The sequence below is a fragment of the Hyla sarda genome, chromosome 4 (assembly GCF_029499605.1).
Source record: "Hyla sarda isolate aHylSar1 chromosome 4, aHylSar1.hap1, whole genome shotgun sequence".
Classification (NCBI taxonomy): domain Eukaryota; kingdom Metazoa; phylum Chordata; class Amphibia; order Anura; family Hylidae; genus Hyla; species Hyla sarda.
In genome coordinates this window covers 381,291,331-381,579,688 of record NC_079192.1, presented here as the reverse complement: position 1 = coordinate 381,579,688, position 288,358 = coordinate 381,291,331, and the positions used below count along the sequence as shown (strand labels likewise).

Sequence of the window (288,358 nt, the reverse complement as noted above, 5' to 3'; positions counted from 1 at the left end):
CACCGCAAGGCAAGAGTTAATTGAGGTCAACGTGAAGTTCTGGATATTGACTGTAGACAAATGGCGCCACCCAGAGTTAAAGTTAGTGTATTGCGCACGTGTCATAAACGGCTTGGAAGTGTGTATGGTCATCAAACCTCATTAAGGTCTTTAGTGAGGCTTTAAAGCAATTGGATTACTGGTGATTTATATGACATTATTTTCCTAAGTCAATAAAGGAGCCATTAAAACAGTAGCACAAGGCAGTATAGTCATTTAACTTATGTTTATGACACAAAGGAGTATAAATCCCCTATCCTCTTGCTATCATTTTCTAGCGTGGTGCACTTGGGCTTACAAGATTATGGAAAAACAATTATAATACTATATATGCGATATATAAGCAATGATGAGCAGGGAACGCCCCCCTTCAATGCCATTTGAAAGTTTACTGAAAGGCTATTTTCACACTTAAAGCGTACCACAGAATAATGCTTCTATATGTTACTCACTAGGTCATGCAGATGCTTTACATGTCTTTTTATGTGTCTTGTATTTGGCTCACAAATCCCTTTGTTCTGCTGATCACTTATTCTGACATCCACTGCTCAGGAAAGGGTGTGTCAGAGGATAGCACTTAGACCACCCTCACTCACAATGTGTTTACTTCCTCCTTGAGTGTGCTGTGCTGGGCTCGTCATCCAATCACTGAAGGCTGTTCTGTAACCCCCTCCTCTCTGTTTTTATGCTGCAGTCTCAGTCTAACTATTTCTATATTGTATCTTCTACCTCTAAAATGGCTGCTGAAGCTCTGTGCATAGGCTTTTAAAGTTGATTTACCATGTCCCATATACTGCCTCTTGATTGGCTGGGAGAGCTGTTTAAAAGGCATTATGGGATCCCCTAAGGTCATGTGATCCTTCTTTCTTCTCCCTTATGCTATATGGCTGGTTATTCTGCAGAACTGAATCGCCTGAAGTTCAAGTTCTATCCTAAAATGAACCTTTAGCAAAGGTTCTAGGGGTGGTTCGTAGATAGTTATGTATGTGGTATTTAACACAAGCTTTCCCATAGAAATGGTGTAAATAAACGTAGCAATGACCCATGGGGGTTAGGTACAACCAGAGCTGGTGCCAGGATTTTTGCCACCCTAGGCTAAAGCTACTTTTGCCACTCCCTTGACTCCGCCCATTGGCTCAACCTTGGAAATGCTCCACCTTACTAATGGGATGACACACTGTAATAATCCACCTCCTCATGTAATTAGCTTACTGCTGGGGTAATACACTGTAACAAATCGCCTCCTCATGCTGGCTGAGCAAGTGGTTTGGATGCTGGCTTTCTAACTTTTTTGCGGCAGGCAGAGCAGTGCCGCCCATCAAGAGGGCACTCTAGGCATCTGCCTATTGGCAGAGCCAGTCATGGGTACAACATTGGAAGACATAGTATGTGGGTGACCGGGTTACAAATTTTGCATTATGGTTTTAAGTTACACTTCTGATTCTTAATCATCTGTTAAAGGACAACTTGGTGCTTTTTTGCTCTTGTCACATCCATGGAGTTAAAGGGATATACTGGGGAGACAACATTATAGTTCCATACCCCATTAGTCTGCGACACGATGCAACATTTTTTCCCGACGGACCCGATGTGGATTCTCCCAAACCTGAAAAAGGGGCGTAACACGACATTTCTGAGCTTTCCCACATATTTATAAAGGTTTCCAACCCGAATTTGTTGAATTGTTGTGGATTTTTTCCCGACAGCTCAGAGGAGTTGGAAACCAAAACCAACAAAACGCACGTGCGACAAACAAGATGCAACATAATAATAAATACCAGGGGGAAAAAGCAGTCGGGTAAGAAAGCAACATAGACTTACAACCCGATTTTCTAAGTAAATGAGGGCCATTGTTTGTGTTCGACATGGTCTCAGCTGGCCTCCTTTGTGTGAGGAAGTTACCTTTGCTGCAGGATGCCCACAAGTCGGCGAAAATGGTCCGGAAACAAGGAGGGTCAAGCGTTTATAGATGATGCAACCTGGGTGAACGTTAAGTGTTCTATTCTTTTTTTATGCATTTTTGATATGATGGACTATAATTGTCTACCTTGAGAAAAAGAGAAAAAACTAGTAAAAGTTGCATAAGGAAAAGAAAGTCCCTGTGTTGTGTGAAATTTTTTATCATTTCGCTATATGAAGGTTATGGAGTGGGAGCCTCCTACATTATTAACACTTTAATCCCGGGTGCTGACTGGTGTTCATTTTTGTATTTTTCACCCATAGCTTACACATTGTATATATCTTGATTCTCTGTACCCCTCTGCTTGGAATTGCATCATAGCTGGGAATTGCACTATATAAAGACTTTTAAGGCAATGCAAGCAATTGTATACATGAGAACTCCTGACTGCTTAAAGCCTAAAGAAAGGGGCATTTAAAGAAATAACCAGATTTGGATTGCTAGAAAAAGCATGTTTTAGCATCAGCAAAAAAAAAAAAAAAAACATTCTAAATACTTTGGGGGAGATTTATCAAAACCTGCGCAGGGGAAACGTTGCCCATAGCAACCAATCAGATAGCTTCTTAAATTTTTCAGAGGCCTTTTCAAAAATCTCCCCCTTTGTGTCTTTGTCTTAAAGTAGATATGTTATTCTTTTTGCCAATTAAATAGAACCATGAGTTACTGTATACCCCTGTTTCTGGATTTTTTTTTTGTATACTACCATTAAGGGAATCCCAATCTACATCAGCTAGTAGATATTATATAAAGGCAGGGTCCAGGGGTACTACCACCACCTACCAACATCATCCGCACTGTGCCAGTCCACGTAGTGTAGGAGGTCTGATGGAAGAATCCCAGCCATTTTGACCACAAGGAACCTCACTGTGAACCAGGCTGTGACCAGATTGTGACAACTGAGGACAATAACCCTTATCATTTATCCAGGGCCGCCCCCAGACAATGTGCTGCCTGTGCCCTAGAGTAAAATGCACCCCCCCCCCCAAAAAAAAAAAAGTACCATAGAATTGCACTGCATATTCAAAAGCTCCAATAGCAATGCAACTCACATTAATCTGCAGCATAAGGTAGGCAGCAAATCCCCACATTAGATAGGCAGCATAGTTTCCCCACATTAGATAGGCAGCATAGTTCCCCCACACTAGATAGGCAGCATAGTTTCCCCACATTAGATATGCAGCATAGTTCCCCCACATTAGGTAGGCAGCATAGTTTCCCCACATAAGATAGGCAGCATAGTTTCCCCACATTAGATAGGCAGCATAGTTCCCCCACATTAGATAGGCAGCATAGTTCCCCCATATTAGATATGCAGCATAGTTTCCCCACATTACATAGGCAGCATAGTTTCCTCACATTATATAGGCAGCATAGTTCCCCCACATTAGATAAGCAGCATAGTTCCCCCACATTAGGTAGGCAGCATAGTTTCCCCACATTAGATATGCAGCATAGTTTCCCCACATTAGATAGGCAACAAAGTTCCCCCACGTTAGGCAGGTAGCATAGTTTCCCCACATTAGATAGGCAACATAGTTTCACCACATTTGATAGGCTGCATTGTTTTCCCACATTAGGTAGGTAGGTAGGCATTGCAGACCCACCGACACACACACAGACACACTCACCTGGCCTGCACAGTGCTTCTTCTCTCAGGTGGTGGCCTGACAAGTGGCATCACTGATGTCTCCTACGTGGGAGATCCAGGCTGGCCGACAGGCAGGCTCACTGTCTTAAAGTGGCTGCTGCACTATTATGCAGCTCGCGCTGCGCTAGCACTGTGGACGCTTTAGAACAGCGAACAGTGGTGGTGCAGCGGCAGGACCAGCCAGACCATGGACCTAGGTGGCCTCCCAAAAATAAGGGAACAGCAAAGTGCTGCCCCTGAAAAGTGCCACCTGGGACCAATGGTCCCACCGGGTCCCATGGTAGGGCTGGCCCTGCATTTATCCTATGTCCCACTGGGCTTCTGCCACCATACACATCCCCCTGGGCTGCTGCACCCTTGTGTTGTAGTCTGGCGGACCCATTAACTACAGCATAAAAAAAAGCATAGCATAAGAAACAGGTTCATGGTGTTTTGGCCGAAACGAATGGGGCACAATCTATAGATTTCATACTTTTTGTCATAAGTACAATATATGCCCATAATATAGCCCTGAATCAGCCATTGATAAACATGGGCTTACCCAATGCAGTGATCCACTTATTGTGATCTCATTCACAGTACATTATGCCCATATTTGTTAAATAATGCATCTTAAAAAAGTTATTTGGGGGAATTTAATAAAAACTTGATATGTGTGAATGTAATGATAATATACATTAATGCTTTCAATATTTGAGCAAAGGGACAAGTTTATTGAGGGAAACTGTACAACTGAAAGTAGTACCCTGTTTGGTGCCTAAAGCCTGGATACAAGATGGGATAAGGTTGGACATGGAGGTATACAGGTTCCGTATGGCATCCTGCAGCACATTTACCTACAGATGTTGCAGTTGGGCCTAGAGGTCCTGCACCCTTATTCATGAAGCTGGTCCCATAAATGCTTTATTGATGATAATTCTGGCAAACGGGTAAGCCAAAGGAGTTTTGCAATCTGGTGAAGACATCCCATGGGAAAATTTACTGTGTGTGGATGAACATTATCCTGCTAAAAAATTCCAGTTGGAAGCCATGAGAGGCAACACATGTGGCCACAGGATTTCCTGTACATATCACTGAGCTCCATACTCGAAACCGGCCATCATGGTATCTCAAACAGAACCTGGATTCAGGCCGGCGTTAGAAGGCCCCCATTTAAAAGGGGGCCCCTAAAAAGCTTTAGGTCTATTCTAACACTATTCTAACACTGCAACAAATAGCGGTAAAATCGCAGTGTTTTTTCCATGATTTGCTCAAAATCGCGTCAAAATCGCAACAAATTTACAGTAAAGTAGTGTGAGTATAGGCCTAAAGCTGTCCAGGCTGCAGAGAGCCTATAGACAGCACACACAGGCTTACTATGTATCTGCTAGGACCTGTGATGAATTCTATAGGCTAGGAACTTCCTGATGATGTCAAACCTGATCTTGGCAGATACATTGTAAGTCTGTGTGTGCTATGTTAGGGTTCTGGGCAATGTGTAAAGAAAGGAGAAGGTAATAGGAGAAAGTATAGAAGAAGAGGAAAGGGGGGGGGGGGAAGTTAAAATTTTCATATTGCTGCCTAACCAGTGTGGATCCAGTAACAGATATTGTGGGGGTGATTTATGATTTTAACCCCTTGAAGGACACAGCTAATTTAGATTTTTGCCATAACTATTTATTTTTCCATCCACAGACCAATTTGATGTTGTTGTTGTTGTTTTTTTGCACACTAATTGTACTTTGTTTTAGCCTCTCATTTTAGCATAAAATGTATGGCGCAACCGTTATTATTATTTTGTGAGGAAATGTTAAAAAAAAATGCAATTTTGCACATTTTGGAGGATTTTCATATTAACACAATGCACTTAATATTAAAGGGGTTCTCCGCTGCCCTGCCTCTGGAGCCCCAGTCGCCAGCGTCCGGAAGTTTATTATTCCGAACGCTGTGTGCGGGCTTCTGTGTTTGAGGCCGCCCCCTCGTGACATCACACCCGCCCCCCCCGTGACATCACGCCCGCCCCCTCAACGAAAGTCTATGGGAAGTGGGTGTGGCACTTTTATAGTATATATGGGCACTATAGGCAGCACTAAGAAGATCACTTTTATAGCATATGTGGGGGCTCTTATTGACATGCAGCACTGAGAAGATCACTGTTATAGTATATGTGGGCACTATTACTCATAGGCAGCGGTGAGAAGATCACTGCTATAGTATATATGGGCACTATTACTCATAGGCAGCACTGAGAAGATCATTTCTATAGTATATGTGGGTGCTATTGCTGACAGGTAGCACTGAGAAGATAACTGCTGTTGTATGTGTGGGTGCTATTACTGATATGGGTGCAGCACTGTGAAGATCATTGTTAGGGTGTGTTCACACTGCGGAATCTCCGCTTGGTGAATTCAGCAAGCGGAGATTCCGTCTGGCGGCCGCCGCCGAAGACACTTCGGCGCCAGGGCCGCGAGGCCCTAAGCCATCACCATTGACCACTATGCAGTGCTCGCGGAATCCGTGCAAAGAATGAACATGTTCTTTCTTTGCGCTGAACAGTTTCAGCAGCGGAGACCCATTCACACTAATGTTTAGTTCACATCGCGGAATTCCGCGGGGGTTCCGTAGTGTGAACGTACCCTTATAGTTAAAATTGTGTACTTACTGTAATTTTTCTTTCTTCGAGAAAGAAGGCAGCACCGAAGGAATAGACCTGGCCTCTTTTATTCATCCTAGGACCGCCAACCTAGAATAAACTCCAAAAACAATTAACCAATACGGACACTGCATACCTAATAAGTAGACATCACTCATACATCCAAACTGTGTAAATGACTAGACTCTTTTCTTAGATGCTTAAATTACTTTTTTGGGAGGGTTATATGTGCTGCCTTCTGTTTTGAAGAAAGAAAAATTACAGTAAGTATACAATTTTAACTTTCTTCTTCGACTTCCGGCAGTACAGAAGGAATTCTCGTACGTTATAGAACAAAGGTAGGGTTAATGATGAAGAGCGGCAGTCAGTACCCCAGTGCTAAAGGCTGGATTCTCTGATCGAAGATTAAGCCTGTAGTGATTAGTAAAGGTGGAGGATGTTGACCACGAAGCAGTGGGGCATATATCCACCATGGGAACCTGTGCCCTTTCAGCCCACGAAGTTGCAGTGGATCTGGTGACATGTGCTCTAACAGAAAAAGGCAATTATTATCCTTCCAGCTTGTAGCTCTCGTAGCTCTCCAAGATGACAGACTTGATCCACCAAGCTAGGGTGTCTTTAGCAGCCTTTTTTCCTTTTCTGTTTCCTGAATACTGGAGGAAGAGATTCTCAGCAATACCAAAGGGCTTTACTCTCTCAAGGTAACTCAGGAGGGCTGCTCTCACATCCAAAGAGCGAAGATTAGTTCCTGCTTGTTCAGATGGCAAGAATGTAGGTAAAAATATTTCTTTGTTAATGTTTTATGCTGAAGCCACTTTTGGAACAAAGGACGGAACTGTCCTGAGAAGAACTCCTTCCGGAGTAAACTTTGTATACGAAGGGTTTGCTGACTGCAATTCGACTAATCTTTAAGCTGATGTTATAGCAACTAAAAAAATTGCTTTATAGGAAAGCTACTTTAGCTCCATGTTCTATAATGGGTCAAACGGTGCTTGAGTAAGTTGTGACAAGACTAAGGTTTAATCCCAGGAGGGAACAGAAGGTTACACAGTAGGTCTGAGATTTTTTGGGCCCTAAAGAATCTTGCAATGAGGGGCTGTCCCATAAATTTTCCATCTGTGTATGCATTGATAGCAGTTACGTGTTCTCGCAAAGTATTCGGTTTCAGCCCCTTAAGAAAACCTTCTTGTAAAAACTGCAAAACGAAGGATCGAGAAATCTCTAGATCACCTTTTTCTTTCATCCATGAGACAAACTTCTTCCACAACTTTGCATATAATAAATTTGTAGAAGGTCTCCTGGCTGCCAGCAATGTCTCTATGACTTCATCCGACAAGCCTTTTCCTCTGAATTTTTGCCTCTCAAAATCCAGAGAGTCAGATGTTGGTGGAATAATCATTCCTGGAGAAGGAGGTCTTCTTTCAGCGGCAGCTTCCAGTATTCTCCCATCAAGAGATAAAACAAGAGGAAACCAAGCCCTCTGGGGCCAAAACAGAGCGATTAGCAGAACTGAAGGACTGTCCAGGATTATTTTGTTGAGTACTCTGCTGATTAAGGGAACCGGAGGGAAGAGATGGATGAACCGATCTTTCCAGCTCATAGTGAAGGCATCTATCTGATCCAGGTGATCTATGCAATACCTTGAACAGAACCACTGTAGTTTCCTGTTTTCTCTCCTGGCCATCATGTCCCAATCTGGTAGGCCCCGTGGGATCCAGAGCTTGTCTGTTTAACAAGTCTGCGTGCCGATTTAGCGACCCTCTTATGTGGACTGCCGATAGAGTAATCTGATGCGGTTCCACCCAAGACATAAGCAAGCATGTTACATTAATTTTGTAACAGTGTGGATCCTGTCCCACCTTCTTTCTGGAGATAGTAGACAGAGACTGTGTTGTCTGATTGGATCAGCCTGTACCCACTGTGTCTTGAAGTGGGCACCCCATCTCCACTGGGAGGCATTTCTGGTACTCATTAGAGGCGTCTGTAGTCTAAAACTTTTCCCCATCATCAGGTTGTTCCTCTTCGTCCACCAACGTAGAGTCAAACGGGTGCGACTTGAAAAACACAGACTGGATTCTAGAGAACTAGGTACTTGGTCCCATGTAGACAGAATCTGCCTCTGAAGGTCTCTGATATGTGCTTTGGCGTAAGGGACGGCCTCTATTGCTGCAATTAGAGATGAGCGAACTATTGAAAAATTTGATTCGGCCAAAAATGTTTTGGGGTCGAATTTAAAAATGGCTATTTCAGGCCTACGGACAGCCTCAATAGAGATATAGAACACTTTGCTTTGTTCGATCACGCATATGGAGTGTGCTGGGGTAGTGAAATAATACTGTTATTCAGTATGACATTCAGATTACTGGCATCGCTATTAGAATGACTGCCCCAGAGCGGCACAATGACAGAGCTTAGAGGTGGCATCAGTATGAGGAGACCATATAGTGGCTGAATGACACAGCATAGAGGTGTTGGCAGCATGGGGAGACCATATAGTGGCTGAATGACAGAGCGTGGAGGTGATGGCAACATGAGGAGACCATATAGTGGCTAAATGACACAGTGTGGAGGTGTTGGCAGACTGAGGAGACTATGTAGTGGCTGAATGACACAGCGTGGAGGTGTTGGCTGCACGAGGAGACCATATAGTGGCTGAATGACACAGCTTGGATGTGGCTGAAGCATGAGGAGACCATATAGTGGCTGAATGATACAGTGTGTAGGTGTTGGCAGCATGAGGAGAACATAAAGTGGCTGAATGACACAGCATGGAGGTGTTGGCAGCATGATGAGACCATATAGTGGCTGAATGACACTTTCCATCACACAAGTGCGTTTCAGGGCCTGCAAGGACACAGTGTTACACCAGTGCTACTCATATATGGTGTAACAGTAGTGAACATTTAAAAAAAAAAACTTTTTTGACTGTGAAATAATATCAGTCACTTTCCATCACACAAGTGCGTTTCAGGGCCTGCAAGGGCACAGTGTTACACCAGTGCTACTCATATATGGTGTAACAATAGTGTACATTTAAAAAAATAACACTTTTTTGACTGTGAAATAATATCAGTCACTTTCCATCACACAAGTGCGTTTCAGGGCCTGCAAGGGCACAGTGTTACACCAGTGCTACTCATATATGGTGTAACAATAGTGTACATTTAAAAAAATAACACTTTTTTGACTGTGAAATAATATCAGTCACTTTCCATCACACAAGTGCGTTTCAGGGCCTGCAAGGGCTCAGTGTTACACCAGTGCTACTCATACATTGTGTAACAGTAGTGTACATTTTAAACAAAATCACTTTTTTGACTGTGAAATAATAACAGTCCGTTTCCTTCACACAAGTGCGTTTCGGGGCCTGCAACGGCACAGTGTTACACCAGTGTTACTCATATCTGGTGCAACAGTAGTGTACATTTAACAAAAAAAAAAAACTTTTTTGACTGTGAAATAATATCAGTCAGTTTACTTCACACTTGGGAGTTTTTGGGCCTGCCAGGGCTCAGTGTCACACTAGTGCAATTCATATCTGGTGTAACAGTAGTGCACATTTAAAAAAAATATATAATTTTGACTGTAATAAATTGAATAGCAGTTAGTTGTCTGCAAGCATGTGTGTCAGGCCTACAGCGTCTACTCTGCCAACTTCTGCCAGTGCACAGTTCCACTCATATCTGTTGTCACAGTAGCTTGTAGGCATAGTACCACTAATTGAAAAAAAAGTGACAGGCAGAGGCAGGCCACCCCGCAGGGGCCGTCGTGGTCGCGGTGTTGTGATTCCCTTTGGCCCTAGAATAATGGCCAGTGTTCAGAGGCTAAGTACCCTGAACTCGCAAAGTTCTGAGGACATAGTTGACTGGCTAACACAGGACACCCAATCTTCTACAGCTTCCACTCGGAACCTTGACGCACCATCCTCCTCATCTAGCTTAGCTTCGGGCACCTCTCAAGTTACCACTCACCTGCCTGCCGCCACCACCAACACTAGCACCACAGCATCTTTACTTGATCCATCAGAGGAGTTATTTACACATCAATTTGAAGAAATGAGTGATGCGCAACCATTATTTCCAGAGGATGTAGATAACAGGGATATGAAGCTGTTAATGATGACGATGCATCCGTGGATGTCACGTGGGTGCCCGCTAGAAGAGAAGAAGAACAGGGGGAAAGTTCAGATGGGGAGACAGAGAGGAGGAGGAGACGAGTTGGAAGCAGGGGGAGGTCGTCGCAAGGAGCTAGTGGTACAGTCAGACAGCATGCATCGGCACCCGGGGTCAGCCAGACAGCACGCCAATCAACGCATGCTGTTGCCACCACCAGAATGCCGTCATTGCAGAGCTCAGCAGTGTAGCATTTTTTTTGTGTGTCTGCCTCTGACAACAGCGATGCCATTTGCAACCTTTGCCAAAAGAAACTGAGTCGTGGGAAGTCCAATATCCACCTAGGTACAACTGCTTTGCGAAGGCACATGATCTCACATCACAAACGCCTATGGAATCAACACATGAGTACAAACAGCACACATACTCAAATCCGCCATCCTCCTCCTGGTCCAGCATCTTCAGCCACGTAAACCACTGCATTCCTCCTTGCCCCTCTCAACTATCTGCCTCTCCGTCTCTCGCTGTCACGATTCGGCTTACAGGTAGTGGATCCTCTGTGTCAGCGAGGGATTGGCGTGGACCGTGCTGGTGGACCGGTTCTAAGAGGCTACTGGTTTTCACCAGAGCCCGCCGCAAAGCGGGATGGTCTTGCTGCGGCTGTAGCAACCAGGTCGTATCCACTAGCAACGGCTCAACCTCGCTGACTGCTGAGAAGGCGTGGGACAGAAGGACTAGGCAGAGGCAAGGTCAGACGTAGCAGAAGGTCGGGGGCAGGCGGCAAGGTTCGTAGTCAAGATGGATAGCAAGGGTTCAGGTAACACAGGCTTTGGACACACTAAACGCTTTCACTGGCACAAGGCAACAAGATCCGGCAAGGGAGTGCAGGGGAAGTGAACAGATATAGTCTGGGAGCAGATGGAAGCCAATTAAGCTAATTGGACCAGGCACCAATCATTGGTGCACTGGCCCTTTAAGTCTCAGAGAGCTGGCGCGCGCGCGCCCTAGAGAGCGGAGCCGGGCGCGCCAGCACATGACAGCAGAGGACCGGGACGGGTAAGTGACCTGGGATGCGACTCGCGAGCGGGCGCGTCCCACTGTGCGAATCGCATCCCCGACGGCCATGTCAGAGCAGCGCTCCCGGTCAGCGGGACTGACCGGGGCACTGCAGGGAGAGAGACGCCGTGAGCGCTCCGGGGAGGAGCGGGGACCCGGAGCGCTAGGTGTAACAGTACCCCCCCCCTTAGGTCTCCACCTTTTTTTGTCCGACAAGTGCTCTACCTGGGACGAGGACACCGGGAGTGAATGGAGGGCTTCCTCAAAGGCAGGGAGTACAGCAGGAGTGGGAATGGGGAGGGAGGGCAGAGGGTGAAGCTTGGCACGGGGCAGGGTGACACAAGGACGGGGGCCATGAGGAGGCACTGAGGCTTGCCTGACGGGACTGGGAGGGGGGGAGAGGCACTTCCTATGGCAGGCAGAGTCCCAGTTCTTGATCTCCCCGGTGGTCCAGTCAAGGGTGGGAGAATGAAGCCGGAGCCATGGCAGACCGAGGAGGACCTCAGAGGTACAGTTGGGAAGGACGAAGAACTCGATCACTTCGTGATGGGGTCCAATATACATCAGGAGGGGTTCTGTGCGGTAACGTACGATGCAATCCAATCTGACTCCGTTGACCGCGGAAATGTAGAGCGGCTTGACGAGACGGGTCACCGGGATGCGGAATTTATTCACCAAAGAATCCAGAATAAAATTCCCAGAGGCACCAGAGTCCAAGCAGGCCACGGCTGAGAGGGAGGAGGTGGCTGAAGGAGAAATCCGCACGGGCACCGTGAGACGTGGAGAAGCAGACTTAGAACCAAGAGACGCCACACCCACATGAGCTGGGTGCGTGCGTGCGTTTCCCAGACGTGGAGGACGAATAGGGCAATCCACCAAGAAATGCTCGGTACTGGCACAGTACAGACAAAGATTTTCTTCCCTACGGCGATTCCTCTCTTCCTGGGTCAGGCGAGACCGATCCACTTGCATGGCCTCCTCGGCGGGAGGCCCAGGCGTAGATTGCAACGGATACTGTGGGAGAGGTGCCCAGAGATCTAAGTCTTTTTCCTGGCGGAGCTCTTGGTGTCGCTCAGAAAAACGCATGTCAATGCGGGTAGCCAAATGGATGAGTTCTTGCAGGTTGGCAGGAATCTCTCGTGCGGCCAGCACATCCTTGATGCGACTGGATAGGCCTTTTTTAAAGGTCGCGCAGAGAGCCTCGTTATTCCATGATAATTCGGAAGCAAGAGTACGAAACTGGATGGCGTACTTGCCCACTGAAGAATTACCCTGGACCAGGTTCAACAGGGCAGTCTCGGCAGAAGAAGCTCGGGCTGGCTCCTCGAAGACACTCCGGACTTCAGCGAAGAAGGACTGGACTGTGGCTGTGGCAGGATCATTGCGGTCCCAGAGCGGTGTGGCCCAAGACAAGGCCTTTCCTGAAAGAAGGCTCACTACGAACGCCACCTTAGACCGTTCTGTAGGAAACAAGTCCGACAACATCTCCATATGCAGGGAACACTGAGACAAAAATCCACGGCAGAGTTTAGAGTCCCCATCAAATTTGTCCGGCAGGGACAAGCGGAGGCTAGGAGCGGCCACTCGCTGCGGAGGAGGTGCAGGAGCTGGCGGAGGAGATGGTTGCTGCTGTAGCAAAGGCAGAAGTTGCTGTAACGTGGCGGTCAACTGCGACAGCTGCTGTCCTTGTTGGGCAATTTGCTGCGATTGCTGAGCGACCACCGTGGTAAGGTCAGCGAGACTTGGCAGCGGCACCTCAGCGGGATCCATGGCCGGATCTACTGTCACGATTCGGCTTACAGGTAGTGGATCCTCTGTGTCAGCGAGGGATTGGCGTGGACCGTGCTGGTGGACCGGTTCTAAGAGGCTACTGGTTTTCACCAGAGCCCGCCGCAAAGCGGGATGGTCTTGCTGCGGCTGTAGCAACCAGGTCGTATCCACTAGCAACGGCTCAACCTCGCTGACTGCTGAGAAGGCGTGGGACAGAAGGACTAGGCAGAGGCAAGGTCAGACGTAGCAGAAGGTCGGGGGCAGGCGGCAAGGTTCGTAGTCAAGATGGATAGCAAGGGTTCAGGTAACACAGGCTTTGGACACACTAAACGCTTTCACTGGCACAAGGCAACAAGATCCGGCAAGGGAGTGCAGGGGAAGTGAACAGATATAGTCTGGGAGCAGATGGAAGCCAATTAAGCTAATTGGACCAGGCACCAATCATTGGTGCACTGGCCCTTTAAGTCTCAGAGAGCTGGCGCGCGCGCGCCCTAGAGAGCGGAGCCGCGCGCACCAGCACATGAAAGCAGAGGACCGGGACGGGTAAGTGACCTGGGATGCGACTCGCGAGCGGGCGCGTCCCGCTGTGCGAATCGCATCCCCGACGGCCATGTCAGAGCAGCGCTCCCGGTCAGCGGGACTGACCGGGGTGCTGCAGGGAGAGAGACGCCGTGAGCGCTCCGGGGAGGAGCGGGGACCCGGAGCGCTAGGCGTAACACTCGCCTTGAGTAGTTCCTGCTCATCTGCCATAGTCAGGTGTCTGTCAAAGACATGAGTCTTAAGAAGACAATGTCACAAAGTCACCCCTTTGCCCGGCGTCTGACAGCTGGCTTGTCTGAACTCTTAGCCCGGCAGCTTTTACCATACAAGCTGGTGGAGTCTGAGGTATTCAAAAAATTTGTAGCTATTGGGACATCGCAGTGGAAGGTACCCGGCTGAAATTTCTTTGCACAAAACGCAATCCCCAACCTGTATTCGATTGTGAAAAAGGAAGTAATGGCATGTCTTGGGGCAAGGGTCCATCTGACCACTGATACCTGGTCTGCAAAGCATGGTCAGGGCAGGTATATCACCTACACTGTGCATTGGGCAAACCTGGTGACGGCTGCCAAGCATGGAATGCATGGCTCTGCAGAGGAGTTGGTGACACCGCCACGACTTGCAGGCAGGCCTGCTGCCACCTCCTCTACTCCTCCTACTCCACCCTCTTCCATAACCTCCTCGGCTGAGTCCTCTTCTGTTGCTGCGTCTCGCTCCACATCAACGGCACCCTCCAGCTCCCCAGGTGCTATTCCACATCCCTGATTCAGCAGTGTCACGCCGTCTTGGAGTTGACTTGCCTGAAAGCAGAGAGTCACACTGCACCAGCACTCCTGTCCACTCTGAACGCACAGGTGGATCAGTGGCTGACTCCGCACCAACTGGAGATCGGCAAAGTGGTTTATGACAACAGAACAAATTTGTTGGCGGCATTGAATTTGGGCAAGTTGACACATGTGCCGTGCATGGCACATGTGTGTAATCTGATCGTGCAACACTTTATGCACAAATACCCAGGCTTACAGGACGTCCTGAAGCAGGCCAGGAAGGTGTGTGGCCATTTCAGGCGTTCCTCAACGGCCATGGCGCACTTTTCAGATATCCAGTGGCAAAACAACTTGCCAGTGAGGCGCTTGATTTGCAACAGCCCGACACGTTGGAATTCAACACTCCTAATGTTCGACCGCCTGCTCCAACAAGAAAAAGCCATTAACGAATATTTGTATGACCAGGGTGCTAGGACAGCCTCTGCGGAGCTGGGAATTTTTTTGCCACGCTACTGAACGCTCATGCGCAATGCCTGTAGGCTCATGCGTCCTTTTGAGGAGGTGACAGACAGTCAGTTACACCGAAGGCACCATCAATGACATCATACCATTTGTTTTCTTCCTGGAGCGTGCCCTGCGAAGAGTGCTGGATCAGGCCATAGATGAGCGTGAAGAGGAAGAGTTGTGGTCACCATCACCACCAGAAACAGCCTTAGCAGCATCGCTTGCTGGACCTGCGGCAACGATGGAAGAGGATTGTGAGGAAGAGAAGTCAGAGGAGGAATGTGGCTTTGAGGAGGAGGAAGAATAACCACAACAGGCATCCCAGGGTGCTTGTTGTCACCTATCTGGTACCCGTGGTGTTGTACGTGGCTGGGGGGAAGAACATACCTTCAGTGAGATTACTGAGGACGAGGAACGGGACATAAGTAGCACGGCATCCAACCTTGTGCAAATGGGGTCTTTCATGCTGTCGTGCCTGTTGAGGGATCCTTTTATAAAAAGGCTGAAGGAGAACGAACTGTACTGGGTGTCCACACTACTAGACCCCCGGTATAAGCAGAAAGTGCCTGACATGTTACAGAATTACCGCAAGGTGGAAAGGATGCAGCAGGTCCAAAATAAATTAAAAAGTATGCTTTACACAGCATTTAAGGGTGATGTCACAGCACAACGGGAATTTAACGGGAGCCCACAACCACGCCAGCAAGGACAGGACGCTTTACAGATGTGTTGTTGATGGAGGACATGCAGAGCTTTTTAAGTCCTATGCATTGCCACAGCCCTTCAGAGTCCACCCTGAGAGAACGACTCGACCGACAGGTAGCAGACTACCTCCCCTTAACTGCAGGAGCGATGAACTTCTTGATGAACCCCTTGACTACTGGGTGTGCAGGCTTGACCTGTGGCCTGAGCTATCCCAATTTGCGATAGAACTTCTGGCCTGCCCCGCTTCAAGTGTCCTGTCAGAAAGGACCTTCAGTGCAGCAGGAGGTATTGTCACTGAGAAGAGAAGTCGCCTAGGTCAAAAAAGTCTAGATTACCTCACCTTTATTAAGATGAATGGACTCACAGTGGGCGATGCATTCAAATAAAAAAGGCCTGATGAGATGAGCTGCCTTGGGCTAAAAATGGTCCACACGCTGCTGTATTTTACCTCTGAATGCCGGATGACTTGCGTGACTTATCCGCCAACAACTAGGGTTCAAGTTGCAATGTTTTAGGGCACTTTCTGCCTGGGAAACAAACATCAATTTTTCTGGCTGCTGCTACAGCAGCGGCTGCAACAATACCTAATTTTTCAGGCATGTGTACATGCCTAATTTTTCTGGCCTCTGGTGCTGCACTGTGGCTTCTAAAACCAAACAAACAAAAAAAAAAAGACACATAACAGGGATTAAACTGATACGAGTGGTGTGTTAAGTAGTGCCATTCCTATCTGGTGGCACATTAGACTGCACGCGCAGTGCCCCAGACTGTCCGGAACACTCTACCTCCCACATAGAAAAACCCTCCCCCACTTTCCCCCCAAATAACGACAAACAACTTGTATTCTTTTTACTGGGCTGGGTGGTGGTCACAGCTCAATTTATTAAATAAACATAATAAATAACTTCTAAACCGCTGCATTGCAGCAACATTTATCAAACCGACTTCAGCCGAAGCGGTTTGCCAGCCGCCCGACTCCCGGCGGGCAACTGTGCCTATGGCAATCACACTACCACTCTCCACTCATTAGGCCACCATGGAGCCCGTGTACACCTACACTGTGCTCCGACCCCCACCAAGTAGGAACAAGGCCTGCTCCAAACCGCCCTGTAGGCCCAACAAAAAGATGTCCAGGCCTATGTCGTTAAGGTGTACTCCATCCGGAATCATGACCCGTCTGTTATCTCCCTCCAACTCCCTATGACAGACCACCACACCACCCTTTTGTCGTACAAACCGAGTCATGTGAGAGTTCACCAAACGCCAAGAACGCTCAATGGCATCGGCATTACGAGCACCCTGCCAGGACACTCTAGGCACTGTCTCTGACCATACTAGAACTAAATCAGAAGAGAAACCAGAAAGCCGTTTAACATCGGCCTTCATCAACGTGATCAAATCAGGAACCCGGGAATAACAGAGATCATTCCCACCCGCATGTACCACTAGAATGACACCAGAACGGACAGATCTAGTGATGCCAACTACCTCCATCAGAACTTGCGTCCACCGCATACCAGAGATACCCCTCCAGTGGGGCTCGACATTATCACAACCCAAAGATCTCCAAAGATCTCCCACCTGGCCGGCAATCGGCCCTCTGCGCAGCCCGGTGGAAGTAGGAGTGGCCAATAAAATACACCATAGTCCTCTGCACATCTAGAAAAGAAAACAGGTTATAATAGCAACTCGGGACGTACATACCCAGCATAGCAACCAGACAGCCAACGGCCAATACGCTGTATAGCCTCCACCGAGAGACCCACCCTGGAAGCCTCTGTCACAGCGCCAATCTGAAAGGAGTTGATCCGCAGACACAAGCGTCCACAAATCCACATACTGATTTGCCCTAATCTTCTCCTTCACCGCAATATCCACATGCACTCCAAGAGGGCTAACACCACAGAAAAACAAATCATTTTAAACCCCCTACCCGGACCGGAGATACCTTCCGCTTCACTGCCGGAACAGGACATTCCACAGGCCTACTACCTTCTAAACTCGCCAATACAGATTTTAACGTAGCTAAAAAATCAACCAACCCCCCACCTTGATCCCACACCCCCGTAAAGTTAAACTCACCAGTCTGCGCAGGAACAGCAGGAGGAGGCACCGCAGGAACTGGAATAGCAACCTCAACAGCAACCGGAGCAGCAACCGCATGGGGCCGACTGCCCCCGTGGGAGGCACGCCTGGATGACCTGGAGCGATGTCTCTGCTAACAGAATAACAGAAACTGTCACCTGCGGTGTCTCCTGAAGGAGCTAACGGATCAGCTCCACCTGGAGCAGCCAGAGCCCCACGAGGACGACCGTGACCGCATGCCATGTGTACGGCGGCTCTCTGGCCTATGAGATACTCGGTCACGCGGTGGCTGACTGACCGGCCGCACTTCGTCGCCAAACAGTAAAGGAGAGGCAGCAGCATCTACAGTGAGGAAATCCCAGGCCTGAGCATCCCCACAATGATCCACCGCGTCCTCATAAGGAGGATCCACAGTGGCCTCAGCCTGGATGGGAGCCTAGTAGCCATACTGAAGGGCACCGGGGGGGGGGGGGTGTCTGGAATCTCCTCTGCCGAGGAGGAGGCATGAGAAGGCGCAGGAGCACAAGCGCCCATAGCTAAAGGAGGGGGAGAGAAGAAAGGCACCTGTACAGATGAAGTAGGGGCAGAAGCAGCAGGAGTACTAACAGTGGGCCGCAGCGCAGCACGCAAAATGACTAGTATGGTCCCCACAGCTCCCGGAGTCACATGACCCGGAAGGGGAGGAGCTACTGCCCTGGCCGCAGACGCAACATGCCTAGACTGTGCAACAGAGGAGGGGGCACAGCCGCACGGCCCCTCCTACAGAGGACCTGGGGTACTCGGGCTCAACCTCGATGGGAGGCGCGAGGTCCGGGTGGTCCGGCGCCCCCCGAGCTGGAACAGGATCAGGGGACACGGGAACAGCAACCGCAGCATGGGGGGGGCAGCAGCGAGGCCTCCTAACACAGCCAACTGCGGATCAGCCAGCACCCGTTCCCGGACAACATCCCCCACAGCCTCGTCAGCCATCTCCGGGAAAAATACCTTCACAGGAGCGCTGGTGAGTCCAAAAGGAATCACCAGGGGGAGGGAAGGTCCTCTATGTATAATGGGCGTAATCCCTATACCCCTCCTACGAAACCTGGAAAAGCAGAGGAAGAAGGAGGGACTGTGTTGGGCTCTGGCTTAACCCCTGCCATTCCGCCCAGTCAGGGTTACCTACCCCTAAATGGGCAGGTAACCTCCAAATTTGAAGTAGGAGGTCCAAACAAGCATCTTTTTACATCTCCCGGGTCATAAATCGATGCCATATACACGTCCCCTGATAGGGGACATAAAAGGGATTAAACTGATAGGAATAGTACTATTTAACACACCTTATAATAATGCAGAGAGGCAATGCAGAGAGAGGAGTCTGAAGAAGAGGAGTCAGAGGAGGAAGGTGGCTATGAGGAGGTGGAAGACCAAACACAGCAGGCGTCCCAGGGGGCTTGTTGTCACCTTTCAGGGACCCTTGGTGTTGTACGTGGCTGGGTGGAGGAAGACACCTTCAATGACATCAGTGAGGACAAGGAACGGGACATGGCTAGCTTGTGCAAATGGGGGGTTTGTGATTGTGCAAATGGACTGTTTGCAGTTTTTTGCGGTGCGTTAAACGGGGAGTTTGGTCTGTCACTGCGAAGCGGCATAACCCTTACACTACATGATCGATACAACATCATACCTGATGTTTTAAAGCATGTTATTCCAAACAATTTAGAAATCTTAGGTGATTTATGCCCTTTATGGATTAAAACCAGACTCATCAACTATGTAATTTTCCATGGGAGTTTTGCCATGGATCCCCCTCTGGCATGCCACAGTCCAGGTGTTAGTCACCTTGAAACTACTTTTCCATCACTATTGTGGCCAGAAAGAGTCCCTGTTGGTATCAAAATTCGCCTGCCTATTGAAGTCTATGGCGGTTCGCCTGTTCGCACGTTCGCGAACATTTGCGGAAATTCGCGTTCGCGCACGAAAAATTTTATGTTCGCAGCATCACTAGCACTGAGACTTGTCTGGGCAGTGGAGGCTGAGGACATGGTGGAGGATGAGGAGGCCGAGTCGCACACTGTCACAGGACCAATGGCCTGAGAGCGTGGAGGAGAAAGCGGCGTGACCTGTCCAAGTTAGTGTTGTGGCTGTGCAGGAACAACATTCAACCAGTGAGCCGTAAAGGACCATTGTCCCTGACCATAGTAACAGTTCCAGACGTCGGCGCTGCCGTGCACTTTGGTACACACCGACAGGCTCAAGGACTAGCCCACCTTCTCTTCCACAAAATTGTGTAGGGCTGGTACTGCCTTCTTTGCAAATAAATGATGGCTTGGCACTCTCCACCTCGGCTCGGCACAAGCCATCAGTTCTCTGAAAGGTGCCGAGTCCACCACTTGAAAAGGGAGGGACTTCAGCACCAGCAACTTGGACAGGAGCACATTCAGCTTCTGCACCATTGTATGAGTGGGCACACACTGTTGTCTCTTGGACATGGCTTAGCCGATGGATTGTTGGCAGAATGGCTGACTAAAAATAGGAGGAGCAGGAGCATCTGGGGCGACAGAAGGATGGTATGACAGACAGCTCCCTTCGGCTGAGGTGGTGGAGCCTTGGCTGGCTGAAAGAGGGAGCGGCGTGCCACTGGGTGATTCCAACATTGGGACCTTGGCCACTCTGCCGACATATCTTGCAAGTGGCTATGTGAACCTGCTTGATAAAAAAAACTGTCAGACTGCCGAGTAGCTGATTTTCCCACAAACAGTCCGCACTAATTGACTGCTACTGCAGCCGTCTCCAGGAACCCCTGTTCCAATACCTCCCGGGAAGGTAGGTTACTGCAAAGCAGGTGGTCTCCCATTGGCACGTTTGGCTCCAGAATTTCTACTTCTGCCACCATGCTGACTGCCAACCATGCTACCACCTAGCTAGCTCAGCTGCTGCCTCACGGGCAACCTGCAACTCTCTTCTCCTGATGATGATGAAGCCCCTCCTGCACCCGGCTCCCAATTGCGGTCGGCTTCATCATCATCAACAAGTGTCTGCAAGTCACTGTTGTTCTCCTCAGTTTCCTCAACAGTGTTTGCTTCAGGACCCTGAACTCTGGCAACACCGCCTCCCATGTCACTCTCCTCATCACTACTTGCCCACCTAGCGGGGGAAGCGGCAGTTGTCTCCTCCACTTCTTGGCTGGGCAGTAGGGGAGGGAAGAGCATAGGACAGAGGCAATGGGAGGACAGGGACTGCTCCCTGGCCATGCCAACTAAGGGTTGTGTCTGAGGAACCCACTGACTGTTGACTGGGGATATCAGATGTCACTTGTGATGAAGTGGATGACTGTGTTAATCAATCGATGATGGCAGATGGGTTGCTGGTCGAGGCACGACCACTAGCTGATACCGGGAGCTCAGGTCTCTCGTTATGAATCCTGCTGCCACTCGCCCCTAGTCTGCTGCGACCTCTGCCTGATGATTTTAGGCCTCTGCCACTCCTCTTACTTAGTGCATATATGAAGGGAGTACAATACGCTTCACTAGGCCTAAAACAGTATTTGTCTAGAACAGCAGCAGGTGTGTACTTTTGACTGTCCTTTTATAGTATCTAGGCCCTTGACAGATTAACAGGTACAAAATAATACAATACTTAGATGTACGTATGTGGTATGCACTTATGAGGGCAGAAAAATGCGCTACAGTACACTTAAAAAAGTATCTGAGTACAACACCAGCTGGTGAGTACTTTTTCTTGGACTTTCACAGTATCTAGGACCTTGACAGATTAACAGGAACAAAATAATACACTACTTAGATGTATGTATGTGGTATGCACTTATGGGGGCAGAAGAATGCGCTACAGTACACTTTAAAAAGTATCTGAGTATAACACCAGCCGGTGAATACTTCTCCCTGGACGTTCACAGTATCTAGGCCCTTGACATATTAACAGGTACTAAATATTACTATACTTAGATGTATGTATGTGGTATGCACTTATGAGGGCAGAAAAATGCACTACAGTAAACGCTTAAAAAAAACCTATTGGAGTAAAACACCAGCTGGTGATTACTTTTGGCTGTCCTTTCACAGAATGTAGGCCTTTGACAGATTAACAGGTACAAAATAGTACACCATTTAGATGTAGGTATGTGGTATGCCCTTATGAGGGCAGTAAAAATGCACTACAGTTTACTAAAAAAAATTATCTGAGTAAAAACACCAGCCGGTGTGTACTTTTGCCTTGACTTTAACAATATCTAGGCCCTTGACAGATTAACAGGTACAAAATAGTACACTACCAAGATGAAAGTATGTGGTATGCGCTTATGAGGGCAGAAAAATGCACTACAGTACACTTAGAAAAGTATCTGAGTACAACACCAGCCGGTGAGTACTTTTGCCTGGACTTTCACTGTATCTAGGCCCTTGACAGATTAACAGGTACAAAATAGCACACTACTTAGAAGTTAGGTATGTGGTATGCACTTATGATGGCAAAAAAATGTGCTACAGTACACTTAAAGAATTTATTTTCGCACAAAACCAACAGTACACAACAGTGCTGCAGGACACAGCCGCTGTGTACTAAACACAAAATTGCACTCTTTTACAGACTATTAGGAATGGACTGCTGCGTATGTATTATACAGTCTACCGACTAGTATAACCAGCAGACCATTTGTGGTGGAACAAACAGGGCAGAAGAATGCGTTACGGTAAATGCTTAAAAAAACGTACTGGAGTAAAATACCAGCCGGTGATTACTTTTGGCTGTCTTTTCACAGTATGTAGGCCCTTGACAGATTAACAGGTACAAAATAGTACACCATTTAGATGTAGGTATGTGGTATGCCCTTATGAGGGCAGAAAAAATGCACTACAGTTTACAAAAAAAATCATCTGAGTAAAAACACCCGCCGGTGTGTACTTTTGCCTTGACTTTAACAATAGCTAGGCCCTTGACAGATTAACAGGTACAAAAAAGTACACTACTTAGATGAAGGTATGTGGTATGCGCTTATGAGGGCAGGATAAAAATGTGATACGGTACGCTGAAAAAAACTTACAAACAGGTAACAGGTACAAAATAGTACACCACTTAGATGTAGGTATGTGGTATGCACTTATGAGGGCAGAAAAATGCGCTACTGTACGCTTCAAAAATTATTTCAGTAAAACACCAGCCGGTGATTACTTTTGGCTGTTCTTTCACAGTACGTAGGCCCTTGACAGATTAACAGGTACAAAATAGTACACTACTTAGATGTAGGCATTTGGTATGCACTTATAAGGGCAGAAAAATGAAAAAAAAAATGCCCACAACACCAGCAGTACACAACAATGCTGGAGCACACAGTCACTGTGTGCTAAAGCCAAATTTGCAAAAAGACTATCTCTCAAATACTATTAGAAATGGACTAGTATAACCAGCAGACCAGTTGTTGTGGAACAAAGACACAGATTTTCCCCAAAAAAATATTTCTCCCTCCTGTGAAAACGTTTCTGCAGCTGAGGCAACACACAGCTCTGTGCCCCTCTCTGTAATACAATGCTGTTCACAGTGACTGAGGGGTTAATCACTGCAGTAAGAATTGATTTCTGTGCAAAAACGCTGTGCTCTGTTTCCTACAGAGCTTTTCTTTGTAACACACACAGCGATGTCCGTCCTATCTCTCTGCAGTGTAATGAATGATATGACGAGCCGCAAAATGGCTGCCGAATATATAGGGCTGTGACATGACAGGGGTGACTGGCTGCTGATAGGCTGCATCCTGCATGTGATTCAGGGTCATCCTGCCTACCTGCCTTCCCGTCTTGCCTTCCCACCTTCCCAGCATTCCTTGCCCCATGTACTGACATATGGATCGGCCATTTCAAATGCCCTGGAGCCTGGACCGCAGGAAATGGAGTTTAACCCCATAAGGACCAAGTTGTACCAGTACGTCCTGAGTCCTTTCCCTTTCTATAACGTGGTGCCACGACGTGGCCCCGCATCATAGCGGGTCGGGCCCGGCCTCTAACAACGGCCGGGACCCGTGGCTAATAGCGCAGGGCAGTGATCGCGGTGCCGTGCGCTATTATCCCTTTAGACGCGGCATTCATAGTTGAACGCTGCATCTAAAGTGAAAGTGAAACCATGCCGGTTAGCTCAGGAAGCTGTTCAGGATCCGAAGGGTCACTACCTGCCTCCTCGCTGTCTGATCGCCGAATGACTGCTCAGTGCCTGAGATCCAGGCATGAGCAGTCAAGCGGCAGAATCATCGATCACTGGTTTCCTATGAGAAACCAATGATCAATGTAAAAGATCAGTGTGTGCAGTGTTATAGGTCCCTATGGGAGCTACAAGAATGCAAAAAAAAAGGGAAAAAAGAAAGCGAATAAAGATCATTTAACACCTCCCCTATTAAAACTTTGAATCACCGCCCTTTTCCCATAAAAAAAAACAAAAGTGTAAATAAAAATAAACATATGTGGTATTGCCGTGTGCGGAAATGTCCAAATTATAAAAATATATCGTTAATTAAACCGCACGGTCAATGGCGTACGCGCAAAAAAATTCCAAAGTCCGAAATAGTGTATTTTTGGTCACTTTTTATATCATGAAAAAATGAAAAAAAAGTGATCAATAAGTCCGATCAATACAAAAATTTTACCGATAAAAACTTCAGATTATGGCGCAAAGAATGAGCCCTCATACTGACCCATACATGGTAAAATAAAAAGTTATAGGGGTCAGAAGATGACAATTTTAAATGTATACATTTTCCTGCATGTAGTTATGATTTTTTTCAGAAGTACGACAAAATTAAACTGATATAATTAGGGTATCATTTTAATCGTATGGACCTACAGAATGTGTCATTTTTACCTAAATATTTATTGCGTAGAAACAGAAGCCCCCAAAAGTTACAAAATGGTGTTGTTTTTTTCAATTTTGTCTCACAATAATTTTTTTTTCCGTTTCGCCGTAGATTTTTGGGTAAAATGATTGATGTCACTGCAGAGTAGAATTGGTGGCGCATAAAATAAGCCATAATATGAATTTTTAGGTGCGTCGATTAACATACCCAGAAAACTTTTTCTTGTGGTAGGAATCAGGTCCGATTTCGGGGGATTGAGCATAAACTCCACTGTATCCAGAAGCCTTAAGGTTATCTGCAGATGTTGAAGGAGGAGTTCTTGATTGGCTGCAATCAGCAACCAATTATCCAGATATGATACGACTTGGATGCCTTATAGCCTTAAGGATGCGACTACTGTAACCACAACTTTTCTTAAGATTCTTGGCGCAAATGTAAGACTGAAGGGCATGGCTCGAAATTGATAATGCAGAGTCTCTTGACCTTGGAGTACAGCGACTCTCAGAAATGTTCTGGATTTTATGTTTATAGGAACGTGAAGATAAGCGTCAATCAGATCTAATGAAACCATCTTGTCACCCTGTTGAATAAGATGAGTGGCGGATCTTATGTTTCCCATACAGAATTTTTCTTTTGTTAAATAATGAATTAGGTACCGCAGATCTATGATCAATCTCCACCTTCCATTTGACTTTGGAACTGGGAATACATGTGAATAGATCCCTTCTCCCCGCTGACTCAGAGGGACTGGTTCTAACACTCTCTTGTCCAGAAATTCTTGTAGAAGGGACCACACAACAACACTTGTTTTGTTCAGGACACATTTTTCTGCTGGAATCGATATAAAATTCAGACTGTAGCCTTCTGAAATCATCTTTCGGACACATTTGTCTCCTGTCAGGTCTAACCAAGCCAGGAAATTTTTTTAGCAACCTTGTTCCCACCGGTTCTGACTCGTGATAGTCAGAATTCAGACTTTGGCTGCTTTGATTCTGTTTTTTTTTTCTCTTGTTGTCCTGATACGGCTTGTTATATCTCTTTTCTTGAAATGGTTTTCTTTTAAAACTGGACTTGCGAAATCTGAAGGGGTGAAACTGCTTCTTCATACGGGTGAAGGGAAACGCTAGAATCTTCTCCCCTTTATCTGCCTCCAGAATCTTTTCCAGCTGGGACCCAACTAAAGAGTCGGGCACAAAAGGCAGTGAACAAAAATTACCCTTGGAAGCCGCATCTCCTGGCCAAGGCTTGAGGTAGATCACTCTTCTTGCTGAATTAAGGACTGCAATATTTTTTCACAAATTCTTGTCACGTCCAGTGGGAAATCACAAGCAAAATCTGCTGCTGTCTTTAAGGTCTCCACTTCCTCCAACAACTCACTTCTGGATACCCCATCTTGAATGTCTCTTCCTAATTGACTTAGCCAGACCCGAATCGCACGTGTCACAGAAACAAAAGCAAGAGAGGCTTTATTCAAAGCTGCTGTATGAGAATATACATGTTTTAGCAATACATCAGTCTTTCTGTCCATAGGTTCTTTCAGAATTGAAGAGTCATCTGAGGGTAACAGAATTTTCTTAGATAATTTGGCAATGGGAAGATCTACTTTAGCCAGATTCTCCCAACTTTCTGACTTGACAGAAACAACTTTCTGACTCTAGTTTATATACTGCTCTGAATCTAGATCCCAATTCAAGTCTGTTGTCTGGCTTCTTAAATTCTTTTTCCATTATGGTCTTAAGTACCGGATGCCCTGACAAATGCTCTGAAAGTCTTTTCGGAAAATAAAAAAGACTTTCCTTTCTTCTCTCGGTTTTTGCCTGGAAGATTCCATGATATCTTTCACAGCTCTGATTAATTTTCCTGCATTTTCTTTCTTAACCCCTTAAATACGCCGGATGTAAATGTACGTCCTGGTGACCTGGTACTTAACGTACCAGGACGTATAATTATGTCCCATACATAACCGCGAGCATCTGAGCGATGCTCGGGTCATGCGTGGCAGGTCCTGGCTGCTAATAGCAGCCAGGGACTCGTCGGTAATGGCGGACATGCACGTTCGTGCGGATGTCCGCCATTAACCTCTCAGATGCCGTGATCAATACAGATCACGGCGTCTGCAGCATCACGGTCACTAAAATGGATGATAGGCTTGCCCACAGCTCTGCCGCGGTGATCCGATCATCCAGAACGGCAGATGGAGGTCTCCTCACCTGCCTCCACTGCTTTCCACGGATCTTCTGCTCTGTTCTGTGATCCTCCATTGTATGCATTTTTATGCTGGGGATCGCCCCGAGCACGTCCAGCCATTTGAGACCACGTTTTTTGTTGTTCTTTAAATTTTATACTTGGAGGTGTGTAAACTCCATATGTAATGCGCCTTGAACATTTTCCAGGCAGCATTAAGGTAGCACCTGTGAGGCCATGCACCTATATTAGCCAACTTAGGTTGGGCTTGCAGTTTGCCTCCCTCCTCCCATTGTACGTGTGCTTAGCCATGCTTGAGGGTACCTGGGAGGACTCTGTGAGTCGGCCTAATGCTGCCGTAATTGCCCACTGGCCCCTGTTTGCTTATCACGCACAGGTAGGTTTAGCTCTGAACTATATGCCGCATCATACCCCCAACTTTGATTGCTATTGATCCTCAGTTTGTCCCCCCTCCTTCCTCCCCCTTTTATCAGCCCCTGTGCCATATTTACCCCCCTCCTTTCCCGTGTTTTCCCCTGCTCATCATTCCCCCCTGCTCATCATTCCCTCCCCTGCTCATCATTCCCCCCCTGCTCATTATTCCCCACCCCTGCTCATCATTCCTTCCCCTGCTCATCATTCCCCCCCTGCTCATCATTCCCTCCCCTGCTCATCATCCCCCCCTGCTCATCATCCCCCCCTGCTCATCATCCCCCCCTGCTCATCATTCCCCCTGCTCATCATTCCCCCCTGCTCATCATTCCCCCCCTGCTCATCATTCCCCCCGCTCATCATTACCCCCCCTGCTCATCATTACCCCCCCTGCTCATCATTAACCCCCCCCCCCCCGCTCATCATTACCCCCTGCCAATCATTCCCCCATGCTCATCATTACCCCCCTGCTCATCATTACCCCCCTGCTCATCATTACCCCCCTGCCAATGATTCCCCCATGCTTATCATTACCCCCTCTGCCTCATCATCCTCCTCCCACTCATAATCTTCCCCTGCTCATTGCTCCCCCCTCCTCCTGATTTTTCTATTTTTCATATTTCCTTACCTGGCCACGCTCAGCAGGCTCAGGTAATACGTCGAGTCTTGTGGGCTGTGACGAGTGACGTCTCCTGCGGCTCCTCTGCACAGCGTCAGGGATGTCACTCCTCATTTCCTGCAGCGCTGGGGTGTAATGAAGAAAACTGTGCCCTGTAGCGGGTGCGGCTGCAGGAAATGATTAGTGACCTACCTGACGGCGTGCAGAGGAGCCGCAGGAGACATCACTCGTCACAGCCTACAAGACCCGACGCATTACCTGAGCCTGCCGAGCACGACCAGGTAAGGAAATATGACAAAAAGAAAAAGCAGGACGATTCCGGGCCCACAGGAGCCGCCGCTGGTCACTGTTTTAAAGTGGTCGCGGCCAGGCTACGTACTGATCTTTAACAAGCAGCCCGCAGGGATGTCCCGAATGTGACGAGGCCCCCTGTGGGCACAAGGCCTGGAGCATTTTTATGCTGGGGATCGCCCCTAGCAGCGGACTACAAGGGCAGGATCTGCTCCCCCAGTATAAATGCACAACTGCATTTGGGGATGAGCACGTCCAGCCATTTGAGACCATGTTTTTTGTTGTTGTTTAAATTTTATACTTGGAGGTGTGTAAACTCTATATGTAATGCGCCTTGAACATTTTCCAGGCAGCATTAAGGTAGCACCTGTGAGGCCATGCACCTATATTAGCCAACCTAGGTGGGGCTTGAAGTTTGGCTCCCTCCTCCCATTGTACGTGTGCTTAGCCACACTTGAGGGTACCTGGGAGGACTCTGTGAGTCGGCCTAATGCTGCCGTAATTGCCCACTGGCCCCTGTTTTGCTTATCATGCACAGGTAGGTTTAGCGTTAGGTCCCGTGCCATTTGAGAAACCTTGCCATTGGTCTGCGGGCTCTGGTATGTCCTTCATATAAGGATTTACTAACGAATGTCTCAATTTTAACATCAGTGTTGAGGGATAGCCAATGTCACTGTATACATCTACCACAGTAGTGCACCTAAATTTCTGTATTGTATGCGATCGAGCAGACCAGAGCAGAAGATGACCGATAATACTGATCAGTGCTATGTCCTATGCATAGCAATGAACAGTATTAGCAATCGAATGATTGCTATAAATAGTCCCCTATTGTGACTATTAAAGTGTAAAAATTAAAGTTTAAAAAAAAGTTTAAAAAATGTGAAAAAAACCCTCCCCAATAAAAACCTAAATTGCCCCGTTTTCCCCATTTCACCCCCAAAAATTGTAAAAAAAATATTTTATATACATATTTGGTATCACGGCGTGCGTAAATATATGAACTATTAAAATAAAATGTTAATGATACCGTACAGTGAACGGGGTGAACGTTAAAAAAAAAAGTCCAAAATAGCTGCTTTTTTTTATAACATTTTATTTAAAAAAAAATTTTTATTAAAAGTTTTATATAAGCAAATATGGTATCAATAAAAAGTAAAGATCACAGCGCAAAAAATGAGCCCTCATATCGCCGCTTATACGGAAAAAGAAAAAGATGATAGGTCTTCCAAATGTACTATGATTTTAAATGTACTAATTTGGTTAAACAGTTTGCAATTTTTTTTAAGTGCAACAGTAATAGAAAAGTATGTTATCATGGGTATCATTTTAATCATATCGACGCAAAGAATAAAGAACACATGTCATTTTTACCGTAAATTGTATGGCGTGGAAAGGAAACCTTCCAAAATTTGCTAAATTGCGGTTTTCTTTTTAATTTCCCAACAAAAATAGTATTTTTTTTGGTTGCGCCATACATTTTATGGTAAAGTGAGTGATGATATTACAATGGACAACTGGTCGTGCAAAAAACTTGCCCTCATACTAGTCTGAGGAAAAAACAAAAACGTAAAAATGGGCTGAGTCCTTAAGGGGTTAAAAAGAAAAAAAAATCTTCTGTGGTAATTTCCTCAGACTCAGAGGAATTAGTTGCTGATATGAGGCACAAAGTCTATGCTTAAACTTGGATTTTCTTTTCTTTGATGCAGAAGGGCTTGACATCTACAACAAGAAGAAAATGAAGAAAATATGGCCAAGAAATAGACTGAGGAAACAGTATTAGCACTCAGGAATAAACCCCCTAGTTTATTATCAGTCAGAAAAAAATCTGCAGTAACAGCCATATACAGCAAACAACGGGGCATAACTAAGTAAGTGGCGCAATCCATACCTTGGGAGCAGACCAATCCGGCTGCCTGCACAGAAAGGCAAGTGAACGACGGAACTTCTCAGTTTAAATGCGCTTACCTGCTGAAGAACCGTGGCACGTCACATCCGGCTTGTTCCATGATCGCCGCGTCACATCAGGTTCCGGCTGGCACATGCGCAATGTGCGCTGCCCTTAGGAAAGATGGCGCCCGCCACCAGAGGTTCCATAGGCTACACACATTGCCCGAACTGAAGATGGCTAATGAACCCGGAAGACCAAAGACGCTAACGTCTGTACCGCAATGGCGCCCGAAACCTGAAGAAAAGACACCATGAACTAAGGGAAAAGTAAGTCAACTTCTATTTACCCATGCCAGTAACCAATAGGACTGCATAGGTCCCATAAAAGGGGGAACCATCACACCAAGGACGACCACCTCCTCCTCACCATGGAATACACCATAGCTACAGGAGGGAACTAACTCTGCTATGGCCCAGCTGGACCCCCTGCTATATTGCCCGGGTTACCCACATGAACCAACAGGGACTGCAGGACACCAGGTAGACCAAGGTTACCCCCATTGGTCCTCATGAAATGAATCTGGGGACATTGGTGTAATACTAATAACCAAACTCCTGATAATGTAAAATAAAAAGAGAAAAAAACATATCAGTGGTGGGCAAAGGTGTGTTTAGCACTTCTGAAGGAAGAAAAGAGGACAGAAAAACACAGTTTGGATGTATGAGTGATGTCTACTTATTAGGTATGCTGTGTCCATATTGGTTAATTGTTTTTGAATTTTTTTTCTAGGTGGGCGGTCCTAAGATGACTTAAAGAGGCCAGGCCTATTCCTTCTGTGCTGACGGAAGTCGAAGAAGAAAGTATGTGCGGGCACTATAACTGACAGGCAGCACTGAGAAGATCACTGTTATAGTATATGTGAGTGCTATTACTGAGAGGCAGCACTGAGAAGATCACTGTTATAGTATATGTGGGCGCTATTACTGACAGGCAGCACTGAGAATATCACTTTTATAGTATATGTGGGTGCTATTACTGACAGCACTGAGAAGATCACTGTTATAGTATATGTGAGCGCTATTACAGACAGGCTGCACTGAGAAGATCACTGTTATAGTATATGTGGGAGCTATTACTGAAAGGTAGCACTGAGAAGATCACTGTTATAGTATATGTGGGCGTTATAACTGACAGGCAGCACTGAGAAGATCACTGTAATAGTATCTGTGGGCGCTATTACTGAGAGGCAGCACTGAGAAGATCACTGTTATAGTATATGTGGGCGCTATTACTGACAGGCAGCACTGAGAATATCACTTTTATAGTATATGTGGGTGCTATTACTGACAGCACTGAGAAGATCACTGTTATAGTATATGTGAGCGCTATTACTGACAGGCTGCACTGAGAAGATCACTGTTATAGTATATGTGAGCGCTATTACTGACAGGCTGCACTGAGAAGATCACTGTTATAGTATATGTGGGAGCTATTACTGAAAGGCTGCACTGAGAAGATCACTGTTATAGTATATGTGGGCGTTATTACTGACAGACAGCACCGAGAAGATCAGTGTTATAGTATATGTGGTGCTATTACTGAAAGGTAGCACTGAGAAGATCACTGTTATAGTATATGTAGTATATGTGGGCACTATTACTGACAGGCAGCACTGAGAAGATCACTGTTATAGTATGGGTGGGAGCTATTACTGACAGACAGCACTGAGAAGATCACTGTTATAGTGTATGAGGGTGCTATTACTGACGGGCAGCACTGAGAAGATCACTGTTATAGTATATGTGGGTGTTATTACTGATAGACAGCACTGAGAAGATCACTGTTATAGCATCCCCAAATTCATTCTGGATGGATTTATGATGTTTGTCATGTTGTAGTCACAGCCATTTGGGGTTTACAGCGCAATCTCATCCAGTGTAAAACATTTTATTTTTTTTACACAAACAGACTGGTGTAGCCCCCAAATTTTCCTTTTCATAAGGGGTAAAAGGAGAAAAAGCCCACCAAAATTTGTAGTGCAATTTCTCCCGAGTACGGAAATACCCCATATGTGGCCCTAAACTGTTTCCTTGAAATACGACAGGGCTCTGAAGTGAGAGAGCGCCATGCTCATTTGTGGACTAAATTAGGGATTGGATAGGGGTGGACATAGGGGGTATTCTATGCCAGCGATTCCCAAACAGGGTGCCTCCAGCTCTTGCTAAACTCACAGCATGCCTGGACAGTCAATGGCTGTCCGGAAATGCTGAGAGTTGTTGTTTTGCAACAGCTGGAGGCTCCGTTTTGGAAACACTGCCGTAGAATACAATTTTTTTTTTATTAGAGGGACAGTGTAAGGGGGTTTATATGTAGTGTTTTACCCTTTATTATGCTGTCTGGGCATGCTGGGAGTTGTAGTTTTGCAACATCTGGAGGGTCACAGTTTGGAGATCACTGTATAGTGGTCTCAAACTGTAGCCCTCCAGATGTTGCTAAGCAACTCACCGGCTTCCGTAGGATACAGGGAGCCTGCCGCACGTCATCGCCGCCCGCCGATCTCCACCGTCGATCGTCGCCTCCGCCGGTCGGCTTCTCCGTTCTACGGCGCCTATTGTGGGTGGGCAGAACGGGGAAAATGAAAGTTAACCCCCAAGCCCCCGATCTGCTACTGGTGGTCGCTTCTATACGACCAATAGCAGGGATAGGAGGGATGGCACCCCTGCCACCTCACTCCTATCCCTTCAGGGGGATTGTGGGTGTCTTTGACAACCCCGATCCCCCTGATTTTCCGGGTCACCATAGGCCCGTATGACCCGGAATTGAGCAAATCGCAGGTGTGAATTCACCTGCGATTTTCCACGATCGTCGACATGGGGGGGTCTGATGACCCCCCTGGGCATTTGCACTGGGTGCCTGCTGAATTATTTCAGCAGGCATCCCGGTCTGATCCCTGCCCGGCGCGCCGTGGGGACCGGAATTCCCCATGATGTACGTGTACATCATGGGTCCTTAAGTACCAGGGTGTCATGACGTACGCGTACGTCAAGGGTCCTTGAGCCCTTTTTTGCAATTTGGACCATTGTCACTTTATGCATTAATAACTCAGGGATGCTTTCACTTTTCATCATTAAATGAGTTGCATCATTTCTTGGTGAGAAATTCCAAAATTTCATGAAAAATTTGAAAATGTAGCCTTTTTTCTAACTTTAAAGCTCTCTGCTTGTAAGGAAAATGGACATACCAAATAAATGATATATTGTACAACACAAAGAGAAACACAGCTGCACATCCACCATTTGTATTCAGTGTCTGTGGGGGCGCGGCCCAGGGACTGGTTTGAGTGGCATTGGGGCCGCTCTGCCAGTGGGTTATTCCCCCTGTGGGCACTGGTGTTGCGGTAGTGGCGGTCGCCGCCCAGTGCTACGCCATTTTATGCTAGGGACGTTAGGGACCCACTCTAAATAGGTGGCCTTAACGTGGCGAGTGGGCTTGTACTTTTTGATCAAAATGTATACTAACAACCTGTTAGTTTTTGAATTTATGCTGAGAAGCAAGTAGATCAAAATACATATTGCGGATGTGCTACTGTACCTTTCTCTACTTGAATTCACATTAAATTATATATTGATTCACATATACAATATGTTAACTTTATGTTGGCATCATAAAGTTCACATGTTTTTACTTTTTGAAGACATCAGAGGGCTTCAAAGTTTAGGAGCAATTTTCTAATGTTTCACAAAAATTTCAAAATCAGAATTTTTTTTGTTTTGAAGTGAATTTGAAGCTCTTTATGTTACAAATGCCCCATAAGGAACCCCATTATGAAAACTTCACCCCTCAAAGTATTCAAAATGACATTCAGAAAGTTTGTTAACCCTTTAGGCGTAGGAATAGCAGCAAAGAAAATTCTAAATCTCAATTTTTTATGACAACATGTTCTTAAAGACCCATTTTTTTCATTTTTACAAGTGGTAAAGGGAGAAAAAGCACACCAAAATTTGTAACATCATTTCTTTCGAATAAGGAAATACCTCATATGTGGATGTAAAGTGCTCTGCGAGCACACTAGAGGACACAGAAGAGAAGGAGTGACCATGGGATTTTGGAGAGCGAATTTTGCTGAAATGGTTTTTAGGGGGGCATGTCGCATGTTCTGGAGCCAGAACAGCAAAAAAAAAACCACATGGCATACTATTTTGGAACCTACACCCCTCAAGGAACGTAACAAGGGGTACAATAAGCCTACCCCACAGGTGATTGACAAATTTTTGCTAAAATTGGACATGAAAATTAAATTTTTTGTTTTTTTCACTAAAGTGCTGATGTTACCCTAAATTTTTCATTTTCACAAGGGGTAATAGGAGAAAAAGCCTCATAAAATTTGTAACACCATTTCTTCTGAGTATGAAAATACCCCATATGTGGATGTAACATGCTCTGTGGGCGAACTACAATGCTCAAAAGAGAAGAAGCGCCATTGAGCTGTTGGAGAGAGAATTTGTTTGGAAAGGGATCGGGGGCCATGCGCGTTTACAAAGCCTCCCTGGTGTCAGAACAGTGGAACCCCCCCACATGTGACCCCATTCTGGAAACTACATCCCCTCGTGGAATTTAATAAGGAGTAACATCAGCACTTTAGTAAAAAAAAAAAAAAAGTATTTTTTTTCATTTTCATATCCAACTTTAACGAAAATTTGTCAAACACATCAGGGGTGTTAAGGCTCACTATACCCCTTGTTACGTTCTGTGAGGGGTGTAGTTTTCAAAATGGGGTCACATGTGGGTATTTATTTTTTTGTGTTTATGTCAGAAACGCTGTAAAATCAGCCACCCCTGTTCAAATCACCAATTTAGGCCTTAAATGTAAATGGTGCCCTCTCACTCCTGGGCCCTGTAGTGCGCCCGCAGAGTATTTTACGTCAACATATGGGGTATTTACATACTCAGGAGAAATTGTATTACAAATTTGGGGGTCTTTTTTTCCTTTTACCTTTTGTGAAAATGAAAAGTATGGGGCAACACCAGCATGTTAGAGTAAAATGTTTTATTTTTTTTACACTAACAGGCTGGTGTAGACCCCAACTTTTCCTTATCATACAGTGTAAAAGGTGAAAAAAAAACACAACATTTGTAACGCAATTCCTCCCGAAATTGGCAATACCCCATATGTGGCCCTAAACTGTTTCTTTGAAATACGACAGGGCTTCGAAGTGAGAGAGCGCAATGCGAATTTGAGGCCTAAATTTGGAATTTGCATGGGGTGGACCCGGATGCAAGCGTTACAATTGCCTCCGCTAGCAAAAATATTCTATGCCTTTAATTCCCAGAGTGCCTCCAGCTGTTGCTAAACTCCCTGCATGCCTGGACAGTCAGTGGCTGTCGGACAATGCTGGTAGTTGTTGTTTTGCAACAGCTGGAGGCTCCATTTTGGAAACAGTGCTGTACGGGACGTTTTTCATTTTTATTGGGGATGGGGGGGCAGTGTAAGAGTGTATATATGTAGTGTTTTACCCTTTATTTTGTGTTAGTGTAGTGTTTTTAGCATACATTCACACAGGCGGAGGCTTACGGTGAGTTTCCCGCTAGGAGTTTGAGCTGTAATGGAAATTTTGCAGTAGCTCAAATTTGAATCAGAAAACTCACTGTAAACCCCTGCCAGTGTGATTGTGCCCTGTATATTCACATGGGGAGGGGGGGGGAGGTTTGCAAACTTCCAGCTGTTGCAAAACTAACATTCCCAGTATGCACTAACAGACCATGCATGCTGGGAGTTGTAGTTTTGCAACAGCTGGAGGCACACTGATTGGAAAACCTTGAGTTAGGTTCTGTTACCTAACTCAGTATTTTCCAACCAGTGTGCCTCCAGCTGTTGCAAAACTACAACTTCCAGCATGTACTGATCATCTAAGTGCATGCTGGGAGTTGTAGTTTTGCAACAGCTGGAGGGACACAACTACAACTCCCAGCATGCCAAGACAGCCGTTTCCTGACCTATACAGCTCTGCAGTCGGGGAAAAGGAGAAGTGAAGGGCTGCAGGCTGGACAGTGAAGCTGGTGGATACACAAGATGTGGACCCCTTAAAACTGCCTAATCTTGCATAAAAAGTAAGTGTGTAAATGTCCTGTGCCTAATTGTGCTTGCATGTCTGTTAGTATTGTAATAATTGTTTACAGGTAATGTTTACAGGTAATGTGTGTGTATGTATATGTCTATCCACTGTGTGAGTCACCATATGGGTATATGCTCTCTTCAGGAGACTGGGAAAGCTGGGTGACTGAAGGGAATATCCCTGAAGGGAATATCTGTCTGGGGAAGCAGCCATATTGGAGAGGAGACATGGAGTAAAGTACCAGAAGTGTCACACTAATATTCTGAAGTGTCACACTAGTATTTTGGCATTCAGGAGTCTTAGTGTAAGACCTACAGGACTTCCCCAGCTTTATAAGTCTCCTGAATGGTAGACTATTAGTGTGACATCTGGTACTTTAATACGGCTGCCTTACCAGACAGATATTCCTTTCAGGAGACTGAGAAAACTGGGTGCCAGGCAGTACACATAAAGCCAAAGAAGTACTGTGAGCCCTGCACTCTGTACTGTTTGTCACCCAGCTTTCTAAGACACCAGAAGCCCTAACCCCAGAATTGATGCTGTCTGTCCTCCCTCCACTTCTCACTTAGTATGGCCGCTGTACCGTCTCCCTGCCTCCGCTTTCATCGCCCCTCACACTAACTCTATGACACCACAGCTCACCATGCTTCTCTGTGCCCCTTCATTCCTCAAACCTTGGCAGGTATTGAAATAGGTATCAGGAACATTTGCACGAGTACAAGACCTCATGTAAATGTCCAGTAACAGCACTGATACCGATATCGGAACATCACTACTATCTACTGTGAGGAGCACTATATTTGGATCAAACTACTGTGGGGACTATTAGGGGGTCACCACTGTGTGGAGGCACTATTAATGGGGAAACTACTGCGTCAGAGCACTTTTATGGGGGTAACTACTGTGTGTGTCCACTACTGGGGGGCAATCTACTGGAAGGGGTACTATTAGGAGAGTAACTACTGTGTGGGGGGCACACTATTTAAGAGGCATTATCACAGTGGGGAGCACTATGGATAGAAAGTCTGTATAGGTACAGGATGCAAGAAAAGTGCAAGGCCTAAAATGTTTGTCTGACAGATTCTGCGGAAACAAGTCTCCTGGAAGAAGTCACCATCTAGGCCTGGAGGAAAAATGAAGTAACTACTCTGGGTCTTATTCAATATCAGTATATTTGGTCGCTGTGTGGTGGTAATGTATAATAATGATGTGGCGGTATTATTTGTCCTTTATGTAGAGGTATTAATCTTAATGTGGTATTAGTATACTAGTTGTGTTTGGTATAATGTGGGGTTGGTGGATAGTGTTGCTCGCGAATATTCGCAATGCAAATTTTATCCACGAATATCGCATATTCGCGAATTTGTGAATATTAGCGAATATAGCACTATATATTCGTAATTACGAATATTCTTTCCCCCCCCCCCCCCCCACAGTACACAACACAGTGATAACCCCTCTCTGCTTCCAGCTTCTGTGGTGTAAAAAAGGCTCTAATACTACTGTGTGAGACTGGCATGCTAATTTTCGCATATGCAAATTTTCGCTTATGCTAATTTTTGTATATGCGAATTTTCGCATATGTTACTTTTCGCATACGCGAATTTTCGCATATGCGAAAATAAAACGAGAATATTACGAATATGCGAATCTAGCGAATATATGACGAATATTCGTCCATATATTCGTGAATATTGGCGAATTCGAATATGGCCTATGCCGCTCAACACTATTGGTGGAGGGGGGTCCAGGTTTTGCGAGAAGGTCAATCTATATTAGCTCATCTGCCACTGCATAAAATATAATCTATATTTAAATGTGCCTATGGGTGTATTTACCTGTACAGTATTTTATGCATATTTGATGCTATGTTCAATAATTTACTTTACATTCAAATCTGCAGCATAAAATCTGCAGCTTCAAATCCAATGCATCAAATATGGGTAAAATACTGTGCATGTGAATATAGCCTAGAAATATATGTTGAATTTCTTAGGGAAAAGTTTAGCACTTTGTTCTGGTATATTACAATTCACAGCTTGATTGTAGCTCCACAGTGAAAGACTTGCAATGGCTGGACTTATCCCTGAGGACCAAGAAAACTCTTATGTTCCTTTGTTCTGATGATCAGGAGGGTCTCAGCAGCTGGACCTCCACTTTTTGAATAAAAGATGATTTACAGAACCCCTTTTTATCCATTTACATTCCAAAATTTGGCCATATTAGGGGAGATTTATCAAAACCTGTGCAAAGGAAAAGTTGCCCAGTTGCCCATAGCAACCAATCAGATTGCTTGTTTCATTTTGCAGAGGCCCTGATAAAAATGAAAGAAGCAAGCTGATTGGTTGCTATGGGCAACTGGGCAACTTTTCCTCTGCACATGTTTTGATAAATCTCTCCCATTGTGACTTGTCATGCTGCATGAAATTAAGAGGTTTTTTTTGCTTTTGGTAAGGTAGAGGGGGAGATGCTATGGTTCTATGGGGCCCCGAAATTCCTGATGGCGGCCCTGTGACAGAGCTTCCCATATCCACTGAACCCTGGTGCTGGGTCACGCACGGGAGACAGTGCTGTGGAGGGTAAAGTCCAAGAATTCCACACTCTCCTTATTAAAATAGCAAAGAGAAGTGTAATAAAGCAGCACTCACCCCAGATGACTTGTGCAAACAGGAACGGTTCTTTATTCCAAGTAGCGGTATAACAGGGAGCAGAAGATCATACAGCGGGGAGGACAAAGACCATAGCCACGGTCAGACGCGGGGGCACACCAGTGAACAGCAACTAGTTTCGGGTCACAATGACGCTTCTTCCGGCTGCCTTCTTCTAACCCAAGATGGCCACATCAAAATAACAGATTTTGGCCTTGCTGCGAGAGATGTATTCCAGAAGATCAGAGGTACACCGGGGTACGCAGCCCCAGAACTTGTAAAGAACAAGGCACATGGGAGAGGGGTGGACTACTATTCCATTGGCGTCATCCTCTATAAGATGCTAACTGGACGGCTTACAGTTTACATGATAAATGATCATGATGCATTTTACCCATGGTTCCTGACTCCTGACTCAGTAGACATCATAAGAGGACTGCTTTGTAAAGACCAGTTTCAGAGGTTAGGAGTTACATGCAACATCAGGACACATCAGTTTTTTGCAGACATTAACTGGAATGATGTGGAAGCCAGAAGGATGAGACCACCAGCAAACATGACGGCAGCTCCTGCTATGATTTACCCAAATGCTGAAGAAACTGGGCACCTTGTGGAACAACCATTGGAAATCACAGCTAAAACTCACAAGATCTTTAATGATTTTAGCTTTGTGTGTTCAGCATGGTCGGATTATTATCATCCTGTCATCATTCAGACTGAGGACAATCGCATGGGTGAAAGGATATTCAGGCCATTCTGGAAGAAAAAACCCTAATACCGTAACCACATCCATGCCTTATATGATTGGTCAAAGTCTCCTTCTTCCACAATAACTGACCTAACACCAAGAAGTATCTCCTTTTACCTGCAGTCCTGTCCAGGACACCATATTTTTTTACCATCTTTGCTGTCAATAAAGGCTGTGGCTGCCACCATTTGTATATGTGTTTTTCTTTATAATGATGGTTAGGAAGCTGGGGACATTACAACACTATATTATATACATGTGTCTATATGCAGTGAATCCCAACCTCTTTTATCTCGGGGCACCCATCGGAAATGTTTTTTTTTCGCAGGGCACCCCTACCGAGGTTGACGAGTAAAAAATAAAATAAAAAAAAGACCGCATTGCAGGGGTGAAGAGGAGTGTACATGGGTGACAGAGGGGTGAAGAGGAGTGTACATGGGTGACAGAGGGGTGAAGAGGAGTGTACATGGGTGACAGAGGGGTGAAGAGGAGTGTACATGGGTGACAGAGGGGTGTACATGGGTGACAGAGGATTGTAGAGATGTGTACATGGGTGACAGAGGGGTGAAGAGGAGTGTACATGGGTGACAGATGGGTGTACATGGGTGACAGAGGGGTGTAGAGGAGTGTACATGGGTGACAGAGGGGTGTAGAGGAGTGTACATGGGTGACAGAGGGGTGGTGAGGAATGTACATGGGTGATAGATGGGTGTAGATTAGTGTACATGGGTGACAGAGGAGTGTACATGGGTGACAGAGGGGTGCAGAGGAGTGTACTTGGGAGACAGAAGGGTGTGGAGGAGTGTTCATGGGTGACAGAGGGTGAAGAGGAGTGTACATGGGTGATTGATGGGTGTAGAGGAGTGTACATGGGTGATAGATGGTGTACATGGGTGACAAAGGGGTGTAGTGGGGGTGATGGAGGGGTGTAGGGGGGTGCACATGGGTGACGGATGGGTGTAGAGGAGTGCATATGGGTGACAGAGGGGTTTTCATGGGTGACAGAGGGGTGTAGAGAAGTGTACATGGGTGACAGATGAGTGTAGAGGAGTGTACATGGGTGACAGAGGGGTTTAGACGAGTGTACATGGGTGACAGAGGGGTGTAGAGGAGTGTACATGGGTGACGAGGGGTGTAGAGGAGTATACATGGGTGACAGAGGGGTGTACATGGGTGACAGAGGGGTGAAGAAGAGTGAACATGGGTGACAGGGGGCATAGGGGTGGTAACAGAGTGGTGGACAGGGGTGACAAAGGGACATAGGGGTGAATAGGGGGTGGACATGGGTGACAAGGATGTGGTCAGAGGGGTGGACAATGGGGGGTGAATATGGGTGACAGGAATGGACAGGGGTGACAGAGGGTTGGATAGGGGGGGTGGACATGGATGACAGGAGGGTGAACATGGGTGACTGGTTACACTGCGGGGGTAGACTGGGGAGTGGACGGGGGGTGAACATGGGTGACAGGGATGGACAGGGGGGTGGACAAGGCGGACATGGATGACAGGAGGGTGGACATGGGTGAAGGGGGATGGATATGGGTGACAGGGATTGTCAAGGGTAGTGGACAAGGCGGACATGGATGACCGGAGGGTGGATATGAGTGACAGGGATGGACAGGGGGCAGACATGGATGACAGCAGGGTGTACATGGGTGACAGGGGAGTGGACATGGGTGACAGGGGGGTGGACATGGATGACAGGAGGGTGGACAAGGATGACGGGGGTATGGACATGGGTGACAGGGATTGACAGGGGGGGTGGACAAGATGGACATGGATGACAGAAGGGTGGACATGGGTGACAGGAGGGTGGACAAGGTAGACATGGATGACAGGAGGGTGGACATGGGTGATGGTGGGGTGGACATGGGTGACAGGGATGGACAGGGGGTGGACAAGGCGGACATGGATGACAGGAGGGTGGACATGGGTTACAGGGATGGACAGGGGGTGGACAAGGCGGACATGGATGACAGGAGGGTGGACATGGGTGATGGGGGTGGACATGGATAACAGGAGGGTGGACATGGATGATAGGGATGGACAGGGAGGTGGAAAAGGTGGCCATAAATGACAGGAGGGTGGACATGGGTGACAGGAGGTTGGACATGGGTGACAGGGATGGACAAAGAGCGGACAAGGCGGACATGGATGACAGGAGGGTGGACATTGTTGACGGGGGGGTGGACATGGATGACAGGAGGGGTGGACACAGGTGACAGTAGGGTGGACATGGGTGGCAGGGATGGACAGGGAGGTGGACAAGGCAGACATGGATGACAGGAGGGTGGACATGAGTGACAGGGATGGACAAGGGGCCATGGATGACAGGAGGGTGGACATGGGTGACGGGGGGGGGCATGGATGACAGGAGGGTGGACATGGATGATAGGAGGGTGGACAAGGGTGACAGGGATGGAGAGGGGGGTAGATAGGACGGACATGGATGACAGGAGGCTGGACATGGGTGACTGGGGGGTGGACATGCATGACAGGAGGGTGGAAATGGGTGACAGGGATGGACAGGGGGCGGACAAGCCGGACATGGATGACAGGAGGGTGGACATGGGAGTGGACATGGATGATAGGAGGGTGGACATGGGTGACAGGGATGGACAGGGGGTGGACAAGGCGGACATGGATGACAGGAGGGTGGACATGGGTAACGGGGGTGGACATGGATGACAGGAGGGTGGACATGGATGACAGGAGGGTGGACATGGGTGACAGGGATAGACAGGGGGTGGAGAAGGCGGACATGGATGACAGGAGGGTGGACATGGGTGACAGAGATAGACAGGGGGTGGACAAGGGGGACATGGATGACAGGAGGGTGGACATGGGTGACGGGGGGGGTGGACATGGGTGACAGGAGGGTGGACATGGGTGACAGCGATGGACAAGGAGGTGGACAAGGCGGACATGGATGACAGGAGGGTGGACATGAGTGACAGGAGGGTGGACATGAGTGACAGGGATGGATAGGGGGCCATAGATGACAGGTGGGTGGGAATGGGTGACAGGGGGGGTGGACAGGAGGGTGGGCATGGGTGACAGGAGGGTAGAAATGGGTAAAAGGAGGGTGGACAGGGAGGTGGACAAGGCGGACATAGATGACAGAAGGGTGGACATGGGTGACGGGGGGTGGACATGGATGACAGGGATGGACAGGGAGTAGTGTTGCTCGCGAATATTCGCAATACGAATTGTATTCGCGAATATCGCATATTCGCGAATTCGCGAATATTCGCGAATATAGCACTATATATTCGTAATTACGAATATTGTTTTTTTTTTTTTTTTCTGTACACATCACAATGATCACCCCTCTCTGCTTCCAGCTTGTGTGGTGTAGAGAAGGCTCTAATGCTACTGTGTGAGACTGGCGTGCGCATTTTTGCATATGCGAAAATTTGCATATGCGAAAATTTGCATAAGCTAATTTTCGGATATGCAAATTTCCACACATGCTAATTTGTATATGCTAATTTTCGTATATACGAATTTTCGCATATGCGAAAATAAAACGCGAATATTACGAATATGCAAATTTAGCGAATATATGACGAATATTCGTCAATATATTTGCGAATATTCGCAAATTCAAATATGGCCTATGCCGCTCAACACTAACAGGGAGGTGGACAAGGCGGACATGAACTCTGCTTGTAGGGAAAAGGGACATGTCAAATAAATTACATATTGATTCACATGTACAATATGTCCACTTTATATTTGCATGATAAAGTTGACATGTTTCAACTTTTTGAAGACATCAGAGGGCTTCAAAGTATAGCAGCAATTTTCTAATTTTTCCCAAAAATTTCAAAATCTGAATTTTTCAGGCCCGGGCATGGGCATATAGAAAACTGTACCACTACAGTTGTCCTTTAAGTTTAAAAGTGAATTTGAGGGGCTTTATGTTGGAAATCCCCTATAATGGACCCCATTATGAAAACTGCACCCCTAAAAGTATTCAAAATGACATTCAAAAAGTTTGTTAACCCTTTAGGTCACGGGTGTCAAACACAAGGCCCGCAGGCCGAATCCGGCCCGCCAGACCTCGCCATGTGGCCCGCGTAGCCGCCGCCGGCCGCCAGCCTTCACCTTTTATTCTTGCTTTTTTTTACGCTTCTTTTTTTTGACACAAGAAAGCCGCCTCTTCAGCGCATGCGTGGCAACCTACAAGCCAGAGAACGTCTGCCCTCTAGCGATCCTCCTTCGGTCCTCCTGGTCCTCCGCCTCTATGGTTCTACGCACGGGATGTCAGTGACGTCCCGTGCGTCCAACCATAGAGACGCGGGAGGACCAGGAGGATGGCAGGATCATCGCAGGACGCGCGCCGGCCGGGGCCTGGTAAGTGACCGGTGGCGCATTATCTTCTTCAGCGGTCCAGTCACCGATCGACCGGTCCTGGCACCTACTGCTATGGTCCATAGGCCATAGCAGTAGATTATGACCCCGGGCCGGAGGAGCGGTGACCGGATCACAGTGGGGGCAGCACACAGACATACAGCCTCCAGCCATACACTGTATATGGCTGGAGGCTGTATGCCTGTGGGGAGGGAGGGAGGGGGGGTGCTGCCAACCTAATGTGGGGGGAACTATACTGCCAACTAATGTGGGGGAACATGTTGCCAACTAATTTGGGGGAACATGCTGCCTACCTAATGTTGGGGGAACTATACTGTCAACCTAATGTGGGGGAACATGCTGCCTACCTAATGTGGGGGGAACTATACTGCCTACCTAATGTGGGGGGAACTATACTGCCAACCTAATGTGGGGGAACATGCTGCCTACTAATGTGGGGGAACATGCTGCCTACCTAATGTGGGGGGAACTATACTGCCTACCTGATGTGGGGGGAACTTACAGAGAGATGGAAGCACAAGCTTTGTCTGTAATGTGTGCTGATACACAAAATGGCTGACGAGTCAAAAATGGGTGGAGAAATGGTGTTGAATGGGTGTAATTTTTTATCCAGGGGCTGGATTTGAAAAAAAAATTCCGTGCGAATTCCGTACGAATTCCGCGTGAATTCCGCTCAAATTACATGTGAATTCCGTGTGAATTACGCGCGAAAATGTTGTCGGGCGGAAAAACATATTTCTATTGATTTCAATGGGATTCTGCTAGCGGATTCCGCTTCAAGAATGAACATGCTCTATCTTCACGTGGAGATGAATTCCGCCACGGAATTCCGCGAGCGGAATTTCCGCAGTGTGAATGGAAAGCGGAAAATTAATTAAAGTCAATGCCAGATGACATGTTCAATGTGTGGAAGTGGAAAATTCAGGCGGAATTACTCGAGTAAATTTCACGCGAATTACTCTGTGTGAACGTAAGTGGACAGACACGACTCCTCCAGTCATCTCTATGGGAGAGGTGGGGATGCACGAATGCTGCATCTCCACCTCTCCCAAAGAGATACATGGAGGGGCCAGCCTTCACCTTTTATTCTTGCTTTTTTTTACGCTTCTTTTTTTTGACACAAGAAAGCCGCCTCTTCAGCGCATGCGTGGCAACCTACAAGCCAGAGAACGTCTGCCCTCTAGCGATCCTCCTTCGGTCCTCCTGGTCCTCCGCCTCTATGGTTCTACGCACGGGATGTCAGTGACGTCCCGTGCGTCCAACCATAGAGACGCGGGAGGACCAGGAGGATGGCAGGATCATCGCAGGACTCGCGCCGGCCGGGGCCTGGTAAGTGACCGGTGGCGCATTATCTTCTTCAGCGGTCCAGTCACCGATCGACCGGTCTTGGCACCTACTGCTATGGTCCATAGGCCATAGCAGTAGATTATGACCCCGGGCCGGAGGAGCGGTGACCGGATCACAGTGGGGGCAGCACACAGACATACAGCCTCCAGCCATACACTGTATATGGCTGGAGGCTGTATGCCTGTGGGGAGGGAGGGAGGGGGGGTGCTGCCAACCTAATGTGGGGGGAACTATACTGCCAACTAATGTGGGGGAACATGTTGCCAACTAATTTGGGGGAACATGCTGCCTACCTAATGTTGGGGGAACTATACTGTCAACCTAATGTGGGGGAACATGCTGCCTACCTAATGTGGGGGGAACTATACTGCCTACCTAATGTGGGGGGAACTATACTGCCAACCTAATGTGGGGGAACATGCTGCCTACTAATGTGGGGGAACATGCTGCCTACCTAATGTGGGGGGAACTATACTGCCTACCTGATGTGGGGGGAACTTACAGAGAGATGGAAGCACAAGCTTTGTCTGTAATGTGTGCTGATACACAAAATGGCTGATGAGTCAAAAATGGGTGGAGAAATGGTGTTGAATGGGTGTAATTTTTTATCCAGGGGCTGGATTTGAAAAAAAAATTCCGTGCGAATTCCGTACAAATTCCGCGTGAATTCCGCTCAAATTACACGTGAATTCCGTGTGAATTACGCGCGAAAATGTTGTCGGGCGGAAAAACATATTTCTATTGATTTCAATGGGATTCTTCTAGCGGATTCCGCTTCAAGAATGAACATGCTCTATCTTCACGCGGAGATGAATTCCGCCACGGAATTCCGCGAGCGGAATTTCCGCAGTGTGAATGGAAAGCGGAAAATTCATTAAAGTCAATGCCAGATGACATGTTCAATGTGTGGAAGTGGAAAATTCAGGCGGAATTACTCGAGTAAATTTCACGCGAATTACTCTGTGTGAATGTAAGTGGACAGACACGACTCCTCCAGTCATCTCTATGGGAGAGGTGGGGATGCACGAATGCTGCATCTCCACCTCTCCCAAAGAGATACATGGAGGGGGGCGTGTCAGCTGCGGCATCATGCTCCGACATGCCATCTGCACGGGGAGAGCTGCGGCAGAGCCGGGGCCTGTTACAGGAGATCGTGGGGGGTCCCAGCATTCTCACCCCCCGCGATCAGACACTTATCCCCCTATCCTGCAAATGTGTATCACTGCAGAACTCCTTTAAAGATACTTTTTACAATCTGTTCGATGGTTGTAAAAATGGTAATGTGAATGCTCCCTTATTCCCACAATTCTGTGGAGCATGTGACAAAAGGAAATCTGAAACCCAGTTTTCCAGATAGATAAGGAAAGTGTGGTGTCCCGGTACCACATCCTATACGGTACCTGTGTAGAAGTCCCCATAGCCAGAGTCCCTAGGACGTCGGGGTTCTTCTTATCTAGTCCACCCCTTGTCACCTCTCATCTAGGTATTACTTATCTAGCAGTTATTTAGGATTTATATAAATATAATTGTACAAATGTATATAAATGGTTAATTACCTGTACGGAGTGTAGCAAGACCTGTGGGTCACGTGATCATGTAAACTTTATTTTTTTTATGCTTAAGGACCTTTGGAGGTCCCTGTGACGTATTTCGTCCATCACTCCCTGTGACGGTGAGTGACAGTTGCTTGGACCGGTAAAAAGTGGCCCTGCCCCTGCCCATATAAGGGAGCGGCGGCCATTGCTCTCTCTCTCTTGTTCCTGGGCTGTCAAACGAGCAGGATCTGCGCAGCTGTCTTCCACAGTGAGTTAGGCCCGAGCCTTGCGGCAATGGCTGATCTATTCAGAATCGTGAGTGTATCAATCCCTAAGCACTCTGCAAGATCACCGGACCTTATCTATCCCCTAAATCCGGACGGATCTTCGCAAATAACCCTAAATTCTCAGACTATATCAGAAGTCAAGGTCTGCAACAACTGCCAGTCATTGAACTATATAGAGACTGTATTCCTGAGACTGTTACTGTTCATTGGATGTACCACAAGCATTTAAAGGAGAAGTCCCATGTAGAAAAAGTATTGTGTTTTAAATGCAGAAGCAAAAGTTATATCACTTTGTAAATCACTGACTTCACCCATCTTGTATATAAAACCTGTTTTTCTAGCTTCTTTGTTCAGAGAGGAAGTTCAGCAGCTCCCTGTTCTGATGACTTGCGACCCCCCATTGAGCTGCATTATGCTGGGGGCCGTGATGTCACAATTTCCCATAGTTCTGCAGCTTAGCCAGCTCTGTGCACGGCAAGGGAACCTCCCATGTGCAGCTTCAGCCAATCATAGAAGCCCCAGTTAGCTGAGCTCACGTGTCTTCATCTCCTCGGCAGGGAAGTATCTGACAGCCAGCTCAGTGTTTATAAGAGCAAGAACGCTGTCCCAATGTCCCGAGAAGAAGCAGAGGGGGAGGGGGAGATCCCTGCTTTGCCCTGCACTGATTACAATCTGACAGCAGGTCAGTCTGAAAGAACGATGTCCTAAGAATAGAAGCAGGGGGAGGGGAAACACTGAGCCTGCTGTTAGGAAAGTGATCAGTGTCTAGGTCAGTGTAGCCCAACCAGGGTGCCTCCAGCTGTTGCAAAACTAAAACTCCCAGGCATGCTGGGAGTTGTAGTTTCACAACAGCTGGAGGCACCCTGGTTAGGAAGCACTGGTCTAGGCTGGGCTACTTCTATGATGAACTGAAAGGCATTATGGGAGACAGGAAGTCAGGGACCTCCATGGACCAGGAAGTACCGATCTTTCAGAGGGGATTGCAGGAGAAGGGAGAGGGTGAGATACATGAGGAGCAGATTGTCAGAATGATGAGCTGATGCACTTTCACATGATATTAAAAAAAATTTGTGACTTGGTCCATGATACTTCTTCTTTAAGTAAAGTTATCCAAGTTGAAGTTAAACTACCTTGTGGACCTTCAGTCATTTTATGCATGCACCTATCGTTACTGGGAAGGGCGGCGATAGGCTGGAGAATTACCTCAGCATACCAGCCCTCAGCCTGGCGTCATGAACCAGGACCTTAATCTTAACCCCTCATCTACCAAAACAACACCCCAACTACCATACACCCCCCAAGGGCTACCACAAGAGGATGTGCCGCAAATACTGTAAATGAGAACACCCCTTTAGGGAAGGGTTTAGATTTTGATTTAGAAAGATCTGTAGTGCACAGGAGAAGCTCCACATTAGAAAACACAGGAGTAAACGTCAGGGAGCCAAGCTGCACCTGAACCGCATGCCTAAGCTGAACATACCTATTGAAGGTATTTCCAGGGATGCTATAGCGTTCCTTCATGTCCAAAAAGGATAGGAAAACCTGATCCTCCCCAAACAAGTGGATCACAAATTTGACGCCATGAGAACCCCAGAAACTGGCCTCCTGTAACCCATGTAGGTGAGGTAAATGTACGTTCCCCCACAAGGGTGCCCTAGGAGATACCAGAGGTTGTGGAAATTGACTTTACACCAGGGACCACACTTTAGCTACAGTTTGAAAGGAAATAGGGAAGGAAGAATGAGAGTGATTCCTGTAAAGTGTATTACAGTCAGGTCCATAAATATTGGGACATCGACACAATTCAAACATTTTTTACTCTATACACCACCACAATGGATTTGAAATGAAACAAACAAAATTTAACTGCAGATTATCAGCTTTAATTTAAGGGTATTTTTATCCAAATCAGGTGAACGGTGTAGGAATTACAACCGTTTGCATATGTGCATCCCACTTGTTTAGGGACCAAAAGTACTGGGGCAGAATAATAATCATAAATCAAACTTATTTTTAATACTTGGTTGCAAATCCTTTGCAGTCAATTACAGCCTGAAGTCTGGAACGCATAGACATCAGCAGACATTGCTGGGTTTCATCCCTGCTGATGCTCTGCCAGGCCTCTACTTCAACTGTCTTCAGTTCCTGCTTGTTCTTGGGGCATTTTCCCTTCAGTTTTGTCTTCAGCAAGGGAAATGCTCAATCGGATTCAGGTCAGGTGATTGACTTGGCCATTGCATAACATTCCACTTCTTTCCTTACAAAACTCTTTGGTTGCTTTTGCAGTATGCTTTGGGTCATCCCAATGAGTTCTGAAGCATTTTTCTAAATATGAGCAGATAATATTGCCCAAAACACTTCAGAATTTATCCTGCTGCTTTTGTCAGCAGTCACATCATCAATAAATACAAGAGAACCAGTTCCATTGGCAGCCAAACATGCCCACTATGCCATGACACTCCCACTACCATGCTTCACTGAATAGGTGTATTCTTAGGATCATGTTCCTTTCCTTCTCCATACTCTTCTATTCCCATGACTCTGGTACAAGTTGATCTTGGTCTCATCTGTCCATAGGATGTTGTTCCAGAATTGTGAAGGCTTTTTTAGACATTGTTTGGCAAACTCTAATCTGGCCTTCCTGTTTTTGAGGCTCACCAATGGTTTCCACTCTGGTGAAGTCTTCTCTTGATTGTTGACTTTGACACACATATACACCTACCTACCTACATACACCTACCTCCTGGAGAGTGTTCTTGATCTGGCCAACTATTGTGAAGGGGGTTTTCTTCACCAGGGAAAGAATTCTTCGGTCATCTTCCACAGTTGTTTTCCTTGGTCTTCCGGGTCTTTTGGTGTTGCTGAGCTCACCGGTGCGTTCCTTCTTTTTTAAAACAGTTGTTTTGGCCACGCCTAATGTTTTGGCTATCTCTCTGATGGGTTTTTCTTTTTCAGCCTAATGATGGCTTGCTTCACTGACAGTGACAGCTCTTTGGATCTCATCTTGAGAGTTGACAGCAATATATTCCAAATGCAAATAGCACACTTGAAATGAACTCTGAACCTTTTATCTGCTCATTGCAATTGGGATAATGAGGGAATAACACACACCTGGACATGGAACAGCTGAGAAGCCAATTGTCCCATAACTTTTTATTTCTTAGCAAGTGGGAGGCACATATGCAAACTGTCGTAATTCCTACACCGTTCACCTGATTTGGATGTAAATACCCTCAAATTGAAGCTGACCATCTGGAGTTAAAGCACATCTTGTTCATTTCATTTCAAATCCATTGTGGGGGTATATAGAGTAAAACATGTTAGAATTGTGTCGATGTTCCAATATTTATGGACCTGACTGTAGTGAGAGCTTCATAGGAACGTCGCAGACTTCGACAGATCCATGTCAATCCACCATGCTGCATATACCAGTTGGGAGGCAAGAAAATAATTATATACATCAGGGGCAGCCTGCTTTGCCACTTAGGAGCCTGGAGAAGGGCCTGGCCAAGTCTGGAAGTTTTTCCCTGCCAGTAGAAGGATCCCAGAGCACCACATACAAGGAGATTTATCATTCTTTTCAAACGTATGGCTTTTTTATGACATTTTTTTTTTACTTACTTTTGCTTACGTGCGACCTATGTATCAAATAGTTGCACGACCTTGATAAATTAAATCGCACGTAAGCAAAAACCAGGAAACCCACTTACAAAAGCAATTTTTAAAGCAGAAAATGTTTTCCTTATATTAATAGTCGAAGTTCTTTATCAACCCTGTGTGAATGTGTGGCTGAATGTATGACTACTACTACTCATATCATGGAACAGAATCCTTTCCATGATGGGAGTAGTAGTTCCCTGGCTGCGGGAGTCTGCAGATGGCTGGGGAGGCTACATTAGTGTTTGTACTACTACCCCCATCATGAAACAGAGTCTGTTCCATGTTTGGTGTAGTAGTACAGGGGATAAGGGATTGATCACACCGGGACTCACTTCTGTGACCCGATGCGATCAGCAGTTATAAAGCAGGGGAGCGGGTGGCATGCTCGGCTCCCTTGTGATGTATATATTACTGTGTAAACTTTCATTTTGAAATCCCCCGCCGGGAGCCATGAATGGCCGGCACCAAGGAGCGGTTCAGGCCTTAGGGCGATGGTCAGAAATCGGCGGTGGTGAATGAATGAAGCCGACACTTCCCCGCTGCTGCCCTGCTTCTAGCGCAATCAGCGCATCGCGCAGGACATGTCTATTCTCTGCTGCTCATCTCTTTACCCGACGGTGATGAGCAGCAGAGAATAGACATGTCCTGGAAGTGCACTGATTGCGCATGGAGCAGGGCAGCAGCGGGGACGTCACAAGTGGCGAATGAATGAAGCCTACATACGGGACAAGTCGGCTTCATTCATTCACCGCCACCGGTTCCTGACATGTCCCACTGCTGCCCTGCTTCAAGAAGATGAGGAGCAGGCAGCAGAAGGGGGAATAAGCCAATGAATTATTATAGTAGAGGTAAAGTCCGCAACAGTGGACAGATACGAATGCTCCAGTCGGCGCTTCTCCCGTACTTATCCAGGGGAGATCAAGATTAAATATGAACTACTCGGATTAACGAGTGGTGAAGAAAACAGAATTACATTTATTTGGATAAAAGCGCTATAAATTAAATTCTGTTTTCTTCACCACTCGTTAATCCAAGTAGTTAATATTTAATCTTGATCTCCCCTGGATAAGTACGGGAGAAGCACCGACTGGAGCATTCGTATCTGTCCACTGTTGCGGACTTTACCTCTACTTGCCACACCGACCTGAGATCCACTCCGGACGGGACCGCTCCTGGCTGACTGCCCTACGATCGGGCGATAGACGCTGATAGGTGTTGTAAGCTCAGTACAACACCACCAGGTGAGCAGACAACATACATCTGCCATTGCTCCTTACTGCATCAGAATTAACGGGACATTGCTGCGCACCTTTTTCTGTTTTTTTTTTGTTTGTTTTGTCTTTGCTGTAATGAATTATTATAAATACACTGGGGCCAATGAATTATTATAAACACACTGGGGCCAATGAATGTAATAATGATTAATGGGTTATTTACGTAGTCTGTCAAAATTCTTACACAATTATTTTATGCCTTATTATATTTTAACACATTTTAAAATTTCCTAAACATGTCCTAAAATTAACAAGGTGTGCAGTGTGTATATTCAGCCTTAAAATTTATAGTAATTTAAGATATATATAATTAATATAATATAATTATATTAATGTAACAAAATTTTTTTTTCTATAATTAACATTAATGTAGTAGCTTTGTTGCATGATGCAGAACAAGAACAGTTGTTAAAGTCGGTGTTAATTTCCTTTTCTGCGGACATATGCACTTTATGTAAGCCAGGTTGGACCTGGAATACATATGCGACTTTTAAACGGAGAGGCGACTTTTTCCTTCACAAATAGCGACTGACGCATTTGACAAATACATGACCACTGCAAAGTAAAAAAAGACAAAAAAAAATTACTACGTGAGCAGATTTCAGAAATGTGCATTGTAAAAAGCAAAAATCAAAAAGTCGCAGCATGTATAGAAAAGTCGTACGTGTGTAAGTACATGCAACTTTTTTACGCAAAAAAAATCTACTATGGAGCTTGATAAATATCCTTCATAGTGTATTTAAATATCTCGTAGGGGGGATCATGGGGGCAAAATGAAAAAGTAATTTAGGAAGGTAAATCATTTAAATATGTTGATCCTGCCAGCTAGGGAGAGAGGGAGTGTGGACAAGGCAGTTAACTGCTCCACAGTGCAGCACAGGAGCGGTTCCAAGTTTAGGAATAGATAGTCTAGCAGGGACTCAGTTACCTCCACCCCTAAGTTTCTAAAACGGGAAACTCCCCGCACCAGCAGCCGGAAGGAAGGGAGGGGGAGAGGGACCCCAGACGAAAGTGCCATGAGGAAGAACGTAGCCAAGTTGACCCGCACGCCCGAGATCGAACCAAATCGGTCAAGTAAATCAATAGGGGACAGGGGTGAATCCCCAGCATCCGCCATGTCATATATTTTATACGCGAGGAAGATAAAGTAATAATGTTACCATTCAAAAATAAAAATATGAGGACCGCGGATAAAAAAAAATTATTTAAACAAGTAATATCCTCAGAGGCCGACACAATAAATAGCTCTATTATTCGTTAAGATTTGGAAGATAGGAATATTGTTGCACAAATAAGACATCAACAATTAAATATGTAAAAATACATATACAATTTATTAATTAAAATATAGAAATATAAAATACGATGGAGTATGCAGATCAATATGATGTCATTATACCATACTAAGTCACAGTAATACCTAAATTTGCCCACTAGATGGGAGAATACTGCCCTAGCTCACAACGGTAATCAAAATTGACCACAAGATGGCAGCATAGATATCAACGGTATATAGCATATACGCAATTGGTATACATAAGAAATTAGTATATTAAATACAAGATATGTTGATAACTGCAACAGTGATTTTCCCTTTTGGAGATATTATGAATGAAACTTTGTCTTGATAAATGATAACATATAAATTATTGGTGGCTATGCAGAGGGGAATTTCCCTTACTAATTCCATAATTTGGGACTTTTTCTTTTGGAAGATATGAATCAAAAGTACAATTAAAGTTATTCTGTTCAGATAGATGTCAGTGTGGATGTCAGATATTCCACCTGAAGTGAAAGCACAATACACTTCTATGGGTTTCCGTACTCCTTTTAACACTTTGGAATTTTCACTTGGGGAATTCCATCAATGGAAGAGCGGAAACCCAAAGACATGTATTGGGCTTTCACTTCAGGTGAAGTTCTGCCATGTGAATAGACCCTTAGTCTAAAACCGGCTCTGCCTGGATTCAGTGCTAAAGAAAATACAATTCCGGTCCATTGCAGTCCTGGGTTATTGTTCACAATATCACTGCAAATTAAAGAGATGTCAATGACAATCCTGGTTGGCTGTCTCCGGGAAATCAAATTTCCTTCTGCTAAGCGCTTGGAAATGGTCCTGGCAAAGACAGGGATATGTAATAACAGGAAGACTCCAAAGGGAGTAAAATTCCAGCACTCCGGACACAGACTTCTTCCATGAAATATGCCAAAATCATTAAAAATACAAGGTAAGCTACTAGAAACTTACAGACAATGTTGTAGGTTGTCTTTACATTTTTAGTAGTCCGCCTTGCTGTTTTTAATGATTTTGTAATAAAGTTGGTATGTTTTTTTTGGAAGAAGCCTGTGTTGGGAGTGCTGGGATTTCACTCCCTTTTCCTGTTATTGAGTCTCTACCTGCAATTGACTGCAACACCCTGTGCACCTGACTGCCTGGCGGAGTTCTGGACTTATTATCTGGAGGGGTGAGCGGCAAAAACTTTTTTTTTTTTGTTATACAGGGATGTGTAATGAAACCCTAACTGTGTCTGGATGGTTACCAATGGTCCCAACACCACCTAGCAGTATAGTCAGCACAGTCTAGATGGTGGAAAAAGATGTCAAAATGACAATACTGCTCCTATCAGTCCAGTATAGCACCCCCTCTAAAGGTCTATCAACTCAGCAAAATGCCTTTTAGTATACTGTAGAGGATGTCTAGCAGTCAATTAATCTTTCACCAAGAGGTACACTACCCAAAAGTAGCCTGAGGGACTTTTTATAGGGCAATGAGGAAAGCACTTTAATGTCGTTTTGTGGTAAGCCTTAAAGGAGTACTCTGGTGCAGAGTATTCTTGCTCCGTCCTGCCCGGGCTGCAAAATAAATGAAAATAAACCATCACTCACCTCCCTGGGTTCCCGCAAAGCGCCACTACAGCTGATCGGTCCTCCAGCGCCGGCGGCCGCGATGTTCTGCCTCGGCCAGCGATAGGCTGAGCACCATGTGACGCTTCGTTCACACGGAAGTATGAAGAGGATGGACCGGAGGACCGATCAGCTGTAGTGGCGCTCCGTGGGAACCCAGGGAGGTGAGTGATGGTTTATTTTCATTTATTTTGCAGCCCGGGCAGGACAGAGCAGGAATACTCTGCACCAGAGTACTCCTTTAATGTCTAAACAGACCAAACCTCTAACCATATACATATCTGCCATAACTGCATGCTGAATTTAGTAGAAATCCACCATATCTATCTGGGTGCATTTTTTTTTAGTCATTGAGTATATTCGGGACCTTTTGGGCTTGGTCTAAGGCACGAATATGATTGCAACCTTTATAGATACTTCCAGATTAACAATATCATAATGAACTAAAATACTGTGGGGCAGAAGTGCAGCCTTAGGCTTCCAATACAACATATTCAACACAGCCCCAAAGCTATCCTATGCTGGTGTGCCTTTATGAAGCAGAAGGATAACTGGACCACGTTAGGTCCAAGAATTAAGGTGAGAATATATAATTTGCAACTTCTTGCTCTTCCATGTATGTTATACAAGTTAATAGGTCCTTCACACTTTACTTAGTACCTGAGATCATTACTCTATACAAATAACACCTTTCCTTTCACCCTTTTAGTGCATATGGACATAATGGAGAAGGATCAAAGCACTGGCACACTACCATATAACTGGGGTTAGTTTTTTATTATACTGCTAAGGAAACATTATTTTAAGAAGAGTTTTCCCCGATGGAACAACACTTTGAAACCATATCTTTATAAAACGTTATTAGGTCAGTAGTGAGTTTATTTACATAAGCTGATACATTAAAGATCCTCTTCATGTTGTCCAGACTGTAAGCTTTCAGGTCTTCTTGTCAATGCTTACATGTTGCCTGATCTACAAGTCATTAGATTGACCCCCGATGGCTTCTCCCGACCCCACCGGCCTTGATTGATAGACCTTTCCCTATTGCGGTATCAATCACAGCTGATAGGGTAGGCAGAAGCCACTAGGGACTGCCCCAATGACTCCTGGTCCAGAGAACAGGAAACTGATGACAGGTTCCCTTTAAGAACATATAACCAGAACAGAAAGTGACAAGTGAGACATTGCATGTTTCAGATTGTGCCATTTATTGAAATTAGACATCAAGATTAAAATATACAGCCAGCAAAAAATGTGCCAGTTTATTCACCACCACCGTATTAGTGTAACAGCCGCAGGCTAAAAATAAAAATAAAGTCAACCTGAACAAATATCTCTGCAACACGTTACACCGGTGCACGGTCTCAATACTTATAGAAGAAATAAATATATATTTTAGAGTATTTGTAATTTTATTTTACGGTTTATTTTATGACTAGAGGAGAATGACTTGTGTTTTGGCCTCTCACCTGTTACAGGGTCAGTGTCTTTAGCAGGATATACTGTATCTTTAGACACAAAAATCCTTGATCAGACATCACTTGCTATGATAAGAACAATCTGTAAACTGTCTGAACTAGGAATGAGGTCTATCAAGTGTAGATAATATAGTCATAGGAGAGTTTCTATAAAATATTGCACCAATCCTGAACAAAAACTATGTAGTCCATGGCAAGCAGTCAGATGCTTTAAAGGGGGTGTCCCATTTTTAAATATACTTTTGAGGAATTATAAGTTAATAGATTGGGGTTCCTTCTTTTAGGACCCTCATTTATAAGTCAGAGAAAAGATTGGCTACAAGGTGTCCTTCACTCTGCAGCCCCCAACACATTTGTATTAAAAGTTTTAGATGGTAAAGGGTCTGACTGATGGGGCCCGAAGCTGTCATGATCCCTGCCTGAAGTGGGTGCCACGACCCTCCATATATCTCTATGGTAGAGCACGAAGATAGCCGAATGGCTTCCCATAGAGATATATGGAGGGGCTTGGTGGCCCCCTCTTCAGTGGGGCGTTGTGTCTTCCCCCCCCCCCCCGCCAGGGAGAGGAGGGCTTCATACAGGAGATCATCGGGGCCCCAGCGGTGAGACAACCCTCCCCGCCCTCGTGATCTAAAACTTATCCCCTATCCGCAGGATAGGTTTTTCTGTAATTTTAGGTATGAGACATCTCCTTTAAGTTGACAACCTATTGATTTTATTTGAGAACAATGTCATGCCTCATTTCCCATGTGGTGGCGCTGCAGGATCATTGAATACTTGGTGATAAACTGGATTTTAACCTGTTAAAATGTTAGGACATAGTCCAAAATAGAAAAAGTTTTACATACAGTACTTCTGAAAAATATTTTCAGAACACTAATCTAACATGAACTTTTAGAAAATATCCAAACAGAGGCCATTTTTTAGCAGAACATTTGTAAGAATTTTTATTGTAGAAATTAGTTAAAATGCAGCAACAGAAGGGTTTATGGGAAAAAAATATTGAAATGTGTAATTGTCCTTTCAGCATCCCAGAAGCATTTCTGTTGGTCTGCATTATGGCATTCCTGAAGATGCTGGAAGCAATCTGCATTCACATATTAGGGCTGATCCCCTCCCCCATATGAGGGCCCTTCACTAACATCCCCTACCCTATTACATTGTTTGGTATCTGGCAGCCAGGCCTGCATAAACAACCACTGGGTTGTTTTTGCGGCCCTATTCTTTCATCATTTGGACATACCCTATTCTAAGGTCGTTGTACACCTGATGAATTACTATTATTAAACCTTGCAAAACCCTTTGTTTAGCTGACAAATGAGTGTTTGGCCTATGAGAGTGATTGTTGCCCTGGCCTTATCCAACAAAAAGGGTGCACATGTCAAAGAGATAGGCCAAGCCATTACTCTATGGCCAAGACATGATGGGGGGCCAGTGTTGAACAGTGTCTCCAGCAACTGAAGATTGATGCTTGGGGAAGGTTGTTTCAATTCCACAGTTCCCCATTTCTATAGTATTCTTCAGCACTATGAGCACCAAAACCATACACAACCCCATGCAGATTTGCTAATCCCACGGATTGCTGGTTGAAGATGATCTGCTACCGGTAGCAAATAGATAACATGCATTTTGGAGCATGACTGGTCTTGGCAAGTAAACAAGTACTCGCACCAGTAGAGTGACCATTCTTATAATGAATAAGTTAGTTCATGGCCCATTCTATTATCAGCTAAACCAAAATGTGCTCAGTTGTGCATACTGGGATGCTCTCCTTACCTTGGCTAATATCCTACCCTATATAACTAAAGATTGCTAAGATGCTAAATCAAAGAAAGCATATGACTGGTTGCTATGTCATACAGATCCTCTGGCACTTCTGTGCAGGTTACCGTATGGAAATATGGCTCTGGTAAAACCCTTATCTTTGAAGAAAGTGTAACCTGGTTTGCTTCAGAGGCATCACTTCACTAGAACACATGCAAGTTTTTTTTAGAACACAAGTACACTGGTCATAGGAAACATGCATCAATATTCAAGAATGATTATGTGCCATTATACATCTTAAAAATAACAAGAAACTGAAATTTTAAGATCTTACATTAGCTAAACCATGAATCAGGCACCCAAAGAACACAGAATCAATGGCAAGAGATCAGACGTCTTTGCAAAAGTAGCCTCAAACTCAGGAACAAAATATCTTTAATCATTATAACAAAAAGGCTGCATAGAAACATGGGCCCACCAGACAACCACCTTACCCTCTTCATTGAAAGTGAATAACTGAGCTCAGCATCCAAAGACATACCCTGGGATGTTATCCTATGTAGCAGGGATAAAGTGGTCCATCACTTTAATTGGCAGGCATAAGAAGTTGCTTGGGTGACCATTTAAGGGGGTTCCATTAGCTAACATAATATTATACTTTTATTTTATATTTATCAAATGGGACTGCATAGACAACCATAATAACAATATACAGAATCCACAGTAATATTATACAGAAAAATAATCTGTGCACAGAGAAGGTACACTATATAATTTGTGAGTTAAACAAATTTCCAAAAACATGCGTCCTACCAATGCACTTGCAACTAGTAATATTACTGAGGAATGACCTATTAATTGAAAAGTTAGTCAACAGTAAGCACAAAATCTCTACTTTTTATCCTGCGTTCCTTGCAACTGGTAAGTTGTAGATGGTCTAGACCTAACTTGGTAGGCTGTGAGTATCTGAAAAAAATTACATTGACAAATGTAGGAAATTGTATAAAACAGTCAAAACTATCATTTCATTGCTATAAGATCTAGATCCACCAAGCTTAAAACACCCCCAATGGATCAAGAATTTAACCAGTTCTGTCTGACTTTAACACTGTTCAATTCAAAGGTGCAGATAAGGCAACAATTATTTGGTCACTCAATAGAATACATTCATAAAGTAGAGTAATAGCAAAATACACCTCAAAAGTCAAGACAAACAAGATCATTTTTGAGCCTGTTCTAAACAAATCCTAAGAAGCAGTTAGTCAATGAAAGTTCGCTGGTGTTCCTTCTCTTTTAAAATATAGGCATATTCTTATAGTAAAGCTTGACAGGCCCTCTTATAACAGGTTGTAGCGTTCAGAGTCGTGATTGGGGTTTTTCTGGCCCTAGCCTCTATATGTACAGAACCATTAAAAATTTTACTTTTTTTATATTATTGCACACAGATCTTAGGTTATTTGTGAATTAATTAAAATTTTAATTAAAGGAATTGAGTATCCTCGGTTACTTTGGTGGCACAGTCCAACTCTGATAGCTTTACATATGATACATTTCATTTGTTTATTATTGTATTGTTTCATTAATGGTGTTCGTATAGTAACCAGTGTTGCTTGGATTTTTGCAGCAATGCTAAGCCAAGTAATAGACATGGACAAAAACAAGCTTTGGGAACATTTACCAAATGTTTTTGAGCCATTAGCTGATAAGATTTAGCCTTTATATTCTAAAATATATCTACTAATTGAGGTTACAACTCATAGACAACAACATTTTTTTCTTATGCACAATTCTTCCCAACTAAATCTTACTGGCTCTAAGATCCAACCAAAAGACATTTCAAAATGTAACCCAAAACTGTGGTAAAATAAAAAAAACAACCATGTTGCAGGTGAGAGGGATGATGTTGGAGGAGAGGTGCAACACAAGAAATGTACAATTTTTGGAAGACTATAGACAAGACATTCTGCAAAAAACCCTGCTCTTATAATTTACATCTAGAAGTGAATGCAAAAAAAACTAAACTAAGTCTCCTTTATGGAGACATTTGGCACAGCCCAGATTTTGGAAACATTTATACCATGCAACAATTTTTGCCTAGTCAACAGAGAAAGCCTTGTTCGGCTGGAAGGTCAAATACTGTTTACAAGGCCAAATATAAAACCATACTGGGATTGAAAGATTGGCCTATACTCATAATTCTCTATTACAAAAATGACATTGTCTCCATGGATTGCGAAGAATGGAGGTGTTTGTAGGTATTCTCTTAGACCACGATCTCTGGGCCTAGTAAATCTTTTATTTACAGAAATAAATCAAATTCAGCAATAAAAGTTGATGGTCAATCAAGAAAAAGTCATGGATTATCATCTATAAGAAGAGTAACCTCCACCATAAACCACCACGGGTCACAGCACGATGACTAGAGCGAGTGATCACCAGAGGCTTGGTCTTTGAAAGTCCCAATGTCTTTTCCATTCCTGATATGACAACACCATTGAGATTGAGATCTTAAAAAGTCCTTGAGTATCCTTTGCACATGGCAAGACCCATCGTAGTTCTATTCAGACAAAAATTTGTACCGTCGGCAAGACTTGAAGATTTGACATTTTCTCTCAGATTTTCTTCTGTTCAACTTCTGAGATGCAAAAACAAGCAACCTCTGAATTTTTAGAGGGTAGAATCTACAAACAGGACATTGTAAAACTCCACATCTTCACTGAAAAAAGTAATAAACACCACATTCTGAGACAATCGGTCATTCTCTGGCGTTTTTGTCTTTTTTTTTTTCTTTTTTTTAGAAAGCGTAACAAGGACCCTACACATTTATCATATCGAGATTTGATAAGCAGCCTAACAGGACAAATCACTATTGTATCTACATTGTAAACATGCCTTCACCATCTCATCTGTAGACTTTGTCAATTTTAGAAGCCACCATGCAGAGGACGAAAAATATGAATGCCCTGTACACTAGGAAGCATCTTTTTTACGAAGGGCTTTCCTATGAATATAATAAAGCAGTCACTGAGTTAAAATCAGAACCTGCACCTCACTAAAAATGAAACTACACTCTAAACCTATGAAAATGCAAAGAAAAAAAAATATTTCATTTTCAACCAATTGCCGAATATTGTATAAGCATTAACAAACTTTCAAAAAGTTTCAAAAATTAAGCAGTACCCTCATCCACCCTTGGATGGACGCAATAGGAATACACTGCTTTTAACGATAAAAAAAAAAAAAAAAAAAGATTTTTCTCTGCGATAACAAGAATGTGATACTTCTATAAAAAGCATGCATAAATAGATCTCAAATAGAAATACAGATTTTTTTTTAACACACTGATGTATTCCCACAAAATATATTTATATGTAAGAATATTTATATATATTTATTATTACTATAGCTTGAATTATCAGTCTGCGCTGAACTTTATTTTTTATTGTTTGTCCGTTCTGCACAACATTGCTTTAGATTGCTTTGCACCTTTAATACTATCAACCCTTTAGCTCTTTAATACATACGCATTCTCTGAAAACATGCTGCAGCTGGGGGCACCGCAGAGCAAGATATAGACCGGACACTTAGCTGTCATTTTATTGTAGTTTTTATTACTTTATTCTCCCTGGACTGCTATTTTAGGTATATATATATATATATATATATATATATATATATATATATATATATTAGGATGCTCTGGTATTTAAGGCAACCTTAGCTTTTAGAATTTCAGAAATAATACTGGAGAAGTGACTGATGGTCAATGATCTCATAAAAACAACTCCAGAAGGTCCAAGAATTGAAAGGAGCCTCCATTGAGAATGTGATAACTTGTGCTTTTAGTTTCTTTTGAAGTATGAGGCTATTTTAATGCCTTTTCTGGAGTTGATGGGATTACAAAAAATTACACCAGGCCCGTATTAAAAGGGATTGGTCGGCCTTGAACGTGCACGTTATATAAACCGGTGTCTCCAGTGTTACATTAAAATACTACAAAACAATATTCATTCTGTGATGGTTGGTGTATATAGCTGGTTATGTCACTGGACCAGTCTGCGATGACAGTAATTTCCAGAGAAATATGTCCCCCCCCTCTCTCTAACTTGGTAGATGACCAGGAATGTGCATAGGACACGTCAACACTCAGGCTCGCACACACGTTGTACACTCACACACTGTTCAATACCACCTGTCACCTGGTATATCATTTAAAGAAAGAAATGCATGGATGGACCAATGGGTAAGAGAGTTGCAAAGAGAGAGAGAGAGGAGAGAATGGGAAAGAGAAACAGAAGACTGATGGGACTTCTTCTGATGTTGATAATTATTGTCCTTGACCAAAGCTGGAGATTCAGCTGAAACATAGAAAAAAAATCTTATTAACAAAAATACAACTGTGATAGTACGTGCTGTACTTTCTCTATGTTGAGTTTTGCAGTGTTCATGATAGCCTAGACAGTCAGATGATACTAATAAGGCCCGGTTCACTTGGCAATTTGGCCTACTATAGGAGGTATATGTTGGGAGGATACCCAACTTAAGATGGCCATAAAGATTAGATAACGTTAATGGTTGAAAACCCCATGAACAAACAATTGTCTGATAAATAATTACTTCACAGACGCAGCCATACACATTTTAGTCCATATTGGCCATTAAAGTTGTTTAAAGTGACCATACATGATCATGGCATGACACCTGGAGAAGAAAATATTCTGAGAAAATTTCCAACACAGCCGACTTCTTTTTGGGTGGTACTAGTCTGGCTAATATTATAGTCATTGTTACATTTTATGGTTAAGGAAGAAGCAGTCGTCGGCAACAACCTGGCTGTATCCAAGGTGTGTATGGGCAGTCTGGTGACTTCTGGGGGGGTGAGAAAACCTTGGGTCAGTGTTGGTGGTGCTCAATCTCAAATAGGTGTAAGCAGTTCAACCATAACAGAAAAAGAAAGTGAGAGGCCACTCACCATGTCCGTGTTCCCAGGTATATCTTTCTTTTCAGTGCTTTAAAATAGCTGGTGAGGCAAGGTCAGACGCCTGGATGGCGTGGCCATCCAGGCGTCTGGCCTTGCCTCACAGGCTATTTTAAAGCACTGAAAAGAAAGAAAAGAAAGATATACCTGGGAACACGGACATGGTGAGTGGCCTCTCGCTTTCTTTTTCTGTTATGATTGTTACATTTTACACTGTATGTACATACAGTGGGATATGTTGCCTAATCCCAGAATGCATCACTGGAGAAGCTCCAATGATGTAGCTGTCCAACTATGGACACAATCACTAGCAGAAATGCAGGAACCTCCCTTCTCTCCTCATCTTATGCTAACTCAGAGTGGTATTATGGCAGGCAGTTGTTTTACATGTGTGTCAGGTGGCTAGTAGCAGGTACATTTTAATGCTAAGTGTGTGTTAGGTGGCTATCTACAGTACCACTGGTTTGGGGTTAGCTTAGGATAAAGATAGGAAGAAGGTCCCTACATTTCTGCCTCAGTAAACACCAATGTTAATAAATTGACAGGTCAATGGAGCTTCCCGAGGAATCTGTTGAACAATACTGCATAGGCCAATATGGTATGTGATAAATTTTTTTATGTATCCCAAAGTACAGAATATAATAGTCTACTATGCTACACCATACTTTTTGCAGTATACTGAAGTGTAACAAAGAACACTTTTTTAGTCTCCATATGACAATGGATCCCAATGGATCCCTATTAATCTGTTTAACAGGTACAATTGTTAAAAAAAAAAAATGGAGCTTTCCAAACAAAGGGACTAAACGTAGGCTTAAAAAGTGATTTGAACAGTGCTTAAAGGGGTAGTCCCATGGATTTTTTTTTAAATCAACAGGTGCCAGAAAGTTAAACAGATTTAACCCTAGGGGAATCAACATAGGGTTAATATCAAGATCGTGTCCTCTTATAAGTACTGGCTACACATCCACATAGCTCATCCCGACGAAGGAAATCCGTAGCATTTCCGAAATGCGTTGATAGCTTTGTGGACACTACATGTCTCCATAGTGATGTGACTATCAACCACTCACTCCATCGATCTACTTACAACGAGGACGCAGGCTGGTTAAGGCGCTACCGGCCGGAGCGCTCTCCCACTGCTCCGTTAGAAGACCAATACCACCTTGGAAGGAATACCACCTTGGGATATCACCTACCATTAGGCATTAAGGAGCTTTTTTTATCATCCTAATTGCAGCGCTGGAGTACCCCTAAAACGGGCCCGCTAAACCAAAGGAAAGATTCATTAATTGTCTAAAGAAAGTGCTTCTACACAACTGCTTAATCAACTGTTTATATCACATTGCACTTTACATATCAGGTATTCCATACGTGGTAATTTTTAGACCAGCATTGATGCATTTTTACAGAGATTGTATTTAGTTTTATATACATCTAAAATATTTTATTCATGTTTCAGAGTATCACTCACATTGTCTCAGCATATTGAAGCATTACTATATCTTATCTGGAAGGTAGGCTATTATTTCTTCTACATTTATTGTCATGTTCTATTGCTATCTTACCCAGATTTGTAAAGTACTTATATTTAAAAAATCCTAACCCTTCCAGTACTTATTTGCTGCTGTATACTATGGAGAAAGTTCTTTCCTTTTTGAATTTTTTTTTCTGTCTGACCACAGTGCTCTCTGCTGAAACCTCTGAGCTGACAGTTCCTGACCTGGACAGAAGTGTCAGCAGAGAGCACTGTGGTCAGATAGAAAATAAATTCAAAAAGAAAAGAACTTCCTCTTTAGCATACAGCAGCTGATAAGTGCTGAAAGGATTAAGATTTTTAAATATAAGTAATTTACAAATTTGTTTAACTTTCTGACACTAGTTGATTTAAGAAAAAAAAATTCAACCGGAGTAACCCTTTAACATGTTTTACAAGGATACAAAATCCTAAAGGCAGTTCCCAAGCAGCTATAGTATCTAGAAATCACTATTCGGGTTAGTCTTTACAAAGGATGATATAAATTTCCACAGTGGCTGCAACCAATGATGTGAAAGGTTACACTGTCCTTCTCTTTTAGAAGGGATGGAAAGGGTGTTAAGCCAATGGTAAGATTTCTTATATTTAAATAAATCTTGAAAATCTACAGATCAATCAAAGCTCTTACTGTGGGAGAACAGAAGGGGCTCCCGATCGGTGGAAATGAACATTTTGCCATTTTCCATCACGGCGGTGCCAGATACATGTCTCCTCTGATTGGGCAGTGCGGGGAACACCACTGGTATCCAGATACTGAGTGATGCGTATGTAGGCAATGCAGGCAGACTCATCTCCCATCAAATGGATGTGAGGGTTGAGGATGGTTGTATGAAGGGGTTTATTGCTTCGGGACCACACTGGAAAAAGACAAAAAATTTTATCATTAATTTTTTTTTATTATCTATTGCATATACAGCTTAAAAATATGAGTTGCACTTACTATATTATAAAAATGACATTTTTTTCCAGTAAAAGCACCACACTTGTTCATTGGCTATCTCTTGTAGTGCAAGACAGTAAATGGTAACAGCAAGGGTCTATTCACACAGTTTACTAATGTAGACCTCCACCAGATGTATATATATATACATGTATTAGCCCAATGGGAGCCTTAATTGGTCATACACTTATGATAGCTGTTGGTTCATACTTTTGGCTGACAGCTACCTCTCCTCAGACTCCTCTGGCGGTTGCTTATCTCCCTAAAAACAAAGGGATGGGGCAGTTGAAATACAGATAATGGTTTAGAAGAATCAGGAGGACCCCTGCATGTTAGATATTTGTCTGGTCACCAACACATATGTTACCTGTAATTGGGGGGGCTTTTTGTCTGGTGATTAGGACCCTACGGATATGTTTAACCTATGACGCACACACCAAATCAACACTGAAAAAAAATAATGCTCCAAGAAGAAGTTGTTGGAATTGAATTAAAGGGTACTCCACTGCCCCAGTGTTCCGAAAATGTTGTTCCGAACGCTGGGTACTGACTGCGGGGGTCGTGACATCACGGCCACGCCCCTCATGATGTCATGCCATGCCCCCTCAATGCAAGTCTATAGGAGGGGACGTGGTGACTGCCACTCCGCTCCCATAGACTGGCATTGAGGGTAGTGGCGTGACATCACGAGGAGCGTGGCTATTATGTCATGACCCCTGCAGGGCGCACCCAGTGTTCGGAACAAAATGTTCTGAACGCTGGGGCAGTGGAGTACCCCTTTAAACATCATACATGTGAATGTAATACATATTAACATAGTTTATAAGGTTAAAAAAGACAAATGTCCATCAAGTTTAACCTATAACCCTACTGTGATCCAGAGGAAGGCAAAAACCCCTTATGAGGCATGATGCCGATCAGCTCATACCAGGGGGAAAATTCCTTCATAAATAAGGCCTATAAGATCTTCATCTAAGAGAACCTAATAAATCAAACCTCTTTTGACATATCTGGTTATCATAAAACCAATGTACATTAGGTTAGCATGTATTTATTATAGGATAGGGTTGAGAATAACTCACAATTTTCAAAGTAGAAGCGATGAAAGTCTAGACCCTCCACTAGGTTGCCCAGTGCTTCAGGCTCAAATGCTGTCATTCCAGGGTCACACATTTTGCTAGAGGAGACAGAAGGAAGCTAAATTCATATCTCTAGAAATTTACATTCTAAATTATCTTAAAGGTATTTGTTAAGATTCAGGTGATGACGCTTAGTCAATAGAATTTTTCCATTCTTTATGGACCTCCTTTCATCCATCAAATTGCCAGACAGTGAAATGTAATACCCTAGAGAATACATTTCCAGTGGTGGCCTGCTTTACACCACTCTAGACAATGCTTACTATTGTGAATAGTGATCATATGGCTTGTGTGTAGCTGCTCGACTATGCAAAACAAGTTTATGAAGCTGCTAATGCACAATTCTTGTGCCAATGTCCATTTCCATGATAGTTTGTAGATCTATAGCAGACAGACGATAGGTGGGTTTGGCACAAGCTTTAACACTTAGTCATCCTACTTTGAGTTTGCGTGGTTCATGACCAAACCGAAAATGTTACTATACGGTGTCCATATTAGGACATCATCAGGCTTCAGACAAACCTCGGTCATGCCTCAGACAAACCTCGGTCATACCTCAGACAAACTCTGTCCCACCTCAGACAAACCTCCCTCAGCCCTAAGCTCTCAGCCAAACCTCTGTCATGCCTCAGACAAACCTCGGTCACACATCAGACAAACCTCCCTCAGCTCTCAGCCAAATCTTCATCATGCCTCAGACGTCAGCCGGACAGCCGTTAAAGTCTTCCAGCCCCCCTATGCTAACAGCGTAGCGGAGGAAAACAGATCATGCGCTCTGAGCGGTACAGACAACTGCGCATGTGCAGGGCTACGCTCCTAATGCTGCCTGCTTTAGCCCTACATTGTCAGCAGAGTGCTGCGCATGCACTCTCAGTTTTCTACAAATCGAAGACAACCTTACATCAACGGCTGTTCGGCTGACATCTGAAGCATGACGGAGGTTTGGCTGAGAGCTAAGGGCTGAGGGAGGTTTGTCTGAGGTGTAACAGAGGTTTGTCTGAAGTGTGACAGAGGTTTGTCTGAGTTATGACCGAGGTTTGTCTGAGGCATGACGGAGGTTTGGCTGAGAGCTGAGGGCTGAGAGGTTGGTCTGAGGTGTGACAGTCCGTTTGTTTGTTTTTGCATTTTCCCGTTTTAGGCCCTGTTCAGACCTTGTTTTTCATGCATTATCTGTTTTCTCTGCTTTTCTTCCAGGCGTGGAAGAGTTAAGCCTTTCACACATGTGCTAGGCGGGTATGGCTATATAACTCCAGCTCAGTCTGTATTCTAGTTTCTGGTTATTGAGTGCATTACTACTATGTCTGTTTGTGCAATACACTTCCAAGTCTGCTTGAGCATGCACCTTGTATTTATCTTGCTATTTTACCTGGGTTTTTAGCCATGGTTATATAGCATGCTCCTTGTATTTTAGTCTGTGTTAAATTAGTCGATTTTAGGATTTATTATCCTTTCTGTTATGTGTCTGTTCACACTATGTCTGACTCTTGCTTGTTACCTATGCTCTGTATTGTATATTCCTGTTTGGTATCCTGGTTCTGTGTCCCAGTGTTAACAGTGTCTTATATTTATATCCTGTTTGGTTCATTCGATCCTTTGTACTAGTACATGCTTGTGATAGTTCATAGTAACTTACCTGTTGAGTTTAGTGTTTTGGCTTTCAGTTCTTCCGCTATCCCCTTCATCTCCTGGATTCTGCTGTATACTCATATCTTGCCTAGTCTTGTTCATTTTTATAATGTCTGCCATATTTCTGATATCTGGTTTAGTGAACTGTCTGTTAATTCACTATATTCTGTTCTGATTGTATATTCTGCCTTGTTAGTATTTGTATTGTCTGGTATATCTGGATGTTTAGTAGTTTTCCGTTTCTGGCCTGTGACCAACCATGTTTATTATTTGTTTTTACGCCACTGCACTTTAGCGCAGAAGGGACCGTCTCCCAGTTGTTCACTCACCGTTTAGGGTGAGTGGGCAAGTAGGCAGGGAGAGATGTTTTAGGGTCAGTTTAGGGCTCACTCTCCCGGTCCCCTAGTCGGTCCCTGACAGAATAAAAATAAATACAAGGTGCATGCTCAAGCAGAGTTCGAAGTGTATTGCACAAACAGACATAGTAGTAATGCACTCAATAAACAGTAACTAGAATACAGACTGAGCTGGAGTTATATAGCCACACCCGCCTAGCACATGTGTAAAAGCCTCAACTCTTCCACGCCTGGAAGAAAAGCAGAGAAAACAGATAATGCATGAAAAACAAGGTCTGAACAGGGCCTAAAACAGGAAAATGCAAAAATAAACGGACATTACAGAGACCATATAGTGGCTGAATGACACAGCCTGTAGTCGGCGGCCACATGAGGAGACCATTTAGTGGCTGAATGACACAGCTTGGAGTTGGCGGCAGCAAGAGCAGACAATATAGTGGCTGAATGACACAGCCTGGAGTTGGCAGCAGCATGAGGAGACCATATAGTGGCTGAATGACACAGCCTGGAGGTGGTAGAAGCATGAGGAGAACATATGGTGACAAAATGAGACAGCCTGGAGCTGGCATCAGCATAAGGAGAACATATGGTGGCAGTATGAGACAGCCTGGAGGTGGCATCTGCAGCATAAGGAGTCCTGAAAGTGACCTGGTGACATAGTGGGGCGGTGGGTGGCAATACCAGTACCCGGTGACGAAGGTGAGTGAAAAAAAGAGAACTTAGCATCAGATGTGTGGCATCAGGCGGGTGGCAGGATCAGAATAGTAGTTGAGGCAGGTAGGCAGAAGAAAATGGTCTCTCTGTAAAAGTGTTAGTGCGCACAAGTAAGTATTGAGGATATGCATTACGTAAATTGTAACTTTAAATAATATTCTTAGGATAAAATATATGTACCCAAAATAGTTTTAAAATCAAACAAAAGGAAAGGTGTGCAAAAAACACCATGTGCCACTAACACCACCAAGTATTGATGTGATGCAAAGATCTCTAAAAGGTGGAAGGGAACAACGTATGGTTCATTGTAACCGGTGGGGGTAAAATCTTCTCCTGTAAGGCCCTACTCTCGCATTATTAATTCCCTTCTTGGCAAGTGTAACTCGCCCTAAAAAGGGCGGCCCCACACAGGAAACTCTCCCTATTTCTACTCGCAAACACAGTGAAATGGCAGTGTTTGTAGGTGGAAATAGGGAAAGGCCTTCTGATCACTGTATACAGTGATCAGAAGGCCACTTACCCACGTCCTTTCCTACTCCATCACTAGACGTGGAGCAACACAGAAAGATGACAGAGCTGGAATGGGGGTGGTAAGTTAGGCTCTCCAGGGGAAGAACCCCAAAAAATGTACTAACCCATTTTTTTGTGTTTTTCTTCTCTTCTCGTTTCAGATATGTGAATGCGGAGGACTACGTCGGATTTTGTGGACTGCGGCGATGACCTGCAATTTTATGTGTTTTGTTTTAATAAAATCGTTAACGAGGGCTGTGGGTGAGTGTTTTTCCTAATTAAAATGTTTTAACTTGTGCGTGTGTGTGTATTTTTTGATTACTTTACAGGCTTAGTAGTTCAAGCTGTCTTATAGACGGAATCCATTACTAAGCCAGGGCTTAGCGTTAGCCTCAAAAACATCTAGGGCCCAGAGCGCAAATATGGTGCTCTTGGGCCTTGGCGGTAACAGGCTGGAGTTATTTAGGCTGGGGAGGGCTGGTAACAATGCTCCTTGCCCATCCTGGTAACGTCAGGCTGTTGCTGTTGGTATCTGGCTGAAAATGAAAAGACAGGGAACCACACACTTTTTTTTTCTTTATAAAAAGTTAATAAAATAAAAAAAAACCTGTGTGGTTCCTCGTCTTTCCATTTTTAGCCAGATACCAACCAAACAGCAACAGCCTGATGTTACCAGGATGGGCGAGGACCATTGTTACTGGCCCTCCCCAGCCTAAATAACACCACCTAGGCCCAAGAGCACCATATTTTACGCTCTGTGCCTATTGTTATCGGCTCTTCCTGGTACCCCTGTGGCAGTGGGTACCAGGGTAATAATTGGGGGTTAACGCAAGCTGTTTTTGGGGCTAATGCTAAGCCCTGGCTTAGTAGTGGACTCAGTCTATAAGATGGCTTCAACTACTAAGACTGTAAAGTAATAAAAAAAAAAAAACACATGCACAAGTTAAAAAAAATTTATTAGGAAAAACACTCCCACAGCCCTCGTTAACACAGCCCTCGTTAACACTCCCACAGCCCTCGTTTTATTAAAACAAAACAAATAAAATTGCAGGTCATTGTCGCAGTCCACAAAATCCGACGTAGTCCTCCGCATTCACGTATCTGAAACGAGAAGAGAAGAAAAACACAAAAAATGGGTTAGTACATTTTTAGGGGTTCTTCCCCTGGAGAGCCTAACTTGCCACCCCCATTCCAGCTCTGTCATCTTTCTGTGTTGCTCCACGTCTAGTGATGGAGTAGGAATAGTGGTGGGCAAGTGGCCTTCTGATCACTGTATACAGCCATATATACAGTATATAGATGGCTGTATACCCTAACGAACTTACTAGTGCAGCTCAGGGCGCACTTGCCTCTGCTACATTAATGTAGCAGAGCACAATGGCTTTTGCTACTTTAATGTAGCAGAGTGCAATTGCCTCAGCTTCATTTGCAAAACTACAACTCCTATACTGCCTGCACAGCCTTTGGCTGTCTGGGCATGCTGGGAGTTGTAGCCCCTTCACTGTATGACTAAGCTAAGCTACACCCTACGCTACACTCTCTAAACTACGCTTTATCTGCCAGTAAAACTAAGTTAGCTACACTACACCTGTGTAAAAATACGCTAACACTACACTATGGTGACTACGCTACACCTGTGTAAAACTATGCTAACATTACACTACAGTGACTACACTACACCTGTGTAAAACTATGCTAACATTACACTACAGTGACTTCACTACACCTGTGTAAAACTATGCTAACACTACACTACGGTAACTACGCTACACCTGTGTAAAACTATGCTAACTACACTACACCTGTGTAAAACTACACTAACATTATGCTACGCTAACTATGCTATGCCTGTGTAATACTACACTAACACTACGGTAACTACACTACACCTGTGTAAAACTGCGCTAACACAACGCTACGGTAACTACACTACATCTACGTAATACTACACTAACTACACTACGCTAACTACACTACACCTGTGTAAAGCTACGCTAACACTACGCTAACTAAACTACACTTGTGTAATACTACACTAATACTATGCTACGCTAACTACACTACACCTGTGTAAAGCTACGCTAACACTACGCTACACTAATTACGCTAAAACTGTGCTAACACTACGCTACACTAAATATGCTAAAACTGTGCTAAAACTACGATACGTTAATTACCCTAAACTACACCTGTGTAAAACTGCGCTAACACTACGCTATGCTAACTGCACTAAAACTCCTCTAACAGTATGCTAAGCTAACTGCGCTAAAACTGCACTAACACTACCCTACGCTAACTCCGCTAAAACTGCGCTAACACTATGCTACGCTAACTACGCTAAAACTGCACTAACACTACGCTACACTAAAACTGCGCTAACATTACACTGCACTAACCCTACGTTGCACTAACTACGCTAAAACTGCGCTAAGACTACGCTACACTAAAACTGCACTAACACTATGCTACGCTAACTGTGCCAAAACGACGCTATGTTAACTACGCTAAAACTGCGCCAACACTACGCTACGCTAAATATGCTAAAACTGCGCTAACACTACACTACGCTAACTGCGCTAAAACAGTGAACCCCAACCCCATAATGTAAGAAATGGATAGATACCTATAAAAAGAGTCTCAACTATTGTCTTTTGAACTGTAGAGTATACATTTCGGGGACTTCTACCATCCTAGTCAACAGTGGAACCCTTCAAAGTTACTGTAATGTAAAAAGGCACCAAAAGTGTTGTAATGGGGCACTAGGCAGAGGTAGCCACTGTCCCCTTTATTGTTCTCTATAGCTATAGAGACCCTAGCAACCTTAAATAATAACTCCAAGGACATTGTGGGAATTCCGTTTTGAAGCTATCCATAAAATAATGCAGATGATGCCCTTTTTTTCTTAGTGATGTCTCTTATTGACCATTTTGGGGCTTTGTGGGGGATCTCACTATTAATTGGCATATAACTACCCTTATGTTTATAGACAAGCCCATTTCCTCTTTGACAGTTCAGGGGGTACTCTGCTGGAATTTTTTTTTTTTTTTATGAACTGGTGTCAGAAAGTTAAACAGATTTGTAAATTACTTCTATAAAAAAATCTTTACCCTTCCAGTACTTATTGGCAGCTGTATACTACAGAGGAAATTCTTCGCTTTTTTAATTTCTTTTTTGTCTTGTCCACAGTGCTCTCTGCTGACACCTGATGCCCCTATCAGGAACTGTCCAGAGTAGCATAGGTTTGTTGTGAGGATTTTCTCCTGCTCTGGAAAGTTCCTGATAGGGGCATCAGGTGTCAGCAGAGAGCACTGTGGATAAGACAAAAAAGAAATTAAAAAAGAAAAGAATTTCCTCTGTAGCATACAGTTGCTAAAAAGTACTAGAAGGATACTTTTAATAAAAGTAATTTACAAATCTGTTTAACTTTCTAGCACCAGTTGATTAAAAGAAAGAAATGTTTTCCACCAGAGTACCCCTTTAAGATGTTCACATTACCCCTATGGTCACTGATAGAGATGAGCGTACTTTTCAAAAATTTGATTCGGACGATTCGCCGAATTTTCCCAAAAAGTTTGTTTCGATCCGAATTTATTCGCGGCAAATCTATATTAAAAAAGGCTATTTCTAGCCTACAGAGAGCCTCAATAGGGGTATAGAACACTTTGCTGTGTCCTAACACTCATATGGAGTGTGCTGGGGTAGTGAAATAATACTGTTATTCAGAATAACATACCAGCATCGCTTTTAGAATCACTGCTGCAGAGCGGCACAATGACAGAGCTTGGAGGTGGCATCAGTGTGAGGAGACCATATACTGGCTGAATGGCACAACGTGGAGGTGTTGGCAGCATGAGGAGACCATATAGTGGCTGAATGACACAGCGTGGAGGTTTTGGCAGAATGGGGAGACCATATAGTGGCTGAATGACACAGCGTGGAGGTGTTGGCAGCATGAGGAGACCATATAGTGTCTGAATGGCACAGCCCGGAGTTGCCAGCAGCATGAGTAGGCACTAGGCTTTCACAATCCCTAAGATTAAAAGATGAATTTACAAATTTAAACCGAAGATTTTGAATAGCTGGTGCTACCTACCATAACAAAAGCATGAGTATACACTAGGGCTTCACAATCCCCAAGAAAAAACACAATAATTTTTTTTATTTAAACCGAAGATTTTGGATAGCTGGTACTACCTACCATAACAAAATTTTTATTCCCAGACACAGCAGTGGCATCATTAAACCATATATTGCCTGAATGACACAGCCTGGAGTTGGCTGAAGCATGAGTACACACTAGGGCTTCACAATCCCCAAGAAAAAACACAAGAATTTTTTTAATTTAAAATGAAGATTTTGGATAGCTGGTGCTACCTATCATAACAAAATTTTTATTCCCATTCCCAGACCCGGGCCAGCAGCGGCATCAGTAAAAAATGTATTGCCTGAATGACACAGCCTGGAGTTGGCTGAAGCATGAGTACACACCAGGGCTTAACAATCCCCAAGAAAAAACACAATCATTTTTTTTTATTTAAAATTAAGATTTTGGATAGCTGGTGCTACCTATCATAACAAAATTTTTATTCCCAGACCCAGGCTCAGCAGCGGCATTAGTAAACCATATATTGCCTGAATGACACAGCCTGGAGTTGGCTGAAGCATGAGGAGACCATTGAAATGTATGATTTTTTGATTTGAAATTCAAATCAAAGTTTTAGTGTCCTGAACCCCGGCGTGTGGGTACAAAGGACCTAATCTAACAAGCCCCCACAGGGCTCATGTGGCCATGAGATGTAGGCGCAACATCTCCATTGCCCTGACCGGCCATTATTTCCAAGACTTTTCACCAAGGCAAACCATGTGAAGAACAGCGTGACACCGCCGTGCCCTACACACATGGTACGATGAAGGGCCACTGAGATTTGTATGTGCAGTGGAGGCCAAGGACATGGTGGAGGATGAGGAGGCCGAGTCGCACACTGTCACAGGACCAACTGCCTGAGAGCGAGAGCGTGGAGGAGGAAGAGGTGTGACCTGTCCAAGTTGCTGTTGTGGCTTTGCAGGAGCCACATTTACCCAGTGGGCCGTAAAAGACATGTATTGTCCCTGCCCGTAGTTTCAGCTCCACACATCGGCGCTGCCGTGCACTTTTGAACACATCGACAGGCTTAAGGACTGGCCCACCTTCTCTTGTACAAAATTATGCAGGGTTGGTATACTGCCTTCTTCGCAAAGAAATGACGGCTTGGGACTCTCCACCTCGGCTCGGCACAAGCCATGAATTCTCTGAAAGGTGCAGAGTCCACCACTTGAAAAGGGAGGGACTGCAGCACCAGCAACTTAGACAGGAGTACATTCATCTTCTGCGCCATTGGATGAGTGGGCGCATACTGTTGACTCTTGGACATGGCTTCGCCAATGGATTGTTGGTGGAATGGATGACTAAAAGTGGGAGAAGCAGGAGCATCTGGAGCGACAGAAGGAGGGTATGACACACAGCTCCCTTCGGCTGAGGTGGTGTAGCCTTGGCTGGGTGAAGGAGGGAGCGGCTGGCCACTGGGTGATGCAGCAGGCTGGACCACTTCATCGGAGCCACAGTTCTCCCAGGCCGCTTAATGGTGGCGAAGCATGTGTTGACACAAGGCCATGGTGCCGACATTGGGGTCCTGGCAACGCTCCACCTTCTGCTGACATATCTTGCATGTGGCTACGTGAACCTCCTCCGGATGCCTGATTTAAAACTGCCCCACCGCTGAGTAGCTGATTTTCCCACCTACAGTCCGCACTAATTAACTGCTACTGGCCCTGTCTCCAGGAACTCCTGTTCCACTACTTCCCGGAAAGGTAGGCTGCCGCGAAGCAGGTGGTCTCCCCCGGGCACGTTTGGCTTCAGAATTTCCACTCCTGCCACCATGCTGACTGACAACCGTGCTACCGCCTTGCTGGCTCAGCTGCTGCCTCAAGGGCAACCTGCAACTCTCTTCTCCTGATGATGATGAAGCCCCTTCTGCACCTGGCTCCATCATCATGAAGAAGTATCTGCACGTCACTGATGTCCTCCTCAGGTTCCTCAACAGTGTCTGGTTCAGGACCCTGAACCCTGGCAACACCACCTCCCACGTCCCTTTCCTTATCACTACTTGGCCGCCTAGTGGAGCAAGTGGCGCATGTCTCCTCCCCTTCTTGGCTGGGCAGTAGCTGCCAACTGTCCTCTATTAGATCGTCCTCAGTGAATAGTGGAGCTGAACCCACAGCATAAGATACTTCTTTACAGGAGGGAAAAGCATAGAACAGAGGCAATGGGAGGACAGGGACTGCTCCCGGGCCATGCCAACTGAAGGTTGTGTCTGAGGAACCCACTGACTGTTGACTAGGGGTGTCAGATGTCACTTGTGATGAAGTGGATGACCGTGTTAACCAACCGACAACGGCAGATGGGTTGCTGGTCGAGACACGACCACTAGCTGATACCGGGAGCTCAGGCCTCTAGACCAAGGCTGGAGTGCCTCCTGCACTCTAAAACAGATGAGGGTCTTGCTCTTACCAATCCTTAGGGTTATTTCCTAGCAGTTCAGGGTTAACACTGTAAGGTGTGGGCTGGGAACACCACTTGTAATATATCAATTTATGTCTATTTCTGTTTTTTCTCCAGACAGGTAACCTTATTGCAGCACTGGAGATATTGGCCTCTATGAGAACGGAATGTTACTGTATTGTAATTTGACCAACTGCGGGGTGTTAAAGGTTTCACTTCGTTCAGTTAGAATTTTGTAAATCTCTAGGAATTTTTAAATTGGCACAGCTTATTACTGTCTATAAGTTTAAAGGGGATATCCATGTTTTATTTATTTATTTATTTTTTTTTTTTAAACCTCTAATGCATTAAATGGGCATGGTCACTCTTAAAACTTTTGACATTTTGTAGAAGCACAAATAAAGTTTTGATAGTTTGGGGCCTGACTGTTTAAAGGGGTACTCCGCTGCTCAGCATTTGGAACAAACTGTTCCGAACGCTGGAGCCGGCACCGATAGCTCGTGACCTCGTAGCCCCGCCCCCTCATGATCTCACACCCCACACCCTCAATGCAAGTCTATGAGATGTTGTGCCCCCTCCCATAGACTTGCATTGAGGGGGCGGGGTGTGACATCATGAGGGGGCGGGGCTACGATGTCACAAGCTACCGGCACCAGCTCCAGCATTCGGAAGTTTGTTCCAAACGCTGAGCAGCGGAGTACCCCTTTAAACCCCGACTATCGCTAGAATGAGCGGTGAGCAGAGTGTGCCAAGTGAGACAAAGTTACAATGTGAGCCTATGGGATTGTCTTGGTCAGCACACTTTCCTAGACCTACATGTCCTAGACCTTTCTCTAGGACATGTAAAAAGTTTTTTAAAGCGACAGATACATTTTAAAATAACAAACTAACTGATACTTACCTCTTTAATACTTAAATACAGCCTCCGGTTGGTACTCCAGTCTTACATTAAAAGTGGACTTCACGTGACTACAACAGCCAATGAGCGGCTTCAGTGCTTATGCTCCAAGATAACTACCAATTGCCTTTCAGTAGTTTATATCAACACCTTCAACTTCGCCATGCATTTGTTTTGCAGCTCAGAAATAGTCCCCTAGCTATTCACAGGGATACAGGATTAGATGTCATTGTCACCTCACAGGGTACATCTAGTGTCAATTCTATAACTTACCAGATTTAGTTAACAGATAACTAGACTGTTGACTAAAATTTTTAACTTCCTTTTCCCTGACATGGTAGTTGAAACAAGATGTTGGCCCTCTTACAGACCATAAATGGTCCTCTATTTTGGAGGTAGTCCCCCTGGTATTTCTAGGTGGGGGGCACCACCTGTTCACAGTTGTATATTTCACACTGTGTGTATAAGGCACCTGTATTTCTGAATCACATAGGCCTTCGGGCAGATGGTGACAAGTCGACAAGTCGACCTACAAGTCGAGAAGTCACGTCCCGTCCCCTCAATGCAAGTCTATTGCAGGGGGCATGGCACGCCCTCTCCCATAGACTTGCATTGAGGTTTGGTTCGTGATGTCATGAAGGGGTGGGGCTATGACATCACGAGCTCAAGGCTTTAGTGTTCGGAACAGTTTGTTCTAAACGCTGAGCAACGGAGTACCCCTTTAACTGGGTGTCTTTGATTCACCTGCCTGCATTCTTGGACTTACTATTCGAGATGGTAATTGTCTGGAAAACTAACTGCTGATAGACTTCTTTACATTGCCTGCAAACACATAGGCCCAGAGTTATCAAACTGTGAGAGAAAAAATTATCAGAAGCAGAAGTCCAACATCGTTTAGAGAAAATATGGGCACCGTGTGTCAGGATTCGGCAGGCTGGATCCTCTGTGTCAGAGAGGGATTGGCGTGGACCGTACCGGTGGACCGGTTCTAAGTTGCTACTGGTATTCACCAGAGCCCGCCGCAAAGCGGGATGGTCTTGCAGTGGCGGTAGCAACCAGGTCGTATCCACCAGTAACGGCTCAACCTCTCTGACTGCTGAGATAGGCGCGGTACAAGGGATTAGGCAAGAGCAAGGTCGGACGTAGCAGAAGGTCAGGGCAGGCAGCAAGGATCGTAGTCAGGGGCAACGGCAGGAGGTCTGGAACACTGGCTTGGGACATACAAAGAACGCTTTCACTGGCACAATGGCAACAAGAGCCGGCCAAGGAAGGGAAGGGGAAGTGAGGTTATATAGGGAACTGCACAGGTGAATACACTAATTAGAACCAGGCACCAATCAGCGGCGCACTGGCCCTTTAAATCGCAGAGAGCCAGCACGCGCGCGCCCTAGGGAGCAGGGCCGTGCGTGCTGGGACAGTACAGACGGGGAACGAATCTGGTAAGCAGGCTGGGATGCGAACCGCGAGCGGGCGCGTCCCGCATCGTGGATCGCATCCATGCTAGGGACATTATCGCAGCGCTCCAGGTCAGCGGGTCTGACCGGGGCGCTCCGAACAGGAAAATGCTGCGAGCGCTCCGGGGAGGTGCGGGGACCCGGAGCGCTCGGCGTAACACCGTGACTAGAGACAACAGGCCTTGCCAGCGGAAATTTACTCCGCCTTCAGGCTTTCGGTATTTCTTTCCTACATACAGGCTCCCACTCTTACCTTTGATGGTTGCAAGTGTTATAGAAACTGCTCTACTGTTATTGGTTTGTATACTGCCTGTCATAATGATATATCTCTGTATTATTTGATGCTTTGGGACATGACTACTTTGATTGAAATGTACTGCTTATTCTTTCTGTACAGGTTATTGTTTGTTGTTATATAACTAGATATACTTGTTTTCAGTCACCCTATACAGCTGATTGTATTGCTGTTTGAAAAAACTAAAATATTAAAAAAGTAAAATAATAATAATTAATAATTATAACAATAATAATAATAATAATAATTATTATTATTATTATTATTTATAATAATAATAATAATATAATATAAATAAAATATTAAAGATGGAGGGAAAGATGTGGTCACTATGCCAGTAAAATCCATAGTAGCCAGAAATTGCATGCAGTGAAGAGCTTTTTTAGGTAAGATGTCGTAGAATAACATGAAATAAAAGATACCACAATTTTAAGGAATTATATTAGAAATAATTGTTACCACTATTACACAGACAGTTTTTTCACAAATACTCACGTGTAGCATTCAAAGTCTCCGTTGCTGATGGCCTCTATTAGCTGCTCTGTCACTTTAATAATTTCCTGCTTCCTCACTGTAAGTATAAGAAAAGTCAGTGTTATCCCGGGGTCTTAGGTTGATCAATGTGGAATGGTGCAGTAGGGAGCTTTACAGAGTAACAAAGAAAAATGGATGGGCACCACCCCAAATCATAAACGGGTGCAAAATAAAAATGTTGGAAAAACAACAAACTTGATAAAAAAGAAGAGCTGATGAATATAGATACCTGCCCACCCAAATAAATGAGAAATGTAGATGTAAACATTACTCAATATTCTCAAAATGATAAAAACATATGCAAATTTAAAAACACAATAGTAGAATAAGTATAATGATAATAAATACCAGGTACCTTCTTAAACCTCCTAAGTATGATACTGAAATTATAATACATTTCCCCATAATTATGTGAACAGATATAATATAGGAGCAAAACACAAATTATGTGTGAAATAAATCACTATAAGACACACAATATGCTGTGCCAAAAAATAAAGCTAAATGTCCAAAAGGACACAAACCAATGACCACCATAGTTAAGAGATAATTGCAGAAGGTGCAAACAAGTGTAAATAACACCTGACAGTAGACTGGCATAAAAGGAGGAATGATGACGGCCATCCACTGGGGGACCGTTCCGCTACTTCCCCACATGTACAGCCAGGAGTAAATTAGGCACTGGGGACCATAAGAAGGTACCAGTTAATGGCACATGGTATGTATGTGTGATGGGGGGGGGGGAGGGGCTATTTCCAATTTTGCATTGGAGTCTTGTTAATAATCCACAGCAAACTACCAGTACACGTGTATTATCATGAGGTTAACAGAGCATTTCATTTGCATTGTTCTATACAGTGATCAGAATAGGTGTGTATTTATTTAAGGAATATTTTTCTAGAATAGATCAATTTAGACATGAAAAACCTCTCCATGTGGTCACCATTTCATCGACCGGACCCACCTTTGGTATCTTCATCTTCAATAGTAGTGTTTGTGCTTTCAGAAGACTCCTGGATGGAATGAGAAGGAGGAAGAATTGGGTTATTCCATAATAAAGTATATGTCAGTTGTTTTGGACACCAGAAGAGCACCCTATCCAATAGGCGTTCTCGTCCTGTCCAGGTGATTCGAAATACTTCTGTATTTTACATTTTGACCACTAGAGGTCACCATTCACCAGGAGAAAAAAAAATGAAAGTTTTAGTAGAATATGTTTTCAATGGATTTCCAATGTTTGGTATTGACAGCACCTCAGGGATTTGCATTTTCTTCCTTTAATGAGAACATGAAATCCCAACCCCATCCGGTGCAGTCCGTATTATTCCTTTCTCCCACATATCCCAATATCAGCTGCACCATCTGACTGCGCACAGAGCTGTGACTACAAACACAGCTGCTCATTCCTCTGTGAGCCCCAAGTTGTAGACTGACATCGCCCTCTGCTGAGCAAAAAGGCACAGGACAATGAGTTGTAGGGTCATTTCACAGTTGCCCATTACCTCATTTTGCTTAGCAAAGAACATGTACTGTAAAAAAGTCAGAGGAGAAAGAAAAGAATGGCCACACATACTGGCATAGTACCAAGCCCTGCTAGATTGTGTATATCCTATAGCAGATATCTACAAGTGACTCAATGGTCCAAGTATTCACTCCACTGTGAAGACAAAGATAGGCAACAGTCTCTACCTTCTAAAGTCTGCATTCTTGCAACAAGCAAGTGGATCCGCTAGGGTCCTATCTTATGTAGGTAAGCCATACTTACTAAATAGTTTGTATAGACATGGAGTTCCAGTGCCTTAAGATGCATACAAATTTGACTTTTATTGAGTGTATCCTCACAGCAGAACAGCAGGGAACGTTACAGAGGGAAAGTGATGCCTACGTGTTTTAGGCACTTCCTGCCCTTACTTATGGCACATTAAGGAAGGGAAGGAAGTACCTAAAACATAAAGGGGTCAGTATCCTTATGTAAAGTCTCCTGCTGTGAGGATACGCTCAATAAAAGTTACGTTTTATATAGGTTGTGAAGAGACCTGTTTGAGTGGGGTCATATGATGTGAAGGATAGTGCATGCAACCAAACCCTGTCTGTAGTGGGCAATGGGTACAAATTACTGGCAATATTACCCAGCCATAGGTCACCACATGTAGGTTTTGTCCATGTATGCTTTAGGCATCATAGGAAACTAGCCTTAGAAAGGAGAAGGGAAGTTGTCAGCATGGGACCAGTTGTCTTACTCGATTCGAGTTCCTTGTCCCCCACCTCCACCCCTTTTTTGTTAGAGGTGTTTTTCTACTATGTGCCCTCTCCACCTCTCTCTTTTTTATTTGGCGGAGGGTGAGGGCAGTAGATGGTGTGAGTCCGTCATTCTTAGTGCTACTGGTTGCCAAGAAGCAGTGTTTATTTGCCCAAAAGTTGAAGAAAGCCTGGTGAAAGGGCTTTATCAATTTCACAGTATCAAGAAGTCCAAGATGTTATGATCTGTGAGGCAACAGGGTATGTGAATATTTTAATTGTGAAGTACCTCAATGGATCATGGTTGTCACGACACCACTACCTTTTACAGATTCCAAATTTCTTTGCCTGTGAATGTGCAGCATATCTGCCATATAAACTCCCAAGGCAACAAAGAAAACCACACCAGGCCAGTTACATTTCTAGTTTAAGTCTGAAAGTCCCTAAAATGTTTATTAGATTCAATTAAGGAGTCGATAGACATGTTGTCAATAACCTAAAGTTGGCTTAAAGGGGTACTATGCCCCTAGACATCTTATCCAAAGGATAGGGGATAAGATGTCTGATCGGGGGGTCCCACCGCTGGGAACCCCCACGATCTCGGCTGCGGTACTCCAGACATCCAGTGCACGGAGCGAACTTTGGGGCAGAGGCTTGTGACATCATGGCCACACCCCACTTGTGATTCAGTCACGCCACCTCCAGTCATGCGACCTCCCATATACTTGCATTGAGGGGGCATGGCTGTGACGTCACAAGCGGGCGTGACCGTGACATCATCAGCCTCTGGTGCTGCATCTGACGCTCTATATGAACCCCGGGTGCAGCAGGGAGATCGCGGGGGTCACCAGCGGCAGGACCCCCATACTCAAACATCTTATCCCCTATGCTTTGGATAGGGGAAAAGATGTCTAGGGGCGGAGAACCCCTTAAAGAAGATTCAGGAGATGCACAAAAGATCTCCAGGATGATATGGAACTGTGGTGTCTACTGCTCAAGTATTTCAGGAACCATTGAGTCAGAGTAGCATCTGCTTGTCTAAGTTCTTAGTATACCTACACGAGAAGTACATTCTGCCAGTAAGAGCAGACCAAAACTCCCTACAAGCTGAGTGAACAGAGAATACAAATACCCCTAGTGTAATATACCAATCTATCTTTACTGGTTCCACCAGTTTGTGCAGTCCTTGACAATGGAACCTACCAAAAGGGGCACACATTTCCAGGTCCCTCAGCTTATAGGGAGAGTGAATCAGACCTTTGCTCCATTCTGGGACGCAGAGGAACCAGCACTGAATAAGACAAAACATAGACTCACCATCAACTGGACACTGGAACTGGACTTTCTTTTCTGGAAAAACAAGGAGAACAGATAGGAAGGATAGTGAGACACACAGCCAGCAGCACGGTGACCACAGGGGAAGCACAGAAGTCCGCACATTGACCACAAGCAGTAGCCGCATCACAAGAAGAAGCCCCAGCAGGATTTAAAAAACACAAGGAACATTAAGGGTTACAATTAACAACACAGCCATGTAGCGTAGCAAATATAGATGCCCAAAATGGAGCTGGGGTTAGGGTTTAGGTTTAAAGGGAACCTGCCATCATTTTCATGCTGTCTGAACAAGAAGTCATAGGGGTGATCACCAATGGCCTTGCCGGCCCCACTGGTCTTGATTGATAGATCTCACCTTATGCCAAAAAACAGATCTATCAACAAAGGCTGGTAGTGCATTATGATGCCTCCAGGGACTACCCTGATGACTCATGGTTCAGGCAGCATGAAAGTGATCTCAAGTTCCCATTAAAGTTAAGTTTTTTTACAGTAATCCCCAATAGTTACCCCACATGCAGCACTGGTTGGGTGGAAATGTCTTTTGGCTGGCAGACAAAGGGATCCATGAATCCTGTTAACCACTGAACAGCTTGTATATAAAATCTCACAGAATTCCCACTACAGTAAATCAATAAAACGATAAGATCAATTAATCCAAACACAAGAACTGCCTGGTGGTTAGATAGGAGATCCACACATCCCTTTGGTGAGCTAGAGGACATGTTGGAGAAGCATATAGAGGCGGAAGCACAGTCAGAGGAGCAGAGTAGGGAACACAGCAGGGAACATACATTAATAAGGCATCCTAACATTCAGCAGTATGTCAACCTGCACAAAAGTGAGTGACACAATAAGAGAAATACATGACCAAGGCTCAGGACAGACCACAGTGACCAAAATCTAACCAGAGATGAGAGAGAGGATGGAAGCAGCGAGCAGATACGGAATGATGTGCATTATAGGGAACACATACATGTGCAGTACAACAGCACAAATGGTTTTGCTTTGAGTGTCGCCTACTTGCTATCAAGCTGCTAACCATATAGGCAGTGCTAAACATGCTGGGATTGCTAGTAGAGTCTAGTTGCTAGTTGGCAGGTATGGTTTACAGGGTTCATATAGAATTCAAACTCTGGAAAGAAAAGTGGATTACAATTTAAAGGGAACTAAGCAGCAGATATTAGCCACCCTGTAAGAAGTCCCCTAAATGGGGACTTATACTTACCCGGTCCCTTCGATCTGGCCATGGTCTCGCCCCCCTCATCTTGATCGTCAATCAAGACCAGGGGGCAAGACCACGGCCAGAGCGACGGGACCCGGTAAGTATAAGTTCCCGCCCAGGGGACTACTTACGGGGCGGTCGGTGGCGACTTTATAACTTCTTATCTTTACCATCCCTGGGGGCAAAAGCATCCCACAGGGATGGTGAGGATAAAGAGTTTAGCAGATATAACGCATTGTCAAGCATTGTATATGCTAAAATCTGCTGCTTAGTTCCCTTTAAATCTCTAGGGTCACAGTTAAGGGAGTTATGGTTTCCTTTGTCTATATGTTGCAGTAAGGACATGTTCTGTAAGCACATGGCATATCTGCTACCATCAATGAACTAGACAGCACTGTGAATAAGTAGCCCACATTCATCTAGAGTCTCCTCTAGAAATCACCCTGTGCATCATTCACATACTGTGTGCAAATACTTAAATGGGCACTGTCAGATGTCAAAACTTTTTATATGTTGTTACTGTTGAAAATTAAAGACCTTATGTAATATGGTTGTTTCAAAAAATGGAATATTTAATAAAGAAAACGGCTCCTGAAAATCCCACCACTAGGGGTCCCCATGCCTATTGAAACCCTAACCAGTCGTGCAGCAGCATCAGGCCTGTCCATGAGTCATGGACAAGAGATCACTGTCTTTACTATCCTTGCACTAAGATATGGCTGTTTATTCTCCTTGTACTGTGACACCACTGTGTTTATTAAATTGTGATTTCACTGAGTTTACTATTCCTTCCTAGTTTATTATTGCTGTACTGTGATATCACTATGTTTATTAACTCTACTGTGACATCACTGTATTTATTATACTTGTACTGTGACATCAATGTGTTTCTATTTTTTATGTCTGCATTGTGAATCCACTGTGTTTAATAACTCTATAGTGTGACATCACTGAATTTATTGCTTGGGTATACATAAACCATGGCGTTACTGTGTTTATGATCCATGTGGTGGGTACCTGACGTGTGGATGTTGCAGTTGCACTTGGACACTGATGGCTTGGTGGCCTAACAATTCATCCATCACATATAAGCATACTAGTTCTATATATTGCAGGTATCCTTGAAGGGATCTGTTCTATGTTTAAAGGGCCCAGGAATGGACTTTTTACTGATAGGTTAATTGTGACAATAAACAGATCTATTGGCTTTTTGTCCCCTATAGTACTAGGAAGGCGGGCCACCTAAAGTTCCTACCTGCAGGTGTTGACTAATATAATAGCTATCTATATCCCTGTGTCTATACTATCCAGAGGCAATTTGTCATTAGGTAGCAACAGGAGTATTGAGTGATCCTGTCCGGCATTCCCTGCATCTTTTATAATCTCTGATACAGAATGAGGAGGTATAGCTACATAACTCAACAACATCAACCTGCCCTGAATACTGTTGAGAAGGAGTCAGATTGGACAAATTCAAGTTAGAAATAGGGGAGTTGGCAATATCCAAGCCAAAATGGCCCCATATTTACCGTCTGCACTATACCGACCTATATTACAGCTACACAGTTCAGTCCTTTCATTCCACCCTAGTAAAAGGGGTATGCTGCCTAACAGCTGAAGCCTTCTAAATGGCATTACACTTGCTATAGGGATGTATATGCAGTGCATTAGAGCAGCAGATGGCGCTGTGCAGAGTGCAGTAAGGCAGCAGATGGAGCAGAGTGCAGTGCAGCACAACAGCATGTCACACAGTGTGCAGTGCAGGGAAGAAGCAGGTGGCACAGTGTGCAGCAGGAGCGCAGCTGATGGCAGGAAACTGTTTTGTGGGTTCCTTTTTGGTCACCTGTCCTTAGGATTCTGAAAATCAACAGGTGCTCATATAGGGAGAAATCCCCTTATGAAGATGACACATTACAGTCAACCTCAATGTAGAGAAAACTGGGGGACATCATGGTTCAATGATCACCATAAATGTAGTCAAAAGTCTTAAAATCCAAGATTCCTCAGTACACTCAGACCTCCAATGGTTTGTAAGGTGGAGATGGTCGGCACATTTACTATAAGTAACCATCTCGAAAGACTGGAATCAAAATAATCACTACTCAGTACAAAGCAGCTCATGAGAAATAGATGGCATTGGCTCCTGGTGATGACAGCAAATGTGAATAAGTGACAACATCGCAATCACAATAGATTATTATCTAAAATCCAATTGTTAAAACAAAACACAATTCCTAGCCGGCAAGGACATTTTGGGATTTTGGAGAAAATGTTAGGAAGTGTAGATTTGTAACAACTGGACAGTCACGGATTACAGACCTATATGGAGATACTATAACATATAACAATTTCAGATTTCTGATAAGAGAAAATCAGGTCAGTTATCTTGCACAAAGTTACATTTACAGTACGTTATTGAAATACCAACTATTTTCTTATCTACAATTAAACAGGTTATTACTATTACAAATAATTTTTGTTAGGCCTTTAAATGTAGAAACTCTTTAAATAATATTATTTTACTTTACTAAGTGAACTGAACAGTCCTCCCCATGCCAAGCCAGTGAAGGCTATAAATGATGCTCCACCGTAAATTTCTGAGTCCCCTTTCTGAGGAAAGAATGTGATAGAGGGGAAGATGCTGAGTTTGGGGATATATAGTTTTCTATGCTTCAAATCAAAACTGTTCTGTAAAAACTGTTTGAAAAGAAAGAAAGCCTGGGGGTCCTACTTCCCCCCGCCCACACAGAGTGATTGAAATAAATAAAGGAACAGTAGCGCTTCTATTGGTAGGACCACCAAGGTAGGAGAAAATAGTAAAACTGGTGAGTATTACACTCACCTTCTCTGGTTGTGCAACAACCGAGGCACAACGCTCACTGGGCTTTGATAGGGATCACACTGATTCCAATGCTGGCTGGCTGCTGCAGGTTTCCCACGCCGGACTGGCGTGTAGTAGGTACTGGATCGGGCACACTTCGTTAATTCGGGAAATCGTCCTGCGCTGCCAGTATTCCCAAGGTAGGATCGGAGCCAAAGTTATAGTTTAAAGGTATCCAAACATTATTGAAACATGCAACGCATTTCAGGGCAGGATGGCCCTTTCATCAGGCATTCCTGATGAAAGGGCCATCCCGGCCCTGAAACGCGTTGCATGTTTCAATAAAGTTTGGATACCTTTAAACTATATCTTTGGCTCCGATCCGACCTTGGGAATACTGGCAGCGCAGGACGATTTCCCGAATTAACGAAGTGTGCCCGATCCAGTATCCACACAGAGTGATTGACAAGCTTATTTATGCCAAACTGCCAATCACTGAGTGTGAGCGGAGAAAGTAGGACTCACAGGCTTTCACTCTGACAGCTTTTAATCAGCTTTTTACATAAAAATACCAAACCAATTCATAAAAAAAATTATATATCTCCAAGCTCAGCATCTTAACCTCTATCAGATATTGCCCTCAAATAGGTGATGTAATGGCTGTGGTGAAGTGGATCCGCTGAGCCTGTGTGGATGATGGCGTGGGCCGTATCAGGGAGCGAAGTCTAAGGTGCTGCAGGTTTTCACCAGAGCCTGCCACAAAGAGGGATGGACTTGCTGCGGCAGACGGCAACCAGGTTGCTACCCCTGATACGACTCATTCACACAGGCTGCCGAGGTGAAGCGTGGCACAGGAAGGATAAGGCAAACTTGCAGTCGGTGACAGGCAGGAAGGTCAGGACAGGTGCCACTGGAGTGTGGTCAGGAAAACGTGGCAAGGAGGTCTGGTACACAGTAAGGCAGAACGCAAGAATGGTATGCTTTCTCTAAGGCTGAGGGGCACAAAGATCCGGCGGGGGTCAGGAGGAAGTGAGGAACTATATAAGGTCAGCGCCGGACATGGATCAATTAAGGGTGCACTAGCCCTTTAAATCTCAGGGAGCCGGCTCGCGCACGCACCCTAGGGAGGGAGGACGCGTGCGCCGGCAGACAGATAGGAAGGAGGAGAGCGGGGTAAGGAATGGGCAGAGGGCTGCGTGGTATCACATCCTGACATGTGAATCGCAGTGCTGACAGAAGAGGGAATGCGCTTGCGGCCAGCACATCTGACCGCAGCGCCACTCATATATAAATGCTTTAAATAACAATCTCCTATCTCAATTGGTCCAGAGTTTTTATCCTAGATCCCAGTTGCAGAATTTATACTGCCATAGGGTACATTCATACGTACATGATCTTCTGCAAAAATAAGTAGCAATATAATCCGCTGCATCAGATAAAGTACATGTAAATGTAACCATAAACTGTAATCTGTGGTCTTCTGATTTTACCAATAGTTCTACTGCATTTTAACAATAAAATTATATTAGGGATCTGTTACTAATTTCTGATATTTTTTAAATTACCTCCAAAGGAGGCGCATCACTTTAATTGAAACTACACACAATGGTCGCTATCATTCCTAGATCGCTTGAAAAGTAGGATCCTGCCATCTTTTTGCTCTCTTATATGTAGATCATATGTATATACTAAAGCCCTTAAAGGGGTACTCCCGTGGAAAACTTATTTTTTTTTAAATCTATTGGTGCCAGAAAGTTAAACAGATTTGTAAATTACTTCTATAAAAAAAATCTTAATCCTTCCAATACATTTTATTGGCTGTATACTACAGAGGAAATGCTTTTCTTTTTGGATTTCTCTGATGTCACGACCACAATGCTCTCTGCTGACCTCTGCTGTCCATTTTAGGAACTGTCCAGAGCAGCATATGTTTTCAATGGGGATTTTCTCCTGCTATAGACAGTTCCAAAAACGAACAGCAGAGGTCAGCAGAGAGCACTGTGGTCGTGACATCAGAGAAATCCAAAAAGAAAAGCATTTCTTCTGTAGTATATAGCCCCTAAAAAGTACTGGAAGGATTAAGATTTTTTAATAGAAGTAATTTACAAATCTGTTAGAGTACCCCTTTAAATATGTATATCTGTCCAAAGTAGATCCACATATAATAACATTTCTTAAGATTAATCTGTCTGCTGTACTTGTTGCTAGGAGCTGCAGACACAATTTAAGAGCTGTAAGGAGTAAAACATACTATACATTTGCTGGATATGATGCTTGAAGCTGTTATTTTATGTCTCCCAATTGTCAAGGAGGTGGAGCCAAGCTGCTTAAAGGGGTACTCCTGTGTAAAAAAAAACTATTTTTAAATCAACTGGTGCCAGAAAGTTAAACAGATTTGTAAATTACTTCTATTACAAAATATTTACCCTTTCAGTACTTTTTAGAAGCTGTATGCTACAGAGGAAATTCTTTTCTTTTTGAATTTCTTTTTTGTCTTGTCCACAGTGCTCCTTGCTGACACCTCTGTCCGTGTCAGGAACTGTCCAGAGCAGCACAGGTGTGCTATGGGGATTTTCTTCTGCTCTGGACAGTTCCTGATACGGGCATCAGGTGTCAGCAGAGAGAACTGTGGACAAGACAAAAAAGAAATTCAAAAAGAAAAGAATTTCCTCTGTAGCATACAGCTACTAACAAATACTGGAAGGTTAAAGATTTTTTAATAGAAGTAATTTACAAATCTGTTTAACTTTCTGGCACCAGTTGATTTGAAAAAAAAAAAAAAATGTTTTCCACTGGTGTACCCCTTTAAGTGCCACAGCCTTGCATGCCTCCTTGCTCTCCCATACTATCCTTTGTCAGCTGCCGGATCCGGTTGGGGGAGGGGCAAACCAGGCGCTCCCGTACCCCGACCGGACCAGCCCGTGACTCCATTTACTTTGATGACCCGACCAGAGTCAAACGGTGACTCTGGTCGGCTCAGTTTTGACCCGTATGCGGTTTTGGACCGGACCTAAAACCGTAGTAAACTGTTTGACTCCGGTTGGGTCATTAAAGTAAATGGAGTCACGGGCTGATCCGGCTGGGGTACGGGAGGGCCCGGTTTGCCCCTCCCCCAGCCGGATCCGGCACCCGTATGTCCAAAACATGGTGTGAATGCAGCCTAAAAGATGTTTTGCAACCATCATCAGCTCCAGAAAAGGTACAGTTTACATTTACACCCTAATATGTATCCAAAAGTTTCTGCAGTTCTTAGCAACAAATAGAGTGGACAGATCCCCTTTACGCACATTTTTACTATACTCTTTAGCACTATGTATTAGCCTGAGGCTCACCAGCTGTGACTACACTACAACTCTCATCATTACACAGCTGAAGAATCACAGGTTGGAAGACATTTCTTTGTAAAATTAAAATTAGCCATAGATTCTAAGCACCATTGAAACCTGGCAAGTCAATCATTATATTACTTTGCAACAAAAATCAATAACATCACAAAAGAAAGACATTATATAAAAAATTGAAAAGGGAAAAAAACATGGGAAAAAAAAGATAAAATAGCAAAACATTATCTTTTCAGAGTACAAATTTCATTATCAACATGCATATTGCAGCATTTCTATTCCTTGTGAGTCGTGGATGTGCAACAGATGGTGTATAGTGCTGAACTGTAGCGCTAAACACAAAACCCTCATTAAGGCGCATTTTACAATATAACCGCAGTGAAAGCCGTTGTTACGCCGAGCGCTCCGGGTCCCCGCTCCTCCCCGGAGCGCTCGCTACACTTCCCTCACTGCAGCGCCCCGGTCGGTTCCACGGACCCGGGGCGCTGCGTTACCACCTCCGGCCGGGATGCGATTCGCGATGCGGGTAGCGCCCGCTCGCGATGCGCACCCCGGCTCCCGTACCTTACTCGCTCCCCGTCAGTTCTGTCCCGGCGCGCGCGGCCCCGCTCCCTAGGGCGCGCGCGCGCCGGGTCTTTGCGATTTAAAGGGCCACTGCACCGCTGATTGGTGCAGTGGTTCCAATTAGTGTTTACACCTGTGCACTTCCCTATATCACCTCACTTCCCCTTCACTCCCTCGCCGGATCTTGTTGCCCTAGTGCCAGTGAAAGCGTTCCTTGTGTGTTCCTTGCCTGTGATTCCAGACCTTCTGCCGTTGCCCCTGACTACGATCCTTGCTGCCTGCCCCGACCTTCTGCTACGTCCGACCTTGCTTCTGTCTACTCCCTTGTACCGCGCCTATCTTCAGCAGCCAGAGAGGTTGAGCCGTTGCTAGGGGATACGACCTGGTCACTACCGCCGCAGCAAGACCATCCCGCTTTGCGGCGGGCTCTGGTGAAAACCAGTAGTGACTTAGAACCGATCCTCTAGCACGGTCCACGCCAATCCCTCTCTGGCACAGAGGATCCACTACCTGCCAGCCGGCATCGTGACAGTAGATCCGGCCATGGATCCCGCTGAAGTTCCTCTGCCAGTTGTCGCTGACCTCACCACGGTGGTCGCCCAGCAGTCACAACAGATTGCGCAACAAGGCCAACAGCTGTCTCAACTGACTGTTATGCTACAACAGTTACTACCACAGCTCCAGCAATCATCTCCTCCGCCAGCTCCTGTACCTCCTCCGCAGCGAGTGGCCGCTTCTGGAATACGACTATCCTTGCCGGATAAATTTGATGGGGACTCTAAGTTTTGCCGTGGCTTTCTTTCCCAATGTTCATTACACTTGGAGATGATGTCGGACCAGTTCCCCACTGAAAGGTCTAAGGTGGCTTTCGTAGTCAGCCTGCTGTCTGGAAAAGCCCTGGCTTGGGCCACACCGCTCTGGGACCGCAATGACCCCGTCACTGCCTCTGTACACTCCTTCTTCTCGGAAATTCGAAGTGTCTTTGAGGAACCTGCCCGAGCCTCTTCTGCTGAGACTGTCCTGTTGAACCTGGTCCAGGGTAATTCTTCCGTTGGCGAGTATGCCGTACAGTTCCGTACCCTTGCTTCAGAATTATCCTGGAATAATGAGGCACTCTGCGCGACCTTTAAAAAAGGCCTATCCAGCAACATTAAAGATGTTCTGGCCGCACGAGAAATCCCTGCTAACCTACATGAACTCATCCATCTTGCCACTCGCATTGACATGCGTTTTTCCGAACGGCGTCAGGAGCTCCGCCAGGATATGGACTCTGTTCGCACGAGGCGTTTCTTCTCCCCGGCTCCTCTCTCCTCTGGTCCCCTGCAATCTGTTCCTGTGCCTCCCGCCGTGGAGGCTATGCAGGTCGACCGGTCTCGCCTGACACCCCAAGAGAGGACACGACGCCGCATGGAGAATCTCTGCCTGTACTGTGCTAGTACCGAACACTTCCGGAAGGATTGTCCTATCCGTCCTCCCCGCCCGGAAAGACGTCCGCTGACTCCGCACAAAGGTGAGACAGTCCTTGATGTCTACTCTGCTTCTCCACGTCTTACTGTGCCTGTGCGGATGTCTGCCTCTGCCTTCTCCTTCTCTGCTGTGGCCTTCTTGGACTCTGGATCTGCAGGAAATTTCATCTTAGCCTCTCTCGTCAACAGGTTCAACATCCCGGTGACCAGTCTCGCCAGACCCCTCTACATCAATTGTGTAAACAATGAAAGATTGGACTGTACTATACGTTTCCGCACGGAGCCCCTTCTAATGTGCATCGGATCTCATCACGAGAGGATTGAACTGTTGGTCCTCCCCAATTGCACTTCTGAAATCCTTCTTGGACTTCCCTGGCTTCAACTCCATTCCCCAATCCTGGATTGGTCCACTGGGGAGATCAAGAGTTGGGGGCCCTCTTGTTCCAAGGACTGCTTAAAACCGGTTCCCAGTAAACCTTGCCGTGTCCCTGTGCTTCCTCATGTAACCGGTCTCCCTAAGGCCTATATGGACTTTGCGGACGTTTTTTGCAAAAAACAAGCTGAGACTCTACCTCCTCACAGGCCTTATGATTGTCCCATTGACCTCCTCCCGGGCACTACTCCACCCCGGGGCAGAATCTATCCTCTGTCCGTCCCAGAGACTCTTGCCATGTCTGAATACGTCCAAGAAAATTTAAAAAAGGGCTTTATCCGTAAATCCTCCTCTCCTGCCGGAGCCGGATTTTTCTTTGTGTCCAAAAAAGATGGCTCTCTACGTCCTTGCATTGACTACCGCGGTCTTAATAAAATCACGGTTAAGAACCGCTACCCCCTACCCCTCATCTCTGAACTCTTTGATCGTCTCCAAGGTGCCCATATTTTTACCAAACTGGACTTAAGAGGTGCTTATAATCTCATCCGCATCAGAGAGGGGGATGAATGGAAAACGGCATTTAACACCAGAGATGGACACTTTGAGTATCTGGTCATGCCCTTTGGTCTATGCAACGCCCCTGCCGTCTTCCAAGACTTTGTTAATGAAATTTTTCGTGATCTACTATACTCCTGTGTTGTTGTATATCTGGACGATATCCTGATTTTTTCTGCCAATCTTGAAGAACACCGCCAGCATGTCCGTATGGTTCTTCAGAGACTTCGTGATAATCAACTCTATGCCAAAATAGAGAAATGTCTGTTTGAATGCCAATCTCTTCCTTTTCTAGGATACTTGGTCTCTGGCCAGGGACTACAAATGGACCCAGATAAACTCTCTGCCGTCTTAGATTGGCCACGCCCCTCCGGACTCCGTGCCATCCAACGTTTTTTGGGGTTCGCCAATTATTACAGGCAATTTATTCCACATTTTTCTACCATTGTGGCTCCTATTGTGGCTTTAACAAAAAAAAATGCCGATCCCAAGTCTTGGCCTCCTCAAGCGGAAGACGCCTTTAAACGACTCAAGTCTGCCTTTTCTTCGGCTCCCGTGCTCTCCAGACCTGACCCATCTAAACCCTTCCTATTGGAGGTTGATGCCTCCTCAGTGGGAGCTGGAGCTGTCCTTCTACAAAAAAACTCTTCCGGGCATGCTGTTACTTGTGGTTTTTTTTCCAGGACCTTCTCTCCGGCGGAGAGGAACTACTCCATCGGGGATCGAGAGCTTCTAGCCATTAAATTAGCACTTGAGGAATGGAGGCATCTGCTGGAGGGATCAAGATTTCCAGTTATTATTTACACCGATCACAAGAACCTCTCCTACCTCCAGTCTGCCCAACGGCTGAATCCTCGTCAGGCCAGGTGGTCTCTGTTCTTTGCCCGATTTAATTTTGAAATTCACTTTCGGCCTGCTGATAAAAACATTAGGGCCGATGCTCTCTCTCGTTCCTCAGATGCCTCTGAAATTGAACTCTCTCCTCAACACATCATTCCTCCTGACTGCCTGATTTCCACTTCTCCAGCCTCCATCAGGCAAACTCCTCCAGGAAAGACCTTTGTTTCTCCACGCCAACGCCTTGGGATCCTCAAATGGGGTCACTCCTCCCATCTCGCAGGTCATGCGGGCATCAAGAAATCTGTGCAACTCATCTCTCGCTTCTATTGGTGGCCGACTCTAGAGACTGATGTGGTGGACTTTGTGCGAGCCTGCACTATCTGTGCCCGGGATAAGACTCCTCGCCAGAAGCCCGCTGGTTTTCTTCATCCTCTACCTGTCCCCGAACAACCTTGGTCTCTGATTGGTATGGATTTTATTACTGACTTACCCCCATCCCATGGCAACACTGTTATTTGGGTGGTCGTTGATCGATTCTCCAAAATGGCACATTTCATCCCTCTTCCTGGTCTTCCTTCAGCGCCTCAGTTGGCTAAACAATTTTTTGTACACATTTTTCGTCTTCACGGGTTGCCTACACAGATCGTCTCGGATAGAGGCGTCCAATTTGTGTCTAAATTCTGGAGGGCTCTCTGTAAACAACTCAAGATTAAATTAAATTTTTCTTCTGCATACCATCCTCAATCCAATGGACAAGTAGAGAGAATTAACCAGATCTTGGGTGACTATTTACGACATTTTGTTTCCTCCCGCCAGGATGACTGGGCAGATCTTCTACCTTGGGCCGAATTCTCGTATAATTTCAGAATCTCTGAATCTTCCTCCAAATCTCCGTTTTTCGTGGTGTACGGCCGTCACCCTCTTCCCCCCCTCCCTACCCCCTTGCCCTCTGGTCTGCCCGCTGTGGATGAAATTTCTCGTGATCTTTCCACCATATGGAAAGAGACCCAAAATTCTCTCTTACAGGCTTCTTCTCGCATGAAGAGATTCGCAGATAAGAAAAGAAGAGCTCCTCCCATTTTTTCCCCTGGAGACAAGGTATGGCTCTCCGCTAAATATGTCCGTTTCCGTGTCCCGAGCTATAAGTTGGGACCACGCTATCTTGGTCCTTTTAAAGTTTTGTGTCAAATTAATCCTGTCTCTTACAAACTTCTTCTTCCTCCTTCTCTTCGTATCCCTAATGCCTTTCACGTCTCTCTTCTTAAACCTCTCATCCTCAACCGTTTTTCTCCTAAATCTGTTCCTCCCACTCCTGTTTCCGGCTCCTCGGACATCTTCTCTGTCAAAGAGATTTTGGCCTCTAAAAAGGTCAGGGGAAGAACTTTTTTTTTAGTGGATTGGGAGGGTTGTGGTCCAGAAGAGAGGTCCTGGGAACCTGAGGACAATATCCTGGACAAAAGTCTGATCCTCAGGTTCTCAGGCCCCAAGAAGAGGGGGAGACCCAAGGGGGGGGGTACTGTTACGCCGAGCGCTCCGGGTCCCCGCTCCTCCCCGGAGCGCTCGCTACACTTCCCTCACTGCAGCGCCCCGGTCGGTTCCACGGACCCGGGGCGCTGCGTTACCACCTCCGGCCGGGATGCGATTCGCGATGCGGGTAGCGCCCGCTCGCGATGCGCACCCCGGCTCCCGTACCTTACTCGCTCCCCGTCAGTTCTGTCCCGGCGCGCGCGGCCCCGCTCCCTAGGGCGCGCGCGCGCCGGGTCTTTGCGATTTAAAGGGCCACTGCACCGCTGATTGGTGCAGTGGTTCCAATTAGTGTTTACACCTGTGCACTTCCCTATATCACCTCACTTCCCCTTCACTCCCTCGCCGGATCTTGTTGCCCTAGTGCCAGTGAAAGCGTTCCTTGTGTGTTCCTTGCCTGTGATTCCAGACCTTCTGCCGTTGCCCCTGACTACGATCCTTGCTGCCTGCCCCGACCTTCTGCTACGTCCGACCTTGCTTCTGTCTACTCCCTTGTACCGCGCCTATCTTCAGCAGCCAGAGAGGTTGAGCCGTTGCTAGGGGATACGACCTGGTCACTACCGCCGCAGCAAGACCATCCCGCTTTGCGGCGGGCTCTGGTGAAAACCAGTAGTGACTTAGAACCGATCCTCTAGCACGGTCCACGCCAATCCCTCTCTGGCACAGAGGATCCACTACCTGCCAGCCGGCATCGTGACAGCCGTATAATGACAAGAACAATGAAATCCCCACCATCTGTAATTATCCCATCAGTGTCTTTTTAGAAAGATATTTGTTGACACCTATTATAACACTTTACAATGTACTGTACCATAAAGGCATAAAAAAGGCAGCAAATACCTGAACAGTAAAGCATGTCCTCTAAATTTTAATGCAAGTATAATGTACTATATAAAGCATCTAAAATACAAGATTAGTCATTAAAAAAGACTAGTAACAACATAAAAAGTAAGATGTCTGGACTCTAGACGGCATCGGTTCACACAAAGTCCACTGAGAAACCTAATAAAAAACTGAGGACAGACTAAAAAAATACGCAAGAAACTGTGATGCTAAAAGAGTTTTTAAAGGGATTCTCCGGGGCTTAGACATCTTATCCCCTATTCTCACAGAAAAGGAGGCAATCTAGGTGAAGTTTAACAAAAATATATAATCTTTATATATTCACACGCCCCCAGACGAAGCGAATAGCGAAAACGCGTTCGGGGTAGGTGAGATGTTCCTCTATAGGGTGCATGACTGGTACTGTTGATTATATATATGTTTTGCTTTCATTTTCAGTCTCCCCTATTCTATTACTTGATCTGATTACATCATCTGATATACTGTTACCTCCATTTATTTATATATTTACTAACTTTGCTTAGTCAGGTATTTTATTGCATGTTGGAGGATACTACTGTATATACAGACATAACTATTATTGTTTACCAATTTGCATTTATCCCCAAGTTTAATATTTGGGACAGTCTCACTCTGCTTTTCAGTGTGTGTTTGTCTGACCACCACATCATGCCTCTCGTGATTTTAATGTGTATGTATTTTTAATCTACTGTGAAATAAAGATTATATATTTTTGTTAAAGTTCTCCTAGATTGCCTCCTTTTCTGTGAGAGTAGTTACAAGTGGCCTAGGTTGCTATCTGTGCCTTTGTTCAACTTTTTGGGTAACTATCTTATCCCCTATCCAAAGGATAGGGGATAAGATGCCTGATCACGGGAGTCCCGCTGCTGGGGACCCCTGTGATCTTGCACGCGGCACCCCGTTTGTAATCAGTCCCCGTGTTCGCTCCAGGTCTGATTACTGTCGATCACGGGGCCGGCGACGATTTCACACCTCCGCCCTCGTGTGACCTCACGCTCCGCCCCTCAATGCAAGTCTATGGGAGGGGGCGTGACAGCTATAACACTATTGTTTTTATCTAGAGGCTGGAAAGATATGAAGTGCTACTCTTTATTCCCAAGTGGCTTTCCATTAAAATCTGTGTTTCACTATAACAAGTCTTGGAAACTGGCTGAGAATGTATGCCAATCCAGAGATCTCTCCAGAAGGAAATAATATCCATCTGTGTGCAGGGTTTTTGCCCCTCCTCATTACAAAGCAGGGTGCTATCTGGGTAGTAAGAGGCCTGTTGTTGCGAGAGAAAAGGGGTAATACATCTCCTTAAAGGAGTACTCCGGCCCTAAGACATCTTATACCCTATCCAAAGGATAGGGGACAATATGTCTGATTGCGGGGGTCCCACTACTGGGGACCCCCGCAATCACTCATGCAGCACCCACCTGTCTCAGCTGCACAGAGAGATGATCGCTCCGTGTCTGAAGCCTCATGACCACAGGGCCGGAGTATCCTGACGACCCCCGTGATTAGACATCTTATACCCTATCCTTTGGATAAGGGATAAGATCTCTTAGGGCCGGGGTAACCCCATTAAGGAGACAAGTGGAGATCTATAATAACATAGTTGCATAATTTATAAGGTTGAAAAAAAGAAGTCCATCAAGGTTACCTTAAAACCCTAAGAGTCCAAAGAGTCCATCAAGGTTACCTTAAAACCCTACTGTGTTGATCCAGAGAAAGGCAAAAAAAAAAAAAAAACATGAGGCTGATGCCAATTGCCCCATGACTGAGGAAATATTCCTTCCCGATCCCAATATGGCATCAGAATAAATCCCTGGATCAACGTTCTTTCCCCATAATTCTAGTATATATAACTCGTAATAGTATATTTTTCCAGACCATTCACGCTCTATTGGGAATTCTGGGAAGAAAGGATAGGCAAAGCACCTCTCACACCCCCACACACCACTACCTCAGTGCTTTTTATCAATTAGGAGTCTTGGAAACTGACTGGGAGTGTATGTCAGAGGCTGACATTTACTACAGTCCTATTCCTGTATATACAAAGGTATGTATTCTAGACTATCTTCTGCCACCTAAACAATTGGGATTGCAGGATAATAGATTTGACTCACACTGGTACATTGTAACAAAATACCAGCACAGGAAAAGTATATGCACTGCTGATGTATTTAGCTCACAGAGGATTGCCTAGACTGGATATCATCAATTAGCTATAATGTTTTGAAAATATATTTTTATCCATTGGCATGCTTGTTTTTTTTTTACTTGCATAGAACAGAATGGAAAGTTGTCACGCACACGAAAGGTCTCCTTTTAAGTTTTTGTTTGCCTGCTGCAGCAGCTGGTGGTCACCTCATCCAATAAGACAGAGGTCATAAGGACACCTGTTATTGATGCAGGTGTCAGTCCCAGAGTTGGAACCTGCTCATGTCAGACATGCAGAACATATCCTGTGTTTGCTTAAAAAAGAAATTTCAAGAACAGGTCCCATCCCTGTCCCAGTAAGCATGAAAGGGGACCATCAGAGAAGGTGTGTACTGTGTGTACAGTATAATTATGTGTGTGTATTTGAAGATAGATAGATAGATAAATGTATTTGTGTATGTGGACCAGATAACGGGAATGTCCAGCTCCTGAAATGTGTCACATTCTGTGTCCGATGCTTGCTTTTATTCAATAAAGTTGATTCAGTTGCACGAACCCTTGCTGGACGTTCCCGTTCCCTGTTCTGCTGTTGCGTGCTGCTCAGTACAAGTCTGGGTTCTCCTTTCCTATTCTGCTGTTGCGTGCTGCCCAGTACGAGTACATGTGCGCGAATGGAAGTATATACTGTATGTGTGTGTCACAGTGAGTATAAGCAGCTATAGGCATAGGCATGTATTGTTCAAGTGTGAGAAACTCTATCTTGCAAGTCTGCATATCCTCCTGGCTTTATGTATGTGTTTAAAGTTTTTTTTTGCCAGTTTAGTTTTTTTTTTGTCAGTTTATGCCAACAATGTCAGCATTCCTTCTGTTTGGGAAAGCCGTTTGCTCAGATATACACAGAAACAGAGCTAGAAGCAGACAGCGCCATACATTGTGTAGTGGCTATTTTTGGTCACTGCAGTTCAGCTCCCATTTACTTGAGTGGGAGCTGAGCTACAATGATCCAGCATGACTACTGTCTATTTTCAGTTCTTTTCTCTGTGTATGCCGGAGCAGCGGCAAACAGTTGATCAGCATAGGGGCAGGCTGTCGGCACCCCACTAATTTTATATCGATTGCCCATTCTGAGGACAGGCTATCAAAACATTTTGATCAGAAAACACTTTTAGGGTATGTTCACATGTACTAAATATTCTGCAGATTTTCTGCTGGAAATTTAATTATAAGATCTATAGCAGACAATCTGCAGCATATACAGTATAGTACGTGTGAACATACCCTTAAAAAGTACAAGTAAATAAAATACATTTTGTAGCATATCTGCAAGACAGGCCATACAAGTCTATAGAGAGGGGTAGGATGGAGCTCTACCAGCTCTGGGAGAACTGTAAATTGGAGATGAAGCCTGTAAAGCAGAAATCTGCTGGAAAATACTATATAACATTATATCCTTTTAAGGTAACCTCTAGTGGTCACAATGTTTTTTTATGTACATAGTAAAATCAAGTATTTGTATAGTATAACATCCTTATTTTAAGAAGATATCTGTGCACAGAACTCAGACCTAACAAACAGAATAAGAAAAATATTTATTAAACCATAATCCCTAAATAAATGAAATGTCTTGTTAATTTGTCACGGCCCTATAAGGTCACCGCTGGGTATGTGGAGATAATCATCTATTAGTTCATTAGATATTACTGCAGCGAGGTAAAAATAACATAACTGCATAGAGATGAGATCAGTCCGCAGATCTAATGAAGACTGGATTACATCTAATCCCACTCACTAATGTGACAATTTCATGTTCACTATTTTAATCTATTTCCCACCAGCCAAAAACAATGTACTCAATAACATCGCTAACCCTAAAGACATCCATATACTTTGGATAATTGTCAGCTGAACGCTTGTGCATTTGTGTACGTGAATGAGCCTGGGTTCTCATTTACACCACTGCCATATCTCTAAATTCTGTTAAAAGACTCTCAGGCGAGATGACTGCCCCCTACAATACTGTACTAAAAATGAAATAATAAAAATTACTAAGAAAAGAAAAAAGAACATGCTAAGTGATAAATTCCTTTAAGAACACAGGATTGGACATGATGGACTCCAAAAGGCCCAATCCTTCCATCCTTTGACAGGGGAAGTCGGGATACCTCCTTGTGCAGTTGGTCAGTCCCACCAAAACTGGTGGGTTTGGCTGACGTTCTCCTTATGTATATAAGCACCTAAAGGAGCTGGAGAGATGGCATCCCCAGAGCTTTTCTGTAAAGTTCTATAGCCTGGATAAACCTTACTATAGATCACATTGTCTTTAAATTGAATGAACATACAGGTATAGTAGGTGCTCATTTTACATATGATACCTACTGTAATTTACAAAGCAATAAAAGGGAATAACAAGTGATGTTTACACTAGCTAATTTATTTTTTATGCGGCAGCATTTTCAGCAGCGCTGTACCGAGCTTGTCAACACTCGGACTGGTTCCTGTCCCCATTGGGGCTTACAATCTAATTTCCAAATTCCCCTATCAGTATGTTTTTGGGGAGTGGGAGGATACCGGAAGACCCCAGTGTAACAAGGCAACAGTGCTATCCATTGTGCCATTGTGCTGCCCCAGAATGTTGGGGAAGAACAGGTCCATTTGTATAGCTACCTTCACCTTGGGTCACTGACAAGTTATGTTCATTAGCAATTAATACCTCTAGCAATGTCTATAGTGCAAACTGGTAATACACGAAAGATATTAGACAACCAAAAAGCCTCATTTAGACTATTTTCTGCCAACTCTTAGTGCGTTTCATGATGCAAACAGATGCTAAATAAAAGCAGATTTCTATAGAATAGGTAATCTGCCATTTTGGAAAGAGGTCTACATCCCAGAGGAGATTGAGGCAGAGATTGATCAGTGATTTGTACTTTTTGAACAACCTTTCCCATTAACTGCGAGTTGCAATTATTTAGACAATGGTCCTCTGAAATTCTGGATGTATGCCCAGCTTTAAAGGGGCTATCCCAATAACTAGCTGATTGGTAATGGTTTGACTGCTGTGACCCCCACGGATCGCAAGAAGAGAGGTCAATTGGACGAAGCAGCAGTGTACATGCTAGACCACTGCTTCATCAAAATATAGCACAATTTTGTGGTGTTTAAAAGGCCCATAAAGAATGAATTGGGCAGTGGATAAGCATGTGTGCCATCACTTTGGAGACAAGTGATCTTTGTTTTCATGATTAGAGGGGGTCCCAGTGGTCAGACCACCACAGATCAGCTAGTTATCCCCTATCCTGTGTATAGGAGATAACTTTTTGTCTTTGGAAATATCTTTAACTTTCAACCGTTGAAAGCTGATATAACACATTGGTCAATTACAATAACCAATTTGCTCATTCCAAAATCCACATCTATCCAAAATCTAAATCCAATCCATTTCTAGTATGACAACCAATATGCAATAATGTCTTAGCCTTACAAGAAGCCAACATTTTATATCTGGTTTTCTGTAGGTTCCTTCGTATCTGTACACTTTTGGCCTTGGCATCTTGGGATCTTCTATTACTCATGGTCTGATAAAGAAACATTAATAGATTTTTAGGAGTTCCAGGTCATGTAAAGACTCTCTAATAGGCCAGTCTCTGATAATAAGACAAATCCAAGGTGACAAGCTCAATGACATCAAAACTCAAACAATACATAGAAAATAATGTGATTAATAATTTCCCATAGGCTTTAAGACACGCCACTTAAACAAAACATTAAAGCTGTAATAAAATTGAAGTTAAAATAAGGACAACTTGGCTTTAATAGATTGTAATCCCTTACCTTAACCCCATCGTTCTTCTTGTTACTGCCACTCTTGCCTCCTAGGGAGAAAAAGTAGGCGGTAAGAAGGACCAGCCCTGGTGTCACGAGGATGCAGAGGATCAGGAGAAGCATGATGAGCTGAGCTTTGTCTTCAGGTAGAGAGATTCTAACTACTGACATCAAGTAGAGGTGCGGTTCATAGATGTTTAGAATTATGACTCTGAGATCTATCTTCTCTCATCTACTTAACCATCTATAAGCTACTTTCTAAAATCTACATAACCATCTTAGATATGACCCTGACTAATTCTGACTAGATAATTTCACTAAATACTAGACAAATTCCTCTTGGGTAAAAACAATCATTTACAATCTTCTTTTGCTACCCAACCATTAGATGAATTTTATGGATCCACATTATAAATCAGGCTCCTTCCCCATGGAGCATTGTAAGGCACAGCTCTGCCCTTCTGGAGATGACACACATCTCTATGAGTAGTTTGCTTGCTATATTTTCAGTCTGCGTCCCTGAACGCCCAGCCGTCCCTCTTCTCTAATAATAGTCCTATAATGCTGTGGTCAAGAATCCCACCAAGACAGCTGCACAAGTGCATGATAAGCAGTTGTCCTTGTATATCTTTCACTCCCTCCTACAATCCTTAAGTGTGTCCCAGCAGGTTTCATGGACCCCTTCCAAATGGAATTCCTCTCGGAGAAGAGGACAGCAAAAAGCAGAGGAATTTCGGAAGCAGGAAGTATTGTGTTAACTTCTCCCTTACTTGTCAGAGGACTAAACTTACAACAGAGTTTCATATATCATAGTAAAATTACATATTTTGTCTGACAGTGGTCCCTGGGAAGCTTTATAAGAAATCCTGCACCCTTTAATCTGTGACCTAAAATGTTATCTGAACCAGAACAGAAATGAAGAGTTGTGATAGTACAAGACATTTTTCCTGAACTGATTTATCACCGAGGATAGCGCAAAGAGATATTTACTATGCGGAGACCAAGAGCTTACATGATGGGCACCTTTATACTTGGCAAGCAAGTCCCTGTCATATTAGAGTAGATTCTTTAAGGGAACACTGTGTGCAATATTCCTTGACTATTAAGCCCTAGTAGTCCAGAGTTAATGTTAATGTGGAGCTGTCACAGTGAAGTATTTTATTTTGTAATAACAACTTTACCCCTTTGACTCTGGAGCTCCTGCTCCCACCATGGGTAAGGTACATGGTCTGGAGACTCTAAAGGGGTATTCCGGGCAAAAGCATTCCAAAGGATAGGGGATAAGATGTCTGATCATGGGGGGCCCGCTGCTGGGACCCCCCGCGATCTCCCTGCGAGTGCTGCGTCTCTAGTTTCGGCAACCTCTGGGTTTCCGGGACTGGCGACGTGATGTCATGCCACGCCCCCTCCATTCATGTGTATGACATTATGAATGGAGGGGGCGTGGCGTGACGTCAAGTCCCCAGTCCTGGAAACCCGGAGGTTTCCGAAACTGGAGGCGCAGGTCCCGCATAGAATGCAGGTGCTGCAGGGAGTTTAGGGGGGGGCGGTGTGTACCAGCAGTGGGCCCCCCACGATCAGATATCTTATCCCCTATCCTTTGGATAGGGGATAAAATGTTTTTTGCCCGGAATACCCCTTTAATATCCAATAAGTAGGTGAACAACCTCTTATACGGTTTCAGTAATTTGCTTCATTGGGGTTGAACACTTCAAGATTGTTAAAGTATGTAACCAATATCTTGTAAAGTTGAAATGACAAATCAGTCTTTTTTAAGGGTAAAGTTAGTAAGTCTGATTCTCCAGAGGCCTTGTAGAAGATGGAGCTCTTGAATTATGGTCAGGAATGCTTCATTCTAAATTGTGTTCCTCCTAGACTCTTTTTTGAGTCATACAGTAGGTTTACTTTAAATAAATCCCTGCTTATATACTAGGTTGTTGCTCATATAGTTATTAGCTACTAGGAGACCAGGAATGGATGTGTATGTCTCTGATATTCGTCTATTCTACTGTGACTCCCTTGGTGGTTGGTAAAGGTTGCCTAACTTATACTTTTTTGTGACCCAGACTTCTCACAATTTGCCCTGTAGATAATAAAGCATATTTAAAAAAAAAATCTAAAACAGGGAACCACTTTGTAGCCTAGTCACCAACTGGACATCACAAGTGTTTAAAGGGGTACTCCGGTGGAGAACTTTTTATTATTATTTTTTTTTAATCAACTGGTACAAGAAAGTTAAACAGATTTGTAAATGACTTCTATTAAAAAATCTTAATTCTTAATAAAATAATACTAAAGAGGAAATGGTTTTCTTTTTGGAACACAGAGCTCTCTGCTGACATCTCTGTCCATTTTAAGAACTGTCCAGAGTAGGAGAAAATCCCCATAACAAACATATGCTGCTCTGGACAGTTACTAAAATGAAAAAAAAAAAAAAAAGTTTTCCACCCGAGTACCCATTTAAAGGCTATCATGAGATAGAATATTCAGCTCAAACTATGAGCAATATGTTATAGATCAAGAAAACCTACAGTACCTAAAATTAAATGGATTGCTTGGTTATTTTTTTTTATTCTATAAATAGATCAGGAGGGTGTGAATAGATATATTTATATATGCTATATTTTTTATGTGGCATGGTTCCCTTAAATATCCATAAAGGTGAATAGGACACAATAAGGTTCAGACATGTGCATATGAAGTGGGTTATTACTTACCAGAGAAATTTCGAGTAGCCAGCATTGTGGTCAGAATAGCACCCTATATTAGAGATAAAATGTCACTTATGATTATTATAGTACAAAGCACTTGAAGAGGCAGTCATAGAACAACCTTGATGCAAACCATGAAAACAATGTGACTGTTGTGGTATTATCTATGGCTTGTATAGCTGATGACTGACATGAAACATATGGATCTCATAGTGTCATTACTATAGCAGTGCCCGGGAGAATAGACATATGATTGTACTATATTCAGAAAACATGGCGGTTGAGTCATTCTGAATGTTGTGCTGTGCGACTGGGCTATTCTTATGGTATTTATGAAACTTTCTTTATTTTCCTCTTTGTACCAGTTTGTAGATGGCTTAGATCTAGAGGTATACGAGAGGATGGCTTGGAAGTGGTGAGTTGTGGGGTTTACAGTAGGTATGTTAAATGCAAGTACAGCTCCTTCTGCCTTTGTCTCTGTATTTCTGTTTGATTCTGTATTATCTCATGGACATACATATCTTGTATGCAGCTATCTATTCATCATAATAGTTTATAGGCTTCTTAGTCTGATACTTTTACTTGGCATTGTTGGTGTTGCTCCAGTGTAAATACAATCAGCCTACAATAGTCTTTATTGCTTTGCCAAATCTACAAATGTGCAGTGTTGTGATTCATTGGTCATCATTCATATTTAGAACTCACCATATAAAGAAGAGATCAAGGGGAATAGATAGGCAGGATTAGTGTAAAGGTCACAGGATGTACAACCTTGATATTGTTTTCTATTACTGGCTCTACTGTGTAGATGGACTAAAGAAATGTAGAGCTAGATAACATTGATGGTGATATGTCATCTAGATCCTCCAACTGTGCCTGGAACAAAGAAATCATGATATTGAACCAGTCCAGATGTACTGGAGCCTGGCTAGCAAGGTAACCCACTGTTACCAAAAAAATACAAATAATAGTTCCCCTTATGTCTATTAGAGTACATATAGGTAGATTAAAGGATGTAAGGATTGATACATTTTCTGGAGCCCTAGGGACAAAATGATCCATTGATAGCATCATCACTGTCATCAAATCAACACGGATCCCTAAAGGCTGTTTTTGTGTAGAGGCCCCCCATTGGCCAGTGTCCATTTCTGCTGGAGTTTTCACTTCATATCGATAACTTGGAACCTTCATCTTGTTATTGTTGGTTAAATGCTATTGAAATGAATAGATCCTATGATCAAGCAGTATGTTTAAGGTTTCAATAGGTTGTCTGGTAGGAGAAATATTTTCTTAACGGGGAAGACTGTGTTAAAATCATAATAAGCTTTGCACCCCTAACCAATCCCCTCCCTGATGCTCAGTGGGTCCTCGTTCATCTTTATTTCCTGTTCCCATCTGGCCACAACAGAGAACTGCCTCAACCAGTGAGTGAATGAGCAGAAATATAGAGCTATTTTCTTAGGGTTGAGATGGGAACGGGAAATAAAAATTACTGTAAACCCTTGAGCATTGGGGGTGGATCAATGAGCTGAATAATGCTTATTTTTTTCACCCATTCTGTCCCATTTGAAAAAGGTTCATCCCACTGGACAACTCCTTTAGGGCTGTGTTTACATCTTCACTAGATGCCCTGTTAGGTGCCTCTGTCACCACAGAACCCAATGTACCCTATTATAAGTCAAAAGGGTCTGTAGAGAACCATTGGCATCCAATGTGTGAAGAGTCTGGAATAACATTGGGGATTCCCTTTATAAATGGAAACCACACTGCAATATGAACATATGTTTAGTGTACAAGCAATTAAAAGGTCATCATTGGGGAGGGATAAAAACCCTGAAGTTATCATTGGTCTCAGTGTCACTTATTGTACATGGTTACTTCACTCCTAGCATTACTTGAATATTCCAACCATCTCCTTATGAACATCTATTGTCTCTTTATAGAAGATACTCAATGCAGTTCTTTGGGATACATGGTGATTCTAAAGATGTGGTTTGTTAGAGACCCCAAGATATAGAAGCCATTCAATCACCTGATTGGTTGAAGTGCCGAGAGTCAGAATCTCAACAATCTGATATTGACCAAAAGGTAGATATAGACAGCTCCAAACCTCCCACTGCTACACGTGTGCACGGACGGGCGGTTGGCATATCCCGTCAAACTAAGCATACAGGAAAGGAACGTCCAGCACACAATGTATGATGCTGGACGCGTTTTGAGTATTGCTACCCTTAATCATGGCCATGATTAAGGGTAGCAATACCTGTAACGCGTAGGCTTACTGCTCTGTATCTGACTTTATGCCAAATAAATCTCACAAGAATTGTACATTGTGTGCTGGACATTCCTTTCCAATCTGATATTGACGGCCTATCCTAAGGGCAGGCCATCAATTCTGAAATTCTGTGGAACCCTTTTGAAGTTCATCTAAAATGTCTATATGGCAGATTAACATATGGAATGATGCAGCTTTACTCCAGTATACTCAGTGCTTTCATTTAGGACTTGACAAATGTAGACAACCAAACATTTACAAAACTTAGCAAAAGAGGACATCACAAGTTTCTTAATTTTTATGGGACATCAGTTTAGCGCTTACCTTCAGCTTCCTTCTGGCATTGAACTTCTTCAGGCAATCCACTGTCTCTTGTCTGTGCATACAGGAAGCCACTGTAGAGCGGTGCTAAAAATAATAATAGATAAATCAATTTCTACAGATCAAGGATGAGCTGGGAACATGGAGGACGGACAAAAAGACACTTACTGAGATCCATGGGTGTTTCAGGGCTTCAGCAGCAGTGATTCTTTTAGAAGGGTTTATAGTCAACATCTTATTAATAAGATCTTTAGCTTCTGGAGTTACAGTATCCCACTCAGGGGAAGGAAACTGGCAAAAGTCAGAGAAAAGAAGCAACTTTAAATTTTTAGCAACATATGTCTGAGATAATAGAACCTTTATTAAAATATACATTTAAAAAAGGCCTGATTTTACTTTCATTAAATAGCTAAGGGTGCCCTGATCTGAGACCTTTATGCAGTTTCTTGATACACGCTTCTGTTCCTGAGATATAAGGGTTTATAATTTGTCTAATTCAGAGAATCAGTCAGATGGGCGTGAACTTAATTTTAATAATGGGAGTGACTATGAGGGGATGGGCGGGATTATACAGTCAGGGAGCGGGAATGTTGTATATTAAGTGGTGTATAAACCTAATATACACCCCCTGACTGTATAATCCTGCCCATCACCTCATAGTCACTCCCATTATTAAAATTAAGTTTACACCCATCTGACTGATTTCCTGAATTGTCAGACCTCATATCTGGGGAACAGGATGACGTTTCATGAAACTGTAAAAAGGTGTGTGGGCCGGACACCCTAAGCTATCTAAAAATTGCCCATAGGTCCTCTTTAAAGGGGTACTCCAGTGAAAACCTTTTTTCTTTTAAATCAACTGGTGGCAGAAAGTTAAACATATTTGTAAATTACTTCTATTAAAAAATCTTAATCCTTCCAGTACTTATTAGCTGCTGAATGCTACAGAGGAAATTCCTTTCTTTTTGGAACACTGATGACATCACGAGCACAGTGCTCTCTGCTGACATCTCTGTCCATTTTAGCAACCATGCATATCAGATGTATGCTAAGGGCAGCATGTTGGCTCAGTGGTTAGCACTGCTGCCTTGCAGTGCTGGGGACTTGGGTTCAAATCCCACTAAGCACAACAATAAATAAAGCGTTATAATAATGTCAGCAGAGAAAACAGTGCTCGTGATGTCATCAGAGAGCATTCCAAAAAGAAAAGAATTTCCTCTGTAGTATTCAGCAGCTAATAAGTACAGGAAGGATTAAGATTTTTTTTTAATAGAAGTAATTTACAGATATGTTTAACTTTCTGCCACCAGTTGATTTAAAAGAAAAAAGGTTTTCACCGGAGTACCCCTTTAAAGGTATTTTCCCATTAAAGATCATTGGGAGTTTGAATGCTGAGACCTCCATTAGGACAGAGCCCCATTTAAAAGTAGTGGTGGTAGGTCATGTGCGTTATCATTCTATTCAGCTCTATAGGCCTGAGAATTATAGCCAAATGCTGCACTGGTCCCAGTGGTCAGACCTCCTATTCAGCCTGTGACTATAACCTGACAGCAAACAAATATTTTATTTATTCTACACAGCAAAGAATTAAAAATCTACATGTTAGGAGACCCCTTTTTTATGGAGATTAAGCTGTAGAAAATCCCAGTAGTAACTTTACATTGAAACTGTTATAACCTATTACATTGCTGTCATTGTCATTTTGGTGGCTATTTGTAGACAGATGAATTGACTATTAGGACACACAGTACCAGATCTGCAGCACTACTGATCCATATTTGTAAACACATTATACCGAAAACGCTTTTAAGTAACACATTGGTAATGAGGTGCAAGCAATGCTGAGCAGAATACATCAGCACAAGACACTGTTAATGATATAACAGATTTACAGCACGTTCTATTTTTTGATCTGGATCTGTTAGTCTACACTGGATGCTAGTAAAGAAGTGATCTTTATTTTATCCGAATAAATACGTGGTTAAAGGGACAACGTCTTCAAGGACATCTTTGTGCATCTGATGATAATGTCTATGTGTAAGATTAATGCACATTGTTGCAATGGGTCTGCCACAAGGGGTGCTGCACTTTTGCTCTGGTTCATAGAGAGTGTCCATCTATGTCCTTCATATGCCCTTATAGGTTTCAAATAGGCAAAAATGAGCAGAAATGTTAAAAAAAAAAAGTTAACTTTGGCTAAGGTACATTTATAGATAAAGACATATTCACTAGTGGAATTGTATGTGCCATAGAGGTTGCTATAGCTCCTTGATGAGAGGAGGCCCATCCTTGGTTCATTCCATCCCCAGTGGTCTCCAACCCAGTCCATAAAGAATTCTTATCCCCTTTCCAAAGGACCCCCGGGATCATGGTTGTAGCACCCCAGACATCCGTGCTCATGATGTCACAGCCACGCCCCACTCATGAAGACACGACCACGCCCCCTCAATGTAAGTCTATGGAAGGAGGCGTGATGGCCAGGCCCCCTCCCATAGAGCTAAATTGAGGGGGCGTGGCCATGACATCACGAGCATGGGGGTGGTCGTGGCGTCATGAGCCTCCGCCACTGCACCCAATGATCTAAACAAATGCTGGGTGCAGCAGGGAGATCATGGGGGTCCCCAGCTACGGGACTCCCTTGATCAGACATCTTATCCCCTATCCTTTGGATACGAGATAAAATTGGTCTAGGGGCGGAGTACCCCTTTAAGGCCCACCAACATTCAGTTTTTTTTCAGTTACTCCATTAGAATAGAACAAGGAAAAAAGAAACAAATTCTGGACTGTTGATAGGACTTAAGGACTGCGCTGAGGACCACCTATTCTATTGGCTGATCGTTACTCTACCTTATCATCAAGTCACCTCCACAATAGCAAACAAGAGATTGGGGAAACATATGTTTATATAATCTTTTTTTTGTTCCTAATAAGAATAAGAAGACAAGTGGAAGAAATAAGCTTTAGAAACTATTATAACAGATGGAAAGAATCAGTAGGGGGGAAAGGGGTGTAACATTTTTTTCTATGAAATCTAATTTTCTCTGCGTAGACCCATGTTCCTCCATCTGGTAGAAAGCGTGAAGCCTGTATAAGTTTTGTGTCTGTAATGACAACCTGCAAAGAAGATCTGTCGATTCACTTACATCGTAAGCACCAGCTTTGATTTGCTGGTACAGCCTGTGCTGATCTTCATCCCAGAAAGGTGGGTAACCAACAAGCAAGATATAAAGAATTACTCCTGTCATAGAGAAAAAAAGGAAAAAAAACAGTCAGGATGTAGAAGCAGCTGCAAAGGATTTGAAGGTAAAATGCCATGTGGGGCAAGAAAAAATATAAGCAGACAACACTTTGTCACTTATTTCTGTAAAGGCAAATTTTATTATGAACTGAAGGTGCAACAGCTTCCCGTGCTGAGGGGACACCAGAGACAATCTGGCACTGTATGGTGTAGGCATTGTGTGGCAGTGCCAACTAGGCACTCTACAGTGCTTATGGTAGTGGATTGTGGGGGCTTTATTGTTCAGTACTGATATGTAGGCAACTGTATAAAATAATTATTTAGTCAATGTATGGCACTGTTATATGGGCACGATATTGTGCTTATAATTAGACACTGTACATTAGTCATTAGTGCTATTTATTTACTATATGATCTATATGGGAGTGGAGGGAGACAACAGAAAGTATTGCAAATGGTATCATTTAACACAAGGTCCATCCTGCACTGCGGAGGTAGAAAAGGTGGTAAATTGCAATGAGATAAAGAACAAGGTAAAAACTTAAAGGGGGAGAAATAAAGAGAGAGTTTGTAACCAGTAGGTATTTGTCTTTAACCAAATAGATGTAGAGCTACCTATATGACTTTCAGCGGTTGCCTAGGGGTAAAAAAAAATTAAATATGGCCAATAGTGGTATACATATAAAAAGTTAGTGAAACTCACCCACACCGATCCCCCTGACAGCTTCCGTTTTCAACTCCTCACCACTTTTTCTAGTTTCCTGAGATGCATTGACTGCATAGAAACTGCCCCACTCAGCCAATCACTGGGCACAGAGGTGTCCCGCTACAGTCAGTAACTGGCTAAGCCGGCAGTTCTTATGTATAAAATATGTAGATCCAGGAAGAAGCATTGGGGGGGAGGGGCTGGGAGCCATCGGAATGGTAGGGGATTGGGACCATGAGTACAACTTCTTTTTATTTTTACACCACACCAAACTATATATAGATTTTTTTTTTTTTTTATCCCAAGAGACCTTTAAAATGTAATGTAAATGTTTATGTGCCATACCACAAGCCCATAGGTCCACAGCCTTCCCATAAGGATCTTTCCGTAACACTTCTGGGGAAAGGTAACCTGGTGTTCCAGCAAATCCTGAGATAAAAAGACAGAAATAATGTAATTGCTACAGATATATCATCTGACCTAATAATGCCCACCAGAGAAAATACATCTTACTGGTGCCAGGACTAAAAGAGATGATGATAGTTGTTGTATCCATAAAGCACCATAATACATCCTATCAGATTCAATGCACAGCACTGCAATTTCAATCTTTTGTCATTGTGCCATTTGGCCATTCAAGTAGGCACTCAAGATGTCAGGATCAGACCATCCTGTTTCTGTGGTCTAAGGTGTAAACACATGCCAATGGGGACTGCCAGTGCTCAGCCTGAATTTCCCGGCATGTAGAAAGTAATCACTTTCCACTTTTAACAGATAATTACTTGGAAATATAGTGAATTGTACATCTGCTGTCACCAGCCGCTTTTTGCTTTTCTCTGCGCTGTGAGCTCTAAGCTTCAGAAACTTAAAAAAAATAAAATTGGAAAAATACTAGGTGTATTTACCCTGATATCTTCTTCTGCTGTAATACTATTAAACTCTATACTGAACTACAATCAAAAAGGTAATAAAAAAGATGTATTTTTCAGCTATGTTTCTCATTTTATCTTCCATTTCTTTCCCCACTTCTGAGTTTACATGGCCATTGTGCACCAGTCAAGGGAGCTCTGTCGCTCGGTCCAGGAAGGACAGGAGATGAGTGGAGAAAAATAATGGGTGTTTGGACTCTTTGCTCTGCTCAATGCCTCTAAAACACCTGACACCCAACTGACCCTATTTAAGTTAATGGGATCCATTGGGGACAGGCAGTGTCAGTTGTGCGCCTACCTGTTTGGTGCAAAAAAAACACAAAAAAACTGAGAGCTGAAAGGACCGTAAACGGGTTTGGGCACAACTGACACCACATAGCCCAGATGGATCCCATTGACTTGAATGAGGTCTGTCGGGTGTTTGGTATTTTAGAGGAGTTGGGTAGAGAAAAAAGACCAAACATTCGCTTTTTTTTTTTTTTTTCTCAACTCAACTCCCATCCTTCCGACAGACTGAGCGATGGAGCTCCCTTTACTGGAACACATTGGCCTTGTGAACGAGGCCTTAGTCTTATTGATAGTCTAAACAAAAAGGAACATCACTCACTTAGTACCCTATTATACAAGGGGATAATAGACTGAACAGGCCGACGGTGCTCTGTATATGAATGCCATAGATCATTGGACCAACAAGCAAATGCTTGTTCATTGGCCTATCCTGACAGGTTAAAAAAAAACATCAGCCATTAGCTACAAATCTCCCTGTGTGGTAGGTGATGCATGGCCAATGGCTGATTACAGCAAAGAGGCACATGAACAATCGCATGAACAAGCCCTCCCAGCATGATTACCGAGCTGTGTAATAGTCTCACTAATTGTGCCCTATCATCAAGATTGGTGCTTGTTTACTATGTGGCTTGGGCCCCCTCATACGGTCCTTAGGGTATAACTTGAGGCAGATTCCAAACAGATTTTTACACAGATTTTTAATGGGAAATCTAGCAAGGATTTATTTACCACTTGAAGAATTGATATGTAAATTATAGATAAGGATTCCATGTGGAGTTATGCCCGTACACTTTAAAGTTCTGCTCCACATCTGCAATGAACTGATGGGGAAATGATGAGGGTTTGATGAGGATTTTTGACAAGGATTTTTCCTTGTCAAAAATGCAGTATGGGCAGGAAATGCGTCACATTGTATGAGAAATAATTAATAAACAGTCCATGTATTAACTACACATTGGGCTCAGTTTGATCTTCTGGAGAAGCGACCAAGCAGGGTCCAGTTTTGTTGGTGTGGACCACCACATTAATTCTATGTTTCTGAATACCGGTCTGGCTGCTTCAGTTACCGGTGGCCCACAAGGCTGCTTATTCTCTGAAATGCCTCAGGAGGTGTTGTGTCCTGAGTGAAACCCAAAGCATACCCTATATCTGACAAATATCCACTACGGGCTTTACTAGGTGTTTTTTCTCACTTTCTACAGGATGGAGAAGAGAAAGTAAGGGCAGCAGAGAGCAGTTTTATCAGAACAAAACAGGCAGGGGATCGGCGGCAGGTAAGGATTTTTGTTAGAATGGCAACCCAGGCACTTTTAAATATAACATTTATCTTCCAGCATACCCCTTTACGACTGGGTCATGGCCAGTATGTCTGCTAAGCCTATTCCCCTGCCCACTCTTCAACTTGGTTATTGTGATCATGACACCTGTCACTCAGTCATGCTGTCTCTGGTTAGGGTGGCATCATCTTAGTGACAGGTTACCTTTAAAGTAAGAGGAGGTTTACTTAATGGAATTATCTAGAATTCTAAAAAAAATTCTTGGGTTGTGTCTGGTACTGTAGCTCTGCTCTATTGAAGTAAATGGTGCTAAGTTGCAATACCAAATACAACCTGAGTGTTATTCATAGGAATCAACCCTGATTTTCTAATTCTGGGACACTTCTTTAAGCAATTAAATCAGACAAGTGCTGTCAGTGGTCGAAATCATGCAAAACCACCCGACAGGTTAAATTATTTTGCCCAATTCAGTATGCAAACTATAATTATTATTAAAGATTCAGAAATGTGTAAATATGCCATAATATTCCTCATTGTAAATTCCCTTCGCCTTCCTTGTTAGCATTTCCTGTCTGATCTGATTACTGATCAGAGAGCTGAGAAGGTTCAGCTGTATTTCTAAGGCCGGCCTCGGCCGTATCGTTTTTATCTAAATAATAATTTCAATTTGTCCCATAAATGACATAACTAATTGTTATGATGGAAATTATTTTATAAACGCTCCATTGGCGGAGGAAAATCCATGACCAGTATGTTCAATGTCCCTTATAAAATCGTTTGTTCTGACCTTTCAGATTGGCAAATTTAATACATGTAAAAATATAATTAATGAACCGAAATTTCAAAACCTTCTAAAATCTGCTAATAATAATCTCAAGGGATTTTAATTAATTGTATAAAATAATTTTAATGGCAGAGACACAACAATTATTATGAAAAAATGCATTATTTTATTTAATGCCCCTGCCAACAGTATTTTTTTTTCTATTAAAATATTTCCAATATTCTCTGCTAATATAAATAGTACATTTTCAGCTTTGAGTTAAAGGAGTTTTCCAGGGGAATCTTTTTAAAGAATTAAACGTCACAAGGCTAAGGTAAAAATATAAAAAATCCCTGGCCCAATCTCTGGCCACTTCTCCAACAGTGCCCAATCCCACTGCATGGTGCTTTCTGGTCTCTGTCTCAACACAAGCAAGTGCCTGCTCAGCCAATCAGTGTCCTCAGTGGTTACCTGTGGTGGCCACTGATTGGCTAAGCAGGCGCTTTTTTGTGTCAACATCACAACTATGAAGTGCTATGAAGTGGAACTAGGCACCGTAAGTGAGAACAGGGAAGCCGGCCAGGTGCGATCATATTTTTTATTTTTACCCCAGGCTAACCACTTTCAATAAAAAAAAAAGTTTCCCTGGACAGCCCCTTCAATTAATCTAATTTTAGCTGCATTCAGCCACCACTAGGGATACTGTACACTGTTTATACATTAAAGAGGTTTTTAGAGTCAAATTGTGGGACTTGTGGGAGTCTAACAACTGGAACACCTACTGATCTCAAGGACTGAAGGCTCGCAGCACTGGTGGAGCTTTTGCATTGCTTTCATTGTTTCCAAATTCCATGCAAAGCCACCCTCTTTATTCTCATGATCGGCGGGGGTTGCAGAGGTTGGCATCTCATCAATCATTAACTGATTTCACCCGTTAACCCTTAAATTATAAACAATAATAAAAAATATGTGGAAAGCATCTATGCTTTGATGCCTTTCAGAATGTACCTTTAAAGTTCTTTTAAAGTACTTACCAAACCATGCTTGCTGTTCACCTTCCACCTCAATAGCCAGCCCAAAATCGGCCAATTTTACAGCTGCACCTTTTAGCTTAGAAGCCAGTAGAAGGTTTTCTGGCTATGGGAGTGAAAAGAAATAGAGTTGTTCTAGATTGTCCATAATACATTAAACAGCACCTGGACTTTGGTCTTAAGTGATGATGTGTTTGACCTAATGCAATATGTGCTTATAAGAACAGTTTCCAAGACTCTGTGGAAACTCAGACCATCATTACCATCATGAAGAGTTGCGCCATATCCACTGAATCGGGGATACGTATCTGATTTCAAGGGGTCTGAACAAAGAGACCCTCAAAATCTCAAGAATGGTACTCCTAAAGCTCCAGTCTTGTCTCAATGGAGCAGCAGTATTCAACCACTTCTTCATTCATTGCCTGGCCTGCCGAAGAAAAGCCCAGTACAGCATTCAACCCATCCAAACTGCTGACAGCCCTGGTTAAGTGATGTAAATGTAAACCATTCAAAATATAGCTAAGAGAAGAAATATAAAGTTTTATTCCTTCTGTCATTATGATCTTATGGGCCCCTGAGTCCTCGACTCTCTGCAGTAAACATTACCTGATCCCTCCCCTCTTATGGCTCTAGCGTCCATCAAAGAGACCTCTAGAGCTATCACTGAAGAGCAAAAGGGAGGGCTTGGGGAGTGTTTATTTAAAAAAGCCCAAAACTCTTTGGCGATAAAGAAAGCCCAGGGGACACTTGGGTTCACAGCAAGAGATGAATTATTTGTATGACCATCAACATAGATGTTTTAACTGGTTTACAAAAAATTTTACATGGAAGGGAATATAAACTCACATTTCTTGGGAACAGGAGGGGCATATCAAAAACTGCAAAAAGGTGTGTGATCAGGGAACCCTAAGCTATGTAACAAATATAAAATGAAATGTGTTTGGGTTGGCTACAGGTGCTTTTTAAGTTATTTATTGTATATTTACCTGTCCATCTATTTATCTCTATTTGCCCATCTACTTTTTATCAATTACCAAGCATGGTCTAGGAAAGCCCTAAAAAGTGCCTTGGATTGCCATTTATCAGTCTCTATCTTGCTGTTCCTGGCTATCAATCTATCTACACTTAAAAGATCACCTAGTTGCCATTTTGTTTAATGGTGGATTCTATGATGCACAAATAAATAGATCCACACACAATAGCTACTGTAAGTGAATAGATACAGTTTACTTAAAGTGAAAAAAGCTAAATACATGACAAGAGCAACAAGATGCAAAATAAGAGCAATAAGATACAAAATAAGAACAACACGATACAAAATAAGAGCAGCAAGATACAAAGAAGTAAACATGAATTTAATCCAGATAAAATAACTTATAAAATCACATCTTTATGAAAAGTTATACAAGACCTACCCTGTCTTTGAAGCCCCAGCACCATACAATCCCTTAATGAACAGGACAATTGGAAGGTATTTTCTATCTATATATCTATCTATTAATCTACATCCATTAGACTACTGGTATACATCACTCTTTACTGTCCATGAATATCCTAAAACTACCCAGGAATATTTTTTTTGAAATGAATGATCCAACCTATATGATCTATCTCATATCTATCTATACATCTCATATCTATCTATCTATCTATCTATCTATCTATCTATCTCATATCTATCTATCTCATATCTATCTATCTATCTATCTCATATCTATCTATCTATTTCATATCTATCTATCTATCTATCTAGTATTAGGGCATAGTAAATAGCTAGTTTTGAATACTACCAAACATCCCTCACTGCTGTTACCTCAATGCCAATTCTGAAATGGACATCCATATCCGAAACTCTAAGGTAACCTATGCTTCATTGTCAACATTCAAGCCATACCACATTCTTCATCCTCCCCTTGCATTGACAATAAGATTTTTTTTCAACACAAACTTAATAAACAACTTTATCTCTATGTTTGTGTCTAGAGATGAGCGAATTTTAGAAAAATTTGATTCGGCCAATTCCCCTACTGAAAAAAAATAGCTCCGGTCCAAATTTATTGCAGTGAATCACAATTAAAAGCAGCTATTTCTGTCCTACATAGAGCCTAAATAGAACACTTTGCCTTGCTGTAACACGCATAGGGTGTGTGCTGGGTTAGAGAAATAATACTGTTATTCAGTATGACATGCAGATCAGAGGCGTCGCTATTAGAGTCACTGTCGCAGAAGGGCATAATGACAGAGCCTGGAGGTGGCATCAGTATAAGGAGACCATACAGTGGCTGAATGACACAGACTGGAGGTGGGGGAAGCATGAGGAGATCATATAGTGGCTGAATGACACAGCGTAGAGGTGGTGGCAGCATGAGGAGACCACATAGTGGCTGAATGACACAGCGTGAAGTTGGCGGCAGCATATAGTGGCTGAATGACACAGCCTGGAGTTTGAGGCAGCATGAGGAAAACATATAGTGATTGTATGACACAGCGTGGAGGTGGCGAAAGCATGAGGAGACCATATAGCCTCAATATGGGTGTAGAACATTTTGCCTTGCTGTAACACGCATAGGGTGTGCTGGATTAGTGAAATAATACTGTTATTCAGTATGACATGCAGATCAGAGTCATCGCTAATAGAGTCACTGTCGCAGAGTGTCATAATAACAGAGCCTGGAGGTGGCATGAGTATGAGGAGACCATATAGTGGCTGAATGACACAGCCTGGAGGTGGGGGAAGCATGAGGAGACCATATAATCGCTGAATGACACAGCGTAGAGGTGGTGGCAGCATGAGGAGACCACATAGTGGCTGAATGACACAGTCTGGAGTTGGCGGCAACATGTAGTGGCAGAATGACACAGCCTGAAGTTTGAGGCAGCATGGAGAGAACACATAGTGGCTGTATGACACAGCGTGGAGGTGGCAGAAGTTAGGGGTGTAGAACACTTTGCCTTGTCCTAACACGCATAGGGAGTATGCTGTGTTAGTGAAAAAATACTGTAATTCAGTATGAAATGCAGATTACAGGCATCGCTATTAGAATCACTGCCGCAGAGTGTCTGGATGTGTCAGCAGGGAGACCATATGGTGTCAAAACTGAAGAGAATAAAGAGATTTTTTATGTCATTTTTAGTTATTTTTATTTGAATTTATTTAAGTTTTTTGAGTACCCATTTTGGTCCTCCGCCAGGCGAGATACCACCTGTTCCAGTGCCAATGTTTCATTTAATCAGTGTTACGGAGCTGGATGTGGATCCTCTAACCTGTGTGGCTGATGACTCGGACCGTACCGGGGAGCCGAGTCTAAGGAGCCTCTGGTCTTCACCAGAGCCCGTCGCAAGGCAGGATGGGCTTGTTGCGGCAGGCAACACCCAGGTTGTTTCCCCCGACATGGCTCGACCACACAGGTAGCTGGGCAAGGCGAGGTACCGCAGGATAAGGCAGTAGCGTAGTCAAACACAGCAGACGGTCAAGATAGCCGGTAAAGGTCAAATAACAGCGCGAAGGTCTGAATACACAGGTAAGGCAAAGAGGCAACATGGAACGCTTAATCTCAGGCTAGGCCCACTATAGATCTGGCAGGGAAGTGTGGAAGGTGCAGGGACTTTATAATGTAGTGTCAAGTGCACTAATTATGGGCGCACTGGCCCTTTAAATTTGAGAGCTACGGCGCACGCACGCCCAAGGAGACAGGGACGTGCGCGCCAGAGCTGAGACACAGAGGAGGAGGCGGCAGCGGAGCGTAGTGAGTGATGGACTGGGACTCGCATGCGGGCGCGTCCCGTTATGAGAATCCCAGCCCCGCCAGCAGATGGGGACACAGGGACACTGCGCGCGGCCAGAGCGCAGAGTGTAACAATCAGTTATGGTTCATTGTTATCGCTCCAAGCTGTTTCATTGGATTCTTGTTATAATTCCACAGGTAATATGACGTCGACGACCAAAGGGCCTCAGTTTTGAAAAGATTACATAGATTTTTTTTTAAATTAAAATTTAAGATTTATATTAGATTCCCAAGTTTAATGTCCCGGCGTTTACTTTGAACTAATACTGTATGACCACAAAACCCAATCTAACAAGCAGTCTCATGGCGGCAAAATGACAGAGCCTAGAGGTGGCAGCAGCCAGACGGGACCATCGGGCCTCACAATAGAAAAGTTTAAAGATGTTTTGTAAAATTTTAATTGAAGATTTTAGATACATGAAAAATTTTCAAGTTTAATCTAAGGTGCCAACAGCATAAGAAGACCATATGATGGTACAATGACACAGCCTGGAGGATGTAGCAGCATGAGAAGACCATAGGGCCTCACAATTCCAAAGATTAAAAGATACATTTTGAAATTATAATTGAAGATTTTTGGTAGCTAGTGCTACCATAAAATGTTTTAGGTAATGTCCCAGCAGCATGAGACCATATAGTGGTTGAATGACAAAGCGTGGAGGTGGCGGCAGCATGGAGAGACCATATAGTGCCTGAATGACATAGCGTGGAGGTGGCGGCAGTATGAGGAGACCATATAATGGTGGAATGACACAGCGTGGAGGTGGCAGCCGCATGAGGAGAACATATAGTGGCTGAATGACAATGGCCTGGAGTTGGCAGCAGCATGGGGAGACCACATAGTGGCTGAATGACACAGCATGGAGGTGGCGGCAGCATGAGGAGAACATATAGTGGCTAACTGACACAGCCTGGAGTTGGCGGCAGCATGAGGAGACCACATAGTGGCTGAATGGCACAGCGTGCAGGTGGCGGCAGAATAAGGAGAACATATAGTGGCTGAATGACACAGCGTGGAGGTGGCAGCAGCATGAGAAGACTATATAGTGGCTAAATGACACAGCGTGGAGGTGGCGCCAGAATGAGGAGAACATATAGTGGCTGAATGACACAGCGTGGAGGTGGCGGTAACATCAGGAGAACATATAGTGGCAAAATGAGACAGCCTGGAGGTGGCAGCAGCAGCATCAGGAGTCCTGAAAGTGACCCGGGGACAGAGTGGTGCGGAGGGTGGCAAAACCAGTACCCAGTGAGGTAGTAGGGTGAAAAAAGGAGAACTTGGCATCAGATGTGTGGAATCAGGCGGGTGGCACGGATCAGAATAGTAGGTGAGGCAAGGTAGGCAGAAGAAAACAGTCTCTTTTGTAAAAGTGTTAGTGTGCACAAGTAAGTATTGAGGATATGAATTACGTAAAACTTTACTTTAATAATATGCTTAGGATCAAATATATGGCCCCAATTTTTTTTTTTTTATCAAACCAAAGGAAAGGTGTGAAAAAAACACCATGTGCCACCTTCACCACCAAGTATTGATGTGATGCATAGACCTCTAAAAGGTTGAAGGGAACAACATATGGTTCATTGTAACCGGTGGGCGTAAACACTTCCCCTGTAAGGCCCTACACTCGCATAATTAATTCCCTTCTTGGCAAGTGTTACTCGCCCTAAAAAGGGCGACTCCACAAAGGATCTCCCTATTTCCACCAACAAGAACTGCCATTTCACAGGGTTTTTAAGTGGAAATAGGGAGAGTTTCCTGTGTGGGGCCACCCTTTTTAGGGCAAGTAACACTTTCCTCAAAAAGGTGGAAGGGAACAACGTATTGTTCATTGTAGCAGTTGGGGTAAAAACGTCACCTGTAAGGACCTACTCTCCCCCTATTAATTCCCTTCTTGGCATATGTTACTCACCCTAAAAAGGCAGCCACACACAGAAAACTCTCTCTATTTCCACCTAAAAACCCTGGCAAATGGCAGTGTTAGTAGGTGGAAATAGGGAGAGGTTCCATTGTGGGGCTGTCCTTTTTAGGGCATGTAACACTTGCAAAGAAGGGAATTAATAATGCAAGAGTAGGGCCTTACAGGGGAGTTTTTACCCCCACCAGTTACAATGGACCATAGGTTGTTCCCTTCCACCTTTAAGAGGTCGTTGAATCAAATCGATACTTAGTGGTGTAGGTGGCACATGGGGTTTTTTGCACACCTTTCCTTTTGTTTGATTTAAAAAAAAAATCAAGTACATATATTTTATCCTAAGAAAAGTTACCTTTTAGCTAATGCATTTCCTCGATACTTACTTGTGGTCTGATGCCGAGGAATGTCTGTAACTGGGGAGCAGCACCTTAAATATGTTTTGCACTATCCATATTTGTGAAGTGTTGGTGTGGTACCATGGTCAAGTTACTACTCTGATGCATCAGGCATTGGTGGGTGGAAATCCTGGTTGATCCATGCCTGATTCATCTTCACAATGGTCAGTCTCTCCATATATTTCGTGGACAGATGAGTTCTCCTTGGGATTACTATGGCCCCCGCCGCACTTATCACCCGCTGGCACACTACTGGCCAGGCAGGACAGCTTTTCCAGGAAACTCTGCTAGTTGTGGCCACAAATCAAGTTTGGCTGCCCAAAAGTCCAGCTGATCTTCAAGGTGTGTTGGCATGGTCATGTCAAGGTATGCCATAACCTGCTTGTTCAGTTCCTGCTCCAGGTCTACCTGCTGCTGATTAATTGCTTCACTATGCGGGTGAAGAAAGCTACTCATCAGTGACTGTAGACTCAAGCTGCTGCTGATGGAGCTGGAACTGCTCCTGCCATCCCACCCCAGCAGCCATGGCAGTGGAAGGTGAGCGCAGAGGGCCCCCCAAGTCAGACCTGCGAGAGGATGGACAATGGCACAGAGAGGCATTGGCCAACTGACTACATAGGATGTCTCTGTAGTAGGTCAGTTTGTCCTCCCTCTCAGTGGGTGTGAAAAAGGCCCCCATTTTGTGCCAGTAGCGAGGGTCCACTAAAGTGGAGAGCCAGAAGTCATCCCGCTGCCGAATGGTGACAGTTTGGCGGTCACTACGCAAGCAACTGAGCATGCACTGTGCCATTTGTGCAAGTGACTCAGAGGGACTCCTTGCCTCCATCTCCACTGCATACTGCCACGGTGTGTCTGGGTCCTTTTTCTCGCCTTCCTCATAACCCTCTAGCTCCTCTGGCTGTTCCTGCTCCTCCTCTCCTGCCAGATGACTTAAAAAAAAACACCCATCTAACGAAACCTAAACTGTGCTCCACTGTGCCCCTCCCCCTCCTCCTCCTGCAGTTCCGTCCCCATAGGGTTCGAATTGCCCTGAGATGTAGGTGACACATCTCCAGTGCCCTGACAAACCATCGTTTCCAACACATGTTGTAGTAAAGGAAGCAGTGGAATGATGTCGTTCATCCCATAATCCTGGCGACTGACTATAATGTGGCTTCCTCAAAGTGCCTGAGCAAACGGCAGGTGTCATGTATAGTGTTGAGCAGCATAGGCCATATTCGAATTTGCGAATATTCGCGAATATATGGACGAATATTCGTCATATATTCGCGAATATTCGCATATTCGTAATATCCTCTTTTTATTTTCGCATATGCGAACATTCGCGTATGCGAAAATTCGCATAGACAAATATTCTCATGTACGAAAATTAGCATATGCTAATTTTCGCATATGCGAAAATTCGCACGCCAGTCTCACACAGTAGTATTAGAGCCTTCTTTACACCACACAAGCTGGAAGCAGAGAGGGATGATCACTGTGATGTGTACTGTGAAAAAAAAAAAAAAAAAAACGAATATTCGTAATTACGAATATATAGTGCTATATTCGCGAATATTCGCAAATTCGTGAATATGCGATATTCGCGAATAAAATTCGCTTTGCGAATATTCGCGAGCAACACTAGTCATGTATGAGCTGCGATTGGTTGACATTGAAGTTAGAGACGCACAGAGACACCGGCGTGCATATTGAGCGTGCCTGCCCAGACACCGGACCGGCACACTCTGCCACTGCAGAGTCTAATAGAGAACCTTAGGATATCTACCTCATCTCCCATGCCACATTTGTCAATGGTGATTGTATCAGCAACCGATCACTACAGTGTACCATGGGCTTCTAGTGGAGATGACTTTGTATCTTGCCATGATCTTTTTGTGAACAACCCGAATGGGTTGAATATGTTATAGTAACTGTTGCACTATGTATAACAATAATAAGTCCTGTCAGTTTATTGGGACATGAGATTTACCTGAGATCTTTTGACACTGAGGTCTAGGGTGCTTGTTCGCATAGTCGGTCCAACATATGGAGGGTGGAATTCCAACGCATGAAAATGTTGCAAATCAGACTATGTTGGGGAATGTCGTTCTGATGCTGCAGGTCAAGGAAGATGTGCTCTGTGGTGTATGAGTGGCTGAAGAGCATGCAAAGTTTCCTTCCCATTTTTAGGATGTCTTGCATATGGGGGAAACACTTCAGGAACTGCTTGACAACCAGATTTAACACGTGTGCCAAAAGTATTTGTGTACAACACCAGCTGGTGAGTAATTTTGCCTTGCCTTTCACAGTATCTAGGCAATTGAGAGCTTCACAGGTACAAAAGAGTACACCACTTAGGTGTACGAATGTGGCATGCACTTATGAGGGGAGAAAAATGCGCTACAGCATGCTTAAAAAGGTATTTGTGTACAACACCAGCCGGAGAGTACTTTAACCTGGCCTTTCACAGTATCTCGGCCCATGAGAGTTTCACAGGTACAAAATAGTACACCACTTAGATGCACATATTTGGTATGCGCTTATGAGGGGAGAAAAATGCGCTACACTATGCTTAAAACAGTATTTGTGTACAACACCAACCGGTGAGTACTTTTGATGGCCTTTCACAGTATCTAGGCAATTGAGAGTTTAACAGGTACAAAATAGAACACCACTTAGATGTACGTATGTGGCATGCACTTATGAGGGGAGAAAAATGGCTACAGTATGCTTAAAAAAGTATTTGTGCACAACACCAGCCGGTGAGTACTTTTTTCCTGGCCTTTCACAGTATCTAGGCCCTGGAGATTTTAACAGGTACAAAATAGTACACCACTTAGATGTACGTATGTGGTATGCACTTATGAGGGGAGAAAAATGCGCTACAGTATGCTTACTACACCCAAAATCACACTTTCTCTGTCAATTTCAGTATCTTCCCTATCAGTGCTTCTAGGTAGGATTTGTGCTTGAGCTGAATCACTGCTGTTCTGTGAAAGACACTGTGCAACCCATTGCTCTCTGTCCCTCTCTCTGTGCAACAGAACTCTGACTTGACTAGGAGGTGAATCACTGCTGGAAAAAAGCTTTTCTGTGCAACAGACAGCGCTGTCTGTCCCCATCTATCTCTTTGCAGTGAAAGGCTGAAGTGACTGGCCGCAATATGGCTGCCGATTATATAGGGCTGTGACATCACAGGGGTGACTGGCTGCTGATAGGCTGTATGCTTCATGTGATTCAGGGTAATCCCGCCTACCCTTGTTCCCGCCTTCCCAGGATTCCTTGCCCCATGTCTTCACATGTGGATCCGCCATTTTGGATGCCCTGGAGCCTTGACTGCACTAAATGGAGTCTAATGAAGCGAATCGCATGATAGAATCATGTCAGATTCAATTTGATCATCCCCATTTGTGTCCATCAATAAAATGAAAACTATTAGAATGTGATGCACTGTTGACCCTTCACCTCTGTAGCCAGGTTTGGGGGTGAACCTTTTAGCTTTGAAGTCAGTAACAAGAGAGACCATCAGATTGCTGGAGAGACTGCAAGAAGCTTCAATATGCTGAAAACCCAAGGGTCACAGCGAAAATGCATTTAAATATAAATCAAAGAGCCTGCGATCCCGAGAGACAGTGCGATGACTACACAATGCCAGATAACTGTGTTCTTAAATAGGAAATTAGGTTTACCTAAGGGAATTTTGATTTTATCGCTTGTAGAAATGTCACCGACTTAAAGGACACAACACAAAAAAGAAACAGCCATTCAAGATTTCCTCCATACTTAAACCAAATAAAAAATTTTTTATTAGTGTTCTTGAACTCAGTGAGTGGAAAAGAAGCATTAGAAGAGACTGACATGCCCTAAGGCTCCACGCTTAGCAGAGCTGCTTCATTGCACTGGGGCCCTGGGTTTTGTTCCGACCACGGTGCTTCATGGATGTAGATTATATTGTACTGAACATACTGGATTTTCATTTAGTTTTATTCTAGTAATGATAATTTGACCAGGGGATGTGCAGTCTATATATATATATATATATATATATATATATATATATATATATATATATATATATTTATATATATATATATATATATATATATATATATGTGTGTGTTTATATATATATATATATATATATATATACCTTTCTTTATGAATATAAAGTGCTACATTCAGTAACATAGGGCTATGAATGGCAATACAGATGTCATCCATCAAATTATCTAGATTTTAATGTTCCTCGTGCATTGATGACATCACGTGCATTCATGTGACCACTGCAGCCAATCACTGGCCTCAGCAGTCTTCTGCTAAATATGCGGGCAATCACTGTTTAGACCTGTGATGTCATCGATGCCACAAAGCAAACAAAGCCCAACAGGGTCTAAGCACTGCAGCATCGGCACTACAGCGCTGAAGGATTTAAAGGGAATGTGTCATTTAAAAATTACCTATTTTTAAATCAGGTTTTTATGTTCACTATATTTTTAAAAATTCTAGATAATGTGTTTTCCAATTTTCTATTTATCTATATTTTATTATAATCCTAAAATCTTGCAGTTCCCATTCTGGCCACTAGGTCTAAAATAAAGCTGAGACTTCCTGTTCTGTTGAGATCATTTCCTGGTAATGTCTTTCATCTTATAGCACACAAAGCGTACTGTAAAAGGTGACACCAGTAAAGAGATAACGTTGGATCCACCACCATTCACAGCAGAGCACAGCCTCCCTGTAGACTAACCTCTAAAAAGAGAAACAGAGATTGCTCAGTAGTTTCCTATTGATCTGAATGGGACAGGTCCTGTTTATTGTTGCCAATGTGCATGGGTCCTGCTGTAAAGCATATCTATAAATGCTGTTAATCATAGCTCAGGCAGAATGGCATTCCCCTTAATAATGTACTTAATTTAAATTGAAATCAGAAAAATAGAAACAGATTAGAAGAAAATAATCTTTTACTTTTTGTCTACATTCCCTATCACAGGTGAGATATTTTTTGTATTTTAACACATTTCTTGTTGTGAGGTTAATTGTTTATTACATTTTCTTAACAATCCCTTCAAGCCTTTACTTCTTTTATATAATGTTACTTACACATGGCAATGTATTCCATCAATAAAGTTTCAGTTACAGATATACTAAACTATAATAGCAGGCGGCAGGACAGAAGTACCACTTTTTATGTTACTTACAGTTTACAGTCCTGCACTGGCCATTCTGCTGGGTACTGCAATGGATAATGCTAGGGTCAGCAGCACTCAGAGACAATGAGCTGAATACACCCGCGGGGAAGCATTACAGCAATTAATACTGAATGCTTCCAGGATCGGCAAAATACTGAGTGTGAAAGCCGTTCCTTTTGTAACTAGAAAGGTGTTATTTTCTTGTTCTACTTGAAACACAGCACTTCAGACTTGTGCTAATAAAAGCAGAAATACAGTGTACATATCCCAGGGATGCTTTATGTTATGTTCCAATAATGGAACATAAGGTCACAAAAGGGAACATTTTTGTTCCTGCCTTGTAGTTCAGGACTTTTCCATATGACCTTTAGGACTTTGCATTGTTGAGTAATGAATGACGGTCGGTCAGGCACAAGGTTGGGGGGCCCTGGCACTTGTTTATGACTCTTATTGTTCTTAGAAACATCTAAAGGTTGAGCTACATATACTACACCTCTGTGTGCTTAAGGACTGCTACTCCAGGCAGTGGAAAGGGAGGGTGACATCTCCGGTTATCCTTCTTACCCCACCCCATTGACAGAATGAACCTGAACTTAACTACCTCTTGCCATATGTGGAAAAACACAGTCTTACTGGTTTTCTGTCTTCCAAGAAATTGGAAAAGGTGGACAAGGAATCACTATTTATTGATGTAGGAGTGAGAAAGGGCTCATTTACTTAAAGGGGTATTCCGGTGCTTAGACATCTTATCCCCTATCCTTTGGATAGGGGATAAGATGCCTGATCGCGGGGGTCCCGCCGCTGGAGACCCCCGTGATCTTGCACGCCTTACCCCGTTTATAATCAGTCCCCGGAGCGTGTTCGCTCCGGGTCTGATTACTGTCGATCACAGGGCCGGAGCGTTGTGACGTCAAGGCTCCGACCCGTGTGACGTTAAGCTCCGTCCCCCTCAATGCAAGCCCATGGGAGGGGGTGTGACAGCCCCGTGATCAACACTAATCAGACCCGGAGGGAACACGCTCCGGGGACTGATTTTAAACGGGGTGCGGCGTGCAAGATCACGGCGGTCCCCAGCGGCGGGACCCTCCCGATCAGGCATCTTATCCCCTATCCAAAGCATAGGGGATAAAATGTCTAAGCGCCAGAGTACCCCTTTAAAGGGGCACCATGTAAACCCAGGGATCCTGCTCTGTTTCTTTACCTGTCTATGGATATTATATATTATGTAGTTTTATGCAATGTATGTAGCTGCCCAGATACCCGATGTGTAGAAAGGACACTATTAATTAATCCCTCCTCAGATAGAAGATATAGAAGGAGAGAAGGATTGGGCAGTTTGATTTCAGTTTGCCTGATTATTTTGTTCTCAGGAGAGACAGGGGAAGGTCTTTTGGTGCCCAAGGCTTCAAGATGCGCCCCTCCAATCCCCCCCCAAGATCAGACACTTATCCCTGTGGATAGGGAATACGTTGACTTACCTGGAGTATTCCACTTCATCCAAGCTTTTTTTTATAATTTCAGATTGTTTCCCCTACAAAATCTGCTGAAAGGACAGTGTGCAGGGAGAACACGATACTGCTTTAATCGGCTCTCCTCGCACCCTCAGTGCTAACTTTATGGTTCTGACTCTACAGCTGTTCTCTCAGTAATGGTTGCTGTTTAGTTAAGGTGCCCCTGTCACTTTTAAAAACTTTTGACATGTCCTAGAGACATGCTGAAACCCCCTCCGGTCATTAGAATTAGCAGGGAAAAACATGTGGCTAGGCGCTCCACTCACTTGCTCGCAGCAATCTCCATCTTACTGCAGGGTATGGTCTTCATAGACATACAATGGGCACCTTCTCCTGCAGCAAAGGGAAAAAGGCAGAGAGCCAGGGAGTGATATGCTTAGCCACATGCTTCTCCTGACTCTTCCTAACGATTAATGGAGGTCTAAGCAATAAGACCCCAACCAATCAAAACTTTTGATTTGTCTCTAGGACATGTGCATAGAGGTTCCATGTTGTGATGTAGAAATTGTCTTCCTCCCCTCTCTTCTTTACATACACACTTGGCCAATCCAAGTATTTAAATGTAGCCATTGGCCAAATGAGTGTATTGCTCTTGACTGTGCTATATTTTGCTATGAACATCTACAGAAAAAAAGCCCCAATATAATTAATAAAGCAAGAAACAATAATTATTGCCTTATCCTTATAAACTCTATAAAAAAATAAACCAGCTTGATGAAGTGGATTGGGTATTTAATCTAATAGTACGCCAAGTTACAACATTAACATAAAAACATTGTAACATTATTTATGGGCAATACATGGGAAATAAATAATTACTTCTAAAGCCCCCAAATTGTGGCCAAAAAAAAAAAAATAAATAAATAAATAAATATATATATATATATATATATATATATAAATTGGATGAAGGAGAAGAGCTATACACAGTATAAAATTGAGTCACCCTCACCTGGTCCCTAATGCTCATCCTGGCACTGCTACAGAATATAACAAACACTGCTCAAAAAAATAAAGGGAACACTTAAACAACACAATGTAACTCCAAGTCAATGACACTTCTGTGAAATCACACTGTCCACTCAGGAAGCAACACTGATTGACAATCAATTTCACATGCCAACCCAAGCATTTGTGCAAAAGGAACAGACAACAGGTGGATATTATAGGCAATCAGCAAGACACCCCCAATAAAAGAGTGGTTCTGCAGTTGGTGACCACAGACCACTTCTCAGTTCCTATGCTTCCTGGCTGATGTTTTGGTCACTTTTGAATGCTGGCGGTGCTTTCACTCTAGTGGTAGCATGAGACAGAGGTAGTGCAGCTCATCCAGGATGGCACATCAGTGCGAACTGTGGCAAGAAGGTTTGCTGTGTCTGCGTAGTATCCAGTGCATGGAGGCGCTACCAGGAGACAGACTAGTACATCAGGAGACATGGAGGAGGCCGTGGGAGGGCAACAACCCAGCAGCAGGACCGCTACCTCCGCCTTTGTGCAAGGAGGAGCAGGAGGAGCACTGCCAGAGCCCTGCAAAATGACCTCCAGCAGGCCACAAAAGTGCATGTGTTCACTTAAACAGTCAGAAACAGACTCCATGAGGGTGGTATGAGGGCCCGACGTCCACAGGTGGGGGTTGTGCTTAAAGCCCAACACAGTGCAGGACGTTTGGCATCTGCCAGAGAACCCCAAGATTGGCAAATTCGCCACTGGCGCCCTGTGCTCTTCACACTGAGCACATGTGACAGACGTGAAAGAGTATGGAGACGCCGTGGAAAATGTTTTGCTGCCTGCAACATTCTCCAGCATGACCAGTATGGTGGTGGGTCAGTAATGGTGTGGGATGGCATTTCTTTGGGGGAACGCACAGCCCTCCATATGCTTGCCTGAGGTAGCCTGACTGCCATTAGGTACCGAGATGAGATCCTCAGACCCCTTGTGAGACCATATGCTGGTGCAGTTGACCCTGGGTTCCTCCTAATGCAAGACAATGCTAGACCTCATGTGGCTGGAGTGTGTCAGCAGTTCCTGCAAGAGAAAGGCATTGATGCTATGGACTGGACCGCCCATTCCCCAGACCTGAATCCGATTGAGCACATCTGGGACATCATGTCTTGCTCCATCCACCAACACCATGTTGCACCACAGACTGTCTAGGAGTTGGCGGATGCTTTAGTCCAGATCTGGGAAGACATCCCTCAGGACACCACCTCATCAGGAACATGCCCAGGCATTGTAGGGAGGTCATACGGGCACGTGGAGGCCAAGCACACTACTGAGCCTCATTTTTACTTTTTTTAAGGACATTACATCAAAGTTGGATCAGCCTGTAGTGTGGTTTCCCACTTTAATTTCTAGTGTGACTCCATATCCAGACCTCCATGGGTTGATAAATTTGATTTCCATTGATCATTTTTGTGTGATTTTGTTGTCAGCACATTCAACTATGTAAAGACGAAAGTATTTCATACGATTAGTTCATTCATTCAGATCTAGGATGTGTTATCTTAGTGTTTCCTTTATTTTTTTTGAGCAATGTATAATTTGGTATTGTACTGCATAGAGGTGCTTCTAAACACTTCAATAATACGGGTGATGTTTCAGTAAAATAATCATGTTAATTCTCTTAATCATGTGTGCAACAGACTGATGGTGTCTGTGGGATTGTATACTGAATGTGCATTCAAGCTATAAGAAATACCATGTATATTGAAAATATAGTAACTTGAGTTTATATACATATACTGTCATTTTTTAATTTAGGGTATAGCATACATGCATCGTCTTACCTTTAGATCTCTGTGTACCACCCCCATCTGGTGACAGTGCAGTACTGCCTCTAGGATCTGCTGAATGCAGTGACTAATCATAAAAGAAAGTGCAAGAAAATAGCAAAAGAAAGCAAATTAGGTTAATTTATTTCTTAATAAGTGAAACTTAGTGCCACTGCTGCCAAAGAAAAACTAAACATCAGCAGCTATATGGGGTACTGGGGTTGGGGCAAAACTTGGGCCTAAGAGAACACTATTAGTCTGAATGGGACTATGATGGGGCCTGGGAAACATTCTGCCATGGGGTCCAGGCAAATGAGCAATAACAGGGGTGGTCTCATCATACACATCGGGGGCACATTTCTATGATAGGCCACTAATTTTGACTTTTGGACACCCAATCAATGTGACCTCTGATGGTCACTAGAACAAAGTAGCAGTGGTGCTAGGCTACAGGAGTTCCTTGATGGATGCCATCATAACTAGAGAGACTATGGCATCCTCTCATAGGATGTTGTGATGCCTGTATGGAAAAATATAATATTACTTGGGATTTACAGTAGATTGCTGAGATGGACAATGTTCTCCAGAGATTTATCCTGGTGACCATATTTGAAGATGCTATTTTTCTCACAAATAATTTTCTAAAATTAGAACACCATTTCAGTTCTGAGGGTTACATCGATAAACTGTAACACTACAGAGTTCCAATAAAATGTTAAAGGGATACTCCATTTTTTTTTTTTTTTAATCAACTGGTGCTAGAAAGTTAAACAGATTTGTAAATTACATCTATTAAAAAATCCTTAATCCTTCCAGTACTTATTGGCTGCTGAATACTACAGAGGAAATTATTTTCTTTTTGGAACACAAAGCTCTCTGCTGACATCACGAGCATAGTGCTCTCTGCTGACATCTCTGTCCATTTTAAGAACTGTCCAGAGTAGGAGAAAATCCCCATAGAAAACATATGCTACTCTGGTCAGTACCTAAAATGGACAGAGATGTCAGCAGAGAGCACTGTGTTCGTGATTAACAGAGAGCACTGTGTTCCAAAAAGAAAATAATTCACTCTGTAGTATTCAGCAGCTAATAAGTACTAGAAGGATTAAGATTTTTTAATAGAAGTCATTTACAAATCTGTTTAACTTTCTGGCACCAGTTGATTTAAAAAAAAATTTTCACTGGAGTACCCCCTTTAGGTGGTTCCCCTATCACTTATGACATATTACCTTATTATCTTACTCATGTCCATTTTTTTTATTGCCATTTCTATCAGACATTTATTGTGTTCCCTGTGGATCTATCAGAAAATGTAGGTGTGCCCATTGTAATGAGCAATCTAAGAAACGCTAATGCTCTGTGCAATGCCAAGTGCAGGGCTTGGGAAGGGGGATTAGGGAGGTAAATGAAATAGGGCCATTAAAGGGAATACACGTTGTAGTCTGCACTAGGAAAATATATAAAAATAGTTTTTTCCTGGATTACTTCTTTAAAGTGTACCTGCAATTCTAGCTGCAAAATAATGATAGTGCAGAACTGTGCACCATAATCGTTTTTCCAAATTCATTTCAGTTTAGTTCATTTCCCAATGCATAGGTATGAGAGGCGGAAAACACAGACAATTTCCCATTTGTACACCTATTTACAAGATGAACTAAAAGGTAAAGTAATTTAGAAAAATTATTATAGTGCACAGTCCTGCACTATAATCATTTTTCATCTACAATTGCATGTACACTTTAAGTTGCTTAAAATAGAACTTATACAGCCCCCACAGTCCCTCTGATGCCATTTCCAGACAGGGCCCCTCCCCATCACACTACTTTGCCTGATGGTTGGGTGCCACACAAAATGGCATCATGGGCATATGTGGCCTCCAGGCAGCTGTTATGAAGCCCTACTGTAGAGCAATATAACTGGTTAAAAGGCTGAACCAGGGGCATGGATTCGGGGGGTAAATAGGTAGATGTTGGACCCTGACTTTAAAAGAATATTCCAATATTGGCACATGCCACTTGTGACATGAGTTACATTGGATCCCTGGAGCATCAATTTATGCCTATGGATATAATTCAACATAACTAACTATAATTGTATTGATGTTGAGTAACTGTATATGGACATATGTCACAATGGCCCATATTTATCAAACTGTGTGAGAGAAAAAGTGGAGAGATTTTTCCACAGCAACCAATCACAGCTCAGCTAAAAAGCTCTGGTAAAGTGAAAGCTGAGCTGTGATTGGTTTCTGTGGGAAAATCTCTCCACTTTTTCTCTCACACAGTTTGATAAATCAGGGGCAATGAGTACAACAATCTTAAAGACAGTGTTTAAGATAGCTGGGGTAAGTTGTAGTACCAAACACAGATGGTAGGTAAGATGAATAACCCTCACCTTACTGTCTATTATAGATTTTAATTAGATTGCAGGCAAAGGACTGATCTACAGTGGTCCATAAAGTTACATTATTTATTGATTTCAGGACGACCATTGAATGTTGAAACTATTGTACAGTATATTGAGACCATAAGTATGGAAACTTGGTAATTGGTTTGTTACGCCGAGCGCTCCGGGTCCCCGCTCCTCCCCGGAGCGCTCGCTACACTCTCCTCACTGCAGCGCTCCGGTCAGATCCACTGACCCGGGGCGCTGCGATACTGCCTCCAGCCGGGATGCGATTCGCGATGCGGGTAGCGCCCGCTCGCGATGCGCACCCCGGCTCCCGTACCTGACTCGCTCTCCGTCGGTCCTGTCCCGGCGCGCGCGGCCCCGCTCCTTAGGGCGCGCGCGCGCCGGTTCTTTGCGATTTAAAGGGCCACTGCGCCGCTGATTGGCGCAGTGGTTCCAATTAGTCTGATCACCTGTGCACTTCCCTATATCACCTCACTTCCCTTGCACTTCCTTGCCGGATCTTGTTGCCATCGTGCCAGTGAAAGCGTTTCCTTGTGTGTTCCTAGCCTGTGTTCCAGACCTCCTGCCGTTGCCCCTGACTACGATCCTTGCTGCCTGCCCCGACCTTCTGCTACGTCCGACCTTGCTTCTGTCTACTCCCTTGTACCGCGCCTGTCTTCAGCAGCCAGAGAGGTGAGCCGTTGCTAGTGGATACGACCTGGTCACTACCGCCGCAGCAAGACCATCCCGCTTTGCGGCGGGCTCTGGTGAAAACCAGTAGTGACTTAGAACCGATCCACTAGCACGGTCCACGCCAATCCCTCTCCGGCACAGAGGATCCACTACCTGCCAGCCGGCATCGTGACAGTAGATCCGGCCATGGATCCCGCTGAAGTTCCTCTGCCAGTTGTCGCTGACCTCACCACGGTGGTCGCCCAGCAGTCACAACAGATAGCGCAACAAGGCCAACAGCTGTCTCAACTGACCGTTATGCTACAGCAGTTACTACCACAGCTTCAGCAATCATCTCCTCCGCCAGCTCCTGCACCCCCTCCGCAGCGAGTGGCCGCTCCTGGTCTACGCCTATCCTTGCCGGATAAATTTGATGGGGACTCTAAGTTTTGCCGTGGCTTTCTTTCCCAATGTTCCCTGCACCTGGAGATGATGTCGGACCAGTTTCCCACTGAAAGGTCTAAGGTGGCTTTCGTAGTCAGCCTTCTGTCTGGAAAAGCCCTGTCTTGGGCCACACCGCTCTGGGACCGCAATGACCCCGTCACTGCCTCTGTACACTCCTTCTTCTCGGAAATCCGAAGTGTCTTTGAGGAACCTGCCCGAGCCTCTTCTGCTGAGACTGCCCTGTTGAACCTGGTCCAGGGTAATTCTTCCGTTGGCGAGTATGCCGTACAATTCCGTACTCTTGCTTCAGAATTATCCTGGAATAATGAGGCCCTCTGCGCGACCTTTAAAAAAGGCCTATCCAGCAACATTAAAGATGTTCTGGCCGCACGAGAAATCCCTGCTAATCTACATGAACTCATTCACCTAGCCACTCGCATTGACATGCGTTTTTCCGAAAGGCGTCAGGAGCTCCGCCAAGATATGGACTCTGTTCGCACGAGGCGTTTCTTCTCCTCGGCTCCTCTCTCCTCTGGTCCCCTGCAATCCGTTCCTGTGCCTCCCGCCGTGGAGGCTATGCAGGTCGACCGGTCTCGCCTGACACCTCAAGAGAGGACACGACGCCGCATGGAGAATCTCTGCCTGTACTGTGCTAGTACCGAACACTTCCTGAGGGATTGTCCTATCCGTCCTCCCCGCCTGGAAAGACGTACGCTGACTCCGCACAAAGGTGAGACAGTCCTTGATGTCTACTCTGCTTCTCCACGTCTTACTGTGCCTGTGCGGATGTCTGCCTCTGCCTTCTCCTTCTCTACTATGGCCTTCTTGGACTCTGGATCTGCAGGAAATTTTATTTTGGCCTCTCTCGTCAACAGGTTCAACATCCCAGTGACCAGTCTCGCCAGACCCCTTTACATCAATTGTGTAAACAATGAAAGATTGGACTGTACCATACGTTTCCGCACGGAGCCCCTTCTAATGTGCATCGGATCTCATCACGAGAGGATTGAACTTTTGGTCCTCCCCAATTGCACTTCTGAAATTCTCCTTGGACTTCCCTGGCTTCAACTTCATTCCCCAACCCTGGATTGGTCCACTGGGGAGATCAAGAGTTGGGGGCCTCTTGTTCCAAGGACTGTCTAAAACCGGTTCCCAGTAACCCTTGCCGTGACTCTGTGGTTCCTCCAGTAACCGGTCTCCCTAAGGCCTATATGGACTTTGCGGATGTTTTTTGCAAAAAACAAGCTGAGACTCTACCTCCTCACAGGCCTTATGATTGTCCTATCGACCTCCTCCCGGGCACTACTCCACCCCGGGGCAGAATTTATCCTCTGTCCGCCCCAGAGACTCTTGCCATGTCTGAATACGTCCAGGAAAATTTAAAAAAGGGCTTTATCCGTAAATCCTCCTCTCCTGCCGGAGCCGGATTTTTCTTTGTGTCCAAAAAAGATGGCTCCCTACGTCCTTGCATTGACTACCGCGGTCTTAATAAAATCACGGTTAAGAACCGCTACCCCCTACCCCTCATCTCTGAACTCTTTGATCGCCTCCAAGGTGCCCACATCTTTACTAAACTGGACTTAAGAGGTGCTTATAATCTCATCCGCATCAGAGAGGGGGATGAATGGAAAACGGCATTTAACACCAGAGATGGACACTTTGAGTATCTGGTCATGCCCTTTGGCCTGTGCAACGCCCCTGCCGTCTTTCAAGACTTTGTTAATGAAATTTTTCGTGATCTTTTATACTCCTGTGTTGTTGTATATCTGGACGATATCCTGATTTTTTCTGCCAATCTAGAAGAACACCGCCAGCATGTCCGTATGGTTCTTCAGAGACTTCGTGACAATCAACTCTATGCCAAAATTGAGAAATGTCTGTTTGAATGCCAATCTCTTCCTTTTCTAGGATACTTGGTCTCTGGCCAGGGACTACAAATGGATCCAGACAAACTCTCTGCAGTCTTAGATTGGCCACGCCCCTCCGGACTCCGTGCTATCCAACGCTTTTTGGGGTTCGCCAATTATTACAGGCAATTTATTCCACATTTTTCTACCGTTGTGGCCCCTATCGTGGCTTTAACCAAAAAAAATGCCGATCCCAAGTCTTGGCCTCCTCAAGCGGAAGACGCCTTTAAACGACTCAAGTCTGCCTTTTCTTCGGCTCCCGTGCTCTCCAGACCTGACCCTTCCAAACCCTTCCTATTGGAGGTTGATGCCTCCTCAGTGGGAGCTGGAGCTGTTCTTCTACAAAAAAATTCTTCCGGGCATGCTGTCACTTGTGGTTTTTTTTCTAGGACCTTCTCTCCGGCGGAGAGGAACTACTCCATCGGGGATCGAGAGCTTCTAGCCATCAAATTAGCACTTGAGGAATGGAGGCATCTGCTGGAGGGATCAAGATTTCCAGTTATTATTTACACCGATCACAAGAACCTCTCCTACCTCCAGTCTGCCCAACGGCTGAATCCTCGCCAGGCCCGGTGGTCTCTGTTCTTTGCCCGATTTAATTTTGAAATTCACTTTCGGCCTGCCGATAAGAACATTAGGGCCGATGCTCTCTCTCGTTCCTCGGATGCTTCGGAAGTTGAACTCTCTCCGCAACACATCATTCCTCCTGACTGCCTGATTTCCACCTCTCCAGCCTCCATCAGGCAAACTCCTCCAGGAAAGACCTTTGTTTCTCCACGCCAACGCCTCGGAATCCTCAAATGGGGTCACTCCTCCCATCTCGCAGGTCATGTGGGCATCAAGAAATCTGTGCAACTCATCTCCCGCTTCTATTGGTGGCCGACTCTGGAGACGGATGTTGTGGACTTTGTGCGAGCCTGCACTATCTGTGCCCGGGATAAGACTCCTCGCCAGAAGCCCGCTGGTTTTCTTCATCCCCTGCCTGTCCCCGAACAGCCTTGGTCTCTGATTGGTATGGATTTTATTACTGATTTACCCCCTTCCCGTGGCAACACTGTTATTTGGGTGGTCGTTGATCGATTCTCCAAAATGGCACATTTCATCCCTCTTCCTGGTCTTCCTTCAGCGCCTCAGTTGGCTAAACAATTTTTTGTACACATTTTTCGTCTTCACGGGTTGCCTACACAGATCGTCTCGGATAGAGGCGTCCAATTCGTGTCTAAATTCTGGAGGGCTCTCTGTAAACAACTCAAGATTAAATTAAATTTTTCTTCTGCATATCATCCCCAATCCAATGGACAAGTAGAAAGAATTAACCAGGTCTTGGGTGATTATTTACGACATTTTGTTTCCTCCCGCCAGGATGACTGGGCAGATCTCCTTCCATGGGCCGAATTCTCGTATAACTTCAGAGTCTCTGAATCTTCCTCCAAATCCCCATTTTTCGTGGTGTACGGCCGTCACCCTCTTCCCCCCCTCCCTACCCCCTTGCCCTCTGGTCTGCCCGCTGTGGATGAAATTTCTCGTGACCTTTCCATCATATGGAGAGAGACCCAAAATTCTCTCTTACAGGCTTCATCACGCATGAAGAAGTTCGCGGATAAGAAAAGAAGAGCTCCTCCCATTTTTTCCCCTGGAGACAAGGTATGGCTCTCCGCTAAATATGTCCGCTTCCGTGTCCCTAGCTACAAGTTGGGACCACGCTATCTTGGTCCTTTCAAAATTTTGTGCCAGATTAATCCTGTCTCTTACAAACTTCTTCTTCCTCCTTCTCTTCGTATTCCTAATGCCTTTCACGTTTCTCTTCTTAAACCACTCATCATCAACCGTTTCTCTCCCAAATCTGTTCCTCCCACTCCTGTTTCCGGCTCCTCGGACATCTTCTCCGTCAAAGAGATTCTGGCATCTAAAAAGGTCAGAGGGAAAACCTTTTTTTTAGTGGATTGGGAGGGTTGTGGTCCAGAAGAGAGATCCTGGGAACCTGAGGACAATATCCTGGACAAAAGTCTGCTCCTCAGGTTCTCAGGCTCTAAGAAGAGGGGGAGACCCAAGGGGGGGGGTACTGTTACGCCGAGCGCTCCGGGTCCCCGCTCCTCCCCGGAGCGCTCGCTACACTCTCCTCACTGCAGCGCTCCGGTCAGATCCACTGACCCGGGGCGCTGCGATACTGCCTCCAGCCGGGATGCGATTCGCGATGCGGGTAGCGCCCGCTCGCGATGCGCACCCCGGCTCCCGTACCTGACTCGCTCTCCGTCGGTCCTGTCCCGGCGCGCGCGGCCCCGCTCCTTAGGGCGCGCGCGCGCCGGGTCTTTGCGATTTAAAGGGCCACTGCGCCGCTGATTGGCGCAGTGGTTCCAATTAGTCTGATCACCTGTGCACTTCCCTATATCACCTCACTTCCCTTGCACTTCCTTCCCTTGCACTTCCTTGCTGACTACGATCCTTGCTGCCTGCCCCGACCTTCTGCTACGTCCGACCTTGCTTCTGTCTACTCCCTTGTAACCCGCCTGTCTTCAGCAGCCAGAGAGGTGAGCCGTTGCTAGTGGATACGACCTGGTCACTACCGCCGCAGCAAGACCATCCCGCTTTGCGGCGGGCTCTGGTGAAAACCAGTAGTGACTTAGAACCGATCCACTAGCACGGTCCACGCCAATCCCTCTCCGGCACAGAGGATCCACTACCTGCCAGCCGGCATCGTGACATGGTTCTGAATGCCCAAAATGTCACCGAAACATACGGAAACGTGAGGAATAAAGAAAAATAAGTAGATACCAAATAGAGATAGGTCCTTACATATAAAAGTAAGAAAGAGCTTTTGGAAGCTGTAAATAACGGTCTATGTAGGGGACAGGAGCTTCTTCAGGGTCCTGTACATTACACAGTGTCCTAAAAAGTAGAATGGAGTCGCCCTCACCTGGTGTCCAAAGAAGCAGCTAACCCTGGCACAAGTAAAGAGTAGTACAGAACATGTAGTACCTCCCTGTACTGTAGGGGGCGCTACGAGATTACCAGTCAGTGCAATACAGGGGTTTTACCAGTGAAATTACCATTCTGATTGGTCAGTTCTTCCAGCCATTGACACATTTCACAGATCTGGACTGTCTGTAGCATTGTATGTTGAGTATGGGTTCAAGTTACGGTGGTCCAGAAAATTCCATTGTACGTTGAAAACATTGTAACCTGAGGCTAATATAAGTTGAGGAACCACTGTAATGAATTTATGGCTCACAATTGCTGATAGACATAAGGGGTTCTCAAAGATAAGCTAAGAACAAGGGTTTCCAATATATACTGTTATTGTTCTTGTCTGCCTCTGAAATAGTCCACTGACTGATAACATTTGTGGAGCATACTAACCTGGCATCTGCTTCACTGTAATATTCTCTGGCAACAATATCCTCGAAGAGCTCGCCACCGGTGACCCTGCAAAGACACAGCACACATGAGGTCGGCTGCCGAACCCAGGCACAGATCCTTGTTCACAACATAGTTCACACATTATGTCTAAAGCTCAGTCACGAATATTTTTAGTTGAGCTATCGTAGATGTTTACTACTGAAATAGCTGCTGCGTTAATTTAAGTATTTATTGTTTTTTTATCTGGGACTTTAGAACAATTTCTTATTTTTGCTTTTTCATTTTTTCCCCTCGCCTTCTAAGGGTGCATGCACACCACGTTTTCACTATATGGGTGCCGGATCCGGCTGGGGCAGGGGAGAACAGTGTGCTCCCGTACCCCAGCCAGACTGGGGCTGAAATCCATTGACTTTAATGAGCTGACCGGAGTCACCGTTTTACTCCGATCGGCTCATTTTTTACCCTTATGCAGTTTTCTGACCGGACCTCAAAATGTAGTATACCACGTTTTGAGGTCCAGTCAGAAATCTGGATACGGGTCAAAAATGAGCCGACCGGAGTAAAATGGTGACTCTGGTCGGCCCATTAAAGTCAATGGATTTCCATTATGAGAACCATGTGAGGGCTATGTGCTGTGATCTGTAGGTTTAATTGGTACCATTTTTGTGCACATTTAGTATTTTTTTAAAGTTAAAGGGGTAGTCCAGGGAACTGAACTTTTTAGACGCTTATCCCGATTCACTGGTCTAATTGCAAGGGGTCTAAATGCTGGGACACCCGCCATCTCCTGTATGGACTGTGGCTACTTCCACATCCAAAGTACACTCTGGCCCCCACCTTCCTTAATGAATGCAAGTAGCGGCTTACACAGCCAATCACCAGCTGAGATGAGACATCGCTGTGGCCTGTCATAGGCTGATAGGGCTGTCACCTCCATTCGTCCAGGAGAGCTCTGCTCTGGATGTCCCAGTGGTCGGACCCCCCACGATTAGATACTTATCACCTATCCTGGGTACAGGGGATAAGGGTACGTTCACATGCGCGGATTTACAGCATATTTTACGCTGCAAATCCGCTGGTGAAGGCCCGCTCTATGCTGGCTTTACATGTGGCTGCTGGTAGCGGCAATACGCCGCTACCAGCAGACACACTGTGATGTGCGAGTCGCAGTATACATCGTGGGAGCTCTCTGCCTAGCTCAGAGCAGGGAGAGTGGCCGCGATGTGTGAGTATGCCGTGCACATCGCTGCACTGTGTCTGCTGGTAGCGGCGTATTGCCACTACCAGCAGGCACATGTAAAGCCAGCATAGAGCGGGGCCTGCACCAGCGGATCCGCAGCTAAATACGCTGCGAAAATCCGCGCGTGTGAACATACCCTAAGTGTGTAAAAAGTTCAGTTCCCTGAACTACCTCTTTAACCATGTTCACTGTGTTGGATAAATATATTTATAGTTTAGACATGTGGGCATGTCTTTGTCCATCTGCAACACGGGCAACTTGTGGGCACATGTTCCAACTAAACCTAAAGTAATACATGAACTGCATGGTACCTTATGTGACTTCTATGTACTGAGTTTAGGTATGGGACACTCAGGGTGTAGTTTTTGTTCTTTTAGGGCTCGTTCAGCTGCGGAATTCCCAGTGTTTTCAATGGGATTCTGCTACTCTGCACATACGTCGTAATCGCCACAACGGAAATCCACTGGTGGAAAGTATGGCTGCCCAAAAAAGTTCTTGGGTAGGAATTCTTCTGTTTTACAATCTTTTTATTTGGTTTTCAAAACATAAACATAACAGACATTTATAACATAGCGTTAAACAGTCATGACATCTCTTGCATGGGGGGATCCGTCACATAATATAATATACATGCATATTACAAGGATATTATTGCAAGATTACGCATATGCGACAATCAACCCTTCAATAGTAAGTTATGTAGAACAACAAGGAACTATTGGGTCCAAGGTAGGACTAGAGTAACAATGGAAACATAGTAATCAAAACAAGTAAAGATAAAATAAAGGACTTGTGTGCAACTAGCACTGTTACTTTAGGTTTAATCATTCTGTAGATCTCATTCTCGTGGGTACGCCCGAGTAGTCGGACTTCATCTTCTCCTTATAGGAAGGAGGAATTCTTCTGGACTTCATTGCAGTCTATTAGACAGCACACATCCACACGGTCCTAGCGCCAACTATGGACATTAAAGGGGTACTCCGGCGCTAAGACATCTTATCCCCCATCCAAAGGATAGGGGATAAGATGCTTGATCGCGGAGGTCCCGCCGCTGGGGACCCCTGTGATCTTCCATGCCGCACCCCGTTAGAATCAGTCCCCGGAGCATGCTCGCTCCGGGTCTGATTACTGGCGATCACGGGGACGGACCATAGTGTGACATCATACTCCGCCCCCTCAATGCAAGCCTATGGAGGGGGCGTGACATGCCCCCTCCATAGGCTTGCATTGAGGGGGCGGAGCGTGACATCACTATGCTCCATCCCCGTGATCGCCAGTAATCAGACCCGGAGCGAGCACGCTCCGGGGGCTAATTCTATTGGGGTGCGGCGTGGAAGATCACAGGGGTCCCCAGCGGCGGGACTCCCGCGATCAAGCATCTTATCCCCTATCCTTTGGATAGGGGATAAGATGTCTTAGCACCGGAGTACCCCTTTAACTAAGTGGATATTCAGCTGACTGAAAACTTTGTTAAAACTGACAACCTGAAAAGGTAATACAGAGAGGAGATCAATTTGACACGGACTGTGAGGTTTGTATAGGTTGTCTCTGATAGAACTGGTGAAGGGCAGAGATTGGGGACAACACGAGTGGTAAAGCTGGCAGGGAAGATGCGAAAGAGATAATTGTTTCATCAAACCGAAAATGACATTCATTGCAATTCTATTCACACATTGCTGCATGCGAAGCAGAGGCGTCACTGGTGAATGCACGTTACATACTCACAGATCAAACACTAAATAGTGGTGTCCTTCCTCCGAGATGCTGTCATGTAGCCTCACTGCAAAAAAAGGGGAGCAGACATTAATACATGCCATTACATTAGCACTGCCTACAATAAATTATGCAAGGAAATGTATGTTTAGAAGGGTGATAATTTGCATACTATTACAGTCCACAGAGTCTTGCAGAAATTGTCTCCGAATGCATGGAAAATGATATGTTTTCATAAAAAATGCATGTCTACATTAAATCAGATTCTTTCTTCAGTGCTTATGGAATGACATAAACTTTAACTTGGTGACCAATTATTAAAATATAGGAACATTTTTACCCATAATCCCTCTGGACATCATAGTGGGGGTCCTCCACTGAGTGCAAAGTAGGTAGACACTTTTTTTTGCTTATAAAGTGCAGCATAGGCTGTTATAGAGAATAATGTAAAGCTTCCTGTGTATGCTTTTTGCTTACCTCTTTTTGCTGATGTGGCAAGCATAGGATAGGCTCCATTTTGGTTTACAAATGCAAAATGATGTGGGCCGTCTAATGCCGCCCACATTTCACATGAGCATACAAAATACATAACACACTTGATAGAGGCCAGCCACTGCATGTACTTAAAGGAGTAGTCCAGTGGTGAACCCAGTGGTGAACAACTTATCCCCTATCCTAAGGATAGGGGATAAGTTGTAGATCACGGGGGTCCGACCGCTGGGGCCCCCTGCGATCTCCTGTACGGAGCCCCGACAGCCCGTGGGAAGGGGGCGTGTCGACCTCCGCACGAAGCGGTGGCCAACACGCCCCCTCAATACTACTCTATGGCAGAGCTGAAGCGCTGCCTTCGGCAATCTCCGGCTCTGCCATAGAGATGTATTGAGGGGGCGTGTCGGCCGCCGCTTCGTGCGGAGGTCGACACCCGCTATCTGGCCGGAGAGCCGGGATCCCATACAGAGAGATAGCAGGGGGCCCCAGTGGTCGGACCCCCCGCGATCTCAAACTTGTCCCCTATCCTTAGGATAGGGGATACATTTTTCACCACTGGACTACCCCTTTAACAGGATAGCACACTGGAACAATAAGTAAAAAGTCCTGAAAACACTGAAACACATCACTTCCTTTTCTACTATGTTGATTTGTTGTGTCGGTTTTAAAATAAACTTTTTAAGATTTTATGTAACATTGCAGTGCTGGAATTTTTGCCTTTTGCATACATTTCCCATAATTCCTCTGGCTGAGGATCAGGTTGTTGATCACTCCAGCTGGTCATCTAGGCTGCTGGTGCTGGAGGTTACCCAAGTGAACTCATTAGACGGTTATAAGTTTGTTGGTGTTTTTCACACTGTGCAGTTTTCATGCGTTTTCTTACTCAAAGTATTTTTTTAGAGAAACATAGCCATGAGGCGAAAATGATTAGACATATAATAACAAAATAGCTGTTTTATGCTGATTGCACGTTACGTTTACACATTTAATGTTTTTTACGAATTTTTTGCACATTGTACTGCATTTTAGCTGTTTTTGCTGTGGTTTTCCAAAATTGTGCAAAAAATTTCACGTTTGTACCATATTGCACACTGGCGGTACAATATCTCCATTTTTACCTTGATTTTGGAAAATTACTGTAAAAACATAAAAAAGCAGCAATAAATGCAATGTGTGAACAGCCTCAGTGTATATCTATATATATATACTCTGATTGCACAGAGGTGTCTGGCAGGGAGCTAGCAGGAGAGGATCTAGTAGGTGATGGTGTCATCCTATAACATTAAGTCGGAGTCTGACATCCTGTTACTCACATAAAGCACAGTAACTTTTTTGAGTCAGACTGTTGATCACATGACCAAGTTAGAGTAATGAAACATAAAGATGCAGCTGTGCTGGAATAATACAGATGGTGCTGTATGACTTGTGATGGTGAGTGTGCATTATATAGGCAAAAAACAAAAAAACTAAACAAGAGTGCTTCTTTAAGAGTTGTGGCTCCTGCTCTGACCTGTACAATTACATGGCCCTCCAATTACTTGAATTTTCTTTATACTACACTATATCTTTCCAGCGCTGACAAAATGTGTGACTGGCTGTAACTTCTCCCATCAATAACAGATGATCACTGAGGTTTGGAACCAGACCCATGGCAATGGGCTTAGGACTGGAGAAGCTTTCCTCAATGAAGGGCTTGTCTTGGTGAAACAGCTATCACGCCCCCTCCCGTAGACTTGCATTGAGGGGCGGAGCGTGACGTCACACGGGGGCGGAGGCGTGACGCCACACGCCGCCGGCCGTGTGGTCGCAGGTAATCAGACCCGGAGGGAACACGCTCTGGGGACTGATTACAAACGGGGTGCCGCGTGCAAGATCCCGGGGGTTCCCAGCAGCGGGACTCCCGCGATCAGGCATCTTATCCCCTATCCTTTGGATAGGGGATAAGATGTCTAAGCACCGAAGAACCCCTTTAAAGGGGTACTCCGCCCACAGACATCTCATTTCTATCAAAATGATGTGGTGAAGGGTGTGATAAATGGCAGATATTATTACCCTCAGGGCAGATGTTATTAACCCTTGGCATTCGTGATGCCAGGGCGTAGTTATCCTCAACACCACCCAAGGTATGGCCGCTGGTTCCTGGGCCAGGCGCAGAGCAAATAATCACTCCGATGCAAGGTTACGGAACAACGACACTTTCCTGAGTCAGACAGATGTTAAAGTCTTACAGTTCAGTTTATTCTCAAGGAGATGACCAGTGGACTTTAGGAGACTTGTGGGCTCGCTGAGACTTGTAGTGGACTTGGACTCAATTATGCAGTCCCACGCTGACTTTAGACTTGACAGACTTGACTATGCTGACTAGACTTCTCCCCTGTATTTAGGCTTACCAGGCTTTGACTATCACCTGTAGGGGGTTCCACGGATAGTGGCTGCTTGACTAGGCCTTGGTCACCCTCAGGAACACCCGACACTCTCAGGTCTTCGCTTGACTGTACCTCAGCTACAACTGGAACTGGCTAGCTCCCCTCTTTGCTATATATGGGAGCAATTTGGAGGGGTCCCATAGGTCACCAACAAGTCACCTAATCACTGGCACCTTCCCTGGTTACACAGGCTTAGCAACAATATTTAAAGACACACATGCCTCAAAAGATTAACCCGCATATAACGTAAGAAAATATTGCATATTTAACACTTGACAGTCCATAAGAGGGATGTGGACCCAGGGGACACACAGGACGGATAAGTGTACAGGGGGACAACTCCTGTACTGGGCCACCACAAGGATCTCTGTGCTGCACCCCTGCACAGTATGTTTAGAATGTTGTGTTTCCGTGGCCACGAACGTGATGTCACTCCACACCACCTCCATTCATGTCTATGGGAGAGGACATGATGTCCGCCAGCATTCTAAATGGCGGGACCCCCACAATCAAACATCTTATCCCCTATCCTTTGTATAATGGATAAAATGTCTGTGGTTGGAGTACCCCTTTAAGGATCAGATAGTCCAGCACAGCAGTTTTGTTGCAGATTTTGCAGCAGATTTGTTGTGGATTTGGTAATACTGACAATATAAATTACAGCTTCTGACCTATTATATAACAATGCATCTCTTTATTGGAAACAATAGAAAATAAATCCATGTAAATATGTTTTTTTTTATATTTGGTTGCTTCATGTTTAATACATTTTACAGTGTACGTATTATATATATACAGGTTTGCAATGAATGCAAAAAAGTGTGAGAGCAAAGTTATGCCTGTGAGAAACTCCTGTCACCGATCATAAGGACAGAGGTTACTTGTCCCCTGAGTTAATGGAGTAGCAAGGTTGGACTACCGGTTGGACTAAGTGTGAGGTCACTTTTCTCCTTCCCACACAACAGCCATCCCACCCATTAAAACACAAATAAGCTGCATTCCATGCAATAGACCAGTGTTTTCTAACCCGGTGCCTCTAGCTGTTGCAAAAATACAATTAATTGTAAAATGATCTCTCTCTTCCACCCAGCGGTCGCTCCACCCATTGAAGCAGGGCAGGTTCCCTGTCATCACCTGACTAGTGATGTAATGTCTCGGGCCGCACTGCAACCTGGGAAAACCTGAGATGGTACTAATTTTGTATGCTGTTAAAAGAATTGTAAGACCATCATGAGACACAGGTAACAACTTTATATTAGGAATTACACTAAGTTTACATCCTCTGTAGCATTGCCAAAAAAAAATAAATTCCAGAATACCTCTTTAAAGGGGTACTCCGGTCGAAAACTTTTTTTTTTAAATCAACTGGTGGCAGAAAGTTAAACAGATTTGTTGATTCTTAATCAGTCTTAATCCTTCCAGTACTTTTTAGTGGCTGTATACTACAGAAGAAATGCTTTTCTTTTTGGATATCTCTTCTGTCACAACCACAGTGCTCTCTGCTGACCTCTGCCATCCTTTTTAGGAACTGTCCATAGCAACATATGTTTGCTATGGGGATTTTCTCCTGCTCTGGACAGTTCCTGAAATGGACAGCAGAGGTCAGCACAGAGCACTGTGGTCATGACAGAAGAGAAATCCAAAAAGAAAAGCAATTACTCTGTAGTATACAGCAGCTAATAAGTACTGGAAGGATTAAGATTTTTAATAGAAGTAATTTACAAATCTGTTTAACATTCTGGCACCAGTTGATTTAAAAACCGGAGTACCTCTGCCTCCTGTATTCTCTCAGTCCTGTGCACCATGCTCTTGTACTTTAATTTTATTCATATTTGTATATGTATGCAATAAAATTTAGCATTTTTTTGTATTTTGTGTATTGCTGATATTTATTTAGGCGTCTGATTATTTGATATGTCAGCAATCTATACTTGTTTATTTATATGTTTGGTGACAATACTTCAGAAGATAACAGAAGTTTACAAATCTGTTTAAATTTCTGGCACCAGTTGATTTGGAAAAATATTTTTTTTAATCTGGAGTAGCCCTTTAAAGGGGTACTCCAGTGCTTAGACATATTATCCCCTATCCTAAGGATAGGGAATAAGATGCTTGACCGCGGGAGTCCCGCCGCTGGGGACCCCCGTGATCTTGCACGTGGCACGCCGTTTGTAATCAGTCCCCCTGATTGTCACGCCCCCACCCATAGGCTTGCATTGAGGGGCGGAGGCGTGACGTCACACGCCGTGGGCCCTGTGGTCGCCCGTAATCAGACCCGGAGTGAACACGCTCCGGGGACTGATTACAAACGGGGTGCCGCGTGCAAGATCACGGGGGTCCCCAGCGGCGGGACTCCCGCGGTCAGGCATCTTATACCCTATCCTTTGGATAGGGGATAAGATGTCTAAGCACCAGAGTATCCCTTTAATTCCTATGTAACATCTGCCAATACATAGTAGTAGAGATAAGTGCAGTTTATCAGTATAAAAGTGTTATTTACATTCAATACAAAGTTACTCAGGTGAGGTGATGCTTGTAATGGGACACTGCAGATGGTCTACCTTCTGGATAGGCTATCAATATAAGATTGGATATTTGAATAGGCAGTGGTGATAAGTTTATATTAAAGGGGTATTCCGGGCAAAAAACAATTCGGAAACCTCAGAAACTAGTTTCGGAAACCTCCGGGACGCCCCCTCCCATAGACATGAATGGAAAGGGCGTGGCGTGACAATTCGGAAACCTCAGAAACTAGTTTCGGAAACCTCCGTGACGCCCCCTCCCATAGACATGAATGGAAAGGGCGTGGCGTGACGTCACGTCCCCAGTCCCAGAAACCTGGAGGTTTCCAAACTAGAGACGCAGTCCCCGCATAGAATGCAGGTGCTGCAGGTAGATCTCAGGGGATCCCAGCAGCGGACCCCCCGCGATCAGACATCTTATCCCCTATGCTTTGGATAGGGGATAAAATGTTTTTGCCCGTAATACCCCTTTAAGGGCCTATTCGGAGGATAACCTCTATCGATTCAGCAGCGGACCCCCCGCGATCAGACATCTTATCCCCTATCCTTCGGATAGTGGATAAAATGTTTTTGCCCGGAATACCCCTTTAAGGGCCTATTCGGAGGATAACCTCTATCGATTTAAGTGGGATTTTCTAATAATGAATGGACTCACTTATTACTTTGCTGGTGTTTTTGGTGGGTGGGATAGCTAAACATTACTACTGCAACACTTGAAATCCCAAAATAGCAGGGTACTGAAGCTTGGGAAGCTATTTTATATTTTCATTTATGAGGCCAGGAGAGCACCGGAGAGGGGTTCATTTAGCTGAACTCTTCATTACGTAATTGCAGCTCTACTAAACTCCAATTGTTTTATCCTTAACCCTCTCGACCGTGGAAAACCCCACACTGTGAGGGGAGGACAGTGTAGGAGGGGGACTCCATACAGCGACATGGTAATAGCAATGTTTGAGACAATGAACAGTGAGGGAATACTAGGCTATTTCTGTATGCTGACACCCAATTGCATGTTCGAAGCCTGGCAATTAGCTCTGGATATGTTAATTGTAGCCTAATTCTTCCATCATACACACTACACTTACACAGCGAGGGCAACAAAAAATCCCTCCACAAAGACCTGCCGCGATTACAAAACATCAGCCCTCCGCACACAAAGAAATTTGGAACATTCTGCCATTGTGCTTCTATTTCCAGTTCATTTTCCAAATCACTACTCCTCGTGACTGTTACCCATTACAATGGATATCATTTGATTTCCGGAGTCTCGGGGTGTACGAGATGGAACCGGAGCACTGGCAAGTTCTTTGTTGTCTTTTACTGTAACTTAAAAGGTTCTAAGTAAGACTGTACTCAACAAATTGGTCCCAAGCTGATCATTTCAAAAAAGATGGAGGCGGATTTTACCAACGTTTAACATGTAAGATAAAATGAAGGAAAAGTGGGAGGGAGTGGGAAAGTAATGTCAAACTTGAACACCGAGCGTGGATGACAAATTGAAATATGACAGCAAGATGTGAGGTGACCTGAAATAGGTGTATATTCCAAGTTATCAGCCCACCCTGTCACTCAGATCATCTCATACTGCAATTTGTCATGCACAATGCATATATCTACTGTCTAAAAAATTATAGAAGATGTAGCAAGTCTTTTAATGTAGCAGTAATAGGATTACTGTCACCATTGTATTCATAGGACAAACTGAAGCTGGCCAATCACATTAGATTAAGGTAGGTTATAAATGAGCAGTATCAACCAACCTAGCATGTATGGGGCCTTCATAATCTCCCCAATGGCAGGTGCTGGGAGAGAGAATGAATGGATATGTTGGATTTCACCATGCCACAAACCTTTATTCTAGGGAAGATAAGCTCTCTCGCCATTCACAGTACATGCTGAGTATGCATGTGTATAAGGGATCCGGAATGAGGGAATCAAAATGTATGTCAAAAATCCCACAATCTGAATTCTTTCTCATAATGTTGATGTTGCATTCAGACAGAGAATGAATGGAGTGATAATAATAATAATAATAATTTTATTTATATAGCGCCTACAGATTTCGCAGCGCTTACAATAATGGGGTACAAACAAAGACAAGTATCAGACATAATATTACACAATAACTATTCAAACAAGAGGTGTGGGGATATGTTGAGGATATGTTGAGGCCAATTAAAGAATGTTATAGGCCTGTCTGAAGAGATGTGTTTTCAGGCCACGTTTGAAACTATGGATGTTGTTGTTGAGTCTGAGGGATTGAGGTATAGCATTCCAGAGAACTGGTGTAGCACGCGTGAAGTCTTGAAGACGGGAGTGAGAAGTTCGGATTATAGAAGATGTTAGTGTGAGATCATTGTAGAAGGGAAAACAGGAAAAAGCCGGGTATAAAGCGCAAACCACTCCAGACGTCTCTTCAAAGGTAATATAACTTTATTACAGCCACATACAATGCGTTTCGAGGCGCATGCCTCTTCTTCAGGTAACAGGCTTATCTGTATGTCAGTGCCTCTGTGTGCTTTTTATAACTAAAATTGGCGCCAAAAATCGGGGCTTTTTTGGCCCCGCCCTCTGGGTGGAGCCCAACTTGCAGGTAATGGCCAGGTGTTTGGCCCACAGCAGGTAATGGCCAGGTGTTTGCCCCACATTATTTAAAACACAATAAATAATACACTATAAAACACATTAAAAAATAACATATAACAATAAAAGGCTACTGGTTCGGTATGGATGTCATTCAGGACAATATGCCTTTTATTGTTATATGTTATTCTTTAATGTGTTTTATAGTGTATTATTTATTGTGTTTTAAATAATGTGGGCCAAACACCTGGCCATTACCTGCAAGTTGGGCTCCGCCCAGAGGGCAGGGCCAAAAAAGCCCCGATTTTTGGTGCCAATTTTAGTTATAAAAAGCACACAGAGGCACTGACATACAGATAAGCCTGTTACCTGAAGAAGAGGCATGCGCCTCGAAACGCGTTGTATGTGGCTGTAATAAAGTTATATTACCTTTGAAGAGACGTCTGGAGTGGTTTGCGCTTTATACCCGGCTTTTTCCTGTTTTCCCTTCTACCATATCCATCGGCTGGAGCCCGTTCCACGCTGACACCGGAAGAGCAGCACCACTATTCGCCTATACGCTTCAAGTAGTTGTGAATTCTTCACAACTAACCCAGGTGAGCACCTACACTCAAAACCTGTCTGTGCATCTCCTGCCTTATTAGATATACTGTCCCATGGGAAGCTCTGCCTTTTTTATCTTATAGAGACAAGTGTGAGATCATTGGCAGATCGGAGAGAATGTGTAGGATGGTAGACAGAGATGAGAGAGGAGATGTAGGGAGGTGGAGCATTGTGGAGAGCTTTGTGTGTGAAACTGAGGATTTTGTACTGTATTCTGGACTGAATTGGTAACCAGTGTAGTGACTGGCACAGGGAGGAGGCGTCGGTGTAGCCGCTGGAGAGGAAGATGTGTCTGGCTGCGGAATTAAGGATGGAATGAAGAGGAGAGAGTTTGGAGAAAGGAAGGCCTATTAGTAAAGAGTTACAGTAGTCGAGGCGGGAGTGAATCAAAGCAATAATGAGAGTTTTAGCAGTTTCAGTAGTGAGAAAAAGTTTTTGAGATGCAGGTGACAAGAACGTGAAAGGGACTGAATATGGGGAGTGAAAGACAGATCAGAGTCAAGTATAACTCCAAGACAGCGAGCCTGCTGCCTGGGAGTTATGGTAGTCCCACATACCGAGATGAAATTGTCAGGGTTAGGTACAGTATCAGTTGATGGAGAAAAAACAAGAAGTTCTGTTTTCGAAAGATTTAGTTTAAGTTATAAAGAGAACATGATGTCTGAGACAGCAGAGAGACAGTCACTGGTATTCTGTAGGAGTGCAGGGGTGATGTTGGAGGAAGAGGTATAGAGTTGGGTGTCATCAGCATAGAGGTGGTACTGGAAACCAAATCTACTGATTGTTTTTCCAATGGGGGATGTGTAGAGTGAAAAGAGTAGAGGACCCAGGACCGATCCCTGGGGAACCCCGACAGCAAGGGGAAGAGGAGAAGAAGTAGAGACAGAAAATGAGACGCTAAAGGAGCATCCAGAGAGATAGGAGGAAAACCAGGCGAGAGCAGAGTCCTTAAGATTGATGGAGCGGAGACTACTGAGGAGGAGTTGGTGATCCACAGTGTCATTAGCTGACGGCTATTGGTATTAGCTGATGGCTATTGGCATTAACTGACGGCTATTCCCTCCACCCCCTCCATACATGGGTGGGCCAAACATAAATGTGGATTGGGTGCTGAAATTCAACATGTCTGATCCTTCTTTTCCCATCATCTATCTGGGAGGAGTGGGGATGCTACCCTACATTAGATAGTTAACCAGTCCAACATGGATGATTTTTCTCTACTCAAAAGTATTGAAGCAGTTCAGTTCTTAGTGTAACCCTTTCCTTGCTGTGATCCTGCTGCTATTAATTTCCCTCGTTATCACATAGCACCTTGCAAACCCAATGCATTAATAACTTCATCACATCACACAGTGTCAGCCTGTTCAGTACTTTGTATGTCCTCCAGCACTATGCTATGCTTCAATTGGTTAGAGAAGTAAGGGAAAGAAAGTCATGTGTGCGTACTACTAGAAAACATCCCAGCTCTGGTCCCGGCTTCTGAAATGGAAAAAATGAGAAAAAGCTGTGCGCTATGGGGCTCTCAGAGACTCAGTTACAGAAGAGAGAACACTACAATTACTGCATCATTACTCCGAAGAGTTCATCTAACAAAACCCTGCTTTTGAAATCCTGCATAAGAGAAAAAAGCAAGAGACCGGCGGGGGCGCCTAGTGTGATATTGTGTGATTAAGGGGAAATCGAGAGAGCGAGAGAGGGAATGCGGTGTGTGTGAACCCCTTAGGTAGTAGCTGCTCACCTTGGAGCATGTTTTAAACTTGCATATCAACCCACAGGATAAAGGGAAGAAAATACAGTCACTAAATTGTTGGTAAATTCTGAAAAGCTATTCCACATAATAAATCAGCAGTAGAAGAAAACGACAAAAGGAAAAACAAGAGGACAGCGGCTTGTGTAATCTATTTAACACAGATGTATCCAGTCCTACGCTGTCTGTAAAGTGGCCGCTCACCTTCAGTAATTTAAAGTGACTACTATGTTGAATGATCCAGCCTCCTCACAGGAGAAAACCATGGCTACTGCACAAAGAACATCTATATTGGAGCTGTCAAGTTCTGTAGAAATAGAAAAAAATCTTCATTCTCTGAGATGTACGTAGAAGAAGAATTCTTTTTAAGGTGGTCCAGAATGATGATGCATATGTACATTCTCCCTTCTTTATATTGTTACGGCTGAGGTGAAGTGGATTCACTGTACCTGTGTGGATAATGACGTAGGCCGTACCAGGGAGCGTAGGCTAAGGGGCTGCTGCGGCATGCGGCACCCAGGTCGCTACCCCTGATACAACTCGTCCACACAGGCGGCCAAGGTGTAACGTGGTACTGGAAGGATAAGGCAACATGACGTCAGGACTGGCAGGAGGTCAGGGCAGATGGCACAGTAGCAAGGTCAGGTCATGTAGCAATCGGTTAGAGGGCGGGCAGCACAGGAGCAAGGTCAGGATACGTAGCAATAGGGTAAGATACACGGCTATGCAAGAAACTTGAACGCTTTCTTTTAGGCTGATAGGGCACAAAGATCGAGCAAGGGTCGAAAGGAAGTGTTTGTACTTATTGGGTAATGGGGCAGCAAGGACCAATTAAATACGTACTGTCCCTTTATATTTCACAGAGCCGGGTCGTGCATGCCCTTGGAGGAGGGGACGCGCACTCCGGCAAGCAGGAAGCACACGGGGATGACAAGGAAGGTGAGACGTAGAGGACTGAATGCGATCACATCGTTGGATGTGCATTACAACACGGGCAGTACGGGCAGTGCCCGGCAACAGAGGAGTGCATCCGCAGCCAGCATGTCTGACCGCGGCACAAATCCTAACACATATCAATTAGACAATATACTGTATGATTATTATTGTAGTGCCACCTTAATAAAGAATTCAGCTTCAACATAGGGAGATTTTATTCTATGTCTGCAGAAGTTGACAATGCCAACATAGATGTCATTTTTGCTAAACTTCTCTACATAATGGACAGGGACAGCTGTAATGGGAATTTAACCCACTGCTTTATTCCATGGTTTAATGTATTGCCACCAAAGCGATGTCTTCTAATCTTTGCTTTTATTTAAAAGAAACATTTGAAAACAGAGAAATTAAAGGGGTATTCCATGATTTTTTTTTTGCTGTTGACTATGCTACAGAGGCTGTAAAGTTAGTGTAGTTCATAATACAGGGGGAGATTTATCAAAATCTGTCCAGAGGAAAAGTTGGCCAGTTGCCCATAGCAACCAATCAGATCGCCTCTGAAACATAAAAGAAGCAATCTGATTGGTTGCTATGGGCAACTGGCCAACTTTTCCTCTGGACAGGTTTTTATAAATCTCCCCCATAGTGTCTGTTACTGTCTCTGATGGTTGGTCTTGAAATTCTTATGTGATCTTTGCCCCAATGTTTATTTTTAACAGCATATACTATGATGGTTTTCCTAAGTTGCAGAGACATTACATCACTAGTAAGGTGTTCAAAGGAGCCTGTTTGCTTCAATGGGTGGAGCAACCGCTTGGTGGAAAGGAGATCATTATCCAGAGGGCTGCAAGGAATTGTAGCTTAGGTGTGCTGCAAAGGGCAGGGGGACAGTTGTGTGGGAGGGAGAAAAGTGAACTCACACTTATAAACAAGGGATCCTGGAACGTGTAGTTGGAGGGAGGGAACTCCAACAGGGAATAGCCATTTCACAAAAAGAAAGCTGCAGCTTTAGAGTGGACTCCCAACACAGCCATTTAGCACCAAGACAAGTACAGATCCTTCCTAAGCATGTCCATTACTGTCTGGCAGGTAAGTACTAAAGTCATCCTATGGTGGATAACCCCTTTACTTCTTAGCCTGTTTTGACCGTAATGACCAAGACAAATTTTGAAAATCTGACATGTGTCCACTTATTTGGTAATCATTTCGGAACACTTCTACTTATGAAAGTAATTCTGAGATGTTTTTTTTTGTGACATATTATGCTTTACGTTAGCAAAAAATTTTGATTGATATATTTAGCGGGTTTTGTAAATAAAATCAAAAATTTAGCGTAAAAAGAAAAATGAGCATTTTTCTAGATTTAACATTTTCTGCTCGAAAGATAAATAGTCATGCCGCACCAAATTAATGATTAATTCACATCTAAAATATGTCTACTTTATGTTCCCATCATTTGATAAACATTCTTAACCCCTTAAAGTAGTCAGAATGACATTAAAGAAGTGTATTAACCCTTTAGGCGTTTCACAAAAATGAAAGCAAAGTTGAGGCCAAATTTTAAAAATGTCATTTTTTTTGTAGATTTTTCATTTTAATTCATATTTTTAAACACAGTAGGTGTTGACAAAGACATACAACCCAAGATTTATACCTCAAATTCTGACGTATTTAGGGTACGTTCACACGTGCAGATTTTTTAGCGGGTTTTCCGCTGCATATTTGAAAGTGGCAGGGCTCTTCTTGGCTGTCCGCAGCAGATTTTCCGCGGCGGAATGTACACTGCTGAAAATCCGCCACAAGCCCCATTGAAGTCAGTAGGGACTGTGGCGGATTTTCTACAGCATAAATTCCGCCGCGGAAAATCTGCTATGGACAGCCGTGAAGAGCCCGCCCACTTTCAAATACGCAGCGGAAAACCCGCAAAAAAATCTGCACGTGTGAACATACCCTAAGGCTAAGTTTCCACTTGGTTTTTTTTCTGGCAGTTTTTGGAAAACTGCCACTGCAGTTTTTGAGCCAAAGTCAGAAGTGGATCCATAAGGGAGGAGAAGTGTAAGTCCTTCCTTTATATAACCTATTCCTTTTGAACACTTTTCTGGCTTTGACTCAAAAACTGCAGTGGCAGATTTCCAAAAACTGCCAGAGAAAAAACCAAGTGGAAACTTAGCCTTAGAAATATCCCATATGTAGCCTTTGTGCGCTATGTGCCTCACACACAGGCCTCAGACATGACGTGAAGCACAGCCAAGCTCAATAACTGTCACAGCGTCCGGCAGCGCTGTGACAGTTTATTTCTATCAGGTACATGTACGTGGTGATGCGGGAAATCATCCCTAATCCCGCCGCTTCTAAAGCGAAAGTGAAAGTATCCCGGCTAGTCAGTCGGGCTGTTCGGCACCGCCGCGGTGAAATCGCGGCGTCCCGAACAGCTTGCAGGACACCGGGAGGGCCCTTACCTGCCTCCTCAGTGTCCGATCGACGAATGACTGCTCCGTGCCTGAGATCCAGGCAGGAGCAGTCAAGTGCCGATAACGCTGATCACAGGCGTGTTAATAAACGGCAGTGATCAGCATAGGAGATCAGTGTGTGCAGTGTTATAGGTCCCTATGGGACCTATAACACTGCAAAAAAAAAGTTTAAAAAAAGTGTTAATAAAGGTCATTTAACCCCTTCCCTAATAAAAGTTTGAATCACCCCCCTTTTCTCATAAAAAAATAAAACAGTGTAAATAAAAATAAACATATGTGGTATCGCTGCGTGCGTAAATGTCCAAACTATAAAAATATATCATTAATTAAACCGCACGGTCAATGGCGTACGCGCAATAAAATTTCAAAGTCCAAAAAAGCGTATTTTGGTCACTTTTTATACCATTAAAAAATGAATAAAAAGTGATCAAAAAGTCCGATCAAAACAAAAATCATATCGATAAAAACTTCAGATCACGGCGCAAAAAATGAGCCCTCATACCGCCCTGTAGGTTGAAAAATAAAGAAGTTATAGGGGTCAGAAGAGGACATTTTTAAACGTATAAATTTTCCTGCATGTAGTTATGATTTTTTCCAGAAGTATGACAAAATCAAATCTATATAAGTAGGGTATCAATTTAACCGTATGGACCTACAGAGTAATGATAAGGTGTCATTTTTACCGAAATATGCACTGCGTAGAAACGGTAGCCCCCAAAAGTTACAAAATTGCGTTTTTTCTTCGATTTTGTCGCACAATGATTTTTTTTTCCGTTTTGTCATGAATTTTTGGGTAAAATGACTGGTGTCACTGTGAATTAGAATTGGTGACGCAAAAAATAAGCCATAATATGGATTTTTAGGTGGAAAATTGAAAGGGTCATGATTTTTAAAAGGTAAGGAGGAAAAAACGAAAGTGCAAAAACGGAAAAACCCTGAGTCCTTAAGGGGTTAAGCAAAAAAAAACTACTAAATGCTTTGATAAATGTCCCCCATTAAATGTGAATAAGCCCATCCCCTAATAAAAGTTTGAATCACCCCCCATTTCCCATTTTTTTAACCCCTTAAGGACATGCACCGTAAATGTACGGCGCTGCACACTGTCGCTTTGCGCACAGCGCAAAAATAGGAATGTCCAAAATTGTGCATTTTTGGTCATTTAATATACCATAAAAATATTAATTAAAAGCAATCAAAAAGTCCCACCAAAACAAAAATGGTACCAATAAAAACTACAGACCATGGTGTAAAAAATGAGCGCTCATATACCCCCATATGTGGGGGGAAAAAAAGAAATAGGGGTCAGAAGATAGAATTTATTTAAGTAGTAAAAAAAATTAAAACCTATATAAATCAGGTATCCCTTTAACTGTATGGACCTATAGAATAAAGATAAGGTCTCATTTTCACCGAAAAGTGCACTGCGTAGAAACAGAAGCCCTAAAAATTTTCAGCAGATTATGTTATAAAATTAGTGATCTTATTACAAAGTACAATTGGTGACGCAAAAAACAAGACCACCTTATATGGGTCTGTAGTTGCAAAATTTAACGTCGTATTATGATTTTTAGAAGAGGTGGAGGAAAAAAACGAAAGTGTAAAAATGAAAAACGAGTCCTTAAAGGGGTACTCCGGTGGGAAACATATTTTTTTTAATCAATTGGTGCCAGAAAGTTAAACAGATTTGTAAATTACTTCTATTAAAAAATCTTTATCCTTCCAGTACTTTTTAGCAGCTGTATGCTAAAAAGGAAATTCTTTGCTTTTTGAATTTCTTTTTTGTCTTATCCACAGTTCTCTCTGCTGACACCTGATGCCCGTATTAGGAACTGTCCAAAGCAGTAGAAAATCCTCATAGCAAACCTATGCTACTCTGGACAGTACCTGATCTGGACAGAGGTGTCAGCAGAGAGCAATGTGGACAAGACAAAAAAAATTCAAAAAGCAAAGAATTTCCTCTGTAGCATACAGCTGCTAATAAGTACTGGAAGGATAAAGATTTTTTTTTATAGAAGCAATTTACAAATCTGTTTAAAGGGATACTCCGGCGCTAAGACATCTTATCCCCTATACAAAGGATAGGGGATAAGATGCCTGATCGTGGGGGTCCCGCCGCTGTGGACCCCCGTGATTTTTCACGCAGCACCCTGTTACCATCAGCCCCCGGAGCATGTTCGCTCCGGGTCTGATGACTGACAATCACGGGGCCGGAGTATTGTAACGTAACAGCTCCGCCCCCGTGTGACGTCACACTCCGCTCCCTCAATGCAAGCCTATGGGAGGGGGCACACGGGGCGGAGCCGTGATGTCACAATACTCCTGCCCTGTGATCGCCAGTCATCAGACCCTGAGCAAACTTGCTCCGGGGGCTGATGGTAACGGGGTGCCACGTGAAAGATCACGGGGGTCCCCAGCGGCGGGACCCACCGCCATCAGGCATCTTATCCCCTATACTTTGGATAGTGGATTAGAAGTCTTAGCACCGAAGTACCCCTTTAACTTTCTGGCAAAAAAAAAGTTTTCCACCGGATTACCCCTTTAAGGTGAAAATGGGCTGAATCCTTAAGGGATTGAAAAGGATGATCTAATTTTTGTATACCAATGAGCAGACTATTCACAGGGTCACACGAGTTCAACATTCTTCATCTTTAGTTAAGACCCGGATACGTGTCCCGATCAGGGGTGCAAACAACCCACGCTGCCTTGCGTAGGGTTTTTAGATACAAAACTATGGCAGCGAATAAAATCTTCTCTCTGAGTAAAAGTTAAAATCATTGCAGTGCAGAATAACATAGTTTAATTCAGTTTTGTTTTTTTTCCATGAGTTGTGACAACCATCACATTGTCTGGATAGATGAGTTTCAATGCTAATCTTCCCTGCTGAGGAGCTGTCAGAATGCAATGCTGCTGCCCGCCTGTAGCTCTCCAGGACTGACAGTACAACACAACCTTCATCGCTTCAAACAGGCATCCCTAGAGAGATATTGCTCCACTGTGACCTACTTCTCCGGGGGTGCTGGCATCAGAGGCAGGTGTGATAACATCTGCGCTACATAGTCCGCCTACGCTAAAATCAAGGTGCAGCTATCCGGAAGCCTGAGAATTTAGCAGCCAGATGCATTCGGCTTATAGAGCTGTATTTCGGAATTGGAGTGTGGATTGTAGAATGAGGGAGTATCAAGGACTATGACAAGGCATCAAGAACTCTCTATTAACCCATTATTTTTACCAGTGTTAGGCTACTGCAATAATCATTGTTATGAGTTGTTATGTTATACAACATCTTTTTTGGGGCTTTTTCACTGTTATCCCCTATGTTTCAAGAAGAGGACCGAAATAAAGCGCATTATTTGATAGCTTAGTAGGCCTTGATTGCATACGTTGATCCCTCAGATATAGAGGTTTATAGTTCCTCTGCCCATTGAGGCAGTCCATCAGAGGAGCGGGACCTTATGGTCCCGCTCCTCTGATGGACTGCCTCAATGGGCAGAGGAACTATAAACCTCTATATCTCAGGGATCAATGTATGCGATCAAGGCCTACTAAGCTATGGAATAATGCGCTTTATTTGGGCTGTGTTCAGTTTGCTTGCTATCGCGATATGCTGTCACTCCTCTCTTGGGGCCCTTTTATTTGTTTATTGTATACAGACTTTCATTCTTTTCCTATTGTATATTATTGTATTACTTTCATACTGACGAGATTATATGACTCTTTAAGCACACCACTACTGCTGGGATGACGTCATCAGTAACCCACAGATCAGTCCCGATCGCCAGTATTCTACTTTTTCTACTTTACCTTTTTATGCATCAGGGTTATAGATGTATTTTTCGGCTAGCTCGATCCCACCAATTGTGTTTCGTACAGTGAGCCATCCTAGTTTTTGACTTATTTTTCAATCCCGATCCCACCAGTTTTTGAATTTTATATTCTGTATAGCATATATATATATATATATATATATATATATATATATGTCTGCTTTTAAAAAATTTGCTAAAGGACCTGAAGAAGAGAGGAGTAATCCTCTGGAAACACGTTGTCTATGTGTATTTTTGTAAAAATAAAAAGCATCATATTGCTTTACTGTTACCAATGCATTATGTAATCTTATGTACTTGGTGAGTGCTAAGAGTCAAGTTCCTGGAGGGTATTCCCTGCCAGGAATCTTCCACCATCTTCTATACTTTAAGTCATTATCTCATTAACAATATATTATTTCTCGATTTATTTAATAAAGACATTCTATTAGATTTCCGCTAAATAAACAGTAGGCTATGTGGCTACTATATAGCTCTTTAAGAAAGAATTACAAACTTGGGTTGGTTCCCTATCTACTGGGTTAGAAGAACCTGTGCAGGAATCCCTTTTCAGAGGATCTGCATTATTCGCAAGTAAGAGATGGGGAATTGAATTGACCAAGGAGACATTCAGGTCTGGGTAGCAAAAGCCACCACCATAATGGAAGTCCCATTTTAATATTTGTAATGGTGCTGCTATCTTCTAAGCATATTGTTAAAGGGGTATTCCAGGCAAAACCTTTTTTTTATATATATCTCAACTGGCTCCGGAAAGTTAAACAGATTTGTAAATTACTTCTATTACAAAATCTTAATCCTTCCAATAGTTATTAGCGTCTGAAGTTTTCTGTCTAACTGCTCAATGATGATGTCACGTCCCGGGAGCTGTGCATGATGGGAGAATATCCCCATAGGAACTGCACAGCTCCCGGGACTTGAGTCATCAGAGAGCAGTTAGACAGAAAACAACAACTCAACTTCAGAAGCTAATAACTATTGGAAGGATTAAGATTTTTTAATAGAAGTAATTTAAAAATCAGTTTAACTTTCTGGAGCCAGTTGATATATATAAAAAAGTTTTGGCCTGGAATACCCCTTTAAGTACTCCTGTTTTCAATACATACATACCCGATGCATTATTTAAAGGAAATCTGTCATCAGAATCACCCGCACTAAGGGTGGGTTCACACTACGTTTTGTCCCATACGGGAGCGCATACGGCAGGAGGGAGCTAAAAGCTCGCGCTCCCGTATGTAACCGTATGCGCTCCTGTATGCCATTCACTTCAATGAGCCGACCGGAGTGAAACGTTCGGTCCGGTCGGCTCATTTTTGCGCCGTATGCGCTTTTACAACCGGACCTAAAACCGTGGTCAACCACGGTTTTAGGTCCGGTTGTAAAAGCGCATACGGCGCAAAAATGAGCCGACCGGACCGAACGTTTCACTCCGGTTGGCTCATTGAAGTGAATGGCATACGGGAGCGCATACGGTTACATACGGGAGCGCGAGCTTTTAGCTCCCTCCTGCCGTATGCGCTCCCGTATGGGACAAAACGTAGTGTGAACCCACCCTAAACCTGTTTCACAGGCTTGTAGTGCGGGTGATCCTGATTAAAACGCTTCTTACCTGGTTAAAAACGGTTTGGCGGTTCTTCAGATATCTTTATTTTTAGTTTTCTGTTATTCCCTGGCTTGGGACTCAGTGGGAGGTGTTATCATCTCGGACTCGGCCACACGTCATTCTAGCTGGGCGGAGCCGCCGCCCGGCTCATGAATATTCATGACCTTATCCTCATGCACCAGACCTAGAAAAAGGAGTTAGACCAGGAGGATAAGTTCATGAATATTCATGAGCCGGGCGGCAGCTCCGCCCAGCTAGAATGACGTGTGGCCGAGTCCGAGATGATAACACCTCCCACTGAGTCCCAAGCCAGGGAATAACAGAAAACTAAAAATATAGATATCTGAAGAACCGCTGAACCATTTTTAACCAGGTAAGAAGCGTTTTAATCAGGATCACCCGCACTACAAGCCTGTGTAACAGGTTTAGTGCGGGTGATTCTGATGACAGATTTCCTTTAAGTCACATTAAATGAGTACACCAGTGCAGAAACACTTTTCCCTTATCCAAAGGATTTGGGATAAATGTCTGATCGCGGGTATCCGACCAATGAGACGCCTGCAATATCCTGTAATTAACCCTGCTCTCCTCAGGAAGAGATCGTGTCGACCCCCACATGAAGTGGTGGCCGACGCACCCCTTCGTGTATGTCTATGGGAGAGCTGGAGATATCTGAACGCTGTATACATGGAGGGGGTGTGTCAGCTGCCACTTTGTGCGAGAGTTAACAGGCCCGTTCCTGGAGACTGCCAGGGTGCCATGCAGGAGATTGCAGGGGTCTCAGCAATCGGACCCACCCCCCTTTGGAGTGTTAAAGAGGTACTCCACCCCTAGACATCTTATCCCCTATCCAAAGGATACCCCGCGATCAGACATCTTATCCCCTATCCTTTGGATAGGGGATAAGATGTCTAGGGGCGGAGTACCCCTTTAAGTGTTCCTGCTTCGGAGTACTCCTTTAAGGGTGGTCATGGACAAATGAAGACAAATTAAGGGTGGTCATGTCCCATGCCCCTATGCTCTTCTATCTGCTCACCCACTAGTATATTCTGTATCTCACAGACAGTAATCTTTCCGTGTAAATTCTAATAAACCTAACTCTACATGTAAAGCAATTGCAGTGGTTGCCGCATTAGCACTATAATAGTCTAGAGCTTATTATATCATATTAGCGACCTTGAGCTTGTTAAAGCCCAAAGCAGTTGCTTATTTTACAAATCTTGATGTCTCTTCTCATTTTTTGAGCCCTGTAGCTCCGCCCCCCAGCTCCTTTGTTCCTCCTTGTATCATTTCGGTTACTAATTATTTAAATAGCAGGAGATAACATGACAGCTTCTTGAATGTGTTTAGGCTGCAAGAACAATGTGTAGAAAAAGAAGTGGAATTAATTGTAGATATTCCCAAGATGCTGCTTCCTAAGCCGCTCATTAGCTCAGACGACTTTTCCTACTGTAGCAAAGAAACCATTGATCTCATATCCATCTTTAAGTATGTCAGGTATAATATATAAATGTGTCATATGCTTCACAGAAAGAATAAAGAATGTCAGGTTCTTAGGAAGAAAATTTGGAAGAAGTCGCTTTTATAATATTTCATTCTTATTAAAGATTAAATGTGTTATAAATTGCTTAAAGGGTTTGTTCATTTTCGACAATCCCTTTAACCCCTTAAGGACCACGGGTTTTTCCGTTTTTGCACTTTCGTTTTTTCCTCCTCACCTTTTAAAAATCATAACCCTTTCAATTTTGCACCTAAAAATCCATATGATGGCTTATTTTTTTGCGATACCAATTCTTCTTTGCAGTGACATCAGTCATTTTACCCAAAAATCTACGGCAAAACGGAAAAAAAATCATTGTGCGACGAAATTGAAGAAAAAACGCCATTTTGTAACTTTTGGGGGCTTCCGTTTCTACGCAGTACATTTTTCGGTAAAAATGACACCTTATCTTTATTCTGTAAGTCCATATGGTTAAAATGATCCCCTACTTATATAGGTTTGATTTTGTTGTACTTCTGTAAAAAATCATAACTACATGCAGGAAAATGTATACGTTTAAAATTGTCATCTTCTGACCCCTATAACTTTTTTATTTTTCCGCATATGGGGCGGTATGAGGGCTCATTTTTTGCGCCGTGATCTGAAGTTTTTAGCGGTACCATTTTTGTATTGCTTGGACTTTTTGATCAATAAATATGTTATTTTGGACTTTGGAATTTTTTTGTGCATACGCCATTGACCGTGCGGTTTAATTAATGATATATTTTTATATTTCGGACATATACGCACACGGCGATACCACATATGTTTATATTTTTTTTTTTTTACATGGTGTTTTTTTTTTTTATGGGAAAAGGGGGGTGATTTGAACTTTTATTAAGGAAAGAGTTAAATCACATTTATTAACTTTTTTTTACACTTTTTTTTTGCAGTGTTATAGTGCCCATAGGGACCTATAGCACTGCACACACTGATTGCCAGCACTGTTCACTGCAAAGCCATAGCTTTGCAGTGATCAACGTTATCGGCGGTCAATTGCTCAAGCCTGCATCTCAGGCTTGGAGCAATCAATCGCCGAGGGGACACGCCGGAGGCAGGTAAGAGGACCTCTGCTCGTGTCCCAGCTGATCGGGACACCACATTTTCACTGCGGTGGTCCCGATCAGCCCCGCTGAGCAGCCGGGCAGCTTTCACTTTCGGTTTAGACGCGGCGTTCAACTTTGAACGCCACGTCTAAAGGGTTAATAGCGCACAGCACCGCGATTGCTGCCGCGCGCTATTAGCCACGGGTCCCGGCATCCGATACATGCGGACCGATCCGATATGACGCGGGGTCACCTCGTGACCCCGCGTTATATTGCGGGAGGGGTTAAAGGGGTTATCCAGAAAAAAACATTTTTTTCTATATCAACTGGCTCCAGAAAGTTAAACAAATTTGTAAATTACTTCTATTAAAAAATCTTAATCCTTTCAGTACTTCTGAGCTGCTGAAGTTGAGTTGTTCTATTCTGTCTAAATGCTCTCTGATGACACGTGTCTCAGGAACCGCCCAGTTTAGAAGCAAATCCCCATAGCAAACCTCTTCTACTCTGTGCAGTTCCCGAGGCAAGCAGAGATGTCAGCAGAGAGCACTGTTGCCAGACAGAATACAACAACTCAACTTCAGCAGCTGATCATTATTGAAAGGATTAAGATTTTTTAATAGAAGTAATTTACAAATCTGTTTAACTTTCTGGAGCCAGTTATTTAAGAAAAAAAGTTTTTTTTCCCCCTAGAATACCCCTTTAATTACAAGGTTTCTGCAAAAATAAGCTAAATGCAGTTATCCCACTACTGGAACCTCCAGTGATCATCTGCACTGTGATCTGTGGTGAGAATCTGGTAGCTAGTTTTACAGCAGTGCACCCACAGGGGTGATAAAGAATTAAAATATGTTCATTGAAATCAATGAACTGTGTTCTTTAGAGTATAGGCTGACTTATAAATAAAAGAAGGAATACTCACTTGCCCGATTCATGGTTGGTGCTTGGTCCTGCCTCCCTGATTTGGCGCTTCCTGGCACACATCTTAACACACAGGAAAAGTCAGTTCAGCCAATCCCTAGTCGTAGCCATGACCTGCCTTAGCGTCCAGTCAGCTGAATGGGCATTTCCAAGTCGAGATGTGCACCATGAAGTGCTTATTAGTTGGAACGTAGCTTTACTGCAGAAGTGGTAACTGCGTATACAGTGAAGGGGTTTAAAGGGTACTCCGCTGCTCAGCGTTTGGCACAAACTGTTCCGAACGCTGGAGCCAGTGCCGGGAGCTTGTGATGTCATAGCCCTGCCCCATCATGGTGTCACACCCCGCCCCCTCAATGCATGTCTATGTGAGGGGCGTGGCGGCAGCCACGCCCCCTCCCATAGACTTGCATTGAGGGGGTGGGGTGTGACGCCATGAGGGGGCGGGGATATGACATCACAAGCTCCAGGGGCCAGCTCCAGCTTTCGGAACAGCTTGTTCCAAACGCTGAGCAGCGGAGTACCCTTTAAGCATGCAAGGGATAAATATAAAGGCTATCCTTCTTATCAGATAAGGTTATCCTTCATATGAAATAGAGCCAGGAACTATTGATAGTATTCAGAATATCGGGCAGACCAGATGGGCCGATCGTTCTTATCTGCTAACACATTCTTTGGGGTAGATTTATCAAAACCTGATTAGAGGAAGACAGGTGCCGTTGCCCATTTCAGCTAATCAGATTACTTTTTCCATTTTAAAGAAGGCCTCTTAAAAAAATTTGACTGGTTGCTATTTGTCCTCTACAAAAGTTGTTTATAAATTGTTACGATTCGGCTGGCTCGAGGTGGATCATCTGTGTCAGAGAGGGATTGGCCTGGACCGTACCGGTGGACCGGTTCTAAGTTGCTACTGGTATTCACCAGAGCCCGCCGCAAAGCGGGATGGTCTTGCTGCGGCGGTAGCAACCAGGTCGTATCCACCGGTAACGACTCAACCTCTCTGACTGCTGAGATAGACGCGGTACAAAAGGACAAGGCAAGAGTAAGGTCGGACATAGCAGAAGGTCAGGGCAGGCAGCAAAGGACGTAGTCAGGGGCAACAGCAGAAGGTCTGGAACACAGGCTTGGGACATACACTAAACGCTTTCTCTGGCACAAGGCAACAAGATCCGGCAAAGCAATGAAGGGGAAGTGAGGTTATATGAGCAGGAAGCAGGTAGAGGCTAATTAGACTGATTGGGCCAGGCACCAATCATTGGTGCACTGGCCCTTTAAATCTTAGAGAGCTGGCGCGCGCGCGCCCTAGAGAGCGGAGCCGCTGGCCAGAACGTGACAGCCGGGGACTGGGACAGATAAGTGACTTGGGATGCGATTCGCGAGCGGGCACGTCCCGCTATGCGAATCGCATCCCCGTCGTGAAAGTCAGTGCAGCGCTCCCGGTCAGTGGGTCTGACCGGGGCGCTGCAGAGAGGAGAACGCCGCGAGCGCTCCGGGGAGGAGCAGGGACCCGGAGCGCTCGGCGTAACATAAATCTGAACAGCATCAGCAGAGGATTGAGCAGGTTTGTATAACTCATTTTATTTTTCTATTTATAGGCCAAGTTAAAAAAAATTCTAGACAACCCATTTAAACAGATTTCACTGCTGGGAAATTGAGCACTTGCTAACAGATCCCCAGCACAGATCACAGTATCCAGCAGCAGGACACCCTGTGTTCAGCCAGCCTGAGCCTTTAAAAACATTTTTTCAGAACTGGACCAACCCCCAATCTACAGACATGTTTGTGTGGTGGTCCAGCACAATCTGTTTCAGCTGCTACCCAGTAGAATAGTTGGGTGGCTGAGTACTAAAAAGTTTTGCTGGTTGTAACCTTTGCATTTTAGGTGCCCTAAGCCTAAGTACCTATATTTTCAGCATTATAAATGTATTTTCTGTCTTGCACCACAAATTGAGGTTAATGTTTTCATGTGCATTGTATCACCAAGTACCGCTGAATGGTTGATTTGGTGACATGCAGCCTCCTAGCCAATAGATGCAAGAACCAGTCCCAATTCAGTCCCCTATCCTGGGAAAAGAGATGGCCCTTTGACTGTTCTAGTTAGTTGAGGCCTGACCTTTGCCAGATTTACATGTTTGACCATCAGCCCTGCAATTCCTGAGGAGATTTAGTAGTAGACCGAGAGGACAATGTCTACATTTCAACCCCAAGAGGGATTTATTAAAAGCAAGGATAGAGCTGAAAAAGGGCCTTGCTGTCTATCACTGGATCTTTAATTGGCATCCGGTCAGACAAGTGCCAGCCTGTCTGCCATGATACACTTCTCCTATTGTCCTGTCACAGATTACCAGCAAAAGAGTGAGTAGACTAGAGCCCTAATAACATTACACTACGGTTTACTTCCTTTTAGATCCTCGTTCAGTAACTGGATTTGCCTCAGTAGCTAAGAACAGTTAAAGGGGTGCTCCGCCCCCAGACATCTTATCCCCTATCCAAAGAATAAGGGATAAGACGTCTGATCACGGGGGTCCTGCCGCTGCGGACCCCTGCAATCTCTCCTGCTGCACCCCCATACATCAGCAGCTTGTAGCTATGTTTGCTCTGTGGCTGATGACGGGTGATACAGGGGATGGGGTATTGTGACGTCATGACCCCGCCCCCTCATGATTTCATGCCCCGCCCTCTTAATGCTAGTCTATTGGAGGGGGCGTGGGGCCAGCACTCCCACTCCCATAGGCTTGCATTGAATGGGTGGGGCATGACAGCATGAGGGGGCGGGGTCGTGATGTTACGACGCCCGTCACCAGCCACGGAGCAAACAGCTCCAGGCTGCTGATATATGGGAGTGCAGCAGGAGAGATTGCGAAGGTCCCCCCGTGATCAGACATCTTATCCCCTATCCTTTGGATAGGGAATAAGATGTCTAGGGGCGGAGTACCCCTTAAAGGCTAAGTTTTTTACCTAAAATGCCACTGCCCTGCCATTTTGCTTTCCCTAAATGCAGTTTTGTGGCATTTAAAAAAAAAAAACAGTGGGTTTTAGCCTTGTGATAGTTTCATCGTGTGACTAAAGGATTTGTAATGAAGACATGGGGAAAAATGTCAGATGAGAGAAAACACCATGTGCCTTTTCCTTATTTATTTGATTTTTGAAAAATGGCATATGGGAAACGCCAAGTAAGTTTGGCATTTCATAAATCCATATTGACTTTCAGGTAACATCTGGCCATGACATTTTTCAACCAAAAAACACTGTGTGGTATTTGTAGTGTTTTTGAAAAGAAAAACATAAATAAATAAAGAAGTGAACATCTAGCCACAATGTGGCTTCAGATGTCTCATTCCTGGGTTTTGTGTGTGGGAGCAGCTTTTTTTTTAAAGGTGTGTGGTGGCACAGAGGAACATTGGGTTGACACCACGCTACGTGACACTATCTCCAGGGACTGCTACCCTCAACATAACCCTTTTATCAGTTCCCCGTGCTCTCTACATTGAGTTCCCCAGAGGAAGATACACTTTTGGCACCCTGTCTCCATTTTTAACTATGACTGAGCATGCTTAGACTAACTTTGCAACCATATAGTTTTAAAAATAGGGGGCCATCGTGCAAATTTTTTGCCATTTTAGACATTTTAACGCCAAATACTCTAAGCTCAGAGACACTTTTATATATTTGAGCTCCAACCTGACACCTGTTAAACCTGACTACTTTCATTGACTTAGTGATAGATAAGGTCTCGTATGTGTTAGTTTTTATTGGGTTTACTCGTGTGGGCCTCAATGGTGTCTCCATGTGCTTCAGAATCCTGTTGCTATGGAAACCCCCACTGCAAGAAGCCGTTCTCCTGTCCTGTAAAAAAAATAAAATAAAATAAGAGGAAGAGAAAGAGGTCCATAGTGCTGGGGAGACAGATTGAACCTGACAGGCTGCTCATAAATGATATAAAACATTAATAAATCCCTGGCACTCCTGTTCTGTATACGTGAGGAGTGTGTGCGCAGCAATATCACCAAGGTAGCTGACACATAATATTGTGCTGGCTCCATGTTCCTGTTTTGCATCAATTATTGTTATTGCTGGTGTTTATTTACAATTTACCGGGAGCTGACTGGAAAAAAAAAAAAACTTAAAAAAAAAAAAACAAGCGTGCAAACTGCTGCAGCTGCTACAATGATGAAGTGTGTGGAAGCGGTGGAGTGTTATGGCTTGTTTGTGCGAATCACATAATTGGCTAAACTTTTTCATGGCATTCAGGGTTATTTTACAGTATTTTATATCGGCATGTTCTTTGGGACATAAATGTTCCCGGTGAGGATTTTTATATTTTTTATTATGAATAATTTAAGTTTTTCGGTGTCGTATAAATAAAGCACTTATATCAGTCCCTAACTTCAGTTCAACTCGTACAGTTCTGTAGATTTTTTGAATCTGAGTACACTGATATATCCCAGCATACAAGCTACAACGCCTTACTAATCATCAAACTAACATGTATCAATCCTGCAATGTGGCTCCTTCTCCTTTATAAGATATCCTAATCGAAGGCGTATCTCATAGAAACATAGAATGTTTCGGAAGATAAGAACCATTCAGCCCATGTAATCTGCCCAATATCTTGAATATTATCAATAGTCCCTAGTCCATCTTATATTAAGGATATCCTAAAGCTGGGGGCCCATTCTGGAGATTGAAGAGAGGTCAGAGGAAAGACTTGCTCATCAACCCCCCAGAGGCCAAAACGCCCCCCTCCCGGTTGTGAAAGAGTATGTCCAGTGAAAGACAACTTATTCCCCACAGGATAGGGATAAGTGTCTGATCAAGGGTGGTCTGACCTCTGGAAACCACTCCCTTCTTCAGAATGGGACACCACGTCTATGAGGGGAGTGTGTGCTACATATGGCACATACCCCATTCATTTGTACGGGAGATGCCCGAGTACTGCACTCGGGTTTCTTCGGCGCTCCCATAGAAATAAATTGAATGGTGCCTTCTGCAGCATGCGCTCCTCTAAGAGAAAATTTTCTAGTCAGTCAAAATCACAAGATTTTCCGTACAAATAAATTTTTGCATATTCATATGTGTACCCTGTGTGAGGAAAGAATTCCACAGCTCCAACTACCAAACTGTGAGGGTTGCAGTTATAACAAAACATATTAACATAACCAATATGGTGGGGAACTGCGTGTATAAAATATAACCTTTAATGATATCAAATAAAAATCACCAAAGGTATTTGTGCTAGTGAAGATAAAAGCGAATTAAATTGATATAGCCCTCCTATGCTCAACGTATAGATTACGCAGCATAGGATATGGATTGCTCCCAACGCGTTTCAACCTAAGTTAAAGGCATCATCAGGGGAGGCTTACGCAATCTTGGCTACAAATGTTTAAGTTTAAATCAATAAGCACTTTATTGGTGCTAGTTAGCACCACAGGGTAACACTGTATGTCCGGTTTCCTGTAAAAAAAGGGGAAAAAGGAGAATACAGTCTCAGACATATATCCATATTGCATGATTAATGTGTGCACATGCAATGCATGATAGCTACTCACGGCCTAGAACCAGATCCCGGCACCTAGAGAGAACAGTATACAGTATAAATGTCACTCTATTGCCCTTTGGCATATCAGACCTGAAAAGCAAACATGGGGCCGCAAGCGGCTACTTACGATTATCCCTGTAGTTCGCGGCTTATCCGGTGCAGCGCGACACCCGCAGTGGCGGGGAGCTGTTAATACATAGTCCAGCTACCGCGCGCTGACACCGGCAAAGCCGGCGTCTGACGTCATATCCTATCGGCTGGTGCATACGTCAGCCGACCGCACCCCCTGTGACGTAGCAGGGGGAGTGGTACTGGTACGCTGACAGCACTGAATGCCGAGCGGATAACTTAACTATTTCGTGACTTGTGCTGAATAACTTCACTGGGTGACAACTTTGTGAAGCTTAGGAAGCATCATCCAGAGATCTTAAAGTGACCGCTCAGGGCCGTGCTAGGTCTGCCTTCACATCAGGACACGATCATCTGCAGATAGGGCACCAGATTTACCTTAAGTAGGCACAGGGTCCCTGGATGGAAAAATGCCCACAGATGACCGGACACTGACTAAAAGGACAGACCCATATTCGTTGTCAGCCCTCAAGAAATCTTGCAACCAGTATTGAGTATGAGAGGTAATTAAGAAACCCATAAGCCAGATATTCTACATATGTCCAGGTGTGTTGCATACACATAGAGTCGCAAGACACCACAGGAGGAGGAATTGGATAGTTGAAAGAATTATATAAATATGTACCGGAAGAGATGTATCAAAGGAAGGAGAAGATGATGAGTACATCTAGACCACAACTGTTGCGTGCTTAATTGGTTTTAGAGTTAGTTAAATATTGGCCTTAATATGACATAGGTTTAATTGTTGGAGTAGGGGGTCCCCACAGGGGATTCTGATATGGAATTGTGGTTGAGGGGTAATGATATGGGCCTAGGGTACCTGACTGCTCCTGTCTAATCTAGGATCCCTAGTCCTAGGCGGCGCACCCGCCCTAAAAAGGGCGACCCCGCTCTCCAACCTCCTGGGTCCCTTCAGTCCCTATCTAACGGTGAGGCTGCCTCATAGACCTCCTAAGGTCTCCTCTGTCTGCCTATTTTCTCACCGTGTGTTGATAGTGGGGGCCCCCATCATAACAATTTACAGAAAGCACGCAAAGTTTAACTGGTCATTAAGACCATGTGGGGTATGTGTATTTAATTTGTGGATCCAACGGCATTCTTTTTGAAGCAATATCCTGTCTATATCACCACCCCGTTGCGATGGTCTAACTCTTTCAATCCCTATAAATGATAATGTTCTAGGGTTACCACCATGCATCTGATTGACATGCATGGCCACTGATGTCTCTCTCCTGTTCCTCACATCACCTAAGTGTTCTAAAACACGGCGTTTGAATTCCCTGGACGTTTTGCCCACATAGCGTATAGAGCACTCACATTGTATCAAATAAATTATGTATCTAGAGCTGCAGTTAATAAAGTCCCGTATTTTTATTACCTCGCCGGTGATATCATTTGTAAAGCTTTTTGTTTTGAGTACACTCGTACAGGCCTTACAGTGACCACACTTAAAACAGCCTATCGGACCTGGGTTATTGTCCAGCCAATTAGTTGCCTGTATCTCTGGCAAGTAATGGCTGGGGCTGACTAAGTCTCCCAGGTTCCGACCTCTTCTATATGTGACCTGGGGATAATCCGCTATAATCTCCCTGATGTCTTGGTCCATACGCAAGATATCCCAATGTTTATCAAGAACCTCACGTACTGCCTGAGCTCCATGATCGTACGTAGCTATTATGCGTGTGCTACTCTGTGTCAGGTCGCGTGGTTTAGGTGTTAACAGGTTTTCTCTTGGTGTGGCCAACGCTTGTTTATAGGCTGAGTTCAAAACATGTCGGGGGTAGCCTCTCTCCAGAAATCTAGACTGTAAGTCTCTTGCTTCTCTGACAAAGTCTCCAGGGTCAGAACAGTTCCTCCTGAGGCGGAGATATTGCCCCCGCGGGATACCCCTTTTGAGGGGTCCCGGGTGGCAACTCTCCCACCTCAGGAGACTGTTGGTGGCCGTGTCTTTCCTGTGAATGGTGGTGCGTAAACCTCCCGTGGTGTCCTTATGTATGCACACATCTAGAAATGACAGACTGGCCTCATGAATCTCAGATGTAAAAAATAAACCAATGTTGTTGTCATTAAGGGATTTCAGGAATTCCTCAAAGTCCACTGTACTCCCCTGCCAGAGGATCAGAACATCATCAATGAAACGTGCCCATAAAAGGGCACGTTCACTGAAGGATTCTCTTTGGTCGGCAAAGGCAATGGACGCTTCCCACCAGCCTAGGGTCAAGTTAGCGTATGTGGGGGCACAAGGGCTCCCCATGGCTGTGCCCCTAAGCTGGTGGTAAAGCTTGCCATTGTACAAAAAATAATTATGAGTTAATGTGAACTCCAAAAGCCGTAATACCAAGGTATTATGAGGTTGTAAATGAATACCTCTAGACGAGAGGAAATATGCTACGGCTCTCAGGCCAACTTCATGGGGAATCGACGAGTATAGAGCTTCTACATCTATACTAGCAAGTAAAGTTTCTTTGTCTACAATCAGACCCTCCAATTTTTTTAGAAGGTCCATTGTATCCCTCGTATATGAGGGAAGTGCCAGTACGAAGTCTCTCAAAACTCTGTCGATATATATGCTCACATTCTGTCCTAGACTTCCGATACCTGACACAATAGGGCGACCCTTAAGAGGGGTCACCCCCTTGTGTACCTTCGGAAGTGCATAGAACGTTGGTATAACAGTTGTTTTTGGAAGCATAAATTCACACTCGTCTTTGCTAATTAGCTTTTCCCTCAGAGCAGCATTTAGTAAGGTTGATAACTCACTTTTATACTTTGCAGTCGGATCCTGTGTCAGTATCTCATAAGTAAGTTTATCATTGAGTAGTCTGTAACACATCTGTTTATATTGCATACGGTTAAGTACCACTATATTACCACCCTTGTCTGCAGACTTAATTATCAACCTGGGGTCTGCCTGTAGTTGTTTGAGGGCATTTCTCTCCCTGGCCGACAGGTTGTTTCTTGATCGTGACAGGGGTGGGATCGACAGTGATTTTAAATCCCTTTGTACACGCTCAAGGAATACATCCACACAGGATGTATCCCCTATTGGTGGAAATCTTTTGCTTTTAGCCTTACAAGTGGTGAAAGGCCCCTCTGATCTAGGTCTTTCATTTTCATCCAGAAGGGAAGCTAACTCTCTAATAGCCGGAATCTCATTAATGTTAACGCCCAACTCTTGGCATTCTTTTCTTTCCCGTATTTTATGGAACTTGTGCCATTTCAAACGACGGGCGAACAAATGGAGGTCCTTTGTCCACATAAATGAATCAAAACCCGTGGTGGGTACAAATGATAACCCCTTGGCTAGGACCTCCAGTTGTTCGCCAGTTAGAGCGTATCCTGATAAATTAACCACTTGTAATGTACTACTAGAGTTTATAGGTTGATTTATCTTTGCCGGGTTGGGTAGGGATCTCTGGCCTCCTGGTTCCCCTCCGCTAAAAAACCAGAGGATGAGGCAGAGGAACCTTCCCCATTCCATTCCGAATTCTTAGTTTTGCGGGATGAGCCTCTACTCCGATTGGAACCTCGACCACGTCCCCTATTACCCTTGGGTCCTCCCCTTCCCCGGTAATTAGATGTGCCAGACCTATCACTATCTCCTTGATCGTTGTCTGATGACGATACCTCAGTCTCAGTTTCTCTATTCACTGGTGATCTATTGATCACTGAGTACGCTTTATTTTCTCTGAAGTCTTGGAGATCACGGATAAACTGAGCGTGCTTGCGTTCCTTCAACTGATATTTAAATCTCTCAATACTGTTGTATTACCCTGTGCCTACTTAAGGTAAATCTGGTGCCCTACCTGCAGATGATCGTGTCCTGATGTGAAGGCAGACCTAGCACGGCCCTGAGCGGTCACTTTAAGATCTCTGGATGATGCTTCCTAAGCTTCACAAAGTTGTCACCCAGTGAAGTTATTCAGCACAAGTCACGAAATAGTTAAGTTATCCGCTCGGCATTCAGTGCTGTCAGCGTACCAGTACCACTCCCCCTGCTACGTCACAGGGGGTGCGGTCGGCTGACGTATGCACCAGCCGATAGGATATGACGTCAGACGCCGGCTTTGCCGGTGTCAGCGCGCGGTAGCTGGACTATGTATTAACAGCTCCCCGCCACTGCGGGTGTCGCGCTGCACCGGATAAGCCGCGAACTACAGGGATAATCGTAAGTAGCCGCTTGCGGCCCCATGTTTGCTTTTCAGGTCTGATATGCCAAAGGGCAATAGAGTGACATTTATACTGTATACTGTTCTCTCTAGGTGCCGGGATCTGGTTCTAGGCCGTGAGTAGCTATCATGCATTGCATGTGCACACATTAATCATGCAATATGGATATATGTCTGAGACTGTATTCTCCTTTTTCCCCTTTTTTTACAGGAAACCGGACATACAGTGTTACCCTGTGGTGCTAACTAGCACCAATAAAGTGCTTATTGATTTAAACTTAAACATTTGTAGCCAAGATTGCGTAAGCCTCCCCTGATGATGCCTTTAACTTAGGTTGAAACGCGTTGGGAGCAATCCATATCCTATGCTGCGTAATCTATACATTGAGCATAGGAGGGCTATATCAATTTAATTCGCTTTTATCTTCACTAGCACAAATACCTTTGGTGATTTTTATTTGATATCATTAAAGGTTATATTTTATACACGCAGTTCCCCACCATATTGGTTATGTTAATATGTTTTGTTATATTTGATGCTGGGAATATTTGGATCTCCTTGTAGGATCTGTACCTTGTCAACATACAAATACAGTATAAATAGGGTTGCAGTTATAGAGACTCTACAACAATGATTATTACAATGACCTATTAACCCATCTGTAAGCCTTCAAGGTAGTTTAAAACAATCTTAAAAATTACCAGATTGGATGCACTAAGCTTCTAAAGTTCTTAAATCCCATGGTAGCCCACAGACTACCTGCTTTTGGCCTGTCAATAAGTAGCTCTTCAAATTTGGTCCAGGTAAAAAAGAACAAGAAGAATGTTAGCTCAGCGCAGACCTAGATCTCACTCAACCACTGTCCCTACCTACTTGGATGACCCATCCTAAATGTCAGCCCAGGGATGTTCCTTATGTTGGACTATGTGCAGGGACATTAAAAAAGAGTCAGATAGTCCAGGTCAGCAACACATGGACATAACTGTACCAAATCGAAAGACAAAGGGTAAACAGGGGTAAGCCAGAGAATCAAAACCTAAAGGGCAGCGCAATACGAAATCAGAGTCTATACAGAGCCAGGACAGGCAAAATGAAAGTCTTGGGACAGACAAGAGATCAGGTCACAGAAGGTCAGAACAGTATAGGAACACAAAGAATAGGAATGCCGGTGATGGGACAAACCACAATCATTGACACAGGACTGATACACAGAGAAGTTAAAATATTTTGCCGCTGGAAGGTTTGAGTGCTGGCATCACAGCTGATTGGCTCACCACTCCCTCCTAATAAGCTGGGCAGGCAGTGGCATACAGTTATCAGGATAAGCAGGTGGCAGGTGTTAGATGAAGGTGACACTGAAACCGGGCAAGTTAAGTAAACCACTATAAGTAAACCATTGGTATGGGGGTAGAGGGTAAGCCCAAGTGGGAAAATTCAGAACACTCTAGAAGACATAAAGAAGAGATTGAAAGAAATTAAATATACTGTATGATAAATAGATGTAGCATTGTGTGTTTCTCCCTATATATTGGGCTTGAAACCCTGGAAGAGCATAAGACCGTAGTTCAAAAGTTCATGCTTTATGAAGTACTGTAAAGAAGTACTATAAAACTGTGCAGACTAGGAGACGTATGAGTTCATGTAAGTTTCACGTTTAAGGTAACAGATGAGAACATATTGCTATGCTTACTGACCAGCTGTTTTTACCCACATTTTAAAATGTGACTGACCTATATTTGGATGCTTCAGGAGACGACAAATTCTTGCTTCGCGCTCTAGTTTCTGGTGATCTGAAAATAAAAAAGAAAAGAAAATGAAAAGTGGAAAAAATTAAGTCTATTTACTTATGCCGTAAACTAATGCAGTTTAAAGATGCTCTTTTTAACCATGTATGATAAGTATTCTTTTTGTCCACACTTCTGTTTGTATGTATTTAGAAATAGCAGAGATAAACTTGTCATTTTGTTATTCCATCTGTCCACAAGTAACACAGTGTGACATAATAGAAAGGTGTTTATTATCATAATTTTTTTTTTTTTTTCCTGTTCACATAGAGAAACTTCTTGATATATACTGTAAACATCTGTCTAGGGAGCAATGCAACCTAGATCTATCCCCAACCACTGTCCCTATCTACAATCTGCTCTAAATGGTGGTCCCCAACTAGCCAATGGTCCCTTCACTGGGCTAACTGCAGGAGCATCAAGAGGAATTCAACAGTCCAGGTCAATAACACAAAGGAAAATGAACTACAAAATCAGCAGACAAAAAACAAACAGGAACAATTCAAGTGTCAGAACCAAGAGAGCAGCAAAGTACTAAACCAGAGGCAAAACAAAGTCATAAGGACAGGCAACAGGTCAAACCTAGCTAGTCGCGCAGTACCAATCCACAAACAGGAAAATAGTCAGGGCACGGACAAAGGCCAGGTAACAGGAGGTCAGAACAAAAATTGTATTGCAAGAAAATCCAAAGGATAAGGAGGAACTGGACAGGGAAAAGAAGATTCGACAATCATGGGCATCTGACTTCAGCAGCAAGTGTTATTATGCCTCAGGCAGTGGGAGCGCCATTGCGGCACCTGATTTGGCTTGGCCCCTCCATCACCTGATTAGTCAACAGGGTGTTCAACAGTATGACGAGCAGCTCTGCACTAAGCAGATTGGTCATTGCAACATGTCTATATAGGGTCCATCATCAGCCTTTGGCCAAAATAGTGTGGTTTTGATCTCCATCTGGCCAACATAGGTCAGTATGCTGCATAAAATGTTGTGTGGAATAGCATAGTAGACTGGTTTGTTCCATTCAATGGGATGTTTACAAAAAACGTCAACCTCCATTTAACATATAAGCCAGGATTATTTCCTGCTGTATACATTAAAAGGAGGTGAAAAACATCATGTGAAACTAAGCTGTTACATCTGTAACCAGATAAAGCTAAAGCTTCAAAGACATAGTTAAATTTGTCTATCAGATAAGCTATACAGAAGACGTTACTGTGAATGGCTCTGACTCACAGAAAAGGATGCAGCTTAGTATAAAGTAGTCTAGTCCCACAAGGAACATCATGAGCCATCTATAATATGTTGCTGGAGCCATACTGTTACAGGGGATGAAAACGTTTCCCATGTAGTTGTATCTTAAGGACAAACTTTGTTGATATCTGGTAAATTCAGGACAGACTATGTTATCTTTTTATCTCCCCCTCTTCCACATAGCTATTAAAGATGAGTCGATGCATGACAGGAAGTGGCAAATAAAAAATAAAATAGGAACCGTCTGCAGCCTGCCAAAAGTGTGTCATGTTTTTTATTAAGGGTGTTTAGTCAATGTAGGCTTAGGCTTCAAACTTGGTGGCATTCCCAGTTTACATAAGAAAAAATGTGCAAAGATAAAGAATGATATCATCAGGTACATCTGTTTGAGATTTCATGCGGACTTCTGTTGAGATGTTTCCTAAAATCCATAACTTTATTAAATAAATAAAAAAGTATTTTTCAGATGGTATTAAAGGAGATGTCTCATACTTAAAATTACAGAAAAACATCTCCTGCAGATAGGGGATTGGTTTTAGATTGAAGGGGGTCTTACCACTGGGGCCCCAACGATCTCCTGAATGGAGCCCTCTCACCAGGAACGGTGTGTCACGACCCCCGCCTGAAGCGGCGGACGCCACGCCCCCCTCCATATTATTTCTATGGCAGAGCCCGAAGATAGCCAAATGGCTCTCCCATAGAGATTTATGGAGGGGGCATAGCAGCCCCCGCTTCGGGTGGGGGCCGTGATGCGCCGCTCCAAGGGAGAGCCGGGGCTCTGTACAGGTGATCGTGGGGGACCCTACTGTTTTAAAGTATGAGATATAGGGAAATAGGGGGGGGGGGGGGACAAAAAGGGATGCCTAAAACACCCAAAAGCACACTAATGCAGAGTTCTAAAATACATTTATTGGTAAATCTTTAACATTTTAAAATGCCCAAAAGTGGATGCTGGCTATCCCTTCTGGTGTTAGTAAAAAAAAAGGTATAAATGAAGTAATAGATAAGAGGTTAGTCAAATGCAATAATAGTCATAAATCCCCCCCCCCCCCCCCCTTTATTTATTATTTTTTTACTAACACCAGAGTGGATAGCCGGCATCCACTTTTGGGCATTTTAAAATGTTAAAGATTTACCAATCTCTATACATTTTTATTATTGTTCTTCATTTATCTTCACAGTCCTTGAGAACCTGCAAATTTTTCTTAGTTTTTTCAATCATTTTTGCACATTGGATGTAGCTATTAGGGGGTCTACATTATACTGGAATTCTCGGACAAACCACAGATTGAGTACACCGAAAAACTTTTCTAAAGGATTGCTAAAAAATATGGCTGTACTATCCCTTACTGTAAATCATAAAATGTTGAGGTACATTCTAAAAGTTTAAAATCTGGAGCTGACTTGATAACACATTTCTAAAATATAGTGTTCACTGCAACTCTAAATAGCCTATTTCAGCATTTTATGGTGTTTATAATTTGGGTACTATAATCTGAGAAATTTGGGGCATTATTTGAACACATTATGGCACTATTATTTCGGTACTCTTATTAAATACTGCACTGAATCTGATATTGATTTGAGGCTCATATTCTGACCAATTCATTGTTTTTTTTGATTCCTTGCAAAGTATGATCAGTAACATACAGTATTTGTATCTGGAAATATGTAAGCACAACTTGCATAATTTGGGACATTAAAGAATTTTTTTTTTATTTGACTATGCTACAGGGGCTGTAAAGTTAGTGTAGTTAATAATATAGTGTCTGTGCCTGTGTGTGACGGTTTTCTCACAATTCTTCTGTGATTTTCACCTCAATATTTATTTTTAACAGCATACAAAATGACTGTTGCTTAGATTTTTCCCGGGTTGCAATGCGGCTGAGACCTGACTCACTAGTCCCCTGATGACAGGGAGCCTGTCTGCTTCAATGGGTGAAGGGATCAATCTGCAACTAATGCAAGAGCTGTAGGCACCCGGTTTGAAAACCACAGGTCTTTTGAATGGATGCAGCTCCTTTATCTTTCAATGGGTGGGGTGGGGAGGGAGGAAAATGGAATTATGGGATTTGTGGTCAAAAAAAGAAAAATCAAACAGGAAATACCAGTTCACAAAAAGCTAGCCACAGTGTTATGGTAATCTCATGACATAGCCATTTAGCCCCAAGACAAGCGCAGACCCTTCCTAAGCATGTCCATTACTGCCTGCCAGGTCCGTACTAAAATCACCTTATGGTGGAGAACCCCTTTAATCCATGAATGAAAACTATAAAAAAAAAACCGATTTAAAACACTGACTTAAAAGGAAAAAAATAACGCAAATCTGATGACTAAGGCAACCCTGCTTTGCAGACAGTGTTTAAACCCTGTTATTTCAACATTGTTTAGAACTGTAGAGACTAAAAGAATTGTATGAATTTACCAGAATTTATTTGGCTGCAGCTGGTATGAGGCAGCTGCTGCCAGCGTTTTGTGAGCTTAATAATTTACACCATCATGTTATACAGCTTGTCTCGTCTGTAGTAATTGTAAAGATTTCAGCGCCGTGTCAGTGCGTGTAAATTTTACGAACATATAAGTTCATCCAGGAACATCTTGGTTTTGGAAGACCATTATTTAAGCTTTACCTATTGGCATCAAATCCAGTCAAACTGTACTAAATCAGATTTATTTCCTTTATAGTCAGTTTTCAATGACAAACACCAAGCATTACGTGACTACCTATACTTACCTATAATTACCTATACTTACCTATAATGCAGAAGAGCCACAAATAGCTATATAAATATCACACAAAAGGACCTGCTTACAACTAGCTACCATAAACAACATGCTCTTTCTGAAGCTGTCACTCAAAAGGGCCAATGTGTACCATATATGGAGCAATAAGGCTGGCAGTTTCTTGAACAGTTGGATGGCTGAAGGTCATAGCTCCTCCCCTGAGGAACCTGTGGTTTATTGTTTTAAATGGAAGAATATACAATAGGTTTTGATTTGACTACATTTTAGCTTAGCCCTATGTGGCGCCCATTGTGACCCTCAATAAAGACAGCATACATTTAGACATATTTGATAAGTGAGTTGACCGTTAAATAAGCAGAAAAATAAAAAACAATGTAAAAAGTAAAAAGATTTTCCTTTTTTCTTTTAGGGTGCAGTTGAGGGTAATTTTAGTTTGGGCATTTGCCTATTCTGTCTATTGCAGAAAATTACATATTTTATTTTTTGCACATAAAAAGTTATTTTCTTTTAAGAAAACTATTTTTCTCTTGATTGTTACCTTCCGTATTTTTATTCCATCCATCATTTCTTCATGCTTTGTACACTTTATTTTATAGACCAAAGCTTTTTTTTTTTTTTGCCTGAGATACAATAATAGGTAATTGCATTAGAGAACAGGCAGCAATCACACAGTGGAGCGACTAAGACTCTGCTGAACAATCAGAACCCATTGTGTGCCCACAGCAGAATGACTGCATGCTTTTATTGCCAAGAGAATTTAACAGAACAAAGCCTCAGACGAGCCATCCCCTTACATTATTACTAAAAGAAAAACATGATGCCAAAATGATCTATCTGTGAATCAACTTCAAAAACTTGTTACAAACCCATGTATTATCTTCTTCTAGAACCAATCTATAAATAGATCTGTTCACAGCTAAGGCCAAGGCTGGATGGAGGTGTTTTTGGCCATTGGGTAACAGAGAAACATTGGATACATTGTCTACCCCAACATCTGTTGGTACTGTATGTTGGTCTGTTGTATGGGTGGTACTGTATGGGAGGCTGCAAGGTTTAAAAACCTTCATTTGCCAAAATAATTCAGGTTACTGTTTTTGGTATCCTGTCTATGAAGGAGTAAACAAAGACTGCCAAAACACACAGAATTCTTTGTAGCAATACTTATAGGAAATTATTTGAAAAGCGTAGCGGGCCCATAGGGTGTGAAGATGTTATGAAGGGAAGGATATCTGTGGGATGGCTGGAAGTAGTATTTCAACAGCCTTGTGTCAGGACTGGGCAAGGAAGGAATACACACTATTCTCACCCACTCCCCCTATCCCGGCCTATTTGTGTACCTTTCCTAAATAACAGGTCCACAACCACAGAGACAGTCCCTTCCTAAATAAGTGAGGTACAGTCAAAAAGTCAAAACAATAAACTACAATAATACAGACTCAGGTGAAGGAACAGTGGGAAACAGACAGACTAACAAAGCAAAACTAACACACTTACACAACAAGTCAAAGTTCACTATCCGCGTCAAGCCTGGAGTTGTCAGAGTACAAAATTGCTAATACCAGAGAGAATAGTCAGAGAGCAGAGCCAAAGGGTCAAAATGCCAGATATAACAAATTGAGTAGAAGGCTAGCTAGAGTACAAACTGAGCTCATTAGCAGGCACTGACTGGGAGTAGATTGCCAGCTTGTATGGTACCAGAGCAGGTGAGCCAATCAAGGTCAGCTGACCAGTTCAGACAGGCAACACTTCGGTTCCTTACACCTTGTCTCAGGTCTTGTCACTCAGGCACAAGGGTTCCCTAAGATGGTCCCATGTTCTATGGGCTGGTTCAGTGACAGGAGGACTACACAGTATAAGTAGTTGGTTACCCTTCCCCTAAGGCACTCTCGGTACAGTATCTGGCCTGATGGTATGTGTGGTGTCCTTGATGGTGAGGTGCAGAGACAAGGAAGACATTGGCGAGTCACATGCTGTAGTAGTATAATAGTCTTCACTTGAAAAAAAAACCATCTCACTGTAAATGAAGGTGCAGCCTCTGGTAAAGGGGCAATGTTTGTAGTAGCTCTCTGGTTTTCTTCTGGAGTAGGTTACTAATTCTTGAGTAGTAAAAAGTATGATAACCTCAGAGGTAGGAGGGTCTGGTCTATATGTCCTCTTCAGTTTGGCTCAGGGACAGGGCAGGGACACTCAGTGCTTGTCTTTCTGGTTCCACAATCCTGTGGTATGCAGATCTTGTGGTTCCATAATGTGGGAGCCATGCTGCATAAGGCCCTGCCTGAAGCCCTGAAAGGTTCTAGTATACTTTTATGGGGCACTTGTATACCTTTTCCCTAAAGACTATGCTCAGGTTTTACTCTGCACAGGTTATCAAAAGTTGACCAGTTGCTCATAGCAACCAATCAGATTGTTTCTTTTATTTTTCAGAGGCTTTTTAAAATATTAAAGAAAAAATTGGATAGGTTGCTATTCTCTCTTCCTCTAAAACTTGGACTAGGGTGAAGCCCCAGAACAGAAGCTTCCTTCTCCGCAGAGGCCAGTATTTCTAAGGCTAAGTTTCTGCTTGTTTTTTTTGTTTTTTTTTGGGGGGGGGGGGGGGGTTTTGGGGGGGGAAACGCCAAGAAAAAATGCCAGTTCTGCTGCATGGCGTTTTTTTGGCCAAAAAACGCTGCGACCAGATGTTAGCTGTCAATCAATGAGAAATCACAAAATTCGTATTACACTTGGCGTTTTTTCACTTTGGTGTCTTTTTAAATCCTTTTGGCATTTTTCAGCTCCTTGGCTGTTTTCCAAAATCGCAGCATGTTGAGCCACTGGCGATCTTTTTGTTAAAATCACGGTGTTTTTCTCCCATAGAAGTCTATTGGAGTGAAAAAACGCCAAGAAAAACGCCATGTGGGTTTTAACTTTGGCATTTTTGCAGGCGGTTTTTATTTATTTTTTGGACTTTAGCGATCCAAAAAAGTGATGGAGATACCTTTTTTAATAAAATTCCGTAGGGTACCATTTAAAAGATAAAAAATAAAAAAGATACAGTAGTGAAGGAAAAAAATTGTATCTAACGAAATTTTTTTTAGATAGTACTACTACTCCCACATGGAAAACACTGTTCCTTGATGGGAGTAGTAGTACTTATGCTAATAGACAGATCACCTGTTGCGATCCTCCTGTATAATATATAGATGCGTCCGGCCACTCTTCTATAGTCTCCTGTACTGCCGTATATATACACCTATCCATATTTCCCGCAGAGAGTTGTGATTGGCCAGACTGTTCCAGCCAATCACAGCTCTCTGTGGGAAATAGGAATATGTGTATACATACGTCAGTGCAGGAGACCATAGACGAGTGGCCAGCCGCATCTACATTATACAGGAGGATCACAGCGGGTGTCAGGAGTGACATCCACTGTGATATTTCCTTAACTGCAGGTACTACAGCTCCCAACATAGAGCACACTCTGCTCAATGCTGGGAGATGTAGTCAGAAGTTACACTTGCTGCGATCTGTCTATTAATGCAGATACTACAGCTCCCAGCATGGAGCAGAGTGTGCTCCATGTTGGGCGTAGTAGTACCTGCAGGTAAGAACAGATCACAGCAGGTATCACTACTGACATCCGCTGCGATCATCCTGTCTATTGCAGAGATGGAGTGGCTTTCTCCTGTGCTCGCATCTCTGCACTATACTCCGGCCAGCCACTCACTCATTCATATTTCCCTCTGAGAGCGGTGATTGGCTGCAACCATCTGGCCAATCACCACTCTGGGCATAAAATATGAATGAGTGATGTTCTATTAGCATCACTGGCCGGAGTACAGAGCAGAGATGCGAGTATAGAGTCGCTCTGCATCTCTGCTATATTATGGACGATTGCATCGGGTGTCATGACTGACACCTGGGGCGATATGTCTATTAGTAGAGGTACTGCCACTCCCATCATGGAACAGTCTGTTCCATGCTTGGAGTAGTGGTACTACCTAAAAAATGTAAAAAATAGAAAAAAAATAGTGAAACACACACATTTTATTAAAAAATAATTAAAATTGTGTTATAAACACTTCCTAACACTTCCTCTCTTTAGGGAAGGCTTATTTAAGTATTCTTTTTTAAAGAAAACCTGTCAACAGTGTCACCTGCACTAACCTGTCGGTACCAACAGGTAGTGCAGGTTACACTGGTGACAACGGTACTTACCTTGTCCCGGTCCATGTAGTGAGTCTTTGGTAATCTTCTCTGGTTTCTTCAACTCCGGGCCGGGCTTGGTGCATGGGCTGAGCTTAGTGACATCACCGCTGCTGCTCTCTGCTGGTCACTAAGCTCCGCCCATGCCCCAAGCCAGGCCCGGAGCTGAAGAAACCGGAGAAGATTACCTAATACAAAGGTACTGTACAGATCTGTACAGACTGGGATAAGGTAAGTATCTGCACTACCTGTCGGTACCGTCACGCCCACGTCACGCCCCGCCCCCTCAATGCAATTCTATGGGAGGGGGCTTGCCATGCCCCTCCCATAGACTTGTATTGGGGGGGGGGGCATGATGTCATGAGGGGCGGGGCTATGATGTCCCAAGCTCCCGGCGCCGACTCAGAACCGTGTTCAGAACAGTTTGTTCCAAACGTTGAGCACTGGAGAGTACCCCTTTAATTCTTTGCAAACAGTAATAGAGAGGTATACAGTCAGCTGTATATACTGTGACAGAGGAGAGAAATCATGGGAACTGTAGTTCTTCATGATGGTAATCCCACACATAGCAAGCTCTGACAGCATTAATACAAAGGTATTGCACAGATCTGTACAAGATAAAGACAATGGAAAATAATTACTTCAATGCTATGATGACTTGTCTTCCCTAAGAACAGGATTGGACATGTCGAAATCAAACTGCTCAATCCTTTTCTTCTCCCTACCCTTGGGGGACAGTTGTGAAGCCCCCCCCCCCCTTCCATACACATTAATCTCAAACTAGGACCAACCAACTACCTAATCTCATGTGTATGACCAACTTTACATGTATAGGCTGATGAGGACATTCCAGGGCAAAACTGGAAACGGCACCCACTTCAGAGCCCCATAGTTTGTGTTTGACACTCCCAATGCCATTATCGGTTTCATTTCTGTATCTGTATATTTGAGGCAGAAGGGGGCAGAATATAATTTGTTCCTAGAACTGTATCCTTTATTGAAGCTTTCTTGGCCTATGGTTTCCTTCAAATCTCCACTAAAGCAGCCATTTTATTTAGCCTAAACATATATCATGTTAATTACATAATTCACTAGATCCTCAGCAACCGCGGCTCCAGGTCAATAGAGCTTTACTGATAATCCTGAAAATTTTAATTGCGGTTAGATAAGACATTGCAACGTTGTCACTTTACTGTAACTGCAATGTATTCTAACCATTTGCTAGTTACATCACATCCAGTTGAATAACAATGTTTGTGATTAGGAGGAGGCCAGGTACAAACTGACAGGCAAGGCCCAATGATGGCAGCATGAATAGAAGCTTCCATGACCATCTATTGTTCGGTGACTTGTGAGTAGCATCCTGAAATAGACACATGGGAGCTGATCTGTCACTTATAAATGCCAATATTTAAAGGGGATTTAATACATGATGTGTGTGGTGTATAGGGGTTAATAGAATGAGTGCAAACCTGAACATATAAACTGGCACTATAGAGGGAAAATGTCTTCATAGTTGAGTAAATCGGGGACCTAAGGCCCCAATACACATCAGAGAACAGTTGGCCTAAACTGCTTTTGGTGGTAAGGGCTAAACTATCTTATGAGTATGTGACCTCCTGACTCTTCCCCAAAAGATAATGATAAGCACTCCTGTCGTGTCCCGGTACAGAACATGGTTCTGTACAGTCCTAAAGTCCCATCAGGTAGAGTCCCTCAAGTCCACAGGGCTCTCCTGCAGGATCCCCCTAGGTCATTATTATGATTTCTATTGTACACTAGCTGAGTACCCGGCGTTGCCCGGTTTTTCCTTCCTAATCCTTGTTGGGGAGGAAAATAAACAAAGGAGGAAGCTTTTGACTTCATATCCCATCCTCATATATTGTTGTCATATCCCGACCTCCTATCCCGTCATCGTATCCCGACCTCCTATCCCGACCTCCTATCCTGTCCTCCTATCCCGTCCTCCTATCCTGTCCTCCTATCCCATCCTCCTTTCCCGTCCTCATATCTCGACCTCCTTTCCCATCCTCTTTTCCCGTCCTCCTATCTTGACCTCCTTTCCCGTCTTCCTATCTCGACCTCCTTTCCCGTCCTCCTTTCCCGTCCTCCTTTCCCGTCCTCCTATCCCGTCCTCCTATCCCGTCCTCCTATCCCGTCCTCCTTTCCCATCCTCCTATCCCGTCCTCCTTTCCTGTCCTCTTTTCCCATCCTCCTTTCCTGTCTTCCTTTTCCGTCCTCCTATCCCGTCTTCCTATCCCATCCATCTATCCCGTCCTCCTATCCCATCCTCCTATCCTGACCTCCTATCCCGACCTCCTATCCTGTCCTCCTATCCCGTCCTCCTATCCCGTCCTCCTATCACGACCTCCTATCCCATCCTCCTATCTCAACCTCCTATCCCGTCCTCCTATCAGGGCCTTCTATCCCGTCCTCCTATCTCGACCTCCTATTCCGTCCTCCTATCTCGACTTCCTATCCCGTCCTCCTATCACAACCTCCTATCCCATCCTCCTATCCCGTCCTCCTATCTTGACCTCCTATCCCGACCTCCTATCTTGACTTCCTATCCCGACCTCCTTTCCTGACCTCCTATCTCGACCTCCTATCCCGACCTCCTATCCCGTCCTCCTATCCCGTCCTCCTATCGCGTCCTCCTTTCTCGTCCTCCTATCCCGACCTCCTATCCTGACCTCCTATCCCGGTCCTCCTATCGCTTCCTCCTGCCCCGGTCCTCCTATCGCATCCTCCTATCCCGTTCTCCTATCCTGACCTCCTATCCCGTCCTCCTATTATTATCGAAATATCTCTAGCCGTTTGGAAGTTATGCAGTTACATATATTTCCCATTGACTTGTATGGGACTTTAAATATAAACCCCGCCCCTTGCAAATGGGGGTGAGTAAGGGTTAAATCACCTATCCTATGTTTGTTGTTGACATATTAGTAACATCTGTGCCAAGTTTCATGTTAATATCTTTAGCCGTTTGGACGTGATGCTGGAACATACACACATACACACACACACACACACACACATGTTGAGTTTTATATATATAGATTACTCTTGTACATTTATTATAAGTATTGTATAGTGAATATAAACTATGTATAAAGGTTACTAGGATATTTAAACTGTATAGGACCTTCCTAAGGTCATGTGATATGGTCATGTGATATGTGATCACCTGATACCCAGAGTTCCAGAGGCACAGGTAACCACAGGCAACCAGCTGCGAATGGGCTTTAGTCCAGCCCCCTGATATATAAGGGGCTGTAGTCTCCACACTAGGTCTCTTCTCTCTTCACTTCCTGGACAGTAAAGCAAGCACAAGTCCTGTACAAGTTCAGTCCTGTACAGCTAGGCCAAAGCCTACAACTCTGCAACCACATCTAATCTTTATGTCTCTTCTATATCTACAAGTCAAGTCTCTACTGTCCCTACCATAATCATAACAGTAGTACAGTGGCCTGCATCATTATTATTACCACTTCAAGTCCAAGCAAGCCTGAGAGGTTCCCTGTGTCCCGGTCACCTCTGTGGAAGTTGGCTATCTGTAAGAACTGTTATACTGTAAAAAGTCCTGCTCATATAGACCGATTCTGGTTACCACAATACCAGAATCGGTCTATATGAGCAGGACTTTTTTATGAGAGGAGATTATTTACCATAGAGGATGGACTAAGACTCTCCCACCCAGATCCCTCTCTATATATATGTTTATGGTGGTCTCTATATTCTTATTTTATATTTTTTATAATTTTTTACAAGTATATTTTTATATTTTATATACTGTACTATACATATGTTATAGTTCTTAATAGTTGTTGCTGCGCCTACACAAGGGCCCTGTGAGACGCAGTTGCTGCTATTTACATTTTATCTAATATTCAATTGTCACATTATATACAATCAATAAATTTAAATATTACTTGAAACACAACCTGTCCAGTTGTCTTAAACCCTGAGCCATAATATATATATTTCTACAGACAAACTACAATCTGACACCTTGGGTATAAGTGTCTAATTAGGTAGCCCGGGTTTATTTGGTGGGTAGTCAGACAAGAGCCTCTCCAACTCTTCTATATAATTTACAAATCTGTTTAACTTTCTGGCACCAGTTGATTTAAAAAAAAATAATGTTTTCCACCAGAGTACCCCTTTAAAGAAAAGAAGGATTAACCACTAGAATTTCAATTGCCGCTAGAGGTAAATGCCTGCTCCTTGTTACTCATGCATTCTTGGATAAGCTTAGGGTGCATGAACACTCATTGACAGAGAAAATAACACACCAAGAGGAAACTGTTGGAATGTGTAAGAATGTAATGATAATATGTGTAAGTCATTACAATACTACAGCTAAATAATAGGTTTATTAGGATAAACTGTACAATTGAGGCTCTAGTACCCTGTTGGGTTGCCTCTAGACTGGTTACAAGATGAGATATGGTTGAGCATGGAGACATCCAGGTTCGTTATGACATCCTGTGCCACTTATGCCCACAGATGTTGCAGCAGGGCCTGTAGATCCTGCACACTCCTGGGTTTCTAAAGCCGACTCACCCAAAATGCTTGATTGGCGATAAATGAAGACCAGGACAAGGAAATGTTGCAATCTGGCAGAGATATTCCTGGGAAACCTTTGCTGTGTGTGGGTGAACATTTGGGGGGATTTAGGATTGTGTTTGGGGCATTTTTTTTAGCGTTGATTAGTCGCTATTTAGGCGCAGTGCTGCGCCTCAGGCTATTTTTTGTGCCTTTTCAATTTACACCTTTTTTTAAAAAGAGCATACAGGCCAGATGGTAAGGCTTAGTCTTGTACAGTGGTAATGAATTTATAAACCGACTGTCGCAAAAAAGTCGCAAAACCCACCAATAAAGGAGATATGCAGTGGTGAAAAACATATCCCCTATCCTAAGGGAAGGGGGCGTGTTGACCACCGCACGAAGCGGCGGCTGACACGCCCCCTCAATACAACTCTATGGCAGAGCCGGAGCGCTCCAGCTCTACCATAGAGTTGTATTGAGGGGGCGTGTCGGCTGCCGCTTCGTGCAGTGGTCAACACGCGCTATCTTGCCAGCAAGCCGGGGTCCCGTACAGGTGATCACGGGGGGCCCCAGCGGTCGGACCCCCCGCGATCTTAAACTTATCCCCTATCCTTAGGATAGGGGATACGTTTTTCACCACTGGACTACCCTTATAAGGTGCAATTCTACACCAGCCCAGACCTAGCATAGCTTTTTGGTGTATGTGAAGAGTGAAATTTCAGAAAATGTGTATTCTCAAAAAATTTATCAAATGCCCTGCGGCCATTTAATACATTTGGCAGAATCACGCAAAAAAAGCAAAAAAAAAAAAGAACTAAAAAATTAACTAAATCACATACATCTTAGCAAATGCCCCCCATTATCCTGCAGAAAAAAGGCAATTGGAAGCAAAGAACGGCAACACATGTGCTGTTAGCATCCCTTATATCACTACTAGGGGTGACAGAGGATGAATTTTTAAACCCTGTAAGAACCGAGGCAGGATGTTTAAATCCTGTCGGAACCTAGATTCGTCACTAGTGTTTATGCAGTTCCAGTCCACAGCAGTCTAGCTTTCTCATTCATGGCACCACTGCAAATGAAGGTGACATATGCTTGCTGTCAATGACAGGACATGTAATGGGGCTGTGACACCAAATTTTCTTCTGCTAAGCATATGGAAATGTCCCGTGCAGAGTCAGGGGTGTGTAATGAAGGTGCCACCGGTGTCTGGATGGCAGACAAGGAAAGCTGCTCATGCTTGTTAGCGGGTCAAACAACTGGTGGTCTTCTTTGTGTACCACTGCTCTCAATCACCTCCAAACAGCCTGGACAGAAAACCTAGATGGTGGGACAATACATTGAACAACTATCGTACTTCTCAAAGTCCACTGATGTGTTCCCTCTCACAGTCTGTTATCTGGGCAAAATGTCTTTGACATTGTAGAGGCATGCATAGCAGCCAGCGATCTCTCACCAAAAGGTACACTACCACAAAACAGCCTATGTGAGCTTTTTTTATAGGGTAAATCTTTGTCGAAGCTGTGATGATGGCCATAATGGTTTTCCCCACATCTCCCAAAAAGCTATACATATTGCTCATAAGAATTCTCTACATAAGAGGACAACTCATTTTTTTTAGGGTTAAAAAAGCTTTTCAACTTCTACATACCGATCAAACAAAACTCTGTCCTAAAAATAATTCGTTCCAGAAGCCATGACTAAAACTGTAGGCTAATCGTGGTGTGTCATGCTCTCATTATAGGATTGAGAAATATGAAGATGGTTCATATCACGTTCTAATAGTAATGTCTGGTTGTTTGTGTGTTAACATTTAAAGGGTTACTCCACTGCCCCAGTGTCTGGAACATTAAGTTCCGAATGCGGGGTACGGGCTGCGGGGGTCGTGACGTCACACCACGCCCCCTCAATGCAAGTCTATGGGAGGGGCGTGACGGACGTCACGCCCCCTCCCATAGACTTGCATTGAGGGGGTGTGACATCACGAGGGGCGTGGCCATGACATCACGACCCCCGCACCCAGCGTTCTGAACTAAATGTTCCGGATGCTGAGGCAGTGGAGTACCCCTGTAATATTCCAAATAGTGACTGAAGGGAACTAAAGCAGCTGTGTAATGGAAGAAGTCCACCAACTATATCTAAATATTATCTAATCTTTTTTCTTTGGAAGAGTGAGGTAACAGAATGATTGGGTTATTGGTCTCATAAGGACAATCTGTGTCTATATTGACTATAAGGGCACATGGACCTGGGTGTATCATATGGAAGGCTATTTTTAAGGCTTGACGAAAATGTTTGGCTGGCCATAGCTACCTGCTTAAATATGCTGTATGCTAGATGCAATGAAGGCACCAACATCAAAGGGGTTGTCTATGATAAATCAACCCCTATAACCCCTTAATAACTGCCAATGTGTTTTTTTTTATTGTACTTTAGAAAGAGCGCTACACTGGTGTTCTGTGTCTACCAGAAGTGGTTGCTTGGCTAACAGCTTTGTGTCTACCCTAACAGATGGCATTTGTGAAATCTCCTCCTGGTTGTAAAAACCCTTTCATCACTATAGTCAAGAAGAACAACAGCAGTATAATCAAAGGGGGTTCCCCACCACTGACATCACTGGAGACTAGGAACCCAGTTCAGTCAGTCTGTATTCATGACGGTATGATGGTATGACATGACTGGAGACTAGGACCCAGTTCAGTCAGTCTGTAGTCGTGACGTTATGACGGTATGACATGACTGGAGACTAGGAACACAGTTCAGTCAGTCTGTAGTTGTGAAAGGTATGACGGTATGACATGACTGGAGACTAGGAACCCCAGTTCAGTCAGTCTGTAGTCATGACGGTATGACGGTATTACATGACTGGAAACTAGGAACCCCAGTTCAGTCAGTCTGTAGTCATGACGGTATGACATGACTGGAGACTAGGAACCCAGTTCAGTCAGTCTGTATTCATGACGGTATGATGGTATGACATGACTGGAGACTAGGAACCCAGTTCAGTCAGTCTGTAGTCGTGACATTATGACGGTATGACATGACTGGAGACTAGGAACCCAGTTCAGTCAGTCTGTAGTCGTGACGGTATGACGGTATGACATGACTGGAGACTAGGAACCCCAGTTCAGTCAGTCTGTAGTCATGACGGTATGACATGACTGGAGACTAGAAACCCCAGTTCAGTCAGTCTGTAGTCATGACGGTATGACGGTATCACATGACTGGAGACTAAGAACCCCAGTTCAGTCAGTCTGTAGTCATGACGGTATGACATGACTGGAGACTAGGAACCCCAGTTCAGTCAGTCTGTAGTCATGACGGTATGACGGTATGACATGCCTGGAGACTAGGAACCAAGTTCAGTCAGTCTGTAATCATGACGGTATGTGTATGAGGGGGGGAGGGGGCATGTAGGATTTCAACTGTCCTATCCTTATGGTCTGGAAGTGGCCCGATCTTCATTCAGAACACATAAACTCTTGTCCAAATGTTTGGCTGGGGAAACCAGGATCTCAGCTGTCAGCTAAACAAGCTTATGAATATGGCTACTTTAGGGATTGCCCAGGTATCAGTCTTTATCATAGAAACATAGACTACAATGTATTAAAATACTGAAGTTTAAAAACTGTGTGAAATAGCATATTTATATTTATACACTACATAACAACAAAAAACTTGATGTCTTAGTTTTCCATGTGACTGTAACAACCTCAAGAATTATTTTAATGAGATATTCATGGTGAAAAAAAATACTGCCAAAAATAGCCTTTAGTCTATATTCATGCAACAAATACGGAAAAAAAATTATATATACTGTGTGTGTGTGTGTATATATATATATATATATATATATATATATATATATATATATATACATACATATAAATAGTTTATAGGTATCCCAAAACAGTGCCAAAATAAACAATTTCTTTATAAAAAGTCCATTTATGGTAAGGTTTCAGGTTGATTAAAAAAGATTATGTATATATATATATATATATATATATATATATATATATATAGTGAGCACCTGGGAACTGTCAGCTCGAATCTTTCAGATCATGGTGGGCAGTGATGGGTGATGAAGGTCAATAGTCATCACTATGCTAGCTGTTTGCATTTTACTAAATGGGTAGTACTATAGATTTTGTTGGCATATTATTACAACAATGTCTACTAATAAGCCCCATGTTGTGTATGATCATGGCTCATTATTGCTATGGGTCATTTAACTGGTTGTAATAGGGCTCATACAGAGGATTACTGGGACTAATGTTTGCCTTACAGCTAATGGGTGTATTATTGGACACCCCACAGGCTCTTATGGTAGATTGATGGGTGTATTACTTGGACTTATCACAACTAATTTGCATCTTATTGGATTTTACTGCTTATATTTTAAGGCCTAATTCTAATTTTTTCCCTTGATTGCAAAGTCATTACTTAGCTTGCTGTTAAGTCATTAGAATAATGTATTAAATAAGACCTGTAACTATGACTAGTGTTGAGCGCGAATATTCAAAATGCAAATTTTTTCCCCGAATATCGGCACTTCGCGATTTTGCGAATATTTAGAATATAGTGATATATATTCGTAATGAGGAATTTTTTTAATGCGAATTTATGCGAATATTGTCACTTCCAGACTGGACACTGAACCCTCCCTTCTTTTAGGTGAAAGATATAATTGCGCATGTGCACTATGCGAATTTCATTACAAATTTTCACATGATAAAAAAGAGAATGAACATAGCGAATATGCAAATTTCGCGAACATAGGACGAATATTCGTCCACATATTCGCGAATTTGAATATGGCCCCTGCCGCTCATTACTAACTGTGACCTTGTAGATTTTAGGTGTTACAGGGGTGAATCTTTAGGGGGTACAGAGGCTTTGTTTGCAGCTGGGCTCATGGAACCTGCTCTATAACATACTGATGCAAATATGAAGGTAATAAAAATGTATGGATAGCAGGAATAATCCCGCTATTCTCCCTTCTCCTGTCTCCTAATTGTTTGGGGTCATTGCATTAGCTGTCATGATTGCCAGCTCTCAATTTATGTTTAGTACCCAGTAAATATGGCATCTCTTTGGCTCTTTACTTCTTTGCTCCTTCTTCCTAACTTCTTAGGTATTCCTCGGTCCTTCCTTGTATTATCTTAAAATTTGTATTCACAGTAGCCCAGTGGGAACTTGTTAGATGACTGGTTTATAGTGGTATTGGTGGCTAAGGTCATTTCAGCAGATTCCCCACAATCCTTAGGTTGGTGCAGTGAAGAGTAGGTTGGGGTTCTCCTGATGGTGACATGTAACTGAAAATGGTAAGCCACCTCTTTCTTTTTTTTATGACAAACAGAATAATACTGAATGATGTTTCCCAATAAAAATAAATCCAAATAGTTTCCTAGCTGTCTTTTTTTCTTTCCTTCAGAAGTCAAGTTTCCAAAAACAAGTAGACAAGTGCTTGGCTTACAGTTCACTTTTCAATTTTAATACTTAGTGACAGGCCCGTCGCTACAGGACAGGCAAACCAAGCAATTGTTGGGGCCCTGAGCTGGCCCAGGGCCCCGAGTAGAGCCGTTGCTTGTCCTGCTTGGCCGTCCTCCTGCCCCTATCTCGGTTCGGCAGTTCGCCCTGTTGGCCGGCCGGGCCAGCAGTGCGAGAGCCTGGAGTGGGACGGGAGGCAGAGACTAAAGCCCCTACTGTCCTATAGCATGGTGGAGCGGGAGCTGTCAGTTGTCCCGCTCCACCATTCTCTCACCTTTCTCACAAGTGCTCCATTCACGAAGTGTGAGCCGCGGGGACGCCATCCACGGCAGGCCGGCACGATGGTGTGACGTCACACCATCGCGCCAGCGCCCGGAGATCACATCCCTGCGGCTCACACTGCGTGAATGGAGCAGCTTGTTAGAAAGGTGAGAGGTGCTCGGGCGCTATGGTACAGGGGAATTATTAAAATGGGGGGGGGCATTATATGTGAGGGGCACAGGACATGGGGCATTATATGTGGGGGGCACAGGACAGGGGGTTTTATATGTGGGGACACAGGATAGGGGGTATTATATGTGGTGGGGGCACAGGACAGGGGGTATTATATGTGGGGGGCACAGGACAGGGGGTATTATATGTGGGGGGCACAGGACAGGGGGTGTTATATATGAGGGGCACATGAAAGGGGGGCATTATATGTGAGGGGCACATGACAGCCCCCCCCCCTTTCATGTGCCCATATAATGCGCCCCTGACTTATAATGCCTCTGTCATGTGCCCCTCACATATAATGCCCCCCTGACATGTGCCCCTCACTTATAATAACCCCTGTCCTGTGCCCCATGTGTCTATTTTGCTTGGGACCCCCAAATTCCTTCAAACAGTTCTGCTTAGGTACTACAATCAACAACTGTGACGTGCAGTCCTAGTCCAGGGCTGTAAGGCCTTGTCTTAAATCTCCTCACAGACTGTTCTTGTCTGTCCTAATCTATAGACACACTCTTGATCCTCACTCCTCTCTTGTCTGCACTATAGACTTTGCCAACTAGCCTACTCCTAACGAGAGGCTGAATTAAAATTTAGTTGCTCCTTCCTGTCTTCCATCATTAAAGGAGTACCATTTTTTTTAACCCTTTACAGACCACAGGTTCTCATTTTTGCACTTTCATTTTTTTCCTCCTCACCTTCTAAAAATCATAGCACAAATTTTCAACCTACAAACCCATATGATGGCTTGTTTTTTGTGCCACCAATTTTACTTTGTAATATTATCAATCATTTCACCACAAAATCTAAGGTAAAACCAGAAAAAAAATATTTGTGGGGTAAAATTGAAAAAAAAAATTATTATTATTTTTTTTTTGGGGGGGGGGGGGGGCTTCCAATTCTACGCAGTGCACTTTTCTGTAAAATTACACCTTTTCTTTATTCTGTAGGTCCATATGGTCGCAAGGATACCTAATTTATATAGGTTTTATTTTATTTTACTTCTTGCACCAAAAGTAGTATGTTTAAAATTGTCATCTTCTGACCACTATAATTTTTTTTAATTTTCCACATACAGGGATGTATGAGGGCTCATTTTTGGTTTTTATTGGTACCATTTCTGTTTTGATGGGGCTTTTTGATCACTCTTTATGAGTTTTTTTAGGATATGCTAAATTATCAAAAATACACAATTATGGAATTTTTTATGCATACGCCATTGACTGTGCGGTTTAATTAACATTACATATTTATAGTTCAGACATTTATGCACGTGGCGATACCACATATGTTGATTTTTTATTATGTTTACATATTTTTTATATGGAATTTGGGAAAAGGGGGGTAGTAACCTACCTCCTTCAGCTAGTTCAGATAGGAGGCATCCGCTCTCCTTGCATTCAGTTGTATTGGAATCTATAATACACTGTCACTGATACTGAATAGCCGAGCGCCGCCCGGAGCAAGGGAACACTCTGCTCACTGCAGGTCACTCAGTACTTACCGTATCATATAGACATAGGCGGACTTGCTTCAAATGGACGGTAGATTCTGACCGCGCTGAACAGACCATCAGAGAGTTGAAAGCCAAAGCAAGTTTATTTTTTCCAAGAAGCAACACGTTTCACAGCATGGCAGGCCACTTCATCAGGCAGATTTGACCTCTCTGATGGTCTGTTCAGTGCTGTGAAAATCTATTGTCTATTTGAAGCAAGTTCTCCTATGTTTCCATTGTTACTGGTTAGATGGGCTGCAGAATGACCGCTTACATTGACACACATATTTCCATTGTGGTGTATGGGATGCACAACTATTTGGGGTAAGCATATCCCTCATCTGAATAGCCTTTCCTCCTTGTACTGATCCAACTACACTATAAAGCGCTCCCTCTTTTCTTTTAGGCATCATGCAGATGGCATGATTAGTGCTGCCTGCATTGGCCAGGTCTGAGTAGACAAATTGTTCCGATTCGGCAGGCTGGATGTGGATCCTCTGTGTCAGCGAGGGATTGGTGTGGACCGTGTCGGTGGACCGGTTCTAAGTTGCTACTGGTTTTCACCAGAGCCCGCCGCAAAGCGGGATGGTCTTGCTGCGGCGGTAGCAACCAGGTCGCATCCACCGGCAACGGCTCAACCTCGCTGACTGCTGAGAAGGCGTGGGACAGAAGGACTAGGCAGAGGCAAGGTCAGACGTAGCAGAAGGTCGGGGCAGGCGGCAAGGTTTGTAGTCAAAGAGGATAGCAGGAGATCTGGAAAACAGGCTTTGGACAACACTAAACGCTTTCACTGGCACAAGGCAACAAGATCCGGCAAGGAAGTGCAGGGGAAGTGAGGTAATATAGCCAGGGAGCAGGTGGAAGCTAATTAGGCTGATTGGGCCAGGCACCAATCATTGGTGCACTGGCCCTTTAAATCTCAGAGAGCTGGCGCGCGCACGCCCTAGAGAGCGGAGCCGCGCGCGCCAGAACATGACAGCCGGGGACCGGGACGGGTAAGTGACTTGGGATGCGATTCGCGAGCTAATAACTATTAAATTTTAAGGTTGAAAATACACACTGTACACCTTGTTAATTTTAGGACACGTACATGCTGGCGTACCCACTAAATTTCAAAATGAATGTTGTGTTAGAATAAAGCACAAAATAATTGTGTAAGAATTTTTACAGACTACGTAAATAACCCATATGTGGCACTAAAATTTTTGGCTTCACTATTGTTTATGTGCCTGTTGGTGCTGCGCTGTCTTCCTTCCTGACGCGAACTCCGACCTCAGCGCAGCAACGCAAGACTTCACCCACCAACGTCACAAAAAGCTGGGCTCAAAATTAAACAAAAAAGCCTCCAGAGTACGGATATTCATGGTACAGGATAGTATGTTTTTAATATTTTTTAATTTCTGAGGAGAGTGGATGGGTTGTTGCGGGATAGTTTGAGTGCAGCTATTTAGTGCCAGGCAGGCCAGTCAGGGTGTCACCCGATGCGGTACGCCACCCCTCCCCATCACTCCCTAGCAACGCTACTGTTAATAAAGGGTAGACAAAGAACTTTGGCTATTAACATAACAGAAAACTTTTCTGCTTGAAAAAAATACTTTTGTAAGCTGGTTTCCCAGGTTTTGCTCACGTGCGTTTATTTATCAAGGGCGTGCGCCTGTTTGATAAACAGGTCGCATGTAAGCAGAAGTAAGTTGTCATATAAAAGCCATACGTATGAAAAGAATGATAAATCTCCTTCTATGACTTTTCCCGGTCATCCTTCTTTATTAAATATGAACATAAATCTAAACTTAAAAATTATATGTAAAACGAAAGCATCTGAAAACAATATATGAGGAATAGATGCAATACCAGAGAGTAAATATACATTCTGTGAATTATTCAGCAACAAGTGTGCCTCAGGAAAGATCTGTGTTTCTGCAAAGTCCCCAGCCGACAATGGATTTTATCAACATGGCGTTGTATACTCTCTCACTTTACTGTGTCCCTGAATTCTCCAATTAGCAGTTTTCAATTATGTCTGGCTCATGGCAATGTTTTCTGTGATCTAATTATTGCTTATTAATGTAAAACCACATGTCTACACAATATGTATTCAATACCATTGTATCATAATTGCATAGAGTCCCAGTACAACTGTTTCAGCTACTTTCCACAAGAAGTTGTCATGTGGTTGTGAGTAAAAGATTTAGCATAAAACATAAGTGTGTATGAGGTATATTTCAAAGGTATTTTTTACTTTAAAGAGGTATTCCAGATTTATGCATTTTATCCCCTCAGACTGCACCGAGATCGCGGGGGTCCCCAGCGGCGGGACCCCTGTGATCACACATCTTATCCCATATCCTTTGGATAGAGGATAAGATGTTTAGAGCCAGAATACCTTTTTAATTGCATACACGTGTAAAGGGTAATTAATGATGAATGAATGATTCTTTGGTCACAATAATTCTCCCAGCCAATGCTTTGGTCACATAAGTCTCCCAACCAATAATCCCTGATCCAAACCCATTCTTTAATGAAAAGGGATGGACCCAAACCGGTAAGAATCAGTCTAGGGCTGGCCATAGCAACATCTCCTAGCCCCACACCTGCTGAGTTTTCCAGTCAGGCAGTAAAGTGTACTATTTTCTAGCCCTGATATTGCTAAGCGTACTTACACCCTAATTGGCTTGCAACAATTGTGCTAAAAAAGACTTATTACTTGTATTATTCTTCTCAAGTCACATTTAAAGCAAAGTCATAGATTCAATTTTTCACAGCTCGAGGAATGTTTGTGGTTATATTTATTCTGAGCTCCATGATGCATTGCTCTTTAGGAATTAAAAATTAAATAAAATGGAATCTATTTTGGATATGACTGAAAAGAACATAACATGTGACTCATTACAAGATACTGTAAGCAGAATATACAGTAGTTTCTAAGCACTGACTATACGGTTGGGAGATGTATTGGAAAACTACTGAGTTCTGATCAATGCCCCCGCTGTTCTTATTCTGTCTCTTTGCCTTTTCATGGAAATTATGCATTAATTCAGATTACAGTGTGCCATGCATACTGTGGTGGCATCTGCTAGTCCAGATGACTTAATAATGATAGATGAAAATGTTGCACTCAGTACAATAGATCAGGGTAGACAACTTTCAAGAAACTGGCAAGGCCACAAATTGTACCAAATGAAGAATATATGAATATTGCACTACATATGTCACACTTCCTTTTAACTTTTAATCTTTTTTTTTAATAATGCAGAACATCCAATTGCAAATGTTACCAGATTTCCCCTGCTATCAGTATACCTTTGTCAGAGTGCCTCCCAATAACAGTGCCATCTACAATTAGAACAATATTAACAGTACTATTAATATAAATTAATATTATTGTTAATATTAACATTATTAACAGTACAATGAGAGGGCACTCATTAACACTTAATTAGAGTGTCCCCCCAAAACAGTGCTATCAGAGTTATACTACTAACATTGCCCCATTAATAGTAGCACCAGAATGCCCTCATTAACAGCTCCATCAGTGTCCCTCATTACCAGTGCCCCCACAACCATAACAGTGCATTTATTAACAGCTCTGTCAATGGGTCCCCCAATAATGGTGCCAACAGAGACGTCCTACTAAAGATAACAGCATTTTAAGAGAATCCCTCACTAAAAGTGCCACGAGAGTCCCCTTACAAACAGCTCAATCAGAGTATCCCCCAATAAGGCTAAGTTCCGACTGAGGAATATCCAAGTGTAACAGGATTCTGCTGCACAGTGCTTAAAATAATTGTCCCAAGAGGCTCCTGGGTGAATAATATTAGATACAAAACCCCTAGGGGTGCGAACCCCCAATGGGATTATTTCCTACTATCTAAAAGCCCTGCTTCAAAAATACACTTTATATATTACCTGCACAATGCACACTCTGGAATTTTAGCGATGCCGGTGAAATTCCATCACCAAAAAAATGATCTTACTTATTCTTTCAGCGGAATCAGCAGGGAATACATTGTGGTCTAAGGGGATGGAAATGTCCACATAGTCCTAGTGCCAACTGATTCAGTCTGAGCCGGCTGCCCTCGGAATCTCCAAACTAGCCTAGTTCTCCTACTAGTGTTATAAAAGTGCACCCAAGTGAGTGCACTCTAGTTCTCATACTAGTATTATAAGAGGCATCTGTAATGTCTGTTTATTTGTTTTTGTATTTTTCTGTTTAGGTGTGTATTCATACACTAGTTTGTTCAGAGCAGTTTGCTATTCTACCTGGATAGGGAATAGTTAACTCGGGTGAAGCTATTTAGCCAGAGTTCTCCTGCATTCTGGTGCTGATTATTGAGTGCAATACTACTATGTCTGTTAGTGCTATATTCTCATACACTCTAATTGCACTCTAGTTCACATACAAGTATTATAAGAGGCATCTGTAATGTCTGTTTATTTGTTTTTGTATTTTTCTGTTTAGGTGTGTATTCATACACTAGTTTGTTCAGAGCAGTTTGCTATTCTACCTGGATAGGGAATGAGAACTCGGGTGAAGCTATTTAGCCAGAGTTCTCCTGCATTCTGGTGCTGGTTATTGAGTGCAATACTACTATGTCTGTTTGTACTATATTCTGACTATGTCTGCTTGAGCATTTTCCTTGTATTTATCTTGTCATTTTATCTGGGTTTTTAGCCATGGTTATATAGCATGCTCCTTGTATTTTAGTCTTTGTTACATTAGTCAGTTTTAGGAGTATGTTTGTTAATTCTACTCTGTCTGTGTTCACACTGTATCTGAGTCTAGCTTGTACCCAGTGCTCTGTATGTTATATTCTTGTTCGGTATTCTAAAGTCTATTCAGTTTCATCTGGTTCTAGTCTAGTATGTTATAATTCCTGTTTGGTATCCTGGAGTCTATTCAGATTCATCCAGTTCTAGTCTAATGTTTCATGTAATATATTTCCGTTCCCTACTGGGTCAGCATTTTGTCCACACAGTGGAGTGTGTCCGCTGGCCAGTAACCTATTTGGCTTTATTATTAATGGCTACTCCTTTTGGTGGAGTGGGGAGTCCAGTTTGTATGTTCTGTGTCCCAGTGTGAACAGTGTCCTATTTTTATATTCTGTTTGGTTGATTTGATCTTTGTCCTTTGTACTAGTACCTGTTTGTGAACAGTGTCCTATGTTACCTGTTCAGTTTAGTGTTTTGGCTCTCAGTTCTTCTGCTTATCCCCCATCATCTCCTGGATTCTGCTGTATACTCATAGCATTCCTAGTCTTGTTCATTTTATCATGTCTGCCGTTTATCTGATATCCGATTTATGAACTGTTTGTTAATTCACTATATTCTGCTCTGTTTGTGAGTTTATATTCTGCCCTGTTAGTATTTGTATCATGTCTGGTATATCTGGTTGTCTAGTAGTTTTCTGTTTCTGTTCTGGCCTGTGACCAACTATGTATATTATGTGTTTTTACGCCACTGCATTTTAGCGCCGGAAGGGACCTGCGCCCAGTTTTTGATCCACTGTTTAGGTGGATGGGCAAGTAGGCAGGGAGAGATGGTTTTAGGGTCAGTTTAGGGCTCACTCTCCCTGTCCCCCAGTCGGTCCCTGACAGCATCATTTTAATCATTGTCACCCATAATACTAGACAGTACTACTGGTTAGTGCGGGTGACTCTGCTGACAGTTTTCCTTTAAAGAAAAACTGTCAGCCTGTTCACCCACACTAAACTCAATACATATATTTACACATGCTGTTGAACTTTTTTTTGTCGTGAATGTCACAAAATCGGCCTACTAAATAGTCTGTTAAAGCAAAACATACCTTAAAGTATCTCATTCAATGCTTAAGCTGATTAGACAGAGAGACACAAAGAAGTGCTAACTGAAGGGCATTGCAATCATATAAAGGATCTGATATGGATACCAAATGTGGTCATAAACATGGTGCCGTGTATGAATGTATCAGAAACCACGCCCACATGCATTTTCCGATTACCACGTGATGTTGCGCCATTTCTTGTTCCCATTCTTTTTTCTGATTATTGAAATTGTGCAGACTCCTCTCTCTGGGGAACTGCACTGTCAGCAAATTAATGAAGCCTATTTCTTGACTGCACTGATATACACCTGTATATCATCCAGTCGTTGAACCACAGTCAATATATATTTTTCAACTGTTTATTTTAACTTTTTGTTTATTTTACTATAAAATAAAGGGGAAAACCCAATCGTCAGGAATCTATGTCACTTGGTAATTACAACATAACGCTAAGGCCCTTGTATGTATTCAGCTCTCATTTCCTCCACTACGGTGACACGTGTGCCCTCTCCTATGCCACATTCTGAGTTTTTTTAATTAGTTTTCTACAGATAGGATCTAGATGTGTTCCATATGGAGCTCTATCTAACCTTATCTATCTGAGGCAGCTGAAAAGAAATAAAGGTTGTCACCCCATACTCACCGCGAGCTGAAAGCTTCTTGGTGTTAATGATTTTTGCAGCATACTCCTGACCAGATAAAACTTTCACACATCTGCGGACAATGGAGAAAGCTCCCCTAGGAAAAAAAAAAGGCAACATAGTCAATATTTAGTTATAGCACATCAAAATGTCAGCAGTGATTACTGATGGCAATGGGTATAATGTAGCTGTAATGGCACAAAACTACAACTTCTAGGAAAAAGTTCTGAATTATGTTGTTGAAATAAATATATATATATATATATATATATATATATATATATATATGGGCATGTGGGCATATAAGTGTTGCATGCTTTGGTCAATCATTGGGTCCTGTAATGATAACAGTGTGTCCTTCTACTGGGTCCAGTTATCAGCTGTAGCCGTTGGGGCAGCTCAAGTGTTTATTTCCTCTGCAGTGCAATAGCCAGTGGCGTACATCACTGAAAGGGTGCCCCATTACATAAGTCCAAACGGGCCCCCTATTATGGCAGTGGGGTGCCGTGGGGCATACTTAAAGGAGCTAGGATTCTGTACAGTTTTTCCTTTAGAGGAAATATGTCATCAGTCTTACTTGCACTAACCTGTTGGTACAGACAGGTAGTGCCGGTGACACTGATGACAACCATACTTACCAGTCCCTGCTCCATGCTCCTGTTAACCCGCTATCTTCCTCCATATATTCCATTCTGGAGCCGACTTGGAGCATGGGTGGAGCTTCATGACGTCAGTGCTACTGCTTTGTAGCAGCGGGTCCCAGCAGAGAAGCAGGAGCGGTGACGTCACGAAGCTCCGCCCATGCTCCAAGTTGACATGAACAGAAGATACGGAAGAAGAAAGCGGGAGAACCGGAGCACGGAACGGGACCAGGTAAGCATGGTTGTCATCAGTGTCACCTGCAGTACCTGTCTATACCAGCAGGTTAGTGCAGGGGAAACTGATGACAGATTTCCTTTAAGTGCTCTGTAAACGTCACCTATGCTCCATATAGTTTAATGACATGTCTGTGTTTAAATTAGTTTTATTGGGTTTTTCCATGTATCAAATAAGGTTTTTTTCTTTTGATTCAGCTACACACTCAATTCTGGTGTATATCGCTTATAAAAATTTAAATGTCAATATTGTTGGGGAGATCAATGAACTATATGAAAATCAGATATCTAGGGCATCTTCTCTCACAATAGTTCAATAGCAATGGTTAGGAAACATTTTTAATGCACAGTTTCCAACAATTCAATACTGGATTTGTGTCACGATGCCGGCTGGCAGGAGGTGGATCCTCTGTGCCAGAGAGGGATTGGCGTGGACCGTGCTAGTGGACCGGTTCTAAGCTACTACTGGTGTTCACCAGAGCCCGCCGCAAAGCGGGATGGTTTTGCTGCGGCGGTAGTAACCAGGTCGTATCCACTAGCAACGGCTCAACCTCTCTGACTGCTGAAGATAGGCGCGGTACAAGGGAGTAGACAAAAGCAAGGTCGGACGTAGCAGAAGGTCGGGGCAGGCAGCAAGGATCGTAGTCAGGGGCAACGGCAGGAGGTCTGGAACACAGGCTAGGAACACACAAGGGAACGCTTTCACTAGGCACAAGGGCAACAAGATCCGGCGAGGGAGTGCAGGGGAAGTGAGGTATACATAGGGAGTGCACAGGTGAAAACACTAATTGGAACCACTGCGCCAATCAGTGGCGCAGTGGCCCTTTAAATCGCAGAGACCCGGCGCGCGCGCGCCCTAGGGAGCGGGGCCGCGCGCGCCGGGACAGGACCGAGGGAGAGCGAGTCAGGTACGGAAGCCGGGGTGCGCATCGCGAGCGGGCGCCACCCGCGTCGCGACTCGCATCCCGGCTGGAGGCGGTATCGCAGCACACCCGGTCAGTGGATCTGACCGGGGCGCTGCCGTAGCGAGGATGTTGCGAGCGCTCCGGGGAGGAGCGCGGACCCGGAGCGCTCGGCGTAACAGTACCCCCCCCCTTGGGTCTCCCCCTCTTCTTAGAGCCTGAGAACCTGAGGACCAGACTTTTATCTAGGATATTGTCCTCAGGTTCCCAGGATCTCTCTTCAGGACCACAGCCCTCCCAGTCCACTAAAAAAAAAGTTTTACCTCTGACCTTTTTGGAGGCCAGTATCTCCTTTACGGTGAAGATGTCTGAAGAACCGGAGACAGGAGTAGGAGAAATGAGTTTGGGAGAGAAGCGGTTGATGATGAGTGGTTTAAGAAGAGAAACATGAAAGGCATTAGGAATACGAAGAGAAGGAGGAAGAAGAAGTTTGTAAGAGACAGGATTAATTTGGCACAAGATTTTGAAAGGACCAAGATAGCGTGGTCCCAATTTGTAGCTGGGAACACGGAAGCGGACATATTTAGCGGAGAGCCATACCTTGTCTCCGGGAGAAAAAATGGGGGGAGCTCTTCTTTTCTTATCAGCAAACTTCTTCATGCGTGATGAAGCCTGTAAGAGAGAATTTTGGGTCTCTTTCCATATGGTGGAAAGATCACGAGTTATTTCATCCACAGCGGGCAAACCAGAGGGCAAGGGAGTAGGGAGGGGGGGAAGAGGGTGACGGCCGTACACCACAAAAAATGGGGATTTGGAAGAAGATTCAGAGACTCTGAAGTTGTACGAGAATTCGGCCCATGGAAGAAGATCTGCCCAGTCATCCTGGCGGGAGGAAACAAAATGCCGTAAATAATCACCCAGGACCTGGTTAATTCTTTCTACTTGCCCATTGGATTGAGGATGATAAGCAGAAGAAAAGTTTAATTTAATCTTGAGTTGTTTACAGAGAGCCCTCCAGAATTTAGACACGAATTGGACGCCTCTATCCGAGACGATCTGCGTGGGCAACCCGTGAAGACGAAAAATGTGTACAAAAAATTGTTTTGCCAACTGAGGCGCTGAAGGAAGACCAGGAAGAGGAATAAAATGTGCCATCTTGGAAAATCGATCAACGACCACCCAAACAACAGTGTTGCCACGGGATGGGGGTAAGTCAGTAATAAAGTCCATACCAATCAGAGACCAAGGCTGTTCGGGGACAGGCAGAGGATGAAGAAGACCAGCAGGCTTCTGGCGAGGAGTTTTATCCCGGGCACAGACAGTGCAGGCCCGCACAAAATCAACAACATCCGTTTCCAGAGTCGGCCACCAATAGAAACGAGAGATAAGTTGCAAGGATTTCTTGATGCCCGCATGGCCTGCGAGATGGGAGGAGTGACCCCATTTGAGGATTCCGAGGCGTTGGCGTGGAGAGACGAAGGTCTTCCCTGGAGGAGTTTGCCTGATGGAGGCTGGAGAAGTGGAGATCAGGCAGTCAGGAGGAATGATGTGTTGCGGAGAGAGCTCTACTTCCGAGGCATCCGAGGAACGAGAGAGAGCATCGGCCCTAATGTTCTTATCGGCAGGGCGAAAGTGAATTTCAAAATTAAACCGGGCAAAGAACAGAGACCACCTGGCCTGGCGAGGGTTCAGCCGTTGGGCAGACTGGAGATAGGAGAGATTCTTGTGATCGGTGTAAATAATAACCGGAAATTTTGATCCCTCCAGCAGATGCCTCCATTCCTCAAGTGCTAATTTAATGGCCAGTAGCTCTCGATCCCCGATGGAGTAGTTCCTCTCCGCCGGAGAGAAGGTCCTAGAAAAGAAACCACAAGTAACAGCATGCCCAGAAGAATTTTTTTGTAGAAGAACCGCTCCCGCTCCTACTGAGGAGGCATCTACCTCCAATAGGAAGGGTTTAGATGGGTCAGGTCTGGAGAGCACGGGAGCAGAAGAAAAGGCAGACTTGAGCCGTTTAAAGGCGTCTTCCGCTTGAGGAGGCCATGACTTAGGATTGGCATTCTTCTTGGTTAAAGCCACAATAGGAGCCACAATGGTGGAAAAATGTGGAATAAATTGTCTGTAATAATTGGCGAACCCCAAAAAACGTTGGATGGCACGGAGTCCGGAGGGGCGTGGCCAATCTAAGACGGCAGAGAGTTTGTCAGGATCCATTTGTAGTCCCTGGCCAGAGACCAAGTATCCTAGGAAAGGAAGAGATTGACATTCAAACAGACATTTCTCCATTTTGGCATAAAGTTGATTGTCTCGAAGTCTCTGAAGAACCATGCGGACATGCTGGCGGTGTTCTTCTAGGTTGGCAGAAAAAATCAGAATATCGTCCAGATACACAACAACACAGGAATATAAGAGATCACGAAAAATTTCATTAACAAAGTCTTGGAAGACGGCAGGGGCGTTGCACAGGCCAAAGGGCATGACCAGATACTCAAAGTGTCCATCTCTAGTGTTAAATGCCGTTTTCCATTCGTCCCCCTTCCTGATGCGGATGAGATTGTAAGCACCTCTTAAGTCCAGTTTGGTAAAGATGTGGGCACCTTGGAGGCGATCAAAGAGTTCCGAGATAAGAGGTAGAGGGTAGCGGTTCTTTACCGTGATTTTATTAAGTCCGCGGTAGTCAATGCAAGGACGTAGGGAGCCATCTTTTTTGGATACAAAGAAAAATCCAGCTCCGGCAGGAGAGGAGGATTTGCGGATAAACCCCTTTTTTAAATTTTCCTGGATGTACTCGGACATAGCAAGAGTCTCTGGGGCGGACAGAGGATAAATTCTGCCCCGCGGTGGAGTAGTGCCCGGGAGGAGGTCAATAGGACAGTCATAAGGCCTGTGAGGAGGTAGAGTCTCAGCTTGTTTCTTGCAAAATATGTCAGCATAGTCCATATAGGCCTTAGGGAGACCGGTTACAGGGGGAACCACAGGATCACGGCAGGGAGTACTGGGAACCGGTTTAAGGCAGTCCTTGAAACAAGAGGTACCCCAGCTCTTGATCTCCCCTGTGGACCAATCCAGGGTTGGGGAATGGCGTTGAAGCCACGGTAGTCCAAGGAGAATTTCGGAAGTGCAATTGGGGAGGACCAAGAACTCAATTTTTTCATGATGAGGTCCGATGCACATTAGAAGGGGCTCCGTGCGGTAACGTATGGTACAGTCCAATCTTTCATTGTTAACACAATTGATGTAGAGGGGTCTGGCGAGACTGGTTACCGGGATGTTGAACCTGTTGATGAGAGAGGCCAAAATAAAGTTTCCTGCAGGTCCGGAATCCAAGAAGGCCATATTAGAGAAGAAGGTAGATGCAGATATCCGCACAGGCACAGTAAGACGTGGAGAAGCAGAGTTGACATCAAGGACTGTCTCACCTTTGTGCGGAGTCAGCGTGCGTCTTTCCAGGCGGGGAGGACGGATAGGACAATCCTTCAGGAAGTGTTCGGTACCGGCACAGTACAGGTAGAGATTCTCCATGCGGCGTCGTGTCCTCTCTTGAGGTGTCAGGCTAGACCGGTCAACTTGCATAGCCTCCACGGCGGGAGGCACAGGAACGGATTGCAGAGGACCAGAGGAGAGAGGAGCCGGGGAGAAAAAATGCCTCGTGCGAACAAAGTCCATATCCTGGTGGAGCTCCTGACGCCTTTCGGAAAAACGCATGTCAATGCGAGTGGCAAGATGAATGAGTTCATGTAGATTAGCAGGAATTTCTCGTGCGGCCAGAACATCTTTAATGTTGCTGGATAGGCCTTTTTTAAAGGTCGCGCAGAGGGCCTCATTATTCCAGGATAGTTCAGAAGCAAGAGTACGGAATTGTATGGCGTACTCGCCAACGGAAGAATTACCCAGGACCAGGTTCAGCAGGGCAGTCTCAGCAGAAGAGGCTCGGGCAGGTTCCTCAAAGACACTACGAATTTCCGAGAAGAAGGAGTGTACAGAGGCAGTGACGGGGTCATTGCGGTCCCAGAGCGGTGTGGCCCATGACAGAGCTTTTCCAGACAGAAGGCTGACTACGAAAGCCACCTTAGACCTTTCAGTAGGAAACTGGTCCGACATCATCTCCAAGTGCAGGGAACATTGTGAAAGAAAGCCACGGCAAAACTTAGAGTCCCCATCAAATTTATCCGGCAAGGATAGTCGTAGGCCTGAAGCGGCCACTCGCTGCGGAGGAGGTGCAGGAGCTGGCGGAGGAGATGATTGCTGAAGCTGTGGTAGTAGCTGCTGTAGCATCACGGTCAGTTGAGACAGCTGGTGGCCTTGTTGCGCTATCTGTTGTGACTGCTGGGCGACCACCGTGGTGAGGTCAGCGACAACTGGCAGAGGTACTTCAGCGGGATCCATGGCCGGATCTACTGTCACGATGCCGGCTGGCAGGAGGTGGATCCTCTGTGCCAGAGAGGGATTGGCGTGGACCGTGCTAGTGGACCGGTTCTAAGCTACTACTGGTGTTCACCAGAGCCCGCCGCAAAGCGGGATGGTCTTGCTGCGGCGGTAGTAACCAGGTCGTATCCACTAGCAACGGCTCAACCTCTCTGACTGCTGAAGATAGGCGCGGTACAAGGGAGTAGACAGAAGCAAGGTCGGACGTAGCAGAAGGTCGGGGCAGGCAGCAAGGATCGCAGTCAGGGGCAACGGCAGGAGGTCTGGAACACAGGCTAGGAACACACAAGGAAACGCTTTCACTGGCACAATGGCAACAAGATCCGGCGAGGGAGTGCAGGGGAAGTGAGGTATACATAGGGAGTGCACAGGTGAAAACACTAATTGGAACCACTGCGCCAATCAGTGGCGCAGTGGCCCTTTAAATCGCAGAGACCCGGCGCGCGCGCGCCCTAGGGAGCGGGGCCGCGCGCGCCGGGACAGGACCGAGGGAGAGCGAGTCAGGTACGGAAGCCGGGGTGCGCATCGCGAGCAGGCGCCACCCGCATCGCGAATCGCATCCCGGCTGGAGGCGGTATCGCAGCGCACCCGGTCAGTGGATCTGACCGGGGCGCTGCCGTAGCGAGGATGTTGCGAGCGCTCCGGGGAGGAGCGGGGACCCGGAGCGCTCGGCGTAACAATTTGACCCTTGGTCTTTTAGTCTACCAATTTTTTTCTAGGTAACATGTGCTCCACACATTTTTCCATGTACCTAGTCAACATGGGCTTCATATATCTTTCATGATATGTACAGTATACTGCAGATACCAACAAAAATTGAAGCCCCCATACAGTTATTGCTCCAATAGTTTATCAATGGTAGGGTTCCTTGCCAAAACATGGCACCAGATATCAGCTGGTTGATGCTCTAAAACAGTGGTCTCAAACTGTGGCCCTCAAGATGTTGCAAAACTTCAACTCCAAGCATGTCCGGACAGCCATTGGCTGTCCGGGCATGCTGGGAGTTGAAGTTTTGCAACATCTGGAGGGCCACAGTTTGAGATCACTGCTGTAAAAGGTCTAATAGACTTGGCCGTCCTGGTGCTCTCCTTGGATGAACCCTGATTTTCAGAGGTGTAAAATGAGAATGCCCATTTAACCTTGATCTAAACTGGGAACAGAAGGTGCTCCAATGTGAAGAGCAACACCATACAGTGGTAAGGGAAGTGATTGAAACTGCTTACCATACGGGGTTGTGTAGCCACATACACAACGATTGCGTGTGTACAATTAAGAGAGTCCGGTCCGCAGCCTTCCTGCATGTAAACAGAGAACTCAAAGGAACTACTGAACAGAGGAGGGAAACAGAAATTCAAACGGCGACCAACAGGAATAGAATATCAGCGGCGATAAAGGTAAGTACTTTTATTAACCGACATGCAACGCGCTTCGCTGTGCATGCACAGCTTCATCAGGCATCTGATGAGAGTGTGCATGCGCAGAGAAATGCGTTGCATGTTGGGTAATAAAAGTACTTACCTTTATCATGGCTGATGTCCTGTTCCTGTTCAGACCCTTTTGAATTCCTGTTTCCCTCCTCTGTTCTGAAGTTCCTTTGAGTCAACCAACCTTGATGGACAACCTTGATGGACTTAGAGGGTACCAGGTGTTAAACTAGGACAAGAGTCCTAGAAGGGATCCATGACCATGACCCATTTTCCTGTGATGCATGTATTCATTGTACTGTACATGGTATTTATGTCCTATTCTAATATCTGAGAACCAATTTTTCACTTGGAAAAAAAATAAAAACCTTTCAATGCAACCCAACCTTTCAATTCTGTCCTTCCAGTCTAACTATGTTCTACATAAATATGTAAACACTGAAGAAGTCATCTCGGCATACTTCACTACTGTTACCCCCAGGAAAGCTGCCAGTGCATATTATACCTCAAAACATGATGCATTGTATTAAATGTAGAGCAATTTACCCCTAAAGTATATTATTCACGATGGAGATAAATATAGAGCATGACCCCTGGGAATACAATGATATAGTGTGCGTCAAGCAGAAACTCTACACTTTAATGAACAGTGGTTTTAGGGGATGTAGATTCAGATGGTTTAAAAAAATTACAAGGATTAATAAGGGTTGTGGAAAAGAGCAAGTAATATGTGCCTAACATGTGGGTGGACGTATATTTTATTCTTGTTATATTGTATATTTTAGCCGAGAGGTATGTGACCTGTGTGGTCACTCAGGATATATAAGATGCCTATTTAAAGGGGTACTCCACTTGAAAACAATATTTAAAAAATCAACTGGTGCCAAAAAGGTAAACAGATTTGTAAATGACTTCTATTAAAAAATCTTAACCCTTCCAGTACTTATCAGCTGCTGTATGCTCCACAGGAAGTTATTTTCTTTTTGAATTTCAGTGCTCTCTGCTGACACCTCTGTCCATGTCAGGAACTGTCTAGAGCAGAAGCCAATCCCCACAGCAAACCTCTCCTGCTCTGGACAGTTCCTGACATGGACAGAGGTGTCAGCAGAGAGCACTGTGGTCAGGTTGAAAATAAATTCAAAAAGAAAAAAAATTCCTCTGTAGTATACAGCAGCTGATAAGTACTGGAAGGAGTAAGATTTTTAAATAGAAGTAATTAACAAATCTGTTTGACTTGCTGCCACCAGTTGATTTAAAAAAAAAAAATGTTTTCCACCGGGGTACCCCTTTAGATGGACTGGCTCCAGTTGCATTCACCAAGGATCTCAGTAATAGCTGCACAGCAGTCTAAGGCTTTGTTCACATCACTGTCATAGGCTGAGTTATAATGGAAACCATGATGTCAGCACCATATCCATTAAATGATACACCAATGACACCCAACAGATCCTACTGACATACAACAAGATCTGGCAGGTTTCATCATGATGCCCATCGTGGTTTGTTGGGAAAAGTAGCACTACATGCTAAGATTTTCCTGTCAAATCTAAAGGAACTATCAACTAAGAAAGCTCTGATGATAGTGTGAACACAGCCTTAGATATACATTAATAGGTTACTTTATGTATGGAGATGTAGTTTGACCACTGTGATGTACTATTACTTGAATACAGTATGGTAGTACTTCCCTTACTATTAGAGTACTTATTGTCTTAGTAACGTATGGTGGTGGCATTTCTGAGAGATTTCTTTAGTGTATAGGCAAAAGTAGGCCAAACAGAGGGGTCAAGACCATGGCTCAGAACAAGATGATGACTTAAAGGGGTACTCCTTTGTAAATTGCTTCCATTTAAACATCTTAATCTTTCCACTACTTATCAGCTGCTGTATGCTCCAGAAGAAGTTGTGTAGTTCCTTCCAGTGCACTCTGCTGCCCCCTCTGCCCAGGTCAGGAACTGTCTGAAGCAGGAGAGGTTTGCTATGGGAATGTTGACTGATCCTGACACAGACAGAGGCGTCAGCAGAGAGCACTGTGGTCAGAATGGAAAGAACTACACAACTTCTTCTGGAGCATACAGAAGCTGATAAGTAGTAATTTTAAGATTTAAGATTTTTATATAGAATTAATTTACAAATGTGTTTAACTTTCCAGAGTACCCCTTTAAGGCATGTAATATCAGGTGCAATTTAACTGAAATAACTTTTCTCTATAGACTCTCGTTCCAGTAAAGTTAAGTAGTAAATAATCTTGTGTTATGGTTGGATAAAACAACAACGATGACTTGTACTATTATGGTGATATAATCCCAATTACTGTATACCCATGGTGTATGGCCCTAAATGTTAATTTGATGTAGAATTTCATGTATCAGTTTACTTCCAAATTCAGTAAGAAACCTGGACAGGAATGAAGTGTCTCATTTTACATATTTTGGAACATTTTCTCCTTCTCATTACCAGATTTCATCTTGGACCTACCCCAACTTTATGAGTCTGAAGATTTCACCAGCCGGTCCTGACACATGCCCTAGAAATCGCGGTGTAAGATACAGAAACCTATTGTCTGGAAATATAGAATTAGGATGGTGCCCGGTCTGATCAAGTCATCAGTCTGAGCATCTAATTGTTGGCTCCATCTCAAAAACATCCATCTGCCGAACGGTTAAGTCACGAGGCTGATATGTTTCATCTTCGAGAGCCACTCACAATCATCTATTCTTAGCAGTTCTGGATTGTGGTGTTAAATTCCATGCCTCACAAAAAAAAATGAGAGTGTATCGTCTCTCGTGGGCCTCCATATCAGGGAGGTGGCACCAGGTACTTGCTCCAGCGTTTTTCCTATCTATCATCTGTTGCCCAGTGCTCCATATATCCCCTAACAGGGTAAGCACGATGCATTATATATTCATTAGGGACACTGTAAATAGATGTTTATGGAGTTCTTTATATGGCGTTTTTGGATATACCTTACATTCAGTGCCCTTTGGAACCGAACCTGTCTCTAACTCAAATCCTCTATCTGGACTGCATTCGGTTTGTTGCATCATTTTTCTTGGGGGTAAGACTTACCAGCTGGTATATTAGTGCCCATATAATTTATCTGGTGCTCTAGATTGTGACGTATATCTATGCTTATGTTTCTACAGTGCCTATGGCTTAATATACTGTTTACTTGTGCTATACTAGCCTTCTGGTCATAGTGGACTATTTGTACCAGGGTAAGGCTGGTTCATCATTTGTCTTCATGGGAATGGGCACAATTGGGCTCCAATACTATCGTCAATCTAGGACCCTGTGAGCAGTGACCTACTACTTGATGTACCAATAGTACAGTCTCTGGCCACCTTGAGCTTATATAATATTATGGAGAGGTATACAATTATCTTTGATAATCTTATTTGAGCCATGCTGTTTTCATCATGCTAGCTATGGGGCATTGACAGGTTTCTTTTATGGTTTATTTTTTACAGTACCCACTATGGGCAAGGAACGTATTACCACATTTACGTATAGTAAAATCAAGCATTCATATGCCTATAACTGTGGCCTGTGTGGAAGGATCTATCCATCTTTCATCTGTATTATCCATCCTAGACTCAGCATTACCGAGCAGCTATTACGCTTATGTGTCACTTGTGCCTCACTTCTTTACCTTTTATTTTACTATAATTGCTGTATATAGTGTTTTGTTTATTGTTTATTATTATTTGTAGTGGTATGTTGACTGCTCCTCCGAGCCCTGATGAACCCTAAACTATATGTTGTGGTGAAACGCGTAGGTTATTAGGAGTAAGAGTATATACATATTATGTTATTCTACTGTACAATTCTTATGTATGTTTAACTTTTTATATGTATATCACTTGTATCCCGATTCACTGTCCACACGTATTGTAGTGAGGGCAAGGGGTTAGACCAGGTATGGTTGGTAAGGACAGGTTACTCACCTGTATCAATATACAATTGCGATATAACAAATAGTGAAATCCACTTATTTCATGTCTAGTCTCCCCCATTTCCCTTCTATCCCCATTTCACGTCTACCCTCCCCCCCCCATTTCACGTCTATCCCCTCAATTCACGTCCACACCCCCTATTTCATGTCCACACCACCTATTTTACATTCACACCCTCATTTCATGTCAATTACCCATGTCATCTCCCCCATGTCACATCTCCCCCATGTCACATCTCCCTCATTAACATTTTGCTGGGGCATGGGGCAAACATAAAAAACCTAATGCTCACCTGTAGCTCTGTCTCAGATCCTGTTCTCATCCATGCAGTCTGGTGTCTTATGGGACTTACAGGACCTTCCTGCTCAGCCAATCACTGGCCTGACACATGACACCGCTGTGGCCACTGATTAGCTAAGCGGGAAAGGTCCTGGAACCAGCTCGGGAGCAGAGATAAGATATCGGGACCACACAGAGGAGAACGGGATCTGTGCAGACCTATGGGGACCAGGGCAGGTTTTTTATGTTTCCCCCACTCCCCAATTATTACTTAGGACAGTGTTTCCCTCGGGGTTGTAGTTTTGCAACAGCTGGTGGCACCCTGGTTGAGCCTCAGACTAATGGACAAAGATACTGAATAATCTTGGGATAAATGATTTACTCACTATTGTCTATAGCAGGGGTTCTCAACCAGGGGTACGCATACCCCTAGGGGTATACCAAGGGTACGGCAGTTCGCTGACAAATACCGGCCATGCATTGGGCAGTATTTGTCAGCGCAGAGCTGGGATTGGAAGCCGCAGTCGCCGCAGCAGCTCACTATGTTGTACCACGGCCGGAGCTGTGGCCACACCCACTTTACGTGAGCTGCAGTGGCTGCCAGGCCTGACGTGTGATGCCCCTGACATTGCGAGGAGGTGCCGGCACAGCGCAAAAGGACTACACCGTCAGTGCGGCCCTACAACTCCAGCTGAACGAAATAGACACAGGCCTGGTAAGCATGTTAAACTAAGTACAACACAGCATTATGGGATGGTGTTATTGTATGTATCTCATATAATGTCCTAGGGGGACCGGAGGGGGGAATAATGCCACAAGGGGATTAAGATGGAGGAGGGGGGATAATGGCAAAAGGGGAAAAGGGGATTAAGATGGGGGGGCTAATGGCAAAAGGGATTAGAGGGAGGGGGGAAATGGCACAAGGGGATTAAGTATTACATTAGTATTGTATTAGAAAGTTAAGCACATGCCAATGAAATGAAGTACTTTTATAACTTATTTTGTCCGCGGGTACCCCTCAAACTTACGTGTGAGGGGTACCTGTGGACATACTTTCACCCTTTGGGGTACAGTCGCAATAAAGGTTTAGAACCACTGGCCTGTGGTGTCTTATTTTATTAGAACATAAATTATAGACCTATAGGCACTCCGCATGTTACTTCATGGTGCCTCTGTGAAACTCTGTGTTAAGGCTGGGTTTTTGCAATACAGTTCCCGTATACGTTTTCAATTTGAAAAGCGTACGGGACCATATTGAAAACCGTGTGCATTAACTCTTTATTGAAAACCGTATGCAAAATGATGCATCCGGTTGTGTCCCTTTTTGCATCTTGTACAGTTTTGTCCGTTTTTTTCCTGTACCCAAAACCGTAGCCTACCATGGTTCCATCCAGTTTGCACCATACGTTTTTTGACTTTGCACATGCACAGTGCACACCGAAAGTTTTTTTTCTTGGAATTTCAACCAAACAAGTGAAACTTTACTCATAATTGTCACGGATCGGCAGGCTGGAGGTGGATTCTCTGTGTCAGAGAGGATTTGGCGAGGACCGTGTCGGTGGACCGGTTCTAAGTAGCTACTGGTTTTCACCAGAGCCCGCCGCAAAGCGGGATGGTCTTGCAGCGGCGGTAGCAACCAGGTCGTATCCATCGGCAACGGCTCAACCTCTCTGACTGCTGAGATAGGCATGGTACAAGGGATAAGGCAAGAGCAAGGTCGGACGTAGCAGAAGGTCAGGGCAGGCAGCAAGGGTCGTAGTCAGGGGCAACGGCAGGAGGTCTGGAACACGGGCTAGGAACAACAAGGGAACGCTTTCACTAGGCACAAGGGCAACAAGATCCGGCAGGGGAGTACAGGGGCAGTGATCAGATATAGCCAGGGAGCAGGTGGAAGCCAATTAAGGTAATTGGGAAGATTGGGCCAGGCACCATCATTGGTGCACTGGCCCTTTAAATCTAGAGAGCTGGCGCGCGCGCGCCCTAGAGAGCGGAGCTGCGCGCGCCAGAGCATGACAGCCGGGGACCGGGACAGGTAAGTGACTTGGGACGCGATTCGCAAGCGGGCGCGTCCCGCTGTGCGAATCGCATCCCCGACGGCCATGACAGTGCAGCGCTCCCGGTCAGCGGGACCGACCGGGGCGCTGCAGGGAGAGAGACGCCGTGAGCGCTCCGGGGAGGAGCGGGGACCCGGAGCGCTCGGCGTAACAGTACCCCCCCCTTGAGTCTCCCCCTCTGCTTGGAGCCTGAGAACCTGAGGATAAGACTTTTGTCCAGGATGTTGTCCCCAGGTTCCCAAGATCTCTCCTCTGAGCATTCAACTCCAAAGGGTCCAAGATAACGTGGTCCGAGATTAAAGCTGGGGACACGGAAGCCGATATACTTGACGGAGAGCCACACAAAAACAGAAGGAGCTCTTCTCTTTTTTCCGGCAAGCTTCTTCACCCGGGATGAGGCCGGCATGAGGAATCTCAGAGTTTTTTCCCAGATGGTGGCGAAGCCCCGGGAAACCACCTCAACAGCGGGCACACAAGAAGGCGTGGGGGTGGGGAGGGAGGGAAGAGGGTCAAGCCCGGCACGGGGCAGAGTGTCAACAGGACGGGAGCCGTGAGGAGGAGACACAGCATAGTTCAGGCAGGCCTTGGGGAGGCCAGGTAAAGGGGGAGACACAGAGGCTTGACTGACGGGACTGGGAGCAGACGTGAGGCACTTCCTGTGGCAAGAAGCACCCCAGCTCCCGATCTCCCCGGTGGTCCAGACAAGGGCAGAAGATGGGGGTTGGAGCCATGGCAGACCGAGGAGGACTTCAGAGGAACATTTGGGCAAAACAAAAAGTTCCATGCTGAAGAGCAGGGGTTCTGTGCGGTAACGCACAGTGCAGTGTAGAAGTAAATCTTCTTTCTTCCTGCGGCAAATCCTCTCTTCAGGGGTCAGGCGGGACCGATCCAGTTGCATAGCCTCCTCAGCGGGAGGCACAGGGGTGGATTGCAAAGGATCCTGTAAGAGAGGAGCTCCGGGCGGTGTGGCACATGGCAGGGCCTTCCCAGGCAGGAGACCACGGCAGAGTCTAGAGTCCTCATCAAATTTGTCCGGCAGGGACAAGCAGGGGTTAGGAGCGGCCGGTTGCTGCGGAGGAGTTGCAGGAGCCGGCGGAGGAGATGGATGTTGCCGCTGTAGCTGTGACTGAAATTGCTGTAGCTGTGACTGTTGCTGCTGTAGCTGCGACTGGAGTTGAAGTGTCACGGAGGTCAAGTATGCCAGCTGGTGATTTCGTTGGGCGATCTTTAGGGCTTGCTGGGCGATCACCGTGGAAATGTCGGCAAGACTTGACAGCGGCACCTCAGCGGAATCCATGGCCGGATCTACTGTCACGGATCGGCAGGCTGGAGGTGGATTCTCTGTGTCAGAGAGGGTTTGGCGAGGACCGTGTCGGTGGACCGGTTCTAAGTAGCTACTGGTTTTCACCAGAGCCCGCCGCAAAGCGGGATGGTCTTGCAGCGGCGGTAGCAACCAGGTCGTATCCATCGGCAACGGCTCAACCTCTCTGACTGCTGAGATAGGCATGGTACAAGGGATAAGGCAAGAGCAAGGTCGGACGTAGCAGAAGGTCAGGGCAGGCAGCAAGGGTCGTAGTCAGGGGCAACGGCAGGAGGTCTGGAACACGGGCTAGGAACAACAAGGGAACGCTTTCACTAGGCACAAGGGCAACAAGATCCGGCAGGGGAGTACAGGGGCAGTGATCAGATATAGCCAGGGAGCAGGTGGAAGCCAATTAAGGTAATTGGGAAGATTGGGCCAGGCACCATCATTGGTGCACTGGCCCTTTAAATCTAGAGAGCTGGCGCGCGCGCGCCCTAGAGAGCGGAGCTGCGCGCGCCAGAGCATGACAGCCGGGGACCGGGACAGGTAAGTGACTTGGGACGCGATTCGCAAGCGGGCGCGTCCCGCTGTGCGAATCGCATCCCCGACGGCCATGACAGTGCAGCGCTCCCGGTCAGCGGGACCGACCGGGGCGCTGCAGGGAGAGAGACGCCGTGAGCGCTCCGGGGAGGAGCGGGGACCCGGAGCGCTCGGCGTAACAATAATAGAGTGAAAAGTTTAAAACGTATGCTTTTTTTTTCCTTAAAACACGGAAGCAACCGGGCATCATATTTCCAACCGTATACAGTTTTTAACCATATACGGGTTAAAATTTGTACACACGTTCTGATACAGTTTAGTACAGTTTTGAGGATTACATTTTTCATCAAAAACCTGATACGGGAACTGTATTGCAAAAACGTGGTGCGAACCCAGCCTTACACCATGCACTTGTGTAAAAGGCACCTGGTGGTAGAGTATATATATTTATATATATATATATATATATATATATATATATATATATATATACATATATATATATAGTAGTATATATAGCATATCTCCTACAAGAGCAAATGGTAGACTATCATGATCAAATATATTTTTTATTAAAATAACAAAAAAGAGACATTTAAAACCACATAAAAGGCACAAAACACACAGGATTGTGCCTTTTATATGGTTTTAAATATCTCTTTTTTGTTATCTTAATAAAATATATATTTGATCATGATTTTTGTCTCAGTCTACCATTTGCTTTTGTTGGAGATATGTATTGATATAGGTAGCATATACCATTTATTGGTGAGTGTTTTGTAGGATTATATAGTATATATAGCAATCTAGGGAAACTGTAAGGGTGGGTTCACACCACAATTTTTCTATACGGTTTCGCCATACGGTTTCTTAAAAACAAAACGTATGCAACCGTACAGAAAACCGTGCCCATAGACTTTCCATTCAAAACCGTACTAATCATATTGTGTACAGTTGTCTCCGTTTTTCAAGCCATACGTTTTTTTACCTTTTTTTGTCCGGTTGAAAAACTGTATTTTAACCGTATATGGTTATTTTAACATGGGAGTCAATGGGAACCATACAGAACTGTACGTGCGTATGGTTCCATCCGGTTTGCACCATACGGTTTTTTAATTTGCACAGTTTTTTTCTTGGAATTTCAATCAAACAAGTGAAACTTTACTCATAATGGAGTGAAAAGTTAAAAACGTATAAGCTTTTTTTTTCTTAAAAACGGATGCAACCGGGCATCATATTTCAAACCGTTTACAGTTTTTAACCATATACGGGTTAAAATTTGTACACATGTTCTGATACAGTTTAGTACAGTTTTGAGGATTCAATTTTTCATCAAAAACCTGATACGGGAACTGTATTGCAAAAATGTGGTGTGAACCCAGCCTTACACCATGCACTTGTGTAAAAGGCACCTGGTGGAATAGTATGTATGTGTGTATATATATATATATATATATATATATATATATATATATATATATAGATCAATAATAAGCAGCACATCAAGTGAAAAATCCCAGGGGTGCTCTGATCCCACTTTAGATAAAGATGATAATAGGCAACACACAAAAAGTTAGTGCAAAAGAAAGTGTTCCTTATTCCATATACGAGACAACGTTTCAGCGATCTCACATCGCCTTGAAAATGGCGATGTGAGATCGCTGAAATGTTGTCTCGGATATGGAATAAAGAACACTTTCTTTTGCACTAACTTTTTGTGTGCTGCCTATTATCATCTTTATATATATATATATATATATATATATATATATATATATATAATAGTATATATATATATATATATATATATATATAATAGTATATATAGCAATCTAGGGAAACTGTAAGGGTGGGTTCACACCACAATTTTTCTATACGGTTTCGCCATACAGTTTCTTAAAAAACAAAACGTATGCAACCGTACAGAAAACCGTGCCCATAGACTTTCCCTTCAAAACCGTACTAATCACATTGTGTACAGTTGTCTCCGTTTTTCATGCCATACGTTTTTTTACTTTTTTGTCCGTTTGAAAAATTGTATTTTAACCGTGTACGGTTATTTTAACATGGGAGTCAATGGGAACCATACAGAACTATATGTGCGTACGGTTCCATCCGGTCTGCACCATACGTTTTTTTTATTTGCACAGTTTTTTTTATTGGAATTTCAATTAAACAAGTGAAACTTTATTCCTAATAGAGTGAAAAGTTAAAAACGTGTAAGTTTTTTTCTTGAAAACGGATGCAACCAGACATCATTTTTCAAACTGTATATGGTTTTTAACCGTATACAGGTTACATTTTGTACACACGTTTTGATACAGTTTAGTCAGGTTTTGGGGAATCCGTTTTTCATCCAAAAACCTGATACAGGAACTGTATTGCAAATATGTTGTGTGAACACAGCCTAACACAGATTGACAATACAGCAATGTGCATTGACCCCATTGCTGCGTCCAAGAATAGTTTTACACAACATTATAAAGCCTTGCCAAAGAACATGATGTTCATAACGTGTTGACTGGAGCATGTTCTCTGTTTTATATTGGATATGTAAGTAAGTATGAAAGTTTTTAAAGGATGAAATAGAAAATTCTTTTTAGCTATCTCATAAGGCGCCAGGCCCAGGACATTTCTCCTTGTGGATCCTTATCTGGAGTCGCATGCACCTGCAGACGGTTGGTGGCTAATATCCATGGGTACAAGTGGTAAGTGGCTATACAGGTCTTTATGGTAAAGTACTCAGATCATCATTTCTTGAATGCTTCTTGGATTGTGGAATGTTTGTGCCTGTAGGCAGCCCTAGGAGTTATCTAAGGGGAATATGTACATACGGTATGAATACACCGATCATGTAAATAATGCATATGTTCATTTGGCAATGCCAGTGCTGTAGGAGTTAAAAGAGGACATGCAGGGTGAACAAGAGGAAGTCAAGAGGGTGCAGCCATATACAGCTATGAAGGAAGCCACTGCAGCAAGTGGCCAAGCATTAATACACAGAAAGCTCCAATGGGAGTCAGTCTTACATAACATTTCTCCATTGTAGTGTATTGTCTCCAATGAAGGGGGCCGCAAGTGGCGACCCCCTCCTCTATCAAGTCTATATGAGGTCCTAACAGGGCATTTACACTTATTGGCTACTTTATAAGGTACTACTGGTTAACTGATTAACACAAATAGCAAATCAGCCAATCACATGGCAGCAACTCAACTTGCAAGTTCAAACCAAGCATGATCAGAATGATCAGAGATTTTCATGCCCAACCATCTCAAGGATTTACAGAGAATGGTCTGAAAAAGAGAAAATATCCAGTTAGAGGCTGTTGATATCAGAGGTCAGAGGAGAATAGACAGACTGGTTTGAGATGACAGAAAAGCAGCAGTAACTCAAATAATCACCTGTAACAACCAAGGTATGCAGAACATCATCATCTCTGAACACACAACACATCCAACCTTGAAGAAGATGGGCTGCAAAAGCAGAAGACCACACCAATGCTGCTCCTGTTAGCTAAGAACAGGAAACTGAGGCTACAGTGGAAAAACATTGCCTGGTCTGATGAGTCCCAATCCCAGCTACAACACTCAGATAGGAGGGTCAGAATTTGGCGTGCAACATGAACCTGTACTGTTTTAATGGTACGAGTTGGTGGTGGTGTGATGATGTAGGGGGCATTTTTTGGCATACTTTGGGCCCTTTAGAACAAATTGAGCACCTGAGTATTATTGCTGACCATGTCCATCCCTTTATGACCATAGTGTACTCATCTTCTGATGGGATGGATAATGCGCCATGTCACAAAGCTCACATCATCTCATATATGACAATAAGATCACTGTACTCCAATGGCCTCCACAGTCACCAGATCTCAATCCATAAGATCACTTTTGGAATGTGGTAGAATGGGAGATTTACTTTATGGATGTGCTGCCGACAAATCTGCTGCAACTGTGTGATGCCATCATGTCTATATGGACCAAAATCTCTGAGGAATGTTTCCAGCACCTTGTAGAAAGTCACAAAGAATGAAGGCAAAAGGGGGTCCAACCCAGTACTAGCAAGATGTACCTAATAAAGTGACCAGAAAGTGTAGATAGGGTTTTTCTTTATTAGACAACCTCATGAATGTGTAGACTATTTGATGAGTAGAGCCCGAGGAGCCAGACAGTCTATGCCCTTAGGCTCCAGAGATGTAAATCCAGTATTAGAAATGATATTGGATGCACTTATGTCTTGTAGATACATTTTATGATACAGTGATAGATTGATTCTTATTCCTGACAATATTCCTTATTGTTTCCTAATCTCTCTGGCGGTGTCACACGCTTAGCGGAGCCTTGATGCGGTTCTTTAATGTCATCAGGCAGCATAATAATACCTTCTTACTGCACACCTCTGCTATTTCTCATGAGAAGCTTATTAAATGTGTTTCTTTTTAACTTGAGCCTTAAATTCCTTGTTTGCTCTTTGTTGGCGTTAAGTACTTGCTGTCTGATATAAATGAGGATCATTTTACTGTTAAATCCATTCTTGAAATTGCATCCAAATAATGAAGTGTAGCAGAAAGCTTTATACAGGCCTGGGCTACAAAGAGCATCTAATCCTTCTTTTTTATGTATTCCTGAGATAACTGATGGTGTTTAGACCTCATTGGATCCATTCAGTGATTTGATTTTGCAGTGAAACCTCTCAGGGAAGACCCCCCACAATTGAGGAGAGGTGGTCTTGTTAAAAAAGAAAATGACCACTATCCTTAAAAGGGTAGACCACTGATCCAGCGTTCGGAACATTTTATTCCGAACGCTGGGTGCGGGCTGCGGAGGTCGTGACATCACAGCCACGTCCTTGTTATATCATTCCACTCCCCTCAATGAAAGTCTATGCAAAGACGCCCCCTCGCATAGACTTGCATTGAGGGGTGTAGAGTGACATCCCGAGCGGCGTAGCCATGACGTTAAGACCATCGCAGCCCGCACCCAGCTTTCGGAACAAAACATTCCAAACGATGGGGCAGTGGAGTACCCCTTTAATATATGGTGGCCTGAAAATCGGTCACAAGAAATCTGGACCTAATAAAGAGAGGGTCTTCTCGAAGAGATGGTCTTTTGGTTTCACTGTATGTGTTGATTTAAGAAATGAGCTAACTTTTCAAAATTTCGGTTCTATTGCTTCGAACCTATAGCTTACCAATAGCCAAACATGTGTATACCACTGTCTTAGAGCTCTAAAAGCCCTGTATTACACTGTAAGGTCACCTATGAGTGTATCTATGGATTTATGAGCTTTTTTAAGGCTAAATTAATTTCAAAGTTACAGCCACATGTATGGCTATGGGTAAACGGATGGTGCCCGGTGGTAACTAACAGGTTGAATAAAAAACATACTGCACTGGTGGATTTGTTATTCTTTTTAAAATTAATGTCCAAAAATGATCTCTTTTTGGAGGCAGATTCCTGCCCTTGTTTCTATGCACATAGAGTTATAGGAAGAAGCAATGGATTTTTCCAATGATCCTTTTTTGGCATAAGCAACAGTTTTTGTGCCTGGAAAATGAAGAAGCAATGGCTTTGTAGAAGCTGTGAAAAAAATGATTCCCATTTTGGGGTGTAGCAACAGGATTGGAATCCTAAAAAGTGAGCAAAAGTGACACAAAACCCTCTATGCTGCCAATTAAAAAGACAAATCACCAGGTCCAGATGGCATTCACCCCTAGACATCTTATCCCCTATCCAAAGGATAGGGGATAAGATGTCAGATCGCGGGGGTCCCACTGCAGGGGACCCCCGGGATCTCGGCTGCAACACCCACCTGTACGGCTTCCACCTCACAGCGGCAACGCTGGAGGCTTCAGATCCCGACCACAATGGCGGAAGGGAGCGTGATGTCACGACTCCGCCCTGTGTGACGTCATGCTCTTCTGCCATTGTGGTCGGGATCCGAAGCCTCCAGCATTGCCGGTGTTAGGTGGAAGCCATACAGGTGGGTGCTGCAGCCGAGATCCAGGAGGTCTCCAGCAGCGGGACCCCCGCGGGATAAGATGTCTAGGGGTGCGGAGTACCCCTTTAAAGGACTGAAATAATTTGAAAGACCCTTGTATCTGATATTCAAGGACCAAATAGTGGCATGCTCTGTTCCCCAGGACTAGTGTAGAGCAAATATCTAGAGGTAATAGAAAAGAAAAAACAGGCGCTCCCTTGTGGAGTATCAACGGGATCACAGGTGTGTAGGAGGGGAGGGTAAAGTATGAGGCTCACCCTGCTAGGTTGTGCAAAAACCCACACAACAAGGAGACACGTTTGATTATGATAGTGGAGGTCTGCAGCCTTCCTGAAGATAATAGGTAAACACAGAAGACACTTCGAATATGCAGGATTTCAGGCGCTGACCAAGGAGAAGAAGCTGAAGCCAGGTAGGTAATGAACAGGTTTATTCCCATGCGACGCGTTTCACCGCGCTTGCGCGGTTTCATCGCGGTGAAACGCGTCGCATGGGAATAAATCTGTTCGTTACCTACCTGGCTTCAGCTTCTTCTCCTTGGTCAACGCCTGAAATCCTGCATATTGGAAGTGTATTCTATGTTTACCTAGAGGTAATAAAAGAAGCTGACCAGCTCTACCTGACTTGCAGATGACCCGGTCTGGACTGGTGCGGACCACTCCAATAGAGCAATTAGAAGAAGTGGATATCCAGCCAGGTTTTCTCGTGCAAATAAAATCTTGTATCTTTATTGAATCACATCAGGAATACAAAAGACTTTAGCCACAGTGACATCTTTCAGCCTCCTTTGAGGCCTTACTCATACTAACTTTTAATGGCAAATTAATCCCTTATATAGGGGAGGGCATCCACAGACATGCGTCAGTACACACCTACCACTAGTTAGGTGATCCCCCTCTCCCATATTCATTTCTACAGCACTTGATTTTCACAAATATGTGCTCAGTCGACATAATAGTGGCCGTTGCTAATAGCGATTATGTCACAAATCATACAAATTATATAAAAGCATGAAAACAGGGTGGTGTATCAAAAAGACGGAATATAACACTTAAAATGATGTAATAAACAATAAAAAAAAGGATAGATCTTTATGCATGAAAGGACTCAGGACTTGTGGAAAAATAGGTATATATATATATATATATATATATATATATATATACATATATATATATATATATATATATATATATATATATATATATATAAATAAATAAATGTGCTCCTATCACTGAATGTCGCGCATATTACATAAAGACCAGTTTTATGTATGATAAAAGGAGAAGTATGAAATAAATAGCTTCTAAATCTATAATATTAGATGCTCCTTAGAAAGTTTTTTGATGCACATTATTGTGAGAATTTTTTGATGCACATTATAGTAAATGTGATAGGGCACTGACTGATGGCCTGTCCAATCAAGTATACACACATAATATTCGTCAGTAATGCAACAATACATCTTGGCGTTTATTAAGGCTTTGGGGTCCCCAGCATGAGGATCCAGTAAACTTCCAGATCTAAAACCTTTTGTCGGTGGTCCCCATCTCTTAACGGGGCAGTGACTCTCTATTCCCGGGACCATCATGCTGGAGAAATCCCGACCATGTTCCTCCACACAATTTCTGGAGACCATGGGCAGATTTCTGGATGCAAAATGTGGTATGAGAGATGTTTTCTCACTCGGACATCCCACATATTGGATTTGGCAAATATTACACGAAAACAAATATACCACAAATTTTGTGTCACAGTTAATGTACTGGCGCACCTTATGTGCCCTTTTGTTGGAATATGAATTAAAAACAGGTGATTGATGCATGATATTACAAAAAGTGCAGTTCGAATGACCGCACTTGAATGACCCCACATGTCTAAGCCATGTGGGTATGTATAGACTCTTTTTCTGATCTTGTAATCTCCAGGCTCTGACCTTTGCTTTGGCTACTGACTACGAGTGGCGTACCTAGCATTTGGCGAACCCGGCCTCTGCCGGGGGTGCACCCCTGGGGGGAAGGGGGGGGGGGCGCAGGCCGCCAAACTGATCAGGCCGCAACACTACTGACTAAAAAAAGAGCCCGTTGTTGCCGCCGCTACTGAGATTCCAGGACGCTTGTCCCAGGCAGGTAGCGCTGCCTTCTGCTGTATTTGCAGTACATGCACATACAAAAGAAGGTGTCCCCTCTGTGTGAGCGGCATCTGCAGCCTACACAGAGAGGAGACGTGACCTCCGCCCCCACGCAGCACGCAGTGCAGGTGACGATGAGTGACGTCATTGAGTGACGTCCACTGCACTGTGGAGGATAGAAGATATGGGCCATGCTGCGCTCCGGAGGAGAAGATCGCTGGGTGGGACATCAGGTGAGCATTATTTTATTTTTTTTCAACCTGGGAATAGGGGGGGGGGAGGGGTTAAAACTCTGCTGCCTACAGGGCTGGTGCAAGGATTTTTGCCGCCCTAGGCAAAAGCCAAATTTGCCACCCCCCAGCCCTGTTACCCCCCACCCAAACCCTCTGGGGTCTGGCCCTTGAACTAAAAAACATATTTTTGTCTGATCTGAAAACATGCTTTTAGACTGTGTTCCCCCTTTTGTTTGTGAACAACACCACATACAATCACTGAATAACACCGCTATACCAGAATAGAACAATACCGCCATACAATGACTGAATAACACCGCCATACCAGAACAGAACAATACCCCCATAAAATGACTGAATATCACCGCCATACCAAAACAGAACAATACCCCCATACAATCACTGAATAAAACTGCCATACCAGAACAGAACAATACCACTATACCGTTACTCACATAACAACACAATGCGAGAACAGAATAATAACCTCATTCTGTGACTGAATAACAGTTTCCCCCCTGCTCTAATATTGTAATTAGATATATTATATTAAATTTAGGGTATACAAGAACAGAACAACATCGCCATACTGTGACTGATTAACAACGCCATATACCAGAACAAGATCGCCATACCAGAACAGAACAATACCAACCTTCCCATGACTGAATAGCCACATTATATCAGAATGATAACGCCATGCTGTGATTGAAGAACACCACTTCACCAGAACAGAACAATACCACCATACCAAAACAGATCAATAGCGCAATACAGTGAATGGACAACAACGCCATACCAGAACTAAACAATACCACCATATAATGAGTAACAATGCCATACCGTGACTGAATAACAATTTTCCACAGTTTTTCCCCTGCTGTAATATTGTATATATGTATATATAACTATGCTGCCTACACCTACTGGGGTACTCTGCTGCCTACACCTACTGTGGGGGGATCCTGCTGCCCACAACTACTCTACTGTGGGGGAGGGGGACCCTGCTACCTACACCTTCTCTGGGGAGGATCCTGTTGCCTACACCTACTATGGGGGGGACCCTGCTGCCTACACCTACTGTGGGGGGGGGGTTGTGCTGCCTACACCTACTGTGGGGGGACTCTGCTGCCTACACCTACTATGGGGGAACTCTGCTGCCTACACCTACTGTGAGGGAACTCTGCTGCCTACACCCACTGTGGGGGAACTCTGCTGCCTACACCCACTGTGGGGAACTCTGCTGCCTACACCTAATGTGAGGGACTATCTGCTATGTTCCTGCCTTGCTAATATGAGGACAAACCACCAAACTAATAGGAGGGCTAATGACTACCTACATAAGGGGTTGGTGATCGTGAGAGAGCAAAAGGACCTCACAAATGGCGCTGCTGGTTCTGTAGGAAGTTGGAATAAACCAAATTCAGAGTAGAGTATTGTAAGAACTTGTGGATTTTATTGCAAATTAATAAAAGCAATAAAAAGCGATACAAGTTAAGATGTGCGTTTCGGGGGAGCCACCTCCTTCTTCAAACACTGATCTGAAGAAGGGGGTGGCTCCCCCGAAACGCTTAATCTTAACTTGCATTGCTTTTTATTGCTTTTATTGCTTTTATTCATTTGCAATAAAATCCACAAGTTCTTACAATACTCTACTCTGGATTTGGTTTATTCCAACTTCCTACGGAACCAGCAGCGCCATTTGTGGGGTCCTTTTGCTCTCTCACGATCACCTACTTTCTCCAGGAAATGGTCTTACCTCACCTGTAACCTCAGGCTCTGCAGCGGTTCCTGCTATTTTGTAGATATGCAAGGTTAACACTTGCTCTAAGGTGAGCAGTTAATACCTAAGAGGCCTGCAAGCCCTGCACCTCTTTCCTTTCCCTTTCCGTTTACCACCCCAACGGTAACACACGAGGCGCCCTCTCTGGTCTATTTTTTCTCCCCATATAGGCTACATAAGGGGTTTTCATACAGGGGGCAGCTATCAGGCGGATTTATCTTCAGGGGGCATGACTACCTACCTGGGGGAAATTAACTACCTGGGGCATGATCTACTAGGGGCCACTACCTCCTGGGGACATTACCTACCTGTAACTTCCATAAGCAACACCTTCACAGGGTGAAGCGGGGTTCTGGCTACCTACTTGACTAACTACCTGGCTACCTAGCTAGCAACCTGCCTACCTACCTGGCTAGTCACTTACCTACATATCTGGCATCCTGGTCTACCTACCTAGTTACCTATTTACCTGGCTACCTACCTAACTGCCCTTTTACTGAGCAGGACACCAAGGAGGGCATTATTACAGTTTGTGGGCCTATAGATGGGGAGATTGTGGAGAGGAGGGAAGGGCACTGGAAAAATGCGCGGTCTGATCGGGACGGAGAAGAAAAGGAAAGAGGATGCCGCTGATCAGAAAATATGTCATTGTGAGTCCCTAGATGTAACTGTAACCATTGTATATTATACACATCCTTTTTGGGGGCGCTCATATAGCATGTCAACAGGGGCACTAGGGGCGCTAGGTACACCTCTGCTGACTACGGATTTGATTCTAATTTTGAAACTGATGTATCTATTTGGTTCTGACCAGGCTTGCTAACCTTTCTACCCTTCCCTGTACACTTAGGAAATGACCAATGCCCAGTTGGGAGTTTGGGACAGTTGCCTAAGTCAGGAATTAATAAGATTAGGGCTGCATATTCCCATCCAGACCTTACAGTTATCTTACGAAATACAACATCCTTTTGAATAGTTCTTATTTTAATTCCTGTAAGAAATTGCTAAGAACATTTTGTATTTATTTATTTATTTTTTGCATGCAAATCTAAAACTACTCAGTCTCTAAACACAGCATGCGACCCACTGAAGGAACGCAAGCAGCTAGGTACAGAAGACATGATGAACATGTTGCAATTTTATACAAAAGAAATATAATAAAAATAAAAAGTCATATGCAGCATGTGCATCTCTGTGTGATCGCGCTCCTGGAAATGGAAGTGTTTCATAATTAAACATTTCTAGTGTTACCTTGGTAACTGTGAAAGAACTAAAAAAAAACTCTCAAACACATTAACATAATTTTTGGCTTTGCATGCCCCGACAAAGAATTCTCATTTTGTGTTGCACCATCAGAAAGACTTTGCCATGTCCATCGTGCATTGCGATGGGTGTCTCATTATACCATTTAAATAATCAGAATGATGCGTTCACGAAGCAATTTAAGGTATTTCAGTTCACTGCCTTCTGAAATAAGCTGTAATGAGCCTCCCGACCCAACGAGAAAACCAGTTAAATACATAGGGGACACTGACAAAACCTTCAGCCCAGCCAAAATTCTAAGGGGAAGTCACTCACCTTCCTACGTATCATCCCTGTTCAGAGAAAATAAAAATGATCATATAGAAAGGACTTGGTTTGCAGTTCCATCTCCCTTCCTACTAGCTGTTCAACGTACCTGTTTGCCAACCAGAGCAGTAGAGAAAGAAGCAGACAGTGTAGTGTGGGTTAACAGCCCATGGGGCAAGGTAACATATTGTGCACCAGAACCCAAAAGCTGGTCCTCGAATGTAAGAGAGTGGCGACACATACAGTGTTTTTCTCAAGGGTTTTGATTTAAAACAAATAATACTTCAACACCAGGACGACATATTATCCAGAGCTATATCACAGACTATACACAGACCAATTTCACCACTATACAAGGGACAAATAATTGCACCACACTATGACCACAGCTACTACCACCACAAAGTCACTGGATAATACACCATACTGATAAAAACCACTGTACACAGACCATACAGTGTCTATATAGTGGTGACTCTAGCTCTACACAAGTGACCGTATAAGTGATTACAGTGCAGTTACATCCAGTGACTCACTGGGGGTATCTTCTCTTTGCTTTTCTGCTCTGTCTGGCTCAGACTGCCATAAAGACTTAGAATTTCCCCGACAAATAAGCTTAAGTACCCATCCCCCCCCACCCCCAATTGGCAGCCCTCAGTGGTTAAGTAACCGTGCCCATATGTTAAATGCCCCCAGTATAAAGATAATACCCCACCCCCATTTGGTAAATAATACCCCATTTATATAGTGTATATATCCTGCATAGTTCTGGCAACTCTGTTTATATGGTTTTGTATAGTTTGTAATCACGGAGTATATATTTTGTGTAGTACTGGTATCCACTGCTATATGGTTGCTGTATAGAGGGAATAGTAGTTACATTGTTCTTAGATATAGTATATTTGCCCAGGGTGTGGAGGGTTTATTTTGCCCTTGTATAGTTCTGTTAATAAGTACAGGACTGTATTATGCAGAGATACACTGTAATATATATAAATTATTTGGGGCAGGGCTGACATATCTATGGGCTGAAGTTTTAAATCGTTTTCAGGGAGAGAATACAGATGAGGGTGTATATCCAGGCCTGTGATTTGCGGTTAGTGTCTTGCTGGGGGGGGGGGGGGGGGGAAAGGGTGACATTTTCTACCGCACCAGGTGACACCAACCCATGCTATACCACTGATTAGGTCCCATCCAAACAAGAATAAAAATCCCTGCCTATTAATTTGGGCAACTGCTTTACAACTGTCTCATATTTAATCCATTGCTTCTTGACGACTCTGGACCTGTAGCAGAAAACTATAGAACAAAACTAGACTGGAACAGAAGGCACACAACGAATGCTGGAAATAAATGCACAGAGCATACGCAATAATCCGCACAGCCCTGCAAAAGCCGGGGATATTATTTAAAAAGGCTAATCAAGCAGATGCTCCTTCTCAAAATGAACTCAGTACTAAAGTCTGTACCCAAACAAAATCTTCACAGATACATGACATATGTCTCCAATCTATTCCCTTTGGGATTGGTAGAGACATTTATACAGTGCATCTGATCACAAAGAAGGAAGCAGCTACAAGGCCATAGCTGGGAGGAGTTCAGAGTTAGGGTATGTTCACACTGCAGAATCTCTGCTCGTTGAATTCAGTGAGCGGAGATTCCGTCTGGTGGCCGCGGTCGAAAAATACTTAAGCGGTAGGACTGTGCCGTCACCATTGAGAGCTACGCAGGGCTCACGGACTTCCGCGCAACGAATGAATATGTTCTTTCTTTACGTGGAACAATTTCAGTGGCGGACCGCCGCTTAAATTCTGCACTGTGAACGGGTCTCGGGGGAGACACATTCACACTGATGGTAACATTCACTGCGTGGAATTCCACTCGCAGAATGCCGCTCACAGAATTCCGCCGGAATTCCGCAGTGTGAACATACCCTTAGTGTTCACATAAACAGGACGTTGATCGAGGGGCCAAGAGACCAAGTTTTAAAGATTCTGTATTAGAACACATGAGCTTTAGAGACAGACACTTTATCTCTGTTAGGTAAAAGGGTTGATATTAGGTGACTAACATATGGCCTTGCATGTAAGATCATGTTCCATTAAATGAGCTACAGCTAACTCTCCTTGATCTCCCATTCACATGAAGGCTTAACATTTAAATTTAACATGCCTGATTTTCATCTTTCCCTGGACAGAGTCAGGAGGCCACCACGGATGGTCAGCCCATCTAATGTATATTGAGGCCACTGCGATCTTCTTCCTTCTTTTGGTGCCCAACACGTCACATTGCTGGTTAGCTCATTGCTGGCTGCAGCAATGTTCCACCTCGGCCAGTGATAGGGTGAGCAGCAAAGTGATATATCAGGCCTGGGCACTAGGAAAAAGAATGGGGCTGGGCCCAATACGTCACACTGCCACTTAGCCTATCATCGGCCAAGGCAGGACATCTCTGTAGCCAGCGATAAGTTGAGTGGCAATGTGACTGGTTGAACCCCAAAAGCAGGCAGAAGACCACACTGGAGGACAGGACCAGTGGCACAGGGGGAGCAAAGGGAGGTAAGTCAATGGTTATTGTTCTCATTTTGGCAGCCAGGGCATAATGGGAGAATAATTTTTTTTTGCTGGAGTACCCCTTTAATACTACTGACTGAAATATAGGGTCTATACATACACTGCTAAAAAACACAATGTAACTCCAAGTCAATCACACTTCTGTGAAATCACACTGTCCACTCAGGAAGCCACACTGATTGACAATCAATTTCACATGCTGTTGTGCAAATGGAGCAGACAACAGGTGGAAATTATAGGCAATTAGCAATACACTCCCAATAAAGCAGTGGTTCTGCAGGTGGTGACCACAGACCACTTCTCAGTTCCTATGCTTCCTGGCTAAAGTTTTGTTCACTTTTGAATGCTGGCGGTGCTTTCACTCCAGTGGTAGCATGAGACGGAGTCTACAACCCACACAAGAGGCTCAGATAGTGCAGCTCATCCAGGATGGCACATCAATGCGAGCTGTGGCAAGAAGGTTTGCTGTGTCTGTCAGCGTAGTGTCTAGAGCAGGGAGGGGCTATCAGCAGACAGGCCAGTACATCAGGAGACGTGGAGGAGGCCGTAGGAGGGCAGCAACCCAGCAGCAGGATTGCTACCTCCACCTTTGTGCAAGAAGGAGCAGGAGGAGCACTGCCAGAGCCCTGCAAAATGACCTCCAGCAAGCCACAAATGTGCATGTGTTCAGGCAAATGGTGAAAAACAGACTCCATGATGGTGGTATGAAGGCCCGTCATCCACAGGTGGAGGTTGTGCTTACAGCCCAACACCGTGCAGGACGTTTGGCATTTGCCAGAGAACACCAATATTGGCAAATTCACCACTGTGCTCTTCACAGATGAAAGCAGGTTCACACTGAGCAAATGTGACAGGCGTGACAGAGTCTGGAGACGTCGCGGAGAACATTCTGCTGACTGCAACATCCTCCAGTATGACCGGTTTGGTGGCGGATCAGTAATGGTGCTGGAGGGCCGCACAGCTCTCCATGTGCTTGCCAGAGGTAGCCTGACTGCCATTAGGTACTGAGATGAGATCCTCAGACCCCTTGTGAGACCGTATGTTGGTGTGGTTGGCCCTGGATTCCTCCTAATGCAAGACAATGCTAGACCTCATGTGGCTGGAGTATGTCAGCAGTTCCTGCAAGAGGAAGGCATTGATGCTATGGACTGGCCCGCCTGTTCCCCAGACCTGAATTCGATTGAGCACATCTGGCACATCATGTCTCGCTCCATCCACCAACGCCACGTTGCACCAAAGACTGTCTAGGAGTTGGCGGAGGGCATCTGGGAGGACATGTCTCAGGAGACCATCTGCCACCTCATCAGGAGCATGCCCAGACATTGTAGGGAGGTCATACGGGCATGTGGAGGCCACACACACATTACTGAGCCTCATTTTGACTTGTTTTAAGGATATTAGATCAGTTGGATCAGCCTGTAGTGTGGTTTTCCACTTTGATTTTGACTGTGACTTCATATCCAGACCTCCATGGGTTGAAAGATTTGATTTCCATTGATAATTTTTGTGTGATTTTGTTGTCAGCACATTCAACTATGTAAAGGCCAAAGCATTTTATACGATTAGTTTGTTCATTCAGATCTAGGATGTGTTATCTTAGTGTTCCTTTTATTTTTTTGAGCAGCGTACATACATGCATACATCTTCAAGTATGGGTGGGAGACTTTTGTTCCCCTTCATTTTAGAGTAGGAAGACCAGAATGCAATAGGCCAATACATCTCCATGTATTCCTCAGTAATTTGTCAGAGCTGGTGGTAACAGGTTGTCTTAATGCAGATTAAAGTTAAGGCCACATGTAGCAGTTGAAGTGACCACAACCTCTACGTGAAACACTCTTGAAATGAATGGAGCGTGTGCCTTCTAGCTAGAGGTAGACGAAACACACTTCTGAAGGGGGACGGGGCCCAGTTCAGGAAATCGCAGGGGGCCCCAGCGGTTGGACCCCCCTGCAATCAGCTGCATATTTCCTATCCTGTGGATAGGGGATAAGTTAATTTTGGCTGCAGTGCCCCTTTAAAGGGGTGCTCCACTGGAAAACATTTTTTTTTTTAAATCAACTGAAAGTTAAACAGATTTGTAAATTACTTCTATTAAAAAATCTTAATCCTTCCAGTACTTATCAGCTGCTATATGCGCCACAGGAAGTTCTTTTCTTTTATAATTTCCTTTTTGTCTGACTACAGTGCCCCCTGCTTATATCTCTGTCCATTTTAGGAACTGTCCAGTGCAGGATAGGTTTTCTATGGGGATTTGCTCCTAATCTGGACAGTTCCTAAAATAGACAGAGGTGCCAGCAGAGAGCACTGTGGTCAGACAGAAAGGACATTTAAAAATAAAAGAACTTCCTGTGGAGCATACAGAAGCTTATAAGCTTAGAAGGATTAATATTTTTTAAAAGAAGTCGTTTACAAATCTGTTCAACATTCTGGCACCAGTTGATTTAAAAAAAAAATATAATGTTTTCCAGCAGAGCACCCCTTTAAGACTATCTCCAGTTCTGTATGGACACTTTATGTCACGGCACATTGCCTATGGTTCCATAGCATGAAGTTGTAGGGACTAGGTGTGCCATCATACAGGCTCTGCGCACTTGTGCTATGTTAAAAAAAAATCACCTTCTTAGGTCACAGTTTCCCTGAATAGCCTTACGCAGCCCCATACATCCCATACTTCAGGGTGAACTATTAAATAAAATTACAGCTCTAGATGTATTATCTGCAGACAAAAAGTAATAGCAAATTATACCCCCTGTCATCGGCAAAAAAAAAAAAAAAAAAATATTCTTAAGAAAGAATAAAATGATAATAGTAGCCACTGTCATGCATCATATGGCAGCACTCTCTGAAAACAGATGGCCTGATATTGTTTCAGTATGGAGGCCTTGAAGTATTAGTGTCTGGAAATACTACAGCCTGCATACTGGGCCTAAGGTTCAATAAAACCTAGTGGCTTCCAGAACATCACAGCGGTCATAAATGGCAATCTGAAAGAACGGCTAATCAAATCTGATGCTCGTGTCTTAGACAAAAGAAAATTGAGCAAGACTGCGGGAAAGATGGAGAGATGTTCATGGCCTCCTGCACCGGCTGGGGAGCTTAGATGAAAAAAGATGATGCAGTACAGGGGGAGCAGAGGGAGGAGCGGAAGAAACTTATGTAATGTCAAATAAACACCAAGGATGGAAATTAACAAGACTTGTACCATCGTTTTCTAAGCTTTGCAAAAATGTAAGTTTTTCTCCTTTTGACACCAATTTTCTTACTTTTAGAAAAAGAAGGAAGGGCTTAGTAGGAGGGGGAGAGGTTTTCCATAGCTCGGTAGATTTCCCATAATTTATGCTAAAAAGTGGCATAATGAATGCTAGAAATTATGATGAGGAAACCTTCCAAAATTCATTTGAGAAGGATTTGCTAGAGACAGTGGTCAAATTCGATTTGGATTCCTACAGGAGAAAAGACATTTGTCAAAAGAAAGGTGTCCCTGCGCCAGTAGAATGAGAAGCAATGTATATGTATAAAATGTATCTAAGGTTGGGTTCACACTACGTTTTCTCCCATACGGGAGCGCATACGGCAGGGGGGAGCTAAAACCTCGCGCTCCCGTATGCCTTCGTATGCGCTCCCGTATGTCATTCATTTCAATAAGCTGGCCGGAGTGAAACGTTCGGTCCGGTCGGCTCATTTTTGCGCCGTATGCGCTTTTCCCCCGGACCTAAAACTGTGGTCAACCACGGTTTGAGGTCCGGTCGTAAAAGCGCATACGGCGCAAAAATGAGCCGACCGGACCGAACGTTTCACTCCGGCCGGCTCATTGAAATGAATGACACACGGGAGCGCATACGAAGGCATACGGGAGCGCAAGGTTTTAGCTCCCCCCTGCCGTATGCGCTCCCGTATGGGAGAAAACGTAGTGTGAACACTACATTTTTGCCATACTGTTTTCAATCCGTTTTTCTAAAGAAAACCGTATGGCAAAAAAACGGATGGAACAGTATGGAAAAAAGTAAACCGTATGCGTTTTTAAACAGTATACTGTTATTAAAAGTGCATACAGTTCCGTCAGTTTTTATTTAAAAAAAACCCATTAGTTTTTAAAAATTTTGTCCATTTTTATCCAGTTGTCTTGGGTGGGGACTTTAGGATTCAAATGCGCATGTGCAGAGTAAAAACGTATACGTTTTTCCCGTATGGAACCGTATACATGTGCGTTTCCCATTGACGTCCATGTTAAAAAAAACATATGCGGTTGCAGTACGGTTTTTAAACCGGAGACAAAATTGTAGTCAACCACGGTTTTGACTCCGGTTTAAAAACCGTACTGCAACCGCATACGTTTTTTTTTTAACATGGACGTCAATGGGAAACGCACATGTATACGGTTCCATATGGGAAAAACGTATACGTTTTTACTTTGCACATGCGCATTTGAATCCTAAAGTCCCCACCCAAGACCCCTCCCATTAAAAATGGACAAAAATTTCAAAAACATACGTTTTTTTTTTATAACAGTTTGACAGAACTGTATGCACTTTTAAAAACAGTATACTGTTTAAAAACGCATACGGTTTACTTTTTTCCCATACTGTTCCATCCGTTTTTTTTGCCATACGGTTTTCTTTAGAAAAACGGATTGAAAACAGTATGGCAAAAACGTAGTGTGAACCCAGCCTTATGGACATTGAGTGTTTCTAGATTTCAAGAGCCCTAAAACTGACAAAGAAATTTATAGGCTAATCATTTACTTTTATGTGCCTCCAAATTCATGGTATATGCAGGTTTTCTTTTCTATATGGATTCATGTTTGCAAAAACAATGTCAATATGACATAATATGGAGGTACTCTCCACCAGAAGCGTTGTCTGTAGGAGAAAATATAGTGTGATACAGGGCACCATCCAGCAGTAAAGAAAAATATAGAAACATGGGGACTTGTTTCCAATATTTTAAAAGACAAAATTGGGCATCTTAGCCCCATATCCAAAGACATCTGGGAACACCATCAAAACATCACCAAAATGTCAACTTTTGGATAGGGTTTACAATAATCCTGCCTCTTTTTTAGGAGGATCTGCAGGATTATACCGGCAAAACCGTAATATTTGGCAAATCTGCTTGTGTGCCACAAAAAGGTCTGTGCACAAAGTTTTGTATACATAATTCCTATGATGAAGAAGTTGTAATGTGCATTTGACTGTCAGAGTAGCATCTTTCTACACATACCTATGCCCCTCCTAGGTTACATTTCTCTGGCAGTTATTAATGCAGAATTGCAATATAGTTCTCCAGTCTATTTTGGGAGTGTATTACACCTTGCTTTTTCGAAGAGTTAATTTAATCTGACGGTGTTAGTGGCCATGTGGGATTTTTCAGTCTTTTATGCAGAGACCTCATAATTAATGCACGTCAGACATCAGTAAGTAGGCTACTGGTAAAGAAGTAGGTTACCCATTAATCTTTGGATGTTGCTAAACATGTCTGGTCCAGTTCCTGGGAAGCTGGGTAGATGTGGGACTTCAGGTATTATATTGGCAAAGAGACATTCCTTCTTGTTCTTCATATCAGCCATTTGTCCAGTACAATCTAGCGATTGGACGCTAAACTCTGGTTGGTGGCAACGTGAAGCAAGGTATTTTTTTTTCTCTCCCATAGGTTTGAGATGTGAGGGCTATTATATTAATGAAGCTAACTTGTCACTTCAGGAAAACCCCTGAACAAAATTTTCCTTTCCCAGGAAAACCCTATTCAAGGTGTACTTCACTGGAAAAAAAAAAAAGATTTTTAATTCAGCTGGTGCCAGAAAGTTAAACAGATTTGTAAATTACTTCTATTTAAAAATCTTAACCCTTCCAGTACTTATCGGCTGCTGTACGTTCCAGAGAAAGTTATTTTCTTTTAAAATGTTTTTTTTTTTTTTTGCCTGACCATAGTGCTCTCTGCTGACATCTCTGTCCATTTAAGGAACTGTCTAGAGTAGGAGCAAATCCCCATAGCAAACCTCTCCTGCTCCAGACAGTTCCTAATGTGGACAGAGGTGTCAGCAGAGAGCACTGTGGTCAGACAGAAATGAAATTCAAAAATAAAAGAACTTCCTGTGGAGCATACAGCAGTTGATAAGTACCGGAAGGATGAAGATTTTTTTAATAGAAGAAATTTACAAATCTGTTTAAAGGGGTTCTCCGGTGCTTAGACATCTTATCCCCTATCCAAAGAATAGGGGATAAGATGCCTGATCGCGGGAGTCCCGCCGCTGGGGACCCCCGTGATCTTGAACACGGCACCCCGTTTGTAATCAGTCCCCGGAGCGTGGTCGCTCCGGGTCTGATTACCGGTGACCACAGGGCCAGCGGCGTGTGATGTCATGCCTCCACCCCCCGTGTGACGTCACGCTCCGCCCCTCAATGCAAGCCTACGGGAGGGGGCATGATAGCTGTCACGCCCCCTCCCATAGGCTTGCATTGAGGGGCAGAGTGTGACGTCACACGGGGCGGAGGCATGACGTCACACGCCGCCCTCCCGGTAATCAGACCTGGAGCGAAAACGCTCCAGGGACTGATTACAAACGGGGTGCCACGTGCAAGATCATGGAGGTCCCCAGCGTCGGGACTCCCGGGATCAGGCATCTTATCCCCTATCCTTTGGATAGGGGATAAGATGTCTAAGCACCGGAGAACCCCTTTAACTTTCTGGCACCAGTTGCTTTAAAAAAAAATTTTTTTCCAGGGGAGTACTCCCTTGTTTTTAGCAGTTAGTGTAGGACATAAAGTTCCTCGGTTTCAATGCAAATTGTGTAGAACGTTGCCCCCACTTACCATGTGCGGTTTACATTACTGACATCTTCTCATGTGTCAGAAGGGACTCTGTGTACCCCAGGCACCAGAGCTTGAGTGTGAATGCTACCTATGTAGCACTACTGAGTCATCTAAGCACATTGGGGGGGTAATGATGTATTTTGGGAGTGGTTTAATCGGCGCACAAAAGTTTGCCTGATATATGGTATCACTCCATGGGTCGGGTGTAGCACTGTATACTGTACCCCCGGCAGGGGTGGGCAGTGATGCTATGCATTACTACTTACCTACTTACAGTCGACACCAAACAAACGGTAAACAGACAGGGTGTAAATATGGCAACATTGCACTTTCACTATTTACCATAGAGAATGAATAGCTGGGGATGGTGATTTGCAGGAAACAAGATGCCCAACTGAAGAGGTTTTGTCTCATCTAAAAGTATCATATTTATTGACATTTCCAATTGCAGAATATTTTATACAATAACACATCTCTATAAAATTTGTAAAAGGCTGAAATATTAATATTCACTAAAAATAAAGGATTTATTACAACATTTCACCAGACAAAAATGAGTTTGGTTAAAGTCATCTGTTTTCATCATCTTTGTTTATCTAATGTCTATGGGCCGCTAAAGTTAGTTGACTCAATACTTTGGAGTATAGAGAGAAAAGCAGATTATCCAGAGAAAGATGAACAAAAACTCAATTGGAGCTAGATGTTGCTTAAAACATGGTTTGTGCAATATGTTATGACGAAGGTGCATTGTTTCATGTGAAGGGGTCATGCTGTTCTGCATCCCAGATTTACCATAATTTATGCCTGTTAGCATTTACAGCTGAGGCGGCAACTGGGGCTGTTGAGTGGATTTTTCAAGGTTGTTGGGTTTATTTTTAAAAAAAATTCCCCTTCCTCCCATAACTTTTCAGGTGCTTTTATGAACTTGGGTCAAATTTAGCTTATTCAAGTTCCCTTCCTGGAGAAAAAAAACGTTTTTCCTAACTCTCTAAAACATTCACAGACATGTTGACCATAATAGTCCGTCAAGTAAGTAAACTCACTTTTCCTTAGTCAGGTTTGAAATTTTAGGTAATCTTGTTTTATAGGTGACCATGATCCCAAACCTTCTTGACCCATAGAAAAATTTAACGGCACAATTTTCCTGTTTCAGGAGACACCTCTCAAAAACCGAAGCCAACATTAGACCCCAAATGATTCTACTTTTTAGTTGCATTAGGGGCGTTTGTATCACAAACTACCTGATTAACACAACAATATTTCACTTTAGAAGTCTTTGTCTATTTTATGTAATTTCTTCCTTTTCCAGAACATATGAAGCAGAACATATGAAGGTGATGGCATGATAACTATTGCAGATTTTCACACAAAATCTCTTCTAGCAACATCTGGAAAAAATATAACAACATGCTGCAATGTCATTATCAGGTGTCATGGTCAAACTTCACTGGAAATTGCACAAACTTGGAACAAAAGCTTGTCAATTTAACCCAATTTTGCAAAATTCTAATTGACCGAGTAAACTTGCCCTTCTATTGTACCTCCCAAATATTTAAAGCATCTTTATAGACACAGCAATTGGTGCATAGGAATTAAACCTAGAAGACACTGCGGGAGTAGTTGACAAGCTTTAAACACTAGTTATTATTTATTTATTTTTAAACTTGACTTTTTGTACATAAAACAGCTTATGACTAAGACCATGCCAGGTTGAAACGGGGCAAGCTGATGCTATTTTGTTCTTGTCCCGCTGGTTATGTGTTTTTAATGCCCTATTAATAAAGGAGACTGTCTTTTTACTATGATTCTGTACTGGACCACCCTTCTCAATTTCTTTTTCTGTTGTTTTTTTCTTTCTTTCTTACTTTCTGCAGGACAGGGGATACATTTCTGATGGTGGGGGTTCTGACCACTGAGACCCCCATGTGATCTAGAGAACAGGTCCCTGTCTTTTACTCCATGGAGCAGTGAGTCGGCAGGTGCTCCATGCATCTTATATGGAAACGCCATACTCTGAGGTGTGCCAATTGGGCATTTCCTTGTCTCAATACCAATGCCAATTGTCGCAGAATGGAGGCACGGAGCGGGGATGGGTAAGTATCATTGTTATCAGTGTAACCTACACTATAAGCCTGTACAATGGGTTAGTGTAAATTAAAGAGAACTTACAGTTAAGTGTATTCAGTTCCTATGCAGACCTATGTTTTTTCATGTTTACAGATATTAACATCTTAAGGACCAAGTACGTATGAGTACGTCCTTGGTCCCGCTCCCGTGATATAACGCGGGGTCCCACGGTGACCCCGCATCATATCACGGTGGGCCCGGCGTCATAGTGAAGCTGGGACCCGCCGCTAATAGCACGTGGCGCTCAAAGCTGAGCCATGCAGCTAAAAGTGAAAGTAAAAAGTGGCGGTTAGCTCAGTGGGCTGTTCGGGATAGCCGCGGCAAAATCGCGGCATCCCGCACAGCTTACAGGACAGCCGGAGGGTCCCTACCTGCCTCCTCGCTGTCCAATCGCCGAATGACTGCTCAGTGCCTGAGATCCAGGCATGAGCAGTCAAGCGGCAGAATCATCGATCACTGGTTTCCTATGAGAAACCAGTGATCAATGTGAAAGATCAGTGTGTGCAGTGTTATAGGTCCCTATGGGAGCTATAACACTGCAAAAAAAAAGAGTGGAAAAAAAAAGTGAATAAAGATCATTTAACCCCTCCCCTATTAAAAGTTTGAATCACCCCCCTTTTCCCATAAAAAAAAAAACCAGTGTAAATAAAAATAAAAATAAACATATATGGTATCGCCGCGTGCGGAAATGTCCGAATTATAAAATGTATTGTTAATTAAACTGCACGGTCAATGGCGTACGTGCAAAAAAATTCCAAAGTCCAAAATAGTGCATCTTTGGTCACTTTTTATATCATGAAAAAATGAGTAAAAAGCGATCAATAAGTCCTATTAATGCAAAAATGGTACCGTTAAAAACTTCAGATCACGGTGCAAAAAATTAGCCCTCATACTGCCCCATACATGGAAAAATAAAAAAAGTTATAGTGGGCAGAAGATGACAATTTTAAATGTATTAATTTTCCAGTTAAAGTTATGATTTTTTCCAGAAGTACGACAAAATCAAACCTATATAAGTAGGCTATCATTTTAATCGTAAGAACCTACAGAATAAAGATAAGGTGTCATTTTGTACTGAAAAATTTACTTTGTAGAAACGGAAGCCCCCAAAAGTTACAAAACTGCGGTTTATTTTTTTTTTGGCGTTTCAATTTTGTCTCACAATGAATTTTTTTTCCATTTCACCGTAGATTTTTGGGCAAAATGACTGACGTCACTACAAAGTAGAATTGGTGGTGCAAAAAATAAGCAATCATATGGATTTTTAGGTGAAAGATTGAAAGAGTTATGATTTTTTAAAGGCAAGGGGCAAAAAACGAAAGTGCAAAAACGGAAAAAACCCCGGTCCTTAAGGGGTTAAACAAGTCCTGTGTAGACTGACCCTGCAGTCATAATGCTTTTATCCTGAACCCTATTTTATGTCAGCTGAAAGACTAGGATGCATAGAAGGGAATATCATTGTATAAGCCAGTGTGATATGATGATCCATCTAGGGATAACCTCTTTGGATTGAATGTTGTGAAAAAAAAGTACTGATCGCTGATTTGTTGTTTTCATTAATGAGAATATAATTAAACAATATGAGCCACATGCAGAGCCCTGCGTACAACGGGGCTGATATGTCCTTATACATTTGTCAATCTTACAATTTTAAGATAATTGTTTGAAAGGATTTTGCCCCTTAACCCCTTAAGGACTCAGCCCATTTTGGCCTTAAGGACTCAGACAATTTAATTTTTACGTTTTCATTTTTTCCTCCTCGCCTTCTAAAAATCATAACTCTTTTATACTTTCATCCACAGACTAGTATGAGGGCTTGTTTTTTGCGCGACCAGTTGTCCTTTGTAATGACATCACTTATTATATCATAAAATGTATGGCGCAACCAAAAAACACTATTTTTGTGGGGAAATTAAAACGAAAAACGCAATTTTGCTAATTTTGGAAGGTTTTGTTTTCACACCGTACAATTTATGGTAAAAATGACATGTGTTCTTTATTCTGAGGGTCAATACGATTAAAATGATACCCATTATTATATATTTTTATATTATTGTTGCGCTTAAAAAAAATCACAAACTTTTTAACCAAATTAGTACGTTTATAATCCCTTTATTTTGATGACCTCTAACTTTTTTATTTTTCCGTATAAGCGGCGGTATGGGGGCTAATTTTTTGCGCCATGATCTGTACTTTTTTTTGATACCACATTTGCATATAAAAAACTTTTAATACATTTTTTATATATTTTTTTTTAATAAAATGTATTAAAAAAGTAGGAATTTTGGACTTTTTTTTTTTCGTTCACGCCGTTCACCGTACGGGATCATTAACATTTTATTTTAATAGTTCGGACATTTACGCACGCGGCGATACCAAATAGGTCTATGAAAAAAAAATTTTACGCTTTTTGGGGGTAAAATAGGAAAAAACGGACGTTTTACTTTTTTATTGGGGGAGGGGATTTTTCACATTTTTTTTTACACTTGAATAGTCCCCATAGGGGACTATTCATAGCAATACCATGATTGCTAATACTGATCTGTTCTATGTATAGGACATAGAACAGATCAGTATTATCGGTCATCTCCTGCTCTGGTCTGCTCGATCACAGACCAGAGCAGGAGACGCCGGGAGCCGGACGGAGGAAGGAGAGGGGACCTCCGTGCGGCATTATGAATGATCGGATCCCCGCAGCAGCGCTGCGGGCGATCCGATCATTCATTCAAATCGCGCACTGCCGCAGATGCCGGGATCTGTATTGATCCCGGCACCTGAGGGGTTAATGGCGGACGCCCGCAAGATCGCGGGCGTCGGCCATTGCCGGCGGGTCCCTGGCTGCGATCAGCAGCCGGGATCAGCCGCGCATGACACGGGCATCGCTCCGATGCCCGCGGTTATGCACAGGACGTAAATGTACGTCCTGGTGCGTTAAGTACCACCTCACCAGGACGTACATTTACGTCCTGCGTCCTTAAGGGGTTAAAGTGAACCAGTCACATTGAAAATCCAGTCTAATCTACAGGTGTCATGTTATAGAGAAAGAGGAGCTGAGCAGATTGATATATAGTATAGTTAGAAAAGTTCCAGTATAACTTGTATTTTGTTCATGTAAAGGAGTCTAGTGATTGTGCCTAATCAGTGATTGGCAGGTATCTCTCTGTTGTCAATCACTGAGGAGGACCTCCCACTGGACTCCTAAACTGAGATTTAACAGAAATTTACATTAAAAAAAATAAAAAATAAACATCATACTGGAACATTTCTAACATGCTACCTACATTTTTTTGTATGAACAGGTTCCTTCTAAATTTTATTTGGAGTTAAATGGGTTCTCCAACATAAGGTGAATTTACTAATTACCTGTCAGCCAGTAATGGACATGCTTACCATAGATCTGGGCTGGTGTTGGTGGTAAATGGCTGTATCCTGTGTCTCTAATCATGCTGCTGGCTTTTTTGTGGGAACTGGCTATTTCCTGTGTCTGTGCCCTCCCTCCAACTACAATCTCCAAGATCTCTTATTTCTAAGTGAGATGTGACTTATCTCCCTCCAATACATCAACCGCCTGACCCATTGCAGCACATAGGCTCCCTTCCATGTGTGCTATGCTTGAAACTACAATTCCCTGCAGCCCTGTGGAGAACAATCTCCCTCCCACCCAGCAGTTGCTCCACCCACTTAAGCACAGAAACGCTCCCTTTCAACACCTGACTAATGATACATTGTCTTGGGTCTTACTGCAACCTGGAAAAGGCCAGAGACAACACTCATTTTGTATGCTGCTAAAAATGAACATCTGGGCAAAAGATCACATAAGAATTGTGAGACCAGCCGTCAAACAATGGTTCAGACAATATAATATGAACTACACTAAAATGTCAAATAAAAATCAATTCTGGAATATCAGAAAATTTCTTCTAAAATACTTAGCTTTCCAATTAAAGGGGTACTCCGGTAAAAAAAAAAAAAAAATTTTTTTTAATCAACTGGTGGCAGAAACTGGTACACAAATTTGTAAATGACTTCTATAAAAAAATCTTTACCCTTCCAGTACTTTTTAGCAGCTGTATGCTACAGATTAAATTATTTTCTTTTTGAATTTATTTTTGGTTTTATTTACAGTGCTCTCTGCTGATACCTGATGCCGGTATCTGGAACTGTCCAGAGCAGGAGAAAATCCCCATTGCAAACCTATGCTGCTCTGGACAGTTCCTGACACGGACAGAGGTGTCAGCAGAGAGCACTGTGGACAAGCCAAAAAAGAAATTCAAAAAGAAAAGAATTTCTCCTGTGCATACAACTGATAAAAAGTACTGGAAGGGTAAATATTTTTTAATAGAAGTAATTTACAAATCTGTTTAACTTTCTGGCACCAGTTGATTAAAAAAATGTTTTCCACCGGAGTACCCCTTTACCCCTTTTATTTTTAAATCAACTGGTGCCAAAAGTTAAACAAATTTGTAAATTACTTCTATTAAAAAATCTTAATCTTTTCAGTACTTTTTAGGGGCTATATACTACAGAGGAAATGCTTATCTTGTTAGATTTCTCTGATGTCATGACCACAGTGCTCTCTGCTGACCTCTGCTGTCCATTTTAAGAACTGTCCAGAGCAGGAGAAAATCCTCATAGCAAACATATGCTGCTCTGGACAGTTCCTAAAATGGACAGCAGAGGTCAGCAGAGAGCACTGTGGTTATGACATCAGAGAAATCTAACAAGATAAGCATTTCCTCTGTAGTATATAGCCGCTAAAAAGTTCTGGAAGGAGTAAGATTTTTTAATAGAAGTAATTTACAAATCTGTTTAACTTTCTGGCACCAGTTGATTAAAAAAAAAAACCTCTACGGGAGTACCCCTTTAAGGCCTTTTCCCTCATTGCTAAACTTCAGGCTCATCTACTACTATTTGTTTGAATTCCTACTGAGTGACATCAGTACTAGATTCATATGATTGTGACCGTATCAGCCAATGACTATTGGAAGACATTATTATGGACAAAATGTTACTATTTTAAGCAACTACGGGCCAACATGATGTCCACATGAACATCGCACCAAGCTGCAACTTTCAAAACAGAAAGAGACAAGGAGACACTCAATAGAAATGAATCAGAATGAGAAGATCTGGTGTATAAGAAAGCTTATTATGTCATAATTGTAGGTCCATAAAAAGGTTTTGTTTTTGTAATTTGTTTTAATATTTTAAAAATATATATGTAAGCTATTTTTTTATATCTAAATAAAAAATATATATTTTTATAAGAAATTGTACAGTATTATTCTTGATAAGTGGATCTAGCAAGATGAAGCAGTTAATTTATATATTTACTTCATAAATGACACAAATTTAAAATCTTAAGGATTGCAGCTTGGCAGGGGGGCATTGCTGTAATGTTACCCTATAGCGTCTGTATGGCTGTCTTCCAACCACTCTTTTGGAGACCGCAGTCCATAACAAATGAGCACATCATAATGAAATCCTCCAAGAGGTAAAGCATTCTTATCTTCTGAGAATCACAAACCTGATAAATCGATTTAACAACCTCTAATGACCAGGTTCCTTGGATCAAGTTACGTAACACCACTTATACTCATCATTATTTTATGTAGCGGTAACCTGGCCCCAAGCATTTACGATGTGTAATTCTTTCTCGTGTAAAAATGGACATTCCTACGTCTACATTACCCAGATCACTATTTGCCTATATTCTCCAAAACTTTCTCTAGAACTATGAAACAGTACATACTCTATACCAGTGGTCTCCAAACTGTGGACCTCCAGATGTTGCAAAACTTCAACTCAATTTGTAGTTTTGCAACATCTGGAGGTCCACAGTTTGGAGACCTAGACTCTATACTATATCACTACATAGCTAAATGAAACTTGAGAAAGCTATCATCTGAATAAGATATCAGCCGCTAGTTATTTCTCCTGACTCCCCCCATCTCCCTAGTTTCATAGTTTTTAAGATTGAAAAAAAAAAAACAAGAGTCCATCAAGTTAACCTAAAATCTAGAGAAAAAAGGCAAAAAACTAAACAAAAAACTGATGCCTCATGACAGAGGAGGCATTCCTTCCCGATCCCAATATGGCATCAGAATAAATTCCTGGAGCAATGTTCTATCAACATAAATCTAATATCCATAACCTGTAATATGATATTCTTCCACAAAAACATCCAGGCCCCCCTTGAACTTGTTTATTGAGTCAGACATTACAACATCATGAGGCAGAGAGTTCCACAGTCCCACTGTTCTTACAGTAAAGAATCTCTGTCTGTGATGATCAGGCCCGGACTGGCCTACCGGGATACTGGTATATTTCCCGGTGGGCCACGGTCCTGGGCCGCTTTGAGGGCCGCTTTCCCCTCCAACGGCCGCCAGGGCCGGATCATTGGTGCCGCTCATGGAGAGCCTGATCCGGGCCCCGTGCCCGCAGGGGGCCCCCGTCACATTAGGGACATCCCTGTGTCCCGAAAAATATTTTCGGGACACAAGGATGCCCTGGTCACCTCTCTGCGGCCGCCGGCCCCGCGTCAACTTTTAAAACACAGGGGCCGCCGGGAGGTGGCACACGCAGGGACGTCACTGACGTCCCTGCGTGCGCCCATAGTAACAGAGCGGAGCGGAGCAGGGAGGAGGATGCGCGCGCATGGTAGGTAAGTGACCAGCGGCATGTCATCTTCAGTATTCCGACCACCGCTTCGGGGTCACGATCTACTGCTATGGCCCATAGGCCATAGCAGTAGATCGTGACCCCAGAGCGGTGGTCGGAACACTGAAGTGGGGCAGTACACAGGCATACAGCCTTCAGCCATACACTGTATATGGCTGAAGGCTGTATGTCTGTGTGGGAACATACTGAACCTAATGTGGGGGAGCTATACTACACCTAATGTGGGGGAGCTATACTGCACCTAATGTGGGGGAGCTATACTGCACCTAATGTGGGGGAGCTATACTGCATCAGATTGCTTCCTTCATTTTTCAGAGGCCTTTTCAAAAATGAAGGAAGCAATCAGAAACGTTTCCTCTGGACAGGTTTTGATAAATCTCTCTCTATGGGGGAGATTCATCAAAACCAGTGTAGAGGAAGAGTTGTGCAGTTGCCCACAGAAACCAATCAGACTGCTTCTTTCATTTTTGAAAAGGCCTCTGAAAAATGAAGGAAGCAATCTGATTGGTTGCTATGGGCAACTCAGAAACTTTTCCAGGAAAGTAAAGTTTAACCACAACACTGTAACACCCCAGGACTCAAACCAGTGGTGGTCTCCCATTCCACTGTGCTGCCGAGACAGACCCGCTTATTTTACTGTTTTACATGCCGTTAGATCCCCATAGACCACAATGGGCCTATTGGTTTCAATGGGCAAAAAATTACAGAGTTAATGCCCAATGTCATAGTGCACTATACCATTAAAGAAGGGAGGGCTCAATATTCGCGAATATGAGCATAAATGTTCACATATGCAGAAAAAAAAAAAGATTATATGCGAATATAATGAATATGCGAATTTCGCGAATATATGACTATATGACTATTCGCGAACTATACTGCACCTAATGTGGGGGGAACTATACTGCACCTTATGTGGGGGAACTATACTGCACCTAATGTGGGGGAACTATACTGCACCTAATGTGGGGGAACTATACTGCATCTAATGTGGGTGCATGATTTTACCTCTTATGAACAAGAAAATGATGACGTGCTGGTATAATGACGCAACACTTTGGGGCTGGTATGTAATTTTTTCCAGGGCTGGTTTTCACACCCAGTTCTGCCCTGGTGATGATGGTGAAACATTATTTCCTCTAGACGTAGAGGATGCCCCCTTGTCACGGTTACTGACCTAGGTATAAAAAGATCACTAATGTGGGGGAACTATGCTGACAATCTTATGTGGGGGGAACTATGCTGACAACCTAATGTGGGGGGAACTATGCAGACAACCTAATGTGGGAGGAACTATGCAGACAACCTAATGTGGGAGGAACTATGCAGACAACCTAATGTGGGAGGAACTATGCTGACAACCTAATGTGGGGGGAACTATCTTGATACATCCTATGACTTTGTTAGCCTTGGCAGCAGCTGCCTGGCACTGGTCACTAAAGTTGAGCTTACTGTCCACCAGCACTCCCAAGTCCTTTTTGGACTTGCTTACCTGTACACTTAAGACAGGGAAATAAGCATCTACTAAATTTCTCAGCCTGCAGCTTATCTGCTGCTTAAAGGGGTACTCCGCCCTAGACATCTTATCACTTATGCAAAGGATAAGATGTCTGATTGCAGGGGTCCCGCCGCTGGGGACCCCCGCAATCTCCCTGCTGCACCCCCGTCATGGCCGCGCCCCCTCAATGCAAGTTTATGGGAGGGGGTGTGACGGGCATCATGCCCCCTCCCATAGACTTGCATTGAGGGGGCATGGCCATGATGTCACAAGCGGGGCGTGACCGTGACATCACGAGCCTCTGCCCCGCATCGCCAGTCATCCGGCACAGAGAGAAGTTCGCTCCGTGCACTGGATGTCTGGGGTGCCACAGCCGAGATTGCGGGGGGTCCCTAGCGGCAGGACCCCCGTGATCAGACATCTTATCCCCTATCCTTTTGGATAGGGGATAAGATGTCTAGGGGTGGAGTACCTCTTTAAAGCAAGGATCGGGCATGCTGAAACCCATCAAGTCTAATCTTTCTTGACACCAACATCTGCTATCAAAGGAAATTCAGTAAACCTCCCTACACATTAGATTGGTTGAGTGGGTTGAGCCGACATTTATTTAATGTGTCAAATACTCTGAAATCTATAAGAAAGCCTTGGGTATATGCTGATCCCATATACTGACCTAGACATAACTTTGTTATGTCGACTAAGAGGTCTGCAGGGACAGTGGGGATATCTGGTATTCCCTTTGCTACATATGTTACTTGTCAAAAAGTAGAGGAGGGAGACCCTTTCTATTGGATATGGCAAGGAGCTGTGCAATCTCTATAAAGACACACCAGCAAGGTTGGCAAGAAGAACTTAGATAGGGATGTGGTGAGGGTGTGATGAGGGCAGATGAAATTATTCTAGGGGCAGATGGCATTGACCCCTTGTGTTTATCCTCTACACCACCCGGAGGTATACCGCTGGATACTGGGCTAGGCACAGGGGCAAATAATGACTTAGACGCCAAGTTACGGAACAACGGCAGCTTTACTTAGTCAGACAGGTGTAACAGTCTATACAGCTTGGCTAGGCCCAAGGAGGTGACCAGTGACTTCAGAGACCCCAGGGCTTGCTGGGACTTATAGTGGATTTGCAAAATTTGATGCAGGACCACGTTGACTTGAGACAGATTGACTTGGACTGAGTTGACTGAGACTGACTATGACAGACTTCACCTCGTTTGTAGCTTACCAGGTTTTGACTTTCACCTATGGGGTAGTGGACTTGTGGATTTGTGGCTGTGTGGTAGGCTTCAGGCTTCCTTAGGACACCAGACACTCTCTCAGGACTTGACCTCACTGTAGCTCAGCAAAGACTCAAAGAGAAAGAGGAAGCTCCACCCAGGGCTTATATGGGGGAGACTCTGGAGGGGTCCCATAGGTCACCCTGTAGGTCACATGGTCACTGGTACCTTCCGTGGTTACAATCACATGACAATAATACTTAAAGGCATACAACACTGTGGTGTCTGGGGTGTTGCAATAGGGTATGAAGGGTCTGGTGGTATTAACCCTTGGTTGCCGTGATTCCAGGGTGTGGTATGCTGAATGGTAATGTTTCTGCCGCCAAATGGCCCATAAACAGCAGGGATAATAAACGGAATGTCCACAGAAGATTTTATGAAGTAACGGGAATACTTTAACTTTAACTGATATGCAACAGTCTTAACCATTATGCAGTCTTTCGGAGAGAATCGGGATGCAGGTTCCTCACAGGTTTTGCTGGGACTTGAAATAATGAGCTGTTTATGCAGGCCACTGTGCTACTAATTAGAAGATTTTAGCTGGTAGTGGTCACACAGGATTTGATAGGGTGAGCTGGATAACTCACGGTTTTAGTGGCTGCAAGTTCTTTCAGGCTTTGGCCTGGATGAATTGAATAAACATGCGCTGATTGTGCTTGCTCGATAATCCGGAACTAAGAGCAGAAGAAAAGTGAGCAGGAACAAGAGAGCCAAGAGAGTGAATTTACAGACTACAGCCCCTTATATATGAAGGAGGCTGGAATAAGCTCATTGGACAGTAAACCTGTAGGTCCTGAACCCAGTGAACTCTGGGTACATCACATGACCCAGTAAGGTCCTTAAACAATTATACATCACAACTGTACATCACATGACACGGGAAAGGTCCTATACATTTATATTTTCTTTACATTAAATAATACATTAACATAAGTTGTATGAGGCGACTAGGGGTAAGCCCTACAGGAGAACCCTATGGAAATGGAGGGACTCTAGCTGAGGGGACTCTAGACATGGACAGGACAAGGTCCTGTACCGGGACACCACAACAATATATGTACTTACACTAAATAACACTTAAGATGATACATAATTGAGTGATTTTCCCACAGCAACCAATCCCAGCTCAACTTTCACATTACCAGAGCTTGTTAGCTGAGCTGTGATTGGTTGCTGGGGGGAAAATCACTTTATTTTTCCTCTCACACAGTTTGATAAATCTGGGCCTAAATCCCCACAGTATAAACATTGGCCCTTTACCAACCACCATCATTGAGCTGAATGAACACATTTCATTTGAGCTAAATGTATTTCTTATTTTTCTGTCAGTCGCTTCTAGCATTGGGCCCTTGGGGATTGCCCTAATGGGAGAGTAGTCAGGTCACACCTGAATGCACCTGGTAACTCATTGACCTTCAGTGTGGCACTGTCCTCATCCTAACCTTTTTGCATACCTCATGAGGCACTGTCATAGACAGACAATTTTCCAAGTAGTTATAGATGTCAGTTCATCAGATTTCACAAAAAGCAGTGAAGCAGCAGATCACAGAAATTCACAGAACAGGAGCTCTGAGTGCAGAAGTGCATAGTACATAAAAAGGATCTGCCCTTGGCTATACACTCAATGCCATCTGAAGCTTCATGATAGGAGTCTCCTCGGCCAACCTGCTACAAATAGGTTTGCAGTGTCAATGGGTCAACTGAGGTAGTGGTGTAAAACATATCACTTTTAAAGTCTGGAACAGGAAGGCTTGCTCTGAAATCTTCTTATAGACAAATATGACTTCTATACCAAGGACCATTTTGCACATTATCTGGTGGACACCTCAGTTTCTGCTTTTACAGCTTACGGAAAACAATATTAGAGTTCTAATATCTGTTGCAATGGTTTAGCGTGCCCTCACTTTCCAAAGTCTAGTAGAAAGGCTTCACAGAAATTGTAGCCCCTAAAGAGTGCATTGTAGCAATTGTGCCATTGCTGAGACTCTAACCAATCATGAAAAGGAGGGTCCCAAGTGCCTTTGTTTAAATGGACAGTCCAATATCGAGCGTGCCCGGCACTGCAACAGCACTTAATAAAAGTTTTCCGCTAGGCTATTCCGGCACAGTGACAATCTCGGTGCTCACATATGAAAGTTCAAGATGCAAACCAACTGAAGGTAATAGAAATGAAGCACTCACCAGGTCTTGATACGAATCGCCAGCTCTTTATTTCATTTTCAGCTTACAGCGATCTTGTGGATACAGGGAGAGCGGACAGGTGGAACAAGGTGGGGGAAAAGAATGGGTGACGGTCCGTTATCGCGCTTGCATGCTTCGTCAGTCCCCTCAGGGCGACGGTCCGTTATCGCACTTTGTCAGGCCCCTCAGGGCGACGGTCCATTATCGCGCTTTGTCAGGCCCCTCAGGGCAACGGTCCGTCATCGCGCTTGCGCGCTTCGTCAGCACGATAACGGACCATCGCCCATTCTTTTCCCCCACCTTGTTCCACCTGTCCTCTCTCCCTGTAACCACAAGAACGCTGTAAGCTGAAAATGAAATAAAGAGCTGGCGATTCATATCAAGACCTGGTGAGTGCTTCATTTCTATTACTTTCAGTCGGTTTGCGTGTTTGTTTAAATGGAGCTGTGGCCGAATAGGTTCACTGACACTCCTTTCAAACGTTTTGGGACTGCTGAAGATAGCAGAGTACTGCACAGTGCATGAAACAGAAGCACTTGGGACCTCGATTCTCCTAAGCATCGGGACTTCCACCTACCAAAAACTTGTGGCCTGTTCTGAGGATAGTTGAAAAGTTGTCATAATGGCGTAACCTCTTTAAAGAGGTGGTCTAGGATTATAAAAAACATGGTTACTGTCTTCCAAGAAGAGCAAAACACCTGTCCACAGGTTGTGTGTGGTATTGCATCTCAGCCCTTTTCACGTTAGTGGACGTAAATGTTAATATTATTTGTGAAAGAAGGCGGGCATGTTTTTCTCATGTGGTATAATTCCTTTACTGTCTATTTCTTTGAATGTGAGAACATTTGGGTATCTATATATTTGGGTATCTATATATTTTTGCCATGTTGTATATGGTTCCTGCACAAAAAGGATCTATACATACTGAGTTTCTGGACAATTCAACAGCCCTACACTCAATAAGCAGACCAGGAAAAGCTGTCGGTTTTTGCCCATAGCAACCAATCACAGCTCAGCTTTCATATCCTAATGAGCTATAGTAAATTGAAAGCTGAGCTGTGATTGGTTGCTTTGGTTTCAGTTTTGGTTTTGGGCAGACTGATAAATCTAGGCCTAAGGTTTCCATTTATATTTTCTTTTAGAAAAATCTTCACAATGTAATTTGAGGAATGGCATGGGCTGAGATGCTCCATTTCTGTCAGCAAGGTGCCAATACAGATTTTAGCTAAGTCATCTCTGGAAATCTGGTTGCTATGGAGTTGTCATCCATCTAGTCCATGGCAACCAGCCTGCTTCTCATGAGCAGAGGGATATTAGACTCCGAGCGATGATCACGCATGCAACGCTTATTTATGACTTCTTTGTGTGGCTTGGAAGCTATACCTGGAATTGGCGCATGCACCATAGTTGCCGGGAGCAGACAGTATAAAGTACAAAAACGGGAATAATGGAGGAATGAAACCACAGACCAGGACATGGTAAAGACTATTGTCATCGGCATCACCAGCACTAAAAGCCTGTACCAACAAGTTAATGCAGATGGTGCTGATAACCAGTTACCTTTAAGATTTAGGTGAGTATCCTGAAGTTCCTGGAACCTGATGCATATAGTACCCAAATTGTACAGTGTATTAACCAACATTCCATATGGTGCCTTGCTACCATTACAAGTCAACGCCCACGTAACATAACTGCTCAAGGTGCACAAATCAACAATTGAATGTAGTTGCAGCCTGTGCCACTGCCTTGCCATACGTTTGTGTACCAAGTGAGAGATTGGGGGTGGATCTGCAATTTTTTCTAATGGTGCCCCCATTAATAGAGATAAATGATGCACCCTGTGCTACCACACTCAGCTGTAGTCCCCTGGAAGATGCATTAGGAGGGTAGGTGAGAGATTTATAATCATTGGCGGCTGCATTAAGCAATCAGGGTCCCAAGCCCAAGTATGGTCATCATATGTGTGTGCACTGCTGCTCCATTTACAGTCTATAGGACTGATGGGAATAGATGAGTACAGCTCTCGGCTCTCTCCATCAGTCGTATAAAGACTGAAAGGAGCAGCAGTGCAAATACTCGCCCACCGCTTTATTCATACTCCTCCATAATGGATGTATCTGAACTCTGGATTATTGATTACCGATCATAGATTTATCATCTGCTATACACTGAGTATAGATGCTATATGTTTTTTTGTGGGATAACCCATTTAGGGATCATCGATCATGGATTTACCTCTAGTGTACACAGAGGATAGGTGATAAATGTTTTTCATAGGATAACCCATTTGGGCATTGGAATATGGCCAGAGGGTGCCCTTTTTAAGTTCCAGCAGGGCATGCAGATTGAGAATAAGACAAATTTTATTACCCTGACCCAAGTATATCACAGCTATAGTGGCTGCTAAAGAACTTGTGATCTTTAATGCAGAGGGGGCTCCCTGCCCACCCCCTATACATTAAGTATAACTGCCTGATCATTGGTAAAAATGTACTGTAGCAGTACAATAGCAGTGAAATCTTAAAGGGGTTATTATAGAGGATAAAAAAGTAGAAGATAGATACTTTCTTCCTAAAACAGCTCCACACCTGACTTGTGGTTGTGTGTGGTATTACAACTGATCCTCATTCATTTCAATAGAACTGAATTGCAATCCTACACACAAACAAGAGTGTTTCTGGAAGAAATCTGAGTGTAGGACTAAATTATATGTTAGTGGTAAATTGTTGGCGAGGACACGGACACTCTATAAATGGCACCATGGTTAAAGTACAGTTTTTCTCAAAGGACCCATGCAGGGACATTTTTTATTTGAACATTGAAATGTGTACTTTACCTATCGGGAACACAGTTATCCAATGGAATGCAAATAAAGGGGCAAAAACTGTAGGCATCTTGCTTTTTTATATACACTAAAAAATGTCAGTCGATGAAATGGGAATGAGTGCTATAGATTTCCCTGCAAAGAACAATTCAGCTGTATGTGAATGCTCTGGGGGGGGGGGGGCTCAACAGGGCAGCGTGGGGTCCCCCATTAGGCTTCTCTGTGCTGGATGTCATTACACTGCAGTGGGTGGGAAAAAGCTGTCAGGAACATCCATTCCATCTGGGGGTGTATCAAATTCAGTTTTCCGCCTATATCTTCTTTAGCCTCTTTCTTTCTCATTGAGGATTTAACCCTTTCACTCGCAAAAAGTCAGACCAGCGGTGATGCAATGGCTGATGGGTTTTTAACATGGCATTGCCAGTGCCAATCCTAACGCCCACATCCAAGTGTCCTCAACAGTGAAGTGGTTAAATGCAACAAGGTTCTTGTTGCTTTAAAAACGCGCAGGGAGGGAGGAAAAACATTAGAAATGATAGCGGATTTCAGCATTCCATGTTAACGCATGGTAATGAAGCATATGGAAAGAGATACACACATGCAGATGCTGCAGAGCTGAGTTGGACAGCGTAGCTGGAACGAATATGTCATTTGGTCGAGCTGGTGTGTATGACATATCAGGTATCACATAGCTGAATGACAAATTCGTCTCTGCTACATCCATAATCAAATGAACAGCTCTCCGCAATGTGTTGCTGTTTTGCAATTCATGCCACCAGCCATGCCGTTATGTATAAAGTAACAACAAACAACGATAACCAGGCAACATAAAACTGCAGGCACAAAGTGCTCCTATATAAGCCTTATGATTCCAATTTAGTCTAAGCTTTGCAATGATAGAAAGTGACAGTATAATCATCTCAAAGGTATAATAATCCCAAATGTATAGAATAATTATCATATACAGTTATATGTTATTCCAATGAGAGACCTCGGGCTCCATAGCATATACTGTGGGTCTATCCAATGCAATATGCTAAGCTGCAAGTGTAATTAATCTAATATGATTGGGGATAAGCCGAATTCCTTTCGGGATACCATTGGCCGTGGCTGTAATAGCAGACACAGTATCAGGGAACACTATCACTCCTTGCATCCATAACATGGCATGGCTTTTCTTGAGTCGCTGCCAGTTGGAAGGTGTAAGATGCCCTTGATATCTGTAAACTGCTCCTATTCCCAATGCACCGTAGCAGCCATATGTCACTAAGAATTTCCTAAAAGGACCTGTACGAGATGACCCCAGAGGCTATTACAAGATAGCAGTCACTACTAGTCATTCATTACTAGATTGATTTAGTTAAAGGGATAACGTGAAGGCTTTAAGTCACCTTTGAGACCATCGGAGACATCTATCCATACGCCAAGACTAATTATAGGTCGCACCTTCCTTAAAGTACACAAACCCTTAACTTATCCTACAGTGAAGGAATGTATTCCATTGAGGGTCAAGACAAGAACAATGTGGACATCTGACTGTGGAGATCTTCATAGACCAGATGGTCCTACAAGCTTGGAACTTTTAGTCCCTCAATCAGGTTGCCGAACTAAAACTTTGGCTTGTATATCAAGGTTACCTTCTACCAGAACATCTTAAAGGAATATATATGTCTTGGTCCAAGACAGTATACCCCGAGCTGGCACCTTATTTCTTTTTTTTCTGGACAACTTATCAGAAAGTCACAACAGCAATTTTTTGCAGAAAAATGGGAGAATCATTATGGATTATAAGTGATATGTGTGCGCTAATATATGACACATTAAATGTTAAAACACTGTTAACTTGTGCAAGAACAATGCCTTCGCTTGTCAAATTATGTCTCCTATTATCATGGACAGTCCAGGAATTTGTGGACCGTCGGCATCCCCACTTCCCACAAACTTTGTACAATTATCAACCTTCTTAGAATGATGCTTCGGAATGCATTGTTCTCAATATCAGAAGACTTGCAAAGACTTAATCCCCCTCTGTATGCCCCCCACCCCATGTGTCCTTCAAGACCTTAGACACTAATATAAGAAGATAAGACTTACTTTCCCAGTTCCTCAAACAGTTGGTACTCCTCGCTGAAGCGTGTGCAGGTGATGGTAGCCATGCTGGAATCACGCTGCAGTGACCTGGAGATGTTCAGTGGTTGCTAGTCAGATGGAGATGTCACAGACAGATGACAAGCCAAGTACTATCTTCAGGGTTTTATCTCCTTTTTCTGGAAGTCTCTATACTCCCCCTCTGTTCTTGTCACTGACTAACTCTCTTCTTTGCCTTTTTGGTATTTGTCTTCCTACACCGTTATGACTTGGGCATGTGCTCCACCGATTCGTAGGCTATGGAGTCAGTCAGAGGTTTCCATGAAAATTACTATCTGTCCCTGATATAATCTTCCTCTATCACCTCTCAGCCTCCGTCACAGCCTGAATCCTGACTCCGTAGCCGTGCCCTGAGCTCTCTAGCCCTTGCTTGGTATATGTGCTGCCTGCTTGGCACCGTCTACTGTTTGCACTGTAGCTTACTCCTGTTCTTCTGGGTCCCTGCTGCTATCTTGAAGGTGAGGAAGGCAGGGGCTCTGACTGACAAGCCTGCAGATAAGCATGAAGCCAATCTGTCCTCCCAACCTTACCAGCCGTCGTCAGCATCCACATCTCCATAGCAACCACCCTCTGAAACGCCCTAACTCTGTTGCCAGGGCAACTGCTTCCCAAACATCTGCCCCCCTCTTCCTCCTTTCATCTACACCGCTCCTGACTTTTAGAAAAATCCGGAATATTGGAAAGGATTAAAGAAGAGGCAGACAGATGACAGGGTAGTGACAATGGTGACAATGGCATCTCAGATCCCATCCTGATGATGGGCAACAGACGCTGACCCTGTTTCCGTGCAAGATCGCTATGGTAACAACAGCTTCAGAGTTGGTCCCCAGGAAGACAGGATGTCGTTACCATGGCGACCGTGATTGATACCTTACAATAGACAGGTATCAAATGGTTTCCAAGCAGTTTAATTGCCCAAAAGGAGAGAGATGTCTGCCCCATTATGGGAAAGAAATAAAACATTCCTGCGTCCTTCCTACGCTCCGTCAGCCTGTTACAATGGCTGTGATCAATGTACTGTAGGTTTTATGGGGACTGTACAGGCAGTGCTATTCTGCAGGACTGCAGCAACTGTCCTGCAAATATGTGCAAAAAAAATGATTTCCTTTTTGCATTTGCTCTTTTGCAAACCCTACAGTAATGTTATATAAGGGCATGTAGCAATGCCATTATTTTATTTTATTTTTTTGTTCCCCCTCCAAGAAACAGCTCCACTTCTGTTGTTAGGCTGTCCCTGGTATTGCAGCTAAAAACTCTTCACTTGTAATGCAATACCAGACATCACCAATGGACAAAAAGGGGCGCTGCATCTAAAAGGAAAGCAAATCTTAGGCTCAGTAAACACCACGGAATTTCTGACGGGAATATCGCTTAGGAAATTTGGTCAGAAATTCCAGCGCAGCAGAATCCCATTGATTCTGCTACACAGTGCACAATACAGATTTTTGGAACATTTTTTGCGGAGTGGTCTTGTCCATTCTTTAGGTGCAATCTGCTCCGCAGACGTTGGCATCTACGGGGACAACAATGTCCTTGTAATCCTAGCGCCGACTGATTCTGTCCGGAGCTTCATGTAAACCCAGCCTTACAGTGCTATTCCTAGAGACATTAATAGAAGTAGAACTGCTTACATATTAATATCATGATTTATTCAGAAAAGAATATATCTTATGGTGTCAATGGCTATTTTTCATCCTCCATCAGTGTGCCTCCAGCTGTTGCAAAACTACAACACCCAGCATGCCCAGACGACATTGCATAGAAATACTGGTCTCCCCCCCTCCACCCCCTTCCAAGAAACAGTGCCACTTCTGTGTGTAGGCTGTCCCTGGTATTGCATCTCAGAACTCCTCTCTTGCCATGCAATACTGGCCATCACCAATGGACAAAAAGGGGCGCTGCATCTTAAAAGAAAGCTAGTCTCACAGTGATTTTCCTAGAGACGGTACCAGAAGTAGCACTGCTTACAAATTAATATTTTTTTTGGTTCGGAAAATAATGTATCTGATGGTGTCTATGGCTATTTTTCATCCTACATCTATAGCATTGTTTCAGCTTTTGCTGAACTACAACTCCCAGCATGCAAGGACAGCGAAACACTGCTGTAGAACAGCGTTTCCCAACTAGGGCGACTCCAGCTGTTGCAAAACTACAACTCCCAGCATGCCCGGACAGCCAAAGGCTGTCCGGGCATGCTAGGAGTTGTAATTTTGCAAGAGCTGAAGGCACCCTGGTTGGGAGACACTGCTCGATAGGCATTTTTATTCAGGTTATAAATAGAATTCCATATGTGCAATAAACACTGACACACAGGCAGAGCAAGAGTAGGATAGCAAAATGTAGTACTCTGCTTCTCTTTGGTAGTCCTATTCACATCGGCTCTCTCTAGAACGGGGGTGTGTCGACCCTGACACAAAGAAGCGGCCGACACGCCCCCTCCATATATCTTTATGGGAGACCTCCGCTCCCGGGGGGAGCTGGGGCCCGTACAGGAGATTAGGGGGGAAGGGTCCTAGTGGTCCGACAGCAGTAGGCTAATGTTAGAGAATAACGTGCAGCATAAGCTAATATTAGAGAATAGTGCAGAGGTTCTTGTGTTGGTTGTGCGCTCACCTATTTTAGCTGATGTGGCAGGCATGGTGTAGGTTCCGTTTTGCATGTTAAATCCACCACTGATTCTGTAATCCTGCCTACATTTCCCATGAATCATCTGAGGGTGTGGCGTTTGATTATTGCACCTGTTCATTTCATCAGACTGCTAGTCCTGGAAATCTCCCAGGTGAGCTTATTAGGCTAATAAGTGGGTTGAGGTCAGTTCACATTATGTGCAGTTTTGATGTGTTTTCTTATTTAGAGTGTTTTTTAGTTTTTTTTACAGAAACATTAGCATGAGGCTAAAGTGATTTGACCTATAATCACAATTCAGTTGTTTTATGAAGATTTCACATTTTTAGGCTGTGTTCACATAATAAATATTTAAGGCTTTTTTTTCTGAATTTACTGTAAAGGTTACATGTTTTTACCACGATTGGCACAAAAACAGACACTAGGAATGTACCACTAGATAGCCAGCTCGGCGTGAGGCATGCCTAGGCTGGCCGTGAAGGGTATCATAAAGAAGGGAGATACCCTGTGAGTGACTTTAAAAGAATTGAAAAGGGAAGGGAGGGTGGGAACAAAGGGAAAGCTGCTGGCAACCCCCCTCTGGACCAGGTGAGTATTTATGGACCAGACTCCTCCCACAAATCAGGTTAACTTAAAGGATATCTCTGTTGAAAATTAACTTATCCTCTATCCGCAGGTTGTCTACCGGTAGATGACACACGCTCCTCACTGAGAGTGCTGGGGTCTCTTCATGGTGATCACTGGGGGCCCCAGCAGTCGAACCCCCTGCGATCAGCTACTTATCCCTTATCCTGTAAATAGGGCATAAGCTAGTTTTCGCTGGAGTACTCCTTTAATGAAGTTAACCCGTAATATCTTGAACCTATAGAACAGTGGTCTTCAACCTGCGGACCTCCAGATGTTTCAAAACTACAACTCCCAGCATGCCCGGACAGCCATCGGCTGTCCGGGCATGCTGGGAGTTGTAGTTTTGAAACATCTGGAGGTCCGCAGGTTGAAGACCACTGCTATAGAGATATCAGCAGCAGTATATAGATAGAGCTAAAGGGGAGGTGTATAATTACTGTACAGTATATCCTGATCCCATAGATATAGCAGCAGCAGGAGTATACAGATCTGGGTGGGAAGGGCTCTGGGGGATGCTAGGAGGGGATCTGGTAGGTGATTATGTCATCCTGTAGTTTATGATCACATGATTAAGTTAGCCTAATAAAATGCAGCTGTGCTAAAATAAAACAAATGGTGCTCTACGACTAGTGGTGGTGAGTGTGCATGATATAGAAAAGAAAACCTGGGGTGTTTCTTGAAAGGGTTATTCTCATCTGTGACATTTATGGCAGGTCCACAGGTCATGCCAATAATGTCTGATAGATGCGGGTCCCACCTCTAGGACTCCATGCATTCCTGAATTCACAGACCCTGTAAGGCAGCATTCGGGGTCCCTATAGGTCCATATTATTCTTCCCTGGAAGCAATTAAATTGGGATACAGTACTATAGAGGCCTAGAAACCATAAGACATCTTTATAGAGCCTTGCAGAAAATCAGACTACTCAACGAAGACCCAAGCAGATATAGAGAGAACCAGTGAACCAGCAATAATCCCCTGATAAAGTTCCTGGATCCACTTTCAGGTCAGTGGACATAAAAAAAACAAATGCATATACCAGATTTATAGGGGTACTCCGGTGAAATTTTTTTAAATTATTCAGCTGGTGCTAGAAAGTTATACAGATTCTTAACCCTTCTAGTACTTATCAGCTGCTGTATATTACAGAGGAAGTTCTTTTCTTTTTGGATTTCCTCTCTGTCTGTCCACATTGCTCTTTGCTGACACCTCTGTCCATTTCAGGAACTGTCAAGAGCAGGAGAGGTTTGCTGTGGGGATTTGCTCCAGCTCTGGACAGTTCCTGACATGGACAGAGGTGTCAGCAGAGAGCATTGTAGTCAGACAGAAAAGAAATCCAAAAAGAAAAGAACTTCCTCTGTAATATACAGCAGCTGATAAGTAGTGGAAGGATTAAGATTTTATATAGAAGTAATTTACAAATCTGTTTAACTTTCTGGCCCCAGTTGATTTAAAAAAAAAAAAAGTTTTCCACCGGAGTACCCCTTTAACCCCTTAAGGACGCAGGACGTAAATGTACGTCCTGGTGAGGTGATACTTAACGCACCAGGACGTACATTTACGTCCTGTGCATAACCGCGGGCATCGGAGCGATGCCCGTGTCATGCGCGGCTGATCCCGGCTGCTGATCGCAGCCAGGGATCCGCCGGCAATGGCCGACGCCCGCGATCTCGCGGGCGTCCGCCATTAACCCCTCAAGTGCCGAGATCAATACAGATCCCGGCATCTGCGGCAGTGCGCGATTTTAATAAATGATCGGATCCCCCGCAGCGCTGCTGCGGGGATCCGATCATTCATAACGCCGCACGGAGGTCCCCTCTCCTTCCTCCGTCCGGCTCCCGGCGTCTCCTGCTCTGGTCTGTGATCGAGCAGACCAGAGCAGAAGATCACCGAAAACACTGATCTGTTATATGTCCTATACATAGAACAGATCAGTATTAACAATCATGGTATTGCTATGAATAGTCCCCTATGGGGACTATTCAAGTGTAAAAAAAAATGTAAAAAAATGTAAAAGTAAAAGTAAAAAAAAAGTGAAAAATCCCCTCCCCCAATAAAAAAGTAAAACGTCCGTTTTTTCCTATTTTACCCCCAAAAAGCGTAAAAATTTTTTTTATAGACATATTTGGTATCGCCGCGTGCGTAAATGACCGAACTATTAAAATAAAATGTTAATGAAAAATGAGCCCCCATACCGCCGCTTATACGGAAAAATAAAAAAGTTAGAGGTCATCAAAATAAAGGGATTATAAACGTACTAATCTGGTTAAAAAGTTTGTGATTTTTTTAAAGCGCAACAATAATATAAAAGTATGTAATAATGGGTATCATATTAATCGTATTGACCCTCAGAATAAAGAACACACATCATTTTTACCATAAATTGTACGGCGTGAAAACAAAACCTTCCAAAATAACAAAATTGCGTTTTTCGTTTTAATTTCCCCACAAAAATAGTGTTTTTTGGTTGCGCCATACATTTTATGATATAATGAGTGATGTCATTACAAAGGACAACTGGTCGCGCAAAAAAACAGCCCTGATACTAGTCTGTGCATGAAAATATAAAAGAGTTATGATTTTTAGAAGGCGAGGAGGAAAAAATGAAAACGTAAAAATTAAATTGTCAAAATGGGCTGAGTCCTTAAGGGGTTAATGGTCTTCAGGCTGCCCAAGAAGTTGTTGGCTGGTGAAGTTTTTAGTATTGTCATTCAGTTTTTGCAATGTGGACTACAAGAACCATCATATCTGTCCCTGCTCAGCATTGTGGAGTCTATGGCGATGAGTAAAATCAGTGAATGGTTGGGGGTCAGACTGGTCCCAACAGGGGAAATGGTAAGACTGAGGTTTTTCCCTCTAGCCATACAGAACATGTGCATGTCTACTTACCATTGTTCACACAGGACATATCTTTAGTAACTGGTAATAAATAGGCTATTCAAGTCAACTCACACCCCAGTGGTAAACAATTGACTCCAAAGTGCTTATCATATCCTTAACTTCTGGAGTCCATTATCTATACAGAACATGCACATCCCCTTTGGTGCTTTCATTGCTCCCAGCTGGTTGTATTCTGTTGTCCTCTGAGGCCCCTTATTGTCTAGGAGTCTGAGCCTACTAAAGTGTCTTATCTTTCTTATGAATCAGTCCAAACCTGATCTCTGCACTTCCCCTTCTTCCCCTCCTTTCAGCAAGGAAAATCATTAACTGCAGGCAACTCTGTTCCATCCTATAGTCTAAACATGGACAAAATTAATATTTGATTTGAAAATCAGTTTATATATGTCAAGAATAGTGTTGAGCGGCATAGGCCATATTCAAATTCGCGATATTTCGCGAATATATGGATGAATATTTGGCATATATTCGCTAAATTCGCATATTTGTAATATTCGCGTTTTATTTTCGCATATGTCAAAATTAGCGTATGCGAAAATTAGCATATGCAAAAATTAGCATTCGCCAGTCTCAAACAGTAGTATTACAGCCTTCTTTACACCACACAAGCTGGAAGCAGAGAGGGGTGATCACTGTGATGTGTACTGTGAAAAAAAAAAAACAACAAATATTCGTCATTACGAATATATAGTGCTATATTCGCGAATATTCACAAATTAGCGAATATGCGATATTCGCAAATAAAATTTGCATTGCGAATTATTCGCGAGCAACACTAGTCAAGAACTGAAGATGTCCTATTCCCTCTAGAATTCCTTTTCTTAAATTCTTTCTTGCTTATAGTTAACAGTCACAATGGTGCTTCTTTCTTTATGTCATAGGATAATGTCCCCTTATTCCCTAGAACTGAGGTCCCCAACCCAGTCCTCAAGGCCCACCAACAGTGGAGTAGTTAAAAAAAAACAGAATTCTTGTGCCCTTGAGGTCTGGGTTGGGGACCTCTGCCCTAGGACACAACTTTAGTGACCTTTGCCAGGTCTCTCTGATACAGATTACTAGAATGGATGTTTTATTTTGGAGGAGAATTTCACACCTAATAATATTTCTTTATTTTTATAGCGCACACAGATTCCACAGTGCTGTACGCTCAAATTGGTACCCTATGCCCATTGGGGTTCACAATCTAAATTCCCCTATCACTCCGTATGTTTTTTGAGCGTGGGAAACCAGAGTACCTGGTGGAAACCCCCACAGGGATAACATACAAACTTATTGCAGATGTTTTCCTTGGTGGAGTTAAACCCGGGACCCTAATGCTACAAGGCAACAGTGGTATTAACTGAGCCACCATGATTGAACCTGTCACATTGAAAATGCAGTCAAATCTACTGTCATCAATATACAGTATTGTGGGAAAAGTTCCATAACTTGCCATTTATCCATGTAAATATTTGCTCATTCTGGGCTAAGAAGTCATGTGGGCAGTCTGTGTGTATGAGTAGCACCGCCCATATGACTACGTAGCCCAGAATGATCAGAGATTTACATGAATAAATTATAAGTTTTCCTGGAACTTTTCCCATCTATATATATATATATAAAACTCAATGGGGGAGATTTATCAAAACCTGTGTAGAGGAAAAGTTTCCCAGTTGCCCATAGCAACCAATCAGATCGCTTCTTTCATTTTTAACAAGGCCTCTTAAAAATGAAAGGAGCAATCTGATTGGTTGCTATGGGCAACTTTTCCTCTGGACAGGTTTTGATAAATCTCCCCCAATGTGTGTGTGTGTGTGTATGTATGTGTGTATGTATGTATGTATGTATGTATGTGTGTATGTATGTGTGTATGCATGTGTGTATGTGTGTATGTGTGTTTGTGTATGTGTGTATGTGTGTATGTGTGTGTGTATGTTCCAGCATCACGTCCAAACGGCTAAAGATATTAACATGAAACTTGGCACACATGTTACTTATATGTCAACAACAAACATAGGATAGCTGATTTAACCCTTAATCACCCCAACTTTCCAGGGCCAGTTGATATATATAAAAAAAAAAGTTTTTGCCTTTAATACCCCTTTAAGAATAGATAAAGAACTTAGGCTATTAACATAAGGGAAAAGTTTTCTGCTTTAAAAAATGCTTTTGTAAGCAGATTTCCCGGGTTTTGCTTATGTGTAATTTATTTAGCAAGGTTGTGTGGTTATTTGCAGGCCCGTCGCTACCGGAAAGGCAAACCAAGCAATTGCTTGGGGCCCCGAGCTGGCTGGGGGCCCCGAGCAGAGTCGGTGCACATCCAGTAGCGACGGAGCACTTCGGGGGGCCCACACATTTCAATTAAATTACCTTTGTAGGGCGCGGGCCCCTTAAGAAACAAAACGCAGGGCCGGCACCGGACAGGTCAGGGGCTGATGGGAGTAGAGACGTCACGTGCCCCGCGCAGGCACGCATGTCCACTCCGATCAAATGACCTGTCCTTGCTTACGTCCCTACGCGAACCTCCAGCATCCTCCTCATGCAGTGACAGGAGCAGCAGAAGACTCACGCCGCTGCAACGATCCGCGGCAGGGTAAGTAAACTGGCCCGGGGGGGGGGGGGGTCGGGGGATTGTATGGTGGTTAGGGGACTACATTGGTGATGAGAGGTGTGTGTGGGGGGGGGGGTGTTATGGGAGTGATGAGAGGTGCAAGGGGGGTGTTTTGGGGGTGATGAGAGGTGCAGGGGGGGTGTTATGGGGGTAATGAGAGGTGCAGGGGGGTTGTTATGAGGGTGATAAGAGGTGCAGGGGGGGTGTTAATGGGGGGTGATAAGAGGTGCAGGGGGGTGTTATGGGGTGATAAGAGGTGCAGTAGGGGTGTTCTGGGGGTGATGGGTGTTCTGGGGGTGATAAGAGGTGCAGGGGGGGTGTTACGAGGGTGATAAGTGGTGCAGGGAGGTGTTATGGGGGTGATAAGAGGTGCAGTAGGGGTGTTATGGGGGTGATAAGAGATGCAGGGGGGGTGTTATGGGGGTGATGAGAGGTGCAGTAGGGGTGTTATGGGGGTGATAAGAGGTGCAGTAGGGGTGTTATGGGGGTGATAAGAGGTGCAGGGGGTGTTACGGGGGTGATAAGAGGTGCAGGGGGGGTGTTATGGGGGTGATAAGAGGTGCAGTGGGGGGTGTTATGGGGGTGATAAGAGGTGCAGTAGGGGTGTTATGGGGGTGATAAGAGCTGCAGGGGGTGTTATGGGGGTGATGAGAGGTGCAGGGGGTGTTATGGGGTGATGAGAGGTGCAGGGGGGGTGTTATGAGGGTGATAAGAGGTGCAGGGTGGGTTTTAATGGGGGTGATAAGAGGTGCAGGGGGGGTGTTATGAGGGTGATAAGAGGTGCAGGGGGGTGTTATGGGGGTGATAAGAGGTGCAGTAGGGGTGTTCTGGGGGTGATGGGTGTTCTGGGGGTGATAAGAGGTGGAGGGGGGGGGTGTTACGAGGGTGATAAGAGGTGCAGGGGGGTGTTATGGGGGTGATAAGAGGTGCAGTAGGGGTGTTATGGGGGTGATAAGAGATGCAGGGGGGTGTTATGGGGGTGATGAGAGGTGCAGTAGGGGTGTTATGGGGGTGATAAGAGGTGCAGTAGGGGTGTTATGGGGGTGATAAGAGGTGCAGGGGGTGTTACGGGGGTGATAAGAGGTGCAGGGGGGGTGTTATGGGGGTGATAAGAGGTGCAGTGGGGGGTGTTATGGGGGTGATAAGAGGTGCAGTAGGGGTGTTATGGGGGTGATAAGAGCTGCAGGGGGTGTTATGGGGGTGATGAGAGGTGCAGGGGGTGTTATGGGGTGATGAGAGGTGCAGGGGGGGTGTTATGAGGGTGATAAGAGGTGCAGGGTGGGTTTTAATGGGGGTGATAAGAGGTGCAGGGGGGGTGTTATGAGGGTGATAAGAGGTGCAGGGGGGTGTTATGGGGGTGATAAGAGGTGCAGTAGGGGTGTTCTGGGGGTGATGGGTGTTCTGGGGGTGATAAGAGGTGGAGGGGGGGTGTTACGAGGGTGATAAGAGGTGCAGGGGGGTGTTATGGGGGTGATAAGAGGTGCAGTAGGGGTGTTATGGGGGTGATGAGAGGTGCAGGGGGGTGTTATGGGGGTGATGAGAGGTGCAGTAGGGGTGTTATGGGGGTGATAAGAGGTGCAGTAGGGGTGTTATGGGGGTGATAAGAGGTGCAGGGGGGGTGTTATGGGGGTGATAAGAGGTGCAGGGGGGGTGTTATGGGGGTGATAAGAGGTGCAGTAGGGGTGTTACGGGGGTGATAAGAGGTGCAGGGGGTGTTATGGGGGTGATAAGAGGTGCAGATGTGTTATGGGAAATGTTATGGGGGTGTTATGGGGGTGATGAGAGGTGCAGGGGGAGTGTTATGGGGGTCATGAGAGGGGCAGGGGTGTTATGGGGGTGATGAGAGGTGCAGGGGGGTGTTATGGGGGTGATGAGAGGTGCAAGGGGGGTGTTATGAGGGTGATAAGAAGTGCAGGGGGGTGTTATGGGGGTGATAAGAGGTGCAGTAGGGGTGTTATGGGGGTGATAAGAGGTGCAGGGGGGGTGTTATGGGGGTGATAAGAGGTGCAGGGGGGGTGTTATGGGGGTGATAAGAGGTGCAGTAGGGGTGTTACGGGGGTGATAAGAGGTGCAGGGGGTGTTATGGGGGTGATAAGAGGTGCAGATGTGTTATGGGAAATGTTATGGGGGTGTTATGGGGGTGATGAGAGGTGCAGGGGGAGTGTTATGGGGGTCATGAGAGGGGCAGGGGTGTTATGGGGGTGATGAGAGGTGCAGGGGGGTGTTATGGGGGTGATGAGAGGTGCAAGGGGGGTGTTATGAGGGTGATAAGAAGTGCAGGGGGGTGTTATGGGGGTGATAAGAGGTGCAGGGGGGTGTTATGAGGGTGATAAGAGGTGCAGGGGGGTGTTATGGGAGTGATAAGAGGTGCAGTAGGGGTGTTCTGGGGGTGATAAGAGGTGCAGGGAGTGTTATGGGGATGATAAGAGGTGCAGTAGGGGTGTTATGGGGGTGATGAGAGGTGCAGGGGGGTGTTATGGGGGTGATGAGAGGTGCAGGGGGGTGTTATGAGGGTGATAAGAGGTGCAGGGGGGTGTTATGGGGTTGATAAGAGGTGCAGTAGGGGTGTTATGGAGGTGATAAGAGGTGCAGTAGGGGTGTTATGGGGTTGATAAGAGGTGCAGGGGAGGTGTTATGGGGGTGATAAGAGGTGCAGGGGGGGTGTTATGGGGTGATAAGAGGTGCAGTAGGGGTGTTATGGGGGTGATAAGAGGTGCAGTAGGGGTGTTATGGGGGTGATAAGAGGTGCAGGGGAGGTGTTATGGGGGTGATAAGAGGTGCAAGGAGGGGTGTTATGGGGGTGATGAGAGGTGCCCCCCCCCTGCACCTCTCCTCATCACCCCCCCATAACCCCCCTGGTTAAAGTAGTATTTTATTCAGGGTACAGTGTATGGCAGTATTATATTCAGGGTACAGTGAGGGGCAGTATTTTATTTAGGGTACAGTGTGGGGCAGTATTTTATTTAGTTGGTACAGTGAATAGCAGTATTATATTCAGGGTACAGTGTGTGGCAGTATTATATTCAGGGTACAGTGTGGGGCACTATTATATCTAGTGGGTACAGTGTATAGCAGTATCATATGTATGGCTGTGTATGGCAGTATTATATTCAGGGTACAGTGTATGGCAGTATCATATTCAGGGTACAGTGTGGGGCAGGATAATATTTAGTGGGTACAGTGTGTAGCAGTATTATATTCAGGGTACAGTGTATAGCAGTTTTATATTCAGGGTACATTGTGTGGCAGTATTATGTTCAGGGTACAGTGTGTGGCAGGATTATATTTAGTGGGTTAAGTGTATAGCAGTATTATATTCAGGGTACAGTGTGGGGCAGTATTTTATTTAGGGTACCGTGTGGGGCAGTATTATATTCAGGGTACAGTGTGTGGCAATATTATATTCAGGGTACAGTGTGGGGCAGTATTATATTCAGGGTACAGTGTGGGGCAGTATTATATTCAGGGTACAGTGTGTGGCAGTATTATATTTAGTTGGTACAGTGTGTGGCAGTATTATATTCAGGGTACAGTGTGTGGCAGTATTAATTTTAGTTGGTACAGTGTGTGGCAGTATTATATTCAGGGTACAGTGTATAGCAGTATTATGTTCAGGGTACATTGTGTGGCAGGATTATATTTAGTGGGTACAGTGTATAGCAGTATTATATTCAGGGTACAGTGTGGGGCAGGATTATATTTAGGGTTCACTTCCTGGCAAGGTTATAATGATTACTGTCTTCATGCAGAGGATGAGGATCTGCTGACAGTGAGGAGCCAATGATGTCTGGATGTCAGACTCTGCAGAGAAGATGGAGCTGGGGGAAGACCTGGTCTCTGGACCCGATGAAGAAGAAAAGATAACAGAGAAGATGTTACTCAAGGCAGAAGACGTCACTCAGGTCACTGATATCATTGTGTATTCTCCTGACTGTCCCATCAGAGCTGTAGTCACTTGTAAGTTCTGCAGTGATGATGGGTAAAACTGTGTCCAATCTGTGTCTCTCCAGCTGTTACAAAACTTCAACTCCCATTGCCAGAGGCTCTCCAGACATGATGGGAGTTTTAGCTTTCCAACAGCTGGAGAACCACTTCAACCGAGGTGATCGGTGGGGGTCTCAGCAGTCAGACCCCCACCAAAAAAAATGGCCCCTGGGGGGGGGGGGGTGGACAGGGTATGGGTAGGGAACCCTGCTGCACCTAATGTGGGGGGAACACTGCCTGCCTAATGTGGGGGGAACACTGCCTGCCTAATGTGGGGAACACTGCCAATCTAATGTGGGAAGGAACTCTGCTGCACTTAATGTGCATCGTATCGACGTTCGCTCACGTTGCGCTCCCAGAATTCAAGGGCCGGCGTTACTATGTCCTGACGCCGGCCCTTAGAGCGTGACGTGCGTGAACATCAAAGGGGGGGGGGGGGGGGGCCTCCATGTCCATTTTGCTTGGGGCCCCCAAATCCCTTCAAACGGCCCTGGTTATTTGTGTGGTTATTTGATAAATAGGTGGCATTTAACCCCTTCCCGACCTATGACATACCTGTACGTCATGGGTGGCAAGGTGTTCCCGACCCATGACATACAGGTACGTCATGGACATTACTGCCGCTACTCGCGGCATCCCGCATCGCCCGGAAAGATGGTGGCTATCACTGATAGCCACGGGGGGTTTCGTCCCCCACCCCCCCCCCCAGCGATCGCTGCTATCAGCTGGTCAAATCTGACTAGCTGATAGCAGTGTTTCGCTATCAGAATACTTAGCAGCGCGGTGTGTGAGTCCCGATCACGGGGATCGGGACACACACCGCTCTGCTAAGTGTCCCTGACCCGTCCCCCGGCGTCACTTACCCGTCGGAGCGGTGTCCCGAGCGGTCCCGGCGTCCTCCGTGCGGTCCCGGCGTCCTCCGTGCGGTCCCGGCTGCGCTGCGTCCCGGAGGTGAGTTTCCGGCAGCAGTGCGGCATCTTCATTGGCAGCAGTGAGATCGCCGTAAAGCGATCTCACTGCTGCCTCTGAGAGTTTCAAAACTGCAACTCCCAGCATGCCCAGACAGCCTTTGGCTTTCTGGGCATGCTGGGAGTTGTAGTTTTGCAACATCTGGAGGTCCACAGTTTGGAGACCACTGTATAATGGTCTCCAATCTGTGCTCTTCCAGATGTTGCAAAACTACAAATCTCAGCATGCTCAGTCTGTCCAGGCATGCTGGGAGTTGTAGTTCTCTAACATCTGGAAAAGCACAGATTGGAGACCATTATACAGTGGTCTCCAAACTGGGGACCTCCAGATGTTGCAAAACTACAACTCCCAGCATGCCCAGACTGCCCAAGCATGCTGGAAGTTGTAGTTCGGCAACATCTGATCCTTCAGATATTGCCGAACTACAACTTCCAGCATGCCTGGGCAGTCTGGGCATGCTGGGAGTTGTAGTTTTGCAACAACTGGAGGCACACTAGTTGGGAAACATTGTCCGTTTCCTACCTCAGTGCCTCCAGCTGTTGCAATTGTTGCAAAACTATAACTCCCAGCATGCACTGACAGACCATGCATGCTGGGAGTTGTAGTTTTGCAACAGCTGGAGGCACACTGGTTTGGAAACACTAAGTTTGTTTGCAAAACACTTGAAAGTTTATTACTTAACTTAGTGTTTCCAAACCAGTGTTCCTCCAGCTGTTGCAAAACTACAACTCCCAGCATGCACGGACAGCCAAAGGGCATGCTCGGAGTTTGCAACAGCTGGATGTTTGCCCCCTCCCCCCAATGTGAATGTACAGGGTACACTCACATGGGCGGAGGTTTACAGTGAGTGCTGCAAGTTTGAGATGGCGCAAATTTTGCGCTGCAGCTCAAACTTCCAGCGGCAAACTTGCTGTGAACCTCTGCCCATGTGACTGTACCCTAAAAACACTACACTACACTGACACTAACCTAAAATAAAAAGTAAAAAACACTACATATACACATACCCCTACACAGCCCCCCTCCCCCCAAAAAATGAAAAACGTCTGGTACGCTACTGTTTCCAAAACGGAGCCTCCAGCTGTTGCAAAATAATAACTCCCAGTATTGCCGGACAGCCATTGACTGTCCAGGCATGCTGGGAGTTTTGCAACAGCTGGAGGCACCCTGTTTGGGAATCACTGGCGTAGAATACCCCTATGTCCACCCCTATGCAAATCCCTAATTCAGGCCTCAAATGCGCATGGCGCTCTCTCACTTTGGAGCCCTGTCGTATTTCAGGGCAACAGTTTTGGGACACATATGGGGTATCGCCGTACTCGGGAGAAATTGCCTTACAAGTTTTGGGGGACTTTTTCTTCTTTAACCCCTTATGAAAAGGTGAAGTTGGGGTCTACACCAGCATGTTAGTGTAAAAAAATAAATTTTTTACACTGACATGCTGGTGTTGCCCTATACTTTTCATTTTCACAAGAGGTAAAAGGGAAAAAAGACCCTCTAAATTTGTAACGAAATTTCTCCTGAGTACGGAGATACCCCATATGTGGGCGCAAAGTGCTCTGGGGGCGCACAACAAGGCCCAGAAGGGAGAGTGCACCATGTACATTTGAGGCGATTTGCACAGGGGTGGCTGATTGTTACAGCAGTTCTGACAAACGCAAAACAATAAATATCCACATGTGACCCCATTTTGGAAACTACACCCCTCACGGAATCTAATAAGGGGTGCAGTGAGCATTTACACCCCACTGGTGTATGACAGATTTTTGGAACAGTGGTCTGTGAAAATGAAAAATAAAATTTTTGATTTGCACAGTCCACTGTTTCAAATATCTGTCAAACGCCAGTGGGGTGTAAATGCTCACTGCACCCCTTATTCAATTCCATGAGGGGTATAGTTTCCAAAATGGGGTCACATGTGGGGGGGGGTCCACTGTTCTGGCACCATAGGGGCTTCCTAAATGGGACATGCCCCTCAAAAACCCTTTCAGAAAAACTCACTCTCCAAAATCCCATTGTCGCTCCTTCCCTTCTGAGCCCTCTACTGCGCCCGCCGAACACTTTACATACGCATATGAGGTATTTCCTTACTCAAGAGAAATTGGGTTACCAATTTTAGGGTGATTTCTCTCCTTTTACCCCTTGTAAAAATTCAAAAATTGGGTCTACAAGAAAATGCGAGTGTAAAAAATGAAGATTTCAAATTTTCTCCTTCACTTTGCTGCTATTCCTGTGAAACACCTAAAGGGTTAAAACACTTACTGAATGTCATTTTGAATACTTTGGGGGGTGCAGTTTTTATAATGGGGTCATTTATGGGGTATTTCTAATATGAAGATCCTTAAAATCCACTTCCAACCTGAACTGGGCCCTGAAAAATTACGATTTTGAAAATCTTGAGAAAAATTGGAAAATTGCTGCGGAACTTTGAAGCCCTCTGGTGTCTTCCAAAAGTAAAAACTTGTCAATTTTTTAATGCAAACACAAAGTAGACATATTGTATATGTGAATCAATATGTAATTTATTTGGAATATCCATTTTCCTTTCAAGCAGAGACTTTCAAAGTTAGAAAAATGCAAAATTTTCAAAATTTTCATGAAATTTTTAGATTTTTTACCAAGAAAGGATACAAATATCAGTGAAATTTTACCGATAACATAAAGTAGAATATGTCACGAAAAAACAATCTCGGAATCAGAATGATAAGTAAAAGCATTCCAAAGTTATTAATGTTTAAAGTGACAGTGGTCAGATTTTCAAAAAATGCCCAGGTCATGAAGGTGAAAATGGGCTGGGTCATGAAGGGGTTAAGCAAAAGTAAGTAAAAAAAAATAGTCATATAAAAGCCATACGTTTGAAAAGAATGATAAATCTTCTTCATAGTGAATGCAGATAGGACTCCCTTTTCAGTGTGATAGGTTCCCTTTAAAGAAAAACTACATTGTATACCTGTAGGTATCGGCAGAATAACTTCAGTCATGTGCAACCTAAGAAAGCAAGACACGAGTTCAGAAAAAAACAATTTTCTTCATCGAACAATTTTACAAATGTCACACACTCTACTTCTATCCACCGCAGTCATTTTGTAGTCAATCACAATAAAAGCCTGTCGCCTTGTTACAAGTGTTTCATTTTCACATCTTCTCACCTTTGATACAAGTCTTGCTCATACTTTTGTTCTCAAAATACAATTTGGCAGCTCAGGGGATATTCGGAGTCTCAGTTCATGGCAGAAGTGTTGTGGATTTTATAGGGCGCGACACTACGGGCGATTGACAAATGACTTAATTTGGCGCATTTATCTCCGTACTGTGGATAGTGAAAAACAGCAGATGAAAAGGCAAATCTGGACTCGGGATAAGTCCTGTAATGTCCTGTAATTTTTTCATATTTCCCTAGGACAGATACAATTTATACGGATGTCATACATATTAATATAAATGTGTCTGGAGAGGTTGAGAACTGGGGATATGGAATAGTGATCTTTACGGAAGACAACGCTATTGATATTTTGTGTGGTAAGAGTTTCCTTAGCTTGAAATGGCATTTTAAATGCTGGTCTTTAGGTAAAGCCCATTGGGGTAAATTGCTACATATCTTTTAAGAGGCACATTTATGGCTACATATATTCCACAGATTGAAATTTAAGCCGGCTATAAACTGGCAAAGATTTGAGCTGCAATTCATGCCAATTTCTGGCATAAATAAAAAAAAAAGAAAATTCCAGCTGTGGGAAACCATGACCGCTCCCACTAAGCCTGCCCATTGTTACAGAAAGTGGCAAGTGTAAACTAGTCCAAAAGACACACTTTTTTGTGCGGTAAACGCAAATAATGTAATACTTTTACACACACTCACACACACATATACTGTATATACATACACATTTGCTTTCTAAACTTACTTAAAGGGGTACTACCATGCTGACAACTTATGCCCTATCTAAAGGATAGGGGATAGGTTGCCTGATCACGCAGGGTCTCGCCGCTGGGGACCCCCGCGATCTCGCACGCAGCACCCCGCTGTCATCAGGCCCCGGAGCCAACATCCGCTCCGGGTCTGATGACGGGGCCGGTGATCGTGACGTCACAGCTCCGCCCCCGTGTGACGTCACGTTCCGCCCCCTCTATGCAAGTCTATAGCAGGGGCGAGACAGCTGTCTCGCCTCCTGCCATAGACTTACATTGAGGGGGTGGGGCGTGACATCACATGGGGATGGAGCCGTGACGTCACAATACTCCGACCCCGTGATCGTCAGTCATCAGACCCGGAGCGATGTTCACTCCGGGGCCTGATGAGAGCAGGGTGCTGCGTGCAAGATTGCGGGGGTCCCCAACTATCCTTTAGAGAAGGGATAAATTGTCAGCACGGTAGTACCCCTTTAAACCAGTGGGTTAAAGGAAAACTCATCATTTTCACCTGCACTAACCTGTTGGTACAGGTGTGTGGGTGGCACTGATGATAACCATACTTACCTGTCCCCGTTCGGTAGTCTCGCCCATTCGGGCGGCAGGCTTAGTGCACTGGTGGAGCTTTAGGAGCACACTGACATCACCGATGGGTCCCGCTGTGAGCCGGCCTTGGGAAGCAACAGTGTTCAGAAGTAAATTTTTTAACTAAACAATCTTTTGGGTCAGGATAGAGGGTGCCAACAAGCCTTTCTATCTGTGCCAAGCTATTTCTGTACAGAGCTACAACACTAGAGCAATGACTGAACTTTTGTCACAAGTGAAGGAAAATGACCCATCTAAGAGAATGTTCACACTACGGAATTCCGCGCTGAGAACATAAACATCAGTGTGAATGGGTTTCCGCGAGACCCGTTCACACTGCGGAATTTCAGCGGCGGACAATTCCGCTGCTGAAATTGTTCAGCGCAAAGAAAGAACATGTTCATTCTTTGCGCGGAAGTCCGCGAACACTGCATAGCCGTCAATGGTGAAGGCGCAGTGCCGTGCTGTCCTACCTCCGAAGTATTTCAGCAGCGGCCGCCAGAATGGAATCTCCGCTCACGGAATTCTGCAAGCGGAGATTCCGTTCACAATCCGTGTGAACATACCCTAAGGCTCTCCAAGTGGTCCCAGACCTAAATGCAAGAGTTCAAGCAGTACAACAGTGTTTATGATGCAAATAAAAATGAACATGGATAGGTTCCGAATAACTGGAGGTTGGGCTCAAACTAACCTACTATAGCTTTAAAGGGGTACTCCTCTGTTCAGAGTTTGGAGCAAAATGTTCCGAACACTTAGAGCCGACGCTGGGAGCTCGTGACATCATAGCCCCGCCCCTCATGATGTCACACCCCGCCCCCTCAATGCAAGTCTATGGGAGGGGGCATGACAGCCATCACGCCCCCTCCCATAGACTTGCATTGAGGGGGTGGGGCTTGACATCATGAGGGGCAGGGCTATGGCGTCATGAGCTCCCGGTGCCACCTCTAAGCATTAGGAACATTTTGTTCCAAATGCTGGGCCACGGAGTACCACTTTAAGTTAAATGGGTTTTCTGAAAATGTTCTTTTTTTAAGCCCTCCAATAAACCAGAGGGAAATGATGTGTCCTATACAGGTTCCTAGTAGAAGATAGGCCATGCTATCAAGCTGTCTCTTTAGTAAAATAAGAGTAGCTAATTCTATATCTTCTATACAATTTGAAGATCACTTCTCCCCAATAATACATTACACTACTGATCTTATACTGATCTTCAGCTGTACTTATCTTGCACTTATCTATATTGAGTTACAGCTGTATTAACAAGAACTGCTCAAAGCTATTGGAAACAGTTAACAAGACACAATACATCTCTAACATTGCAGCAGACCTTTTATAATGCCAGTGGACAGTGTCAGGTTAATGGACGGAGTTTTGTATATACATTGCCTTTCCCAGCACGTCACCAATGAAAGCTAAAACTAACAAGGAATGGTGGGAGGCTTCAGCTTCGAAATGATCAGAATTCAGATTGTAGTTCTAGAATATAACAAAGCCGTTGCTCAGGATCAGTACAAGAGCAGTAATGTATATACAAAGTTGCTTTTCTTGAAATTTACATTTATTTGATATACTGCATAAACTATAAAATAGTGTTTAAGGGTGAAAAATACTTTAAATGGGCACTGTCAGAATCAAAAACTTTTTATATGTTGTACATCTTGATAAACCTTTCTAATATACTTCATAAAAAATGTATCTACTTTTTATAGAAATTAGAAATGAGCAAATTTACAGTAAATTCGATTCGTCACAAACTTCTCGGCTCGGCAGTTGATGACTTATCCTGCATAAATTAGTTCAGCTTTCAGGTGCTCCCGTGGGCTGGAAAAATTGGATACAGTCCTAGGAGACTCTTTCCTAGGACTGTATCCACCTTTTCCAGCCCACCGAAGCACCTGAAAGCTGAACTAATTTATGCAGGATAAGTCATCAACTGCCGAGCCGAGAAGTTTGTGACGAATCGAATTTACTGTAAATTCGCTCATCTCTAATAGAAATCATGGCTTATAAAAAAAAAAAAAAAAAGACCACTAGGGGTCCCCATACCACCCAGAACAAAATCCTGTCTGACTGCAGCATCATCTTTGCCCCAGGTGAAGCACAGGCTGGGGCAAAGTCCAGTATGTGAGGGCGGGACTAACACTCATCTGTGCTCACTTCTGTCCTATCAGACTTCAGCATGAAAAGAGAGGAAGAGAGTCCAGTGATGAAGAAACCCAGCACAGCAGACTCAGGGAGAAAGTGAATGCATGGAGAGTGAGGGCGGGCTCAGTGCTTGCCTGGGACATGCCCCTTCCTGAACAGTGGATGTCAGAATGAGTGAGCAGCAGATCAGAATGATTCGTGAGCCAAATACACATACTAAACACATAAAAAGGACATGTATAGAATCTGTACGACCTTGTGAGTAAAATACATAAGCATTATATTTATCTGTGATATGACAGCTAAGCTTTAAAGGATATGTTCATATCTGCCAAGGTTACTTTCCAAAATGCAGCAACTTTGCAAATAGTCTTGATTAAAAATTATTTACTTAAATGAAGAGTTGTGTTAAAGATGATGTTTTCTTTATCTATCCAACACCAATGTGGGTCATGCAAGATACATGTGTACCAACTCAATGCACATCACTTAAAGGGGTTATTCCAAGATACAAGCGTATCCCCTATACAATGACTTTGAGATCCCCACTGATCCCCAGAATAGAGGTCAGTTGTCCCATTGGAGCCACTGCACTCCATCATTCTCTATTGGGCCTCTAAACATTGCCGCGCTCAATGCCCCATAGAGCAGTGGTCCACAAACACAGTCTTCAAGGATCAACTTTCAGGGTTTTTGTTAGTTACTCCATTGGAATAAGACAGGGAAAAACTTAAATCCTGGACTGTTTCTGGGCCTTGAGGACTGAGTTGGATACCTCTGACATAGAGCATCAATGAAGCACTAGCTGCGCATGAACTGCTCAACCATTTGTGGTAGTACAGAGGTTGCAGATACATGCCAGCCCTGGAGACTAGTGCTACAAATGACATGATATAAGGGACACAAGACCCTCTGCACTTTTGCATTAGGAAAAAAAAGAGGAACATCAAAAAAAGATAACACTCTCAACAGCCTGGCTCCTATGTGGTTGGATAGATGTGGATGATGTTTCTTTTGGATGCTATAGACCTGTGGTCCCCAACCTGTAGTTGTAAAACTGTTGTTTTAAACCAGTCTCCTAGGTGTTGTAGATTCTCATCAGATGTGAAGCCACAGCTGTTGTAGAACTACAACTCCCAGAAGGCTATAAAACAGCTGATGAGCCACAGGTTGGAAATCATTGCTGTAGCGGCCAACCTTCTTTAGATCACCTGAAGTAGTGCCATTCTTAAAGGGGTACTCCGCCCCTAGACATCTTATCCCCTATCCAAAGGACCCCCGCGATCTCGGCGGTGGCACCCCAGACATCTGTTGCAAGAAGCAAACTTTGCTCCGTGCCAGATAACTGGCGATGCCGGTGGAGGCTTGAAATGTCACGGACACGCCCCACTCGTGACGCCACAGCCCCTCCCATAGACTTGCATTGAGGGGGTGTGGTCGTGATGTCACGAGTGGGGCGTGACTGCGACGTCACCAGCCTCCGTAGTTGCACCCAACGCTCTAAACGAACACCGAGAGCAGCAGGGAGATCGCGGGGTTCCCCAGAGACGAGAGCCCCGCGATCAGACATCTTATCCCCTGTCCTTTTGATAGGGGATAAGATGTCTAGGAGAGAGTACCCATTTAAGAAATTGAAAATACATGGAACACAGCTGGGGGGAGGTTTATCAAAGCTGCGCAAAAGAAAGGTTCTCATTGTTCAGAGTCCTTTTATTAATTAAGTAATCTGATAGGTTGCTTTGGGCAACTGCTCCACTTTTTAAATTCTGCTCTAGTTTTGATAAATCCCAATTTTATGATTGTTCTCTATTAAACATAGTTACTAGCAGAGAAGTGAACACGACCTTTATAACAATCTAATATAATCCAGCTATCAGGCCCTTAGAATCCATTATGCATGATTTCCATGCTTGGTGCACAATCTTGCCGGAAGAGTTAACACAACACATCGGAGGTGAATACACCCATGTAGACATAACTTCATCATCATATTTTACAAGGTTCTAATGTTGGTTACACTGGTCAGTGGCCATCGTCGACATTCTACCAAACGTCATGCCTTTCATTGTACCATACATCATTTCTTACATTCCCCTTGGATTTATGGCTCACTGTCTATTCAGAGTCAAATATTATAATTTCCTCATTTATATGCCTGTTTCCAGAAACTCTTGTTACAGTGAAAGCACCATATGCTGGAGTTGCCATGTTTTTGGATCTGTTTTCCATGTACTCATATGCTTGCTATCTACCTCGTGCTTTTTATTATAGAACATTTTTTGGAACAGTTTTATTCTTCATTTCTTACTGACAACATTGAGCATATATGAATTGTGATGTAAGATTATCAATAAAGGGGTTATCACCATGACAACCCATATATATATATATATATATATATATATATATATATATATATATTCCTATCAGTACTTATGAACTTCTTAGAGGGTCATGTCCTAGAGTGGAAATTGGTTCCTACTCCTGGTCATAACCTTACTGCCATGGGTCTGGCTTTAGAGATCTGTTTTGTGGAAGCTATAAGGCTATACAAGTAGAAGATCCAGGGCCATATTTAGGCAACTTACCACCAGAAGCAAGAACAATCTATAGCTAGAGTTTGGACCTACACTATCAATGGCTATTGTTACACAAAGTAGCTAGTTGGTAAGGGCCCATTCACACTTAATTTTTGCTGTCCCATCGGAATACTGGCAAAGATTTTCTGCTGATGTACACAGAGGTGTATTAGTGGCACACCCATTGAGCTTGATGGTTGAACTTAGTCTACTAGTGAGTTTGTTCAGTCCATTTTAAAATATATGCTTCTTTTTGGGGGGTACTCAAAAGCATGGTTGACTATGTTCAGGAAATGGACTAAACATAGTCATTAGTAGACCACATTCAGTCCATTGCAGGGAGTTAGTCAGCTTATATTCACAATGTGAACCGTTGACTCCATAGAACTCCATCCATACCGATGCTGCACTATTTGTTCTCGGGAATGTTGTAAAATCCACTTAATTTGGGGTGTGCAATTGTCCAAGAGGAAGGGCAGAGCTGCTCATGTATCCTCCTCAACCTCCTCACTCCTTCCTGCTTGATGTTTAGGGCTTGCTTTTCAAAGTGACCTCCCTGCCCTCTGGGCAATATGGCCACCCTTGTGCAGATTGAGCTGATACATTAATTGGATCATGTCCATTGTGTCCATAAAGGAGGATTCAAATAGCTAAGTCAGGAAACCCTATCTATGATTTCAAAATACCTTAATAGGCAGGGGTCAAGTCCTGGGGAAAAAAAAAGTGTGGGAACTCACCCTAGATTTCCACCAAAGGGCTGGTGCTACAAGACTCCTGCTAATGGGAAGGGTGTTCCTGCTGTGAAAAAGTGCACAAACTCCGTTCCCATGCGTTCCTGCAGGACTTGAGCCCTGTTAAGGACATATGGAATCGGGTTGTTTTTATGAAACAACCCTTCTAAGCCTCGTAATACTGTACAGTCCTTAACACATGTGTGCACACCCCTCATATTGGGATGATATATAAGGGGTGGGATGTATGAGGCAGTAATGGAACAGAACAGCCAGTTCTTAAAGTTAAAGGGAAATAATGGGCAAATGTAAGTGTCACGATGCCGGCTGGCAGGTAGTGGATCCTCTGTGCCAGAGAGGGATTGGCGTGGACCGTGCTAGAGGATCGGTTCTAAGTCACTACTGGTTTTCACCAGAGCCCGCCGCAAAGCGGGATGGTCTTGCTGCGGCGGTAGTGACCAGGTCGTATCCCCTAGCAACGGCTCAACCTCTCTGGCTGCTGAAGATAGGCGCGGTACAAGGGAGTAGACAGAAGCAAGGTCGGACGTAGCAGAAGGTCGGGGCAGGCAGCAAGGATCGTAGTCAGGGGCAACGGCAGGAGGTCTGGAACACAGGCTAGGAACACACAAGGAAACGCTTTCACTGGCACTAAGGCAACAAGATCCGGCGAGGGAGTGAAGGGGAAGTGAGGTGATATAGGGAAGTGCACAGGTGTAAACACTAATTGGAACCACTGCGCCAATCAGCGGCGCAGTGGCCCTTTAAATCGCAAAGACCCGGCGCGCGCGCGCCCTAGGGAGCGGGGCCGTGCGCGCCGGGACAGAACTGACGGAGAGCGAGTCAGGTACGGGAGCCGGGGTGCGCATCGCGAGCGGGCGCTACCCGCATCGCGAATCGCATCCCGGCCAGAGGCGGTATCGCAGCGCCCCGGGTCCGTGGAACCGACCGGAGCGCTGCAGTGAGAGGAGTGTAGCGAGCGCTCCGGGGAGGAGCGGGGACCCGGAGCGCTCGGCGTAACAGTACCCCCCCCCTTGGGTCTCCCCCTCTTCTTGGAGCCTGAGAACCTGAGGACCAGACTTTTGTCCAGGATATTGTCCTCAGGTTCCCAGGACCTCTCTTCTGGACCACAACCCTCCCAATCCACTAAAAAGAAGGTTTTCCCTCTGACCTTTCTAGATGCTAAAATTTCTTTGACGGAGAAGATGTCCGAGGAGCCGGAGACAGGAGTGGGGGGAACAGATTTGGGAGAGAAACGGTTAATGATAAGTGGTTTAAGAAGAGAAACATGAAAGGCATTAGGAATACGAAGAGAAGGAGGAAGAAGAAGTTTGTAAGAGACAGGATTAATCTGGCGCAAAATCTTGAAAGGACCAAGATAGCGTGGTCCCAACTTATAGCTAGGGACACGGAAGCGGACATATTTGGCGGAGAGCCATACCTTGTCTCCAGGGGAAAAAATGGGAGGAGCTCTTCTTTTCTTATCCGCGAATCTCTTCATGCGTGAAGAAGCCTGTAAGAGAGAATTTTGGGTCTCTCTCCATATGATGGAAAGATCACGAGAAATTTCATCCACAGCGGGCAGACCAGAGGGCAAGGGGGTAGGGAGGGGGGGAAGAGGGTGACGGCCGTACACCACGAAAAACGGGGATTTGGAGGAAGATTCAGAGATTCTGAAATTATACGAGAATTCGGCCCAAGGTAGAAGATCTGCCCAGTCATCCTGGCGGGAGGAAACAAAATGTCGTAAATAGTCACCCAAGATCTGGTTAATTCTTTCTACTTGTCCATTGGATTGAGGATGGTATGCAGAAGAAAAATTTAATTTAATCTTGAGTTGTTTACAGAGAGCCCTCCAGAATTTAGACACAAATTGGACGCCTCTATCCGAGACGATCTGCGTAGGCAACCCGTGAAGACGAAAAATGTGTACAAAAAATTGTTTAGCCAACTGAGGCGCTGAAGGAAGACCAGGAAGAGGGATGAAATGTGCCATTTTGGAGAATCGATCAACGACCACCCAAATAACAGTGTTGCCATGGGATGGGGGTAAGTCAGTAATAAAATCCATACCAATCAGAGACCAAGGTTGTTCGGGAACAGGCAGAGGAAGAAGAAAACCAGCGGGCTTCTGGCGAGGAGTCTTATCCCGGGCACAGATAGTGCAGGCTCGCACAAAGTCCACCACATCAGTCTCTAGAGTCGGCCACCAATAGAAGCGAGAGATGAGTTGCACAGATTTCTTGATGCCCGCATGACCTGCGAGATGGGAGGAGTGACCCCATTTGAGGATTCCGAGGCGTTGGCGTGGAGAAACAAAGGTCTTTCCTGGAGGAGTTTGCCTGATGGAGGCTGGAGAAGTGGAAATCAGGCAGTCAGGAGGAATGATGTGTTGAGGAGAGAGTTCAATTTCAGAAGCATCTGAGGAACGAGAGAGAGCATCGGCCCTAATGTTCTTATCAGCAGGCCGAAAGTGAATTTCAAAATTAAATCGGGCAAAGAACAGAGACCACCTGGCCTGACGAGGATTCAGCCGTTGGGCAGACTCGAGGTATGAGAGGTTCTTGTGATCGGTGTAAATAATAACTGGAAATCTTGATCCCTCCAGCAGATGCCTCCATTCCTCAAGTGCTAATTTAATGGCTAGAAGCTCTCGATCCCCGATGGAGTAGTTCCTCTCCGCCGGAGAGAAGGTCCTAGAAAAAAACCCACAAGTAACAGCATGCCCGGAAGAGTTTTTTTGTAGAAGGACAGCTCCAGCTCCCACTGAGGAGGCATCAACCTCCAATAGGAAGGGTTTAGATGGGTCAGGTCTGGAGAGCACGGGAGCCGAAGAGAAGGCAGACTTGAGTCGTTTAAAGGCGTCTTCCGCTTGAGGAGGCCAAGACTTGGGATCGGCATTTTTTTTGGTTAAAGCCACAATAGGAGCCACAATGGTAGAAAAATGTGGAATAAATTGCCTGTAATAATTGGCGAACCCCAAAAAACGTTGGATGGCACGGAGTCCGGAGGGGCGTGGCCAATCTAAGACGGCAGAGAGTTTATCTGGATCCATTTGTAGTCCCTGGCCAGAGACCAAGTATCCTAGAAAAGGAAGAGATTAGCATTCAAACAGACATTTCTCAATTTTAGCATAGAGTTGATTGTCACGAAGTCTCTGAAGAACCATACGGACATGCTGGCGGTGTTCTTCTAGATTGGCCGAAAAAATTAGGATATCATCAAGATATACAACAACACAGGAGTATAACAGATCACGAAAAATTTCATTAACAAAGTCTTGGAAGACAGCAGGGGCGTTGCACAGGCCAAAGGGCATGACCAGATACTCAAAGTGTCCATCTCTGGTGTTAAATGCTGTTTTCCACTCATCCCCCTCTCTGATGCGGATGAGGTTATAGGCGCCTCTTAAGTCCAATTTAGTAAAGATGTGGGCACCTTGGAGGCGATCAAAGAGTTCAGAGATGAGGGGTAAGGGGTAGCGGTTCTTAACCGTGATTTTATTAAGTCCGCGGTAGTCAATGCAAGGACGTAGAGAGCCATCTTTTTTGGACACAAAGAAAAATCCGGCTCCGGCAGGAGAGGAGGATTTACGGATAAAGCCCTTTTTTAGATTCTCCTGGACGTATTCAGACATGGCAAGAGTCTCTGGGGCAGAGAGAGGATAAATTCTGCCCCGGGGTGGAGTAGTGCCCGGGAGGAGGTCGATAGGACAATCATAAGGCCTGTGAGGAGGTAGAGTCTCCGCTTGTTTTTTGCAGAAAACATCCGCGAAGTCCATATAGGCCTTAGGGAGACCGGTTACTGGAGGAAGCACAGAGTTACGGCAAGGGTTACTGGGAACCGGTTTTAGACAGTCCTTGGAACAAGAGGGCCCCCAACTCTTGATCTCCCCAGTGGACCAATCCAGGGTTGGGGAATGAAGTTGAAGCCAGGGAAGTCCAAGGAGAATTTCCGAGGTGCAATTGGGGAGGACCAAAAGTTCAATCCTCTCGTGATGAGATCCGATGCTCATTAGAAGGGGCTCCGTGCGGAAACGTATGGAACAGTCCAATCTTTCATTGTTTATACAATTGATGTAAAGGGGTCTGGTGAGACTGGTCACTGGGATGTTGAACCTGTTGACGAGAGAGGCCAAAATAAAATTTCCTGCAGATCCAGAGTCCAAGAAGGCCACAGAAGAGAAGGAGAAGGCAGAGGCAGACATCCGCACAGGCACAGTAAGACGTGGAGAAGCAGAGTGGACATCAAGGATTGTCTCACCTTTGTGCGGAGTCAGGGTACGTCTTTCCAGGCGGGGAGGGCGGATAGGACAATCCCTCAGGAAGTGTTCGGTACTAGCACAGTACAGGCAGAGGTTCTCCATGCGGCGTCGTGTCCTCTCTTGAGATGTCAGGCGAGACCGGTCGACCTGCATAGCCTCCACGGCGGGAGGCACAGGAACAGATTGCAGGGAACCAGAGGAGAGAGGAGCCGAGGAGAAGAAACGCCTCGTGCGAACAGAGTCCAT

General features: G+C 44.1%; 1 protein-coding gene across 3 annotated transcripts; it reads right to left on the bottom strand.

Moving 5' to 3' along the window:
- Nucleotides 1-56,141: 56,141 nt before the first annotated feature.
- CAMK2A (calcium/calmodulin dependent protein kinase II alpha) lies at nucleotides 56,142-260,924 on the bottom strand. Of its 3 annotated transcripts, XM_056516943.1 has the most exons (19): nucleotides 260,156-260,924; nucleotides 204,614-204,708; nucleotides 177,911-177,970; nucleotides 143,650-143,704; nucleotides 140,685-140,750; nucleotides 131,929-132,001; nucleotides 116,371-116,473; nucleotides 112,425-112,508; nucleotides 111,279-111,373; nucleotides 108,304-108,426; nucleotides 108,139-108,222; nucleotides 105,546-105,588; nucleotides 102,838-102,878; nucleotides 83,274-83,306; nucleotides 80,683-80,731; nucleotides 79,680-79,755; nucleotides 66,737-66,831; nucleotides 65,343-65,571; nucleotides 56,142-62,557 (listed from the first exon to the last, which is right to left on the bottom strand). In XM_056516943.1, exons 1-19 carry the CDS (start codon nucleotides 260,215-260,217, stop codon nucleotides 62,554-62,556), a joined length of 1,470 nt encoding a protein of 489 aa, XP_056372918.1. In that variant the 5' UTR covers nucleotides 260,218-260,924; the 3' UTR covers nucleotides 56,142-62,553. The 3 variants fall into 3 exon arrangements, with proteins under 3 accessions (XP_056372918.1, XP_056372919.1, XP_056372920.1); XM_056516944.1 differs by lacking the exon at nucleotides 83,274-83,306 and having other exon boundaries at nucleotides 260,156-260,917; XM_056516945.1 differs by lacking the exons at nucleotides 56,142-62,557; nucleotides 83,274-83,306 and having other exon boundaries at nucleotides 65,339-65,571; nucleotides 260,156-260,923.
- Nucleotides 260,925-288,358: the final 27,434 nt, after the last annotated feature.

What these genes read in the sequence shown, in the direction of transcription:
- CAMK2A (XM_056516943.1), bottom strand. Translation starts at nt 260,217, where the DNA reads ATGGCTACCATCACCTGCACACGCTTCAGCGAGGAGTACCAACTGTTT. An exon ending in TACAGTGAAGCAGATGCCAG is followed by an intron (nt 132,002 to 140,684) that starts GTTAGTATGCTC and finishes TTTTATGATTAG; the next exon opens with TCACTGCATTCAGCAGATCC. An exon ending in TGAACAGCAAGCATGGTTTG is followed by an intron (nt 112,509 to 116,370) that starts GTAAGTACTTTA and finishes TTTTTATCTCAG; the next exon opens with GATTTGCTGGAACACCAGGT.